The sequence below is a fragment of the Pan troglodytes genome, chromosome 11 (genome assembly GCF_028858775.2).
Source record: "Pan troglodytes isolate AG18354 chromosome 11, NHGRI_mPanTro3-v2.0_pri, whole genome shotgun sequence".
NCBI classification, from domain to species: Eukaryota; Metazoa; Chordata; class Mammalia; order Primates; family Hominidae; genus Pan; species Pan troglodytes.
In genome coordinates, this window is record NC_072409.2 from 64,948,267 (window position 1) to 65,198,787 (window position 250,521).

The 250,521-nt window shown below is 37.7% G+C and overlaps 1 protein-coding gene across 1 annotated transcript; it reads left to right on the forward strand.

Moving 5' to 3' along the window:
- Positions 1-34,416: 34,416 nt before the first annotated feature.
- On the forward strand, positions 34,417-223,165 carry RORB (RAR related orphan receptor B). The gene is made up of 10 exons (XM_001144112.7): positions 34,417-35,167; positions 167,307-167,392; positions 171,660-171,801; positions 179,452-179,853; positions 197,901-198,022; positions 199,767-199,899; positions 202,783-202,890; positions 205,088-205,198; positions 209,078-209,190; positions 222,780-223,165. The coding sequence occupies exons 1-10, from the start codon at positions 35,161-35,163 to the stop codon at positions 222,933-222,935; spliced, it is 1,380 nt and encodes a 459-aa protein (XP_001144112.3). The 5' UTR covers positions 34,417-35,160; the 3' UTR covers positions 222,936-223,165.
- Positions 223,166-250,521: the final 27,356 nt, after the last annotated feature.

Consider the following 250,521-nt stretch of genomic DNA (forward strand, 5'->3'; position numbering starts at 1 on the left):
AGTGTTTTATCTTTGATAAGATTCATTGAAAGGCGTTTGATAACTGTACAGATTTCTGATAACTTTCAGATCATACCATTAGACTGTTCCCGGAAATCTGGGAATTCTTAACTGATTCATAAAACTGCTAACCTAACATCAGGCAGAATAAGAATTAATTGAATACCAAGAAAATGCCTTGATAGATTTTCCTTCTGTCAGAACATGCAATTTGAATGAATTTCATAAGATTGATCCAAGTCAAAGCATCTATGATGATCTATTTAATAAATAGTGCTATGCACCTGATTGTTGAAAAACAAAGTTGGTATCTGAAAGGATGTAAATTTCCTGTTAAGAAAAGACCCAGAGAGGGCCCAGATAGCCACCTTATCATTCTTGAGTCCTTAAAGCTTTCATTTAAAAAAAAGTCTGTACTCTGCATAGAGTAGATAAAATCATACAAATTATGAGAAAAATCAGTATATTGACTGTTCTAAAATTTTTTAAATGATGTATAAACAATACTTAGTTTGCCAAACCCATAATCCTGGTAAAACAGTAAAACCTCAGGTGTTACATTTCCACTACCTGCTAAATCATTTGATACTTACAGATGGATTTCATTCCATTTTCAACCCTCAATGGGATATCAAAATGCTCTTGAAATAGCCTGTACATTCTCTGATTGGATAGAAGTTTTCCCCTGCAAGAAGGTCTATGCTATTACTATAACTAAAAGATTATTGGAAAATGTGTTTCTTTATGTACTGTACTCTTAAAAATCACTGAAAGTAGATTTTAAGCATTCTCATCACAAAAAAAGATAAGTACAGTAGTCTCCATTTATTCATGAAAGATACATTCCAAGACCCCCACTGGATGTCCAGAATTAGAAATAATATCAAACCCTATATACACTATGTTTTTTCCTATACATATATATCTATGGTAAAGTTTGATTTAAAAATTAGGCACAGCAAGAGGTTAACAACAATAACTAACAATAAAATAGAACAATTATGACAATATACTTTAATAAAAGTTATATAAATATGGTAGCTTTTTCTCTATCTCAAAATATCTTACTATATTGTACTCTTCCTTCTTCATCTTATGATTGTATGAGATGATTATATGCCTGTGTGATGAGATGAAGTGAGGTGAATGACCTAGGCATTGTAACACAAATGGAAAATTTCAGAAATAAACAATTCATAAGTTTTAAATTGCATGCCATTCTGAGTAGCATGATGAAATATTGTACCACTGCACTTCATCCTGCCCAATTGCTATTAGTCACTTAGTAGCTGTATTGGCTACCAAGATCAACAGTAACAGTAACAAAGCACTTGTGTTAAAGTAGCCCTTGTTTTACTTCACAAGAGCCCAAAGTGCAAAATTAGTTATGAAATATCTTTGGGCCATGGTTGACCACAGATAACTGAAACCACAGAAAGGGAAACTATGGGTAATAAGGAATTACTATATGTGAGGCAATGCATACGTTAATTAGCTCTATTAAGTCATTCCACGATCTGTACATTTTTCAAAACATGTTATACACAGCATCTGTACAACTTTTATTTGTCAATTAGAAATAAATTGATTAATTAATTAGGGGAAAAAGAAAATATGTTTTTGGCAACTGGAGGCATTCTGGAGAAATCTTCCGCAATAGAAGTACTAATTTCACTGAAAAAGTTATAAAACAGTTAAATGAGTTATTACAAACATTACCATTATCCCTATCATATTCAGTCTTCTGGGAAAGTTGAAAGGACAAGTGGCATTTAAAAATTGAAATTGGCAAAGTTAACTGAATCAACTAGATAGTTTTACTAAAGACATTATCATTGGCCTTGATGGAAATCATATCCATCCCTACTGGAAAACACAAATTAACCCCTTATGAAATAGTTACTGGGAGATCTATGTACCTAATATTAAAACCTTCTGTATCTCCTGCTCTTATAAACTCTGACATGATTCAGTGTTGCAAGGCTTTAATGTATTATGCCAATGTATATTTTCATCAGTTAAAAGGAGCCTTCTGTGACCCACAAACGATAACCAGATATTTAACAAACTAAGACTTAAAGACTGCGTCTTTTGGGAATGACACCAGAGAAAGACTGCCTTTTCACCCTGTTGGAAGTGATCATACTGTATTCTCACCACCCACACATCAGCAAAACGTCAAAGCCTCAAGCCTGGGGTCCATATCTCTCAACTCAAGAGGGCCCCTCCAGACTCAGGAGTGTACTCCTGTTGGAGACCTCAACTTATCAGAGAGCTTCCTCCCAGAAGCAAGTGACATCCCACATGTGGACAGCTTTCCCAGGATCACAGATCAAGACTTCTTTCCTCTGTCATCATGAAATGTTTACTCTTTTTCTTCTTTTTCCTGCACCACTATTCTGTTTATGCATGGGAAGATAATGCTATGATTATAATTTCACAATTGATAGCTTCCATAGGAAATTTAACTGAATGATGAATATGTCATATTAAACCTAAATCCCTACATGGTCTTAGAGATCCTCTAGTTTATCCTATAACAAATTTCATTCATATTCCAAGTGCAACTACTGTTCAAATTGCACATCTGATTCTTTCCATAGTGTTAGGCTTTTAGATTCATATATTCACAGTGTTTGTTTAAATCTGACAGCAGGCAAAAACTGTAGTGAGGGTTTTGCAGGGTTTTTTTTGCCAGAAACCACATAAGAAAATTAAAGGGAAAGACAATTCAACAATTTCTACACAAATTCCTAACCCTAATTTTCATTATCCTCCTGATAGTCATCATAGCAGTCTCCCTGGTACACTGTATCACGAGTCTTAAATGCTTGTATGCAGCCATCCACTATGCATCAAATGGTCTCAATCTGGTTAGAACAACAAAAACACAAGGAAAACATAAAGCATCAATCAATTGACCTGACACCCTGACTTGTGAATTCCATACTAAGACCAAACAAGTCCATGAGGATGGTAACAGAGAGTGGTGTCAATGTTGAAGGTTTTGAGAGGCTGACCAAAAGGGGGAAATCATTAAAGCAAAATTGGCAGGAGTCCATTAGCCTGAGGCTATCTTCATACTTTGAATTTCTATAGCAAACTACAATAAAACATAGTATGTAAACAAACTGAAGCCTAACTTAGCAGTAACAAACAGCCAGGTTTCAGCCAATCACAGACAGACAACTGAACAGCTTCTGCCAATCACAGTCAGTCAACTGACCAAACTGTAATCAAATAAGGCAAATGCCTAGTTGTAGCCAATCAGATGATTTCTCTCCTTTGTTTCTGCGCTTGGCCTAAAAAAGTTCACTGCTCATGCTGCTGGGCAAAGCTCTCTGAACTACTTGTTCTGATTACTGCCCTGTTCATGAATTGTTCTCTGTTAAATGTATCTAAAGTATTTATTTTAATACCTATATGAATGCATATATATATCCACCAACAGACATATGCAAGAATTTTATAGCTGTATAATTTATAAATGTTCAAATATTTTCTTAATCCAGTCTATCATTGTTGGACATTTGGGTTGGTTCCAAGTCTTTGCTATTGTGAATAGTACCACAATAAACATACGTGTGCATGTGTCTTTTTAGCAGCATGATTTATAATCCTTTGGGTATATACCAAGTAATGGGATGGCTGGGTCAAATGGTATTTCTAGTTCTAGGGGAGTGGAAGGATGGCATTAGGAGCTATATCTAATGTAAATGATGAGTTAATGGGTGCAGTACACCAACATGGCACATGTATACATATGTAACAAACCTGCACATTGTGCACATGCACCCTAGAACTTAAAGTATAATAAAAAAATATATAAAAAGCCCAAATAGGAAATAATGCTAATGTCTATCAACAGCAGAATTGTCAAATAAATTGTGTAATATTCATTTAATGGAATAACATAAAGCAAATAAAATGAACAAACAAGTTAACACCACAACACAGCCAGTGTTGTGGTGAACAGTTAAACAATAAGGCTACTGTGAAGATTAATGAGATTATTGCTATAAATGGCCTGTTGCTTGGACTCTTCAAAGTTCCTCTACTTACCAACTGCACTTAACTACACAAGTATGTCTTGGTAACATTTATTTCACTTCTTTAGTGGAAGGATCCTTTCTGATGCTCAGCCTGTAACATTACTTTGCATCTACCTGATGGCCTTCTGAGCTGCTGGCCTTAAGAAAAGGTGGTATCAGGAAGGAGCAAAGGACAGCATGAGCACTGACTATGGGGAAGTTCTGAGTGAGGTTCTGCTGAACTATTAATGGCTGTGGTCCAAGAGTAAAAGGAAGAGAAATTTTATTGTGATCTATAGATTTATCAGCAAGAGAAAAATTCTCCCTACTGAGCAGCCAAAGAACATAGGATACAGAGTGTGGGTGACAGAGCTGCAGCCCACACTGCAACACAGTTCAGAACCCTGAATAGGGAACATACTGTGCACACATGACAAACTTTCCTATCCTATGGTCTTGGAAAGGAAAGCACAGACAAGCTCTGAGAAATGGACAAATGGCTGGGAAATCATGAGAGAATTTTCACATTCAGAAAGTTTGTATGGCATATAAACAGCCTCTTTAAATGTGATCCAGACTATGAGTGACAACTCTAAATGTTCTTTGATCCACATCTGTGGACGTAAGATCTGTGTACAAGTAACCTCAAATACTAGTCAACCTGTAAAAAACAAACAACAACAACAACAAAATCAAGAGTTCAGTAGTGGAGGCTTTTACACTTTGGAGTCAGAGTTACACATGCTGTAATCTCAGGATTTTGTCAGCTGCTAGCTGTAATGTGTCTAAATTAATCTTTCTGAGGTCAACTTTTATCATGTCTGAAGGTGGTGTAACAATATCTACCAAACAACAGAAGTATTATAAAAATAAATAATATATGTAAAGTACATATCACACTGGTTAGTGAAAAAATAACTACTGAATAATGGCTGCCATTATTCAGTAGTTATTTTTATATATACTAGTTATATATATAACTAGTATATATGTATACTAAATAAATATATATATACACACACAGTAGTTATACACACACACACACACACACACATTCATGCTTTCAAGTAGCTCAAAGCCTCATGATGGAAGTTAGTACTAAATCATATGAGAAATATATGCAGAGGTTTAGATTTGTCATCAAACCAAATCTAGGGACGACTATCAAGGAAAAAATTGTTCTCCTGAAGAGAATGGACATTTATGGTTCCATATACGCCATATGCTAGATGACAATGCATGCTATATAATATTATAATGCTTTCTAACTGGGTTACGCCAATCCAAAATTCCCCCATCAATGTGTAAGTATCACAAGTTTCACAAAAACCATGCTTACATAAGGTGCTATTTTGTTGTTGTTTGGACTAATTTCTAGACTTTTAGGATACGTTAATTTCTAGAACTTCATGAAATGTTTAACTGTTCTTCATGATTTTTAGGAGACAGTTAACTAACAAGCATTATAGAGCTGTTCAACTGAGCAAATTGGTTTTCACCACTAGCATAGGTTGATGAGGCCCATCAAACAAAGAGTGTGAGAAAGCATAAAAAAGACTTGTTGTGCTCTAAAATGATACATCCTTAATCCGGAAGCTCACGCAGTTCTGAAGCTCTTTCACAAAGCATTTGCAATTATCCATCAAATGTGCTTCCCAAGAGCATTTTGAAAACTCAAAATTGGGTGTTATTTTCGCACATCCCAGTGTTTACAGGCTTTCACTGGTTTTTAAATTAATGGAAAAAGTATGACAAAACAAACACAATTTTTTTCTTACAAGAACCTGTTTGAATGCCCATTGTGCTTTTTGACAGTAAACACCAGGTAGGAAATTGAAGGGTTTTTTTGAAGTCAGTGTGCACAATTTCCTATTTACTCTTAAAGAGTAATTTGTTAAGAAGTTTCTTTATTTGCAGGAATGTCTCATCATCTCAAAAGCAAAATAATCATTAATAGTGACAATTACATATGACAAAAAGGATTAGGTCTTATTAGAGAAGAAAGCCAAATTTAAGTAGCTTGTGATAAATTATTTTGCAAAGTAATGCTGAATATGTATTGAAATATGTGTATGTTTGTGCATACCTGTGTATGTATATGTTTATGTATGAGTATGGGTACATATATATATTATATATATGTCATTGTTACTGTCTACTGTCATTGCTGACAACACCTGTGATTATGGTTTTGATATCACAGACATATATAATCATACTGTGACAGTATTTGTCATTCCTTCTATTATGTGGAAGGGTGGTAACAAGGACCCACTATGTAGCTAATAACGTCCAAGAATCTTGAGAAACCCACTACAACGCTGAATTGCTCTCTCATTTTCTGTTTTAAAAAAAAAGGAGAAAGAAGAAATCATATGTGAAGTATATCATTGTGCCCTCTACAATTTGTGTGAAACAGTTCAAGACAGTTGTCACCTGAATTAGGTGTGGCCTTCTCTACCACTTTGGAAATAAGACTATTTATTGTACGGTTATTTCTATTCTATGGTAACTTGCCTATCATTCTTGAGAGTGCAGCACTGAGAATAAGTCTCATTTTTAAAATAACCCACATGACTTTTACTATAAGGATGTTGTTGAGGATGCTGTTTGCTACATCAAACAGATCTTCCTGATGAAGACACGTTAGAAAAATGTTTCATTAGTTCATTTTTCATGCTGCTCTGAAGAAATACCCATGATTGGGTAATTTATAAAGGAAAGAGGTTTAATTGACTCACAGTTTTGCAGGACTGGGGAGGCCTCAGGAAACTTACAATCATGGTGGAAGAGGAAGCAACTACGTCCTTCTTCACATGGCAACAGGAAGGAGAAGTGTCAAGCAAAGCGAGAAAAAAACCCTTATAAAGCCATCAGATCTCGTGAGAACTCACTCACTATCATGAGAACAGCAGCATGGCTGTAGCCACCCCCATGATTCAGTTACCTCCCACTGAGTCCCTCCTACAATATGTGGGGATTATGGGAACTATAATTCAAGATAAGATTTAGGTGAGGATACAGCCAAACCCTATCAAATGTCTTTCAAGCCCTATGTCAGGAATAATTGAGCTTCTCATCAGTAACTTACCTATTTTCATCTCATGAACATTGGGCCTACTGTAAATGAATGACTGTACTTCTTTTGCCTTGGCTTACCATAAACTTTGTGAACAACCTCTGGCAAATAATACTAGACCACACTACATAGTGGCTATGAACCAATCTTGTATATGAATTCGCTTTACCTTTTCCTTTCTTTACACTTATTTCATTTTTGAAATTGCATTATAAAAATTTTAAGCCCCTTAAATTATTTTTGGCAATGCAAAATAGGCATCAATATATTTTCTTGGTGTATTTATACTAATCAATCATCTGCCTTTCCCAAAGAACTGTGAGAGATACCAACATGAATCAAATATGGTTTCTGCTCCAGTTTTGGAAGAGACCTACACATAAATAAGTATAATAAAACAGAAGTAGGTAAAAGTACAGAAAAAAATATATGGAAATTGGGGAAAGAGAGACATGAATTGCCCTTAGTGGAAAAAAAGGATAAGGGACATGTGGTGAAGTAAAATGAGCAATGCTGTTGCTTACTAGCTGTGTGATCTTGAACAAATCACTCACCTTCTTTGTGCCTCAATGTCCTCATCTGCAAAATGGGAATAGTAATATCTTGCTATATAATTAAATGAGATAATGTACTTAGCACAGAATCTAGCACAAAGTAAATGCTTAATATATTTTAGCTGATATAGATAAATTTTAGGTACTATGACAGAGATTATATCAGAGCTGAATTTTTATGGAAAAGTATAATTTGAATATTTTGATATGGGAAGAAAAAATATCCAGTACTACAAAAATATACAAAGAGAAAAGGAACAGAGACAGGAAATCATTGTACATGCACAAGAAAGAGTATGTAGAAGAGTTTGACTAGATCTATAGCACTCAAAGAAAATCAGTCAGACATAGGCTTAGAATGGTAGGTCTTCATAAAAAAGCTTAAACAGAGATAATGAATTTGGGATTTATTCAGGAGCCATGGGAAGCATTTTGAAGTTTTAAATGAGTACATATTGCAGTCAAATTAATTGGAGGACAAATGAATTAAAATGTGAATACAAATAATTACCAGTGAAATGATTAGTCCAGTGGCCCTAGTAAGAGGTATTGATGTCTGAATTAGTGTATTTGCGGAAAGAATAGAAAGGAAAGAACAGCTGCAAGATAGTCATGGTCTACAGATGCTTCAGAATCTGGCAACCTTTTGGTTTTGGTGTAAAAAAAAGAGGAGAGAAATCAAAGTCTATGGTTTTAATTGTAGCTAATAATAGATATTCAATTTCATCAAGAGAGGGGAAGTTAAGGAAGAAGAAGAGTGGTGAAGGTAAGTTGATCAATTCACATTAGGACGGTTGGCATTTGCGACGGTGATGGGCTACAAGAGCTAAGGTGCCAACGAAGTTGGAAATGAAAGCACTCAGATGAGGTACAGAAGTGGAGGTCAAGAATTGGGAGTCACCTTCATTGCTGAGCTGTCAAATTAGATGAGCTTTATCAGACAGAAAATAAGGAAGAAGATAAAAGAGGTAAGGATCGGCCTTTGAAAAGCATTATATTTAGGGCTGAGAGGAAGAAGAGCACCAAAAAGGAGTAATTGATGAAGCAGGAATAAAATCAAGGAAATTTGGTGCAACCCCAAAATCATAGAGTTCCATTCAAATGATGCAGTTTTCCTTCATCTTTTGCAATTTTTTTAAAACTAGAACTTTATGTAATTGGAGTAAACACTTCCCCCAAGATAATGCCATTTTAATTTTTTTCTAAATATAAGAATTATATCCTGAGGTAGCTTAAGTCTGGAAAATTCAACAGAAGAAATTTGACTCCATAAAGTATGCTTCAGTCTCGATAGTCATAAATATTACTCCAATTATGAATTAAAATTTTTCAAAAGAAACTAAATTAAATCACAGTATATTTAGTGCAACTTTTGAAAAATGCAGCACTTCTGTGTAATATGATACTATTGTTTCTCCACTAATTCATTTTCTATATCATTTGGGACAGATAAGTACACTTTCCTTGCAATCTGACTATTTTGCTTCTGTTTGTACATTTTGCCTTCAGATTTTCTTCACTTCTAAAACTCTATTATCATTTGGCATTAGGGGAATCATTTTTATTAATATTTTTCCCTTAACAGTCTATTTTTTCATGCTTAATTTCTAACATACATTTTTAAAAACTTAAAAAGGACCATTGGTAGTAATTGATTGGTTATTACAGTGACCTGAAATCTTCAAAATCCATGAGCAAATGAGAACCAATAGGCTTATATGAATATTAAAAAATTTTTCTATTTACCTCTCCCAACCAAGTCCCTCACAGTGATTTTTTGTCACTTTTTGTGACACACTTGGGCTCTCTTGTTCTTTCCTTCTACTCTCCTCCATTGCCTATAACTCTGCTTTTGAGTCACACCCTTCTACTCCCCCTGTGTTGATGCCTTCAATTAAAGCAAGGCTTTCTGGTGCATGAACTTTAAGTTATCAAAAACAGAAATGTAGTAGGGCTCTCCACAAAGACAAAACCAATAGAATATATATATAAATAGATAAGAGAGGATTAATTAGGAAAATTGGCTCACACAATTATGGAGACTGAGAAATCCCTCAATAAGATGTCTGCAAGTTGGAGAACCAGTGACTCTGGAGTGTGGCTCAGTTCAAGCCCAAAGGCCTCAGAACCAGTGAAGCTGATGGTGTAACTCTTTGTCCCAGGCCAAAGGATGAGAATCCAGAGGTGTGGGAGGTGGGTAGTGGTGAAAGTCCTAGAATCCAAAGGCTAGAGAACCTAGAGTTCTGATGCCCAAGGGCAGGAGAAGGATGTCCCAGCTCCAGGAGAGAGAGAGAAAATTCACCTTTCATCTGCCTTTTTGTTCTATCTGGCTCCAGCAATTGAATGATGCTCACTCACATTGAGGGTGATCTTACCCACTCAACCCACCAAATCACATGCCAGTCTCCTTCAAAAATACCCTCACAGACACACCCAGAAATAATGGTTTACCAGCTGTCTAGGTATTCCATAATCCAGTTAAATTGACACTAAAAAATTAACCATCACAAATGGTATGTTCCTTTCGATCATGCATGCACCAAAATCAAATTATATTCCACAGAAATAGGGAGAATGCCTATGCAGCTCCCACACTGTCTATCAAACAGGGCTGGAGAATAGACAATGTTTTCCCCATCTCTCTCCTAAGGTGTCCATTTCAAAATGCCCTCCATATAGTCTCTCTTTATTCTAATGCAAATTAAATCATTTAAATGCGTGCCTATGATAACGCACATTTCAGCTATTTATTAGATTCATTAGACCGTGATTTCCAGTTCAGATCAAGCTAGTCATCTTAATATGGAGAGAGATATAAACAAACATAGTTACATAAAAATGATAATATAGATATAGATGATACAGATATAGATCTGGAGATAGATACATATCAATAATCACTTTTATTTTGATACCAATTACCTATATCTTAATGTAAGATCCTATATACACAATAAAAGTATCAATTTAGCTTCAATGTTGTAGTAGTTACTTTTTCCTGCATAAAAAACACCTCAGAACTTAACGGCTTACAGTCATTTATTTAGCTTACAATTCTGCAAGTTGGCAATTTGGGCTAGGTTTAGCTGGAAGTTTCTTGTAGGCTTAGCTGAAATGGCTCATCTGTACTCAAGTGGGCCTGTACAGACCAATTCACAGAGTAGTCACAGAGATCTGAAAAAGAAAGGGGAAGACCTCCAATGATCTAAGCTCAAAACTCGCACATCAACACTACTACCATATACCTTGTCCAACGCAAGTGACGATGCCAGTCCGAATTCAAAGGATAGGGAGGCAGACTCCACCTTTTTATGGAAGGAGATACAATGTCATATTTTAAAGCTTTTGGACCTGGGACTAGAGGACATTTTTTAAGCTGTTAAATAAAAACTGATTGAAACAAACAATAGGACATGCAAGTTCACATGACAGCCCTCTCCCCAGGAGTGTCTATGCTATACAATAAACAGTGAAGATTCCGAAAGACATTTCAGGACAGTATCTGGCAAAAAGAAGGCATTCAAACCTATTTGTCAAATAAATAAATGATTTGATAAAATGAATTTTCATGGCAACTAAAAAATGGTTAACTCCTAGCATATTCTGAAAAACTATCACATCCTCCAGATGCCTATCATTAACTTAAACAAAATATATTAATTTTTCTAAGTTACAAGAGTTTAGAAATATAGTTTTTCAAAAGGCAAATGATACATAATAAGTCCTCACTTAACATCATAGATAGGATCTTGAAACTGTGACTTTAAGCAGAATGATGTGTAACAAAATCAATACTTTTCTCATCAATGTTATCACAAAATAATGTTAATTGAGGGCAGCAGTAGCTTATTTCACTTATAGTCTTGGTTTCTAAAGGCCTATTTTGACATTGAGTGAAGATTTACTGTACCAAAATGAATAGAGCATCTTGCATTTGCTAAAGAGAAATGGAATTACAGTAGCCTCAGACCCTCTTGAGTACAAGCCCATCAAAAGATAAATCAGGCTGAGCACAGTGGCTACACCTGCAATCCCAGCATTTTGGAAGGCCAAGGCAGGAGGATTGATTGAGCCCAGGAGTTTGCGACCAGCCTGGGCAACATAATGAGACTCCATCTCTACAAAAAATTTCTTTAAAAAATTAGCCAGGCATGCTGATGTGCACCTGCAGTCCCTACTCAAAAGGCTGAGGTGAGAGGATTGCAAAGCTTCACTGAGCTATAACCACGCCACTGCACTCCAGCCTAGACAACAGAGCAAGACCCTGTCTCAAAAATAAATAAATAAAATAGAAATAGAAATTGGTGTAGTTCGCCTGTGTCTCCACCCAGATTTCATCTTGAATTCCCATGTGTTGGGGAAGGGACCTGGTTAGGGGTAATTGAATCATGGGGGCGGTTCTTTCCCACGCTGTTCTCATGATAGTGAATAAGTCTCACAAGATACGATGGTTTTAGAAAGAGACAAGCTTCTGCACAAGCTCTCACTCTTTTCTCCTGCCGCCATCCATGTAAGATATGACTTTCTCCTCCTTGCCTTCTGACATGACTGTGAGGCTTCCCCAGATACATGGAACTGTAAGTCCAATTAAACCTCTTTCTTTTGTAAATTGCTCAGTCTGGGGTATGTCTTTATCAGCAGTGTGAAAACAGACTAATACAATAAATTGGTACAAATAGAGTGGTGCATTGCTGAAAAGATACCCAAAAATGTGAAAGCAATTTTGGAACTAGGTAACAGGCAGAGATTGGAAGTTTGGAGGGCTCAGAAGACAGGAAAATGTGGGAAAGTTTGGAACTCCCTAGAGACTTGTTTAATGGCTTTGAGCAAAATGCTGATAATGATATGGACAATGAAATCCAGGCTGAGGTGGTCTCAGATGGAGATGAGGAACTTGTTGGGAACTGGAGCAAAGATGACTCTTGTTATGTTTTAGCAAAGAGACTGGCAGCATTTTGCCCCTACCGTAGAGATCTGTGGAACTTTGAACTTGAGAGGGATGATTTACAGTACCTAGTGGAAGAAATTTCTAAGCAGCAAAGCACTCAAGACTTGACTTGGGTGCTGTTAAAGGCATTCAGTTTTATAAGAGAAGCACAGCATAGAAGTTTGGAAAATTTGCAACCTGACAATGTGAGAGAAAGAAAATCCCATTTTCTGAGAAGAAATTCAAGCCGGCTGCAGAAACTTGCATAAGTAATAAGGAGCCAAATGTTAATCACCAAGACAATGGGGAAAATGTCTCCAGGGCATGTCACAGGTCTTTACAGCAGCCCCTCCTATCACAGGCCCAGGGGCATAGGAGGAAAAAGTGGTTTCACGGGCTGGGCTCAGAGTCCCCATCCTGTGTGCAGCCTAGGCACTTGGTGCCCTGTGTCTCAGCCTGCTCCAGCCATGGCTGAAAGGGGCCAATGTAGAGCTCGGGTCATGGCTTCAGAGGGTGCAAGCCCAAAGCCTTGGCAGCTTTCATGTGGTGTTGAGCCTGTGAGTGCACAGAAATCAAGAACTGGGGTTTAGAAACCTCTGCCTAGATTTTGGAATATGTATGGAAATGCCTGGATGCCCAAGCAGAAGTTTGCTGCAGGGGTGGGGCCCTCATGGAGAACCTCTTCTAGGGCAGTGCAGAAGGGAAATGTGGGGTTGGAACCCCCCCGCCACAGAGTTCCTACTGGGGTGCCACTCCGTGGATCTGTGAAAAGAGGGCCACCATCCTCCAGACCCCAGAATGGTAGATCTTCTGACAGCTTGCATCATGTGCCCAGAAACACCATAGACACACAACACCAGCCCGTGAAGGCAGCCAGAAAGAAGGCTTTACTCTGCAAAGCCACAGGGGTGGAGCTTTCCAAGACCATGGAAACCTACCTCCTACATCAGCGTGACCTGGATATGAGACATGGAGTCAAAGGAGATCATTCTGGAACTTTAAGATGTGACTGCCCCACTGAATTTTGGACTTGCTTGGGGCCAATAGTCCCTTTGTTTTAGCCAATTTCTTCCATTTGGAATGGCTGTATTTACCAAATGCCTGTACCCCCAATGTGTCTAATAAGTAACTAACTTACTTTTGATTTACAGACTCATAGGCGGAAGGAACTTGCTTTGTCTCAGATGAGACTTTGGACTGTGGACTTTTGAGTTAATGCTGAAATGAGTTAAGACTTTGGGGGACTGTTGGGAAGGCATGATTGGTTTTGAAATGTGAGGACATGAGATTTGGGAGGGGCCAGGGGCACAATGATATGGTTTGGCTGTGTCCCCACCCAAATCTCATCTTGAATTCCCATGTATTGTAGGAGGGACCTGGTGGGGGGGTAATTGAAACATGGGGGTGGGTCTTTCCCATGCTGTTCTTGTGATAGTGAATAAGTCTCACAAGATCTGATGGTTTTAAAAAGAGGCATTCCCCTGCACAAGCTCGCTCTCTCTCTTTTTCCCTACTGCCATCCATGTAAGATGTTACTTGCTCCTCCTTGTCTTCCACCATGATTGTGAGGCTTCTCCAGTTACATGGAGCTGTAAGTCCAATTAAACCTTTCTTTTGTAAATTGTTCAGTCTTGGGTATGTCTTTATCAGCAGCATGAAAATGTACTAATACAGAAACAAATAAAAAATTAAAGATAAGTCAGAGGTAATTCTCAGAAGACAGTGGCCTAAATACTTTGCCTCTTTCCTTAGCCAATGTACAGCTGAGGTGACTTAAGCAGTGGGAGGTCTGTAGGGCAACTGGGGAGGAGGTGGGAGGAAGTGCAGGATACTTTTTAAGCCTGAAGGAAACCCTGCAAACATCTAAGGAGCTGCTCTCAATCACGATGACATAAGACTTATAGAAGGCTCCACAACACAATGTGAGCCAGACTGTGAGCCTCCTCTGGAAAAGCATGGGGCAGAGTATTTCCATTTTGAGGCTATTTAAGGGTTTCAAAAGATTGGTTACAGGATCCACTCAGTTCATAGAAGAAACTATCCCAGCCCTCTTTTTCCTCAGTCCTAGAAAGAGACTACTGAAACAATTCTAGCTATTTAGAAAATTAACTGCTTTCTTTGTTCCCACTGCTTGCCAATATAGCACTGCCCAAGATGCTGAGTATAATAACCTCAACTTACATAGACTGATATAGAAAAATAAAACACAAATTACTTAGGAGGCTTGGTTATTTCAAGGAAGCAGACTGTCTTAGTCCATTTTGTGCTGCCACAACAGAATACCTGAGACTAGGTAATTTATAAAGAACAGAGATTTATTTCTTACAGTTCTGGAGTCCGGGAAGTCCAAAATCAAGGGGCGCATATCTGGTGAGGGCCTTCATGCTGTATCATCCCATGGTGGAAGCTGAAAGGGCAAGAGAGATCCAAAGAAAAAGATATGAAAGAAAATCAGGTAGGCATCAAATTTCTCATTTACTACACAAAAATAAAAGAAGACAGTGGACTATTTCAAACATTTTATTATTTTGTGAATAAGGAAACAAGAGACACTCTCAGACATACAGGGACTCAGAAAGTATACAATGCAGAAATCCTTCCCAAGGAAAATCTTAAAAATCTAGTAAAAAATAAATTAATAAAAATAAAATCAGGCCAAATGTCAATATAGGAGAAAAGTATACCCCAAAATTGGAATAATTGACATTTCCATTTATTCTGCCTTCTTAGGTAATTTCCCTATTGCCCAGGAGTTCCAGGTGGGGCCCATGAATTAAGTTTAAAGCAGTTGTGGATACATACATTCTTCTAGTTATGGGAATTAATTCAGAGATAGGAGCTTGACCAAGTCAAAATTGCTAAGATATGACAAGACTCTCCCATTGTCCCTGTGTCTGACTAACAGTAACAACATCGGGAGTTCTTCAGCCACTTTACAATCAGAAGCAAGATATGATGAAAATGCTAACATTTTGCTGAAGAACATAAAACAAGACAACTTTTTGGGGCAATGTGTCACATGTGAACCCATCTTCCAGGAAAATTCAATATTATAAAAATATTAATTCACCCTAAAGTAATTCATACATGTAATTACAATCCTAAACAAATTTCTGTGGAACCTAACACTTTTTATTGAAGTCAACAAGCTGTTTTTTATAGAACTTAAAACGATAATTCTAAAATTCATCTGTAGAAAAAGCATGCTGGAGGATAATTTTTTTTAAAAAAAGAACAATGTATTAGTCTGTTCTCGCACTGCTATGAAGAAATACCCAAGACTGGGTAATTTATAAAGGAAAGAGTTTTGTTGATTCACAGTTTTTCATTGCTGGGGTGGCCTCAGGAAACTTACGATCACGGTAGAAGGCAAAGGAGAAGCAGGCACCTTCTCCACAGGGCGGCAGGACAGAGTGAGTACAAGGAGGGGAAATGCCAGATGCTTATAAAACCACTGGATCTCCTGAGACTCACTCATTACCACAAGAACAGCATGGGGGAAACAGCCTCCATGATCCAATTACCTCCACCTGGTCCTGCCCCGGGGATTATGGGGATGCGTGTGGGCCTTATGTGGATTATGGGGATTATAATTCAGATGAGATTTTGGGTGGGGACACAGCCAAACCATATCAAACAATGAGAGGCATATGCCCTTCCAGACAACAAATATATCTTAAAGTTATAGTAAATAAAGAAAAGTGGCACAATGAGATCAATAAAACTCAGTAGAATCCAAAAACAGACCCATCTGTGTATATATATTATGGTAAATATGATGTATCAATTCACTAGAGGAGAGTTTAGATTTGTTGCTGCTGTTGTTTTGTTTGGGGAGTTTGGGGGACTTTTGTTGTGGTTAGCATACATTAAGAAGAGTTTACAATATGCCAGACACTATTCTAAGTGTTTTTCATGTAATAATTCATTTTATCAGTCCCACAATCCTATGAGGTAGATAAAAATGTTATTCATGTTTTTGATAATAAAACTGAGGCACAGAAGAGGCTAGTTACTCTGAACTACCAGCAAACGGTAGAGTTGGAAAATGGACCCAAGAATTTTGATTCCATTACATCATGTAGGAAAAGACACGTTTGATTCCTACCTACATTATACTAAATAAGAAAGCTCAGATTCCTGGCTAAAACTAAAGCCAAACTATAAAGTATTTGAACAAAATATGGGAGAAAATTCTTATAAAATTGGATTAAGGAAAAGTTTCATTGTAAAACACAAAACCCAGAATCTAAAAGGAAAAAATGTTTTCAGGTGATTCTATAATAAGAGATTTTACAAGAAAAAGACATTATAGTAAGCTAAAAGGCAAACTGCAGAGTGAGAGAAAATGTTTTTAACTCATATGATTGCAACAAAGAATTAATATCCATACTATATAAACACTCCAAACAAATCAGCAAGGGAAGCATAAAGATAAACAATTCATAGAACAAGAATTCCTAACAGCCCATAAACAAATGGAAGGGTCCTCAACATCAGTAGTAATCAGGGAAATGTAAAATAAACCAACAGTTGGGTAGCAAGTGCTTAACTGAAGAGTGAGTGACTCTGGGTTGGCAAGGGTAAGAGGAAATGACTACTTTCATACACCATTTGTGGCCATGGAAATTGGAAAAGCACATTTTGGAGTCTGGTCATATCCACCAAAAGGTTAAAGTTAAACCTTAGACTCAGCAGTTCTACTTGTTATGGTAAGAGATTAACTTGTATGTATAAGGAAAGACAATGATACACACACACACACACACACAAGAAACTAAAATTACAAGTATGAATGTAAAGTGAACAGTTCTCTAATAAATGCACTAATATTTTAGCAGTAGTTCCTGCTAGTAAGGGAAGATTGTGGAGGAAGGGAAAGGAAATTGTAATGTTCACTCTATATGCTCATATTATTTAATACTTAAATGTTTCATAATATATGTGTTTATGCATGACTTGTGTTATTTAATTTTTTGAAGAATAAATCTTGGTTGTTTAACAAAATGTCAAAACTAGGTTCTCCTGTGTGCAAATAAAACGTATTTCACAGTTTTGCCATTTGCTGTCTCAGTTTGCCTTCTCTGAGACTATTTGCATAAATCCAGAGAGAGAATTAATGTAACTTTTTGAAATGTATTTACAGTGGTCCACTTAGGCCATGTACTGTTGAGTAAAGTCAAATCTGGTCCAGCTTGTGAATAGTCAAAGGTTTTTTCCACCCCTTTTCTCCAAAACCCTCACTATATTTCTGGTATCTCTAGCACTGTCTCTTTAGTTGCTAAGGCCTAGCCATGAGTGCCAGGTCAGCTCCTAGCAACAAGGCCCATTGATAGCGCCAGGCCAGTTCCTGGCTGCCAGGGGCCCCTTTTCTCTCTCTCTCTCTCTTTCTCTCTCTCTCTCTCTCTCTCTATCTCCCTTTCTCCCTTTCTCTCTCTCTCTCTCCCTCTCTCTTTCTCAGGGAGGACAGTCAGCTGGCATGCACCTTCTGCCCTCTGTCTTCTGCTTCTTCCTGAGGTAATGCAGGAAGTGGAGAAATATCTTGAGATCTTCAGGGAAAATGCAAGAGGACAAAATCCACATCCTACGAGTATCTAAGGAACACACAGAAGACCCTGTGTTCCTGACAGAATCATGAAGATACTGTTCTAGCCTGCTTACCTCTGGCCTTCACATAGTGTAAAATAACAATAATAACTCTCTATGTGTTTCCTCCACAGATAAACTTGTTTTTCTGTGATTTACAAACACTCTCCTCACTTGTATAGAATACTCAGTGACAATTCAGGGAAACAAGGTGGAATTGGACCAGGTAGTAAGGTGTAAAGAGAAGACAGTGGCAGCTCCTCATGTTCCACAAGGCTGACTGTCCTGTAACTTCTGTGGCAGGAACAGTTGATTCAGGAGTTCTTTCTTCCCATGGGGGATAACAAATGAGAATAGATGTGATTTTTTTCACTGTCTTTCCCTCCTGCAATGTTCCTTAAAAAGGGTCACAAAAGAAATCCCTATACAAATGTGTAAAATGCACATATGTGGGCCAGGCACGGTGGCTCATGCCTGTAATCCCAGCACTTTGGGAGGCCAAGGTGGGCAGATCACAAGGTTAGGAGTTTGAGACCAGCCTGACCAACATGGTGAAACCCTGTCCCCACTAAAAATACAAAAATTAGCTGGGCATGGTGGCACGTGCCTATAATCCCAGCTACTCAGGAGGCTGAGGCAGGAGAATTGCTTGAACCCAGGAGGCAGAGGTTGCAGTGAGCCAAGATCACACCACTGCACTCCAGCTTGGGCAACAAAGCGAGACTCCGTCTCAAGAAAAAGAAAAGAAAAGAAAAGAAAAAAGAAAAGAAAAGAAAGCACACATGCAATTTTGCCTGCCAACTCATTTTCTTTTGGGGATATTTTCCTTTCACATAATTCCAGTAGGGGTGACCCCTCTAGAGGTCACCAAGGACCCCTTCCAGACCTGCCAATCAGACCCACAACTGCTGGGTCAAGGATGTGAATATGATCCAGACCAAGCCAATTGATAGCAGATCTGGGGCTTTTGCTGAACTGTTAGAAGAGATATGCCATTTGCACAGAGTTTACTCAGATGGTAGAATATAAGCTAGAACATCTGGTAACTAGCTTCGCCATCTCCTAGGGACATGAGAAGGAAGACAACACAAAGTAAGACACAGTCAGAAGACGGAAAGCGACAAGACTGATGATATTGTGTGAAGTCCTACATCCCACATCCCACTGTGCTCCTTCTGGCCATAAGCAAATAATTTCCTGTTTTTCTCAAGCTACTGTTATTTTTTAAGTGCTTGAGTGTTTTCCCTGTCACTTGTAACCCATAGAATCCTGACTATGCAGATATGCTACAGAATTGCCTTTCCTTGACAATTAGAATTTCAACAAACCATGAACAAAAGGAGTTGTTCCGAGGAGCAGACTAACATTTATGTAATAATAATTAGATGCTGGGTGCTTTTGTATATGGCACTTCCTTTAATTCTCAAAAAATTCATGTTGGATTGGTATGACAAGTGAGAAACAAGGAAGAGATGGAGTAAATGACCAGTCTCTGACTCTGAATCCTTACTCTTTTCCTGTCCTAACCCTTCTTCTAGCTCAGAGACCTCCATCCTAACCTCATTCTTCTAGCACGGTAAAGTGGTTACAGAGCTCCCTGCCAACGCAGGATTCTGAGAAGTCACAAGAAATGTTAAGGTTCTAATTAGAAATGCTAGGATCATAGAGAACATGTTAAAACTTCCAAAGCTCAAAACTGTGCCACCTTTGAGAAGTTCTTCAAAGAATTGACCAGGCATGGAGCTTTTATGATAGGGTTATGTCCCTAGAGGACACTTTTCTACCTTCTAGGTTTTCACAGTCACCAAGTTAACTATCATATGTTAGGGGCTCCACGAGGGCAAAAGCTTGTCAGCATTTTATTACATGAAAAAATGATCCATATCTATCTATAATCTCCTGTTTATATTAAGATATTTTAAGTCTCTGGTTTTGTAGGCCACGGGTCCATTAGAACATGTTTTCTGTTAAGCATACCTACAAAATAATTATTCATTTCAAACACAGGTCACTTTAATGTACCAAAAAAAAAAAGATTTAGCAGAATTTGCAGTTTTCAACTCAAAAAGAAATCTACAGGGTTCAGGTTCAGTGGCTCACACCTGTAATCCCAGCACTTTGGGTGGCCAAGGCAGGAGGATTGCTTGAGCCCAAGAGTTTGATCGAGATCAGCCAGGGAAACATAGTAAGACTCTGTCTCTACAATAGTAATAATAATAATAATTATTATTATTATTAGCTGGGCGTGGTGGCACATACCTGTAGTCCCAGCTACTCAGGAGGTTTATTTAGGAGGATCACTTGATCCTGGGAGTTTGAAGCTACTATGAGCATTGATCACACCATCGCACTGCAACCTGGATGGCAGAGTCTCAAAAAAAAGAAAGATTTATAAATTTGCTTTGTTAAAAAAAGTAAGCTTTTAAAAACATTGCATGACAAATGGAAGTAACCTAAATATCCAATATAAGGAAATGATTAAGTTAATTATACCTACTCATTTATAATAAATTATATTAATAATTACAAGATATGTTATAATATTTCTAAAGGACCATATAAAATTGTATGTACATAATGACAATTACATAAAATCTTTTTGCATTTGAACAAAATAATGGGAAAAGATAATATAAAAACAACAATAGTGTGGTTAAATGTGATTTTAAATAACATTTTTGTTTTTCCAAGCTTTCTCTGTTGACTATTTCTCTGTATGACTATATATACATATATAATTGTATATGTTTTATAAATTTAAAATGATCATTTTTAAACAAAAGAGCTGAACAAACACCTCACCAATGAAGGCATACAAATGCAAACAAGCATATGAAAAGATGCTCAACATGATATTAGAAAATTACAAATTAAAATAGCAATGAGATACTACTACACACCTATGAAAATGGTGAAAAGCCAGAACACTGACACCACCAAATGCTGGCAAGGATGTTGAGCAAGAGAAACTCTGATTTACTGCTGCTGGGAATGCAAAATGCTATAGCCACTTTGATGAAAGATTGTTTGGTGGTTTCTTGTTAAAACTAGGCATGCTCTTACTATGTGATCCAGTAATCACACATTCCTTGGTATTTACATAAATAAATTGAAAATGTATGTCCATTCAAAATCTGCACACCAATATTTATGGCAGCTTTATTCATAAGTGCCAAAACTTGAAAGCAACCAAGATGTCCTTCAGTAGGTGGATAAACAAACTGTGGACATCCAGACATTGGAATACTATCATTTGGTGCCAAAAAAAAAAAAATGAGTTATCAGCCCATGAAAAGATATGAAGGAAAAGTCAATGCATACTACTGAGTATAAGAAACTAATCTGAAAGGGCTCTATACTGTATGATTGTAAATATATGACATTCTGGAAAAGGCAAAACTATGGAGACAGTAAAAATATCAGTGGTTACCAGGGATTGTGGCGGGGAAGGGATAACTAGGTGGAGCACAGAGGATTTTTAGGGCAGTGGAACTACTCTGTATGCTACTACAGTGGTGTATACATGTCATTATAGACTTGTCAAAACCCATAGAATATACAACACAAAGTATGAACTTTAAAGTAAACTATGAACAATAGTTAATAATAATACATCAACATTAGTTCATTAACTGTAAAAAAAACTTACCACATGAATGCAAGATATTATTAATAGAGAAAACTGTTGTGGAAGTGGGAGGGTGCATATGGGAACTCTCTGTACTTTCTGCTCAATTTTTCTATAAACCTAAAACTGCTCTAAAAAAATAAGTCTATTAAAAATTATCAGTCATTTTGATGTGATTTACAAGATCATTTTATTATACATTTGAGATTAGCTTTTTACTTAGTTTGCTTAATATTTTGGTTTTAGGGTATTTCTTTTCATTTGTAAAATGCCTACAAATTTCCTACATAAATTATAAAGCAAAATTATAAAGGACAATAATTTTTTAGGCTTATCTATATCTTAGAATATTTTATAGAGGGACTTCTGTTTAAATAAATTTCAAATGGCCCATGATTTTTAACGATTTTTACTGTCTTTGCAACAGAATTTACTCAAGGTTTGCCATTTGTTGAAACGTATAGGAAATTGAAATGGCAGATTTTACTTAAATCTATATTTATTGAATCTTTAAATGAATGACAAATCCACCTGTAAGTATAGTGATGGCTTTATAAAGTCTGCTTCTTAAACTATGTTTTTCAAAAATAATTCTCCTTTTCCTCCCTAGAGCTGAATTCATCTTAATCATGTGTAACTACATCCTCCACATTTTTCTTAAGTCCAGGATGCTTGCACAGACATCGAGTTGGTCCCCACTCATCACAGTCCACAGGGATCAAAACCTGTTTCCTTTTCCTTAGGCGTTTTAATGTTTCCATTTTCTGTTCTTTTGTCACTGTCCAGTTCATTAGTCCTTTAGAAAAAACAATTCTTGGCCAGGTACTGTGGCTCACGCCTGTAATCCCAGCACTTTGGGAGGCTGAGGCGGGCAGATCACAAGGTCAGGAGTTCGAGACCAGCCTGAACAACATGGTGAAATCCCGTCTCTACTAAATACAAAAATTAGCCGGGCATGGTGGCACGTGCCTGTAATCCCAGCTACTCAGGAGGCTGAGGCAAGAGAATTGCTTGAACCCGGGAGGCAGAGATTGCAGTGAGCCGAGATTGCGCCATTGCACTCCAACCTGGGCGACAGAGCAAGACTCCATCTCAAAAGAAAATAGTGATTTTGTAGCCTGCCGTTAGCTTCCCATGAATGGGAAGATGCTGGTCCCTTCTATTTGCCACCACCGCTGTGTTCAAGTTCTCCGGCTCCTTCTAAACCAATAAAGTTAAGGTGTTTGCTAAATCAGGTCCTGGCACTAGCACTACTCCCTCTGCTGGTCACTGTTCTTCCATTTCCAAATCTCTTGGGGCAGGAAATTTATGCAAGGGACCCCTTGGATGTGGCAGAGAACACAAGCTTATTTGCTGCCCCAAACTCTTCCATTTACCCATTTCATTTATATCCTGCCCATATCTCCAGAAGCAAAGATAGTGGATACAAGTGATCTAAGCAAATCTCTACAACTCTTTATCAACTTATCCCCGTTTAAATACATAAAATAACTTCACTAGCCTTCTGTGGGGACACACCTGCACATGTGTTAAGCGTGACATGACATGACCAATTATTTTCTAAGCCATGCTTTTCTGCTTCCACTTTGATTACATAACCATTTGGGACTCATAGCCCATAAAAATTAATTATTTAATAAAATACTTTTGTTCCTGTTCCTGGTACATTTTGAGTAAAACAAACCTGTTGAAGAAAAAAAGAAAAAAAAAAGACTTACTTGAATGTATTGTACCTTCACTGCATTGTAGATTCACTGATATTTGGAAGAAACTCTTTCCCTTTTTAACATATAGTTGTCTCATAGCACTAATTTCATTAATTTTACATAATCCCCAAATGAACAATACCAGCTTTACCAAAAATTTTTTTACAACTTCATAAAGCAATTTAGTTAATGGGTATGTGCTTGCTTTGCAGTAAAGAAAAACAATCCTTTCTTAAACTTTTATTGGGGGACTGTGAACATTGCCTTGTATTATTGGTTTCATGTTTGCATGTTGGACATAAACTAAACCCAAGCAGAAAAGCCCATCATTCCCTTTTCCCAGGGTAGACCATGGTTGTCAAAGATAGGGACTGGTAGTTTACAGAGGCCATTAAGAGAAGACCCTTGAGACTTAATTGCCAAAAATACAAACAAACAACAAAAACGCCAGTACTACTCCTCAGGAAAACAATCAATTCGGTCCTAAGTGATCAGCTCCCCTTCACATAAGCCAATAAACAAAGTAAAAGTTGCCCCTGCCCTTTGTCCTCTTCTCTTTTTCCTTTGTAACCTTCTTCTTCCTTTTCTGCTCACCATCCTAGGCAACACCCCTGCTTTTTCTCACTTATTATAGAATGACTCATCTGAAATATGTCCATGAAATATACAGCGCACTTTAGCTACCATTCTGTTAAAGACATATGTATGCCTTCCCTGTCTCTCTCAAGGCCTTTTTAATCCCTTAATTCTCATTCCTTTCCTTATTCTTTATTCCTACCTTTCATCTCATGCTCATGTTTTTTTCTTTTTTCTTTCCTTCTTCTAAGTCCTGGCTGTCGAGTTAACAGAATTTACATTCGAATAAAACATTTTTTCCACATTTTGATATAAACTGACTGAGGTTGTAGCCATCCCACTAGGGAGTTCAGGTAGACTTGCTTAGCATTTTTTTTTTAAAGCATGCTGCTTTCATTCCTTTACTCCCAGTGTCCCTTCAAAGAGGAAGATGGACTACTCTAAAATTGGTTTATATTGATAAAGTATTTCTCCCTGATTTAAAGGGCTCATCTTCCCTCAACCTCTCTTCTCATTTACTAAACAGATTCTGCAGCTCTCCTCATCTGAGAAAATTGGCCTCCCTTGTCTGCTTTGATCCAGAAAATTATGCTTTTATTAACACGAACATTTCCTGATCTCTGCCAATGCATTTAAAATTTTCAAATTATGTATGTGCATCATTTATCAAAATGCCATCAGGTCCCAGGAATGCCAAGCATTCAAACTGAGCAACCTATGGCCTGTATGTGGATGCATTCTAAGGGAGGGACATGGTGACTATAATCTTAGTCCCTAAAGTAGCTGCAGTTAGCTGTATAGTTTTTATTTCAAGGAAAGAAATGTGGCAATAAACTCCAAGGATGAGCTCTCACCAAATTGTAGAATCTCAAGGGAAAACACAGATTCCCATCTACTCCTTTAAGCAATAGAAAAGATAAAAACGTTTTGTACTAAGAAATGATCTGACTTTGGTGAGTGTGTTGAAAAGAATGTAGTAATTTTAGTGATATTATAAACATGCAGCTATATACCAGTAATAATTTTGATGCTTGGGAAAAGGAAACACACAGTAAGTTCTTTAATCTTCATGGAAAATACCCTGAGTCAAGTTTGGCCTATGTATATGCTTTTCAACAAAATTTTTTTCAAATTCAGATCTTCAAAATTGTCCTGACTTGTGTTTTCTCTGTTCATTCCAATCTTCTCTGGAACAGAGAAAGAAAACACTACCATAAAAAGCAGAATTTTGATCACCCAGAGATTCTTTAATTTTTATAAACTATGTCCAGAATTTCAATTTAAAAACTCCAGAGAATAAATTAACAATATAGCAAATGAACAGATGACCTAGATATTGGAATTATCTGACATTGGCTTTAAAGTAACTATGTACTCACATGTTCAAGAAAATAAAGGACAAGATGGAGGATTTTATCAGATAACTGATAAATCTATAAACAAGAACAAAATGGAAATTCTAAGACTAAAAACAGTAACTGAAATAAATGCCTCAGTAGATAGGTCTAACAACAGACTTGAAGATGGGACATAGCTGAGGAAAGGATTAATAAACTAGAAATCAGGTAAGTATAAAATATAGTGATGGAAATCTAAAGAATACAAAAGATGGAAACTACGTATAAAACTGAAAGGGACATGTGGGACATGGTGACATGGTGAAAGGTTCTAGCATGCATGCAACACCATCTCTCTCCAGAAGGGAAAACAGTGAGAATGAGGTGAGAACTACATTTATGAGTAAATATCAAGAACATTCCAAATGCTAAAAGATACCCAGCCACAGATCCAAGAATTGTTTCAAAATCTAGAGAGAGCAATTAAAAAGAAAACCCACACCTAAGCACATCACAATAAAACAGCTGAAAACCAAAGACAAAGACATTGTAAAAGGATCCAAAAAATAAGACCCTTGATTTTCAAAGGAGCAACCATAAGACTGAGAGCTGACTCTACAACAGAGAAGATTTAAGACAGAAGACAATGGAATTACATGAATAAGGGCCATACATTTAAAAGGGCCACTAAACTGCTAAAGATACTTAAGGAAAATAATCTCAAAGGGAAACACAAAAAATTCAAGAAAACTAGATAGGCTGAGCCTGGGGAATATCTGAAGAAATTCTGACCACACAAAACAATAACAGTAATAGCAATAGCAATTAATGTTATCTTAAGGAATAATGTTATCTTAAGACGGTTAAAATATATGTAGAGTTAACAGTGCATGATAACAGTAACACAGCATTCAGGAGGTGAGGAAAGATTATCGGAGTTACATGTAGAGGGTCTCAGCACTGACTGGAATGTAGTAATAGTTTATATTAATTATAATAATCCAAAGACACATGTTAATCTCTAGAGAAATTACTAGTAGAATAGTGAAAGACTGTATAACCAGCATGCAAACAGAAGGAAAATAAATGAAGTAATCCAAAACTGATTAATCCACAATATAATAAGGAAGGAAAAAAGGGGCAGTCATAAAGCAGTTGGGAAAAATCAAATTGAAAATAACTGATAATAGGGTAAATATTAAATTAGTTTTGTGCATTCTTTGAGCACTTAACAGTAGCTGTAGAGTATGATGAACAAGCAAAGTCTAACTGACCTGAATTGAAAATTTTGCTATTACCTATATGTGAAACAGATTTTCCCAATAAAATAATAAAATGTTTCAATAGTTAATGATTTTTGCTTGATTGTGATGTTCTGAGCATTATGCTAGTATATCTCATTTTATCCTTTTAAGTGTATTAGCCTCATTTTACATATATATACATATATACACAGTACATACTGTAAAAAAACATTGTGTGTGTATTTTGTGTGTGTGTGTATATATATATATATATATATGCACACAAAACTACATAAATAGTTTGCTATAACAAAATACCATAGACTTGGTGGCTTAAACAACATTTATTTTTCACAGTTCTGGAGGCTGAGAAGTTCAAAATCAAGGTGCTGCCAGATTTGGTATCTGGCGAGAGGCCTCTTCATAGCTTGCAGACAGCTCACCTTCTTGCTGTACTCTCACATGGCAGAGAGAGGAAATTCTGGTGTTTCTTCCTCTCCTTATAAGAGCGCTAATCCCATCATAGGGGCTCCACCCTCATGGCCCATCTAAACCTACTTACCTCCCAAAGGCCCTACCTCTTTAGACCATCCAATGGGGATTGGAGCTTCAACATATGAATTTAGAGGGGACACAAACATGCAGTCCATAACCAGTAGGTTCACAACCAGCTAGAAGTTACGTTGCAAATAGCAGATCTGGGGATGAAATCAGTTTTTGTTTGTTTTTATTGTTGTCCTGTTTTATTTACTCCCAAACCAATACATTTAATCATCACTATATGTCAGTTGCCTTGAAAGGAAAAACAATATTTCATGCATTTTTTTAGTGTGGCCATAATGAGATCTGGAGATATCTTAGCAAATATGTGAACAAAGTTTTCAAAAAGAAAAAGAATTATTACTTATATCAATTTATTTGTGGCAATTAGTCAAAGTTATCAATTCACTGAACAAACTTACTAAGCATGTGCTACCTGTCAGACATCATTCGAGGCACTGATAATATAATACAAAATACAAGAAGTGGTTACTGCCTCCTGCAGCTATTAATAATATTAATTATAAATTAATTGAGTTCCTTCATTAGATAATAAAAGAAAACAAACAAATAATCATAAATTCTGATATACACTATAAAGAAAACAGATTTTTTGATAAAGAATTATAAACTCTTAGGTGGTATTAGGAGAGACGATTTCTCTGAGACCGTAACATTTAAGCCAGCAGAGCTTTATAATCAACAGGATAATTCTATTATGCACTGCCCGAACAGGAACACATTCGAAAATGAAAGGGACACTTTTAATAATTATGCAGGGTTTCAGGGCAAACTATAATATGTATGCACCCTACTTCTAAGCCACGGTAAAGAGTATGGGTTATTTTCTAAATGCAATAGGAAGACACTAATGTGTTTTAGCAGGGCAATGTTTATTATCTGATTTTAAAAGTTCTAATGCCAGTTGGGAAATGAATGGGGTGAGAGGCAAGAATGGAGATAGAGAAAATATTCTAAGAATATTATACCCATCTAGGCAGGAGAGGAACAGTAGCTTAGATTGATAAGGCAGTGAAGGTATAGAAAAGTAGCCAATTCAAGATAAATTTTAAAGACTATCAGCAAGAATAGTGAAGTTATATAAAATATTACTTTTGCATTTTAATTCATATTTTAAGAAATATACAAGAAATTATCCTAAAGCCTTGTCAGTTGATCTGGAAAGGAACTTCTCAACCTTATTTACAGAGCTGTAAACATGAAGGAGAAATTATTCACCTGTATCAAAAACCATAAAGTAAAAAAAAAAAAGAAATTAGCCACTAAATTATCTTCCCTTTCTTCTCTACCAATTTCACTTTTAGGGTTTTTTAAAATCTAATGTTTATCAATTTGTAAGTTTGCATACATTTGTTATGAAGGCTACTAATCTTTCATCTGTCACATGGGCAGCAAATATTTTCTCCAGCCTATTGATTTTGTTTTGGGGTCTTTGCCATTTAAAATACTTACTTTGTGTATAGGAAAATATACCTAACCTTATGGTGTCTGGGTTTCCTGATGTAGACAAGTTTGTCCCTATTTAAAATATCATATAAATATACACAAAAATGTAATTCTATTATTTTATGTACTTATTTGTTCACATTTAAATCTAATATTGGCTCTATTCTCCTTGGTGTTTCTGAATGTCATAAATTTTTTGAGACAGAGTCTCGCTCTGTCACCTGGAGTGCAGTAGTGCAACCTCGGCTCACTGCAACCTCCACTTCAGCCTCCCAAGTAGCCGGGATTGCAGATGCCCCCCCACCACACCTGGCTAATTTTTGTATTTTTGGTAGAGACGGGGTTTCACCACATTGGCCAGGCTGGTCTTGAACTCCCGGCCTCAAGTGATCCACCCGCCTCGGCCTCCCAATGTGCTGGATTACAGGCGAAAACCAACACTCCTGGCCTGAATGTCATAAATCTTTACTTTCACCTCTAACCAATTCCCAAATCTCCAGTTCTATCTATAGCCAACTAGCTGCTGTACATTGTCGCTGATATGCAAAATTGAAAATTAATGTCAACATTTTCCCCTATTTAAACAAGAATCTGCTCTTCCTTCCTTATATACTTATTAGATTATTGGGATAGGCATTCTATAAGCCTCCTACTGGTGAAGCTTTGGTTTGACTTCTCCCTCCCATTACCCAACACTCTGCCCATCAGCACCACTGGTCTAATCATGCATTAGATGTCATAGCTTCTGCCTGCAAAATGTGTCGTGCAACCAACCTTTTCATTTTTCCCCCATTTTCCTGGTGCCAATTTAATTCAGCCTTACATTATTTACAACCTGAAATATTTATTGCAGAAGTATTTTCCTAAACTCCATGGTGGACCAAATTAGGCCATTACTGTTTCATAAATTTTTCACAATGTCCTTTTATTTTTAAAGTCAAAATTCACTCTTCTTTATTTAATGTCATTTAGTGATGAGAATGTACATATGTAATACTGTGTGGTGGACGAGGGTTTAAATGTCCATTTATTTATTCACAAGTGTATTTTAAACATCTACTATTTATCAGGCAAGAGACTCTAGATTCTGTGGATTCAGCATTGAAAAAATAAAATAAAATGAAGAAAGTTCCTGCACTCACGAAACACATTTTAGTGGCTACACCTGGGTTTGAATCTTGGATCCAGCATTTTACGATTTGTGATCTTAGGTGAGTTAACTTTTTTAAGCCTCTGTTCTTTTAGCCATAAAATAATTTTTTAAAAGATGGGGAGGAGGAAGAGATATAATGTATAACATGTAGACTCTTGTAAGAAATAGAAATTAGATAGGTTGAGAAATCATGTGATTCATCCAATAAATGTTGGCTCTTGTTTTTTCTGACCTGTATGTTTTGTCTTTGTCCCAAAGCTAGCCTTACCTCTCCCACATACTGGGGTTAATTCATGCTTTGGCCCTTATCACCTTTTCCAATTTATTACAAAATTACATGCTCTATTTTAATATTTACTTTCTTTTTTTTATTTTGAAAACTTGTTGAACTTGCATCTACACTTTAAAATGAAGCAGAACTTAAAGAACTCAAAGATTATGAAGAAGACTCAGTACCTGGGAATAAAATTGAGAATAGGGCTGGGTGTGGTGGCTCACATCTGTCATCTCAGCACTTTCGGAGGCTGAGGCAGGCAGATCACTTGAGGTCAGGAGTTTGAGAACAGTGTGGCCAACATGGTGAAACCCCGTCTCTACTAAAATACAAAAATTAGCCAAGCATGGTGGTGGTCACCTGTAATCCCAGCTACTCAGGAGGCTGAGGCAGGAGAATCACTTGAACCCAAGAGGTAGAGGCTGCAGTGAGCTGAGACTGTGCCACTGCACTCCAGCCTCCAGCGAGACTTCCTTTCAAAGAATAAATAAATTAATTAATTAAGAATAGTAATAAATATGAAAATAACTAAATTTTAGCTTTCTTTTATGACTAGATAACCAATCTCAACCATTATTTTTTGCTTCCCCAAATTAGGAGAGTTTAAAATGCAGATTCTCCCCACTCTCCTCTTCCCATTCAATAGAAACTGAGAAAGAAGGATCTTATTCAGGTCTTCACTCCATTTGTGATTCATATTCAGTGGCTGAAAGGTTAGAAAGCATTCACTCCACCAATAATGATCAAGCACCCATAAAGTACCAGGAGCTCTTACAAACTCTAGGGAAATCCTGGCTCCCGTTGTCATGAATTTTGCATTCTCAGGTAGGAAATGTGGCTCTGATGCCTGCTGGGGCAGTGGTAGCAACCTTTAGTCCATGTGAATGCAGGCATCCCTTGGTATGCACAGGGGATTGGTTCCAGGACCTCCCACCGATACCAAAACCGACAGATATTCAAGTTTCTGCTATAAAATGGTGTGTAGTATTTGCATGTAACCTATGCACATCTTCCTATATACTTTGCATCATCTCTAGATTACTTATAATGCCAATGTAAACACTATATAAATAATTATTATACTGTATTGTTTAGGGAACAATGACAAGAAAAATATCTGTACGTGTTCAGTACAGACACAATTTATTTTTGCTCTGCTCTTGGTTGAATCCACAGTTGTGGAACCCATGGACATAAAGGCCAACTGTACACTTAGAGCTACAGAGGATCTTGGAGGTAATCTAGACAATTTCTACCCTAGTATAGAAATCTGTATACTAGAGCATCTCTAACAGAACCTTTCATTCAACGCTTTTTTGGATGCCTTCAGCAACAGGGAACTCAGTACTTCCCTTCCCACTTGTAAAAGGTTTGAATGTTAAAAGTTCTTACATTTTTCTGGCTTTTCCAATATTTAATAGCAGCTTTATATCTCTTTCCCAATTTTCACAGCCACACAGCTCCCTAGAGTTAAACATAACCAATCTTTCAGTCATTTCTAAAAGTAACATTGTTATCAGTATTGCTAATGTCCATTCAATAGTCTTAATTATTTAAAATATCCCCTGACCAGTGAATATTCTGACTTATCAGCTCAGAATATCATGAACTATGACTTCCTGTTTAAGCCTTTTAGGATTGAAATAATCCTAAATGCCATGGTCACCCTACCTGGTTGGCTTATATTAAAACTTTGCCTCTTTCAGGATATTTGTTGTCATTCCTATTCTGTGGTACAGCTCAACCTGAGGGGTGCTAATGTGTCAGAAAAACAGGTAAGCAGGCAAGCCTAAGTGGAATCTGATGTCAATTCTTGAGATTGAGGACAGTGCTATGTGACTGATTGTCATTTAAATTAATCAACATGCAACTGTCAACTTAGAAAATCCTTCAGGCCCAGAGCGAAAAGCACAGTTTCAAGCTTATAGGAAACCAGATATAATCATTCAAATAAAATTACTGATACCGTACTTCATATAAGCAAGGACATTACAGTAATGTATTATTATTATGCCACTTGAAATATGATTATTTGCTGGCAGATAGGTTACAAAACCATCAGATTATATATATGTGCTTTATGAGTTCTTAGAAAATACTGACTTCTTTCATTCAAATTCTTAATATTTATTTTAAATACATGGGCTCCATTCAGTTGAAATAAATGTGAAAATTATTAGAAATATTCAACAAACCAGTTTTTAAATTTTTAGAAAGATCCAAAATGTCCCAGGCCGCCACATTATAACCAATGATTAGCATTTAAAGAGAAAATACATACTTTTGTATCACCATATATAGAGATTATATACATAGTTTTGAAAAATGAAATAATATAGAGTCTTCTAATTAATAATTTCTCCAAAAATACTCAGAAGGAATTAAGAAATATGTTCTAAGCAAAATTATGCCTTGCTGAAACCACAAAACAAAGAGAATATAAAAATGTATGGGGGAGGTAAATACTTTTTATATATGTGTTGACTACCTTTTTCAAGGATTACAGATATTGCAGCATTAAAAAAAATTTCAGAATTCAATAAATGTTTAGAAAGTTAAAATTACATAAATGTTTAAATTTTTGGATTTTGAAATTCCTGTTCACTCTAAAGAGAAATCGAAATCTAAAATGATAACAACAACAATAATTAGACAATGTTTACAAAGCCTTTGGAATTTTCAATATTCTTGTGTCTCTGCTTGAAGCAACAAAATTAAAATGATATAGTCACAATTTGTTTCTTGACTATTTTATATTCAGTAATTTTTAATGAAGCGACTAAATTAGGCATAACTTTGTACAGCTTTAACACAGTTACGATGAATATATTTTACTTGATTAAAAATGATAAAACCAGGGAGCCTTAAATATTATCTTAAAAGATTAACTACTGTGTCAATTACAAATCTAGGAGAAAGATATTTATAAAGGAATAACTATTCTGAACAGTAACTTCCTTTTGTTCATTTCATTTAATTAATGACTCAATCAACTTTCACTCAATACTAAAATTTTCCTAAATTACACATTGGTTTGCAAATGGGATGGCATATAGCAGGGCTACGTCAATTTAACACTGGTGAAAATTCAGCAGATAATTCATTTTTCATTTAATCAGGAAGGAAAAAACTACTTGGCAGTGTAGAGCGACCTAATTAACTAAATAACTGCCAATTCTACATTGTACTTTGTGTTACATGACATATCATGAATAAATACCAGTCAAAAATCAAATTATTTGGATACTTAAATGATGATGAGGCCTGCTGTGCCAACAGGTATGCTAATGAGTAGACATCTCCCAGCCTCAAGACTGAGTGAATGAGGCAAATATTTTCACCTCCCAATCTTTTAGGGTGTTCAATTAACTCAAGTATTTAAGAAGTTCCCTACTATTGGGAAGGAAGTAGATGTAATCATCTATATGCTTATTTTGTCAACTGAGTTGGAAAAACTTGCAAAGGAACAGTTTGGATATATGTATTAGATTTTTATCAAAATACAAATAAATGGTCATAGATGACAATTTTCACCTAAGGAATACAAGTAAGTTTATCTATGTTCAGTTACCAATCGCCTCTAACTAAAGTTAACAATGTCTTCCTTCTAAAACCTTTCTAAAGAGCACCCTGCAATCACACCTTCTAGCAACAGCCATTTCTCTTGAATTAGTAAGGTGGCTACACCGCCAATTTGAGCTGTTCTCCTTCAGTCCTGTAGTCCATCGCCAGGGGAGTCTCCAAATGCTATTTCCCAGAAAAAAGAACATATACACGTTTTTTTCTTTCTTTTTTTTTTTTTTTAGAAGAGGGTCAGGGAGCATCTGACGGACGTTTTTAAAGGAAGGGGACAGCTACTTCCATGGGACTGCATTTTAGTTGTGCTAAAAGTGATGAAAGTGGGTTTGCATTATTCTACCACCAACACCCAAACCACCTGCCCACGGAAACCCCCGCCGGAGACCGAAGTTTACCCAAATAGCGCTCGGCAAAGCGCTGCCATAAATTCAAAACTAACTCTGCCGGGCCCGCGGGGGTTGCGAGACAGGGACCGAACGTGAAACCCGGGGAGCCCCGCGTCTCTTGCCTCCGAAGGTTTTCCGTGATCAGTGTCCCCTTCTCTGCTGGAGTCGGAAGTGCCTGTCACCTGCGGATCTGCCCGACTCTCCCGGTCGGCCCTTCTTCTCTACCCAGTTCGGACAGTCTCGAATTCCCCGTCGCAGCCCCGGCCGCCTCGGACTCCCGGGTCCCCAGCCCCCGCCCCACCCCCCGCCTCCACCACGTCCCCTCCCCGCGGTCCCAGCCTCTCCAGGCGCTGCTGGGCGCTGATTGGCGGCTGCGCTGACAGCAGGCGGGGCCTGGAAGTCGCGGCCAAGCCCGCCCTCGCGTATAAGCCCCTCTCAGCGCTCTCTCTCCATCTCTCCCCTCTCTTTCTCTCTCGCTGCTCCCTTCCTCCCTGTAACTGAACAGTGAAAATTCACATTGTGGATCCGCTAACAGGCACAGATGTCATGTGAAAACGCACATGCTCTGCCATCCACACCGCCTTTCTTTCTTTTCTTTCTGTTTCCTTTTTTCCCCCTTGCTCCTTCTCCCTCTTCTTTGTAACTAACAAAACCACCACCAACTCCTCCTCCTGCTGCTGCCCTTCCTCCTCCTCCTCAGTCCAAGTGATCACAAAAGAAATCTTCTGAGCCGGAGGCGGTGGCATTTTTTAAAAAGCAAGCACATTGGAGAGAAAGAAAAAGAAAAACAAAACCAAAACAAAACCCAGGCACCAGACAGCCAGAACATTTTTTTTTCACCCTTCCTGAAAACAAACAAACAAACAAACAATCATCAAAACAGTCACCACCAACATCAAAACTGTTAACATAGCGGCGGCGGCGGCAAACGTCACCCTGCAGCCACGGCGTCCGCCTAAAGGGATGGTTTTCTCGGCAGAGCAGCTCTTCGCCGACCACCTTCTTCACTCGTGCTGAGCGGGATTTTTGGGCTCTCCGGGGTTCGGGCTGGGAGCAGCTTCATGACTACGCGGAGCGGGAGAGCGGCCACACCATGCGAGGTAAGCGAGTATGCGGGCACCGAGGCTCCCCGAGTCCGGCCAACTCCAGCCAGACGGGGAGATGGGGGAGGGGAGGGCACCCAGCAGAAAGGGAAAGAGGTTGCCCAGGCGCAGTTCCCCGAATTCGCTCTCGCAGGTGGGGCTGCAAATGGCCTGGGCGTAGAAAGTTGCGGGAAGGTGTTGATGTCTTTCGGGAGTTCTGGAGGGACGCGGGAGGGCGCTTTTTTGGAGAGGGGAGACAGGCTAGTTGGTTCTTACCAGTCCTTGAGTTGCACTGAATCTTTTTTGCTTGTCGCTCTCGGGTGCGGAAGCGGACGCGGGATGGAGAAAGCCGAAAGAGGGATGCCTCTGGACAGGAGCCGTTTGGAAGCGCCCGGCGCGCAGTGGTCGCCGGCCGGGTTTGGGCGCGCGGGGCGCACCGGCCGGGGGCAGGGTGGACACGCGCGGGCACACACTCGCCAGGCTACGAGGCCCACTAGCGTCCTGGCCAGCAGGCATGTCCCTTCGCTGGAGTAGCAAGCAGAAGAGCAGTGCTGCGAGGCTGGACGCGGCTGAGGAAACAGTTAGTTCCCCGGCACGCGGCTGAGGAAACAGTTAGTTCTCCCGCGCGCGCCTTCGTGCCGGCGCTGCGCCCTGGCCAGGTCCTCATGCCCGAGCCCGCGCGGCCCAGGGAGTAGTGCGACCCCGGAAAAGTTGTAATGAGAAAGTTCTGGAGGCTTGGAAAGGCCACACTGCTCACAGTCGGAGAGTCATGGGCTCCGGCTCTTTTGTCAGATAAAGGGCCGGTAGTGGAAGGAGGTGCTGGTGCACCCTCGGGCCAGGACCCTCGCAGTCGCAGGCGGTGGCGGCGGCGGCGGCGGGACCCCGGGGCGAGCTGGGGTCTGCGGGGATGCGCGCCAGGGACTAGCGTTACGCTTGCTCCGGCTGGACTCTGGGCCTCTCGAAGGGCTGGAAGGTGGGTTTCGGGGAGTCACTTGGTCTCCTCTCCTGCCTTGCCGGAGACCTGAGGTTTCCTTCGCGCTGTGCTCGGCCTTTCTTCACTCTTTTACTGAAGAGCCAGGCGGGTGTCCGCTTGACATGGGGATCTGTGCAAGCTCTGGGCACCCACCCCCACCCCCAGTCCCTCTTCCTGGCCACACCGCGGTTAATCGGGGGCTCTTCTCTATCCTTCGCACGTACCCCTGGGTCTTGACAACAGAAAGTTAGTAACGGCCAGCTCCAGACCTTCTTGCATCCCAGACCCGGAGAGAGGTGGTCTAGGCAGGGAGCACTTGGGAGAGTTGGGATGCAATCACTGGTCTCCTCCTTCCACTGAAAGTGATCCTCTCCCACCCAGTCCCCCTACGCCCCTAGAGGAGCACCCCAGGAGGCAGCGGGTCTCACTCCCACTCCCTCCCGCACCCGGTGAGCCCCGAGCCTGGACTCAAGGGTTTGCTGGCTGGACGCTGGGATGTGTCAGGAAAGGGAAGGAGAAGAAGGAACGGAGAGAGACTGTCCATGGGGGAGGGGGTTGACCGTAGATAAGAAACAAGGACGTCCTGATGGGATGGTCTTGATTGGCCGGCTCGCTGGGAGTGGGGCACCCGTGTGTGTGCGCGCTGGCTCCAGCTGATTGTCCCGGTTGGGGGTTGGTTACACGCTCCACTGTCTAAATTCTTTCAAGAAACTATACTTGGGCAATTGGAGAGTAGAGAACCTTGGCTTAGTAAGAGACGCCCGGTCTTTTGTTTTTCTTTTTCTAGCCCATCTCACCATCCCATCCATTCTTTTGGTTTCCCCCGTCCCAGTCCGGAGCTGCCAGTTCGTCCCTCCCCTTCTTCCCTTCTAACTTTCCCCCTGTGGCTGGGTTCATACTTTCTGAACGTCGGAAACTATGCGCCACCTCAGCTCGGACCCAGCACTAGGACCTAGGGCATAAAATCCGCTCACTCCTTACATCGTAGAAGGAGTGCGGCGCGGGGTGGGGATGGGTTGTAGCTTGATCTAGCCTCTCCTGAAGGAGCAGTTTGCAGATGACTGTCCTGGTTCGCCACGGCGGTCGCTTTGAGGACTCCAGAAGCTGGAAGGATTGAAAGCCAGGCGCTGGTCCTCATGCTCACCTTGAGAAAACCAGTTTAAGCCCACAGACCTATCAAAGAGGGCGCCAGCCTCGCCAGGCGCCCTAGGACCCCTTACAACTTCTAACTTGAGGCAGCTCTCAGGCGGCCTTAGGGGAATGCGCTGGAGAAAATGTAAGCTTAAAAGATGACCAGGTCGCTCTATCGCCATTCCTGGTTGCCCTTTCCTGACCCCTAGTGTCTTTCCTTACTACCTCTTCATATTTTCCCCGGACAGTGCCCTACCACAGTATGAGAGGCTGTTCCGTAAGAATGGGATTGAGAAAAGATCCAGGCTACTCTAACGTCTTGTGGAGTTGGGAGTTGAACTTGAGAGTGAACTTGAGAAGTGAAAGCGGGAAAAGAATCAGCTTTCGCTCGTGCAGGGCTACTAAGCACCCTATGTTGGGAGAGGGGCCGTTTTTGACCTGGGCTTTACGGTGGGTCCACTGCATTTCCCTCATCCACACGCGCGCGCTTTCCATTCCCAGGTGGTCCTAGTTAGCGCCTGGGCTCCACAGTTTGCAGCTGACAACTGTCCTGAATCAGGGCGCTTTGCGCGACGGAAAGGTGATCTGGGATTCAGTGGTCTCCCTCGGGGCCAATCCGGCAAACCTATTTCCACCCCCTACTCCTCCCCCGCCTAGGGCATTTAAGAGACTATCCCCAGGGAAGCTACGGGGAAAGAAAGGGGTTAAGAGTCCCTGATCTTTGACGTCCTTGTCCTGCCCCACGGCTGAACTGAGTCCCGGACACAGCGCAGTTGCTTACTCTAGCCTGGGGCGGAGGAGGTTGTATTTGGTGGCGCACAAAGCCTTTCATCCTTTGTCTGTGAGAGGGTACCACAGAAGTTCTAGAGAGGCTTCTCCGTAGATTTCATTACTGAAAGGAGTAACTTCTGAAGGCGGAAGGGAGGACCTTTAATTGGGCCCATCACTAGGTGAGAAAGAAGTGAGCCGAGGTGTGGGTTTCAGGGTTCCTTCTTGAAAGATCTGTGGGCTGTTTATTACACAGGGGCGCGGAAATGGTCGGATTTTTCAGTCCTGCCTCCACGGAAAACCCTGCTTCCAAAAACAGGGGCACAGATGTCGTCGCAATCAATAGGTGATTGTCGCTGGGGCGGATTAGAAATCTGGTTTTATGCTTGTTATAAACAAGGATTGGGCTTGGCTTTTTTAAAGTCTAGTTTTCCTCTATTATTTGCAGGTAGTTAATTTTTGCCAAGTGCTAAACTTTAGAAAAGAGGCTTCTTGCTCTCAGAGGTATGGCAGCCCTTCAGAAGTATGGAGCTCTGAATGTCCTGCTGGCAGGGCCTTTAGATTACCTAAACAAGTTCTCTCTCTTAATTTCCTCCACAAGTTCCAATTAAATATTTCTAACCAACATTCCACCTCCCGCAATTAAAAAAACATTGCTGGAAGGACATCTCTGTTAGTAGTCCATTAATAATTGCTCATTAAGTAATCATCAGTAAGCTGTCTTCATTCCAAGAAATGTAATTATTCAAACAGTTTAAAAAGAAATCCTAAAGCTGTATTTCAACTATTGTTGAAATAATATATAGCCATAAGAATAAAAATATTTTCTTAAATGGTTACATCTAGCGACTCTCTCCTCCTTCCTCCCCCAGCATCATGGGTGAGTTTGTAACAAGTATTATGACACAGAAGTGCTTGACATACTGGACTTCTGGGATAGGTATTAGTACCACCAAGGCTTTTACTTTTCTATATTTTCTAACAATCACGAATTGGGAAACCAGGAGGAAAATGTAGATGAAGAAATTTTGAACAGCAAACTTTATAAACCTGAGGGACACAAGATTAAAACTCCTTTCTTGGCATTTACTTAAAACTTACTAATCTTTGGATTTTCCATCAACCACAATATAGCTTTTGCTCATTAGAGAATCCCTAAGAGATGAGTTTTTGCATCATTATTAAAGTGGTTTATGTGATCATTTAATATAAATAAAAACATTATTTTATACTCTTAACCAAATATGAATGCTAACATTTACTTATTTTGGCAGCAATTTGATAATACTAAACTATGATCAGCCATAAAAACAACTATTCAGGAGTGTATTTGCATAGATTATATTTTAAATTTAAGTGTTTCCAAGCCATGAAACCTAATTTTACAGGAACAATAATTTTACTACACCAAATTACAAAGTTTTTGGGTTGGTCTTCACGAAAATGATATTTAAATCTCATAATAATACCTACTTTTTCCCCCCAAAAGTAGCATATACACAGTTGTCAACAGGGATTTAATACGATTTGATACAAAAAGCTTTTCTACATAAAAAGATAAGTAAATTGCTTTTTCAGCTATGACATCATCTTTTATAAACCTGTATTCACCTTTTAGAAATACAAGATGGCCTATATGGTTTTTAGACCTCTCATTACAATAGTTCTAAGATATAAAAGTATAAATCACAGCGTATTACTAGATTATTCCATTGCAATGAATAATACACCTCTAATTTAAAGTACATATTATAGCATTCAATTAATAGTTTAATATTATAACTTTAAAAATTATTAGTTAAAAATTATATATGCATGGGTCTGCTGGGATTCTGCAAATTTGTATATAAAGTGAGGCTTAAAATTGTGAACAATAATATCAGTGCCACTGTGCATTGGTGAAATTTAAGCCTTACGAGTAAACATATTAGGAAATAAGAATTAATTCCAAAGTGAAGACTGTCAAATTCTGGCCAAATTGAAACACATCAAAGGTTCATAAGCACATACATTGTGAGTGCATAAGTTATTAGTGATTGAGGTGACATTTTAATAATATGAGGATAATTTCTTAAGACTAAACTACTTCTGTATTTATTCTACAAAGACAAAAAAAGTAAAGGCTTTATTTATACTGGCATTCATTTAATTAACATTAACAAAACATTTATTGTGATGTTAAAATATATAGAAAAGTAAATATTAGAAATGGAAATTATGCTTCATAATTAATGTATGTTTTTTATTCTAGATGTAGTTCTGTTATTCTATCTATTCTTATCTAAAGGATAGAAATCAAGCTGACTAATGAAATAAGTCTTTTGTGATATAATGAATGATGACCTTTGATGAAATAAGCACTCTAAACAAAAAGTATTATTCCTGTAATTTTGTAATCATCTTCCAATTACAGCTTTTTGCAAATATTTATCTTACTTTGAATAGAATCTCTGACTTAACAGAATCCCCAGCAGATAATAGCAGTCTTTGGAGGCGTCTGTTGATACACACTGATACGCAATATGTATATGTATGTGCCTATAACCACCCACTCAGACAAGAAGAATGAATATTTGAGAGAGAAAATCATTCTTATCTTTGCTTTCACAATCCAGACTTCCAAACTCAAACATATTTAGAGAAACAGAGCAACTTTCCAGAGCATTCAAAGGGAAGATATGAATACACGTGGTACTAGAGTCGCATAAAAAAGAAACTGTTAATAACATCTATTTATAAATAATCTACACAAAACTCCATTATACTACCTAATGATAATTAGAGGGAAAGGGAATCAGAGAATTCAGGACTGCCAAGTAAATAAAATACTCCCTCTCAAATTAAGCAACAAATTCATAGATAACAAGGTTTATGCCATGAATTTGAAGGATGTCTCCTTTGTAGCACAAGACAAAGGAAGCATAGAGGAATAAATATTGATTGAACTAATCATCTGATGAATAGAAATGAGATTTACCAGTGCACCAATATAATAGGCTATGTTAACTAGTTCTTTCATAGCGCATATGCTGCCCTTTCAACCCCTGACCCCATCCATTCAATTCTTAATGAGGGAAACCACAGGTGTTATAACGGCATTTATAGTGAATCAAGCTACATATAATAACCATGTGGTTAACTAATGGCACTGGGGGTAGATTCTTATGAAAGGAAATATTGTGATCATAATGTGACAAAATTATTGTATATTTCAAACCACTTAGAATTTTGGCTTGCTCAGGTAACCTCTAAAATATACCTACGTGGCCATTAATATCTCAAGTCCCAGATTTGGTGGCTCTGTAATAAGTGCAAATTTATTAGTGCATATCTGAGGAGCAAGAATTATTCAATATATATTCTACCCACCATTGTTGTACACCTTGCATAATAAGCATTTAAAACATTAAAAAATAACACTTAGAAGGTACAGTATTTTATACTCAATATGTCCTGCATGCTGCTTGGTTAGTAGTTATTTTATAAATATTGTAAATAGATTACAACTTTATAGTAATAATTAAATGATACATTTTGTGTTAAATTTACATTAGAACATTCTTGAAATAGGCATGTTTTTACAAAAGCCAAAATGAACATCTTGCCTTCGCCAAAATATAAGGCTAAAATCTTACTCAAAAATATGCTCTTATAAAAGAACAAAAGTAATTTGCTTTGACTTAAGCATGTTCACCTCTGGGTAGTAAATATTTTATTAACTGGCTGGGTATGCTGACATTAAAATTACTAAAATGGGTATTTACTAATGTCATTTTTGTGTGATTAGTTATGGTATCATGTGGTCCTGGCTAATTTAGAGGAATCACGGACATCAGTAAAGAAAGATCAAATTAATCTGGTTGTTTACTAAATTATGCTTTTCTTACTACCGTACGTATTACTTTGTGCTCATATAAACCAAATATCTTGGCACTGTGGAGTATATGAAAAACTTGGGATGCTTAAAGAAAACTGTTACATAGTTTACCTTATAGTAAAGCTTTTTTCAATAAATAATTGCAAGAAATTAATTTTAAATTGTGTATTTAAAAAATTCTCACTCAACTGCCCAATATAGAATTCTTCTTTTAAAGACTGCTACACCATTAACTAAATTTCACTAGATTATGTTGTAATCATGTGACAACCAGAGATATACAATATTTTAGGACTGAATTAGATGTACAAATGGTATTCTGAATTTAAGCACAAAATTATCCTTAAAAAAGAAACAGCAAGAGCTTTTTAAAAAGGCCTTGGCATTTATAACCAGAACTTGGCATGAAATAAATGAGTATTATTAGCTGCAAAAAAATGCAGATTTATTTAATTTTAATTTTCTGACCAGCTTTATTTTGTTTTGTTTTGTTTTAATATTTTCAAATACAAATGTCTCTCCTTATCTGAAACCAGCTAAGCTTGATTCTCATCTGTTCTGAAAACTTTGTCAAACTCATTGATCGACTCATTTTTAGGAGCCCAAATTAAGATATACTCTCAAGTACAAGAATGATACCATCTTCCCCAAAATATTTCAGTTTTAATTTTAAAAAGAATAAGCTCAAAGATGATGTCATCTTTTACAGCCATATATATAAAAAGAAATGTACATGACTCACATATTTATTTATTAAAGATTTATTGAATACATCCACCCAAAGTAAGGTACAGGGCTGAACCCCAGGGATGCTCAGGTTGATAAAGCAGTCAGTAGTCGAAGCTAGGATCAAAGAGAAAGCAGAATGGAACATGGCAAGGACGCTACCAGAAAGTCGGACTAGCTCTCAAAGGGGAAGTGATGTTTGAGATGGGCCTCTAAAGATAAGTAGAACTCCCTCTTTGGGTTAATTTGTTCATCATAAATGAGGTCCATTAAATTACTGTTAGTTGTACTCCTCAGTTGCCTTATATAGTTGGTGTTATGTGAAATTGAGTTTATAGTAGAACTATTCCAAAAAGAACATAACCTGATGTAGCACAAATAATAGTATTGCTCTCAAAACTTTTAGTAGTAAAATTGTTCTCAAGTGACAATTGAAAACAAAATCCTTTAAGGCAATTTTTAAAATTACAAAAAGAAAGTATATTGAAGGTGAGACGAGTATCAGTGTAAGGAAGAGGGTACAGCTTGTTTTAAAAAAAAAAAGTATCACCAAGAAAAAGAAAACGTAAAAATACTTTATAATATCCATATACATTTGTTTTTATAAGGAAAATTCTTATTTATTTTTTAAAAAAGGAAATGACTGATGTATATTGAGTTTCATTTTCTTTAATACTATTATCTGAAAGTAGTGATATCTGCTCTAGAGAGTACCTTAGATTACTAGATATCAAGTAGAACAAAACCCATTGAAGTAATAGAGTATGTAGGCCGTATCTGAAGGCCACAATGATGTTCTTCAAATTCTTCCATTCCACATACTTGGATATAATACTGTACTCTGAAGATTAAGTTATAAAATCAACACTTGCTGACTTTTGAGCTATTCTCTTTCTTCAGCATATTTAAAGAAGGAAAATTCTGGAGACTCTTAGTAATAAAAACCTGAGTGTGAGAGGCAAATATTAGCTGGTTCCATCCCAGCACTGTGAGTGAGTTGCTGATCAGGCTGAAAAAAGTGTCCACTACAGTCCTCAGTTAAAGCTCAGTCATTTTGAAAGGATAGTCTGTCATTCTGGTCTTACACATTAGCTCTTGTGAACTTAGTTAACATGGGTCCTCATACTAATGTCTGATCTACTCTGAAACACTGGTAAGATCAAATTTCTCAGACCACAAAGCTGAAAAACAGACTCTGAGCTGGGATAAACTCACATAAGCAAATGCCTCCATTTGAAACTTGCAGGCAGCCAAACTGTCACTCTTGGCCATAACCCTCTGCATTAGCATGAATCTCATCTTCAAATTTCCACATAGTGGGCAGGACCACAGAGTCATACCTTTTAAGTCCTGAAACACAAATAATTGTTTTAAATGCTGAATATTAACTACAATATATTAGACTAAGGAATTGTGCCCTTCGGTTGTAACAATATCCAGATAACATAGTGGCTATGGTAATTCCAGATTTTTTCTTGGAAATAGAAGAATTCGAGAAGTGCATGAATGATTTCATTTCTTGAGGTTTTTCCAAAAAGATGAAGGCTTGGAAAGCTCCTGTAACTTTTACTAGCCTTGATTAAACAGCTATTTAATAAGACAACCAGTTTTCTGGACACTCATTCACCCACGCCTTATTGCAATTTGTCTCTGGTGTTCCTAGGTTATGTGACAATGGACACATACAACCACTTCATGTTATGCCTGGGTCAGTGTACTATTCTGGTTGGTGAATGGAGGCTAAACCATTGGAGAACAGTCGTTTTACTTGAAGTGTTACATATAACTTAAGTCTAGTGTTTTTACTCTAGCTTTTATGTAAATATGCGTCATACTTAGTAAACAGTAAACCGCTATTTTGGTTTTTCCATTAAAAAGCAATTTAAAGACAATCTTATTAAATAGGATCAAAATGTGTTGTTGCTGGTAATTTGCTCTGAGAACATGAAATGCAGACATACTATTGTTATTTGCCCAGTGTAATGAAAATTAGTGAAACCAGTTGTATTTGACAGGCTACATTTAAAAAGTTTCATTTCACCTCTCCAAGGAAAGGATCACATAGTGCTTCATATGAGTTTGTAATTCTGCATTAGTATGAAAACTCATATTCTAAGTTTCCAAAGTAAAAATTTTATCATATAGCTTGAACCAGAATAAACACTCAAATCATATTTAACCATCCAGCAGCTGTTGACTTCCAGAATCCAGAACTAAACAAGAACACACAAGCTTCAAGAACTTAGACATACTGAGTTTCTAATGAATAACTGGCTTTCATTATCATTGCCAGGACAAATAATAAAATTATTACACAAAACATTTCCTGTTAACTTGTATATAAATTGTGCCTGGCATATGTAAAGGAATTAAAGACTTTTAAAGAAAGGAGAAGAAACCTTGTTCCAAATTTCCACAGTTGTTGAGTATGAGCAAATGCCACACAGTCTGGTAGAATAGAGGAACATTTGTTCAGGAAAAACACATCATATCGTTAAGGTACATGCTTCTTGGCAATACTTTATTTTTTAAAAAAATAAAATATTTTAAATAAATTATTTAGAATTTTTTCAGATCTCAACTTATTAATCTGTTTGCTCTAAAATTAAATTTAAAACAAACAGTTCAATATGCTGAGTTTTTTCCCCACTTAAATGCTGACTACTTTTAATAAGCTTAATTCTAAGCACTTTTATCCTTGCATATATACTTTCATTCTTGTGATTTCAAAAAAAGTTAAGTACCAAAGGAAAAGAGCTTTTGGAGTAAATTATCCCAAGGACAACTCAGAAATATCAATAATGAGAATCCTAGTCAGACAGCATTAATACCCTTCCAGTTGTGTTTTTGCTTTGCTTACTAATATAACCAAAGATAAGTTCTGGCTGCCACTTATGTCAGAATAAATTAAAATTTATGTGATTGGTTTTAGAAAGTGTTCTTTTGCAATAAAATAAACTGATTTGGAATTTTTTCCACCAAAATTGTACTGTATCCTTATGTTCATTAATGATTTTTGAAAGGTTGTCTAACATGGTTGATTTGTGTATTGATTAAGAGTAAAAGCTATACTTTTTGAAACTAAAATAATGCTTTAAAAGTAAAGGGAACTATCTGACAGAGTTGTAGGTGACACCTTCTATAGTGAAGAAGGTGTAAATGTAACTCAGCGAATCTTAAATATTGAGCACTTATGATGTCTAAGAAGCAATACCCTCCAAGATAACAGTCTCAAGCACAGCAAAACTACATTTCTTATAAAAGTCTTAAGGAATTCCTTAGATAATATTTGTTCCATTTGAATTTCTCAAATGTCCAATATTGATTATGTCTCATTTTCTTAAATGAGAAAAATCGATGACTTGGTCATAATTATTTGTTAAAAGAGACTAATATCAACATTTGACTGGAAACAAGGGTTCCTGCCTGAATCCAGTTCTATTTTTATTAATCTATGCTCTCTCTCTCTCTCTCTGGCCATACTATTTTTTGCCACCCCTGTATTCGTAGTAGATATCCCTAATCAACTATGGCATTAATACTTGCTAAGTCTGAATGCAACCTCCGCTACCGTTTGGCCAGCATTGGCCCTTAAGATAAAACTTGTTACCACAACTCTCACCAGTGTTTTGACCACATGAAGAATAGAGAATAATACAGTAAAACTATTATTTAATCACAGGATCCCCTTGGGTAAACCATAGCTCTCCACAGCTTTCACTCCCAAAATAATGATAATGGCATTTACCAATCTCAGGAAAAACTAAAATAAAATAAGTATTATGGAAAAATCTATAGATTATGAACTAGATCTGTCTAGTCAAAATAATAACAGATTCAAAGTATAAGTAGTAAATTTTTTATCTTTCCATAATTATTCCCTGGAAAGTTCCAAATATTTAATTTTATAAACAAATAGATCTCCTTTTATATATATTTCAAAATTTTGAAAGAATTGCATATTTATAGATTTTTTTCCTCACTAAGAATCTGTATCCACTTTAAGGCAGCAATTTTATCAGAAATAGCTATGAAGACAATAAAAAATTTCTCTTCATTCAATAGCCAACATGCATTTTTAGTTTGTGATGTGAATGCACTCATTTGACCCTCAGCTTGTCAATTCTTTCCTCTAGTTTTTATGCCTGTTAAGAGGCGGGTTCTCTATCTTCAGCTATAAGCATTTCAATGAAAAAACTGTGTTAATAGCTGAGCATACCACCATTTATCCACCTGAGTTTAATTAATTTTGTCTGATTGACTGAGACTGGAACTCTCATCAACACACTATTTAAATCAAAGGCCTATTATCATCCTTCTATGTTGTGTACAAGCATAAGATGTTTTCTTAAGGAAGGAACCTTGACAACATTAAGAAGGTGCCATGTCTAATCATGCCGAGCATTATAAAGAAAAAAAAATTACATTTGACATTAATTCTAAAGAAATGCAGAGTTCTGCTCCTCCTTAACAATATTGCAATTTAATTTGTTTTGCATTTTGGCTGAAACATAATATTCCTTACATCAAGCTATCATTTATGCAGTTGATTTTTATGCTTTCAAATGAAGTTAATTTGCAATTCTTTAAAAGCACAGTTATTAGTCTACTGTTGGTGATTTTTCAGGCCTCTTTAATGTAAACTGTACTATAAAAAACATAGCTTGAAATACCAACCCTACTCTTCATTTATTCTGCAGGACTCCAATTGATCGTATTATAGAATGGTCCTGACACCCACAACTTGACTAAATTTGACCACAGATGCTATTAGAAAGAAAATGAGCCACAATGGGTTTCTTCCTCTTATATTTAGTATCTACTGTGTTTAACAACATCAGGTTGGAAAAGACTGTACACTTATCTCAGGTGATCCTCTTTGTTTTACAGCATGTAAAATATCTTCTTTGCTTGCTCCATTTTAGATATAGTGGTATGTTTCTTCATATTCACTAATCCTGTCAGTCTGTTCTGCAGTTGCTCTTAAGGAAAATTCTGAAAACATTTAAGAGAGGAACTATGTAAACCTGAGAGGAGCTGACAGATGCAGTCTCATCTCTACAAAATGTAATAGCAGTTAAAATTTATAATAATCTCTTGCCTGTGTTTCGTACTCTATAGCTCTCAATAAGCTTATGTAGCCACTGTCTCAATGACACACCCAACAATCTTGTGAGCTACGCAGGACAGGTATGAATAGGAATGTGTCCAGAGTACCTAGATCAAAGAAAACTCTAAAATATAAAAGAGTGCTTTTTAAACAGTTTTAAAATGCAGTTTCCACACTTCAAAAAATTGTACCAGATCAAAAATATAAATATTTGATTTATAAAAGGAGGAAATATAAGTGGTTAATAAACATTTGAAAAAAAGAGCTCAACTTCACTTATTAAAGAATGCAAACAGAATGAGTAGCATCTTCACCTGTCAAATAATAGCAGTTGTGATGACACCCTCATATTCTGTAGCAGGAATTTATAGTGATACAGTCTTTTAACTTAAACCCTTAAAAATATCATACTCTTTAGCCCAGTAATTCACCTTCTGGGATCTTTCCAAAGAACTAAACTAAAGTACAAAAAAGACTTTATACCTAAAGACCTGTGCCTAAAAACGTATTGCAGCCTCACAGTGATGTTTAGGGAAACCTTAGTTGTAATGCTCTTTACCACATACTTTCATGTAATATGTATTCACTGTGTATACTATTATATACTCATGATGTATTCAATATACTTCACTGGCATTAAATCTCTACATGTACTTAATCATTTATTTTAGGTACTGGGGATAAAATGGTGAGCAAAAAAGACATCGTCCTGACCTACTAAACATAAAGACTAACAAAAAATAAGTAAAATGCAAAATTGTATGTACTATATGATTTAAATTAAATAAAAATCCATAAAAGAGCAATTGAAGAAAACATAAAACTGTTAGAAATCACCCCTTGATATTAACATCTTAGAAACTATTTTCTTCTTCTTTTTTTTCTCTCCTTTCAACTTTTCCCACACAGTCTCTGTAGATTAGTTGTAAGTGTCAAAGTGTGGGAGGCACAGTGACCCGGGCCTGTGGTCCTGGCACATAAGGCGGCTAGGGCAGGAGTTCAAGACCAGCCTGGGCAACATAGCAAGCCCTCATCTATATAGCAAAAGAAAAGAAAAAAAAAAGTGTCAAGGTGAATGAATGTTCAGTTACTCTGGCATAGTAATAAGGCTATGCTTTATCTTTCACTCATTGTGTTTTAGCTCATCCATTTGCCTGAGGTCATCTAGTATGATAATAAGGTTAAAGTTGAAAGTTTAATGGCTCATTTATAAAATTAACTGATTTGATATTGCACAACTACTCTTTCCTTCATCATCCAACATTTATCAAGGATCTATTATGCACCAGACACTATCTTAAGGTTGGAAGATACACAGGTGAATAGGATTCCATCCCATACTCACAAGACCTTAGAGTCTGGTCTTTTTGAGAATCGTATATTACAGTTCACAATAGGTACCAGAAATGGCAATAATAAAAGTGATAACAATAATAAGAAGAAAGATGAATTAAAAAAAACTTTTTCCATCATTGAGAAAAGAAGAATTCTGCCTTATTAAATTCTTTAACAGTGGATTAATACTGTGCTTTTTGTCTCTAAAGGCTCCTAATTGGGGAAATTTATTTTAAATGTTAGAGGAAAAATCAGGATACTCATATAGAAAAATTAGTCAGCTAGTCTTCAATTTGTCTCCATTAAACTAGCTTGTGTCTATCCCCTGACAAAGCTGCAAGACTGCAATTCCTAAGGATGTTAAAGAATATCAACACAGACATACCAGTTCTCAAAATATAAGATGAATGATGAATTGATTCCCATTGGTGGAGTTGTGGGAATGCTTTAAATATTCCTACACTCTGTGGTAAATGAAGAATCTCAATTTGCTCATAAGACTGTTTGTTATAAACTCATTGGTATTTAATAGGGAAGAATTCATTATGATGTTCACTGCTAAAGTAGTCTTCATATATTAGTACTAACACCCCTAATACAGTGATTCAAAACAGGCAGTGATTTTGCCCTGCAGGAGATAAATGACAATATCTAGAAAAATGTGGAGTTATCACAACTGAGAAGATGCTACAAACATCCCACAGGTAGAGGTCAGGAATGCTGTTAAACATCCTGCAGTATACAGGACAGCCCACAAGGCAAAGAACTATCCTGTCCAAAATGCCCATAATGCTGAGATTGAGAAATGTTGCCCTAGGACTATATGAAGGTTTTCCGAATAGAATCACTTTAGGATCCTCAGTTTTTTTGTGTATTCTCTGAGAAAGCTGCTTCCTCTTTTCTGCCTCCCCCTTTACAATAATCTCATTTCCACTCCACAAAGAAAGATTGAACTCTCTCACTCATTTCAAATATTATTATGTGCATGGTTCCCAACACGGAAAACTTCCATTGCAGTAAAAAACAGACAATTTGAAATATTGATTTTGATGCTGAGAAAATGATCGATTTTAATGAATGAGCAAAATCGTCTTTTGCAAGTCAGGTAGTTTCCTTTACTTTCAATGAAATTGAAGGAAGATGTATTCAAATTATCAGTTATTGGTCATTAAAATAGTTTTTGATAATAGAATGTTATGTGATTTGAGGCATATATCTCAGAATGAGTTTAAAGAAGTGAGTTCAATTGCTATGGCAAAATTAGTTCCACTTTCCTCTGCATATTTTTGTGAATAAGTTTTTCAACACTTGTATTCCTAAAAACAAAAATATAAATAGAATCGATGTGAAACCCCATTACAGCCTAGTAGTAAATAATAGTCAAGCAAAAGTACCAGAATTAAGTGAAAGAAAAAAACCTCGCTCTGGTCCATTAACAGATAATTTTTCTTTTAATATTTATTCTTATATTTAGTATTAGGTTGATGGAAAAGTTATTGCAGTTTTTGCCATTACGGCAGCAAAAACCGCAATAACTTTTGCACCAACCTAATAAATATAACATTTATAACATATTTGTGTGATTTTTATCAATTGTGTTCTAGTGATAATGATAATAATTCAATCTAGAAGGAATTTTAACTCAGAACCTGTGTTCACAGAGAAAAAAATGGTTAAGTCTAAAATATATACTTACTTTTTTTTGGAGAGTGGTATAACCTAGTAACTAATAAAAGACTTTCAAACATGAGAATTTAGACATTAGAATAAAATCATGTGCAGGAAGTGAAAGTATGAATTCAAGGAGAAAGTAGATATTGTAAAATTTCTGTAAAAGAGTTTATACATTTTCTTTTCAAATGTATGATATGCTATTAAAACATTTTGAGATTTAGATTCCATTGGTATATTTAAATGAAACTCATTAGTTCTATTTTAATATATAAAATCTAAAATGCTTCAAAAATTACATCCTTTGCAGTGTTATTGTATATACTATGTAATCTACTTTTACAATAGTTCTGAAATGAAAAATAATGCCGTAGGATCCACAATTTCTATTCCACAGTGTTCAGCCATGGTTTTTCAGGTCCGTATTAACATGGTATCCTTATTGCTTAGAAACTGCATTAGTCAAGTATTTGGGCAACAACTATTGCAAACTCTTTGAAGAACCCAGAATGATAATTCATTCTTCGTTAACTTTTCTTAGATGACCAGGCACAATCATATCTGAGAAGCTTTGGACAACAGCTACTGCTTATTTCACTCAAGTTTTTGAAAGTGCTAGTTTTCTGCAGAGATTGTGAATAACTACCAACCTCAGAATCAGCAGCCCTGAAATCCAAACAGTATCCTCCTCAAAGAGACACTTCAGTACATTCCACTAGACCACATATCTGCAAACTTTTATGTAAAGCCCCAAATAGTAAATATTTTAGACTTTGTGGCCCATGTGGTCTCTGTTGCTCTGACATTGTAGCATAAAATGTCAGAGTAGCACAAATATAGCCACAGTTAATGTGTAAATGAAAAATCATGGCAATGTTCCAATAAAACTTTATTTACAAAAACAGGTGGCAGGCTAAACTGGAGCGGGCAGTAGTTTGCTGACCGCAACACTTGACCGTCAAGTCCCTAAAGACAGGATATATGTCTTATTGAACTTAGTATTCCCATCACCTAGCACAAAACCTGAAACTCAGTAAATGTTGAATGAGTGAGTAGAAGTATTTAAGCCTTAAGAGGATAACAGTATACTTAAAATATGCTAAATGATATTTATATAATATATATTTAATAATATATAATTATATATATGTAAAATGAATGATAGAGGAGAATAAGACAATTGTAAACCTCATCGAACTTAGATATTGGCCAAGGAGCCCTATTTCTAGAAGTACTAGGCAGCTTGACCACAGTTACTAGAATGAAGCTATAGTATTGAATTATTTCAATATAATTTTGTATATAATTCAATACAGTTATTTCAATATGCCATTGACTAATAATTATGCAACATAATATTGAATAATTAATTAACCCTCAAGTATAACTTCTGAACCCCTTGAGGTCAGACAGCTTTGAATCCTCAACTTCAACTCTATATCTTCTCCATAGTAGGTCATTGAAAATTCAAATTAATTATGAATGAGGAAAGGTAAATCAAAACCTGGCCAATTAATAAATCAACAAACATCTGGTGTATCTAGTGTGCTGTAAGCATTACATAGTTGTTGAAAAAGATCCAATGAAGAAAATGTATTTATTCAACAAACTAACACCATTATAGCACTTACGTGTCATGTTTGCATCTAATTTCTAACAAATATTAACTCAGTTAATCCTCACAGCAAATTTCTGATTAAGCAGTGTTTATTATTAGGTCCATTTGATAGATGAAGAGGCTAAGGTACAGGAAGGTTAAGTAACTTGTCCAAAGTCACACATCTAGTAAATGGCAAAACTGGAATTCAGACCCAGGCACTCTATCTCCTGAGTCTGTGCCATGTTTCCTCACATACTATCTCACTGAATATTATTATACCCATTGTGTTTTTTACATAGCTGTGGAAGGTTGATTTGTTCTTTCAGGGGAGTGTTTTATGAAGGAGCTCACCCCTTTTTCAATGGGAGCTAATTAATATTTTATTTTCTCAAACTTTACACATAACTTTTGAAGATTCTTCCGAGAATCTAAAATAGCTGAGTCTTTCCTTTCCCTTCCATGAAAAAATATGCTTTCTATTAGAAAAACTCAAAATTCTCAAAACCCACCATTCCAAAATGCTGTCACTTTTCTTGCAAAGTGAACCTATAATGTTTCAAAATGACAGATGCAAATTGTTAAGTAAGAGTACAACACACTATGGCATTCCCAAATGACATCTGTAACCAGTAAAAGCTGGATGAGTTAAAAAGATCAATATCCCAGTGACTAGGAAGAACTCTGTGAGAAGTCACTTGAGCCAAGCTTTCAAATTGTGTAGAATTTTATTGCCAAAGAATCACAGAGAAACTTTTCAGGTGAAAGGACAGAGGGAATAAAATCTTGGCAGCAAAAATCATGTGTGTGCACCACCGCAAATGAAAGAAACAAAGCATAAGAGAGAGAACTAACATTGACTCTACTCTATGTGTCAGATACTGTGTTTGGTCCTTGACCTCCTAGGGAGGCTAGTTACAATCCCAGGCATGGAAGTAAAGCAGTCCAGGTACCAGTGCCACCTCTACTGCTTACGGTGCTACTTAATTTCTCTAAGCCTCAATTTTTTTGTAAAGTGAAGATAGATAATACCGTCATCGTAGGCTCATTGTAAGAGTTAAATCAAATTAGATAACATCATAACATGCTTAGCATTGCACCTGATATTTAGCCCTCATTAAGTGGCTTAACATTGTTCTTGAATTTTTATTGTCACACACAAAAAAGTGAAGTATTGTTATCTCTACATTGCAAATGAGAAAGCTGAGGCTCAGACAGTCTTAGACTAACATCTATAATATATGTATAATTACCCCAGTACAATAGGCCTCCAAGAGAGTTCTCACTGGGAAGCAGAGATTTGGTTATTAGAAGAAAGAATTGAGAGATGCTGAAATGTCAAAATAGGAGTTTTGTTGTACTGAGATAAATTGAAAATGTTAGGGGCCTAGCGTTTGAACTTTTGAAAAAAAGGAAATCTGTGACTGTTCCTGTGTTTAAAACTTGCCTCTTAATGATTTAGGGGTCACTGAATAAAAAGAGGAGTCAAGCATGAAGCAGAGAAGCAGTCTGGGGACTTGGTTTGGCATTCAGTGACAGCAATGTCAGCTTAACTGACATATCAGTTACCTCCCTAAAACCTGTCTCATAGTAAGTGTCCTCCCTCCCACCTAACAGTTCCCAACATACCTGGTGCACTTGATTTGAGTCTGGTATTTTTTCCTTATATTTATTTATATTTGTTTAGCACAATCTGGTTGAAAAAATTTATAGACACAACATTTACCAAATATAAATTGCAATGTTTCCTCACATACCATCTCACTGAATATTATTATACCCATTGTGTTTTTTACATAGCTGTGGAAGGTTGATTTGTTCTTTCAGGGGAGTGTTTTATGAAGGAGCTCACCCCTTTTTCAATGGGAGCTAATTAATATTTTATTTTCTCATACTTTACACATAACTTTTCAAGATTCTTCCAAGAATCTAAAATAGCTGAGTCTTTCCTCTCCCTCCCACTAAAAAATATGCTTTCTATTAGAAAAACTCAAAATTTCATCTGAGTCTACTTTCAAATACACACCTGCAAAATGCATGTGTCATCTTTTAAAAAAACTGAAATTCTCTCATCATTTTTTTCTTAAAATGAATCAATGTTTTTCTTCATAATTTCATTTTTAAGATTCCCTTTATTCCCATGATTCCGATGTTGTTTTCTGCTGTAACGAAAGGTACTGACATCAGGAGATCTAAATTGTGAAACTTATGTAACTTGCACTATACTCGGTCCAACATCTTGTGGTCTAATTAAATACAAGCCAAGTCAGTTGGCAGAAAGGTACGGCGTGGTGGTGTGGATATTAGCACCTTGTTAGCAGTCAAAAACCTGCTTTCTCAGGCAGAACCTATTTCTGAATACAAAGTTTTATATAGATTAATGCTGTAATGTTTGAAAGGCATTTGATAAACAAACTTATATTTGAATCTGGAAATGGAAATATTTTCTTACCAGACATTTTAATCTAATTTTATTTTTTTAAAAAGGCTAGCCCCATACTCTATTGGGTATTACCCGAAAACCATTGTTTTACCTTTTAGTGTTTAATTTCTAGAAATAGAAAAAATTATACTTAAAATGTCACTATGAGAGAAATGATCTTGGAAAAAATATTATAAATGTGTAATATAAATAAAAATAAGTTATAAGGTTCACATTCCCTGGCATTAGTCTAAATCTTCTTCATCATAGGTAATTCTTGTTGAACACTCACTATGTGAAAGGCACTGTGCTAAATACTTCATGTGAATTACCTCAGTTAATCATCAGAATAAACCCTTGAGATTAGCAGTATTTTTATCCCCATGTCACAGGTGAAGAAAATGAAGCACAGAGAGGTTAAGTCATTTGTCCAAAGTTACCCAGATAGTATTTGAAGGAACTGGGATTTTAATTCAGATTTTTAACAGCTCTGCCCTCCCCATTACAGACCTATGGCTACATGATGCTTCAAGCTGACCTCCTCCTCTGGGTCTGTCTCATTTGTCTCAGAGGTCTTTTCTGGGGTACACCTCCCTTACTCTAGTCAAGCCAACGCTAAGTGAGTGGTCTAGGGAAATGCACTAATTTATCTTCTTCTTTAAGTCATGCATAAGATGAAAGCTTCCCTCCGTGGCACCGTTAACTGAACATGTGAAATGAGAGGAAGATCGTTCAAAAACATTGCAAAGCATGTCTTTCTACCGAATGGGCATTTTAAAAATTGCCACCAATGACCACACACTGCAACTGACCCTAAGACAACCTGAATTAATTTGAGAACATGTGGTTCACACCTAAGTGCAAGGAGTATCCAACATAGTGGTACTTTGCTATCTCACAAAAGACAGACTGTCTTCTGGGGGTTCAGTGGAAAGACTTCTAGAATTTAAATCAAGAGGTGTGTTGTTACCCTTAACTATGCAGCCTGCGCAAGTCACCTCTTTGCCCCGCCACGATCCTCATTTCTGAATGAGAATGTGGGCTGTGGTTGTCTCCAGAGTACTTTCCAGCTTTCAAAGTCCATAAGTTCATGCCCTCCAGTATAAAACTTTTCTTACATTGTTACAAGGATTGGTTTTCGGTTATTTTAGTTTTTGAGGGAACAGGAGCTTTTATAGACTAGGTAACCTGTCCAAAATCAAACAGATATAAGATGTGCCGCTGGGATGCTACCTTAGAACCATGTAATTCCAAAATCCTGAACTACAGTGTCCTTTGTGATTTTAAAGTCTAGTAGACCTGTCCCCTAAAATATGCTTTTTCTCCAACTTGTTAGAATTACAGTTAATTTTTACATAGTCTCATAATCTTACAATACACCAAGAATACAATATTCATTAGAACTATAGTAAGGTAAGGGTCGTGTATATCAAAAGAAGAGTATGGCTGTTCTTGAATGCTATGATAAAGTATATTTTACAGAGAAATTCAGCCTAGATTTTATTTATACCCCAGTAAATGAGTTTACCGAATCCTTTCCTAAGAACCTATTTTCATAGGAATATGAGGAAAAAGCTCAAAGGCCTGAAAACTTGAAAGATAGTTCCATCCCCTCTTGATAAAGTCGAGATGGAGCCAGAAAGGTTGTGCTGATTTCAGATAAATATCCTACCTACTGCACAATTTTGCTGAGGGCTAGTTGGAGTGTGCACACGCATGCACGCGGGAAGTATTTAGAGAAGTCAGGGTGGGTAGGTTGTGTGGGAGACAGGGGAATTCAATGAAGGGAGATTCTTTAGCCTTTCCTTCAAGTACATCTTTCTCCTGAGTACATTTACTTCCATCACAATGGATTAGAAGAGATCCTTGCTTAGTGGTGCAGAACCCTTGAGACCTAATTTAGCTTTTATAGGAAATTCAAAAAGAGAAAGACGGCACAAGAGCAAGAGAACAGAACAAAGATATGAGTTTGTACAGAGAATATTGATACTTGTGGACTGCTTCTGTAACTCTTTTAAAATAAATTTTCTAAGTAAATGCTGACGTAGACTTTTCTGTTAGTGGAAGGCTGAGCTCCTCCCGCCAAACAATGCGCTGCCCAAATCATCTTTACAATTCCCGACAGTCTGTCGTCTCCGAAGCTCGGGTTCATTGGTTTTTATTCTGTGAAGGTCAGGAAGCGTTTTGGAAAAATAAATTTTCCTTTTTAATTTCTTAAATTAAATGTGTCTTCCCAAGGATGCCCAGAAATAGGAAAGTTACATAAATGCTAATTAAAAACATGCCTGACAAGCTGTGCCCACTAGTCCCGTTGATCATTCTTTAATTCACATTTCACAGCAATTTCTAAGAACATCACCACGTCCTTCATTAACTACATATCAATTAAAATACCTCTGAGAGGCAGGTACAATAATGCACTATATATTATCCTTGAAAACTGAAAGGCCCACTTTGCTAACTGCTACACACAGCACATAGAGACTTAGAGAGAGAAGGAAAAAAAATAAAGCCTGCCCTTAAGGATTTCGCAGACGATGAAGAAAGACATTTTTTCCAATGCTGTACAAAAAGAAAAGAAAGAAAAAAAAAATCAGCGGCTTAACCAGACAATCAGTGGGAGGGATAGGACCAGACCTAGACATTCTTATTCTTTCTCATGTAGTGCAGGCACAAAATCTAAATCGTCATTCGCAAGCAATTTTGCCACACAAATATAAAGTTGTTAATGTAAAGAGCCCATATTATATTTATGGATGGCTGTAGCAGTGTAGTAGTAAAAGGCAGACTGACTGAAAGAAAAAAACAACTTTGAAAACCTTGAATTCTGAAAATAAGTGTCTTTCTGCCCTACTTATGTTCTGCATCGGCTAGGATCGTTTACCTACTCCTCTTCGTCTGTTTCCTCACCTGTCCAATATGATACCAATGACAGCTACATCATTGAATAGGTGTAAGAATTAAATAAGGCAATAAATATCAAATCTACTAGGTTCTTTTTTAATTTTTTTTTGTTTATTAAATTCAGATGATAGTGAGATAAATTACCAGGTTCTTAACTGGTTGTATCATTATTTGATATATAGCAATAATATACAATATTTCAACTTTTAAAAGTTGGCTTCAAACAGCTACCTAGAATTTAATATGCCTTTTATATTTCTGGGCCTGGCTTTTTTTTTCTGCACATTGTGAACCTGCCTGTGGTTCTGTTGATCTTGCATCTTGCCTGATAATGAGCTAACCATTATCACTAACCTTAGAGTCTTACATATTCTATAGTCTATTTCCTATCTATTGCTCCACACTATTGCAGGCCTGTTAGACATGAAAATAAATGGTAAAATTCTGTGATTTGACAGATTAATTAACCAGATCGAGGTGTTAAATTGAGGCAATCATCTTCATGTGGCTAACCCTGTATTTAGTTTATTAGGCAACCAGATGCCAATTGGCATTCCCTATCAGCTAGAAAAATACATAAACATAGCATCTTCCTGGTCTCTAAATCCTGCTGTTAACTAAAACTTCATTGTACCACTGCATTAATCACCAAGCTTGAGCTGAAACTTTTGTTTTTATTCTGGAAAGATAATTTATTCCAAATAATGTTTCACTTAAGGGTCTAATCGTAAGTCCAAGATGATTCAGATGGTGAAGTCCAGCTGTAACAACAACAGTATCATCCAGAAAAATAACCACATGTATATTGAATCCCTTGAAAGTTTTCCATAACAGATCTGGGGGTGATAAATCATGCAAACTCATTCTATAATTAACTAAAGTGTTTCTTTTCCTTCACCATAATCCAAAAGGATTAGCCCATGACCTTTAGCTGGATAAATCAGGGGGCCATAATTTACTCCGCTGTACAAAATTAAATTCAGATTTTAAAATCTAACAACAAAAAAATCAAACACACCCCAAAGTGAGCCTTTTCTGAAACTTTAAAATAAGTCTTCACAGTTAATAAAAGTTTGAACAATGAACAATATCTCTATGATAAATAGCACAGCTTTCAATAATATATTTCAGAACTTTTCCATAGGACTCTCCTGAAATGTCATGATTATATCATCTGGAAAAGTTATTGAGCAAGTGACATGGATAAACTAAGAGAGCCAGGCTTCTACAGTTTACTCCTGATCTCGGATTGTCACAGGTTAATTTTTCATCGTTTTATCCCTATCGCTGAATACAGTACCTGTCACGAGTGTCTGTTAAATGAAAGCACCAAGAAAATTGAACCATACCTTGTTTCCTAATCTGTAATAGTATGAAAGTATGGTTAGCCTCTTTAGATGGTTTACTATAAAATTATAAGGACTAGTGAAGCAACATTGCTACAGTTTTTGACATTTTATAAATATGCTCCTTGTGTATTTTATCCTATACTAATTCCTGCTCTTGTCTGCAACAGGCCTTGGTTCTGTTCTTATTTGGCTTTTGTTTTCTGTTGTCACACCACTGATACATTCAATGAAAATGTATTGAGCAGTCACTTAACACCTTTCTGCAACAAAGCAGAAGATGGATGGATTGATAGAAAGATAACTTTCTCTAGAAAACATTTATAATTACTGAATTTTAGCAGTAAACTTAGTAAAATTACTGTATTTTAGCATGCCTTCAATTTGTTTTACATTTTCAGCCCTCTAAAAAATTGGCTGTCTTTGGAGAATTGCATTGTGTTGAACTTATTGATTTCCACTGAACATGCTGAAAATGCCCATTATTTGATGCATCATTAATATAATAATAGAGATCAAGCATTTTTAGATTCAAAATAACTGACATCAAAATCTTACAAGCATTAGAAAAATAGAAGGTAGAATTCACCTTCTCTCCAGGAACAACTAACCAAAATTATTCTATACAGTGATTTTTATTACATTATTGTCTGAGTTACCTGTATGTAGGTCAAATAAAGGCTGAGAAATTGAGTTCACATTATTAACCCAATAACTGATCACAAACTGGTAATACAGCAGTGGATGGGTGTTTGCCTCAATAAGGGTAAAGCCCAATTCTTTGATTTTGCTAAAATAAATTATTTACAATGTAGTGCATTGTCTGTCACTTGCTTCCTTAGAGGATGGTGTTGATATTCAGTTTTTAAAAAATGGCTACCAAAAAGAGGACAACGTAAATCAGAATCTGTGTAGGTTATTCTTCACAAGGAACAACCTGTAAGCCAAAGTCATTGTTTGGTGCTCCACTGTACCCAGATAATCAACCAAAGAATGGAAAGAAGTGTTTTGATGAATAGGGGCATCACTGCAAATCACTACTGGTCTAAAAAAAGAAGCAGAATGTAAAATGCATGTAAGCACCTCTTTTCTTACTTCTAGTTCTACCTAATTCTTATTAACCTAGCACATCACACTGATTTATAGGATAGGGATGGTGCCACTTGAGTTTAGGTGCATAACAAGCAGTAAACATTTGGTAGATATTTCTTGAGGTTTGACTCTGGTTGTTATCTGTTGATTCTCTCAAATTCCTCCTCTTTTAATTTAAAAATTAAAATTTAAATGTAGTCTTTTAATTTGCTATAGTCTTATGTTTTTCCCTTACATTTTCTTACAAGTCTGTTTGTTTTCTGTCATTTCTCAGTTTTTCCATTATCTCATAGTTCTCTCCCTTAAGATTGATGCATTTTCTGTCTTCTTTTGTTATCCTTTCATCTTTTCTTCTTGTTTCCCCCTTTTTCATTGATTTTATCTCAGTAGTCTTCTAATTTTTTTTCCATTTATTTTCAAAGCATTTGCTTGGCCTGCATCTTCCTCTTCCTGTCTTCAATCTGCCCATTTTCATGCTTTCCTTTAAATAGCTCCACCTTTAGCAAAACTTTATCACAACTGCCATTGGATTCAGAAAAAAAGATTGCAAAATCTTATTCTTGTACCTTCATTAACTGGGAGAGATGCAAAGTATAAATCTGTATTTACAAGCCATGGATCTGATTTAAAAGTATGATTGTCCCATATCTGTGTTATTGTACGTATATGAACAATTCACAACTAAAGGACTCAAGCCAGAGCTTTCAAAATAAACTTGTTGGCCTGATTGCCAGTGCCCTATAATCAGAACATTAAAAGGAAAAAAATCACCTGTGATGCTTTTTCCAAACTAGCTTTAACTAAACTCTTTGTCTAGAAGACGGTTAATCCAAACACTTTTTAAACTTGATTATTTTAATAAGGATAAGTAATCTTTTGTTTCCTGTTGAATCTTCCTTCTTGAATTAATATTAAGTATGGCCTGACTTTTGATGAACTGATATATGCACCTAAGGCTGTTTGGGTTCATAGTCAGTCTTTAATTCCTGAGCTGTGAAATGCTCTTGAGAATGAGTCAATGGCACACCACTCCAGAGTTTGAAATTTGCAACATGAAAATTATTGCCATGACTTTATTCACTGAATCAACGACACCTTTTTTTTTTTTTTTTTTTTTTACCAAATAGTATGTACCAAAACCTGTGCTAATTTGGAGGGAATAAAGAGGAATAAGGTAAATATCTCATCATCTACAGAAAGCTGGAGACATGACCAACCAGTAATTCCAGTATAGTGGGATATGCCAGGGTGGGGTTTTATGTGAGGTGCTAGGAGGTCACAGGAGAGGAGACTTAGTTTGTCCTGGATGGCAAGTGAAGACTGTGGAAAGGCTTGAAGAAAAGTGGGGTTCCAGAGGAAGGAACAGTTAAGGTCAGTCAAAGCAAGAGCAATATCCAAAAAGTGATTCACTTTTTACTAGATGCTATGGATAATGAAATTGGGTAAAAACTTGCCTTGAGTGATTGATACTACAGCAGAGTCATTATAATCTCTTACATACTAAATCTTAAGAGATCTTGAAGGAAATTCAAAGGTCTTGACTTCTGCTGAAAAGCTAATTACCTTTATTTTTTGCTGACCTTTTCATTTCCTTTCTACAAGATGAGCTGTTGATTTAAATGCATGCATAAAAGATTCCACTAATTTATAGAAGAATGTAATGTTTAAATACCTATCCTATTGTTTGTTCAAAATATGCCTGTGGTATCTTCTCTATTTGCATAATGTAAATACTTTTTTTTAACCACTATTGATTCTTTCCTTGTTGGGTAATCAAAGCTTAGATCAACCATTGTAATTCAAATATGAAAAGCCACATTCAAAAAATTATAATATTTGTCTTTTTTTATGTTCAACAATGAAAGAGAAAAATAAAAGTATTATATAGCCTGCAAAGATCACATCTGGAAGCCTGGTTTTTCTTTAAATTTGTTAAAAATTTTTTGAAAAATATGTCTTTGATTCTAATTTCCTAATACCTAATATTTCAATATTCTAATAATCTAATAAGGAAAATCTTTAGAAAGGGAAATTATTATTTTCACCTGGAATCTGCCATAACACAAAGCTAAGGATATAAAAAGTACCCAATAATTACTCATTAAATTATATTTAATTTTACTTAAAACTAAGTCTACTTAGTGATTTACATTCCTAATGCTGGTAAATAAACACAAAAGATTAACCCAAAGCTATATAATCTTTAGATCAAGAATGACAATATTAGACTCTTGATTTTCAAAAAGCGAGCAATACTTCATTTTATCAACTGAATGGAGAAAGAAGTGTGTTTTATGTGCCATAATCACTACTGTGGCTTATTAATTCCTTTGTAAGAAAAATATAGAGGTTATAAAGAGTTGGAGGTTATATTGATTTTTCATTACTAGCTAAAGGTTTGCATGCCATATAAAATGCATTCTAAAATCAAGGTGGGAGAAGTCATGTTCCCAAGATCCTTTTTTAGAAATCAGTGGGAAACCAAAAAGTTATATAGTCTAGTTCATAAAGTTAGGCAGTAGGGTGGTAAAACTGTGTTGTTACTCTTTCATAGAGGAAGCTAGAGGTTTATCTTTATACATAGCTGATCAAATAATCTTCTATTTCCCATCTTACATTTCACATTTTATTAAATCAGCCAGATTTTCTTCCTGGTCCCTTTTAAAAGGACAAGAGGATGTCATGCCCACACAGAATTTTCACTCTATGAACAGCAAGTAGGCAGGTATGTGGGAAACCGGATTTAAGTTCAGATGTTCCCATGGGAAAATGAATAAATTAAAGAGCATACATTTTCAGTTTTTGTAATAAGTATAGAATTCTACTGTTTTTTGCTTTCCATCCCCATTCTAACAGAACCTCGATGAAATTCAGGAACCCTTTGCGTCCCGAAATTCCCAACTAAATGAATCTTTTTTAAAGATTCAGGTGATTTTCACGTAGAGCCAACTCTGAGAGACATTGAGAAAGCAAATGCAAATTTACTAGAGTTAATTACTAAATTTTTTAAAGTATAGGGGAAAAAAATGCAAAATGACTAGTTAGAAAATACAAGGATGGGATACAGTCACTTTAAGAAAAAATTGTTTGTGCCGATGAATCTAATTTACAGCTTCTTCACACACAGTCTCTTTCACAATAAGAAACCAAAATGGGCTATCAAAAACTCTTCTAATTTGGAATCACTCAAGTTGTAGTAGGCACTCCTGGCTTGCATCAGAATCACAAGAGAATTTATTTGAAATGCAGATTACTGAATCAAAATCTGTAACAGAGGGACCCAATAATTTAACAAACATTCACTTTCACTTTCACAAAAACCCCCAAAATGATTCTTACTCTAAAGCTTGAGATTCATTACTCCAGTTAACTCACACACTTTCCCCTTAGAAAATAAAAGGTTTACATTTAACTATGTGGCTTGAGCAACCAACGAGAAAACCCTAAAAGACTTATTCAGACCCAACTGGGCAGTCAGCAGTAGTGATCCCAGCATGGAGCTCGCCTTCCTTCCCCTGCTCAGTGCCTCCTCCATCACACTTTCTCCTTTCTCATCTTTGAAGCTGCTCTGCCACGATAGAATGGGTCTATTTTCATCAAATGCCTACTTCTCAGAATTTTCCATTACTTCTTCCAGCTAATGAGGATGCATCTGTAAGACATCCAACACAAACTTCCTGTCAGCTACCAAAAACTCCCATTTGTGCCAGAAACTTGAGGAAGGTGTATTTTCTTAGATGCCCAATGTACTGTGATTTGTGATATTGCTGCAGTGGTATCTGGTTTTTAAAATTGTGTAGTTATAACCAATTTCAGAATGCACCACATCTGCAATAATATAAAAGAGAAACTTAGGGCAAACATGGGAGATGCTCATGGCTGATCAGAAGAAAAAAAGGGGGCTAATATACCTTTTAGAAATTGATGCTTTAAGAAACAAAAAGCAAGCAACAAAGAGAGTTGCATCAGGCTCTATCACTGGACTTATGATTAGAGAGAGCTTGGAAGGGTTGCCTTTCAGGGAGGTTTACAAACATAAGCCTTCCTGAATGGAACGTTGGGATTAAAGAGCTAAATTCCATCAAGTGCCAATATTATATGTTGATAGATTTACAGCTACTCTCAAAAGACAACTTGTGAAAGACATCCTTATTAATTAAAGCTAGCCAAAAGACTCATGAGAATTTAGAAACCGTAAGCATGAGTAATCAACCATTATCTGTTACTATAATAGTAATACATTTTTCAGTGTGAAAGGACTTTGTTATTCAGATTTCACATTAGAAATTTAGTCTCAAACATTTTTTAGATAGGATGTGAGGAGTAGGTTTAGTTACTGTACTCTACTATGGAAAACAAGATGCTAAATTATGGACAGTTATGAATCATTCATTCTTAAGTATTTACTGAACACCTATTATGTGCCAGTCGCTGTTCCAAAATCTGGGAATCAAGCAGTGAGAAAAGAGACCAAAACCCCCTACCCTAATGAAACCTACATTCCAGAAGGGAAGGACAGACAGTAATTTAAAAACAAGTAAAATTGAAAGTATTTGTGACGATGGTAAGTTCTACAAAGAATAATAAAGCAAGGAAGAGGTTTAGAAACTGTCAAAAGGATGCATTGCAGGGAATTTTTTTTATATGACAAAATTTAAACAACATCTGTTATTACCAAAAATGATTTTAGATTTTACAGACTCAGTATCATTTAGCTCAACCCCCTGGTTTTACAGAAGAGAGAACACAACCGTCCGCAATTCATGTTTTGTCAAAGATTTCCAAGTCTGATCACATGAAGGCCAGTGCTCTTTGCACCGTATCCTGTGCCTGTCTTGGGAGTTTAGGAGTTGTCCCTTCAAATCTGTTTTGTCACTACAAACGAGCCCAGGCTTTGACTAAGAATGTTTTCACTCTTCCAAAATATTTCTCTCTGTGTATCTCACCAGCAGCGTGTTTATAGGGTAGCAGGTTGACTTCATGCACTTGAAGATAGATGGCTGCTAACACCATGCTGTGAGTGGTGACGTAATTTCACATGATTCCAAATGGGGTTTCGGAGCTACTCTTCCAAGACAGAGATCTATATAGACGATCAACAGATGACCATAAATATAGTTTGCTATAATTTATTTTTAAACTATCTATGTGTTTTTAAAAGAAACTCCAAATCTGTCACTTTCTTTTCCCTAAACCTCAGTGGCATAAAACCAGAGATCATTTTTTCACTAGGGCAAGGATTAGAGAGACCTTGAAGGAAGAGGAGCAAGAAATTACCCAACTTGAGTGAAACTGTAATCTACATAAAGGGACTGAGGGGTTCTTAGAGTCCAAGTGTTGAAACACTTTTAAAGTGCAGTTATTACTAGAAGTAACTGTGAAAATACTACTCTCCTAGCGCAGCTGCTCCCTGCATATTTGCTTTACTGAAAAAAGAAAAATGTTTATTCTGGTTAGTACTGCAAGCCTCAGGCATCAACGTCTCAAGTGTCTCCTAATCTCTCCTCGCACAGCCGTCCGTCTGGCGGTGGGAAAAGCAGCAGCTCTGGATGTTTGAATCCAGGATTTAGTGTGCCAGGCCAAAGTCTTGTTACCCTTTCCACTTGTAAGCTGTGAACAAATGAGAGAAAGACAGAGACAGACTGTGGATATACCTAAACTAGTTTTTACACTCTAACTGTGAGCCTAATTGGGTTTTCAATACCATTTAGGCACAACCTGAAAATTATTTCTTCTGAATGTAACATCTTCTTTTGTAATATTACTGAAATTATTTTCTTCTTCTTTTGTAATGTTGCACTAGCTTTTATCGAAGAGCTACTAGGTGCTATTCTATGTCCTATGCTTTAGATTTTGTGGCACAGACAAGAAGACTGACCAACATTTGTTGTGTGCCTACTCTATCCCAGGCACTGGATAGGCAATCCCGTGAAGTGGATATTGCTATTAATGCCATGTTTTCCATGAGGAAATGAGACTAAGGTAGGTTAAATAACATTCCTAAGCTTGTGTACTCACTCAGTGAGTGTTGGAGCTAAGATTTCAGACCAGCAGGATTCAAATTCTTGAAACTTCTTTCAAAAAATGGTTGATTGAACTCTCTTTATTTGACAACCATTTTAAGGAGAAGTGCCCTATTCATTATCTATGAAGATGGTTAAAGAGTAGAGGAAATATTATTGCAAGGACCAAATATTTCATAATTAAGAAAAATTTCTCCTGCTATTACAGAATTTCCAAGCATGGACTTTTAGATGATAATATCTAATTTTCTTGATACAGGGGAGAGATATTAAAACCCAAGGACTTCTAAAGGTTGATTTGTTATAGAAAAATTAGGGAAGAAAGGAAAGAAGGATAGTCTGTCATGGAAACAAGACTGAACAGAAGAATGAAGAAGATAAATAAGAAATTTATAATCTAAGAATAGTTAATGCAAAGCTAGAAAAAAAAAGTAACACTGAGATCAGATTTAATAATTTAGTTCTTAACCATAAAAGAACTCTCCATAGTTTCTGCTCCTTGTAGGATCACTGCATATTTCTCCAATATTTCAATCTTTGAAAATTGAGGCTTTCTTTGCCTCAACTTCTCATCTTTAAAATGGGCATAATAATAGTACTTGGCTCAATGACTTTTGAGAATTAAAATAGTAAAATATACTATTAATAAATAGTAAATTTTTGTTTATTTTAAAATATAAATAGTATGTTTGAAAGAGCTAATATAAAGTACCTTAAAAGTGCTTTAAACAGTGACTAGTACATAACAAGCACACAATGAATGTTGGATATTGTCATTTTTATTATTACATATCTTTGTATAAAAGCATGATACCTAGGGAAATGAAAACTAGCTCCCTGGTTTCTGTCCTAAATTATAGATTTTTTAAATTAAATTGGTATATTAGGGTGATGGGTGCACCAAAATCTCAGAAATCACCGCTGAAGGACTTACTCATGTAACCAAACACCACATGTTCCCTAAAAAACCTATTAAAATAAATACATTGAAAATAATAAATTTGCATATTAATTTAGCAACACTCCACAGCTATGTCAAAAAAAAGTGCATCAGACTGATGGTGTGCCCACTCAAGATTCTGTAGTATAAATACCTGTCTCTCATCCCAAATGTATAAGCACTTCATGTTTCTTCTGAAAATTGATCCTCCCTTTCTGTTTCTACAAATCTCTGAGATAAATCTAAATTCCACTCCAAGTGGGATGAAAGGTCACATAAGCAAAATATTTTCCAAGTGGAAGTAAAATTGTATTCCCTCTTAGATTTTGGTGGTTGAGGAAGAAAACATGATTCTATTCATTTCTTTTGGTCGTTGACTGAAAATTCTCCACCTTTAGGTTTAGCAAAGTCAAATCTATCATAGTTGGTGTACCCTGAATTTGAAGCCAAATACATCCCCAAGATTAAAGTGAAGCCAGTATCTGTAAAGGTGACACTGGTCATGTTATGGATGCTGCTGTGAAAACCGCATTGCTTTCTGCAAGTAGAATTGGCCATATGGCCACCGGGAGAGAAAATTTGGTCTTTCTTGTCAGGTAGATCCAGAGACGATGGACCAAGTAGAGGAAAAATTGTCACGCTGACATTTATGCTGATAACCAAAAGGAACTGATCTGCAAATCAGACAAACACCTACGGCTTGTGGTTTGTAATTATTCATTTTCCTTTATATCATTCCTCCTGGTAGGTATGAATTAAGAACATTGATCCTTCCACGCTGTCCTCAAGGTGGCGTTGTTTCTAATGTAGGCTAATTGTTTATTTCCCAATGACTAATTGAGATTTTTTATTATTATTATATTATACTTTAAGTTCTAGGGTACATGTGCACAACGTGCAGGTTTGTTACATATGTACACATGTGCCACGTTGGTGTGCTGTACCCATTAACTCGTCATTTACATTAGGTGTATCTCCTAATGCTATCCTTCCCCCTACCCCCTACCCCACGACAGGCCCCGGTGTGTGATGCTCCTCATCCTGTGTCCAAGTGTTCTTAATTTTTTTTCTTTTTTATTATTTTCATTTGTTAAACGTTATTCTTATCCCAGAAATGATTTATAACTCTTCCTTTTTCCTTGTTTCATAAGGCACTAGATTATTATATTGTTAATGATACTATCCTGCAATATAGTACTCCCCCAATGATGCTATTTATGTCATGAAAAAGCCTTCAATACCTGAGAACATTTTGCTAAGGAGTCAGTTTACTTTGAAATAGTTATCAGTCAGCATGAGTGAGCTCACATCTTTGTAAACATGTAAACTGATGGCCTAAACACTGGGATTTCACTGATTATTGTATCAAAGCGACAATGATTGATCAAAGTCAAGTTTTCTGCTTTTTAAAACGCAGCCATTAACCCAAAGCTGCCTACCAACAATGGGTGCAAGATGCCACCTTCAGACTAGGTCCATGTGCACAGCCAAATCAAAAGTGGCCCCAAAGTTTTCAGTTTTCTATGTATTATGCCCAAGATAAACTGAAGATCTGGAAATACTGAGAAGCTGAATTTCCCCTCCTGAATGAATGGCATTCCCATTTCAGAAATACCAAGCTTGGGGTTTTATGCCATTTTATCCCTCTGTGAAATGCAGTTCTATTACGAGATCCGTTTAGAGAGCTCAGACATCTTAGGTTCAGACATCTGAACTTAGGATATGTATAACCACTGCATAATTGCCTTCTTTAAATAGAATGACAATCAAGTTTTATTGTTATTTGGCTCCTTTAATATACAAGAGAAAAAATAAGCCCTACTTTTTTAATGATATCTTCTTTTGAAAGAAAAATAAGTACAAATGAACTCAGAATAGCTTTTCTCTTTCCACACTCCCCTAGTAAATTTTGAGTGTAAACATACTAAACTTTACATGAGACTTTTTTTATAAAGACTGCTGTCTTCTTGCAGATGGGGTGCAGTTTATCTGGAGGGGTGATGAATTCCTAGTCTTGAAATGCACAGTGTCAAAATCATTGCCATTTAAAGTCACATCTTGAAAATTTTTCATCAGAATTAATGCTACGTGATGTCTCAAGCCCTTGAAAAACCTTCAGTGTTTCTTTTTATCTAAGCTGACACACTGTCACTGTGAATAAAAATAAAAGAACATATAATGCTGTGGAATCATTTGCAATCAGAAATTTTGTTTCAGGCTTACCTATCCTTGATCAGCTATGATCTGTAGAGTCAATATTAATTTCTAAAAATTAAATGAATAGTATTTATATAATTTTTCCTATGCTATTCTATACATAAGGGAAGTGACTAACAATTCTATTTCAACAGTCACATCACATAGATGTGTATATCTTTGAAGATCATTCAAATCTAACACATTCTCCAGCTCTCCCCACTTTTTCTCAGTGATCAGTTCTGATATCCAGCTCCAAAGCACCACTCTAAGTTTCCCTTCCCACTCTCCTTCACTCCTCCTGATCTTTATTCCTCAAAAGCCTATTTCAGTCTTATTACTACTACTAATCAGAGTGAAGAATCCAGTGCTATACTCTACATTGCTGCTTTCCTTATTGGTTCAGCTATACATCAGACTCTTTAGGAGTAAAATTCTTGTCTTCAACATATCCAACAAATCCTTCAGAGCATTAATATTGAGCTTTATGTTCAGGAGACCCTTAGTAAGTGTGGACAGTGTGGTAGCATATTCCATGAGCTAAAAATGGCAGCTGGTGTGATGAATTCCATATATGTGCGTATACATATATTAAATATATGTATTATATATAACTTATACATATGTTTATACATATATGTGTGTTGCATATGTTTATATACATATACATTTTTTCTATATACACACGTGTATGTGTATGTGTGTATATATATACATAGATACCTATATATATACACATATATATATGTGTGTGTATATATATATATGTTAGTTTTTGTTGGGCTCATTTTGAATAAGTGACCTTCATTTTAAAATCAGGAAACTTTGCAAAAATTCAGATTTTCAGTTTCTCTTTTAAAAAGTTAGGAGATTGGGGCCCCCACTCCCATAAGGCAGCACATCTGGAGCTGAGAAGTGGCTTCCATCTTGAGATAGGCATCATTTTCTCTGTATTTCCATTTCCCACTGAACTTGCTTTACTCATTACACCACCTGCTTGGACTCTCTAGGCATTTGTGTTTGCTACCTCTGCTCCACACAAACATTGTTCAAAGACTTTCTAATTCGTTTTATAGAATTATCTCACAAACGTAACTTCCCCATGAGGAAAATGATAGATGTTTCCCCTGAGAGGATCCAGTCAGTGTCAAAATGTTTTTCCTGGGGCTTTCCTCATATTTATGCAAAATTTTGCAGGACTTTATAGTTCCACAGGAGCCTCATTCAGCTGCTCCCATTCTGGGAATATGATGAGATCTACATTTTTGAAATGTTCTGTAAAATGTCCTGAAAAATTACTCACAGTGGCAGTGACAGCAACATCCCCAACCTGGAGAAGTACTAATGATGAGAAAATAGAAGCAGAGTCCCTTTGACATGTATGCTTTTCATCACAATGTGGTTCTCCAAGAGTTAACCAGGTCTAATGTATATTATTTTGTTGTCTTTTAAAAATCTACTCCCCAACACACACTTTTTTGAAAAATTAGTTTAATCTGGTTGGGCCTGGTCAAGCTTATTTAAATTGATTGCAGGGCTGAGCGTCAGTCCAGAGAGACAATGCTGTCAGTTCTCACATGTTTGGCTTTGCCATTATATCCATCAGCTATAGTAGTTATGATTCCTTAATTAGGAGGAACCTAGATAAATGTCTAATTCCTTTTTACTAAATATATTCATGCTGAAATTTCAGACTTTTAAGAATATTGAACTTGTTCTCTTACTGAAAAGTTAAAAAGTTAATGACATTCTTGAAAAAAACTTGTGCATTAGGGGTTGGTAAAGGGGACATTACAGAAGGACGCTGTACTGTTGACTTGTTTCTTTAATCTTGAATTGGGGAGAAAATCTCTCCAAATAGTGGATGGCCACTGTGGTATCAGGATAGCTGTTCTGTGACGAAATTATTTATATCTCTACTCAGTGTTCTTCAGGACTGAGACCACATTTAACTTTTCTGAAGCTGTTCCTTCTTCTATTTCATAATTATCTTTTCCCTATGTTTGCTATTTTCTTCCTATGGTTAAAATGGTGAGGTTCATATAGGGATAAAAATAGACTAAATGCCTTTTAGCACTCCCTTAAGGAGCTAAGAGGGTTCTGAGAAAGAAGTTTCTCTCAGATACGGAATGGTGAATGGAGGTTGGTAGTTAAAGGGCACTATTTAAATGTGATTGATAATGGCCTGATATTATTTCTTTGATCTTATTTCCTTTCCCCTTTTTAATCCACATGAATAGTAATGAACACAGCTGAGTGAATGAACACAAAAACAGATAAGCCACTGTGTGCATTTTATACCCTCCAATCTAATGAGTGCATTGTCTTTAGCATCATTAATGAGTTTTGCAAAATCTGTAATATTTTCATAGAACATCATTGCAGCTTGTTTAAGGGTCATTTGACCATATTTTGCCCCTGGCACCAGAGTGATGGCTTCATTTTTAATGACAGATGCTAATTCTAATTAGCAGTCTGGAAAAAGTCAGACTGAGTTCTGGGTGAGCCTGCCTGTCCACCCATACACCCTAGATGCTAACTTGAACCCCAGTGCCACCATATGTAAATTCTCTCTGCAATGCCTAAGAAAAGATGCTGACGTTGCTGCTGCACCCCCTACGGTGGATACAGAGGAAGGGAATATTTTGACATAATGATCACAATAATATTTTCATTCTGCAGCTACTGTACCCCAAAGTGGCTATGTCAGGACATTACTTCGTCTTTTTCTGTTTTCTCAACCACAAAATCAGACTCACAATTGGATTTGGCAGCTGCCAAGCTACCCTAATATAGCAGCAGACGAATCCAGGCAAAGAACAGATCTATCACTGTATCTGACTGATCTTTCTGCTTATGCACAGTGACAAATTCTCACCTCTCCATATAGATCAGCGGGCTCTGTAACCAGTCAGTCACGCATAAGTTGTGACAGCGCATCACAAGATTGGCAATTTGGAGCCCTGGAGAACAAGGTGAAACATGCAGTTATTTTACATGAAAACTGCAGTCTTTCCCAGAGCACCATAGGGGTGTGTGTGTGTGTTGTGTGTGTGTATGTGTGTGTCTGTGTGTACAACATTTTACAAAAAGAAACAGATTGTTCTATTCACTATATTAAAATACACAGAAAAAGGAGATGAAAAAACAAATCTTTGCATTGCAGGAGAGGGATTTACATTGCCCATTGAATAAAGACTAAGCAGATCTTTTTTCCCTTCTTCTAGGTTACTCAGAATGGCTAAATCAAGGGAACGCCTGGCTAATGGGAATATGTGTATGTGTCTCTGGGATTCCAGGGCTGTGCCTAGGATGGCAGAATGGAAAAAATCTTGGAATAAATTTTCCAATCTTCCTCTCCCTAGTTCTAGTAAAACACAATCACGGGAGGCTTCTGTTTACCCTAGTAAAATCAACACCCCCCCCCACCCACACACACACACTTTTATGTCTCAATTTAAGAACTTTGAGAAATGGTTTTGATATTTGATATTTGCGAGGATTTTAGAGAAACTCCCTTTGTCATTTTATGGTAAGCATATTAACAAAAGAAGATGTCTGGCTGCTTCAGAAATGTTTCAGGGTATGAGGTGACAATAATTCCCATGAGCTATCCAAATTCAGAAAAAAATTGGGGACTTGCTAAAAAAAATCTAGTAATAATGCATGCATGTTGGAATTTATAGGTTAGTAGTATACAAATTAAATATATTTTAACATTACTCATTTATAAGAAGCCAAATGTAAGTACAAATGACTGGAAAATAAAATGACATAGGATTTTAGGGTTGTTGTTGTTGTTGATTATCTATAAATTATGGATATAAGGGATAGTAGGTCCTGGTCTTAGGACAATCTTAGGTCATTGATTCAACAGATATCCCCAAATGGAAACAATAGAGTCATATCTAAAAAGTAAATTTATTACAAAGTCTCATAAAATACAACGTATTTCTCTGCTTACATGAAGTATTCTTCTGTTCAGTTACTTCCATCAAGAAAAGACAAGACTTTATTCAGTTTATGGTTTATTATGATTTAGATAATTAATATAACATCTTGTTTTTAAAAGGTTTAAAAAAGAGAGGAGTCAGTTGCTATACTTACTGTGCTAAAAAAGGGCGGGGGCTAAAATACTGCATTAAAACTGAGTAGGATTCTGATGATGCTGAAGAAGAGGAGGAGGGGAGGGAAGAGGAGAAGGAGAATGAGGAAGAAAAGAGGTAGTAGAAGAGGAAGAGGAGATTAGAAAAATTATACTAACTCTGATGTATTTCTGTAGGATAATAGACAGAGAGGATCCTTTCTATGTTAACTAGTTCTTCGAGTTCATGTAAGTCCTTGGAAATACATTAACTGAAATCCTTCACCTCTTTTGGGGAAATGACAGAGCCATTAGTTCAAATATTTGGTAAATTAATTATAAACAGCTGTAAACCTCCCTGCTCTCACTTTCTGGAGCAAACTCAATTGACTACATTATTCCAAACCCATTGTTCACTCTGACTGTCCCGTAGCAATAAGACCAAGTCAGTAACTTCAAGGTTCCAGAAATGGACTGTGTATCTGGAGTCATTTGTTAAATTGTTTCCATAGCAAGAAAAAAAATTCTGAAAGTGTAAGAAATACAAAAAGAAAACATCAGCTTACTAGCCCACAGTCACCTGGTGAGACAGCAATAAAGACAGTAGTTTGATATCTGCCATTCAAAAAGCTTTTAACTTGCAGAGAGAGAGAGAGAGAGAAAGAAAGAGACTTTTTAAACTTTTCTATAGTGTGTTAACTATCCCCATGACCCACAAGAGAGAGAATTCTCTCTTATATTAATATCACACTTTTATTCTTTGCTCATACAGTTTACTTATTTGAATTTGAATTGATTCCTACAACCACTTGGTAATATATATATAAGGCAGTTATAAGACCCATTTTACAAATAAGGAAACTGAGCCCAAGAGGTTAAGTGACTTATTTCAAGTTATAGAGCCAGTTAAGAGCCAAGCTGAAAACAGAATGCAGCTCTTTATTTTCTGAATTTAATGTAGTTTTCTAGAATGTCATGGTGCCTCCTTCATCATTCATCATTGCCTCTTCCCCATGGTCCCTGGCATGAAAATCTGTTTTTGCTTGGGAACTTGAAGAATAAAGACTGTGTATCCTCTTACGTAGTAAACAGAGATGAATGAAGTAATAATGTATTAAGCATCTGAAAGCAAAGACTTTTTCTGCATATGGCTTTCTAGTTCTTAAATTTTTTATTTTTTTCTCTTACTCACTTTTGTTTATTCAAAAGAAAGTCCCCACAGCATCTCCTGAAACTTGAAAAGACTAATTTGTTTCCCCCACATGAAACCCTCGACTCTTGTTTTTTTAACAAGAGTTGAAGAAAAATCATCAAACAGGTGTTTGTTTTCTTAAAAACACGAATAACATTTAATTTTATTCATTCTGCTTCAAAAATAAGCATTTTATTCATTAGTTCAGAATTAAACATTTTCAAAGAGCTTTGTTGCTGACTAGTTGCATGCCATTTGAAGTTTTAAATGTCATTTGATGAGTTTTAGCAGTACAGACATAGAAATAATAAAAAGATGTATGTTAACTAATGAAATACATAATACAGTCCTGTGCCACATAGCAACATTTTGGTCTGATGAGGGTACCATAAATTTATAATGGACCTGAAAAATACCTATCTCCTAATTATGTCATAGCAGTTGTAACATTGTAGCACAATTACTTTTTAAAAAAATATAGCATAGCCTAAGTGTAAAGTGTTTAGGAAGTCTACGGTAGTATACAGTAATGTCCTAGGCCTTCATTCACTCAGCTCTCACTCACTGACTCATCCAGAGCAACTTCCAGTCCTGCAAGCTCCACTAATGGTAAGTTTCCTATATAGGTGTACCACTTTTATCTTTTACACTCTATTTTTACTATACCTTTTCGATATTTAGATATGTTTAGATGCACAAATATTTACCGTTACGTTACAATTGCCTACAGTATTTAGTTCAGTCACATGCTATACAAGTTTGCAGCCTAGGAGCAATAGTTAAACCATATAGCCTAGCTATATAGTAGGCTATACCATTTAGACTTGTGTAAGTACACTCTGTGGTGTTTACACAACAATGAAATTACCTAACATGCATGTCTCTGAACTTATCCCCCAAATTAAGTGATGCATGATTGTATTCTTGTTCTCAAGAAGCCCTCTTGGATGATTTTTAAAACAGTAAAAGAAATGTTAACAATAAAGAAATTTATTTGGTTTTGTCCACTGTTCACCACCTCAGTTAAAAAATTAAAGCTGAATGAAAGAAATAAAACTTTAGGATTTGAAAAGCAGGGAAAAAATTTCAAGAGATTATTTGTTTTGCATAATTTATTGTGAAAGTGCTTCCTCTGTTAGTATTTTGCTTCAGCAATACTATTGTAAATACTGTGCACCTCAATTGTTATTATTTATTAGCAATTATTAATTAATCAATTAATGCACAAATAAAATCAGAAAACTTTGGGAAACATTTATTTATATATGTGCATGTATGCAACAGATTATACCTGATCTACTTCATAAAGTAATTTTTAGTAGCTTACAGCAAAAGACAAAGATGCCAAAAAAAAAAACAGAATTAAAAGGAAGAGTTAAATAGTAAAAGGGAAATATTCCAGTCATAATTAAGAGCATCGTCTTTAGAGTCAGATAAAACTGGCAGCTTGGCATTTCTAATCCAAGATTGTCTGGCTGTGTGACCTTGGACAATTCACTCAACTTCCCTGATCCCCAGCTCCTTACTTAATCAAACACAGATAATAATGCCCACCTTGAAGAAGATAGTGGCGGCTATTGTTTTCATTCCTGAAATGCTTTTGCTAATGAATTCTACACTAATTAAATACAAAAACAAAAATCTGACCTACACTCCCTGCCACACTTATGATTATATAGAAATATATATTTAAAAAGCTAAACTCAAGTTCATTTTCTATGAAGGTTAGAAATACCAAGTTAAATTTTAAAACAAACCCTGTAGAATGGTATTCATGAATACACCTCACATGTTGAGCAATATCTTATGGAAGTAAGCAATCAATTAAGAACCACAGCAGAAAATTGTAAGCAAACATCAGAGATAATGACATATATTTAGTTTTAAATTTATAGGCATGTTTTGCATTAAGATTTCATTTAGATGTTGCTGGTTTCTCTTTATAACACCCCTTGAAATGCAGTATCTTTAGAGAAACTACTTCTATCATGCTGTAAAAATGAGCGCACAGCTTTCCAAGATTGGCTGTTGTTCGGATGAGAACAAATAAAAGAAACAAAATGTCATGTACAAAATTGCTCATTTTGAATATAAACTGGAACTTTCTATTCATAACTTTCATACATATTTATGGAAAGCAGGCCACATTCGAGACACTGTTTTAAAGTACTGGGCTACAGCGTTAAGAAGCCAGAAAACGTTCTTGCCCTCATAGAGCGTTTTGTTCATTTGCAGTGAAGAAGATCATGAACACGACAACAAAAAAATGATACAAATGGCATTTATAGATAAATGCTATGAAGACAAATAAAGCTGGATAAGGGAATAAAGAATGGCAGGGAAGCCAGGGGCCAGTGAGATGGGGCCAGCTTTTACTATGAATTCCTGTGAAGGTAGAAGGAAAATATTACTTCAAGCACAATTCCAGAAACCCTTAAGTTTCATTGTTAAATTGCCAAATCACTTACCCACCTTAACCTCTCAAAAAAAAAAAAAAAAAAAAAATTCCAAAGAAACAGAGTAATTCTGCTCCTTGCCTCAGCCCTAAGTCATCTCCCAGACAAAAAAGCAATCATCATTTTCAAATTTAAAAGGGAAAAGGAAAGACTTTTATTTGAATGAAAAGATTTTTTTCAGTGTGATAGACAGGGAAGACTGAAATAAACAGAATTTACAACCTTCGCACCTTTGCACCTTCCTCTTCTAGCAATATGGCAAACTAAATAACTTGCACTGAAAACGACTTAAAAGGCTGTATACTTTTTTAAAAAATATATTTTGTTTATGTCATTGATCCGCACAGTTTGAATACAAAAATATATATAACAGAATATATTGAGGGCTTTTGCTGCCACCCCTGCCCCCTCTGCTCACTCTGTGCCCCAACCTGCCTCCTCTAGCTTATCATTTGTGTTACTTTCTTTTGCATCCTTCCACGTCATAGCTGTGTAACCTCAGTCACATTATTTAACCCCTCTATGCTTCAATTTCTGCATCTGCAAAAATAAATAAAACAGTATCCACATCGAAGGGTCTTAATGAGTATTAATTGGTTTAATATTCAGAAAACACATCGAAGAATTCCTGACAAAAGAAATGTGCAAGCTATCTGTTAAGTAAATCAACGCATACAGCAAATAAGAAAATATATTCGTAACTTCCTCCTCAATTGTACAAAAGATAGAATATAATACCCTCTAGTTTGTGATTTGGTATTTTTTTACTTAAAATATCTCATTATTGGTACAGGGATCTTTCTCATTCTTTTTTTTTAAGCTGCATAGTATTACATTGAATAGATGTACCATATTTAATTTAAATGCTTCTCTGTTGATCATTTGGGATGCTTCCAGTCTTCTGCTTTTAGAAACAATGCTTCATTGGAAAACCACATAAATATATCATCTTGTAGGTATGCAGGTAAATCTATCGGACAAATTTTCAAAAGTGAGATTGCAGAATTGAAGAGTTAAATACATCAATTATTTTATATACATTTCCAAACTGCTCTCTGTAGTTTCCAAATTGCTCCCTGTAATGTTTGTATCGTGTTGTACCCCACCAGCATCTATGAAGGTGCCTGAGAAAACATCTTTTAAAAATACATTGTTGAGCCGGGCACCGTGGTGCACGCCTATAATTCCAGCACTTTAGGAGGCCAAGGCGGGTAGATCACCTGAGGTCAGGAGTTCAAGACCAGCCTGGCCAACATGGTGAAACCCTGTCTCTACTAAAAATATAAAAGTAGCCGGGTGTGGTGGTACATGCCTGTAATCTCAGCTACTCAGGAGGCTGAGGCACGAAAATCACTTGAACCTTGGAGGTGGAGGTTGCAGTGAGCCAAGATCGCGCCACTGCTCTCCAGCCTGGGCAACAGAAAGAGACTCCATCTCAAAAAAAAAAAAAAAAAAAAAAAAAAAAAGTAAAGGCTTTTGAGAACCAACCAACCAATCAAACAAACAAAAAACACATATGACAAAGCTAGAATCAAGAGAAGTGGGCTCTATATTAAACAATTATATTTTAAAAGATTTAAATGATAAAATAATTCTTGTCATAAAAACTTAGAGTGATGTGCACAGTACAAAAGAACAGCCCTCCCCTGTAAACAGCCATCTTATCCTCCAGCCTCCCTTCACTTTCTTAAACTGACTCTATTTAATCTGTGATTAATTATTTTCCTAAACTATGTTTTGAAGTTTTAGATATGATGTCGTTCTGGGAACAGGGCTATTTATAATGTTGATGTGTGTTTAAACTGTGAGAGATTTGCAAAGTTTAAATACAAAGATTTGGGTAGAAAAATAAGCTTCCCTTTAATAAACTTACAAACATACCTAATCCGGAAAGGAGAAGGAGGGCATTTAAGCTTTTATTTCTGAGCTATCTGCCAACCCTCATGAGCTTTCATTTCAATAGGTGTGGGGAGTACAGGAGACAGGATAGTAATCTTAGGACCTTCTCCTAATGGAGATTCTAATAGGAGACCTCCATGACATTAGATAATTTTTGAGATTTAATAGCTACAAAAAATTCCTGAGAATTAATCTACAAAGTTGTTCTCTTGTGGATTTTCAGCCCAAATTTATACTACCTATGTGGGCGAGAGGGAGCCCAATAGATACCTATCTTGAAGCAAATGCAATCCTCTTAAAAAAAAATGAAACTTCAATCCAGACTTCAAAGAATTCACACAAAGTTCTACAAAATATAAATTAACAATCAAAAATGACAAAAACACTAAAGTAAACAAAATACCCTAACTGAAACACAGACAGAAAATCTAGATTCCTTAAGACTTCAGATACTAGAATTACAGGATCCAAATATGAAATTAGTATGCTTCCTGTGATTCAAGAAATAAAAAGTGATACATATTATGTAAGTAATAAGCAGGAGACAATGAATAACACCAAACATATTTGCAAAAAAGCAAAAACATTTGCAGAAATGAAAAATGTATTGATTGAAATCAAATTTCAGTGGACATTAAATTGCAAAGTAGACACAACTGAAGAGAGACTTAGTGAAGACATTATCCTCAATGCAGCACAGAAAGGCAAGGAGCTAGAAAATTTAAAAAACAAAGGAAGAGAAATAGATGATGAAGGTCTACCATAAAATTAACTAGAATCACAGAAAGATAGGGAGAGAAAATGAGAGGCAATATTTAAGAAGATACTCTGCAGTTTTTCACAACTGATAAAAGATGTTACTTCTCTGACTTAGCAAAATCATCCCTTTCCCGCTTATCCAATATCTTTTTCCAAAAATTGTGGCTAACTCTACTCAAGATGCTCATAATTCCAGTATTAATTATCTAAGAATTCTTCCAAGGATCTCCCAAGAACACATTTCTCAATCTTGTTTCTCAGGGTCTACTTAAAAGGTAGTGGGGTATTGTGGAAAGCCTCTGGGAGTATAAGAATCTGGATCAAGGTCTGGTCTTTGCATAGCCTATCTTTGTAGTGCCAGGCAACGTACTTAAGCCTTCTGAGCTTCAGCATTCTCATGCTTAAAATGGGAATAATGGAATCTACCTTAAAAGACAGGTTATGAAAATTAAATACTGTAGCATATATAAAATGCCCAGCATACTGCCTGGCATATTTTAGGTACTTAGCCCATGTTCATTCCATTTGCACATCATTAATTCTAACAGTCCCTGATCATGAGAGCCTTCAGATAGACGGGCCCATCAAAGCCCTTCTGTCAGGTACACTCACACCACTCAATCATTCACTGGTTTTGGTATTAATTACACCAATGAGCTTGGTAGGAGCCAGCATGCTTCTTTCCACCACATATGGCAACCCACCCTCAAGTGAGAATACTTGTTTTCACCCCAGTAGTATCTACAGGCTTCAGCTACAAGCAGATATATGAGCAACAGGACGGTGTGGAACACCCCTTTGAGGAAGAGCTGCATCATCACATGCCACACGTCCAACTCATGTATTGTGGGAAAACAACAGAGGCCCATTTGCTGTTTTAATTTCAAAGAATCCTCTTTGTTCATTCTTTATTATTTCATTCAACAAAGATTTGTTGAGCCCATTTTTTGTGTGTGCCAGACACTATTCTAGCCCTGACTTCAGGACCACATCAGTCCCAGAAATCATGAGGCTGTTTTCAAAAGACCACTCTAGGTGAATCCAGAAGTTCAAGGAATTTGAGTTTAATTTTTTTTTAATCTTCAATTGATGGAAGAGGAACCAAAGGAGTTGGAACTATTTTGAAATAATGCACATATGTCCAAATGAAAACAAATTGAGTCAGTAAATAATATCTCCCTAATCACTTCTATCAAAAACTAATATAATCCCCTTATCAATGATCTTTAAAAGAGAGTTGGGAGATATTTTTCTTTGTAGTAATGCAAAGGAAATTAATATCACTTCATCAGAGCCTAGGAGGAAATTACTGTGAAACACAGTCTCAGCTAAATGCATATAATATGAAACCTAGTTTCATACATAGGTGTAAACTAGGCTGTGATGTGGATTTGCAAGTAAATAGAACACCTTGAAGCTAGACTCAAGCTGCTAGAGGGTTTTGTTTCCAATCCCTTGACCTAGGGTTTAAATTGGATGAAATCTTTCAGGATATTGTACCAGTGACTCTCTTTGGTGGAGGAGAGCCAGTGAAATGTACTGTCAGCAGACACAATACCTTTTCACTTTCTTATTTTGTCTTCATTACTCAGCCTCTGTTGCCGCCTCCTCCAAACACTCTCAGGCTTGCCGCTTGCCTTGGTGCCTCTGTTTGCTCCATTCTCTATCATTATCCTTCTGATTTGAGGACACAGCTATTGATGTTGATTGCTATCTGGTCACATGACGGAGGCTGAAAAGGCCCACACCGGTAAAGCAAGCCCTCTTTTCCTCACTCACACACACGCAAAGACTGTTCTTCAGTTTCCAGAGACCACAGGATGTCTACGCACAATTCAATACTGTAAATGGTTAAAGCCAAAGGTAGGGGGAAGGGATGTGCTCCAGTGATTGCTTTATAATTTTCTCATTTGCATACAGTGGGGCTAAGTTAATAAATAAATGTGCTCTGAGGCTGCAGGCCTGATACAGAGGTCTAGTTCTGTGCTAAATTGACATTCATCTTCAGAGCCTGAATGTCTTCACCTGACTCCCTTCTTGCCTATTCTTCTCCCTCCAAACGCAGCCTTACTGGGCTGTCATGCAATGCCGTAGCTCATGGAAGTCCCTGACTAGGAAACCTCATCACGACCAGCCCTCCTCTGTGTTTTTACCACGCTTGTCCTGGCAGAAACAAATGCACAGGAATCCTGAGGGGAAAAACCTTCCTCTATCCAGCCAGCTCGATCAGCTGAGTCAACCCCCACCTGCAGAAGGATAACAGATGTCACAGTCAGGTCCCCATCACATCTAGAGGAATAAACATAAACTTTGAAAGCAGATCTTTAGAATTTGCATTCAGCATGGCCACTGACTGGTCGGGCGCAAATGGGGAGGCCATTTAACTCTTGGAGGCTCATTCACTTCATCCTAAAATGGGGATTAGCAATATGGGATATTGCAGCGCTTGAATATGGGAATGTATTGAAAGTTCTACGGAAATTGCTGTGTACTACAGAACTGCAAATTTGCTCTTTCCTTCTATTTTCACTGCGAGCAGGTTTTTTTTTTTGCGGCGCTTATTGGGGTTGAGGGGTGTTCCTTCTGTTTTGCCAAGTGATAGCTATCTAGTTAACTAGTGTTAAGTTGCATGGAGTTCATGGCTTAATTTACTCACAGGCCCTCCCTTCCAATTTTGTGCCTTAAAAGAGATCTTCTGGTACAGTGTTTAACCCAGGGTTATTTCAGTCATGGGGATTTGGAGCACGGTGGTAGTTCTAGTTGGAGTAAGATTGCGGTGCCTTTTTGTATCCATCAAATCACTCCATTATTTTACACAAACAACTGGCCCACAGGATTTTCTTGAGATAGCCCAGGTCATTTATAGTAAATATATCTAACATTATCATAGCTAACTCATTCTCTGTTTCAGAAATGAATGAATCCAATTTCCCAGTGTAGGTGATCAGAAGTGTTTGTGAAATAGGTAATGTCTGAGAAAAGTCTTTGAAAATCAGAAAAAGAAGCAGAGTACCCTCAAGAAGAAAAACAAGCAAAGGTGAAGACAGGAAGATGAGAAGGTTGGAGAGAGGTTGTAGAAAACTAATCTGATTAGGCTGGGGAAGTTTCTCAGGAGAGAAAGAAGTTCCCAGGTCAATTACATTTAGAAACACTTCAGACAGTCTTTTTGGAGACTTGCAGTGCTCCTTAGAATATTAACCTGCAGTATGGAAATCACAATTGAGTAACTCTTATTTTACCTGACAGTTTTTTTTTTTCAGGGGACCTATATCTATTATCATTGGCATAAGCCAATAATTGATGGACCCTTCGTAGAGCCTTTAAATCAGGGCAATGGCACAGTCAATATTTTGTTTCAAATATAGCCATCTAACAAAATGCAAAGGTGTAAAAATAAAAGGAATCTAACTGGCAATAGAGAAATATGTACAGGTTGTTGTGTTAGTCCAGGAGAGTGATACTAATGATAATTTTTATAGTTCTAGATAAAAGGATGAATATAAAGGCATGGCAGAAGGAAAATATGTGAGCTTTGGCATCTGATCAGTGGGGATGATCTAGATAAAGCAATCTAAAAATGACGAAGATTTCAAACTACCATGATGGGAAGCAAAAAATGATTTGATTTTAGATAGAGAAGCTCGGAGGTTCCCGTGGGAAAATGGTAGAAATCTGGGTTTACCACTTGAAAGGAGAGATATGCCAGGGTTTAGGGAATCATCTTCAGAGAAGTCATCATTGAAATTGCTGAAGCAGCTGATATCTCTGATAAATGATATAGTAAGAAAAGAGATCAGGGTTGACATGAGACCTTGGAGGATTGTCTGGCTTTAGGGGGCAGAAAGAGGAAGAGGTGCTAACAAAGAATGCAGCGAAAAAAAGAGAAGAGCTAGTGTAGAACACTGTCACAGAAGCAAGTGAAAAAGGTTTTAGAAGAAGGGCATAATCAATGGCATCATAAACTGATGAGAGTTTCAGGAAGAAGAAAGCTAAGAAAAAGCCATTGGCTTTGATGCTTAGAAGTTTAATCATGGACAGCTCAGAGGGAAATGTTCTCAGAGAGAAGTGGCAGATAGACCGCTAGGAACTGAGACTGTGGTGCTAGATAGGTCTAGACCCCGTTGTGCATTTGAATCAGCTGTGGATTTGATTGCTGTTGTTGTTTAATGCATGTAATCAAAACCCACCTAGAGATTCTGATGCAGTAGGTTTATGATAGAGCCTAATTATCTCTTGTGAGTGAGTTTAGAGGTGATACAAATAAAGGACTATGTTTTGAGAATACTGACAATGAGAGTGAAGACAGAAGAATATCAGGATCAAAATTTGGGAGTTTGAGACCAGCCTGGCCAACATGATGAGACCCTGTCTCTACTAAAAATACAAAAAATTAGCCAGGCATCGTGGCACGTGCCTGTAGTCCCAGCTACTCGGGAGGCTGAGGCAGGAGAATCTTTTGAACTCAGGAGGCAGAGGCTGCAGTGAGCCGAGGTCACACCACCACACTCCAGCCTGGGTGACAGAGAGAGACTTCATCTCAAAAAAATAAATTGTTGGATTGTTTTGGTTTTTTTTGTTATCAGAGGAGAGACCCAAGTATGTGTGTAGGTTGGTGGAGAGAATTAAAACTATAAGAAAATATGTATGAGAGAGATCATTGATGAAGCATGGCACAGAGCAAGAATGGAAGAGATGGGATCTGAGGTGTCAGGAACCTGGCTTTAAATAAGGTGGTGGTTTGAACTTGGAGGGAAGAAGGATGAAAGGAAGAAGGATGGGTAAAGCCTACTAAGATTTAGAGCTAGAGAAGAGGGAAAATAGGTGATGATTAAAAATCGGTCAGTTAAGCAAGGACCGAAGACCTTCTACCAATATTGAAGGAGATAGAGTTAGGATTGGGGAACCAAAGTTGGAGGTTTATCACAGCCAATTTGGGAAATTCTAATAGTAAACCCAAGAGGCTTGCAATTTTAAATAGAGTTGTCAGGGAGGCCTCACTAAAATGATGATATTTGTACCTAGATCTGAAGTTGGTAAGGGAGTGAGGGATGTGGGTATCTGCTTAACAGCACCCCAAGCAAAAGGAATAGCCTGTGCAAAGGCCCTGAGGTAGGAGAGCACCCAATATGTTAAAAGAAGAGCAGTGTGTGAGAAGATGAGGTCACAGAATTAATAAGGGGAGGAGAGATAGTGACTCCTATGACCCATGATTACATAAGATGTTGTACAACATTGTAAATAATTTATTTTTATGTTAAGTAAAATAGGAATTCATTCAAGGGTAGAATGGAGAGTGATATTATCTGACATGTTTTTTAAAAATCCTCCTGGCTGCAGAAAATAGGCTGGAAGGAGGCAAGTAAGAAACCAGGAAGACCAACTACCAGGCTACTGTAATAATCCAGGCTAGAAATTAGAGTGACTTAGACCAGAAATGTAGCTCTGAAAATGGTTTAAATTTTTTTTAATGTTGAGTTTTCAATATAGTTTTTAAAGAAAGAACAAATAGGTTGCTGATGGATTAAATATGGAGTGTGAGAAAGCACTCAAAAAATGACTCCCCATGTTTTTTAGCAAGAGCAGCCAGGTCATAACGTTACGTATAACGGCATGACCGTATGGGGAGAGGGTGAGGGCGGGGCAGATCAGGAGCTAATGAGTGTGAGTTAGCTGTTAGTATTGTAGCTTCTCTTATGATCACCTTCTCTTATCCTAGAAATTATCTTTTTTTCATTGAATGGCATTGGCTTTATTGAGATTATAAATTAGGTATTTTTTATATTTGGAAAGATCTTCACAACTTCAGCTTCTCTGAAGCAGCAGTTTCTGCTGGTTGAGAAGTATGAGAAAACTATAATTTCAAAATAATGCAGGGACAAACCCTACACTGGAAATGAGCTTTCTGGTTAGAAAATATTTTCTTTATCCCATGGAATTCACTACTTCTTGTCCAGATTAATTCTTTTTAGTGTTTCTTATTTTGCAATTTACTTTTTCAGAATAAGTGGATTTACAGCATAATCTAGGTTTGCTGCACAAACAGCACACTGCACAACTTTGTTTATGTTGTGGCTTCTTGCTCCCTAGAGTGGCTCGGTGCAGCTACCCTGAGAGCAGTGTGAACTTCGAAAGTAATAACTGGTCATTGCAGAGAATGTGGAAAATGCAGAAACATAAAGAAAAAATAAACATGTTAAAATATGTCAGTGAATTCTCTTCCAGCCTTATTTTCTATACATAATACCGTAAACAAATTTAGTATTCTACTCTTTTCATTGAAAATATTCTAAGGATTTTTTTATGGTTTCAGTTATTTTTCATGAACTTTCATGGTGATCCGTAATATGGATAATACCTCTTATGTGTTTAATAATTGCATCATTATTGGATATTTATGTTCTTTTAAATAAAATATATTAAAAATAATGCTATTTCAATCTTTTATTTAAATTTTCAATCCTTTATTTAAATCTTTGACCACATGAAAATGCGATATTGCATCAAATGGTATCTGTGTTTAAAAACTTTTGAAATATGCGTACTGCTCAGTTGCTTTCTGTGAAATTTGTACCTGTTTATATTCTCAGCCACATTGTTTAAGACTGCTTGTCGGCCGGCTGCGGTGGCTCACGCCTGTAATCCCAACACTTTGGGAGGCTGAGGCGGGCGGATCACCTGAGGTCAGGAGTTAGACCAGCCTGGCTAACACGGTGAAACCGTCTCTACTAAAAATACAAAAATTAGCTGGGCATGGGAGCAGGCGCCTGTAATCCCAGCTACTCAGGAGGCTGAGGCAGGGGAATCGCTTGAACCCAGGAGGCGGAGGTTGCAGTGAGCCGAGGTCGCATCACTGCACTCCAGCCTGGACAACAGAGCAAAATTCCGTCAAAAAAAAAAAAAAAAGAAGAAGAAATAAAGAGAGAGAGAGAGAGGCAGGGAGGGAGAGAGGGAGAGAAAGAAAGGGAAAGAAAGGAGGGAGGGAAGGAAGGAAGGAAGGAAGGAAGGAAGGAAGGAAGGAAGGAAGGAAGGAAGGAAGGAAGGAAGGAAAAGAAAGAAAGAAAGAAAGAAAGAAAGAAAGAAAGAGAAGAGACTGCTTGTAGGATTATCTGTATTTTTTGACTGCTTGTAGGATTATGTGTGTGTGTTTGAGACGGAATTTTGCTCTGTCACCCAGGCTGGAGTGCAGTGGCGCGATCTGGGCTCACTGCGACCCTCCGCCTCCCGGGTTCAAGCGATTCTCCTGCCTCAGCCTCCCGAGTAGTTGGGATTACAGGTGTGTGCCACTACGCCCAGCTAATCTTTTGCATTTTTAGTAGAGACGGGGTTTCACTATGTTGGCCAGGCTGGTCGCGAACTCCTGACCTCAGGTGATCTGCCTGCCTCAGCCTCCCAAAGTAGGATTACAGGCATGAGCCCCTGCGCCCGGCCGATTATGTGTATTTCTAATTCCCTTTCTTCTGGCCACACTAAGCAATTGCATCAATTTAGAAACGTGAATTCAAAATGTTCTTATCAATATTTTCTTAAGTATTGTAAAATATTTTATGTTGTACCACTGTTAATTAATTTGATATTTTTAAAGTGGAATATGTTTTTAATCTCTGGCATTTTTTCACTTACAGAAGAAAAAAAATCTATGTTTGAAAATATAGATTGTTTAAAGTCACTTGCAAATACCAATCTAGATGACATTAGAGAGCAAAACTCACTCTTTTGGGAAAGACACACTTTTTCAGCCCTAAATGACTGTAATAAGTGGTTCTTAACTTTGACCACAGATCAGGATAACCTGAACTCTATCTCCAGAAATTCTCATTTAGCAGACCAGGGTGGGGCTTGGGTAACTGTAAGCTTTGAAAGCTCTACAAGTGGTCTTATCGACTAGCTAGGGTTGAGAAATACTTTTCCATTAGTTTCCAATGTTAGAGAAGTAGTTTTTATTTCTAGCTCTCTGCAAGTTTCTCTTAATTGGCCAATACCAACTTTGGCCCCTTCCGCCTTTCAATTACCACTTGACAGTACATTTGACAGAAAAGGATGTCACTTAAAACCATTTTCTCTTTTCTTATACAGCTACTCTGGAAGAAAGCAATTGTCAGGTTGATCCTATAGGCTGATAATCATAAACAGCAAAATCTAAAGGGCAGCCCAAAGAATAAATATCTGCTGGGCATTATCTCTTCTATGAGCATTTAGAGCTGCATTGTCCAATATGGCACCACTAGCTGTTGAGCAGTTGAAATGTGGCCAGTCCAAATTGACATGTTCTATAAGTGTAAAATGTACGATTGATTCTGAAGACTACCAAAAACCATTAACTATTTTATTAATAATTTCTGTATTGCTTGCACATAAAAATAATATTTTAGATATATTGGATTAACTAAAATACATTTTAAAATTTTATCTATTTCTTTTTACTTTTTTTAATGCAGCTACTAAAAAGTTTTAAATTACATGTAACATTTGCATTCTATTCCATGGAACAGTGCCGATCTAGAGATAATGTATGCGCACTGACACAAATTAAATTTGTTGTTTTCACATTATGGTATTCCTCATTTGTCTGAGGGGGGATATATTCCAAGACCATCAGTGGATTTCTGAAACTTTGGATAGTAGTAAACCCTATATACAGTATGATTTTTCCTTATTGTAAGTCAAAACTTTTACCCTTTTCACTTAAAGCACTTTATGGCTTCTTTTGGCATATGTAAATCGCCAGCAAATGCACTGGGGCCATTTTTAAATAAAAGAAGGGTGACTTGAACACAAGCACTGTGATATCACAATAGTTGATATGATCACCAGGTCAGCTACTAAGTGACTAAGGGGAGGGCATCAACAGCACGGATACAGTGGACAAAGAGATGATTCATGTCCCAGACGAGACAGAGCGGGATGACAAGAGATTTCAACACACTACTTAAACCTTATGAATTGTTCATTTATGGAATTTTTTATTTAATGTTTTTGGACCAAGGTTGACGACCGGTAACTGAAACCACAGAAGGCACAGATTGGGGCAGACTACTATACTGGAAATTAATTTAGGGATCCCAACTTATACAATATAATTAGAGACTTAACAGTAGATAGTTTAGTTTAACTTAATCTTAGGTTTTTTCATAGTGTACATGGAAATATCTCAGAGTATCTCTCAGGAATGCAAAAGTTTGTCCTGGGAAAAAAATTATAGTGGTTGCCATTCGTTTGATTTTCAAAAGTTTATTATGGAGTACTTTTTCACCCTTTCTTGTTGACTGGATCATACCAAAAATATGGTATCCAGTGCTGGGACCAAATTTTTACAGGATATAGACTAGATGGAGCATATTCAGGAAGAGCATAGTAAGAGACCTGAGGTATCACTACACAAGAGGCTATTGAAAGGACAAAGGACGGTCAGTGGAGAAGGAAAGATTCAAGGAGGCAATGCTGAGTAGCTTGCAAATGCTGGGGGACCGTCAGGTGGAAGAGAGGTTACAGTTCTTCTATAGGTCTCAAGGAGTGAAGCTTCGACTAAAGGGTGGAGGTAGCTGGGAGAAATTTGGGGTCAGAAAAGGGAGAATTTCTTATCAGAGCTTTCACTGTAAGAAATGGGCTGATTCTAAGGTAATGGGAATCTCATCAGTGGAAGTGATCAAGTGTTATTGGGTAATCATTTGGCAAGGATATGTTTTGTGGGGAGGATTTTCAGAATTTCATCTTATCATCTATAACATAATGATTAAGAACACAGGCTCTGAAAACAGACAACCTGAGTTTGAATCCTGGCCATGTACTTCCTGGCTTTCTGACTTTGAGCAAGTCAATAACTTCTCTCCACTTCCATTTCCTCCTTTGTGAAATGTGGAATATGATGATGGGACTACATCTTAAGAGTGTTATGAGAGTTAAATATTAATATATTAATAAATAGAGCACTTTAAAAATGGCTAGCATGTAATATGCACAACATAAGTGTTTAGCTATCAATAGTTCAACGTAGGGTCATGTTTCTATACTGAGCAAAAGGGCTTCTTTTGCTCAGTATAGAAAATGATATCATGTTTATAATATCATTTATTTATTCACTCATTCATTCCATAAACTAATATATTGAGCACATATCATGCACGGTGCACCCTTCTAGGCTCTCAGTATAAGGCGGTCAATGCAGAGAAGATTTCTGCCCTCACAGAGAGACAGACAATAAAGATATAAAGACACAAAATAATAATAATAATAAGTGCTATGCCGTTAAAATAGGGCAATATGATGGAGAAAGACTGGCAGTCATGGAAGAACTGTCTGAAGATCTGAATCAAAGCGGGGACCTAAGTGAGAGAGCATTTCAGACAGGTGTTTTTGGTGGAAAGACCATGAGGAAGAAATAAACTTGGAATGTTCAAGTATCAGAAAGAAGGTCACTGTGGAGTTTAGGAAGCCATGGGAAGCTGACTTAGGGTGGATGCATTCGGAGAGGGGAAGGAGCCTTGATATAGAGTTTGGATTTTATTCTGAGAGCAGGGAGAAGCTGTTGGAGGATCTTACACAGAGGGGCACGGAGCAGGAGTGGAAGCAGGAAGACCAATTTTCGGTAGTCCTGGCGGGAGCAGATGGGTTTTAACAATTATTTTTCTTCCTGAATCTGGAGCCACCAGATGAGACTTACATAGTTTGCCTCTTTTTTCATTTACATTTTGGTTCTGTTTCAGGAACCAAACATTTCATCTACTTACATATTTGAAAATTCAGAATCATAAATAAATATTAAGAATTCCGTGTAAGAATGCTCTTTTTACCAATAAGAATTTTGAGACCCGGAGTAGTAAAATTACTTCTCAAAGGCCATATTTTATCAGTAACAGAACTATAACCAGAATTGGCATCACATAACTTACCAGTGACTAACAGATTACCACTTATGTATCAAGCACTAAGGGTAGTATTCAACAGTGAGGTGAAATTTATGTCAAAAATGTGATTTTTAAATGCAAGGAGTAAATGGATTCAAAGAGAAAGCACAAGTTCTATAAGCATGAACTTAAATGAATCACCCACTCCATCTTTGCAGGCCAATTTGTACAACCACTAATTGATAGACCGTGTACCTGTTTGAAAAAATTATTTTGCACTTTCAATTATTTTACACCCTCTGTTTTAAGTATCAAGCAAATGACTTCAAAGAAAATTGGGATCTTATGATTTCCTACAAAAACCAGAGTAGGCTGAGCTATGGAGCCAGTTTTAGTTTTCTTGACCCAGGCGTAAACAATATGCAACCATCTAGAACTGACATGAAATGATCTGTAGCACTTTAGAACTTGAAGATCTCTTGGAAATCATCTAATTCAACAGTTCTCAATGAGTGACTCCCTGACCCACAGCGTCAGCATCACCTGGGAAATTGTTAATTTCCAATTAACAGTTGGAGATCGCGAATTCTCAGGCCCCACCTGCTGAATCAGACCTTAGAGATGGAGTCCAACAATTGGTGCTTTAACAAGCCCTTTCGTTAGGAGATCTCAGTCCACACTTAAGTTTGACAACCACTGATTTACTCCAAACTCTTGATTGCACAGGTGAGATAAATGAGAACCAGAAAAGTAAAGTGATTTGCTTGGGGTGATCCAGCTTAGCATCAAAATCAGGACCAGAACCTGGGCCTCCTGACTCCTAGTGCCATGTATTTGCATCTTGAACTGGACTTCCTTCCTTTCTCTGCAATTGCAACCTCAGAAGCCCAGGTTAGGTCCAATCATCATTGCTTTTTGTCTGTGCCCTCCTATCCTACATCAGGGAAAGGTATGCTTCACGGAAGCACCTGGGCTCTTTCATTTCATTTTGGACAGTTGCAGGAGTTTGTTATTTAAAAGCTGCATAAATAATGAGCAGACACAGTCAGCCCTGTTTAGCCATGGCTAAACCTTAGAAGGGAGTGTAGAACAACCCAAAGTCCAGCCTCTTCCAGATGCAATTTGAATAACTTAAAAAAAAAAAGAATAGAAGGTCACTATCTATCTTCACAAGCATTTATCTGATCATAGCTTCAATACAAGCTTTCTGTTTGTTTGTTTGTTGAGGACTGAATTAATACAAAGGTCTCAGTTAAAGTAGAAAGATAGTTGAAATACTAGCCTGAAAATTCAGATGACCAATGAATATTTGGTAGCGCCAGGCCACAGCAGTGTGCCCCCTGCTTTCTCTGCTAGTAAGATGGCATTAAGAATTCAGTCCCCACTAAAAAGATATCTTGTCATCCTAGAACATGACCCAGCATCTCCTTTCTATAGTTGTAAATATAGCCAAATACGATACAGTTACCCCAGTGGTTGGGTGGTGTTTCTCTCAATCAGAATGTGTCTGTGTACAGAAGAGGAGAGCAAAAAAAAGACCTAGAGAGAAACGTGGGCACAGAAGCAAAATCAACACTGGGAATTGGCTATCTGAGGAGATCAGTCATTAAAACTAGGCACATGCTAATTGCATGGCCTGGCCCCCATTTTTCTCCCTCACAGCCCCCTCTCAATTCAGTTTATTCTCCTAAGCACTGAGGCTACAGCCTGGCTGGCCTCTTATGTAAGTCTGAAATCAGATCTGGCATGCGGTTTGTTTTAGCCTGTCACAGACGCAGGGCACTGTGTTGCCCTCGACAAGGCTGTTCAGCATAGCATATGACTGTAAATCTTCTTTTTCATGTACCACAGTGGGGACCTTTGTCCTAGCAGTGATTTAGCAGCTTTTATTAGCCTGAGAAGCAGCCAGTAATCAGGAGACATTTAAAGTGGAAGCTTGCTCATTTCGATGGAGAAGAATCCAGAAACCAACGGCTCTTTGAAAATTACTTTTGATGGGAGAGAAATAAAACCTTAATACATATAAGTATATGGTATGTTTCCATTTTAAATTTATTATTGCTCAAACAAATCTATACATAATTCAGCAAAGACTCAAAGTCACATATCTTTAAAACTCTGCATTCATCAAGTCATGAAGCTCAAGGGTTTATTTAACTCTGAGTTTTCAGAAGTATGCATTTTGAAAGAACGTAGGTCTTGGATGGCAGCTCCCTGTATGTTATTCAGATCCTGGAGTGTCCACTGCTTTTAAATTCACTGTAATTCCAATTAGAGCTTGGGCTCAGGGGTTGGCAGCAGCTGCAAATAAGAACTAATAATGTTTCATTCCACTGCTTATGTATTCTGCAAATGCGTTCTTGACATGGTAGTTTGCATATGATGTCAGCGTGGGAAAATAAGAAGGTATTAGCATCTGTAAGCCCAGCAGAAATTTCTCAGAGAAGTCACTTCTCAAGTTCATACAGCTGATTCCACAATTTAGGCAGTGTTCACATTTTTAAAATATATTTTGGTGATTTTTTAAAATTAATTGAGTCATAAAATATCGATGGTTCTTTATTTGCATGTATTTGCAAAGTTTAAATTCACTTTTTCTGAGATCAAGTTTTCTATTGCAAATTGTTGACGTCGTTACTTTCTGCCTTTGTAATTTTGATGCTGATATAACATAATTATTGTTAGAAATTTAAACATTTATGTATAGCCATCAATGTGAAGGCTAGTGGTTGAAATAACTTCTGTAAGTCCTTGGAACTATTTGTGGGAAGACGGAAGCATTATATGAATCCAGTTCATTTATATATTATACTTATTACTGAGATACGTTATTGTAGAAACACAAGGGCCTCTGCTGTAGGTCATAGGACCCTCTGGGATGGCGAAAGAGTGTCATATGACACTAAAAGAGTAAAATGAGCCTTTCAAAAGGAACTCTTGCTTTTAAAATGTGGCATAAATGATCTTATCTCTACAGCAAGGAGTTTGATCCTGATTCACAAAGAGCTGGAGTTATGCAGTCAAAGAAAAGTGGAGCCCTGTCCATTTATCTGAGGATTTGGGGACCATCCACAGCGACCAGGCAGATTGTTCAGGAAACAAAGCCCACCCTTCCCTGCATTATCTGATGGCATAGATGGTCTTATATTTCCCAGATAATTGCACCACACACTGTTTTACTTTGCTGGGTCACAGCAATTGGCTGATCTGCCATGAGATAAATGGCAACAACAACAAAAAAAATTCACCAGGAAAGTCATTCCGTTAAAAGTATTTACCTATATGCTGTAGTGGGTGCTTTGTGTGCTGGGGAGCAGGCAGCCAGGATGGGGGCGGTAGGAAATGAGTAATGATCTGATAATGGAGCTGAATGGGGCCATAGAAATATTTTCACACCATCCTGCTATTGCTACAATAGCTGAAACCCAGAAATTTTGTGGCTTTCTTCACAGTCAAATGATGTGTTAATGTCAATAGATTCTGGATGTCTTGACTCATTTCTCGATAATTTTTTTTTTCTGCTCTGACTATACTATCGTATGGTAGATATGTCCTTGCCTATTTCGTATTCATTTCCCCCTTTTTTCTACCCACTAGTACCTCCCCCCCCAGCTGTTCTTCCAGGAGCAAACTCTTTCCCCATGTAGCTCATAAGACACGGGTGAAGTTGATCCTATTCTCATCCCCATTATCAGATTGAATCAGTCTAAATGAATCAAGGTAACCTCTTCCCCTTTGCCTGGGATTGCTCTGGGAAACAGGCTTAAGCCAGTCATCACATGGCATTCTCTAACATCGTTGTTGGCTCAAATAAATAGATGAGAAAACTACTATTCTATGCTTGAGACAGAGCTACTCCTGCCCCTCCACAGACATGAATGAGGAGGCAGGTAACCCCAGTTGCTGCTGGCAAACATCTGGAACCATGCAGAAAGCCAGCATGAGGAGCAAGCCTTACACACAGAGGAGAATAGTGCCAAGAGAACAATCTGAACCTTAATGGTATTGAACCTTGAGCTTTTCCTATCTCTGGATATTTTAAGGGAATTAATAAATTCTTTAATTGTTTCAGCCAATTTGAGTCAGGAGTTCTGTGACTTGTGGTTGGAACATCCGACCTCATGCACACTAATATAATCAGGTATGCAAATATACCAATACTTATGATTTGGACTAAGGAAATGGTTTTGCTTTTACAGAAGATCCCACTATCATTGTTAACATGGCTTTCTGCAACTTTGGCCTTAATTATGTAACGGCCGAGGACTCTTTATAATATCCCTCACAACTCAAGTAACCAGGACAAACTTACTAGGGCCTCAGCACACAAATTGCAACAAGCAGAAGCATAGAGACTAAAGTTCTGTCTTGTTCCTTTTTTTTGGTTTTGCTTTTGATTTCCTAACAAGGAGGAAACATTATGTTTGATTTCTTTCTGGTTGCTCTTATGAGGCACATTTATTGGTTCATGTTGTATTTTTCTCTAAGTTTTAAGTTTATACAACTTAAGATACAACAACCAATTACTGTATAAAATTTAGAAAATATTTAAACAACAAGAAAATAAGAATGGCCTGTCATAGTCCTACCCTCCAGAGCAAACAATTATTAGCAGATACTTACATACGCTTCATTATGTATATATTTTCATTAATATTTACTTTATGTAAATATTGCTATTTTTTAAACTACTGTATTTTTCCCATACTGTGAACATCTTGATTAATGTTATATTCCATTTGAATTCTCACAGCCCTCAGAGCTACCCTTCCTTTTGCAGCTGCTCCTCAAATAGCTGCATCCAGCCTGTGTGCCTACGGTTTGAAAGGATATTCAGTTGAGCTCGAGCAGGATGGGTGACTCTCAGAGCTGGAGACTGTTATTATTAATCATTCAGAATCTGTCGTCCTTGTGTGGGCACTTCTTTGAGATAGGCCTATTACTTCTGCCAGTTTTCCCTCTTTCACTACCTTTTTAACTTAGTTCTCCTTCCCATTTTAAGCCTATATTAAACAGACACATATGTTGACTTTAGAACTTAAATGAATGGAAGATTCACTTGTTATCATAAACTGCATCCATTCATTTGCCCGTTCATCTAACTCATATTTATTGAACACCCTTGCATGGGTTGAGTGGATCACAGTACCTGACTTTCAGAATTTCCAGTGTATTTAGAGAGACAGAACTTTAAAAATATCACAGCAATGCAATGTAAGAAGAATAAGGACAAAGTGCTGAGAAGAGATAGAGGGAGAAACAATGAGAATCTGCAAGCCCCGCTTGTGTTCAGGAGCTTTGCAATCTGTATAATGTCATTTTACATAAGCCTTAAGACTGGTTATTTGCCAGTTATCCTGGGACTTTAGCTGTAGAAAGGATCTGAGTACTTGAGTGCTATATTAAATATCCCCCTTGAAGAGAGTCTATTAAAAGCAGACACATGTAAGTGGTCATTGCTAGCAACAATTATGAAAAGAAAATGCTAGGGAGAGTGTAACTGACCCATTTAATTAAGACTTTAGTCTCTTGGATTGGAGCATGGTTGTCCACTTTAAAATGTTGTATTTGGTGGCCGTATTTTCCAAACTCCATGCATACGATTTGATAACCACCATGGGCCCAGGGCAAGAGGCAAAATATATAAAATTACTACTGTTTCGAAAAATCCAAGGCACCAGATCTCTGTAAACAATATTTCCCAATATTTCCTTGTAGATTTGTGTCTTTTTAACAAATCATTTTATTTACCATATATACCAGAATGCCAGGCTTCTAAAACCCTGGAAGAGGTAGAGTGAATCGTTATACCTTGCCTCCCAAGCTCCAAGGTACAGAAATTAATGGAAGGCAGACACGTTTGACCTAGCTGCTCCTGCCAGAATATGAAAATGAGACTGGTATTGCGTGGAGTTACTGGATGACAACTCCCTCGACCCAGACCCATGAAACCCATTTCATATAACCTTAGCTACCATGATTCCTTGCATGTTTTTAAGTCTTGGTAAGCTGTTTTTCTTTTTAATATAGCTATGGTTTCACCTTTGACTTTGCACATTATTGATAGAGCTAAAAACCTGATGAAATTTAAAAACAAATCCAGATATTTCAGACTGGATTTTTATACACAAAGACAGGACCTTTGGACTTTAAAGATCACTCAGGCTAGACAGGATAATAATAGTAATATTCTGGTTTTCTATGACATTTTCCTACCAAAGAGATGAATGCACCTTGATAGCAATATTGAAATATTCATAACCTTCTCATACAGTAGATGTAATACTGTTATCCTCCCTTGTTTATGAAAAAAACAAGGCCTGCTTCTTTTGAAGGCATTGTTCAAGGTCATATAGAAGGTAGTTGAGTTAGGACTCTCAGGATCTTTCAAGCAAGGACAGTAAGGAAAGATCTAAGAATTCCACATAAATGTCATATGACCACATTGCAAACCATTTGCAAAATGTCATTTGAATGTATTAATATTGAATAGTCATATGGAATGAATCCTGCTTGAAATTCATGTCTCAAAAAACTAAAGCAAAGCTATTCAGAAAATGCCAAGAGAATTGGAGCATTTGTTTCCTCTACGGTTTACCCATTTCTATTCACTGTTCTTCAGTGACGTGTGAGAACCTTAAGGTTCTCATACAATATGTCGTTTAGGAGTAAGAATCCATCTCTAGAAGCATCCTTTGGGTGTTTACCTTACAGCTTAGTCTACAGAGTTCATGTTGCAAGTCACGACTTGAAGTGCAAAATGTTTTTAATTTATTGTGTGCTTGTCAGTGTGGCTTAATGAAAGTACTCAGAATTCGAAGTAGGGTGGCGGAAGGTCAATATGCCACATCCCTTAAATTCTCTAGCAATGTAAGAACACATCCACATAAAGTGTGTTAAAGAGCACTGTATCTCCATCTACGAACAATCATCTCCAACTCTAAACCAGGTTATTGAACTGAAAACATCAGGGAAAATGGCATGAGCAGGGTTGCTTTTTCATAGATCTAAGAAAATACATATATTCTCAGAAGTTTTTAGATTTGGTAGAAACATTTGATATCTTTCCAAAGAGAGACCAAAAGTGGTCGGGTTAAATTTTAAGGCAGATTCCAAAGATCTTAGTCATTCTTTTGAAATTTTTCTGATAAATTTGTCTAATAATAATTTATATAATAAAATAATAAATTTATATAATAATAAACCTAAACCTATTTCAGTATTGATAAATGGTACGTGATTATCACAGTTTATTTGTAGTTTCATAATTACTTGCCCTCACTAAAAATCAAAAGTAAAACACATAAATGGTTCTTTCCTACAACGACGTGGGTTTCTGTTTCTCTTACATAGTCCAGTTACAGCCTGGGAATGTACACTGTTTGCCTTCATTCTATCTGAAAATACATTGGTTATCAGGATTAAGCCTTGAAATCCAGTATGAGACTGTAGTCTTAGCTTTCATTCTATAGTGTGGGTAAGAAGCAGTTATTCCTCCCAGCTCCTGAGTCAAATGAAAGATGATGTTGCTGCCAATAGATTCAACTTCCCTTCCATTCTTCTTTAAGAGAGTAAGCCACCCTCTTCTACATACTCCCAGTGAATTTAATGAGAAGAAGAAATATTAGAATCAAATTATAGGAGTGGAAATCTCCAACTTCCTGAGAGGCCTTCATTGAGTCTCTCCCCGAGATGTGAGGAATAGACTATTTCAGCTCATTAAATAATCATCGCTGCATTCTGTGTTTCTCTGGTTCTTGTTCTAAATGTCAATCAAAAAGAGGAGTGAAATATCAGGAGAAATAGTTAATAAAGAAATACATTCCCCTGAAAGGTACTAAAGTAAATATCTTATTTTTTAATAAATAACATAAGCCTATACAATCATCTTTTGACATCTGTCTCTAAGTACCAACTAAATGAAGATGAGTTTAAGATTTCAAATCTTGTATTTCTAGTATAAAATAACATTTTAGGACTTAATGTGCCATGTTCATCCACAAAATTGGAAACATTCAAACTAGAATTGTGATAGTTTTATTGGGATGAATGAGTCCTCAGTAATATTTTATTTTTTATTTTGAAATACCATAATTTTAGACTTATAGGAAGGTGCAAAAATAGTACAGAGAGTTCACACACAGCCTTTACCCAACTTTCCCTAATGTTAAAAATTTACATAACCAGAATACTGTGATCAAAACCAGGAAATTAACATTGGTACAATACTACTAATTAAATAAAAAACATTTTTCAAATTTCACCAGTTTTTGCTCTAATGTCATTTTTCTCTTCCAGGATCCAATCCAGAATTCCATGTGCATTTAGTTGATGATGTGTTTCTCTAATCTATAAGAATCTCTCAGTCTTTCTTGTCTCTCATGACCTTAGCACTTTTGATGAGTCCTGGCCAGGTATTATGTAGAATGTCACTCCACTCAATTTGGGTTTGTCTGATATCTTCATGAGTAGATTGTTTATCTGCATTTTTGGCCAGAATATCATAAAAACATTGTATCCCTTTCAGTGTGCTATATCAGAGGATGGTGCATGTTGTCAGTACGTCATATTGCTGATGGTGTTTAATTAGATCATTTGCTTAAGGTGGGGTCTTGCAAATCACTAGTAATCTTGACTTTGCTACCCTTGAACCCTTGAAAACTTCTATACTCAAATGCTCTATGTATTTCAGTCTACTTTCTTATTGTACACTCAATTATATGTCAGATGTAACTCTGTATCTAACCTATAAGGATATGCTCAAATATTATTCTTGGTATCTCAAAGTTAGATCCAATGGAGTAGGAATTCAAGTAAAATACTTTATAATGTACTGTGATTCCTGCAATCTTCTCTGTGTGTATGTATGAATAAATTGTTGTATCTATAATATATATTACTGCAATGCATTTTATACCAAGGATACCAAGAAATTTATACATTTTCATTTGTTTGGGAATCTCATCTGAGACCAGAGGTGGAGCTCTGAATGCTTTGGGAGGCACTCCAATCACTGTCTTGCTAGTTTGCCTCTTCTTAGACCTGATGTACTAGGAAGCTGACATTTTTTTCTCCCTACTCCTTCACCATGACCCAGTGTTGGCTCATGTATCTCTGAAGCAATAAAGGAGTTGCATGGTGGGATCATCATTTCTTAACAAATATCAGTCAACATGGACATTGGAATCCATGTCAGTGAGGAACTTAGCAAGAATGACAGCACACAACTAGGAATTTTGAAAACTCTTTTTAAATGTTTCTTATTTTGAAATGCTGTCAAACTTACAGAAAAGTTGCAAGAACAGCAAAAATACTCCCATGTATACCTCACCCAGATTTCCCATTTATTAACACTTTATCACTGTTGCTGTTTCATTCTTGTTCCCTTTCTCCCTCTCCCCCATCTAAAAATCATTTTAAGTGGAAACATGTTCTTTTACTTCTCTAAATACTTCAATGTGCATTTCTTAAAATAAAAACATTATCTCATATAATCACAGTACACTCATCAAAATCAAGAAATTAACAATGATATGTTGCCACTACCTAATGAACAGACCTTATTTATATTTCACCTACTTTCCCAATAATGTTGTTTTTAGCAACAACTAAAAATCTTAACTGGAGCCCGATCCAGGATCATGCACGCCTTCAGTTGTCATGTCTCTTCAGTCTTTTTTTTTTTTTTTTGATGGAGTCTCGCTCTATCGCCCAGGCTGGAGTACAGTAGCACAATCTCGGCTCACTGCAACCTCCAACTCCCAGATTCAAGCAATTCTTCTGCCTCAGCCTCCCGAGTAGCTGGGACTACAGGCACCTGCCACCACGCCTGACTAATTTTTGTATTTTTAGAAGAGACGGGGTTTCACCATATTGGCCAGGCTAGTCTCAAACTCCTGACCTTGTGATCCACCTGCCCTGGCCTCCCAAAGTCCTAGGATTACAGACGTGAGCCATCATGCCTGGCCCTCAGTATCTTTTAATCAGAACTATTTCCTCAGTTCATTTTCTTCCTTTATGATATTAACATTTTAAAATGTAAAGGCCAGTTATTTAACTGATGTTTCCTCCATACGGATTTGTCCAACATTCCTTTGTGATTAGATTGAAGTTGTACATTTTTGACAGTGATGTGTCTCGAAGAGACTTGTAATGAAGGGACTATCTACACAGGTATGGGCAGGGTTAAGGGATGCTGAGGCACGCAGAACTAACAACAAAGGAAGTGGCTACAACTCTAGGGGAGGCTATTTCCAGCTAGAACCTTGGAGTGAGTGGGTTAGGGACTGAGGAAAGCAAGTCTTAGAGGGATGCAGACACTGCCAGAGCTGTGCCAAAGGCAGGAGTGGAAATAGATGCCTTCCAATGGTGACTATAACAAGAAGCCAGAAGGCAGGAAAGACCAGTGATGTGCTTCATAAGTGCCAGCCTTCTGAGGCCCAAAACAAGACAAACAATGGCAAGAGAATGCAGCTGTAGGGAAATGGAGAATAGCCACTGCAAAATTTAATATGCCTGTTTCTCATTTCTCTTCTTCGACACATATCATCAAGCTGTCATGTGCAACGTCGTACACAATAACATATATAAAGAATTCTAATCTATGAATTAGAAAACCTGGTCTCAGTTGCTGGTATCACCTGCTTTGGGCCATGTTACCTTAGAGGAGACACTTAGCCCCTCTGAGTCTCTGTAAAGATGGTGTTCTAACATCTGTCCATCTCCCCCATGATGTGTCTGCAAAGATCATTATCATTGCTATATAATAGGCATAGAACTATGAAGTTAATCACAATTCATTAACTTACAGAAAAGGCAAATGAAGCATAAGCATTTGTGTTTATGCCTCATGTTCAAAGTAATAATGCCTATGCCTCTGTATTTGAATTGTTTTCCAAGAAAACCATTTTCCAGTGTAGTTTTCCCTTCTTGCATCTACTTCCTTGTGAGTTATGTAACCTGCAAATTACTGTAACTCGCAAGCCCACCATTTTCTCCCATTTGGGTAGATTGCTGAAAAGAATTGTACTTGTTTTGGCTGCTGTATCTCTTGGTTGCTCTGTTTTTCTTCCCCATTTGCATTTCTGCAGTCATTATTTTGTATAGCCGACTATGGTTCTTTGAATAGTCAGTAAATATGCAACTGGTGAAAGGTAGGTAGAGTTAATGTAAACATGGTTTTTATTTAAGTCTCCTTTTAAAAAAAATATAGCATTCACTAGGATTCAAAAAAACTTAGAAATGAAAAAGAAGATTTTTAAAAAGAAAGACTAGAAGAAAGCACTGACAGGTTGAGATTTAATGGGATCTCAATTTCTCAGTTCTGGTATTTTTTTAAAAGGTGTAAAGAGGCCAGAAGCTTAGGCTTGGGTTGGTGACATTGAGAAAGTGTGGCTTTCTGATTGGCAGCAAACATTCAGAACATCTTTCTGCTTACAACTTCTCAGCATGAGTTGAGTAAATATTGGTTCACTGGCATTTTTGAGCAGTGGCAACTATCACAAAGAAGATCTCTTTACTGTAATGGGCACTTGTCAGACACAGAAAAAGAAAACAAGCATCTCTTTAAATTTCCTATTGTGTTGTTACATCTCTGTCAGTGGTGGTTCCTATTATGTGTTACTTGAATCTGGTATTCAGTAACTAATGACATGAATACCAGATATCAGAATAACTCTGAGCTAAAAACACCCAATCTTTGCAAAGACACACCACTCAGCAGAAAGGGTCCTGTGCAAAATTCCACTTATTCACAAATTTATACAAATAAAATTACTGTTTGAGAATTGCTAGAGAGAACCAACAGGTGGATTTCTAACTGTTTCTTCTTTGGTTTAACATCTCGTAACTTTGAGTAGGAGAACAATGAATCTTTGAGACATATTCACATCAAAATCAATATGTTGAGTAACATCACATAAATGATGAGTTTCGTCACTGTTCATTGCCACCTCTCATTTTTGCTGGCAAATATCAGCATCAAAATTTTCATAAGCATTCTGTACCTTAGAGATCAAAGTGGTTTTGTTTACTCTTAATTTGATAAGTAGACGCGTGACCCCTAAGTAGTTAAATTTATCAATTGTGAAGTTAAGATGAAAATTATTTATCTTTACATTTATTCAAAAAGTGAAATGTAAAAACTTGTCTTAATATGTTAGACCATGCCTTTCCCTAAAAAGCATCTTCTTTTTCATACATTTTTATTTAAGCTTTTCTGCTTGTGTGTTGGCAAAATAAATCTTTTTCAGGTTATATGTGATTATCCTACGGATATGCTGTTGAGTGAGATCTCCTAGTTTCATCATCTATACTTAGACTTAAGTCAGAGTCCCCTTCATGTCTCTTACATGAATATCAGAATTGCCTAATTCGAATTAAAACTTCCCTGATTAATGACAAGTGCTCTTTGAACAAGATGTTCTGATGATCTCCAATCCTAAAATTCCTCATTCAACGGGTTGTGTAAAAATACTTCATACATTTCAGTGTTGCTCTCAGGCACTGATGAAGTATTAATATGGGTGAAAAAGACCATAGTCATCAATGTATGTGCTACTTATTGAGGGCAATGGTAAATCTGCTTCCTTCCTCTGCTGTCTTTTACCAACCCCTGTCACCTCAAACGATGAAAGGAAGAGTGAGGAAATGATAAAATCCAAGACCAGGGAAATCCATTAGCCCAAATATGCTCTCCATTAATGCCTTTCATCAAAAGCTTTTACAGCAATTCATTTTTTTCCGGCTCTATGAAATCTAAACTTTTTAAGTTAGAATCTCAAAGTCATTCTGCTTCATAGAGTTGTTGGGAAGATACTAGATAATGCATATACATTTCTTCTCATGTTTTGAGAACATATTATTTATGTTATTTTCTATTATTTTGTTAGTTGTATTAGTTGTATTATTCTGTCTCTACTACTATCAACAGTTTTGTGTTTCCACAGTGGTTCTTTATATCTTCTTCTCCAAATCTTCATCTTTTATAAAATAAGCCCTTCCGGCCAGGCACAGTGGCTCACACCTGTAATCCCAAGACTTTGGGAAGCCGAGGCGGGTGGATCACCTGTGGTCAGGAGTTCAAGACTAGCCTGGCCAACATGGTGAAACCCCGTCTCTACTAAAAACACAAAAATTAGCTGGGCGTGGTGGCACGCACCTGTAGTCCCAGGTACTCGCAAGAGTGAGGCAAGAGAATCTCTTGAATCCAGGAGGTGGAGGTTGCAGTGAGCTGAGATGGTGCCACTGTGCTCCAACCTGGAGACAGGGCGAGATTCTGTCTCAAAAAAATAAATAAATAAAATAAAGAAGGGGGGTAAGATATAAGGCTGATAGCCCCAAATAAATCAGAGATGTCATTAGTATTTCAGTTATTCAGCCATACTGATGTTGTCATTTGTTTATGTGACTGTTCTTTCTGTGTAGGAACCTAAAATAACCCAGAAGTTTCTGTGGGTTTTGGTTTTCCAAAAGCTGTTGCTTGCCTACCTCATTTGGGGCAACAAATGCCCACCCCACCTTTTTTTTTTTTTTTTCTGAGACAGAGGCTCGCTCTGTCGCCCAGGCTGGAGTGCAACGGCGTGATCTCGGCTCACTACAACCTCTGCCTCCCGGGTTCAAGGGATTCCCGTCTCAACCTCCCGACTACCTGGAAATACATGCACACACCACCACACCCGGCTAATTTTTTGTATTTTTAGTAGAGACGAGGTTTCACCATGTTGCCCAGGCTGGTCTTGAACTCCTGTTCTCAAGTGATCCACCCGCCTTGGCCTCCCAAAGTGCTGGAATTATGGGTGTGAGCCACCGCGTCTGGTCGGAATGCCCTCTACTTGAGAGGACCCTCTCTAGTCCCAGGAAAGCTGCATGGATTCCAAAGGAAGGAAACAGAGATTGACACAAGACAACATTGAATTGAACCTTCACATTTTCTTCTTGGTTGCTGAGCTCACATAACCAAGATAGGGAAAGGGATAGGAATTCAGAGTAGGTAATGGCAAGGACAGAAAAGTCAAGTTCCCCAATGTCACAGCTCTCAGGAACAGGAACATGATAAATGTGGGGGGAAATGAGGGTCTCCACTGAAACCATAGTTGTAATAGATCCTATGGTTTAATAGAAACCATAGTTTTAACAGGATCTATTAAATTGAATTTAATTCAGCACCACAGTCTCCCCTCATTCCGAGACTTTGTTCCCACTCGTAAGGAAAATGGTACCACTTATGAAAGGTAAAGACTCAGCAGTCCCATTTTCAAAACTCTGAAGTATTCCTCTCTCTGAGCGAGTGGTTCCTTTCATTCGAAGGCATTGCATGTATGTGTGCTTTCTTTGGAATGGAAGTGCCATGAAAGAAAACACATTTTGACGAATTCCAGAGAAAGCATCAAGAACTGCCAGGTGACTTGTCATAGAGCTTTCAAGCCTAGTGTCATTTTATTTTTACAACCCAGGGTTTTAGCAACTCAAGAGGCATTATATGTGTTCATTAACCGCAAATCTGTAATTTAAATGAACAAATTATCCTGGTTAATAATCTAACACATCATTCCCAATTCTTCCTGCTGTCAATATTCGAAACAGAGCTCAATATTCCAAATTTTTATAACACCTTTCACATGTTAAGTGGGTACAGTTTTGACACACAAGACAAAATAAAATAAAATTCCGTACTGGACAACACTCCCAAAAGCTGCTTGATTCAGGTGAAAAGTATTTTGCTTCCATATTGGCCTAGAGCATCTATTTATGTATTTTTTTTTTTTTGAAAATAGAAACTCAAAAAAATTATTGTGATTTTTTTAGGTCATTATATAAGGGATAGAGAGAGGTCACCTCAAATGATGAAAATTAGCACAATAAATATGACTGTGAGAGCAGCAATCAATTCTTTTCTTAAGAAAATTAAACCGGAGCCGGGCACGGTGGCTCACGCCTGTAATCCCAGCACTTTGGGAGGCCGAGGTGGGTGGATAATGAGGTCAGGAGTTCAAGACCAGCCTGGCCAAGATGGTGAAACCCCATCTCTACTAAAAATACAAAAATTAGCCAGGTGTGGTGGTGGGCGCCTATAATCCCAGCTACTCGGGAGGCTGAGGCAGGAGAATCACTTGAACCCGGGAAGCAGAGGTTGAAGTGAGCCAAGGTCGCGCCATTGCACTCCAGCCTGGGCAACAAAGAAAGACTCCATCTCAAAAAAAAAAAAGAAAAAAAGAAAATTAACTGGAAGTTTGTCTTTAAAAATATTACAATAGTTTGAACTAGCATTATCACCTAGAGTGAAATGAACATTTAAAATCTAAACCTAAAATCATATTTATAAGTATAAATGTATATTAAAATATTTGCAGTTTCCTCAAGATATTTATAGTGTCACAGTTCTAAAGTTATGAAAATCTTTCATCTTTTATCAAATATTAAAAATCATACACTCAAAAAAGCCCTTATTAGAAGAACTCTTCTTCTAAGAAAACATAATGTGTTTAGCTAGAAACGTTAGTGTGAATGCACCAATGTTAAGGGTTTTGTTAGCTGAACAGGTTGTTGCTAGGATAAATATAAACCATTTATATATTATAGTGTAAATAACCATATATGAATGTACTTCAGTCACCAGACACAAATGGAAAAAATTCTTAATAGATCATTATAAAATGGAATTGTTATTATTGTTATGCAAGTCCAAATTGGGAGGTCATTAATTAATACAATGGTATATCTGTCATTATTTCAAGCTTTATCTTATAAAGCTTGTGTTTATTTTTCTTAGTTTTTATGAATACATGAGATGCTTTTTTTAACTCTGCTGTTAAGAAGACTGTACTCAAAGACATTGGGAATGTAAATATATATTAAAGTATATAGTGTATAGTGTAGCCATAGGCAGGTTTATCTATAAATGTCAATGCTATTTTGTTGTGAAAGTTCATTATGATGACAGTTTTAAAAGTAGGGCCAATTCAAGAGTGTTTATTACATACCAAAAAAAGGAAAAAATATTTACCTTGTATTTTTTGATGTCTGGGGATAAGATTAATTTATAAATCGATGTGTTGCGTTGAAATAGCAAATGTAAAAACCAGTCACAAATACTAGCCTTAAAGGTAGAATGTGTGCTGTTTTTATAAGGCCCTGCTCATCATTGAAACCAGGTGACTTTAAAAATAATCTACAAAATTAAAATTTTGAAATTTGGTTTAAAATTTTAAAATACCTCAGAAAAACAATAAAAAGGAAATTATATACTGCATTTGTCACAAATCTGACAACTCTAATACAAATATACATTTCTCTTCCTTTGACTGTATATAAATAAGGCCAAATATCTGGCTTGTTAAATTAAAGATTCACCTGTATATTTTCTCCACCAAATATTTGGAAACTCTTGAAATTTTTATTCGATTTTTTTAGATCTCATTAAGGTTTTTGACTAAGATCTTTTTTATTTTCTCCTCCCCTCCTATGTTCCTTTAAAAATAACAGCATATCCATTTTAACAATATAAAACTTCAGTTGATATTTTTTAGAGCTAGTAAAATTGTCAATCTTATAATACTAAAATTCTTCCTTCTTCAGAAATCTTCTTTGGAGTGAATAGAGAATAATCCACAAAATAAATTTAATTCCTTAGAAGTTTGTTATTTTTAATGGAAAGATGTTTTCCATAAGCATTCTTCAAATAGCTTTGCTCCATACCTTCTCACTTTTTAATATTTGTATCATTACGTGTATCAATTTATTTATAAATTAATTGAATTCTGCATACAGGCATATATGTGCTGAATGTGTAAATGAATATGTATTTGTCATCTTTAATGTATTTGAATTTGGCTGATGCACCCATAAAAAAAGCCTCCAGCATATTTGCATAATTAAGCATAATATTATGATAAACCATTTCAAGGGAAAAAGTTGGTCTTACAATCACAATATGTTTTTTTTTTTAACCTTGTAAATTCAGAATACATTTGTGGGAAGAGTTGGAGATAGAAAAGATCGGCTTTACCTTCATGAAAAGAGGTCAAATGTTACTTTAATTAATCTTGTGTTATGCCAAAAAGAGTATTTATATAACACATAAATATTAAGCATCGCTGGTACAATTTTAGGGGAGCAAGAGTATTCTATTCTTTCTAGCTTTCACATAAGAAAAGAATTCTAGAAGAATTCTTGATTAAGACTCAAGTGTGCTACAGCTTATGAATTTGTGTGTGCAGACACGTGTGTGTATGAATGTGTCTCACCACAGAGCCTGAAAAATAGTGTTCAATACATGCCGTTTGATTAATTCTTACTATACCTCCGAGTTATATCATCAGAACATATGTGAAGGTGACTAAGCAAATGGATCTTTTAAAAGGATATTACTTTTACATTTTATTATTAATATTTTTAAAAGTAAACCTCAAAAATTGTAAATTCTGGGAATCACACTATTGTTGTAAATTAATAATAAATAATATAATTAATTATATTATAATTAAATGATTGTTAGTTTTATAGATAGAAAATTCATGAACAAAATAGAAAATAATTTAACCTATGGAGAAATGTGTGCATTAAAGTTTCGTCCCAAGGCTAAGTCAGTACTGTAGTTATTGGTGACATCGTGTGGTTGATGCTGGTATCGACAGCAGAGTCAGAGCATTTCCTTAAAAATGGTTAAATTACTATAAGCAAAATTAAAGTCTTAAAATGCATATTGTCTCGATTAAATTTGAAACAAAGAATTTCACCTAAACCATGACTAAATCATTCATCCCTCAAATTCTAGACCTCTTTTAGAATATTGTGGTATGCAGACACATGAAAATTGATGCATTACAATAGTATACAGCAGAGAGTACTCCGGAGCAGTATTTTTCACTACAGCACTTGCTACTTTCCTTTAAAAAAAAAAAAAAAAAAAAACACAGTTTTAATTACTAGAGTTGGGGAACAGTTGTTGTCTCCAAAAAAAGGGTAGAATTCTCTATTCACTATCTCACGTTTTTACTTGAAAAAGTTATCGTTGTTAAAAGAATTTTAAAAACTAAATTTGCATCCTATTTTTATTTAAATTACCTCTGATATTTTAACCAAATATTATCACTGCTGGAGAGCACCTAATATTACTCAATATTATTTTTTTCATAATAGTAAAAGGTGAACTAATTTTGTTTTAAACTTTGAGGTTAATTTTTTAAATGAGAGTTCTGGTTTTTAATATGGTAACTTTGACCTCCACAATGTCATGCTCCTATAGTTTGACAAAATAGGAGGTTGCAGACGTTAAATATAGCCCTGTTCTCGTAGAGGAAAGGCAAGGTTGCAAGGCAGGATTTCCAGCACAGATTGTAGTAAATGCTTTCTGAGCCATCTTCCTCACACAAAGAAGCGGTGATAATTCCTTCCGTGGACATTCCCAGTCGGTGCACATCTCTGCACCTCCCCCGCCCTCCTGAGGCTCTTACCTGGTTTCTGCATAACATCATATTGCATAGTGCAGAGACCTCTGGGGAACTTTCTTTCTCTACCTGGGGAAGGCCTTCTAAACTCTAACACAGCACCACCTGAGATATTAATTTGCGACTCTTGCTAGGGTTTAGTGAAAGCTAATTCCCTAGAGTAACTATTATTGTACCATGCGATACTGAATGAAAAGCTCCATCGTTCTGTCTCTTTTTAAAATTCAGACTGCTAAATTCAACGGGATAGGGAAGCATAGATAACATTTATTAATATAGACAATTTTCACTGGTTTTAAAGGAAGATGGTTATGATGGGTACTGATATGAAAAAAATATTATGGTCAGTTATGTCTCAAGACCAAAGTCACAGGAAATATAATCCTTATTTGACTATGAACATGTCCCAAAGAAAGCACAGGTGTGAAGTCTTTTTCCTGAGCTTAGATGACTGAGGAAATCTGGGGTTACCTGGCACTGCATGCAAGCTATTTTTGGAGAGAGCCAAGATCTGCCTCTCATCAAGAAAGATGCCCCACCATGATAGCTGGTTATTGAACTGGTAGCATTGACAATTGATGAGGTGATGTTATCACCTTTGAAGTGCGGGTCACAGGAGGGAAAAAGGGTGCTCTTGAGGGTAATGAGATACAAAACCAGCAGAATCACACTGCCATTGCCCAGAGCTAAATTAAAACCGGTAAGGAAAACCCCTTGGAATATTTTTTCTTTCTACACTTGGGGCCAGTCTTGGGATTAATTAGCTAAATTCAGCTGAAATCCCTGTTTTCCTCAGTAGGTTTCACTTAATTACTTTATATGTTTCCTCATCCAGGTGTAACATGACAATATAAGTTAAAACAATTCCCAGTAGTGCCACCTTGTGAAAGATATTCCCAATTTTCCCTTCGTGTGTGGCACAAAGGGTAAGAATGTGAGGAAATTGCATATCGAACAACTGTTCCAAAATTAGCAAATTGTAGCTGAATTTGAGACGGTAATTTTCACTCTTCAGAATCTTTTAATTGTAGATCACAAAAATCTTATCTTCTTTGTATTAAACTATTTTGGTAATTCGGTCAGGTGCCCATTTTCCCAATCTACTAAGTATATAACTTGAGGTAAAAGTAACAAAAGTTTCACACATACTTCAATTACTGAAGACTAGAGAGTTTTCAAATGTGTTTTTTTCCACATCTTAACTCCATGGACCTCACTTTTTTGAACAAAGTATGTGGTGTCATTTTGGACATTTAATTAACTGGCACATCTTGTAAAGAATTCACACATGATCTGTAGCTGTTTTGAGGGGGTTGCACATCAGATATCAATGAGGGGCCAATCAGCCACTTGTGCATGTCATTTGTACAAGTGTGTTTTCCCATTCAATTTTGGCTCCACTCTAAATGACAACGTCAGTGCTTGAATTTTTTCCACGGAAGGCCAGGAAGCACTGCATTCCCTAAGCTTGATGTGACAACCTTCAACCAAAGGCTGAGCTTTTGTTATTAAAAAAAAAAAAAAACAAAAAAACTGGGCCTAATGATTGCAGCAAACAGCGTTGGGATTTTATTGATGTACTCTGTGTGACTGTGACAGTGTTGACATGAAATCAAATTCAATTAGCAGGGGCTTGCTAATGACTTACACTGCTTCAAAAACTCACAAGGACAAAGCACTTGGCCAGAAATCTCCCGGTTACTGTCTGGTTTCCAACTCCTTTTGGTTGCTTTTCAGAGCAATAACCAACTGCCAGATTGTCTCCATAGATTAATGTTAAAGAACTTCACTAATGAAACTCTTGACAACATCTGTGTGTGATGAGAGGGAAAGGGTAGGGAAGGGAGACGGAATTTCTGTCCTCAGGTGCTCTTGAAGCAATTTCTAAAACCACTGTGGAGCACATCGAAAGAAACAGCAACTGTGTCTCTGGAGGATAACTTGGCTGGACAGGGTATCAAAGCTGCAAGGGGAAATAAGGTCTGTGGTCAGGATAGGGTTTCAGTAAGGCTAGAGGCACCCTCTCGGAATGCGTGGGAGGCCAGGCCATTATCTGAGCAGCATTTTAAAGGAACAGAGGCGCCATTATGATGCCTGCATCAACCCAGCAAGATGAAGATGATGTCCGTTCTAGATTTCCACAGCTTTTATTGACGGCCTCCTCATTGTGTCTTTCCTGATCGTCTGGCAGTCTCATTATCATACCCACTCCTTCCCCTGAAAAGGAGCAGGAACAGCTTTGACTCACACATACAACTCCCACTACCTGATTCGCAAACAGATCCAGCCCTGAGTCAGTTTCAGGGGTCCTCCGTAAATACAATATCAAGTAAATAAAGTATGATCTTAATTGACAGAAAGTTTACGAGGGGAAATAAGCCAGTATTCTGCTGTGTTGTTATATCACTTTAACACTTCAAGATGGTTTACTTCAATGTTTATCCTCAAATTATCTTCTCCATTTTACCTCATAGATATTTTCCCTTAATATTTCTTTCTTTATTAATTTAAATATGCTGTTAACAACAATTGCATAAATAGTAGCATTAAGGAGCTCTAAAAAATAAATAAATAAAGCATGGAATCTGGTAAAAACATGGCTATTTGTGTGTCTTTAGGCCTTCACCACCATCCACATTATAGTGCAACCAGATTATTGTAAAACAACAAAACCTCAGAGTCAGAATTGGGCACAGACTCCAACCTTTTGGGATCTCCCGTAACTTGTAGGTAAATTTACCATGTAAACCTGCAACCTGAAAACATCATTAAAAAGCCATAAACTAGTCATACGATTGAGAATCCAAGCCACTAGTGATATGATTTTCACAAGCAAGAAGAAATCTTAAAATTCTAGTGACTTCTGAGATTATAAAGAAAGAGGAAAAGACAGAAAGCAACACCTCAGGAAGGAGTTTTAACACGAAGGAGAGCCTCTTCCTATCGTCAGTCCCAATCACACTGCTCAGTGCTAAGCTAAGCTTATATGGGACTGAAACTTAGCACTGATGGGGGCCAAAAGAGTATTGCATACCAGGAATATAGAAGTAAATAACTATAAGAAATTGAAGTTACATAAAGTGTGTCCTAAACCCTTGAAAAACTGCTTGAGTCATGTTAACAATGAGTACGGACACCTTAAATACCTGGACTGATACAAAAAAGGTAGACTGTGCCTCTCTCAGTAACAACTGCAAGACTATCGTTTTATGCCCAGACGTGTAACAAATCACATTGTTTACTCTTTAAAATTACCCGGTATTACTCTTCTCATTTTACAAACAAGGAAACTGAGTCTCAACCTCCTTGATGGCTCCAGAATTGCTCAGGAAAATGTCCACTCGTTGGAGACAGTCCCAGGACAAAGGGAAGATGGAGGACCTGCAGGGCTTTGCATTTGCTTAGCAGTCACCCTCTTTTCACCCAAGTCGATTGTTTATTTGACATGACTTAACACTGCCATTCTCTTCACCTGAGCACTTCAGAAACTTTTCTGAAGCCCCCCGAGCAGTACAGGAAGTGGTAGAGCGAGAATGATTTGTATTCACCTGCCTGACAGGAAAGCCTGTGTTTTTATGGATCGCCTGCAAAACTTTCTAACTTTCATTTACTATTATTATCTTCCAGGAGAAATGGATATGCCTGGACACTCACCAAGGAATAGGCTGATTATTTCAAAAGGCCCAATTGTTAAAAAAAAAATCTGACTACTAGAGCTCACAAGGCAGTTGACACAGAAAAATGTTGTTCAGTTTCCTGTATAAGTTAGAGATCTGCCTCCTAAAATCTTGCATAGATTAAAATCAGAAGAGGGAGGGATAAAAAGCAGTCTCCTTATACAGTGGTACAGGGAATATTAGACTCCACAGAGTAGGAAGGACAAATCAGACACAATATTATGAAGATCAAATGAGATAATGCATGTAAAAGCACTTTGTAAATGAAAAAGCCCTGTGAAATGTGAGCTGGTGTTATTATTAATATTATCACGCAGGATTTCTTTGCCTCCTTCTTAATAAAATAATGGTCTTCTTCAAGGTCCCTCGAAGCCAAACCAAAGGAGTGTGTTTCCAGAGAAATGAAATGTAAAGGTAATTGTGGATGTTCAATAAATATTAAACAGCCTCGCTGTTTGTGGGAAGCTTCAAGTACATGATTAAGTTGCAGGTGATAGTAAAGGAAACCAGCATGATCTTTAATTATAAAATACTTGTTAGGTTTGATTCCAGTAAAATGCAATTACCTTGAGACTTCTGGTAATATCTCACAAGAGGCTATGTTCTCAAGATGAAAGCTTTTGTGGATGCATGTTAGACTCCATTGTTTGGGACCATGTACACCCATCCTGGCTCCTGTCCGTAACAGCTAATCACCATTAACTGGACGAGCCTTGCAGGAATTCCCAGTTGTATGCCAGCCATTCTGTGGCCTGCCTTGAAGTATGGAAACATCACAGAAGTGGGGATAAGGGCAACAGTGGCAGACCACAGCATTAGCTAGGCTTAGGGAGAAAGAGATTTGAAGGGAATTCAAGATTTCATAGGGGACAAAAGAGGGCTCAGTAGGAGGGAGAAAATGGAATTGTCCTTGTACATGTCACGATGATTATAATGCAAACAATTTTTTTTAAGACTAGCAGGGAAACCTCTGAATTTCATTTTGGAAAAGTATCCATCAATCTGTATAGCTTCATTTTAAAATGAAATTTTTAATCAGTGTATATTTTTTGAACCTGCCTGGGAAAGCAATTGGTGGGCTTAGAAAATGTTATTTTGAAAGCCTTTTTTAGTTTCGTGCTGGTAGGGTTCCAAAAGCCTTTTTTAAAGAACATTCTTATATAATAATAATAGCTAACACTTAACTAGTGGGTACTACATGCCATGTACCGGCAAGTGCTTTATGTATGTTAACTCTGTCAATACTCATAATAAACCCATGGGGAAACCGTGGCAGTAATGCTCATTCGTTTGTCTACAGTCACACAGCCTGTAAGAGGAGAATCCAGTTTTCACGTCCAGGCAGTCTGGATGCAGAAATAATGCTCTACCCCGTCAACATTGCCTCCAAGGCCAGTGCTCTAGAGGTTTCAAGTGTATGTAGGTTACAAGAAAGACTGCATGTGTGTGTCTATGTATTCTGCTGAAGGGAGATGCTTAAGATGAAAATGTTTACCCATTAAAAACTATGTTACTTATCTTCTTACACACTGAAGCAATTGAATTTTGCTGGGTTTTTTTTTTCTCTCTATGTTCATCAGTTTCTTCTTGTACAATCAGTTCTATGAATTGGACTTAGTTTCTTCACTAATGTCAAAATCGTTCTGTAAAAGAGTCCTATCCTCCTTTTAAGAATGATCTTGGTGTCTTTCTTTTGTCTTCCAAATTATTACTACCTTAAATTATAGTCAAGGGCTTTAATGCAGGGTTACCATGAGTCTACTTTTAGGAATCTACTTAGTTTCCTTTGCTCTTCCTCACCCTGAATTTGCTCTAGGGAGCACTGTCAGGCATCACAGTACATGACTCTTCAAATGGAAAGTACCTGTCAGTAGGCAAAATAGTGTGTATATTTCTATTTGGAAGAAACTGTGAGCTATGGGCATGCAATTGCAAGGTGAATGATAGATGGCTCCAAAACCAAGAGCAAAACACTTCCTGAGAGAAAGTTAGCAGAAGGTGACACCCATTATGGATGCAAAGTGAAATGGGGCAGAGACACCAAAACCAAATAAGCGGGTTTGCCCCAGCTCTTTTACTTTCCAGTTATTTAGCCTCACTGATCCTCAGATTCCCACCCTATAAAATGGAGGCAAAAACATTGGCTCTGTAGGTTTATTATGAGAAATAAATGAAAACCTGTATAAAATGCCTGACACACTGACAGATGAGTTATGGTGCCAAGTAGTAATTGCTTTTGTTTAATTTGGTTTCTTAACTAAAAGGAACCTTGTGACCCTCCTTGAGACTGTCTCCACAGCTCTCGGGCCCCAACTCAAAGAATCCTAAGTATTAGCAGAACTGAAAGAAATCTCAAAATATTATGTAGCCTAACTGGATAAAGTATTAATCCCTACCCACCCTCCCATTTTACAGATCAGGAAACTGAGGACCTGAGAAGGTAAGTGGCTTGCTCAAGGTCATACAGGAGCAAATGAGGAAGATAAACTTGGGACTAAACACTGCCTCCTTATTGGGCATTTTTCACTATGCTTGCTGTTTTTCTTTGTACTAAAAGTCTTAGGACAGTAGGGGTCATCCAAGAGCAATCTCTCTAAATTTTTAGTGTTTCCAATCACCAAGATCATATGATAAAAACAAGGGTCTAGAAAGGGGACAAGATACTAATTATATTAGGTCATTAATGGCTCATGTGAGAAAGAAAGTAGTAAATGTTTATTGAGAGCATTATGAAGATCCAAACTGAACATCTTTCTAGAGATGGTCCTATTGCCACATTATTTGGTTGAGTAAAGTATGTTTAGGTTTAGGGAATGAAGGACTTTGGGAAGTCAAAGACAACCGTGTAAAAACACCAATGACAGCAATTTACCCATGTAACAAACCTGCACATGTACCTTCTGAACCTAAAATTAAAAATGGAAGACAAAAAATTGATAAAATTAAAAAAGACGACCAAGTGATACAGTTGCCTTATCAAATGAATTCTTTAAATTGTGACATGAAATGCTGTAAAAGATATTTTATTTTGAATTGTAAAGGTTTATTTGGAGTAGAAGATTCTTTTAAGGATACCTTATTAATACCATATACCACAAGTGTAGTTAAAATGGTACAAGCCTTTAGTCTTCGGCACTGTTTCTATATGAAGTATATTCTGGTTAACTCACTACTGGGGTTCTATCTTTCCTCCCAAGGCCACCCAAGTCATTTGCACAAGTTCTGATTGCCAATCAGGTACTCTGCTGGTTGGTATGTTTCAGCATGTCCTCATCCTTTGTCCTCTGCCTGTCCTGCTGTACTCTAGCTCGCCAATCAGCAATTATCTGCAAGTGAAAAGAGAGCACTCACTGACCTTGATTTTATATATATGAGTAGATGAATGTCTCTTCCCAACGAACCAGTGTTTATACTGTATTAATCCTATGTATGAAGATTTTTAGTTGATCATTAAATTATATTTTTGAGATTTTCTAATGTTTATTCCATTGTTTCTTCATCTAGACTAATAAGCAACAATTTATATTTAGTAAATAATATTTAGTCTTATAAGAAGCATCCCATTTCATAGGATTTTCAGCAAGTCAAGCAAATGAACATAGAATTTTAAACTAAATAGATATTAAGTGCTGGACAGTAGCAAAACTACTGTTTTATTACTTATTAAACACAATTAATTAATTAAACACATTAATTAATGATTTACACATTGCAAAGTGTACTTTCACAGTTTTATATTTCTTTCTTTTTTTTCGATTTGTCTATTTTAAGTTGCTGGCAGCATCTTTGAGCATTTTAAACAGGCTGAATTCCCAAAGGCTTTCCTCCTGGACAACAGAATTAAATGAATTCTGAGGGGTGGGTCACTTTTTTTTCTCATGGTTTTGTTAAAAGCTACAATGTTGCAATACACAAAAGTTGGGTTGACACAAGATTAAAATATTGATGGTTAACAAAGCTTCTGGATAACGAGCTTATTTGCCTAAGAATGTAAATTGCAAACCTGAACTTGAGAAACCCTTTCATTGACTTTTCCTATCATATCACACTCACCACAATACAAGGGAGTAACATATAAAGCCCCAGCAATACGAAATGGAAAATACCAGATTTGTATTTCAACTGGTACCACTCAGCCTTGGCTCTCATCTGTCAGTGGACAGAGTTTCTTTCTGGGAAGCCTTATCTGACCACAGAACATTGCGAGAGCAAGAGCGGTGTTTCAGAGCTTAAAGGGTTTTACAGTAGTTCCTCTTATCCACGGTTTCGCCTTCAGCAATTTCAATTATATGCAGTTAACTATAGTCTGAAAATATTAAGATATTTTGAGAGAGAGATAAACCACATTCATATAACTTTTTACAGTATGTTGTTATAATTGTTCTGTTTTATTATTGTTGTTTATTATTATTGTGCCTAATTTTTAAATTAAACTATCATAGGTATGTATGTATAGGAAAAAACATGGCATTTAGAAGGTTTGGTGCTATCTGTGGTTTCAGGCATCCACTAGGGGTTTAAGACCATATCCCGTTTGAATAAGTGGTGACGACCGTATTTAGCAGGAGTAAAATTTGGAAATGGCACCGACATAATATACCTCAACAAGAGTGTAAGTGGAGGGATGAGGAAGTCATCAGCCAGTGTAAAATAAACTTCCCTGTGACACAAAGAATCTCCAAAATATGTATAAAATACAGTTGAATGTTTTTCTATGGTAATTTGCTAACCCAATGTTACCTTTTGCCAAGATTTGCATGGATACTCAAGAAAGTGAAATTATTCTAATAGATCTTGTTCCTTGATTGGGATCCAGAATCATCTTTCCACGAGATACTGCCTAGCAAACCGTGTAAGACCAAGACAAGAGTAAAGTCTCATTGGTACACTAATTGATGGTGGCTAATGGGAAGATTAGAGAGACTACCACTTCTCATTTGTCACTGCAGTGCCCCAAAAATAATTCTATAATGATTTTTTTAGGAATATACTTTTTTTCTGAAAGGAATTAAGGCCATCAAAATATGTTCATCAGGGATAGTAAATCAGTTAGTTGCATTTTCCTTAAACTGCTGATCCCAACCAATTCAGAGAAATCAGCCCAAACAGGTGATAAGAAAACTCGCTAGCCAATGTTTTATAGTGATGTCATCTTACCTTGGGGTAGCCACTGAAATAAACTGTGCCCCAGTTACTTTGACTGTATAATGGGAATGTTTATAACAGCAAAAGTAGTAAGACAAAAATTTCTCTAGAAAGTCCACAAATAAATAAGGGGAAGTCATAGCTCTTTCAGAATCAAATACTCCATTGAATCTCCAGACGTGAATGAAGTTTTGCCCCATCCAGCTGTGGGGAGGAGCCAGAATTTCAGATGGGGATGCAGTCCAATTTCTTCCCTCTACATTAAGGGCTTATTCCTGAGTAGTCTCTGAACTTGGTAGCACAGAATCACAGACATCTTACATAATTTCTCTGTGTCCCTAAGTTGAAATAAGAATGTATTTACTAGCTTCTTCCCTCACGAAAATTCACCAGGCCCTTAAGAACCTCAACCCTTTAAACCTTCTTAAAGGTCCTAAGCCCCAGAGAAAAGGCTCCGTGCAATCTCAGAGACCAAAAAAATGCACCTATGACATATAAAACAGATAGTGGTAAAAGGTTAGGAAAAGATCTACTCTTTCTTGAGCTGTAAACAAACATTCTCCATGTGCTCTACTGCTACATCAGCTGACTAATAAACTAAGACCAGTTTCAGGGGGAAAATGGGGAAGAGATCATTTACTAAGGAAACCAGGTTTGTTTTGTTTTTCATCTCTTATCCCAGGAACTTAGGACCAAAGGAAGTCTTCTATTAACAAGTGAGCTTTGCCAGAAATGAATTGATTGCCTTCACAACCTCACCACACTTTTGGAAGGTGTCTCCACCTGCTTGAGCAGGAAAAGTTTGCAGACCTCAAACCAAAATACAAAGGTGCAAGAGACATTAGCCATAAAATGTGAGCCTAAATCTTCCTCTTTAAATCTTCTACTCTTCCTACAAAAGTCGGGAGATCTGCATCAATCTATTCAGAGGTTCTGGTCTGCAATGAAATTCTCTCTTTATAAACTGGATTCCCCCCTGAGAACCAAGCATCATTTGATATTGAATTCATGAGTGCAAGTAGGCATGAGAACACAGGGCATTCCTCTGATGGATTATTACATTATATATTTTATGCCACAATTTCTATAGGGCTTCAGAAACTCAAAGGTGCCTGCTATGTACTTTATACATGTGTAGATGATTATTTTACATTCTAAAAAATAGCATTGCTATTTTAGCTCTTAAAGTCTATACTCATGAAGTGAAATGAAGAATTTTCATCTGTATCAATCAGTTCAAAGAAAAATCAGATTCCTTGGGTTTGTGGTGACAGTATAAATATTCTATCATCTATTCAGTGTCTATTTATATCTCTTCTTGAAGTTAGCAGCATGGATGAAATAGTGCATTCTGTCAGGAGAAGTAACACTCAAAATGGCGTTGTGCTTTAAGTGGAGTGGGAAAATTATAAGACTACACAAGTTTATAACCATACTTAGTTGTTTAGGCCATGATATTAATAAGACCAAGATTTAGGATTGAAATTATGAGCCAGTAAACCATTCTAGGGTAACTGATTTCCTACCTTTCTTGATTATGAATTTCCAGCTGGCTTTTCCTATGTGTACAATAAAGAATAGTCAAGAGGGCAAATGGGCCAGTGGAAGATTTCTCCCATATTAGAAAAATGGCTCAGAGCCCATGCCCTAGGAATGGCAGATAAGGAATGTGATTGTTACTCAAAAATGTGAGCAAATTATTAAATTGAAGAGAAACTTACAGAGGTTACAAACTGGCAGACTGCATGCCAAATACCCTTCACAGTGTTGTTTTGTTTGGCCCTTACAGTATCCTTAAAACACTAGGATTAGTTACCAACATTACAAGATTGGAAGATGTCACACAAAAATCTGGGTGGCCCTCTGAGTCTGCATTCTTGCTTAGCAACAATCAGCTGGATCTGAGCAGCCACTGCTCCTCTGGACAGAGCAGGTACTTACTAGTTCACCTCAGCCCCCTCACCCTGCCGTCTTGTGCCCATCTCCCTTCAACTGTGTCTATTACCTACCCAAGCCTCAGAAGGCATTTTAGCTTGCAACTTCCTAAAGATCCTGTATGCATGAGATAAACAGTAGTAGGATCTGAGTAGTGTATCTTGCAAAATAAAAAAGATTCACTTTTTGGTAGGTGTCAAAATTTTCTTTGTAGGAGGGATAGAAAAGTGAGAGCTGCTAAATGTTCAAGAGATGACCCAAGAGCTTGAACCTTCTCAGGTGTCTATATGGGATCATATGTCCTACAGGCCCTACTCATGAATAAGGCAACAATGTGGCGCATGGACTGGGCCCCCATGTACACAAGTGGAAGGTTGGGGAATGCATATGTTGCTCCCTCTACCCACCCTCTTTCCCCAAAAGTCTGCAAGGCATACCACTTCAAGGACTGACACAAACCTACTTTTTAATCTAGGGCTCATGTAAGTGTTTCTTTTTACCAACTTACTATTGCCTCAGTAGATGGTTATAAAGCAGCAGCTAGACTAAAGAGGAACTGCCACATACCCAGGCAGACAATTCCCAAAGCTGCGCATGCCCCCAAGCACCTTCTCCGAACACCCAAACATTTCCCACAGAAACAATGGATCCATTTTCTGTACACAGTCATGGTAATTCTGCAAAACAGATACTGCTTTACATCTCTTTTAAGGATGGTTTATATTTCCAAGTATTTATTATATCCTGAATTTGGGTTACTAATTCTACAGGTAACCCAAATTAGGTTACTAATTTGTAACCTAATTTGGTTACAAATTAGGTAACCCAAATTAGGTTACTAATTCTACAGGTATTTGTTTGCCAAATGATTGTTTTGTCCAGGGAGCATTTTCAATCAAACAGATTTCCAAAAGTTACCCCCAGGTTGATGTTCTGTCAGTTGTAGAAGATGAACAGTTCAGACCACAAACCAGCTCTATCCATCCTTAGAACTCAGGCTGTAGTGAGGATATTGGCATATGGCTGAAGTATAGCATCTAAGGAGTAAATATTATTTAGCACTAACCCTCTCAACTTTTTTGAGATTCTCAAAGCTGAATCCAAATATGCTCAGTGTTAGTTCTGGTGGGCCGTCTCCTAGTAAAAGATGTCTCTTCCCTCTATAAAGCAGAATTCAGCATTTGCCAGCCAGAAAATAAGCTCACTAGCAGACAGACTGAGCACTTTGATGGTGTTGCTCAAGCTTATGCAAATGTTGTCTTTGTGTAGAACTGCTACAAAAATGCAACTTTTTCTGTGAGATAACATTTCAGAGGACTTAGCTTGTGCTATCTCTCTGTGTGCCAGTCTTGACAGCCATAAACACTTTCTCTAACCTTGAGACTTTGGCTGGAGAAGCTGAGAATTAAAAAATATTAATATCATGAAATAGGCTATTACTGGTAGGCTCAGTGCAGCAAATCATGCAGAATTTTATTGCTATTCCCTGTGCGGTCTTACCAATTATGTGGGTTTTGTTGTAGCTTTTTTAAATACTGCTGTGTCATTACTGCAGCATGTATAGATAGTATGATGGAGTGGTAGAGAGTTCCTTGGGAACCAGTCTGTCTGGAGTTGTACTCGCTGCATAACCTTGGGCAAAATATTTATCCTCTCTATGCCTCTCAGTTTTCTTATGCAAAATGGGTATTATGATAGCATAATTACTTATAGGGTTGTTGTGAAGATTAAATGAGATAATAGATAAAACAGGACTTACTACAATGTTCAGCTTAGAGTCAGTACTCATTTAAATGTTAGTTTCTTATTATTTCTGCAGGAAGTGTGGTATGCTTGCTTCTAAAGAGCAGTCTGGGACTTTCACCATGCCGTTTATTGCATCAGAAAGGTTATCTGTTGGTTCTCAGAGCCCAGAGTCTACTGATCTTCATTTCAGCCCAGTATCACAGAGGACAGAAAGCCATTAATGGAACACACCCAGCAAGACTTTAGTTTATTCTATTTGAAGTCATTGTTTGTTGGTATTGGAAATACATCATTGGTAATGGAGATAGTGGCTACTGTCATAGACCCTCAGACTCATGGAGCTGTAGGAAAAAGGGAGGCAGGAGCCACAGAATGAGTCTGGGAGCTGCCTTTAGAGTGGATAGCCAGTTATGCTAATGAAAGCTTCTGGCACTAGGACTGGCTATCAATGGATGGGAAGTTGTGTTGTTGGATGCAAAAACAAATGCTATGGAATGTGTTGAAAGTGATGATACACCCAGGGCTCAGGTGGACTGGGTCCCCATCCCCCGTCCAATCTCAGCCCTAATGCAGTTGTCCAGCCAGAGATCTTCAGGGTAGTGGCAGAGCCACCCAACCTATACCCACACTAAGTATTGCCTTCAGACTAAATAACTATTATCTCAAATAGATAAATGCAGCCATTTTTCAAATGTGATGTTTTACTGAGTGCATCGATAGCATTTTATAATTGTTAATCCTCCCCATCAACAGCTTCCAAAAGTATGACTCAGGATGGGTCTGAAAACTTACCTATTCCAAAGCAGGCCTTTTTATTCCAAATTTTGGGAACTACTCTCCCTAGCATAATCTCAAAATATATCAAGGACTGAAAGAGTAAAAATATATGAAAATACAAAAGCAAATGGAGTTCTCCAAAGGTTGAGTAACATATTCTATATAAAACTCCACACTTTTATTTTCTTTTAATGTAAGCAGGTGTCTGCTATCAGATTTTTCAACCAGGTCACAAATTATTCCGAAGTTGTCAAACTGAAAATGTAGTGCCTTTTGGTAATCTTGGTAAAGTCCTCTCCTCTTTCTGAATTCTGTGTTAGACAGAAGGCAGCTGATAGCTATAGTCTACCTTTTGCCTTGTCCTGACCATTAGATTATGAAGAACAGCCTCATTGGTACTATACCGTCAACTAGTCCCTTTTTTCTCCGCTATAAAAAGCTATTCACATGGTTTGTGCATATTACCACTCAATTCTAACCCTATGTAAGCTCATGAGCATTTAGATATTTTTTAAAAATCTACACAGCACTCTTTTCACAGGGGATATTTATTTATTTATTTATTTATTTATTTATTTATTTATTGAGACGGAGTCTCGCTCTGTCGCCCAGACTGGAGTGCAGTGGCGCGATCTCGGCTCACTGCAAGCTCCGCCTCCCGGGTTCACGCCATTCTCCTGCCTCAGCCCCCCGAGTAGCTGGGACTACAGGCGCGTGCCACCATGCCCGGCTAATTTTTTGTATTTTTAGTAGAGACAGGGTTTCACCGTGTTAGCCAGGATGGTCTCAATCTCCTGACCTCGTGATCCGCCCGCCTCGACCTCCCAAAGTGCTGGGATTACAGGCATGAGCCACTGCGCCCAGCCTCACAGGACATATTTAAAGAGCATAAGATACTTATAAATTTACCAAAGTGTTAATGACCTACAGATGTTAATGGCATATAAAATCTAGAGTTAACAGATATATTGTAGAGAAGTGTATTTTGGGCCAGGTGCAGTCGCTCATGCCTGTAAACCCAGCACTTTGGGAGGCCAAAGCAGGTGGATCACTTGAGTCAAGGAGTTCAAGACCAGCCTGGGCAACATGGCAAAACCCTATCTCTACAAAATATACAAAAATTAGCCAGGCATGGTGGCACATCCCTGTAGTCCCAACAACTTGGGAGGCTGAGGCAGGAGAATCATTTGAGCCTGGGACATGGAGGTTGCAGTAAGCCTAGATGGTACCACTGCACTCCAGCCTGGGTGACAGAACGAGAACCTGTCTGAAAAGAAAGGAAAAAAGAGAGAAATATATTTTATTTATTTGTATTTGTATGGTTGTTTTGAAAACAATAAAATTGTATGCAAATGAGTACATATGTAATGTCCGTGTGTGTGTGTGTGTGTGTGTGTGTGTGTGTGTGTGTGTGTGTGTATTTTCAGAATATTTTATTCTGGGAATCATTGTTCCTACTTCTTATGCTACTCCACATGGACAAAGTTGGAATATTTTCTCTAAATGTGGCACATGTTTTTATTTGTGTTTTGCTCTGTATTTGAATGTAGAGTAGAACAGGGATTACCAGAGCATGTGCCAGTATCACTCAGGAGGTCCATGAGATTGAACAAAGTTTTTAACTTTAGTTTAATCATACAATTAACAATGTAGCCTTCTCCTGTCCATGTCAATGTAGATGCATTGTTCAGTTTTTTTAACCTCATGCTCCATACTAAATGTCATATCTGATACCCAGTGTGCTCCTAACCAATCTGTCCACTCCCTTGGTACAGACATTAGCTGGTACTGCCTTACAGATCAGATTGTTTAACTTTGGATTTTAACTTTCTCCATCAACAAATTAAACAACGTCATCTAAACTGAGAGTAATACTATGAATGATATAAATACTTATGAATTAATAATGATCAAATAATTAAGGAGGTCCAGCCTAGTCAATCCACGGTGGTCTGAATCAACGGTTTCAGGATTTGAGCTTCCATTGGTCAGAGCTTTATTGCTCCCATCAGATAAGATTCATATTTTGTCTTTTCCTAACCGTCTCCCAGTGGAATATGCGAAATTCTTTATCAGAAGTTACTGTTATATGCAAACTTCTATCACCTCTAAAGATAAGAGGCATTGGATGGTTTTTATTTTTGGAACTATTTAAGGATTGCCAGACTCCACAGATTAACCTGGAATTGCCCTCTTGCCTATTTTATATATTGTTCTCTATGTTTTTCAGTCATAGCCTTACTGTCTCTTAAACTACCCCAAAACTTAGGAACCTGTAAAAACAAACATGTATTATTAATTGTGAGTCTGTGGGTCAACTGGGTGGTTCTTCTTGTCTGAGTCAGTTTAGCTGATCTCTGAGGTCAGCTGAGGACTCAGCTAGGGACGGATGATCCAGGATGGCCTTACCCACATGTTTGGGGTTGGGAGGATGGTTGGTCAAGGGAAGGGGGCCTCAGCTGGCATGACTTATCCTCCAGTAGGCTAGCCTGGGCTTTTTCACATGTGATCTTAGCATTCCAAAGAGCAACAAGTGATGGCAAGGCCCAATGTGTGCACACATGTCAATCTCTGCTACTCTCAGGATTGCTATTGTCCCATTAGCCAAAGTAAATCACATGGCCAATTTTAAAGGCAGAGTGGGAGGCACTACCGGAAAGTGTGGACATAGAGAAATGTGCAACATAGGGAGCCATTACTGCAATAATCTACCAGACTAAACTGGCATGAGTTTCGTCTGAAAAATCGTTCAAATATAAATGTGCCTAATTTGTCACTACATTTTGGTTATTGTTCCCCTTTCACACATGGCTCTTAGGTTATAGAATTCTATATTGCTCATAGGAGTTTTTTTAAACAGTAAGTTTTCTCTGCATTTAGAAGACAATTTTCAAAATATTTAATAAGGCAGGGAAATGGTGGCGAGAAGAGTAGACTAAATTTAAACAAGCATGCTTTTCCACCAGCATGATAGTGGGGCAAGCGTAATAATTAAGGCAAGTCTCTCACTCTCAGTGAGACTCAATTTCCTCGCCTGGAAATTGAAGGATTTGGGCTAAGCCTCCTTCTGACTCTAATATTCTTTAACTATAAGACATCTGGAATATGTAGAACAGTACAAAAAGTGAGGTTGTGGTTCAGTAAACATATGGATATACTGTCTTATGAGGAAAATATTGACTTTGACAAAGTCAGGTCAATGAATTTTGATGTTTGCCTTAAAAGAAGTCAATACCTATGTTTTTAATCTACACATAAAATAATGATTTTAAGAGCCAAAGCTATTGATGGAAATAAGTCTACCTCTCATCCTAATAAATGCCAATATATATGGTGTAACATTATTGTAGATCACCATTTATTATGGTTGAGAATTCTTTGATTTAGAACAAGGTATTATACTCTTAATTCATCATCCGGTTAACTTTTCTTCTGAAAGTAAGATAAAAACATTTCTCATTCTTTTCGGGCCATTAGTACATGAAATAGTATATTCATTACATAAGAACTGGAGCTTTTAAGCTATCAATGGAATCTTGTTTAGTCAGCTAAAGCACATGTATTACCTTTTTGTATGGGTACAAAGTGATTCAAAGCAAGATATCTTTTAATCCTCTGAGGAAAACAGTTGTATATTTTTCTCTGGCCTGCTTTCCATGTTAACATTTCTTATTTCATTTTGTTTTCCTGTGGACTTGGCTCTGACCATTAAGTGATGATTTAAAAAAAAAAAATAAGAGACCCAAAAAGAAGTGAAGGCTTCATGTTCATGCTTAGGAAAATAATTATTGTAACCATAATTTTCCTTTAAAATGAAACATGATGTTAACATTCACAGCATAGTACAGGGAGGACTTATTGGATGTCCAATTACAGAGCACCTCAGAAACATCACTTGAAAATAATTGTCCATGTTTTAGGTCAGAATATTCCTTGGAATCATTTGTCCACAGTTAGAGTCAATCTAAGGATTTAGTAATTTTGCAAATAGACAGGAAAGACAGAAAGTGGAATTAAGGAAGTAGAGAGTTTCAATGTTTAAATGAAAGAATTTGTGGCCCTAAAAGAACAAAAAACTTTAAGTGTGTTCCTGTGTCTTTCTATTTCTTCCATTCCCGAAATATGACTACACAGGTTCCCACCTTTCTCCCCCAACACTCAAACCATGGACCCAAATTTTCTCCTCTAACAGGGTCCCCATGAGTCAATGTTAAGAGCCCAGACCAGAACTGGATACAAATCCTGGCTTCAACCTATGAGACAGTGGGCAAGTCACTTTGTAAACCTCATTCTTAAAATGATACCAAGACTTATCTCATAGGACATTTATGAGAATTTAAAATAATTTATTGTACAGATGCGGCTAGTAAAGTGCCTAAGACTCAATAAATATTAGTTTTCTTTTTCACACTTAGATGCTTCATTTCCACATTCATGTAAACAAAATTTAAAAAGAAAAGAAAAAAGCACAGGATGAGTGTCACTGGGGGTTCCTCATGTGCCCTCGCATGAACCCCACGCTCGCCTCCCCCAGGGACTTTCTGGCCTCGCTTGTTCTGTACTCCACCCAAACCACAAGCATCAGGTCTTCCTCAGGGAAGTCCTTTCTAACCACAGACACCAGGTTGGGTCTCCAGTTATACATGCCCTACTCTTTGCCACAATTTGCACACTGCTATTAATTAATTTATTATAGTTAGTGGCTTTCTGTGGTGGATAAGAACATAGACTTTGGTGTCAGACTACTTAAAATCAAATTCCACCTCCTCCATTCACTACCTGTGTGACCTTGGGTAAGTTACTTAATATTTACCTGCACTTCAGTTTTCTCATCTGTAACATGTGGATAACAGTATTACCTACCTCAATGAGGCAATGTATAGAAAGTATTTAAAATCCTGCTGGGCACATAGTAAGCTCTCAGTAGTAACAGTAGTAGTAGTAGTAATAGTAGTAGTAGCAGCAGCAGTGCTGGGAGTACTAAGACCTCTAGGAGTAGCAGTAATGTCTACTGGACTGAAATGCAGTCTTTTGTTTACCACTCTATTCTCAGTGCCTAGGTTTGTGCCTGGTGCACAGTAAGCTCTCAGATACATTTGGTGACAGACTGATTGCTTTCAGATCAATTATGAGTCTTTGTAAAGTGTAATAGAAATACTTTATTACTTATATAATCATCTGGGTTATAATCTAAGAGTTGTAGTGGTTAAAATGCTGTACCACGGTCTCAGTGTAAGTCCTGTTTCTGCCATGTACATATTGTGTGGCTTGAAGAAATTTACTAAGCCTCTCTAATCTTCTGTTTCCTCACCTGTACATGAAATCATCATGAGGATTGAATAAGATAATCCATATAAAATGCCAAGCAGGTTGAGTTGCACACAGCGAGCTCTTTCCACGATGTGCTGTCATGTCAAGTGAGACCTCTGGTCCAGCCAGCTAGGGGTTCTGTCTGGACCTCACAAGGCCCCAAGGGGGATTTTAGATTTTGCAGACATACATCGTTGCCCTTTAGGAGATATTTGTATTTTCACTTCAAAAATCTTCCTAATCTGTTTTTTTGTTTTGTTTTGTTTTTGAGACAGAGTCTCGTTCTGTCACCTTGGCTGGAGTGCAGTGCAGTGGTGCAATCTTGGCTCACTGCAACCTCTGCCTCCGGAATCAAGCAATTCCTCTCCCTCAGCCTCCCACATAGCTGGGACTACAGGCGCATGCCACCAGGCCCAGCTAACTTTTTGTATTTTTAGTACAGGCGGGGTTTCACCATGTTAACCAGGATAGTCCCGATCTCCTGACCTCGTGATCCACCCACATCAGCCTCCCAAAGTGCTGGGATTACAGGCGTGAGCCACCATGTCCAGCCAAATTGGTTATTTTAAAAGAAATTTCAGAGCCAGCTGAATAGAATGAAAAGAGGTAACGATGAAGATCCCTTCTTCCAAGCATTAGAAAGCACTAAAATTTCTAGTTGAGTTTTTGTAAAAAGGACCTTAGTGTAGACTGAACTTCTAAAATTCAACTAGCTTTACGTCACCTTTTAAAAATGGCCCCGATCTAGAATTGGGACCATGATATCCTATGCATGTGAATGAACCGCTTTCCACTGTGTGAATCAGTGTCTATTCAGCAGGCAAAACATCATGGTCTCCTCATTAACTCCCTTTTTAAGATGCAGTCCCTTAGCTTTAAAAACATTTTAGGAGAACACAAAAGTTACACACACTGTAGTTACAAAGAAAAGAAAACTCCAGATTTATGGCAAGTAATCTAAATAAAACAAAGCCATAAACACTCTAATTTAATGTGGATAGCTGATACTATGTGGACATAGATCATAAAATCCTGGAGACTAGTCTGATTATTTATTTTACTGCCCTAGTGTGATATGATTGAGATAATAAGTAGATGCTTTCATGGAATTTGAAATTGTTTTTCCCATAAAACATGTTTTTCTTAAAGCTGGATTTACCTAAATTCACTGACAGCTGGAAGCCAAATGTATTCACACTAAATTGTTTATATCACAGGGATTCCAGTAGATAGATTAAATATGTTTTATTTATTAATGTACAACAAGTAGAAGAGACCCTGGCTTTCATATTTTACCAAACATTTTTCACATTATTTCTAAAGTTTAGAATGCTACTGAAATGTTATATGGGGAGTGTGTGCGTGTGCATGTGCCTGTGTGTGCATGTTCATGTGTGAGAGTGAGAGAGAGAGAGACAGAGAGAGAGAGAGAGAGAGGATGATTGCTTGTTTTGACAATGTGCCATTTTTATGGACTGCTTTTTCTTTTTGGTTTCGCAAAATAGGAAGTAGATGACTGTTTACAATGGCCCAAATTTTGATAGTTCAGAAACTGACCATAGCCATCCATACTCACTTGGATCTTCTTGGAACCCTCAATCCCCTGCTTCAGGATTCTCACATCCCTAGAAAATAAACAATGGGAATGCAGGACTTCAGGAATGATAAGACAAGAGTTTACTTTCTTGCTAGAGAAAGTGTAGTACCTAGAGTGGAAGGATTTATTAAAAATTCAAATTATCAGGCCCCATCTCATACCTACTGAACCAGAATCTTATAAAAATCACTTATAAAAGTGATTTTTACATACATTAAGTGGGGAAGCACTGCCCTGGGAGATTTCTCACATGGTTGACCACCAAGTACTTTGGAATATCGCCATGGCGTGGCTATAGAACTGGATAATAAGAAAGAACCAAGGGCATAGAGAAACTCTTCTTTTACCACCCATTGCCTCGAAATAGATGACTTACATGCTGATGGGGAGAAGAGTACTTCAGAGAGAAAAACAAGTACTACCTGTACATGATCTGAAGAGCCAGACCCAAATGGCTAGTAATGGTCAGCAACATGTCTCAAAACCTGCAGTGGGTGATGAGGAGGTACTGGGACTGTATCAAGAACATTCCAAAAGCTGATGAGAATCACAGGTACTATCAAAATTTGGGCCATTGTAAACAGTCATCTTCTTCCTATTTTGCAAAACCAAAAAGAAAAAACAGTCCATAGAAATGGCACATTGTCAAAACAAGCAATTATCCTCTCTTTCAATCTCTCTCTCTCTCTCACTCTCACACACACACATGAACATGCACACACATGCACATGCACACGCACACACACGCACTATTCAGGGGTGAGGAGAGCTAGGGGAAGCTGTCAGAAGGCCTGCGAGGAGCTTTCTGAACCTTAGGAAAGTCTTCCTTGTATCCATAGACCGTTTCTTGGGCTGATGAGAATCACAGCAGCTTTCTACTCAAGGTATCTTCAGGTACAGCCCTTTGTCCATCCATTACTGAAACATCTAGTGATGTCTTCCCCAGATACATACCATAAGTTTTGCTTAATTCAACTCAACAAATTGTTACTGATTGCAAGTCAGGCACCATAACCATGACTTGATTAAAACAGAAGAGGAAGAGGCCGGGCGCGGTGGCACACACCTATAATCCCAGCACTTTGGGAGGCCAAGGAGGGTGGATCACTTGAAGTCAGGAGTTCGAGACCATCCTGACCAACATGGTGAAACCCTGTCTCTACTAAAAATACAAAATTAGCCAGGCACAGTGGTGAACGCCTATAATCCCAGCTACTTGGGAGGCTGAGGAATGAGAATCTCTTGAACCTGAGAGGTGGAGGTTGCAGTAAGCCGAGATCACACTGTTGCACTCCAGCCTGGGCAACAAGAGCTCAAACTCCATCTAAAAAAAAAAAAAAAAAAAAAAAAAGAGGAAGAAGAACTTCTAAATAACCAAAATAGGTAGCAAAGTTCATTCCTAAAGCTTATCACTCTTCCATGATGTAAAATCAGGCTGTGCCTATGCTGAGTCTATTTTTATTTTTCCATTTTATTCTACATTACACATAATTCCAGCAAGCTTGGTTATCTGCTTTCCAAGTCCTCCATAAGAAGGGGTGAATTGGAGTCAATGGAAAAGAAGGGACAGGACAGTGAACAATGTTGCTGCAGGAAAATGCACTAATCCAGCCAGAAGAGCAATAGATTCTCAGCAAACAGAGGAACAGAGACCTACAAATAGAAGACACAAGAGCTTATAAAGCATGGCCATCTGGTGCCATTTTTGTGTAAACACCAACATTTCTACATACCTCAAAAGACCTAGGTCTTGATATAGTACATCAGTGCAATGGGTTCTGAAAACGGAGCTGAGTCTTCACAAAAAGTTAACTCATATTCAGAATACTATAATCAGAAAAAATAAAAATTATGTAATATATTTTAGAAAGCGCTCCATGCAAAGAGCCTCCAGTAGAAAAATAATGGTGCTTGAAATAGCAACCACAGTATTTTTGGGGAATTTGCAAAGGCTCCATCTATAAAATTCTGGATGGCTGAGACTTCAGTATGTTTTTATAAGAATAAAACTTACTTAGCATAATGTCAATTGACTGAAATAAGGAACATTTACCCTGATGAGCCCTGAGTTATCCATATGCCTTTTGCACGAGTGAGACCTTTGCATTATCTGCATCAGCTGTGCATGTATGAACACTGCATAGCACTGCCCATGATGCATCCAAGGACTCACAGCTGTCAGCACACCCCTCTCATACTTCAACCCAAATTTCCAGGTCCTTGATGGTTATTTCAATCAAACCTCATGGAAGCTCCAAACAAAAGATCCACAATCCTTATTTGCCTACTCCTTAAGACATATTCAAAACTGGGGCTATCTGCATACAAAATATCATGAAAATCATATATAAAATCTATATGTAGTATATATGTTGATGTAGTATACTTAATACAATTTTTATATCATCACATTCATATATATGAGACAGAGAGAGAAAAAAGCAGAAAGTTGGGAATATGCATAGGGAAAGTTCATAAAAATATATTCTAAACTCTTAACAGTGATTGTTTTCTGGGAAATAGTATTACTTGCAGTTTTACTTTCTTCTTTACATCTCTGGCTGCAGTCTATAAAGTTTTTGTAAAGAACACACACATGCACACAAACACACACATATAAAATTCCACTATTTTCATTTGAGAGGAAAAGAAGAAAGAAAAAGAGAAAAAGGAAGGAAAGAGGGAGGGAGGGAAGCTGCTTCATTGATATCCCAATTTTCATCTATCCTGTAAGTTCCCATTCATCTTCTCTACACCAGGATATCCTCCCCTTTTTATGTGTATGTGACCTCCCTGTCCGTGCCATTGATTATTCTACACATCCAGTCCCTGAGGGTGTCCCTTTTTAGTGGATGATAAAACCCAGGCCCTAAGGATGAAAACCATCCTGAAGCCATAAATCCAGCCCTGGACACAGCCAAAAACTGGGGACCCTTCACCAGTTGAGTCACTGTCCCAGAAACATAAGGTATGCTGTGACCCTCTGCTTCAGTTCCATAATGCAGTCAGGTTATCTTCCTATTCAGAAACATGCCTACAAACCGAGACCAATCCTTGGCTCAGAATGATGATCATCCTGTCAATGGTTAGTACACATTAGGACAGGCAGTAGAAAGTGACAACTTTGGAGATAGGCTTGCTGTCATTCAAGAAGCCTTCCTTGAAGCTCATGGCTCACCAAAAGTAAGCAGAGCTTAAGTAACCTAACAAAGCAGTCTTACTTTATTCACTCCTGACCATGCCCTTTCTTTGTATGCTGTTTAAGACTAAACAGTATAAAACAAGATTGACATTATGTAATTACTTGCCTTTTACACTGTGCTAACTTAATTTGCTTTTCATTCTCAAGTATTTAAGAAACCATTACTTTCCCATCAGACTTTACTGTCTGCCAATTAAAGCATTAGATCGATGAGGTGGAGAGAGCACAGTGTTTGGCAAGATTTCAGGTGGAGCAATTGAAAACAACAGCTTTGTATCCCTTTCCTTTTGTCAAAGACAGAATTGTTTTGCCGGTTTACCACTTTCTGTGTCACCCTCTGTTCATCCTATGTTGTTTTTTGGTTCCATTTGCAAGTAAGGATGGTCTAGCCATCGTCTAAGATTTACAACTAAATACAAACTAAATTTCCTCTCTATGGGAAGAGTAGGTGGGTGAGGATCAGGTTGAGGAGCTGGAGTTTTTTGGGGTCACGTTTACTCTATTGGGGGCACCTAAATTACCAAGCATGTTGCGTTGGGCTCCTCAGACGTCCCACAGAACTGTGCGGTCCCTCTGTCTTAGCTAGTAAATTTCCGCAGGAGCTACATCCCAGCTCTATAGAGCCCACTTCAATCTCATGATCAAATATGATTTGTGTCCAGGGAAACTCAGAGTTTGAGTTGGTTTAAGTAAGGCATGATGACCTGAACAAAAAATGCAAGTCACTTTTCTTCTAATTCACTCTTATTTTGAGTAATAAGAGCTGTAGCACTGAGGGCTTTCTATCTCATCCTCATCCCTTGAAATCCAGTCATTTTCTTTTTCTCTATGTCATTATGGAAAACACCTGTATTTTAGAAGTACAGGAAATCATGGTAATTGCCCCCAAGAACAGCAGAGGGAAGAAGAGTCCAGGGCAAAGGTAGAGACATTCGTCAGCTCCAGAAAGCATTTTTTAGAAAAGAGAATTAACGAATAAAAAGGGTCACCATCAGCACAGTCAGATAGCCTGTGTCATTAAAAAATTAATAGACTTCCAGTTCTGATAACTCAGGGACCAGAGGATGAGAACACCTTGTGAAATCTCTAAATACAAAATATGATTATTGTGTGTTGTGGCCTCCTTGTGAGACTTCATGGTTCTATTGCTGACCTAGAAAAAGTAACTCCATGGGTCTTGATCAAACAATGGGCTACAGGTTGTTTTGGTTACCCTAATCCTGCATTTAGAACACACACTGATTCAGTGAGTCCATTTTTTTCTCCATTCTAAGAGAGTATTCCTGGAGAAGACAGCTGTTGCCTCACAGATTCTGCCTCAGACTTAACCCTGAGCTCACTCCAAGTTTGGATTGATGATTCCTCACTACAATTACTGAACCCATGCTTCCCCTGCTTATTGGTAAAAGAGGTTAATTAGATAGCCATTAACCACATGCAGCTCTCTAAATTTATATTTAAGCTAATTAAAATGAAAGAGAATTTACAACTTAGTTCCTCATTTGCACTAGCCACATTTCAAATGGTCAATGGTCATGTGGCTAGTGGCTACCATATTAGAGAGTGCAGATATAAAACATTTCCACTATCACAGAAAATTCTATCAGACAGCACTGCAGAATGAGAAGCTCTTGCTCTCTCAGCATCCCTTCATTCCCAGGGAAAGCCCTAGGGAAAATAAGACTTTTTTAGACCTACAGTAGTAGTTCTCAAAGATCACTGGGACCTACCCCAAGAGTCTCTAGCTCAGTCGGTCTGAAATTAGGTCCCAAGGATTTGCATTTCCTACAAGCTCCCAGGTGATGCAGCTGTTTCCATAGGAGACTGCGTTTTGAGAATCACTGCTCTATAGGAAGTAGGAGCAATACCAGATCATTGGTAACTGGTACATCTGAAAAATGAATTAGAATACCCAAGTTTTAGTCTCAATTCAGTCAAAACTCATTTGTTGAGTTTCTCCTTTAAGCCAAGCACCAGGCTGCAAATATCAAGTCTTGGCTCTATAACTGAAAAGGAACATTATGTAGAGAGGCACTGGCCAATACAGCAGCCACAGGGCCTCATGGGGCAAGTGAGCACTTGAAACATGCACAGAATAAATGAAATTTTTAACATTATTAAATTTAAATATCAAAGTGATTTAAAATATTTTCCATTAAGCATAACTATATCATTTTGGCAGAACTATGTTTCACTTGAATCTTTGAAAATTTAATGTTAAAAGAAATTGAGAAAATTCAAATGAAAACAAATTGAGATGTAGTCCAAATGTAAAACACATATTGGAAATATAGTATAAAAAAGAAGGTAAAATATCTCAATAATTTTATATTGGTGGCTGGGCATGGTGGCTCATGCCTGTAATCCCAGCACTTTGGGAGGCCGAGGCGGGTGGATCACCTGAGATCGGGAGTTTGAGACCAGCCTGACCAACATGGAGAAACCCCGTCTCTACTAAAAATACAAAATTAGCTGGGCATGGGGGCAGGCGCCTGTAATCCCAGCTACTTGGGAGGCTGAGGCAGGAGAATCGCTTGAACCCGGGAGGCAGAGGTTGCGGTGAGCCGAGATCGCGCCATTGCACTCCAGCCTGGGTGACAACAGTGAAACTCTGTCTCAAAAAAAAAAATATTATATTGGTTACATGCTGAAATGATAATATTTGATATACATTAGGTTAAATAAAATATATTAATGAAATTATTTTCAGCTGTTTTTGCTACATTTTTAATGTGGCTACTAGAAAAATTTGAATTCCATATATATTTTGCATTATATTTGTATTGGACTGTGCTGATCTGCAACTCGAACTCACTCTCTTGGCGTGTCAATTGCCCATCAACCGATTGGGGCCTGGGGTGTTGGAGGTGAAGAGCAATAGATTAATGACCTCTAAGGCCACTTACATCTCTGAAAGTCTGTGATTCCTAGACAATCTACTAGGAGATCATCTTTTTTAGGTTCTGTTTTTCCTCCAAACACTGGGCAAAATCTACCATTTATTCCCCTCTGAAGATCCTAACAGCCCACTCTCGATCTGCAGTTCAGAGAAAAAGAGCAATCATAATTGAATCTCCTTAAGCTACAGAGCAGGTCAGCATGTTGGACCCACACACGCTTTTCCAACTGAGCTGTACTTTTTTTAATTTTTTTAAAATTATATATTGACAAAGTATAGTTTATATTTGTATATATTTGTGGGTACAAAGTTGTGTTATGATTTCTAAATACAATGTGGAATATGATACTAATTCATAGTTTTGTGTTGAAAACATTAGAAATTTCCTCTTAGCAATATTGAAGTATACAGTACTCATTTATTAACCATATTCAGCATGCTGTGCAATTGGTATAATAATAATCAGACTCATTCCTCCTATCTAATTGACTGTCCTGTTTAGTGTCACTACAACAGAATACCTGAGGCTGGGTGATTTATAAAGAAAAGAGGTTTATTTATTTCATGCCTCTGCAGGCTAGGAAATTCAAAGGTATGACCCTGGCTTCTGATGAGAGCTTTAATGATGTATCATAACAGCAGAGAAGGTCAAAGGAGGAGCAGACACATGCAAAGAGAGGACCAAACCAGAAGAGGAACCTCACTTTACAACAATCCTTTCCCTCATGAATACTCTATTCCCTCAATACCTTGTGAAATCTCTCTCATGACCATGAGAACAGCACCAAGACATGCATGAGGGAGCCACCTGCATAACCCAAACACCTCCCGCTAGACCACACCTCCTGACACTGCCACAGTGGAGATAAAATTTCAGCAAGAATTTTGGTGGGGACAAACGCAAACCATAGCACAGAGGCTTTGTATCCTTTGACTAATATTTCCCCATTCTCCTCACACTTCACCCTTTGAACCGTACTTCTTAAACACATACCTATGGAATTAAGTAAAAATGGGCTTGTTTTTCTTGTGTATAGCAAGACATTGGACTCCCAACTCCAGTCTTTCCACCAGAAAAAAAAAAAATGCCACGAATTGAAATGCTAACTATTATTCAATGGCCTCTAAGGTCAAAAATATGGAAGCTACTTCAATCAGAATGAGTAATATAGACACATTTAAAGAAATTAAAACAAGCCCACAGATTTTCTGACATTATGAGTGCTATCTACTATCTCCTTTCCTCTGCTGTCCCGGAAAAGCACTCAATCCCAGAGAATCCTAACTAATAGTAATACTAACAATAACATTCATTCTAGAGTTGAGTTGTATTTAGCATGGTCTTTTAAAAGGCTTTGTGAATGCTAAAATGTTTACAAAACTTTTAAAAATATAATATTTCAATATTCCAACCACATTGTAACCATGTAGCAATACATAATTAGCTACATTGAGGAGTAAGGTTCAATGACGTGCCCAAGGTCATAAGGCTGAGTCGTGGCAGGGCCAGAACTCTTACTCCATGCCCTGGCTGTTTTACTTGCCCCATACCTGGCCTTCTTCTGGGGTGCTAATGGCTGCCCCAGAATGGTGACTGAGCCAGATCATAGGACGAACTTTAAACATTTCAGAAATTCCAGTTATTTTAGAAACTACTAGCTGTGGAGCCACTAAGAACCAGGTAAGAAACTTGAGGACTAGCACTAGGCAAATTATGAAGTTGAGATTTTTCTCTAGTGAATTTCTACCTTTCCTTTTTATGCTGCCATCTCCTGCCCAGACTTATATCTACCTCTCAGATAATGAACACTTTACCAGACTTATAAGGACTAGTTTCCAATAATGACACTTAGGGCAGCTCTGGACATGTCCCTCTCCCCAGCTACATTAAAACTTACCCATCCTGTGTCTTCTTCACTTAGAGCTTAGCAATAAGCTCCAGACTTGTAAAAGACTAATTCACATTCAAGATTGCAGTATTTCTCCTAGAGGTGGTTTTATTCTTGAAAGTAATTCCTGGGCGAAGGCAATGTCTTAAAGGAATAAATGATCAAAAAATCTTGGACACTAGACAGACCAAAAATATTTTCAGACGTGATAGTGTCTTTAATCACATTATGAAAACATTTATTTATAGGTGAAGGTCATGTTCAAAGTGAATTAAATTAAACCTCTCCGTTCATCACTGAGGTGCTTTGGCCATCTTGCTGAAAGTTAATGAAGATGTAGAAAACTTCATGAAGTCCTTCTGAGGCAATTGGTGTTTCTGGGATCACTGATGGGCTGCACAGTCCATCACCCACAATTGTCATTTCAGATCTTCCTCTGAGCCACAGCTGGTCCCAACTTAAACTACTGAACTGAGTTTAGGGTCTCATGCTAGATTTGGTATAGTTTTCTTACTGAGATAGACTCAGATATCAAGATATTAAAATATTTCAAAGGCTTTAGAGTTAACAACATTAATATATTGAAATTTTTTCTTGAAGTATAAGTCCTATTTTATCAGTACATCTTCTACATTGATAATTAACTCTATCCTTTACCCAGTGAATATCTAAAATAATGCATAGTTTACCAAAATTATGGGAAATCTACAGACTACTTCTATCTAGGGTTGAGCAGATTTCCCTTTAAAATTATAATTCTGTTAGACTAATGCTTGATACAAAACACATAAGAGTCAAAAATTCATGTTAAGTGGCAGGTAAAAGGCAATCTGAGGTAAAATATGTTATTGTATTATAATATGAAGTTTTCAAGAGGCCATTGTTCACCTATTACATTAGCAATTACTATTTTTTAAAAATAATAACACTCAGTGTCAGTAAGAGGCATGAGATAGGCATGCTCATGCAATGTTCAATGTTTCAAAGAACTTTTGAAATAATTATACTCTTTTTCTTAGCTATTCCTCTTCTAGGAATAAGAGAAGTAAACAGACATGTGCAATTTATAGTAGGAAAAAGAAGCTTAGAAACAACGTAAACATTCACTTATGAAAAAATTTGAATACATTAAGGCACATCACATCAAGAAATATTACATATCCACTAAAAGTAATCTTTTAACAATTGTGGTTTTTATTTTAAATTTTAATTTAATTTAATTTTGCATAGAGAATATTTGAATTATCTATATATTATATATATATAAAATATTTTAGTTGCAGAGAAGGTTTTCAATGATATGTTCCCCTCACATGCCTAACCATCTCCCCAAGGCAATCAGTTTTACCAGTTTCTTGTTTATCATGTCAGAGATATTTTATGCATAAACAACTTCTAACGTGTGAATAAAAGTTTGTCTTCCCTCAAGGACATCACATTAAATTTGGAAGTTTAAAAAAGATTACTACTCAATTCTCTACGATTTCTCACTACAAAGCTTCCTGTGAGATTTCCAAAATTTTCAATATGGAAGGACTTCCTACTGTGGGACATTGCTAGAAATCCTATTTTCCCACCTGTCTGATTAGTAGAGACCTTCTGATTAAGAGCAAAAGAAATAAGGAGTTGTAGTCATGTGGGCACTTTCCCTCCAAATTCCTAATCACTGGTTGTATTTTAGGGGGTGAATGGAAGTGAATGAGTTTTCCTTTTTCTCAGCCTAGATGATATTCACTCACCCACTAGAAGAGATGAGTTGAACAAGCAAAGCAACTTCTTAATTTTGACATTGGCTACAGTGACAAGGAAACACCTTAAAAGCAAAAGTAGACCTTGAACTTAGCTTCTCACACGGTCAGCAGAACGGTGTGCTGGCCAGTCCCACACCGACACTTCCTGCCCTCCATCATGCTGAGCCAGGGGCCCCACTATGTCATCATGGCACATTTAACTTCCATCCAGGTCCCCATCAACATCATTGCCCTCATTGTGCTTAGAGGAAACATCACAAACCTTAGAAGGCAACCCTCACGCACTGTCTCCCCAAGCCAAATAAAATGTCTTCCACGATGACCTTTTTGCTGGGACTTTGTGCTTTTTTCCTCAGATAAAAATCGCAAGATGTAAAATTTGTTATAGAAACTGTTTAATGAGTTTCTGGACCTGAAGCATCATAAGCACTTAATAATTTTCCAAGCAATGACTAAATGAATGAATCCTATATTGTTGTTTTAAAGAATAAATGTTAAAGATGCATGCATGATACCTTTTGGCACTGTGTTTGGTACTAAATGAAAAGAGCAGAGGTGGACATTTTGATAGTGAGGAAAGGACTTCTGGATTTGTATTTGAGAAATGTTTAATGCAGTGTTTGATTCCGAAGCCCTAATGATAACAGGATACACATGATGACAAGTGACGATCCGTCCTTGGCAGCTGACCTTACTAACAGACTGTTATGACCCTAAGCTATTTTGTTGGAACTGAGCTATGGCTCAGAGGGGGAGACAGTTAACAATTCTTGACTTATGTAGCACCTTTCTCCCCCAAAAGAAATCCCACACTTAGTTGGCAAATCCTTTCCCTGTATCTGGCTATTTAATGCTTTTTCTTCTGCTCTGTAGAGAAATTTTTCACTGTATAAATTGGTTTCATTTATAAATGGTGAAAATTTTTAAATTAAAAATGTACAGTGCCATTTAAATATAAAGTATTATTACTTATGGTAACTATTATTGCTGTTATAATTACCATAAGAATGATAATGTTTATAATGCTCTCCCAAAATAACAAGCAACTTGTTAGCTAGATAACTAGCTCGTGTAACTAGCTAGTGTAAACGAGTATAAGCCCAGGCATTTAGTATGCATTTGGTAAGAATTTATTGCCGAATTAATCGGTAGGTGTAATTTTCCTTGTCTTGGAATTGTAGGGAATAAGAACTAGCTCCTAGGGGAAGGAATGCATGATCTGTAGGAGCAGCTCTATTTGATACGTGATCTGCCAAGTCAGAAGAGTTTCAGGTACTCAACCCCAAAACATGCATATGCCCAGTCGTGGCTCTCAGAGAGGATGCCCAACCTTCAGTGATGAAGAAAACACAGGCACTCATCATGTCTGGGCTTTTGCAGCTCTTTTTGGTGCAATGGCAGTGAGCTCAGCTACAGGACGGGCAGTTTTCATGCTCAGTAGCGTCCACCATCTTCTGACCGCTTTCTATTTGCCAAGCACAAGGAAGGAATCATGGCACCAGTTTGATAAATGGGGAAAGTTGGACACAGAGAGGTTGATTCTGTTGACTAAGGATGCATCTCTTAAGTGGACTAGTCATAATATGAACACAAGTCCAAAGCCCATGCCACAAACTGGTGTTTCCCAAAGATTCAGTCTCAGTCCACTGGGAGGATCATGAATTCCTCTAGGCAAGACTCTAATTAACTATCACAAGTCCTTATCTCAGGTCTTATAATACACAAATAATTACTCCACTGAGTTTCATTTTTATGTAAGAATAAGGACCAATTCACCAGTAACTTACTTAGTCGATTACTAGGAGTTATTAAAATGTTGGTATTCACAAACTAAAATGAACATGTTATTAGATAGTTTATAGATGGCTCTAATACATCCCTCTACCAAGGGTTCAGGCTGACATAACACATTGTAAAGTTGCTATTTTGCCTGTGTGACACACAGAGAGCTGGAAATCCACTAGAAAGTGATAATGGGTGGGCTAAGCGGACTGTGAGGTCTTTGCCTTGCTTAAGTGTGCTGTAATAATATATTAAAATGTTGAGTGCCATCGTCCTAACAATTATGCTAAAAGGAAAGAGGAGAGAGTTTACTCCCTTCCACGTGAACGGATCAGTGCAAGCTGGTACTATGTTCTTGTATATGGAAAGGTAGCTTAAGCACTAAATATTATTTTATTTTTCTCACATCCCTATAATTTACATAGAACACAATTCTTTTAAAAATGTCCTATTATTTTCTAAACTAATGATCTAGAATCTCAAATAAGGCAGGACATATCCAATGCTGATGAGGTCTTAATTCACAGGTTGATTCATTTTTTGAATAAATATTATTTGAATCCTTGCCTGTTTTGAGGGACGCTAACGAGCCTGCCTTTTTCATACCCTAAGCAATATAAACTCCTTGGCAAGGCCATTTAATCTCTCTTCAGAAAATCAGAATAAGCACTTTTCTAAAACATACCTAAGGCAGCTGTGCATTCAACACATCACCCATCAACTGCCTTTAGCAAACAGAAGATCATTATTAGATTCCCAGTATTAACTATTCTTGGACCCATTAGTTGCAAGGGCATGGGCAAATTGGGTTATCCATTCTATGAGTGTTTTTATCACAGAGTTGACAATATATATTGTTCTTTAGTAAAATGTTCCTACTCATCTGAAAAATTCTTTAGCCGTTGGGATACAGCTCTTAATTTTCAACCATAAGATAATAATTCAACATTTATTTATCTAGATCACCCAATTATTATTTGTTAGTAAGTGTAGTGGTGTTAAATAGCAATTATTTCTACTTGGCAATTTTTATCTCAGCCCAGGAAAAAATAAATTGTTTAAATAAGGTAGAAGAAGAAGTCTTTTAAGTCTTTGATATGACATTTATCACTGAAGATTCCCCAGGCTTTGTTGACCCCCAAAGCAGCTATATTTTAATAATGCTTTTCAAGCAGTTTGAAAACAATTTTCATTTACCACTTAATAGTACTTAGGACAGCAACTTGAACAACTAGTAAGTGTTAAGGTTAAGAAACAAAAAGTAAATAAAATGGAAATGCAAATGCTACTACATTCGCTAAATTGTATTCACATTCAGTACTTTTTCATTTGTTCTGATAAAGTATGGTAAGCCCCCAAGCTTTATGTAGTAACCCTTCATCCTAGAAAGAAAAGGAGAGAGATCACTGTGCACATGTATTTCTCTTTGTACTTTTTTCTTTCTTTAGGGAAATGAGAGTTTAATATGTTTTCATTCAGTCCCGAAATAACATTCAACATTAAGTATAGCATATGTATTAATGATGATAAGTAAAAATGGTAATGATGAAAATGTCGACCCAGCCTAATGTCTATGATTAAAAGGTAGAAAGAAAAAACAAGTGACAATTCTCATTCGGAAACAGATTTACGGCAGGTAGTCAAATTTCACGAGGGTTAGGAGGATTGTAGATAGCTTTTCGAACTAAAAACTCATGGTATTGTTGGTCAGTAACCTCCTATGGACCAGCAGTATCCCAACAGGGGCCTTTTGGGGAATTTAAACTTCAACAACAGTGACATACTGTATTTTCCACAGTATAGGCGGTGTGTCCACCATGGTAGCCACCAAATTGCTCCTAGCAAGGAAGTATCCCGGTGTCTGTCTGCTCCTTAGATTAAAGAGGAAAAGGCTTCTGTAATATGTAGTTTGTCTTTGCTGGCAAAGATCACCTAGCCCTACTGAAAGTATGGGGGTTGGAAGCACAATTCTTCAAGACTTCTTCAAATAGAAGAAATATCAATATTTAGTACTTAAACATTAAAAAGTATGTCTTTCTTGAAATGCTCTAAATATCACTCACCTTTGTAAACAAGTCTATATATTGTGTACGTGATTTAGAGAATGGGCTTAAATGCTCAAACAGACATGGATCCACATTATTAATTATGTAATATAAGCTGTTGTTCGCAGATGTTAGCAAGCATTAGAATCAGGCTGGAGAGCGTTTTCAGACACAGATTGCTATCATGTTCATTCCTAGGGTTCCTGGACCACATCTCAGTAGACTCGAGGTGGGTCAGGGAATTTGTATCTCTAACAAGTACACAGGAGCAGGAGGTGGTACTGATGCTACTCATTGGAGGAACACATGTGGAGAATCGCCAATCTAAAGTTCCATTCCTAGCCCTGCTGTGCCTCAGTTTCTTCACCAGTTACTTGAGAGTACTAACACCTACCACCCAGAGTTGTTGTGATTAAATAAATGAGATAATGCATTTAAATCTCTTAACACAATGCCTGGCACCTACTGTAATATGCTCTCAATCCACGCTAGCTATTACTACTGTTTAATTCTATGGACCCTGGAGAGATCAGAAAATGAAGACAATGAATGGCATGATATATTTGCCTTTGGTTGCCTCTCTGAATTTTCTGCTTTTACCTTTAAGTAGACTAAACTCCTGTTTTCACTTCTGAGTTAGAAAGATGTAGTTCTTCAATGACGCTAAATCCACATTTAGTTTGGCAATGTGAATTGTTCATGTGGTTTTATATTCCTCATTTGTTTCTCATTCTGTTCAGTAAAATATTCATGATTTTGGTTGGCTGTAAGATGTCCCAGGATGAGCGAGGGAAAAGAACTGTGCACAGTTCTACCTTGTAAGATACTTCAGGGACAAATTTCCTTCTACAAACGCAAACTTGGGCTGCACACAGAGATAATGCTACCATTCTTGGACTTTTCTACATTTTTAAGTAAATTTACTGTAGTTGGTTGTTAAGCTGTCTCCTGGTGAATATGTTCCTTAGAAGACATAAGATGAGAAACTCAACTCTTTCACTGGTTTTGGAACAGAGCTAAGTTGGTTTAACACTAATGACTGTACCTGTATTCTTTCTGACAGGATTGTCGGGTTCTTATGTAAATGAGTATATGTTGTTGGTGCCTTTGTAAAGAAAGAAAAGAAACAGACTGAGATCTAAAAAATAGCAATAAATGAACCAAACCTACACATCTAGGGTTAAAAAGCACTAATGTTTATAAAGAAGCAGGTATTCTATTTGTTGTTGTTCTTGTTTTTGTGATAACCACAATGGAAGACCAGACTCATGAGAGATAGGAATGCTTTTGGTAGAAAATTCTGAGCTAGCATGGATGAAACCCATGCACTAATATATAATAATATAGGTCCCAGGTGCAGCAGCTTATAGCCACGTCTCCTGGATTAAAGCAATCAAAGCTCATCCTGCAATGTTGCATATTCAGCAACATGCAAAATTACTACCATCACCCATGACACCAAATAATAGAAGTCTTCATCATATATGGGCTTCTGAAGGGACTTATCTGAAGTCAACTTCCAAGTTAAGATCCCTTGGGGAAGATTCTTATGTTATCAATTTCTTTGTCTATTTTTTTGAATGGTGTCTCCTCCACTCAGGGAAATGACTTCAGACTGCAAGGAGGTAGAACAAACATCATTAAGGCAGGATTGAAGTTCACCACTGAGTTGAGGGTTGTAACGGTGAGGCTTGCCACTTTACATAAGCCTAAGTGTCCAGATGAAAGCTATGTTGGGGGACTACAGATGTGTTTCTTCTTTGATGGCAATCTTTGTGATTCCTGGATAAATGAAAACGTTTCAGAAGTTAGAAATAAGTGAAATGTCCTACATTCAAAAGCAGACAGGGAAAGACACATTTCATATAGACACATGTTTATACTGTATATATATTTATTTATATATATACACACACACATAAGTGTATTCATAAGTACATAAATATATCTATATACATATATACGTGTATTCATATAGACACACATGCACTGCAGACACTATAGATACTCTACACCATGGCTGTAGGACAAATTACTGACTAGAGCCTTACGACTTGGGAAGTAAAGTGGTATCATTGGTAGTCATCTTGGGCATACCAGAAATTAAGTAATGACAAACTAATCTCATAGCATTTCTGATACTATACTGTTAAGATCAGTGAAGCAACACAGAATTGTGTTTTTATTTTAGCGAGGTTTCTAGGCATACTACAGACATATGGGCTGGAGGGAATCATAATTGGTTGCAGGAGAATGCGACAGGGGTACTTGTTTTGCAACGTGCTGAACTCCCCATTGTTGAATACATGCTGAATGAGAACCAGGAAAGTTATTTCTCTTCCTGCACAATGAGCTTATGGGCTGAAAGTTCCATGAAGTAAGGTTCTTAACTCAGGTACTAGAGTATCCACTCAACAAAGAGGTATTTGATAAATGAACAAATGTCAAAATTTAAGAAGTGATTGTTACAGCCATTTTCTAACATCCAGATCTCTATTCTTAAATAGCTTCGATTTCTACTGAGTTAGGACGTGTTTGCTTAAGAAACACGTCCTAACAATAAGAAAATTGTTAGTTTCTGGGCCGGGAGCGGTGGCTCACGCCTGTAATCCCAGCACTTTGGGAGGCCGAGGCGGGCGGATCATGAGGTCAGAAGATCGAGACCATCCTGGCTAACACGCTGAAACCCCGTCTCTACTAAAAAGAAAAAAATAAGCCGGGCGTGGTGGCGGGCACCTGTAGTCCCAGCTACTCGGGAGGCTGAGGCAGGAGAATGGCGTGAACCCGGGAGGCGGAGCTTGCAGTGAGCCGAGATCGTGCCACTGCACTCCAGCCTGGGCAACAGAGTGAGACTCCGTCTCAAAAAAAAAAAAAAAAAAATTGCTAGTTCCTTTGTTTTCTATTCTGTTATCTGTGTTATCTGTATAACTTTCCCTCTGATGAAAAATAAATAGAAGTACTGTTGGGAAAATACTTAAAACTGTGAATGGTTTTTTATAACATGGATTTGAATCAAAGTTAAGATATTTGCAACCCAGTCACCAGAATAATTTTACTACTAATTAAAGCAATAATCCCTATTCTACGTTGCACAAAAATTAAACTGCACAAGTTTCTTCTTGCATTTGCCAAACTGTAAATAGATTAACCCATTCTTTTAGCCTTCTAAAGAATTGACTAAATTAAAATAATATTGAATTTTAGTAAGTACCCTTCAGATACCTCATTTTGCCAATACAGATTTGACAGAACAAAATGCTGTCATGATTGAAGAAATATTTTTCACTGCTTATTCATCAATTCAGATAAAATGATGTCATACAAAGTCAAAGTTCAGAAAGACACAGATATACCCCCATTATTCCCATACTGTTTCCTTCTATGCTCTCATCTATAATTTTAACGGAATTAAATGTTTAATTAGTGCCTACTACATACCAGAATATTGGCTTAAGCACATTCACATATATTATCTGATTCAATTCTCGTAACAAATACGCAAAATAGTAATTATTTTTCCTAATTTACAAATGAGGAAACAAAGGTTCTGAGAGGCTGTAACTTCCCAACATTGCATAGCTAGAGAAGTGTAGAAACAGAACCCTCTTCTAATTCTGACACATCCTTTCACCATTGCTTTTTTCTCCATCATCTACCAACTGTTGACCCTAGGAGGTAATGAGTAGTTGGTCATTCTGATTCTCAACTCAAAGGATAAATTAATGAATGGACACACAATTTCTTTTTTTTCTTTTTAATATGACCCATACTGCCTCCAGAAGGATACGTGAGTTCAATGTAAAGACTTCAGGAGAATTTTTTCAGTGATTTGGAATCAAAATAAGACTATCAATAAACATACAATTGATAGCTGATATTTACTGAATATTTACCATGTTTCAGACACCGTCACCTGTGCTTCATATGCATTTTCTCTTTTATTTCTCAAACAGCAAAACTGAACTTTATCAGCTGGGTATAATTTTCATCTCTACTTCACAGAAGAAATTGAGGCACAGAGGGATTAAGTAACTTGCACTAATCATACTGTTACATAGTAAAGCCTGGGTTTGTGTCCAGGCACTGAAACTCTGGAACAGTGGTTGTCAACTGGGCCTATTTTGTCCCCAGGGGGTATTTGGCAATATTTGGAAACCTGTTTGGTTGTCATAAGTGAGGGGCAACACTGGCATCTAGTGGATAGAGGCCAAGGATGTTTAAAATACACAGAACAGCTCCAGAGAAAAAAAGAATTATCCAGCCCAAAATATCAATGACAAGCATAAGAAACCCTGCTCTAGAACCTGCCTTTTGGCATTTCTCTGTACTTCTGTACTACTGAATTTGGGCAAAATCATGGAAATAATGTATACAACGTCTCACATTACTGATGATTAATTCTCAGCTGCTTTTAATCTCACGACACTTTCTCATGACAATATTGATTATAATACATTGCAACAGCAGATTTTACTGTACCTCATAAAGATCTTGGTATCTTCTGTAAAATAAAAATGCCTGGTTTCACTTCCCAAAATTTCTTGCTAAATTAGTCTGATGTAAATCTCTTGGGAATCAGATATTTTTTAAAAAGCTCCCCAAGTGATTTTAACATGCAGCCAACTTTTGAGAAACGTGTAGAGAAAAATAACAGAGATTTTTGTAGAGAAAAATAACAGAGATTTTTAAAGTATGGAACACTTTCTATTCTCCACTAAAATAGTATCCTGGTAATGGTTCAAAGTTATTGAATGTTTATTATGTGCCCAGGGCTGGACTGAATGCTTTGCAGGAATTATCTCACTTTAAATTCTTCAAATATTCTCTATGCAAAATTAAATTAAATTAATACCTAAATTCCTAATACCATCATCTTGAGGGTAAGAATTTGAACGTATTAATTTGGGTGAGATGCACACGTTCAGACCATAGCATCACCATTTTACAGATGATGAAACTGAAACATCTGAAAATTAACTTATCCAGACTACACAGTTAGTGAGTAACAGAGCTGTTTATTAAATCTAGCTCTTTCTGACTAGAAAACCCATGGTGTAAACCAGCAGTTCTGAAACATGAGCATGCCTCAGAACCATCCAGAAAGCTAGTGAACACATCGATTGTTGAGCTCAGTCCCCAGAGTCTCTGATTCAGTAGGTCTGGAATGGTATCTAAGAATCTACATGTTTAACAAGTTCCCAGTGATGCCGCTGACTTTGCTGGTCTGGGGACTACACTTTTCAAGAACCTCCGTGGGATGGTTTCTATAAAATCAAGCTATTTTTTATGACATTTCTTCTATTTAAGGGGATTTATCCCTCATTTCCCCCTGAATCTTGGCAGCTGTGGGTGGTTGGAGAACTTTTCTGTCCCCCTAGCATAATGTCTTCTGATACTAGGGACAGTTGTAAGCACTACGTTAGTGTGAAAAGGGCATAATAGCTGCTGCCTACTGTGAGATGGGGTCAAGGGAGAGCTACCCAGGGGAGAAATCAACTCCCCCTTGCCTCTAAAGCTAAGCTCCCTTAACCAGAGAAAATGAAATCTACCAACAGGACAGAAACAGACCTAAACCATTGGGACAACAATTCAAAGTGACAATTAAATGCCAGATCAAGGGGATGAAGGGACAGGTTGTATATTAAGGGAAAACAGGAAATGAAGAGAAGATTTTTGTTTCAACTTCCTTGTTCCTACACTTAGAACCAACTATGATTAAATAAAGAACAAAAAGAGGCAAGTGTTTTTCTTTTTAAACTATCTCTCATCCCCACTAAACATCAGCAAGCAAGGAAGCAAACATATCCCAAAGATGAGCCATCGATGTAAAACACAAGTTAGGGGAAATCATGAGAGTAGGCGGTGAGACTCCTATATGGTCCCCCAGTGTTGAGTCAAGCAACTAGTGTGTATTCACCCATTGATCAACTCCATTCTTGGTTTGTTTGTTTGTTTGTTTTTGAGATGGAGTTTCGCTATTGTTGCCCAGGCTGAAGTGCAATGGCAATCTTGGCTCACCGCAACCTCCACCTCCCAGGCTCAAGCGATTCTCCTCCCTGAGCCTCCTGAGGAGCTGAGATTATAGGCACCCACCACCATGGCTGGCTAACTTTTTTGTATTTTTAGTAGAGACAATGTTTCACCATATTGGCCAGGCTGGTCTTGAACTCCTGACCTCAGGTGATCAGCCCACCTCGGCCTCCCAAAGTGCTGGGATTGCAGGCATGAGCCACCATGCCCAGGCAACTCCATTCATTTTACTGAATCCTTATGTTAGACACTGGGAGACACACAAAGAGAGGGTTTTATGCCTAAGGAGCTTATAGTCAAGGTGAAAGAGAAGCATATAAACAGGATTATTGAAGAGTACCAGGACCAAATGAGTGGTGGGGACATAGGATCCCAGGGTAAGCAGAAATTACTGTGGGTAAATGGTCAGGGGACACTTTGCAAACGTGGTGGGAGTTGAGCTGGGTCTTCAGAATTAGGGTAGGTGTGGGTAATTGGAGCAGAGTGGAGGGAGGCTGTCAGGAAGTTCAAGGAGGAGATAGAGGTGGCATGAAAAGGCAGAGAAGTGAGGCATTCGGGATGGCTCAGGTGAATGGATGGCTTTGACCTAGGATCACAGGTGAGTGCCTGAAGACAGAGCTGGCCCGGGTTGTAGAAAGGTAGGCCAAGGAGGAGCTTGGGTTTGTTTTGTGGAACCTAGAGGGCTGAAAAGTTTTTGATAAGGAAGGTGATGTGATAAAACTGAAACTTTATAGACATACTAGCCATCCTCCTTCTTTCCTGAACACACGCTAGATCCACCCCTCCTATCTGAGCTCCTATCTCCAACTCTGCCCTTTGTTTCTAGGCGACAAGCATACTCTGTGCTATTAATTCTCCTTTGATTCTCTTTTGTACCCATTTCCTGGTTGCGAGAGCGGGAGCTGGATTTTTATCAAGGCTCAGTAGACATAAAGATGTATAAGTTTCTACCCCTAATACTTGGCTTTTAGCACCCTATGAATGGTGCCTATTAATTTCATTTACTCAAGTTAATATTTAATAACCTTGAAGTAGTTCACAGGGAACAATTCTGTCTACAATTTGAACTATAACACATCAGATATTTGGTATCCCCCAGATCGATTTGCTTTCTGACAAAAAAAAAAGAAGTTCTTAAATGGTTTTCTTACTTATCCTCATTACCTACAGATCTTCTAAGTTAGAATTTTATTTCTTGTAAAATACAGAAAAATAACAATTACAATGAAAACAATCAAATAGGATTAAATCCACAGGATTTAAATACACACTGGACTGTGAGCTTCATCACATTTATTTCCAAGTACAAATGGTAGTAATTACTTATGAATTAATTAATAAATATTGAAAGAATGAATGATAACCAGAGTCAACAGCCAAAATGCATATTTCCACGATGAACAAAGGCATGAAGATTCATATTGAACTATGTTTACTGAATTCCCAGTGTGTTTCAGACACAATATTAAGCACTTTCACATTTACTCCTTTTATGACTTAATGAGTGTTACAATCTGATTTCAGACATGAGTAGCCTGAGGTACAAATAGTTAAGTAATTTACCCAAGAAGTGACAACCAGATGTGTTAACTTAAAGCCCAAGGTTCTTTGCTAAAGTTTTTACCAAATGTATCTAATCGTAACAAATACCTAAGTGCTTATGACTATAGGTTCCCAGACCCCTCCTCAGATTCTGACTCAGTAGTTGCTGGGGTTAGGAATGTACGCCATATGTCTCCGGTGATTCTGAGGACCATTCCAAGGGTCTTCAGTCCCTGCTGCCCATTAGAATTACTTTAGAAGTGTTTAAAATTCCAGATGCCTTGGCCCCCCACCAAACAAATCAATGAAAGTAAGAAGGAAATTCCTGGACATCAATATTTTTAAGCTCTCTGGGTTATTCCAATGGGCATCCACAGCTGAGAACCACTAAGTTCAGCTCTACCATGCCGAAAATAATCTTGAATGGATTTCCCAGCCTCCTCTCCACCCCTTGCCTTTCTCCCCATCAAAAAGCAGTTCTACTACAATGTAAGCCAGGGAAAAGTGGAGATGTTTAAGAGAAGACAGGAATAAAAGGAGGATTAACAAACCATTTGCTTTCTGTTCCTGTGTTAATTCACTTCAGATAATGGCATCCAGCTGCATCTACGCTGCTTTAAAGGCCATGATTTTATTATTTTTATGGCTGTGTAGTATTTCATGGTGTATGTGTACCATATTTTATTTATTCAAGCCACCATTGATGGGCATCTGGGCTGATTGCATGTTTTTGCTATTGTGAATAAAGCTGTGATGAACACATGGGTGCATGTGTCTTTGGTAGAATGATTTGTTTTCCTTTGGGTATATACCCAATAATGGGATTGCTGGGTTGAATGACAGTACTGTTTGAAGTTGAGAAATATCCACCCGCTTTCCACAGTGGCTGAACTAATTTACACTCCACCAACTTATATAAGGTTGCGTGTGCATAGACTTGTTCTGAAAAAAAAGCAAGGAAATATCAGTGGGTAACTCAGTGGGGTAGTACGGAGGGCTGAGGGTTGGGCTAACACAAAGAGATTAAAATTTCCCCTTTATACCTTTGTGTATGTTATGATTTGTTTAATATTCAAATATCACTTTTTTAAATTAAAAGACAACCTCTTTTTTTAAAAAAAAAACCCATTTGTCATAATAGTGTATTGTATTTTCTACTAAATGAGTAGATTATAGTTGCTCTTGGCACAAGGAGGAATGGGTAATTATGTGAGATGATGGATATGTTAATTTATTCCACTATAGTAACCATTTTACTATGTACAATACATGTGTCCTAGAACATCATGTTGTATATTTTAAATATACATAATAAAATTTATTTTTAAAAAAATAAGAAAAGGTTTGTGATAAGTGATTAGTGGAAAGAAATCAAGAGCTGTCAAAGGTGGTAGGGGATGAGAAGAGCAAAGAGAAAGATCTGAGATTCATCATGCAAGCAACTGAGCAACTCTAAGTAAAGTTAAATAAAGCTAATACATATGTAGGCATTTTGCTTTCATATAAAGAACATATTTTGTTCCCATGGAAGTTAACGCAATTTTTACCTATTCATATATTTATCCTTCCTAGCAAGGATCAGAAATTTCTGTCTTTGTTTCTTCATCATTCTTACAAGTGGGAGCACCAGGGCACACTGGGGAAATGAAGTCACTTTAGACTTCAGGTGTGGGGCCCGGTGAGGTCACCTGGTGTTAAGTCTCTACACTGGTGCTCAGGCTCTCTTGCTGCTGCTGCTCCTGTTAGGTGTGCATATTTTCTTAGACTATAAACTGCTCCTATGCTGTATTAACTACTTCATAGACAACTGTAATCCAATATTTGACAGAATAGGAACATGGTAACACCTTGATGCGATCCTTCATCCAAAATAATTTGAGACAAACTAATTCTGAAGAAAATTTATGTTGTACTTTTATAGTCACAGGGATAACTTTTGTTACATGCCATATGCATATCGAATCTGTTTCCAAAAGGATGAAAACAAAGGGGAATTTAAGCACAGAAATTATATGTATCTATATAATTTGGGGGTGGGAACATCTTGAAGTTGCTGATTGCTATTAAGCAAATGCTGCATTCTTTAGCAAATAAGTAGCATCAAAAAGAAAAACCAATATTCTCCCTCCCACCTTCTGCGCCTGAGCCAGCCTTTCACCCTTACTTAATGAAATGGAGCCGTTGGTGCCTTTAACTCCTCTTTCATTTAATCTCATTAATGCAGCCTGTTGGGATTGAAGTTGTGGGTTAACGCAGGGGCAGTCTTCAGACCTCCCCAGTGAAAAGTGTCATATTTTTCAGTTAGACTTTTAATTGCTACGTCAAAATGTGTGAGAACCAGCTCAAAACTAAAGCTGACGCCACTGGTGAGTTTTACATTTTCTTCTCTCTTCTGACATTTAGCTGTATGGACCATCCTCCAGGCAAGGAAGTAAGCATTTATAAGCTCTCAGCAAAATAAATTGATAGCTAGGTGTGGGGACAACAAAATATTTTCTGACTCAGGAATGTATATAATAAAACAAGTCACTCAGGCTTAATTTCACACTGGAGAAGATATTTATATATAAATACTGTCATATCCTGGAGTGAACTACCAAATGCATAAGTTTCAAGATTAAATTCAAGTCGTTATCCACCACATTATACTAACATTAGGTTAATCGTATGAACATCCTTCTCACAGTTTTGTAGCTTTGATTTTGGTCATCAGCATTGCTATCATGTTGATTTTATTTTTCTAAGTTTAAAAAAAATCTATTTGATTTATATATATGATACCAGATGCTTTATCATATGTAAGAAATATATTTTCAAACATAATAGCTATTTGGTTGAATGATTATTAACTATGAGGTGAATTACATTTGAGTTTTTCTCCTAAATTTTTTACAAGTTAGTGCATAATTCTCTAGACACATATTATCTCATAATATAGGCAAATTTGGAGCACTTGTTTTAAGAATATTTCAGGGTAAAATGATTTATTGTAATTTCCTTGCTAGTACTAGATAGCAATGCACAACAGTTGGAAATATTAAAATGAAAATTGATATAATTGTTTCAAATAATATAAACACTGCATTGTTCAAAAAATTTCCTGATCAAACTAAACTCCTTTAAATATATAAACTCAGAATCACATCTTTCCACAATGCTTATAGCTTCCTGGTGCTTGTATTTGTAGGAAAAAAAGTAGATACTGTTTCTGTGCAATTACCAATTTCAAAATATATGCATTTAAAGATTTTATTGGTGAAATAAGCTATTACCAGCAGATTGCATTTCTGACATCAATGGAGTCTTTAAGTAACTATTTATCCTTGCTACTGACAGATTTACTCAGGATATTGTTGCTGCTGTTGTTCAGAAATTAATAACACTAGACATACTAACGTCTATGTACTTAATCCTCTTTGGGTCTGAATCACAATAAGCAGGGGCTCACAGGTGAACAGAAATGTTTCTTTCTCCTCTGATTTTGTGTTTAAAAAACATGAAGTTACCTTCTACTGTAAAATTACATAAAACATAGTGGCCGATTTTAGGGGTTTATGTGCACACACACACACACACACACAATTCACTTTTTAAATGAACTATATGAACAAATGTGTTTTTACATTTTGCAAAGAGAACCAGATATTTCTCTTTCTCCACTTAAATTTTAGTGGAATTAAAATGAATAGCCCAAATTAAAGCTGTAGCTTTAAAAAAAAAAAAGTTCCTACGGTAGAATACCTGGTGCTAGGCTTAGTAATTCCTAGTTTTCAGTAATCTCTTTCTCGTCTAATATTCCCACCACCCGCCCCCCCGCAAAAAAACTCTGCCTCTTTAGAAGTAATTCAAATGTCTAAAAAATGGAAAAGAAATTTTTTGTACCAATTCAATTTACATGGTAGCATCAAAATGCCCTTGCTACAAATTAACGTATAAGAAACACAGCTAACAAATGGAACAACCGTAAGTATCTCCATTCAAATATTAGTATAGATCTCCAAAAGATCTTTAGATTGTTCTACTTGTTAAAAAAGCAATTTGAAAGATGGAAATTTGTTAAAGTGAAATTTGAAAATTATAATGTTATTTCTCACTACTTTTTGTGGCAATTATACAGAGTGATGTTGTCTCTGGGAATAAGGGACAGTCGACATGTTCATACAACAACTTCACCAGCTTACATAAACACCGAATAAAGCTGTTAGGGATTAGGTGCAGCATGCTGGATCTGATGCGCTCAAATATAAGATATCTCGGGTCCCATAATATTTAGGATTATGCTGGTAATCTCTTTAGAGAAAGTGTGCAGTATCAGCAGAACAGGCGCTTCAGTCTTTGAGGGAGCTATTCACTAATTCTACATTTGTTGGGTGACTAAGCCTCCACCTCAGTCCCACACTGACACCGGGCCTTTGTGACATTTCGCGTAGGGTGAAATTATAAGAGGGAGCTTCTAGAGTGACGTTCTAAATTATCATTTTGCTCCTGAAGCAATTTCTGGTGTGGTGTGCAAATGAGAATACTTTCCTTTAAATTCTGTATGTCTCCTTTTCAAAAAGGCCACCTGGGTAAAGACAAACTAAACTCAAACATGCCTTTCTCTAACCTCTAAAGTCATTCTTATCTCTAGAGATGAAATAAGAACTAAAATTATCTCTTTAATTCTATAATTTCCTTTTAATTCAAGATTCAATTCTGAAGCAATGGAGGCTAAATTGCAAATTTGCTGGAACATAAATTATATAACAACATAATATTCAGTGCAGAAATTGACAATATATTTAGTCATTGTAGCATCATCTATGTTCAAAAAAATCAAAGCTCTTGTAGATAATCCAAACAATCACACACACACGCACACACACACGCGCACACACACACACACATGCCTATAAATACCTCACCTATATTCTATAGTTTGTGTATGTAAGTATTTGGGGCATCAGTGGCTAAAGGCACATTAAAAATCAAAAGTGTCTGCAAACGTGAAAAAGGGACAAATAACAATACAGGCAAATTGTTAAGATGTTATGAACCAGTTAAATAAAGTTACTATTAGATTAGGAAGAGAAATGTTAGTAGAATACTAACATTCTAATCTTACATGGACATTGTCTCAGTGTGGGGTGATAGTCCACTCACATACCTCATGAGAAGATATGATGTCACTTTTATTTTACCAGGTTTCTTTTTTCTAAAACAAAGACATTGAAATTGGTTCTGATCACTATATTTTAGAACATAGCCTCCTTCTTTTCTCTGCCGTCCTGGCTCGTCTCTTTTTTTAACACACTCAAGAGATTTAGTCTTTCTTTGCCACCAACCAGAAAAAGACATGTTTTACTTATTTTCAAACTCTCTGAACAAGTGCTGAGAACTTCAGGAATGGTCTCTACTGCATCTATCAATGAACACAATGAGAAACAGCGTGTATGCTTTCTACACCAAACTTTAGTTACTTGACTTTTGCTCGTGTGTGTGTGTATATGTGTGTGTGTGTATATTGTGGGGGGTGGAAGGCCAAAGGTTATTGTCCCAACCTTTGAATTGTCTGACTCCAAGTAGATAATTTAATGGCTTTATATTTATATTTAACAAGCATGCATTGAATCCTTGGTCTTTTCAAGTATTCTGGAAAATAATGCAATATAGGAATTGCATCTCAGAATACAGTGAATAATACTTGGTTGAACTATATGAAATTGGCAATATTAACATTTTTTGCACAAAAAGGTGGCAATTTCATATGATTCGACTTGATATATGATTAGTGACTACAGATTAAGGCATGACTGATAATTCTGGAAGCATTCTGCTACTAGTTACTTTTCATTTAACCCCATTAACTAAGTCTCCAAAATAAACAAGTAATCTGAAATTATGTTCTTGTTATTAGATTTTCCTTTTTCACTCTTCAACCACCAACTTTAAGATTGCCCTTTCCCATTGCTATTTACTATTTGAAACTTGCTCACTTTCCAAGACCTGGCTCAAAAGCCACCTCAGCACCAAACCTTCCCAGCTTCCCCCAGTTCATATTAACATCGTCTTCTTCCAGGTTTATTTAGCAGTCACCTGTCTGCCCTGCATTCAGGTGATGTAAACATGTGTGGCTGTAGAATTATAGTATTCATTGTGAAGACAGAAACTTGGTTTTGCACATAACTGTGACCTAAAATAAGTAGATGTTGGCTGAGTTGTTTTTCTTATTTTTTGAGTTGGAGTCTTACTCTGTCGCCCAGGCTGGAGTGCAGTGGCGCGATCTTGGCTCACTGCAACCTCTGCCTCCCAGGTTCAAGCGATTCTCCTGCCTCAGCCTCCTGAGTAGCTGGGATTACAGGTGTGCACCACCATGCCCGGCTAATTTTTGTATTTTTAGTAGAGACAGGGTTTCACCATGTTGGTCAGGCTGGTTTCATACTCCTGACCTCATGATCCGCCCACCTCAGCCTCCCAAAGTGCTGGAATTACAGGAGTTGGTTGTTCTTAGGATGAAGGGCTGTTGAATTTTGTCGAAGACCTTTTCTGGATCTATTGAGATAATCATGTGGTTTTTGTCTTTGGTTCTGTTTATATACTGGATTACATTTATTGATTTGTGTATGCTGAACCAGCCTTGCATCCCAGGGATGCAGCCAACTTGATCATGGTGGATAAGCTTTTTGATGTGCTGCTGGATTCGGTTTGCCAGTATTTTATTGAGGATTTTTGCATCGATGTTCATCAGGGATATTGGTCTAAAATTCTCTTTTTTTTGCTGTGTCTCTGCCAGGCTTTGGTATCAGGATGATGCTGGCCTCATAAAATGAGTTAGGGAGGATTTCCTCTTTTTCTATTGATTGGAGTAGTTTCAGAAGGAATGGTACCAGCTCCTTTTTGTACCTCTGGTAGAATTCAGCTGTGAATCCGTCTGGTCCTGGACTTTTTTTGGTTGGGAGGCTATTAATTACGGCCTCAATTTCAGAGCCTGTTATTGGTCTATTCAGGGATTCAACTTCTTCCTGGTTTAGTCTTGGGAGGGTGTATGTGTCGAGGAATTTGTCCATTTCTTCTAGATGTTCTAGTTTATTTGCGTAGAGGTGTTTATAGTATTCTCTGATGGTAGTTTGCATTTCTGTGGGATCGGTGGTGATATCCATTTTATCATTTTTTATTGTGTCTATTTGATTCTTCTCTCTTTTCTTCTTTATTAGTCTTGCTAGCAGTCTATCAATTTCGTTGATCTTTTCAAAAAAACCAGCTCCTGGATTCACTGATTTTTTTGAAGGGTTTTTTTGTGTCTCTATTTCCTTCAGTTCTGCTCTGATTTTAGTTATTTCTTGCCTTCTGCTAGCTTTTGAATGTGTTTGCTCTTGCTTCTCTAGTTCTTTTAATTGTGATGTTAGGATGTCAATTTTAGATCTTTCCTGCTTTCTCTTGTGGGCATTTAGTCCTATAAATTTCCCTCTACACACTGCTTTAAATGTGTCCCAGAGATTCTGGTATGTTGTGTCTTTGTTCTCATTGGTTTCAAAGAACATCTTTATTTCTGCCTTCATTTCGTTATGTACCCAGTAGTCATTCAGGAGCAGGTTGTTCAGTTTCCATGTAGTTGAGCAGTGGGAGTTGGTTGTTCTTAAAGTACTCCTTACTTGTCTTTGCTGGACCCTCTCAGATGCTCCTCACTATCTCCAGCAAAAGAAGCACCTCTGTGCAATTCACTTTTTTGAAAAATTAATAAACATTTTTAGCACCACTTTAGATTTACAAAATAATTGAGCAAATAGTACATAGAGTTCTGTGCACTCACCAACCCCCCAGACACAATTTCCTCTATTGTTATTTTGCATAAGTATGGCATACTTGTTACAATTATAAACCAATACTGATACATTATTATTAACCATTTATTCTTTGTGTTGTACTATTCTATAGGTTTTGACAAATCTGTAATGATGTGTATCTGTCATTACAGTATTGTACAGAAGAGTTTCACTTCCCTAACAATTCCCTGCCCTTCACCCCTTCATCCTCTTCCTCCACTCCAAACCCATGGCAACTAGTGATTTTTTAAATTATCTTTGTAGTTTTGCCCTTTGAAAAATATTATGTAGCTGGAATCAAACTGTCTTGTTTCACTCAGTAATATCCATTTAAGTTTCCAACATATATTTTCGTGGCTTAATAGCTCTTTTTATATTGCCAAATAATATTTCAAAGCACAAATGTACCACAGTTGGTTTGTCTGTTCACCTGTTGAAGGACATCTTAGTTGTTTCCAGTTTTGGGTAATTATGAATGAAGTTGCCATAAATATTTGTGTGCACGTTGTCATGTGGACATAAGTTTTCAGTTCAGTGGTAAATACCTAGGCACACAATTGTTAGGTGGTTTGGTAAGACTATGGGTAGCTTTGTAAGAAACTGTCAAACTGCCTTCCAAAGTGGGTGTACCATTTTGCATTCCTAGCAGCAATAAGCAAACATTCCATTTGTTCTGTATCCTCTCCAGCATTTGGCATTATCAGTTTTTTAAGTAGGTTTATAGTGGCACCTCATTGCTTTTAATTTGCAATTCCTTAATGACATATGATATTCAGCATCTTTTCATATGCTTATTTTCCATTCATAAATCTTCTTTGGTTAAGTGTCTATTCAGATATTTTGCCACTTTTTGAATTTTAAGAGCACTTTGTATATTTTGGATTCAAGTACTTTATTACATACATGTTTCACAATATTTTCTCCCAGTCCTGACGTCTCTCCATTCTCTTAATGCAATTTTATTTTTAACATAGAAAAGTTGTATTTTTTTTTCATTTTCTGAAACGATATATTTTGCTCTTTTTGAATTATTCTCCAAGGAATAAACTCTGCCTGGTCATTCTAAATTATCTCTGAGACCTGGTTTTGTGGTGTGCCCCATCCCTGTCCTTCAGTGAAGGTGATGCTGTGTAATCACGAGCTTCCTGTTGAAGGTTTAAACTAAATGTAGGCTAGAGAAAGGGGTTTAGAAAAAAAATAAGGAACTAAAGACAGACGAGTTTTATTTACTGAAGCAAATAATTCTGTTTCTTCTTTTCATAACTGGATAAAATGAGCTATCAAGTAGAGTACATGTCTTCATATAGAGAGCGAGAAATAAATAAAGTTCTCTTCACAGAGAGGAGAGGTTTGGGAATGGAGATCCTGAGGGGTAAATTATAGAATGTATTGCTTTCCTCTTTTTTAGAACCTCTGAAATGTTATCGTGTATATGAATCACAGAGATGCTGTTACAACCCAGATTCTTTTTTTTTTTTTTTTTTTTTTTTTTGAGACAGAGTCTCGGTCTGTCGCCCAGGCCGGAGTGCAGTGATGTGATCTCAGCTCACTGCAACCTCCACCTCCCGAGTTCAAGCGATTCTTCTGCCCTAGCCTCCCGAGTAGCTGGGACTACAGGTGCGCACCACCACACCCAGCTAATTTTTGTATTTTTAGTAGAGACAGGGTTTCACCATGTTGGCCAGGATGGTCTCGATCTCTTAACCTGGTAATCCACCCGCCTCAGCCTCCCAACATGCTGGGATTACAGGCATGAGCCACCGTGCCCAGCCACAACCCAGATTCTTATAGGCCCAGGGTAGGAGCAAAATGCTGCATGTCTATCAGGCACCCAGGGAAGGCCAATGCTACTGGTCAGGGACCACACTTTGAGTCAGCAAGTCTCAGGACAGCACACAACAGATGAGAGGAATGCCATAAATATCCATCATGACCATTGAACTCCGTGTTAACTAATCTGCCTCAATGAGACAGGACAGCTTTTCACATGTTGGATTTCCAGAACTACCGTGAATAGCCAAAATGAGTTCATTGCTTGGTTTCAAAAAACTGCTTGATCTCCCTTACCTTTATCAAAAGAAGTACCATTCAATTTTTAAAATAGAAAAACTGTATGGTTTTTAACCGTTTCGAGAGAGCCTTTGTCAGTACTGAGTATCCAAGGAGCAAGCTAGTAGCCACAACCGCAAGAGTGAGTGTACAGAAGAGGGAGGTGCCATTACCAAACATTGCTAGAATGCGGAGAAAATGTGGGTGCAGGTAACAATCATTAAATCTGCAAAGGAAGCCTGGTACACTGGGTGTTAATTACAGTAACGCAAGATATTTCTGGAATATGCTGTGTTCTCTTTTTTCTGCCTTGTCAATTAGTGGCCAGAGTTTTCTCTCTTTTTTTTTTTTTTATTTTCTTCTAATCTTTCAATTATCCTACTGCCTTTATAATCCAAAGGAAATGCCTAAAAGGCAAAAGCAGAGACCACTTTTCCAGAATCCAGGGAAATTTAAAATTCCATCAGTTCTTACAGTTGCTAAAACTGTGGCTACCTGGACATCACAGAACAGTGCTTCTCAAACTCGAATGCTAGCCTCGGGATCTCATTCTAAAGCAAATTCTGATTCAGCTGGTCTTGAGTGAGTCGTGGTAGTCTGCAGTTTTACCATGATCCCCGGAGATGCCAGTGCCACTGTTCTGTGGACCACACCTTGAGTGGTCGAAAAGACATTCACTCAACCTGAATAACGTCGGGTCCCACACACAAGTTATCCCATTATAATTAAAATGTTGACAGGAAAATATGAATTTAATGGGAATTAATTCCTAAAGTATGAGTTCAAAGCCGCTACAACTTATAAAGTGATTTACTTTGTTTACAAGGGGAATATTTAACTTATCAGTATTTTCTCTTAATGATTATACTAATTGCTGTCGTTATTTGTTGGTCTCATGTTCTGTTGTTTCAGTCCTCTGGGGAGTGAGCAAACACTTCAGGGGTAAATGTTCATATGTAAGATAAATCAGCCTCTATTGTGATAATCCTACACATGATGCCTTTGAAAATGATCTTCTTTTGTCATTATCATATGGTAGTAATTTTTTTCTTAATCTAACTTTCGATGATAAATGGTATAGGGAATTAAAATAATATAAAGCCAAATGTATCTTTAAGTTATTTAGGAGCTATCAGCCATTGGAACAGAAAACTCACACAGCCCACCACCCAGAGTATTACAGAGAAGACCCCAGATGCTGATAGACGTGAGAGTGTTATAGTAGAAATTAGAGTGCACTGAATTTCATGCACCATATTGTATATTTAGACAGGAAGCTGATGTTGAGATGCACTCTGCACTGATGAGATACACATGGGCACAATCCAATAACAGGAATCTTTTAGAATCACCACCTTCTAGCATGGTATAGCAGCCGAAGTTCAAGACTTTTATATTTGTCCTCTGAGGATCTTATTTTTCCAAGATCCTATCCCATCCCAACCTTGGGGCTACTGTCTGATGAATCACAGTTACAGTGGAACTGGTTCCCAGGGATACCTGCTGCATCACAGACCTTTGGCTTTGTTATTAGGTGACATCAGAATATTTTGTACCTAATAGAGATAGATACTTATCAGTCTGCCAGTGAGAGAGGGAAAGAGTACAAACAGAGATTTTTAACTTGGATTTGTCGCAGATGGTAGATGAGATACAATTTGGGTAGATGAGATACAACTTGGGCTACTGAGACCATCTGCAAAAGGATTTTTAACCAAAATAGTCATCTTTATTGGAAATTTCTACATGTGTAAATTGTGCTTTACTCAGACATTAAGAGATTTAATTGCACTGCCCACTTTTAGCATAACTGTAAAATTATGGGAAACAGAAGCTAACAGGTGAATCCAATGTCCTAGAATGTAGTCTGTGTCTAGGAATACAGTGTCCGGTGTCCAGGAATCATAGCCGGGTCAGATGTCCTTAAGGCAAAAAAAAAAAAAGAAAGAGAGCAGAAAACAAAGATGCTACAAGTATAGCCCCAAACCAAAAGTGAGAAAACAGAGAGAATTCCTGGTGACTCTTTAAAATGTTCAGATCTGGCCTGTCCCTGGGTTTTTCCACCTTCACAGGTGATTTATGTGGTAGAGAAAATTCCTAGCTAATAACTTAACTCATTTAATTCCCAATGGGTGCCTCATCATATACAAGAATCACTTGGGGGCCTTTTCCAAAATATATATCCCCCACAATCTCTGGTTCATTCTCTTTATCCCAAATATGAAAAATCAGACCCAGCATGGTGGCTCATGCCTATAATTCCAGCCCTTTGGGAGGGCAAGGCAAGCGGATCACTTGGGGCCAGAAGTTAGAGACCAGCCTGGACAACATAGCAAGAGTCTGTCCCTACAAAAAATGTAAAAATTAGCCAGGCATGGTGGTGCACACCCACAGTCCCAGATACTCAGGAGGCTGAGATGGGAGTATCCCCTGAGTCTGGGGATTTGAGGCTGCAGTGAGCTACAATAACACTGCACTCCAGCCTAGATGACAAAGTGAGACCCTGTCTCAAAAAAAATTAATATTGCTTATTGCCTCTTTTATAAGAAGGAGTATATCAAATCTCGTGGTTGTACTGAAATAAATAAAACACTTAGAACCACTACTTCAAGGAGTTATAAAAATTCTCCTTTAGACACCATAGAAAACAAAGTATGATCTTGTCCCTCTCTTCAATGGATTTAAAATGCCCAGAATATAGGAATGGCCAAGTTGAATTGTAAGAGTTGGAATGGTGAGAATTGAGAGCCATAAGAACAAACACAGTAAAAATGTTACCTCCAACCAGAACGTACGTGAAAAGTCTGTTATTATTACCATTCTTAATGGATGCTTTTAAGAGTTAAGGTATTTTGTTGAATCAATGTGATGCATTTTCTAGTTAACTCATTAGCTGGATTAGTTTATATAATCTTAACACCTGCTGTTACTAGCGGAGGTTCTGAGGGGGCAGAACTAAAAATGTGTGTGTTTTGACACGCAGGAAGAAGTGAAAACATGGTAGTTTTGTGCAAAGTTGTGGCAGGGAACTCTAAACAAAGAAGGGGTTTTCAGGGGGAGCTCGGGGGAGAGAATTGCCATCTTCAAAGAGGGAGAGAAATTTTGTTTATTCCATAATTGTTGAATAGGATCTGCCTGCCAGATCACTAGATAGTAAACTAATTGTACTTCATCAATTGTTCTAATATAAAGTAAAGCAGCAAATTATTTTAAATCTTTCATGACACTCTTTGACACTGTCATAATATTGTTTCAAAAAAGATAAAATTATATAGCATTGATTTTATAAACAAAAATATTAATTAATACATAACATTTTAACTATAGTCTCCACAAAGGATTACCAATAGAAAAATATAATTGAAATGAATATCTAAGAAATTGAAAAAATGAAAAATGAATAAACCTCACTCAAGCCATCTCTCAGGGCATTTCAGTTCCTCTAAGTTTGTCTCTTAGGGAATACTATTGTTGAATAAATCCATGAGTCAAGCAAAATACAAAGGTCAAACTCTTTCTTCAGTTTCCTTCTATAACCTTCATTGTAACAGCTGGTGAGGTCCAAACAACCAAATCCTCCCAAGATGTTCAGTTGGAAACCGTAGTCAACAGCATGTCACTAGATCTGTATTCACTGCAAGACAATTCCACAAGAGCCCATGCCTGTTATAGTGGCAAGATATTGAGAAATGGCAGGCATTGGAGAAATAATGGGATTGTTGTTCTAATCAGTTTGTGAAATGCTGTCTGGAAGATGTGCTTTATAAAACACATAGTATAGACCGGGCATGGTGGCTCACACCTGTAATCCCAGCACTTTGGGAGGCCAAAGCAGGCAGATCACAAAGTCAGGAGATTGAGACCATCCTGGCCAACATGGTGAAACCCCGCCTCTACTAAAAATACAAAAATTAGCTGGGCATGGTGGCGCACACCTGTGGTCCCACCTACTGGGGAGGCTGAGGCGGGAGAATCGCTTGAACCGGGGAGGCGGAGGTTGCAGTGAGCTGAGATCGCGCCACTCCACTCCAGCCTGGCAACAGAGCAAGACTCCATCTCAAAAAAAAAAAAAAAAAAGTATAAACTATAAAGCTGCAGCTCAGAAGCAGTTTATTTCCTTACATGAGAGAAAATGAAAAGAATTAGTATTTTAAATGACTTAAATTTACCTCTACCTATCATAAACCTCAGATGATTTATTATATTGCAATAAGTTAAAATGGTCACAGATTTCCAAACTGATAACCCCTTTCCACACACAGCTGTACACATATACCATTTTAAGTGACTTATTTCTCTTTAAAAATGTTGTTAAGATGTTTATAGTTCTTCAGGATTACATGTTGAGCCTGGATTATAAATATGTATAAATATGCAGATGCTCTATCAAATGTTCCTTATCTCATTTGTATTTCCAAAGTTGTGTAAGATAACCTCTGTGGCTTTCAAAAACATCTTGTCACACCCCAGGGGGCAAATTATCTCTATTTTCATTTCCTTTAAAGTTAGATCATTTTATAATTAAGAACTTATAGAAGCAGATTCTCCCCACGTGTAAGCTACTCCCTGGGGAGTAATTTATGCAAAGAGAACCTTTGACTTAATATTATATAAGCTAAAAACTATACAATGGATAACTGAGATTTTTAGTCAATTTTGTAATCGTTATAAAAATCCAACATTTGAAAGGTTATTGCTAAAAAAAAAAACCATAGTACAAATGACTTGCTGTGTCATTTATTAGATTATTTTTAAATGAAAAGATCTTTGATAAAGGAATAATAATGTGGCTTGTCATATTTTGTGTCCAAAAGTTTTAGAAAACCAGTTAACAATAATGATTGATGTGATGATGATGATGATAATGAAGACTAACATTTCCTAGCTCTTCAGCATTGTACAAGGTGCTTCTACATAAAATATCTGTTTGATCCTCACAAATCTATGAAGTTTGTCAGTTAAGCTTTATAAACTAGAAAACATAAGATCAGATATTTTATCTTGGCCGTGGCTCCAATCATTAACAGATTAAGGACTGGAGTCCAGAAGGACAGAATAGAATAACATCAAATCTCATATTTTTCTCCTATCACAAAATCTTGAAAACAAATACTAGCTCGTGTAATCTAAAAGCTAAAATAAAAAGAAATGAATAGAAATGTGTACTTAGTCTCATAAGTATTTTAGAGGTGACTTTGTCTCTTCTTTTTTTTATCATTAGCTCTTTAGCTGGAGCTATTGGAGTAATATAGGAATTTAAAACTGTAATCTTATTTTGTCTGTGTGGAAGTCAGAGAATGGTTACTGAATGAAGTATCAGGATATTTAGCTAATTTCTGGTTGTCAATTCCCAAATCACCTCAAAAGCAGAACTTAACCTGGATCCTCAATTTTTTCACATGAAAAATAGGCACACAACACTGAGGTTTTTTTGCTTACAAAGATGATTTGAAATTTCTGTGAAATATTTACTTTTTTAAAAATTCAATGTACTGCCCTAAAGCTAAGTATTGTCTTTTTTTAAAAATGTAAAATAATAAGAAAAAGAGGGCAATGTCTTGCATTTATTTGTTTTGTATATGCAAGAGTGAGAAACTGTAGAAAAGCATCCAAGTGGCAGATTGATATACAAAGCATTTTGAAGTATATTTTGCATAATTATTTTAAATTGGAAGAGGAAATAGCAGATCTTCTAGTGTGTATAATTTTAACAACTCTTAGAATACTATCAGACATAGGAATCACTACATTCTAAATAAATTTTGTCTCATGGATCCATCCATAACCTGTGTGCTGATTATTTAAAATCATCTTACCAAGAGGTTCTATATACAGGACTTTACACCAAATTGCACACATAGAAAATAGAAATCCCATGCCCCACCATATTCCACCAAAGTAACTGCCTTACCAACAACCCCATTTCTGTCCAACTTACTACCTTATCTCAGCCTCTTGGCTAGGAAACTAGGAGTCACCTTTGACTCTTCGTTTCCATATCGGTTCCCTTTTTTAATCATATAATCTAGCTTCTGCCTTTGAACCATCTTTCTATTTACATCTTCCTCTCCATTTATCCTACCACTTATGTAATAAGCCATGTTTTTATTTCCTAACACCCAAGTTAGAAGTAATCTTTAGTTGGTCTTCTGCTTGTTTATGGGTAGCCTGCCAAACTCACCTTTCTAAGGTGAGTTACTTTGATCGTTTCTTTACCCTGTTCACTTCGTTGATTCCTTATGGCCAGTGAGATCAGATGAAAACCTCTCTGCCTAACCCCAGGAACTCCATAATCTGGCATCAACCCTCTAGCCAATCATCTGACCTAAATTTACATTATAGCCAAGTTATTGTCTCAATGATCACAATCCACAATCATCCCAGGCCTCCAATCTTTTTTCATTTCCCTTCTGCCAACAGAAATGCCCTTTGCCTTTCCCTTCGGCCTAATTAAATCCTGCACGATCTTCAGAATCAACAAAAATGCCTTCATCTCCAATGAAACTATTTCAGTTTGTATTGAATTCATATTTAGTACCCTCATAATTTATCCTGATTTCTCCATGTATTAATTTCATTTTATTAATTAGATTATTAGTATCATTAGCATATGTTATCCTCCATCAATAGCCTTTATTATTTTAGAGAATATATACAGCATGCTCAGTAAATATTGGACTGATTTATTATTGACATTTTTGTAAGTAAACATCCAGCCACACAATGTATAAAGCTACCATGCACTGCTCCCTCCCAGAGTTTTGCTTTATTTATGTATTTATTTTAAATATCACTGAGGTAAGGCCATGTGAAAGATCTCAGTAACTTAATGTTTCAAGTGCAAAATAAGAAAAGAAAAGCCGTGGGTTCAAAGGCTTTTTGAGTCCCACTACTTTTAAGGTCAAATTCACAAAGGAGAAAACAGTGAATGCAAGACTGGAAAACTGGTTTCTGGTTGTATTTTTTTAGTTTGAGAAAAACGAAGCAAACTGTGGCAGAGAAATGTACTTTGTCTTAGAAGAAGCTTAGGACAGCCATGCAAATACTAATGGATGACTCCCACACCACCGCTCACACCCGAGTATTTTCAAATACAAACATCAAGGCAGAGATAGATGGGGAGAGAGATAGGAAGAGTGAAAGGAGAAAGAAAACTTCTGTATGCTCAAAATGTCTGTTTTCTCCTTTCAGCACAAATTGAAGTGATACCATGCAAAATTTGTGGCGATAAGTCCTCTGGGATCCACTACGGAGTCATCACATGTGAAGGCTGCAAGGTATGGGACTTTCATACAGCACGGTTCTGTATTTGCCTCGGGCATCTGTGTACCTCACAAGATGCGGTGACACCTTTTTAAGGAAGGCTGGCTAAAGGATCCTTCTGCCTGCTGCTGACATTCAGGAATTCTTGCGTGGTGGGTGGGAGGGTTGATTTTCTGTTCTTTTGCCTTTTACCTTTTTGTTATTGTCTAACTGGTCAGCAGCTCCTTAAAAATGGATGCGTATTTAAAACCTTGGATTATTCACATTTACAGAGATACAAACACTGACTCTTGCTGTTTTAGCAGTATTGTCTCCAGTAAATTCCAAGGCACTTATTACTATATGAAAAAACTAAAGGTTAAAATAAAGATTATAAACTAGTAGGTATATATTTAACTTTCTGCTTGAGAAAGAGGAAGTCAAGGTAACAGCTACAATATGCATATGGCCATCCTTTATTCTCATGTTACAGGAAAAAAAAAAAAGAAAAGAAAAGAAAACTGGAAGCATGGTATGTTAGAAGCCGACGAGATTAACTCTAAATCGACTAAAATTCACCTGCCCCCACCCACCTCTTCATTTTCCGATGAGGTCCTGAGGTATAAACAAGATTATGTCATCTGATCAACATCATTGATTCAGACAGTAAAGAACAGAGCATGGCCAAAAACATGGGGTTTTTCAGTCTCAATCCAGTGTTCCACTTCCAGACAGATTCCACTCATCCTTCCCGTGGCAAACTAATTCCTGTGAGCAAGCTGCTTTCTTAAATAAAGAGCTGGAGGAATAGCAGTAAACATAGACTTAATCTGAAATAAGAGAATGTTGAAATTTAACAGTAAGTTTTAATAATGAATCCTTAGAAGGAAAGAAAGTGAGTGTGAGAGACATAATAGCCAGGGGAAATCAAAACAGTTCTATAGCTAACGCTAAAGGACCATGTGTAACCAGAACAAATAAAATGCAGCCACAGTCTGGGAAGGAAAGGTAATATGCTGGTAAAGTTATTGGCAAGAACAATTATATTTTTGATCAAAGAAGCAAGCAAAGTGAATTATTCTTTTAAGGCCAGTAAACTGAAGGAAGTGTAGTACAGTCATAGAGTCTAAGATCTAATCTTAATCTTAAACAGGATTTCAAATATAAACAAGGCAAAACACACTGTAACTGTCAAATACTGGTACTGTGTGATAAATTGACAATGCCTTCCTAATGGTCTCAAAAAGGCATGAGTCTTGGAATTAAAACCGGAGTGAAGAAAAGAAAAAGAAATAAGTAAGAATAAAGTGGGAGAGGGAAGAAGAAGGAGCATGATATTAACGTACTAACCTGTCAACACACTGCTCTACTTTAAAGATGATTAGTGATAATCTATTTGTGAATATCGTGAGATGTTCTTCACATTCTGTTCCTCTGCAGATCTATAATTAAGAATTGCATGTTGTCCACTTTAATGCAATTTTTCAACTCATCAAGAATAAACAAGAAAACAAAATTATGTCAGCAATTTTTTACCCTCCTTGAATAAGTTATTACTTCCTCTAGGCAGATAGACAAATAGTTTTCTTCATAAACAGTAATAGTTTAGGAGTCAGAATCCTCTCCATTGAAAGTATTTCTACCATTCTATTGGCTTGTTATGCAATCTTGAGAGCTCTGGTTTACATAATATCTACTAAAACTGATTTTTAGATCAATATCAAAATGGAGATGTTTGGCATTTGATTGTATAAGCTCTATCTGAAAAATGTGTGATTTCAAAAGATGGGGATATGTTCAAGTTAAAAAGCAAAATATTTTAAACAGTAATTTCCAAAAAAATTTAACTAGTGCACAAATATAACCCAGCAAGCCAATAGCCAAGAACAAGTGTCATCTTTTCTATTTAAAGGAAGAATCCACAATCAAAGAAATTATGCTGTTATTATGAAGCATACTCTGAGGTTTTAGTCAAAATGGCACTGTACACCACACTATTTTTTTTAAATTCATGGAAAAAACCCACATTTGTAAATATGCTACTTTTTTCTGCAAATACAGAACTTAAAAATTCTCTTCAGAATTTGATGTCAATGTCAGCACATTCAGTATCAACCTCTGAGTTTTCATAATACTGTTTTCAAGTCAACATAAACAACCCATTCTAAATAACATCAATTCAGCTTGTGCACTTATTCAAATTTCTATTCATTCAATAAAATTTGGAACGCAATCTCTTTTTCATGCCAAAAACCTCATTTGCAATAATGAGCAACAGATAAGCAAGAAACGAGTCGTAATTAATGTCAAATTGGTCTTAAATTAGGGCTGTAGCTGTGACTTCAGAAAAGTCTTTTCTGTCCTGTCAACTCTTTTGCTAAGTAGCACTAGAGTATCCAAAGATAAAAACCACACAATTCTGTCTTAAAATGTAAATTTCAAGTCATCTTTAATCAAGACTGATGGGCTGAGGTTATGCTTCCTGACAGTTTTCATGGTATATAAAGTACATCATTTCAATCCCTGGGAGCTTACGTTTGATCTCCATTCTAAGATGCTCCATGAATTCAGTCAAACTGGACAGTCAGATGTCTCATTCTGCAATCACTGGTTTATTAAATAAGGAATGCACTTGGATCTATAGGGATGAAACTAGTCCCTGTTGAATGGCTAAGCCAGTTGGGACTCTCTCTCTCTCTGAGGAGATGCTCGGCCACACCTCCGTGTCTGAGTTTCCTCACAGGTTGATCAAGCTCTCTTCACCAGTGCCACACTGAGCCATATTGGAGCTGAAGACAAAAGGAGAATGAATAACACAGATCGTTTCTTTAAACTATTGGGTATTTTTGCATTAGTGTAGATTTTTAACACATTGTGTTAAAATATTGTATTTTCTAATTACAAAAATTTTAGACGACCTTTAAATGTTGTGGGCAAGGTGTTTGCCTCACTAGGCGTACCTAGCCCTGGCCCTGCTTGTTCATCCTGTAGATAGTTGAGGAAACACAGAAGCTGTTTGAGGGAAGTCAGGGGATCTATTCCAGGCTTCTCTGCAAGATAGGCATTGAATCTACCATTCCTGAACTTTTCTAGACTTCCTCCATCCAAAAGATGATGCTATGGGATATCTCTTCCCAAAATTTCTCTTAGAAAGCTTAATGTAGACCATGATTTTGCTCATGACACGTTGCACTTTTCCTTTTTTGCTCTAGACAATTCAAAAGCAAAGAGTAATTAGGGAAATCGATTACATGAGTCAGTGAATGGACGAATGATAACTTATCTATCTCGAGAAAATGCTTATTTTCCCCAATAGAGTTTTCTATAAGACAACTAAGGAGAAATCTTTTAAAAATCAACTCAGCTGTGGATTTATTTAGACAAGCAGTGTATGGTCACTGGCAGTTCATTTTGTACCTGATGAACCCAAATGTACTTGCATGAAGACATCTTACACTGAGTAGCCTGACGCCAAGTAGAGACCATTCATTCAGTTTTTACTTAGTACTTTTTGTTGTTAGACAGCTTATATATAATATTTTCTTTTTTCAATGGTGTGGTTGATTATTAAAAACAACTTTCCAGACCCAATCACGGTGGCACACACCTGTAGTCCCAGCTATAGTCTGAGGCAGGAGGATCACTTGAGTCTAGGAGTTTGAGGCCACAGTACACTATGATCCTGCCTGCAAATAGCCACTGAACTCTAGCGTGAACAGCATAGCAAGACACCTCAAAAAGTAAAAAAAAAAAAAAAAAAAGACACTTTTCAGCTGCATTCGAGCCAAATTCAAAAATTTTATGGTGGGGAAAAACACATCTTAGAAACTAAGAAAACAGTAGTGCATACTCCTCAGTGTTGCTTTTTCTTACCAATACCTCAAGTTCCTCACCACCACCACAGCACTTGACACAAACCTGTGTGATTTTTCCCATCAAGTTCTGTCATGTTTGGTTTAGTAATCTCCTTTGCTACTCCTTCCCCACTGCTCTTTGCAGAGCAGAAACTTCTGTTTATTTCTGCATAGAACAGCGCAGCTGCAAATGTCTTTAGCAAACATTGATTCAAGGAATGAATGAATGAGTGAATGGGTAAATGAATGATACCCTCATATCTTTGCAGATAGCATCTATTTTCCCCAGCAGAAATATCTGCAAGCCATACAAGAAAAGGTATCCAAAGAGCTTTAAAAATTAAACTCAGTTATGTTCACTGTAGAAAATGTAGCAAATGTATACATTAATGTTCTCTGTTTCCCTTCTTATAAATCTGTTTCCCTCCCCTTCTCTTTTTCCCTCAAGGGATTCTTTAGGAGGAGCCAGCAGAACAATGCTTCTTATTCCTGCCCAAGGCAGAGAAACTGTTTAATTGACAGAACGAACAGAAACCGTTGCCAACACTGCCGACTGCAGAAGTGTCTTGCCCTAGGAATGTCAAGAGATGGTAAGACATTACCTTCCTGTTTCTTACTTAAGCCCTTTCAAATGGATGCTTTGCTGGAGTCTATTTAAGCTGCTGGAAGAATTCTAGATGAGGGAATTGGGGATAAGAAGAAAAGAAAATCACTGTGCTGGTAGTGCATTACAAGGAAAAGTAAGAATATACAAAAATAGAGCATTGCCTATGAAATAAGAAAGCCCAGACTTTACCGTAGCTCAGGGAGCAACTTGTGCTAACTAGGTTTAGTGCAAGCCACATAGGCCTAGGTTGAAGGTGACCATCTGTCTAGGTTTGCTTGCAAATTAGGGATTTCCTGGGACATGAGACTTTCAGAGATAATACCGGAAAGTCCTAAGCAAACCAGGACCACATCTGAGTATGTTCACTGGGCGGGTCTGACTGGGCTTGCTTACTATGTGGAGACACTAAGGAATTGCATATGCCTCTATGGGAAGCCTGGAAGTCCTGCTGACTGGTCATAGCTACCCAGAGGAGGAATTGGACTATCTGAGCCCATAATGAAGTTTCCAAAGGCTAGAGCGAAGTCCAAGTCTTAGAAAGGCTGTGTAGGTGATGTCTTCCTCAGAATGTCATACCTTCTACACTCCACCTTGACGCCCACCCACACTGAATGGCTTGGCTTCCCAAGGGAACATCTTAGAGTAATGAAAGAGGACAAATAAACTCAAACAAGATGAACGAAGAGTTTCACCTAGCTTTGTTTTCCGTTTTCATTCATTCATCCAAAGTAATTCTTTCCCTGCTGACATTGGACACATCACCCTTGTATCATACAGTGAGTGGCCCTGAATCCTGGGGCCATTTCTGTCTTGTTCCCACTAAAACATCAGGCTCTGCTTAAAAGCACACACCTAAATGTTTGTTGAATAAACGATGGAAATCCCTTCTACCTAGAGCCTAAGACATAGACAATGCCCTGACACTTTCTGTCTTTATGTCAGTCAGTGTGGATTCTGGGCCTCTGGTCGCACTCCCTCTAGTGAAATTCAAGGCTGTATAGACACACACAAAACAAGAAACTTCCAAATTTTAAAGAAATGTGAATAATTGGCATGCATTTAGTATAAAGGGATTTCGTGAGTGATTAGATTCTTTACCTTTTCTCTAATTCCCAATCCATCTAAACTTGTCCTGCAGAAAAGTACACCTATAAAACAAATTTGACCAAAAAAAAAAAAAAAAAAAAAGAATCTGACCTGAAACCCTTCAGTTTATAGGTAGCTTCTAAAGCTACAAAGACGAGGTTTCCAAAATTTTTCTATTAACTGATTTTTTTTGTTTTACTTGTTTTACTTGGCTCACTAACCAGATATATTTACTCCTAAGATAAATTTATAGCAATGGGTACTTCTGTATAATCAAGGCAAATAAATTAAGAGAGAGGATTAAGTAGTTTTTGATACTTATTTCGTGTAATTATATGGGAATCTGAGTTGATGACTTTGCACTTCATTTCTACCATGTGGCAGTAGGTAGCACTTTAATTCGCAGTATCCGAAAAGCTCCATTAATAATTGTGCGAAGAGATAAGCCATAGGGTATTTGATTTTGTTACTTCTTCCTACAATAAAAGGAAGTATCTTTCTGGAAGAGCAGGTCTGAGTCTGTGCTGGTGAACAGAATCATGGGCAAGAGATGAATATATGATCCCAGGCAGATTCAACAGATTTAGTGACATCAGCCCACAAAATTTAGATGGTCTGAATCCTGTAACATAAAAGAAATGTGTCGGGAGGATGGGAGGGTCATTTAACAGAGCCACAATTTATTCTCAAGGAGGAAGGAATTCATTGCAGCACATAAACCTCTATGCAAATAAAAGCAATATAGTGTCTAAGGACACTGAGGATTAAGAATAATGATTCATTTCAACTTTAGGTCCAGAGACAATCCTGAGGCTGCCGGGAACATCTTCAAAAATGCCTCCTAAGCACATCTTATGTGAAATTTATCATGAGGAGAAATGGTCAGGGGGGTGTGGGTGGGGTGGGGAATCTGGAGAAGAAGGGGCTGTAGCAGAAGAGAAAACAAATGATTCTCTCTAAGAGAAAAAGCTGCCTCTTCACTATATCATACAGAGAAAGTTTGGTCTGAACCTTGATTAGAAAGGGTGCCTTATGCCAAGTAAATTATGCTAATACCAGGGAAGCTGAATAGGTTTTATCTCCTATTGATAAGTATTGCCTAGTATGTAGTATTGAATGAATCAAAAGCCCTGAAATTATGGTTGATTACCTATGTCTAGTAAAGGCTCAAGAATGAAAGGCACGGTTATTTCTGAATCAGAAGAATCCCTACCTTCTTCTGATTCAGCAAATATTCTTAAAGTGCTCTAGAAATTGTACCAATAGCCAAAGTGAGGTGCCCTCATACCTAACTGCTTTCTACAGCCCCCTACTTCCCTCAGAGATAAAGTGGCATCTTCACTTTGGTATATGCATTTGCTCTCTGTCAATTAGGCTCCAAGAATGTTTATTTCATCATACCTGGCTGCTTAATGTGGCCACTAGGAAATAGCTTAAAATAACTGTTGAAAACACTGGATTTTCATTCTTTCCTGAAATTTCACTGCTATATCGGTTTATTAGCTATCGAATATATCAGTAGCCATCAAATTTATCAATAATGAATTTGTTCAAATTTAGCTTAAATGAAGAATCAAAAATCAAATCCACTTGGAAACATATACGTGTGTCTTTATGTGTATAAAAAGGTGAAGACGTGTGCATGTGTGTGTCTGTGTGTGTGTGAATTGGCAGCATGCATAAGCCTACTGAATCTTCTCCATCATTTTATTTTTTTCTTTTACCTACACCCTTTACAAAGGAATCTTCAGGATAACTGTTTCCAATTGTGCTACTATAAATTGATACTCACTAGTGTATGTCCTCCCAAGTGGCATGTCTCTACAAAAAGACAGAAGTTGCCCTAAAAGGACAGGTTTCACAGATTAAGCTTCTATCCAGAACTACATTGCCCAATCCACATGTCACTATTTAAATTATTTAAATTTAAATGAATTTAAATTAAATAAAATTTAAAATTCAGTTCTTCAGTCACACTAGCTATATTTCAAGTGTTCATTAGGCACATGCAGCTTGCAGCTACCATATTGGAAAGCAAAGAGAACATTTCAACATCACAAGGAGTTCTGTCGGAGAAAAAGAGGAAGGAGAAGAGAGAGATTTTAAAATAATGAATAGGCTTGGGTAGATTGAATCAGACTTCTAATACAAAGCCTATAGCACTAAAAAAAGGGTGGCAGAAGAGGCACATCTCTGAAGCTGAAAAGAGTTAAATTGAGACCAGTTTCATTGGTAAGTAGCAAAATGTAAATATAGAGAACTTTACAACCGAAGGTAGTAGATAAAATGATTTTGGAAATTTATAGAAAGTCATAGATGGATAGTCAGTTGGGCTCTCTTGAAACCAAAAACACATGTCCATGTGCTGTGTTAATAGAAATCTTTGAAGGAGCTATGACTTTACCTTTTAGTTATATCCAAAACTTCTATTCCATTTAGAATACCACAATTCAAATAAATATAAAATGATTTCCGATACTTTCACATAAAATTGTTCTTTAGTATTATGGGATCAAAATGAGGGTTAAGAGCATATCATGAGCAAATACCACATCATTGAATATTTATAAGCACTTGCAATGTATACAGAATTGTACTGGTTTCTTTAAGAGGTAGCAGTTTAACAAGAGGCTGTCTTTATACACAAGTGAATGTCATTAACAGAATAATTCAAGTTTGAGAGGGGCAGACAGTTAAAATATATGCCAGTCTGATTAATATGTAGTGATAAGAAGAATGCTAATATCTGAAATATTAACATGGCCTTTGTTAAAATAGTTCTATGCATACAACAAATGTATTTACAAACAGTGAAAATGAATTATGTCAAGAAAGTCAGTAGGTTTATTTTTGCCATGTACTGTAAATTTTTTCCCAAATTTGTCACCACTGTTATTGCAAGAAGAGGCACAAAACTGAAACACTGGCTCATCAATGTTTCTGAAATAAATGGAAAATTAATTATAGAATACTATTACAGTCATTGTCAGTGAAGTCTTTGATTTAGGATTACACCTGAAATAACTCTAAAATGTAGTAGTTTTAAGTTGTTTCTTTGAAAATATTTCAGTTGCTCAGTGACCTGATAAGTCAATTTTGTAAAAAATGCAGAGCTTTTCTTTGTTGAGTTTTTAGATGTTACCCATGGCAGAGGTCTTGGCAGCATACTCTTTTGACATTGTTAGCTTGTGATTATGATGTCTGTGGTTAACAGCAGATTTCTGTGTCCATCAGCTGCAGGTCAGTTCTATAGCTCTGCTGATTGTAGATGGCCTTGCCTGGGATGACCAAGGAGGTCTGGCTCTGCTTCACATATCCCCCAGCAAGCTTATCCTCTAGCCAGATAGCTCAGTCATGTCCTTGTCATGGTGAGGTGCACAATCACACAAGCCTTTTTCAAGTCTCTGCTGTGTCACATTTGTCAATATTCCATTGGTCCACAGTAAGTCACATGACCCTGGGCAGGATGCCTGCAAAGAATGAAAGAGCACTGCAAACTGACATGGGGAAGGGCATGGAAAGAAATAGACAAGAGGAATCAGGGTCATTAATGCAATCAGTCATCTACAAAGTATATTTCACCTAAATACAGAGTATACAGAAATCTAAAGCAAGGATTAAATGGAAAAGGGTTTTTTTTAAAAAAAACACAAATTTATGTTTTTGTGTTAGAAGAGGTTCTTATTCTCAATCTTTAATTCCTATAAATTTTGAACCAATAAAATGCAAAACTATTCTACTAAAATAAGTCGGAAAGTAGATCTACCCTAGCTAAAACAAAAATCTTGATCTATAGCAATGGATACAAACCTTGTATTCACTTCCATAACTCTACAACAAAGAGCTATTCTGAACCTACCCAAATGCAAAGGACAGAAGGGCAGCAAATAAAGAGCTCTACTTTCCTGGGGGAGAGGGGGAAGTTCTTTCTGAATCAATATTTATAGTTGTTTATTTTTTCCCTATACAAAAGGTGTTTTTCCCCTAGAGAATAATATGTAATAAATTGGTTAGAAAGATGTAATATAAAGATACAGAGGAACCTTGCCCTACAAGTTACTGTAGAATTCGGTATGTAGACAAACTGGAAATGTCACTGCAATTAGTAAGCAAATAAATTTGTCTATGAGAATCAGAATCTAATAAAGGTAGTGTCTCTACAAACAAAGTTAAAAACAACCATCTAAATAATTCAAGACCATGTAAAACCAACCATTAAGATGGAAAGGGGAGTTTAGTCTGAATGAGTCAGATTGTTTGTCTTCACACAGAAAAAATTACTAGATAATTATCACTTTGTTTTCCTACTTAGGCAGCATCAGAGAGCCAGAATGTAGGGGTTGGTTGCTTGGTTGGTTTGTTGTGTTTTGTTTTGTTTTTTGAGACAGAGTCTCCCTCTGTCACCCAGGCTGGAGTACAGTGGCTCGGTCTCGGCTCACTGCAATTTCTGCCTCCTGGGTTCAAGGGATTCTCCTGCCTCAGCCTCCCGAGTAGCTGGGACTACAAAGCACACACCACCACGCCCACAAGCACATGCCACCATACCCGGCTAATTCTGTGTGTGTAAGTGTGTGTGTGTGTGTGTATGTGTATTTTTAGTAGAGACAGGGTTTCACCACGTTAGCCAGGATGATCTCGATCTCCTGACCTCGTGATCTGCCCGCCTTGGCCTCCCAAAGTGCTGGGATTACAGGTGCGAGCCACCGCACCCAGCCCTAGAATGTAGGTTTTTAAGAAGGATTAAGAAGATACAGAAAGAGTTTGGCTTCTTCAAACCCAGCCCTCACATCCACAATCCAGCAGGCAAGAAGGAGGAAAACATGCCCCAATACCCCCAAGTGAATGCGACACTTGCATTTACTTCCCCTTAATCAGAACTTAATCACCTGCACGTACCTGCCAGTGAGGGGGCTTAGGAATTACGGTCTCCATTCTGATCAGCCTATGCTCAGATAAATATGGTAGCTCTGTACCCAATGGGAAAAGAAAATGAATTTTGGAAGAATATTGGAGGAGGAGGGTGAATGGCAGCTCTTTCAGACTGTGGGAATCTCTTCTGTGTTCCCTTTGTGCTAGAGAGTTCTTAAGCACTTCACCATTTAGATATTCTCAGAAGAGCATCAACCCTCATGATTGAATCCAGGAACTGAGCCTTTTTCTAAACTCCATTTCCTTCTTTCTCTATTCTCTGAGCTCCTAACACCAAGAGGTGGTGGGAATACCGTCACAAAAGAACAGCAAACAGAAACTCAGGGAGGAGCCTCCAAGTTTGTGGTAGCCCCCACTATTAACATGAGCTGAACAATGCTTGATAATTCAAACAAGGTAGGCCTGTGACTCAGGATGTTCACATCCTAAAAAGGCAGTTGACAACCTGTGAGGAGAAATGTCAATATTCACAACAGTTCAGGAGGTTAAATATCTTAAGAAACAACACACTGAAATGAAAGCACCTTGATATTACCCTGTGACTACTTGCGGCACTTCTTCCTTCTTTTTCCTCAGACTGCTGAGAATATTGCCAGAAGAGATAGGAAAAATAAAACTTGGGAGTGGTAGAATGAGAAAAGATAGTTACTGTTTTGGTCACTTGCTAGGCATTGGATGCCCCAAATTGCTATTTTCCAAAGAATCTTATCATTTGATCCCAAAAGCCAACTGAAGGCAAATGATGCCATCACTTAAAATTATGTTTATCACCCAGCCCCATGCCTTTGGTCTTACCCAACACACTATTTAGAAAATCGGCCTGGCCGGGTGCAGTGGCTCACATCTGTAATCCCAGCACTTTGAGAGGCCAAGACAGGAGGCTCACTTGAGGCCAGGAGTTCAAGACCAGCCTGGGCAATATAGCAAGGCCCCGGCTCTACAAAAATTAAAAAAAAAAAAAAAAAGCTGGACCTGGCGGCATGCACCTGCAGTCCTAGCTACTCAGGAGGCCAAGGTGGGAGGATTGCTTGAGCCCAGGATCCCAAGGTTTCAGTGAGCTATGATCATGCCACTGCACTCCAGCCTGGGTGACAGAGCAAGACTCTGTCTCTTAAAGAAAATTATTATAAAAAGTAAAAAGAAATTTGAGAAAGAAAACAGAAAATAGATTTGAAAGTGAAATACTAGGGTCCAATCTGGCAATCTAGTAATCCTAAAGATTAAGAGAAAAGTTAGTTATGAGTGTTGGTTAACATTTTAATAGCGGGTACTATTGCTAATTTGGTATTTTGGTTTTTTGCATTTTTTTCCACAGGTAAGAAAAAAAGAGGAAAACATGCTTTCTAACTTCGTGGCAATGAGAAATACATACATAAGTTTTTATATTTCTTCCTGGCTTAGATTTATTTCTCACTGTGGGCATAAACCAGGACAGGTACCCTCTGAATATAACCTTTCCCCAGATGTGGAGTGCAAATGAATGGGTTCTTAAGTTATGGTGCTAGACATTTGTGCATTTGAAGTTGAAGGGACAACCATCCCATGGCCCGTTGTACCTGAGGTGGTTAACGCGAATGATAACCACAAGTGCTGTTTTCTGCTTTTCTCTCCAACCCAGCTGTGAAGTTTGGGAGGATGTCCAAGAAGCAAAGGGACAGCCTGTATGCTGAGGTGCAGAAGCACCAGCAGCGGCTGCAGGAACAGCGGCAGCAGCAGAGTGGGGAGGCAGAAGCCCTTGCCAGGGTGTACAGCAGCAGCATTAGCAACGGCCTGAGCAACCTGAACAACGAGACCAGCGGCACTTATGCCAACGGGCACGTCATTGACCTGCCCAAGTCTGAGGGTTATTACAACGTGGATTCCGGTCAGCCGTCCCCTGATCAGTCAGGACTTGACATGACTGGAATCAAACAGATAAAGCAAGAACCTATCTATGACCTCACATCCGTACCCAACTTGTTTACCTATAGCTCTTTCAACAATGGGCAGTTAGCACCAGGGATAACCATGACTGAAATCGGTAAGTGGAAGTCTCCTCCCAGTGGCTTTTTTTGAGATTTTGCTTTGAATTTACCTTGGTCCTATTTAGTATGGTAATTTTCTTAAGACTTAAATTGAATTACTTGGATTCACAGCTTCTACTGAGAAAACAAATTGATTTTTAAATATATTCTAATAAATGTCATTTTTCCCCACCCCATAAAAGTTTATTTCAAGCAAAGGAAGAAAGAAGAAATTATAAATAGAAAGATGCTATCTGTAAAGAACAGATGCTATCTGTTGAATTTGGGTTCTCACTGAAGGAAAAATGTTATTGGTATAAACAGGGAAATTTCGGCATGTATTCAAAGTTGATGCTATTCAAAGTGAAATTGCTGAAGGATATAGAAACAGTGTGGAATAACCAAACGAACAGGGGCCCAACTCTTCCTCTAAGATAAATGGGGACAAACTTTAAGCAAACAGTATCTCAGCTTCCTTCTTGGTGAAGTCAGGGCGATAGACCAGAAGACCGCCAAGGCTCTTGGAAATCTGAATTCAAGAATTCCATATGGGATTCTGAATTACAGCAATGAAAAGAGTGTAGTCTGGAATCTTATAGAACATGAGAGCAACAAATAAGCTAGTCATAGGCATGATTGCATCAGAAAGCTGATCCTCTTTCCTTCGATTCCTAAGGAGCGATCTTCAAGAGTGCCCTGCCTTAGGCAAGCTCTCTTCTGACCCACTGCAACTTTGTTTTACTCCATCAAACTCAGGGGTCTATTAGATGTTTAACCAGTTAATCTCATCTACTAACTGCCATAAAAATATTGAAGTAGGTTTAACACATTACTCTCCTGGGTAACAGGGTTGCATGTTAACAGTAGCCTAGAAGAGCTAAGCAAACAGTGGCGATGTGATCCCAGGCTTCACTGCAATATTTAGTGTACTGGAGAAAGCAGGCTAGAGCTCAGGAACCTTCAAGGGCTCTTTACATTTCTTCAAGGGCTCTGCCCAAAGAGGTGGCAGAGCAGAGCAATCAAGAACTGTGCTACCTGAGTTTAAATCCCGGCTCTTTGGCTTACTATTTAAGCTGGAGCAAGTTTCTCAATCCCAGTTCCTTCATCTTTACAAGGGGGAAAGCATTAGTTTGTAGCTCACAGGGACATTGTAAAGCTTAAATGAGTTAATACGTGTAAACCATAGCAAGGTTTGGCACTCAGGAAGTGCTCAATAACTCTTAGCTATTACTGTTTTATGCTACATGCTCAGTCACCTTCTCTGTCTAACCTGCAAATAGGAGCCTAAAGCCTACAAGTGTTTTAAATTAAGCTGCTGTGAACACATAATGAAATACATGGCCATATTCTTGGCTACTTGTACCATCTGGTTGAGGAAGAAGCGATGTTACACAGTTATAAACCTGAAGCGTTATTTCTCCCTTTTAGCAATGCAGCATGTGACAGTGAGTAACATTGTTGACAAAGCACCTGTAATGACTTTCACAGCTGAGAGACACACAAAAAAAGAAACATCAACTAAAATAACAAAAATAGTTAATTATTACTGTCATCCTTAACTTTGTTTTTACTATATCATGGGCCCTTCACACGTTTACTTTTCACGAACATCTTAAAAGATAAATTAAAATAGTATTTCTGTTATACAGATGCTGAAACCGAAGCTTAGAGATGTCTCATAACTTCCCAGAGTCCTATAATTACTAAATGACAGAGCCAGGGTTCACCTCAGACAGTCTGATTCCAGAGTCCCTCCACTCCTCTGTTAACCTGCTACCTGCCATGGGTCTCAATTCATAGACTGCATTGTCAACTAATAGGGACGGTCATTTAAAATAGTCATTCAAACTTTTCAAGAGGGAAAAGGCACCTTCCTTTGCATTTATACTACTTAATATCTAAGTTCCTGAGTCTACTATTAATTTGAGAGATATGTTTGAATCCTTATAAAACAAAAACTCACAACAGTGGAGCAATCTTCTGGCCTATATTCAAAAGGGGAGTCTTCTAAGAATTAATAAATCATAACTTGTTTATGATTTAGCAACCACATTAAATATTATGGAAAGAGAACTACAGCCAAACCATCAGGTCTGCGTTACCCTGAACAAGTCATTTTTCCTCTCTGACCTTGAGTCTATTCTGTGAACTGACAGAACTGGACTAGAGAATCTCAAAATTTATCCAGACACTCTGCACAGACATTGACATGCAAAATAAACTCGCGTATATTTTACTCAATTATTTCAAGATACCTCTAGTCTTTAGATATCTTTAAATATGTTTCAAATTTTGGAGGATTTTTTCATCAGACATTTAGGGATGCAAATGGACTGTCCTGCCAGTGCTCTCAAATTTAGCAGACCCCTAAGCCTAAATAGTGGTTTGGTTCACATTTCGTTAAAACAGCAATGCCACCTAGTGGACACAAACCCATTCTATGACTGTTGAATCTAGGTACCAATGAAGAGCCACAATAGTATAATATACTGTCTTTCCTGCACCGTCCAAAACATTGACACTCATTTCACTAAAATATTAAATCCTTGACAGTATCACTGGGCAGGAAGGCATCTGTGGTATAGTGTGGTGGCTAAGAACTCTGCTTCTGGAGTCAAAGTGCCTGCATTCAAACCCAATTGTGCCTTTTCCCTTAAACAATTTACTTAACTTCTCTGAGTCTTAGTTGTTAACCCAAGCCAATAATAGTCTTTATCTGTGTGTGTGGATTAAGTGAGTTAATATTTATGAGTTCTTAGTACAATACCTATCATATGTAAGCACCATTATTATTAATGTTATTTTAATTGACTATTAGTATCACTGGTTATTGCAGATAATATAATTACCTTTTATCGAGCACCTACACTGTGATGAGCAAGTCCTATTTAAATTCTCATAACAATCCCATTATGCCTGTTATGTATTTGTATATTTTACTGATGGAAAAATCGAGGCTTAGAAGTTATATAACTTGTAAAAAGCAAAGAACACGTATAAGCCCATATCTGAGTAACATCAAAACCCATTCTTTTAACCGTTATACTGTATTTCCTCCCACCAATGGCAGCTCCTCACAAGTTGATTGCCATTCTCACCACAACACAGGTTTGGTGTTTGCTGCCTACCTGACCTCCTTCTAGGCACTACAAACTGGAGCTTTCAGAGTATGCACGCTGTCATTTTGACTTGATTTGATTAATGGGCATCTAAACCAATCTGGTTGGTGGCAAGCTGCCATAGAAAAAAACCCTATGCATATAAAACAGAAAGTCAGATTTTGCCACATCCTGACTGGGTGAATTTGAGATTATGTCACACCAAAAAAAAAAAAATTTTTTTTTTAAATTATACTTTAAGTTTTAGGGTACATGCGCACATTGTGCAGGTTAGTTACATATGTATACATGTGCCATGCTGGTGCACTGCACCCACTAACTCGTCATCTAGCATTAGGTATATCTCCCAATGCTATCCCTCCCCCCTCCCCCCACCCCACCACAGTCCCCAGAGTGTGATATTCCCCTTCCTGTGTCCATGTGATCTCATTGTTCAATTCCCACCTATGAGTGAGAATATGCGGTGTTTGGTTTTTTGTTCTTGCGATAGTTTACTGAGAATGATAAAAAATTTAACATCACCCTTGGCTACCAGAAGTCCTGATCTGCTTCCTCTGGATTCTAAGAGAATGATGAAATGTATGCAACTAGGTCATTATGCTTCTGATATTGGGTCATCTTAAAAGCAGATCGCTTTTAAAAACCAGTTTTTAGACCAGTCCATATAGACTAAGATCTCATGAGTTTGAAATTTTTGATAAAAACACACATGTAAGAACCATAACACAACTATATGAGCAACTGCATGCAGATCCCAAAAAGTCAGTTTTTGAATATTAGCAGAGTCAGGAATACTCTCCCAAAAAAACAAACTTGTCTTGCTGAAAGTTCACCAACGAAACTACAAAATTCCTAGGTTAAGGGCTCTAATGATAATGTTTGATATATGGAGAAAAATGTAGAAAATCATTTCATGCATTTTAGTCATTTTGAGCCTCACACCAGTTCCTTCAGGTGAGCAGTGAAGAAACCATTTCATTGTACAGATAAAGAAATTGAGAGTCTGAGACAGTGAGTGATATTCCTAGGACAGAGAGTTAGTTAAGTGATAAAGCTTAAATTCTAAGGTTAAGGTTAAGTCACTGTCCTAGACTGCCAGGCATTTTTCTTCAAATACCTATTTTTGAAATGTGCCATACACTTGAGAAGAGCAGAACGAGGTTTCTGCCCTCACCATCTAGGAGATACCAAGAAAATAAATAGTCATGGCAATTCACCACATCCTAAGTATACGTTCTGGGCGGGATGCTACCACACTCTTCTGGAGGTGAGGGAGACGGCAAGTATTGATCAACCTGAGCCACATCTCTTATCAGGAATGTTTTATTCCCCTAGTTTTGAGAATAGAAATAAAATGTGGGTAAGCAAACAGAAAACCATGAAACATTTCAGGAGTTACATCCTTGGGTTTTTCTAAAACCATAGGAAAAAGAAGCCATGAAATGAAAGAATGGCAACAAGTAAGCCGAAAATTAATATTTAGACAGCAGTATTAACTGGGTTTAGCTGGAATTTTACTTCAAGCTGGCGTGATGGATGTGTTATATCTTTAGGGATAACATTTTGCAGTGGTCGGTGGCAGGGAGAGGAAGCTAGCTAAAAGATGCTCCGCAAACATGCAGAAAAGGAAAGTAGAACATCTTGTCTTCGCTCCACCACTAACGAGCTCAGATGAGTTGGGGAATTCTGCAGGACTAATACTCTTAATGAAAGCTCATTTAAGCTGGAAGTGATTGGCAATGTATCTACAACATCTCAGACAACAAGACAATTCAAACAGCCAAACAACATGCTTTTTTATATTTAAAAAAATCCATCAAATTAGCTACAATGCTAAGGGTGTACATTGCCTTTTACAAACATCACCTTGGTTTGCTCTTCTATTCAGTAACTTTCTCTCCAGATAAAGACAATGAAATGTGAATTAATTGATCCCTTCTTATATAGTCTTTAACATAGACTTATTTTCATATTGCTTTCGTGTTCTATTTATAGAACCTGGAATGTTAAGCATCATAAATAAATATAAATCTCTTTTTTAAACATTCACCTATTACAGAAACTGAGTATTAATAGTTAAAGGAGATTACAAAGAGGTATTGGCCTAAAAGCGATCTAGTCCCTGTAATGTACTACTTCATTCTATTAAGGCTACATAAAAATACAGAAGATTTTACTAGTAGTGTTTTATTTTGCAGAATTCTATTAAAAGTGGTGGTGTTTCAATTGTGGCTTATTAAGAACCCCAAGCAGATGCTTTGGTCTTAAAGCAGCACCTTTAATGGCATATGCTTTTAAGGATAAATATTTTATAGTGTTTAAATCTATTATGCACATCTAACTACCCATGCAGAAATGGTGCAGAGAATAGAACTTAACTCTTGCTATATATTTCCTGTGTCCTGTGATAGAACCTGTATCAAATACAGGTAGGCATTCCATTTAGAGGTAACTGTCCGATACATCATTAAAACAGATAGAAGTAGACCAAACTAGCAAGAAAAATTACTTGAACAATATGGGAAAAGGAAAATTCAGTGTTTAGCTCTTTCTTCCTTGCCTTGAGAGGAGACATCTTGTGAACTTTCATTGTCATCTAACCCCTCTCTCACCCCCACCCCAACCACACACCCTTTGCAGGCAATTTAGGGAAAGTACATTGAGATTGGGGGTCCTAACTCTGCATACTAGCCATGTGAATATATTCAAAATTAGTCCAGCTGTCTGAGATTCTGTCTCACCATCTGAAAAATAAGACAATTGGATCAAATGACTTTTAAAGACTATGGTTCTCTCATCTTCCAGAGAGCTTTGGTCATGTGCATTAATATTCCCCCCTTGTTATAGCCACGTCACAATAAGAGTAGGGTAGAAGAGAGGAGGGGACTTGGAAGCAACTAAGCAATTCTGAATGATGCTGAATAACTTGTCCATGGCAGTAGCCAGCACACTTCCCTCCTGGAGAGCAGGACGATACTCGGGGCTTTCACTGAGTGAAATGACCCAGCCAAACATGCAGTTAACAACCACTGTCAAATCAGAACCGTGCACTAGCCTCTTCTCTCCGTCCATCCTCCTGAAAACAAAACGAAACAAAACAAAACAATAAAAACAAGAAATCAGATTAAAATGAATGTCAAGGACAACCAGGAGCAGCTCAAGGAAAGGGTAGTAGCCAATCCCAAATCACTCCAAGTTCATGTACAATCCAATTAAAGAGTGAGCTGCTGTACAGATGCCGCTTTAGGGCAAACGCACCTGTCCTCCCTAGTTCACTACAACCTGATCACTTCCAAGCTCCTCTTGAAGAAAAAGCAAATATGTTCATAAAATGAAGATAGGTTCTTTTTTTTTTTTTTAGACGGAGTCTGCCTGTCACCCAGGCTGGAGTGCAGTGGTGCGATCTTGGCTCACTGCAACCTCCACCTACCAGGTTCAAGTGATTCTCCTGTCTCAGCATCTCAAGTAGCTGGGATTACAGGCCTGGCTAACTTTTGTGTTTTCAGTACAGACAGGGTTTCACCATGTTGACTAGGCTGGTCTTGAACTCCTGACCTCAGGTAACACACCCGCCTCAGCCTCCCAAAAGTGCTGATATTACAGGCGTGAGCCACCATGCCCGGCAGAAGATATTCTTGACTACTGAGGGACCAAGCTACCTAAGTCACCTGGGTCATTGGAGAGGGACTTACTTGACTCTTCTGAAATTTTAGCACCACCTTGTTCTGTGCCACAGAATATCTCCCAAAGCCTGCTTATTTCCAAAATCTTGCTTTCTATCTCAAAAAGGAATTCTCCCAGTTTGGGGCCAATTTGTCATATTCCTAGGACCTCTACCATGGTTACATCTATAGTATTAACCAGTCTATGACCATGAATTATTGTAGAGGATACCTGGAGCCACGGACTCTACAGTTAATCCCTAGGGTTATTTGAATCCATATCTTTCTAGATATCCTCTAATAACCCTGCAAAGATGGTCTACAATCACCTAGTAACATGTACAGTGCTTCCCCACAACTGCAATAAATGGTAGAATGTATACAAAGCACTTTGTAACCAGCCAGTTTCCAAACAAATATATGATTTACATCACAAACAACACACACATATATGCTCAATTCAAGTACTCATAGACATACATATCTACTTACAGTACATGTGTGCATATCAGTCACTACATGCTTGTGCCTCTGTCAATACAGTTTTCCCAATGTGCTAGCAATTCATTAGACTACATTCATCTAAAGCACCGTTTTTATTTTGAGTTGAAACTATGCAAAATTTATCTTCCTCAGTGTATTTCTCCTGGAGATACTAGTTTGGTATTACATTTTGCCTTAGAATTCAGAACCTCATAAGAAGATTCTAAAATCTACCACCACCACCACCAACAACAAAATGTTATTGAGAAGCTACTGGAAAGCCAACTCCATTTTAGACATTCAATTTCAAAAGCCATAGTAATTATAAAATATTCTACAGTAAGCAAAAGGAAAGGAGATTTCAGGAGGTTCTGCCTGTGACTTGGAGGAGCAGGGAATGTTTCTACTTATGAAGTGACCTCAGAATCAGTCCCTAATGACAGTTTCCACATTAAATAGTATTTCAAGACATTATACTGCAGAGAAGCCATACGTTTAAGGCATTGCAAGCTTTGACACTGGCTTTTAGAGCTGTGAATTACTTTTCCACTGGTTGGGGTGAATGTATTAGCCACATTTTCAAGCACCCATTTATGGAAGAGCTGGTAAGAGTTAAAATACCACATGGGCTATGGAACCCAGAAACGCCAATTGATCACAAGGTTGACGGGGATTAGCATACTTTGGTGTGATTAGCATGGTATGCAACCAATTTAACAGGTGCTCTCTGCTAACCAATACAGGATTTATTTCTGTGATGTTTGCAAATGTGGGGAAACCTGTTGGAAATTGTCCCAACTGGAAAACAATTTTTGTTTTATTTTATTTATTTTTTAAGGTAAGCTTTCTCTTAAAAACATAATCTTAATACTGAGGAGAATGAATTTGCTATTTAAATTTGAGGCATGTTTATGAGGCCTACTGGGGAACTGCTATTTGGTTTTCAGCAAGATTTGTTCTGGAACAATTTGACACAATAAGGAACCATCAAAAACCACTATTTTAAAGCTTTAGTCAATTAAATGCATTATTTAAATTACCACGTACTGTTTAAAATTTAGGGTGTTTGAAAATATAAAAATGACCTTCAAAGATTACCTCTAAATTAGTTCTTCCTAAAGGTCAGAAATGCATTGACTAAACATCCAAAAGCGTGGTGAGGTGGGGGAGAGATTGCATCTGTTTAAATTAACAATCAATCCATATGTCAACAAAATTCAAATGGTGAAAATCAATCCTAGTGATGGCCCTGAGCAATTTTCATAATGAGATTTCATCATCTGTGACCCATTGGTTGTCCTTTGGTGGCGTGTGGAGGTGCAATTTTTAAGAAGACTAAAGGAAGATTTTCCATGGCCTCTGGATTTTGCTGTTTTGATTTGTCCTATCTAAGACTCTTCAAGTGTTTGTAAGCCTGTAAACTATACTCTCACCTTCTGTAACTCTGCAAGGCTTCTCCCCCATGCGTCACAACAAAGAAAATTCTCATGTCAGCCAGGCGCAGTGGCTCACACCTGTAATCGCAGCACTTTGGGAGGCCAAGGCGGGTGGATCACATGAGGTCAGGAGTTCGAGGCCAGCCTGGCCAACATGGAGAAACCCTGTCTCCACTAAAAATACAAAAATTATCCAGGTGTGGTGACACGTGCCTGTAATCCCAGCTTCTTGGGAGGCTGAGGCATGAGAATTGCTTGAACCTGGGAGGCAGAGGTTGCAGTGAGCCAAGATTGCACCACTGCACTTCAGCCTGGGTGACAGAGTGGGACTCTGTCTCAAAAAAAAAAAGGAAAGAAAATTCTCATGTAGCCTCTCCAGACTCAAGTTGTCAAGCTTCACACAGACCTTAGAAAACATCGCTGATGCCAAATCCTCTTGCAGATGGAGGATCAAATCCCAAAAAACTGAGTTAAATAGGTTAAGCGACTTCCCCAAAAGCACAAACTAAAAGACTGAAAGGGACCATGTTGGCTTCCTTGGTCTTACTATATAACTCCCTTAAAACTTAAAACTCATCAACTGCAGGACATTTAAGTAAATTAATCTTTCTGACTGTTCTGTGAAGGAGATCTTTTACTGTAAAAGTTCACTTTTAAATGTAATCTTTTAACAATAGATTCTTTCTCAATTTCGTCAACTGATTTCAAGAAAGGAAACTCTAATTTCCCAAAAATTAGACACACACTGTTGCAATACAGCAAAATGCTTGTGATCCAAAACAGCTTTCTGTTGTTAAATAAAGAAAGCACTCTCTTAGATAGTTAACTTGTTTTTCCTGCTTGTAATTTTTTCCCTGCTTTGGATATACTCTGTTTAAACACAAATGCTATGTAGGTTCTTTCAGCTTTACTTCCTGCTTTCTTACCTTTTATTAGAAAATGCTATCTTACTTGAAGCCAGGCGCGGTGGCTCACTTTGGGAGGCCGAGGCGGGCAGATCATCTGAGGCCAGGAGTTTGAGACCAGACTGGCCAACATGGTGAAACTTCATCTCTACTAAAAGATACAAAAATTAGCCAAGTGTGGTGGCTCGTGCCTGTAGTCCCAGCTAGTTGCACGACTGAGGAAGGAGAATCCCTTAAGCCAGGGAAGCAGAGGTTGCAGTGAGCCAAGATGGCACCACTGCACTCCAACTGGGCGACAGATCAAGACTCTAACTCAAAAGAAAAAAAAATGCTATCTTATTTGAGCTTCCTAAAATTTGAGAAAATGTTAATCACTTTATTAATCTATTCATTCAATCTTTGCCCAGCTATTACTGTTACTTGCATTAATCTGATTTTTTAATTTTTTTCCATTTCATAGTTTATTGAATTGTGTTTTATTATATTTTTATTATTTTTAAAAGTTAGCATAGTATCTTACATTTTGTCAACATATTTTTTCTGAAGAACTCTAGGAGCAAATTGGTCTTAGAATATTCAGGTCTGCATGAAGTAAAAATCAGTTATGCCATTCTCTGATATGTCAGTTGGCAATAGAATTTGCATGTAAAGGAGATTGAAAGCTATCCTGATTGAGGGGGAAGTAATGAGTGGTTGGACCATGAACTGAGCCAACAAATAAGTTATAAATTATTGATGCCCCCAATTTCTGCTTAAAAAAACTTGAGGAAACGAAATGCTAAATCTCCTACTCTTCCTCCGAATCTACAGATCACTAATAGATTACTGTCTTAAGCTTAAATATATCAATGGTTTTATTCTGACAGCAGAATTCTATTTATGCTAAAAATAACGATCTCTAAAGAGGGATTAGAAAAATCAGAAAGGTCTTTAAATGACACTGTCTTTTCTGACTTTGCCATCAGTGACAAACCACTAGACTTGTTCTGTCTAATGACAGAAAACAAAACTGGCTGTCTGTTTTGAAAAAGGAAAACTGTGTGTGCATTTGGTTAAATGTTTCACCTTTCCACCAAGTGTTTTAATATGTTTTAGTTACTGCCTAAGAGCACAGATTCTAAGAAATCTTGATATTATGAAAACCTAATGTAGGCACTTAAAACATGCCTTGGGCAAGTCCATAGAGATATCCTGCCACTAATTCACAGTGAATCTCCTAAGAATTCCATTTTCGCACTAGTAGTATAAACTAAACAGAGAATTCAGTGGTACTCTAGATCCTTAAGGCAAGTGACAAATTAAAAATTCATTAATCACTTTGAGGCTGAGATACGGTATTTTTAGGAAGAATACTTCCAACTTAAAAAAAAAAAAGTCCCTTGTGGAGAAAAATGAATAGAGGGTATAGTTCACCAAGAAGAAACCATTCTTTCTCAGGAGGAAAAAAAAGAGGGAGGAGGTGGGAGCAGAGAATTACGAAGTTCAGGAGCAGCACCCTCTAGCGCTATATATAGCTCTGAGGCTCAGCTTTCTTGCCTTGGCGCAGTTGGGCCTCCGGTGCTCTTGGTAATAACACTGAAAGCAGCAGTTTTTAAAGATATACTCAACTTTCCCCACTCCCAGGATGTGGCATTCTAATGAAACTACCCGTGCAATCCGTGTCTGAGACATTGTAGCCTTTGGAGAGCGCCATTTGCTGAAATGTCTAGTGAGAGCTAAAATAAGCCGCTTTGGTGGAAAAAAAACCCGCTGAGTGGTTGAAATCAGAGCTGCAGAAGGTCACTTGCTATTTTAGTAACTGCAAGCTGGTCCTCATTTTATAACATCACAGTTATAAACAAGACATTGTCACCTTGCTTGTCAGTTTACTTCTTTTTCACCAAAATAAGCAGATGTAGCCCTTTTTCTTTCTACATAGAATTAGGTAATTTGGATGACTTGTTTCCAAACTTTGCTTAACTGTGTGGATCAATATGTAAGAGAAGTTATTTTTCATATATTTCTTTAAACATTGCTTCAAAATATTATTCTTACACCTTTTTACATCGTCTGATATAATTGACCTTTTAAAACTCTATTTACTTGTATAAACCTTATCACGCACATCTCAATCATGCTGTAAATCCTTACACTGGACTTTCTTTCTTACTTCTTTGATTTATTAATAGATCACAATGAAGAGTATTGAGGATGGGGTAGGATATGTAGAAGTCCTTTACAGTCTCAGGGGGGAGAGAGAGAGAGAGAGAGAGAGTAAGGAGACTCAGCTAATTTCTAGGATTATTTAGATACAGTCCATTTGGAAATGGAGGAAGGAGGTTAGGTCCAGCCCCAGGGTTCTATAATTATTGCACACACTATTGAGAATTACCATCAATTTTATTCGTTTTCCCTTCAAAAATTTAATTTCTCTCTTCTTATTGCATACATCAAAAGTAAAGATTACCGTTAAGACTTCTAGGGAGGTTTCACAATTTTAACAATATTTTAAAATATTTTTTCATCAAAGTGATGCAGAAGTATATTTACCTATATCAATTATTTTAAAACTTTCTGAGACTTTTTTTATTTGATTCACACATTGTCATTTCTATCCCATAAAGTTGCTCAATATATAAAGTTATAAATTCTGTTAATTGAATATAAATCTTGGATTCCAATAAGCCTTCCACAAAGAAAAGTATCAGGGTCAAAGTTGAAAACAAAACAGCAATTTTTGGGGGGAAAGAATTTCATGTGTTTATACATGTGAGAATATAGAAGGGAAAGGGAGAGAAAGTGATAGCAAGTGATTGTTCATGAAATTAACAAATAGAAAATGAGGAATGTGGATTTAATATTAACCTGCAATACACGCCCAATTTTTCCTTGCCTGCATCAATGTTCACTTTTTGCCTTATCATGATTAAAAGGAATGACTGGACAGACTGAGCATATAAAATTGTTTTTCTCTTTCCTCTATATCATTATATTAACTATCAAAGCAGCCCACATACTCTTAGTAAATTGAACAAACCTCTGTCTCACTGAACACATGTAGGGAATCTTAACTACTGAGAAGATGTAGCTGCATTTTCATTACAAGTTTTCTTTCACACCCACTTAAGAAATCTCCAGCCTCATCCGTGGTCTCAGGAAGAGCAGAGTGTAGAGTTTATGTGCATCACCTTTGGAGGTGGTAGAATTTCCCATCAGTTAGTTATCTAGGCAATATTCCTGTTGGACTTACTATTCCAGCACAGAGCATACTGACTTCTTCTTTGACATGTACCATCTGCCGCCCAAGCTAGTCAAAGAAGCCAACAAAAACTGAGCTGAAAACAGCTGCAATCCAAGTTAGGGTAACGGATGAAGGATGTGAGATTGCCCAGAAAGATTCCATATCCTCTGCTCTTTTACCTCAGTCCCTTTTGTCTGGACTTTCTCATGTGGTTGGTCCCTAGAGAGGACTACATTTACTATTACCTTTTCTACTTTTCCAAGCAAGGACTCTTGAAAGTTCCTTTGGCTCCCAACAGAAACTTTGCATACTGTATTCATTGTCTCTCCTTTGGCCTTTCTTTTAAAATCCTTCTCCTCTTTTCACAACTGCAGACTCTCAGTCTAAGCAAACCATCTCCTTGGACATTCAAGCATCTTTCTAATTGACAGAATGAGCCCTCCAGCCTTGCTCCCATGAGACCAAGTCTAGCTGTACCGCGTCTTGTATCAAGCTGAGCTTTGAGAGGGTCAAGTCGGTTTTTGCACATGGCTCACCTCTGCACTGCAGAATAGTGAGAGAAAGTGGAGGAGGAATGTGTCTGCAATTGCTGCTACTGTGCTTTTGCCTTCATTGCCATTCGTAATAAGTCTTACTTATAAAAGAGATTTGACTTGTATTTCCCACCACAAGGATATGGAAAATAATTTTGCATGCTTACCATTTGACTTCAAAGCCATTCTGAGTGCTTAGGCTTTAAGATCATCAAACAAAGGATCAATCTTAACTCTTACAAATCCTTTGCAAAATAAAGCAGACAATTGAAGGAAGGAAGAATGGATAGACAGATGGACATCTTCAACATTATCTTCACTAACTCAGCGTTGGTTGAGCACCTACTATATTTAATATTTTGTCTCGGTGCCACATCTGCTGGTCCCATGTATTCTCCTTCAAAATTGTCTTGACTGTAGCTCCTCCACTCCATCTCTGTCATTATGACCTAGTTCAGACCTTCCTCATAGCTTGCGTGAATTTTCACAACAGCCTGATTAATTTCATGTACTCACTAATGCCATCTCATCTTTGCCATGACTAAAGTCACCTTTCTAAAACAAAAACCAAGGCCGGGCGTGGTGGCTCACGCCTGTAATCCCAACACTTTGGGAGGCCAAGGTGGGCAGATCGCCTGAGGTCAAGAGTTCGAGAACAGCCTGGCCAACATGAAGAAACCCCATCTCTACTGAAAATACAAAAATTAGCCAGGCGTGGTGGTACCCACTTGTAGTCCTAGCTAGTTGGGAGGCTGAGGCAGGAGAATCACTTCAACCCGAGAAGTGGAGGTTGCAGTGAGCCGCAATCATGCCACTGCACTCCAGCCTGGGCAACAGAATGAGACTCTGTCTCAAAAATAAATAAATAAGACAAAAAATAGACCATACTTTACAGCTCCTACTTTACAACTTCGGTTGGTTACCGGTTATCTCTGAATTGGTAAAATTCAGAGATAAAATCCAAAAATCCTACAAGATGAAATTCCTTGACCTGTTTACTCAGACATCCCTACTTCAGTCACAAAATCTGTCCACCCTAGTCTTATTTCTCCTCATCTCCTCCATGCACCCTGTGTTGCAAATATACAAGACTTCAGGCCAGGAAAGATGGACTCGGTTTCAAAACATTGCTTACTAGCTCCATAGAAACTGGTCTAGACTCACTTGGTCTTTTCTTTTTTTGAGACAGAGTCACGCTCTGTCACCAGGCTGGAGTGCAGTGGCCTGATCTCGGCTCACTGCAACTTCCGACTCCCTGGTTCAAGGGATTCTCCTGTCTCAGCCTCTTGAGTAGCTGGGATTACAGGCACCCGCCACCATGCCCAGCTAATTTATTTATTTATTTATTGTATTTTTAGTAGAGATGGGGTTTCACCATGTTGGCCAGGATGGTCTCGATCTCCTGACCTCGTGATCTGCCTGCCTTGGCCTCCCAAAGGGCTGGGATTACAGGCGTGAGCCACTGCACCCAGCCCTCGCTTGCTCTTTCGAAACCTCACTTCTATCCTCAGTAAAGGGGAGACTGGTCATAAAGAAGTAAAGGTTGTAAAGATATAAGATGTAATGTCAGAAATTACCTAGCCTACAGCTAGCTTTCTATCTGTGCCTTCATAACATCATTCCCTCTACCTGGGATACATCTTTCTCTTCTCCATGTGACAAACTGTGCTCATCCTTCAAGACCCAGGCAACTCCTCTATGGTTATTTTCCTGCCCCTACCCCCAGACTAAGTTAGCCACTTTCTTCTTTGGGCTCCCACAATAACTGTGGGCATTTATTGCATCATGATATGAAATTATATTATTGTAAGATACTTTAAAATACAGGCAAGGGTAGGGGATGGTGGCTCACGCCTGTAATCCCAGCACTTTGGGAGACTGAAGCAGGTGGATCACTTAAGGTCAGGAGTTTGAGACCAGCCCGGACAAGGTGAGGAAACCCTGTCTCTACTAAAAATACAAAAATTAGCCAGGTGTGGTGGTGGGCACCTGTAATCACAGCTACTCGGGAGGCTGACGCATGAGAATCACTTGAACCTGGGAGGTGGAGGTTGCAGTGAGCCAAGATCGTGCCACTGCCATCCAGCCGGGGCAACACAGTGAGACTCGGTCTCAAAAAAAAAAAAAAAGAAAAGAAAAGCCAAAATCTTTGTTTTTTAATCTGTACCTTGACCTGATATAGAGTACCTTCTCAAAAATATTTGGTGAATGAATATATGAAGGCATTATGCTGGGATCTGCTGTCCAGTTCTTAAAGAGCTCATAATCTTAAAGGGTGTGGGACAAACAGAGGGATTCAAATAACCACAGTATGAGTCTCACTGGAACAAGGGCTCAATTGAGGCAGAATCAAAGTGTGATGGCAGCCAGCCCTTCTTCCTGAGGACATGGTTGGCAGGGAAACTTTCACCAGGCATGACCATCCGGGTTGAGTCCTGAAGCATGCCTGTGGATTTAATTTCCTATTTCCTTAACCTTCCCACATATTTATTGTACCTACCCTTCCTCATAAACCATAGACTCCTAAATTTTGATATCAGAAGGCCAGAGAATCCTTAAGCTTTGGCCAACAGTTCCAGGCAGACATCGTAAAAGAACAGATAAAGTTTTTCACAATACAATTGTGAGTGGCAATGATAGTCTTGTTTATAAACCCTGAAGCCTGTAAATTACCAACAAATCAGCATGTCTTTGAAAATGAAAACAAACTACACCAAGAAGATAATAGTTTGAAAACTATAAAGCTATAAAATCTTTTGTTAACATTATATACCTACTGGAAAGCAAATATGTTTTTTTAGATTCTAAGTAATTAGACTGCCCCGGTGAAATTGAAAAATGATGAGACATGACATACCAATCTATTTTAATATGATGGATAGAGTAATTTTTACCCTTTTTATACCACAGGAGAATGTTCAATAAAACTTTGAATATAGGATTTTTTAAAGAAAGGATTTTGTAATATCATAAGCAGTGCAAGTCTAGAAATGCTCAATGCTGAATCCATTAGAGTAGAGCTATCATCAGAAGTTAGCATTTGGTAGCATCTTCTACATGTATTATTTTATTTTGATTGAAAAAGTTGAAATATCTTCCTTCTGCAGGATGGATTGCAGAATTAAGTATCTCCACTGAATTGTATCTCCATTGGAGTCATCATATTGCTCCCCTGATGACAAACTATGTAGACTGTCCTAATAAGGATAACTGGAGCTACCATTTATTCAGTGTTTCCAATGTGCCAGGCAATGGTCTGTAGGAGATTTTTGTTTAGAAAATTTATTAGAAGCTTAAGTTTACAATTTTTTGTTCTCTACATCACTGAAATTTAATTTACTTTGTACCCTATATACCAGAAGCTTAGTGAGATAGAAAGGAGACAGCCAAATGCTGCTTTGAGGGCTGTCCTGGAGAAATGGGGTTGGCCATTTAGAAACAACAGAACTTACATTTGAAATGGCGCAACCTGAAATACAAGAAAATTTTATTTTCAACTAGTGTTCAACTAGCAGGTGGGATTACAAGGGACCACCTCCTAGCTCTAGCCACCTTCAGGGGACTCACAGCAGGCTTGTTTTGTTTTGTTTTGTTTTGTTTTGTTTTGTTTTTGAGATGGAGTCTCGCTCTGTCGCCCAGACTGGAGTGCATTGGTGCGACCTCCACCTCCCAGGTTCAAGCGATTCTCCTGCCTCAGCCTCCTGAGTAGCTGGGATTACAGGCGCGTGCCACCACACCTGGCTAATTTTTTGTGTTTTTTTTTTAGTAGAGATGGGGTTTCACCGTGCTAGCCGGGATGGTCTTGATCTCCCACAGCAGGCTTTTTTTAAGGAGAGCTCTTATGTCTGTTTCTATTGCTCAACTTTCATGTCTCCAAATCCAAAATGATTGGTATTTAAGATACAACGTGAAATACAACTCGATTGGGATAAACTGCCCAAAATTGTGTTTGCTACTAATTTTTGTGAATATAATAATTTAATCATTTTTAAACTTTTTAAAAGAAAAAGGTTATTATATAAAAAATTAAAAAGGAGAATATAATGGTCCCTATGACCCAATTCCAATCATTATCAACTCATAAGCCAATATTGTATTGTGTACACCACCTCTCCTATTATGTAAGATATTCACATTGCCCCAAAGTCAAATCTACAAAAATAATATTATCAGAAAATTTAATTTCTTTCCTTGTCTCTGCATTCTGTTCCCTATTTCCTCTATACATAGCCTTTCTTTTAGTTTATTGTTTAATGCTTCCTTTAAAAAAAATAAGCAAATAAATTTATATTTTAATGCCCCCTTTCTGAGATAAACAATAGGGTTCTAGTGATTTTCAAAACATTTTAAAGTATTTGGAGTACAAGTGTTAAGACTGTTAGTTGACTTTCAAGCCAAAAAGCAAGAAATATAATAATTTTATATCTTTTTTATAAATAAATACCTTTGAATGGTTTCCAACTTGTAAAACCCCTAAGTTGTGATCAAAAGACCTGGGGGAAAGCAATAAATTTTGATTAAAATACTGAAAATTGAAAAAACGCAATAAAGAGTTTGTCTGAAGATTTTAAGATAGATAGCAATGTTAAAGACACTTTAATACAATAGGAGTATCTCCAAAAGGCATTCTTATAGTAAACACATTAAAAGCTAATGTGCAGAGTGATTTTATTCACAAACCTTTGAACTGATATCTTTTCTCACAGACCGAATTGCACAGAACATCATTAAGTCCCATTTGGAGACATGTCAATACACCATGGAAGAGCTGCACCAGCTGGCGTGGCAGACCCACACCTACGAAGAAATTAAAGCGTATCAAAGCAAGGTACTCTGGGAAACCATGAGAAAGTTTTTCTGTGATTACCCTATTGCTGTGTTGCTCAAGCTCAGCACTATTGGCATGTTGCGCTGGGCAATTCTTTTCTGTAAGGGCATCCTGCAAATCGTTCGATACTTACCAGCATCCCTGGCCCTACCCACTAGATGTGCCATCGCCCTTACACACACTTGTGACAACCAGAAATGTCTCCAGATACTGCCAACTGTTTCCAAGGAGGCAAAACTACCCTGATTGAAAAACCACTGCCCTATTTGAGTGACTACAGAGACTGTGCCTTCATCAAATGATTTTAGGACATCTCTTGCTGACTTCTTGGGTGGAGGCAAGGAGCAGGAGCAATGTAATAATCACAGCAGTTGTAATCGTCACAAACTTACACAACAAATATATGGAACAAGGCTTTCTAAAGTTTTTTCTTGCCCTACATGTTAAAAAGAATCCAAAAAACAGGACAACTCATCCCATATTTTCATTATTACACTGTGTTATTTCTTTGGGTTTGTTGAAGAAGTTTTTAAGAGGAATTTGTTGTTGTTTTTCAGCATTTACATTACATTACTTTGGGATAGAGATCCCCAAATACAAAATCCACCAGTAGATGGAACTTTAATAAAATATATAAATGTGTGTATATCTAAATAAATGTTTACAATATGCTGATTTTTCTCCACCAGAACAACTAAATCTTAGTACTTTTATATAAATAGGGAAACAAAGGCATTGTGTCGCTAGGGTCACTAAAAATTAGAATTAACACACATAGATTTCTGTTTCTCATTTCAAAAAATAAACTGAGGACTAAAAAATATTTGGGTGATTCTACTGAACTTAGGAGAATGATTTGATTTGATGTAATGCCTTTTTCCTCGGAATTCTTTTTTCCTTTTTTTTTTTTTTTTTTTTTTTTTTTTGAGACGGAGTCTCACTCTGTCACCCATGCTGGAGTGCAGTGGCGCAATCTCGGCTCACTGCAAGCTCCGCCTCCCAGGTTCACGCCATTCTCCTGCCTCAGCCTCCCGAGTAGCTGGGACTACAGGCGCCCCCCACCACGCTCAGCTAATTTTTTGTATTTTTAGTAGAGACAGGGTTTCACCGTGTTAGCCAGGATGGTCTCGATCTCCTGACCTTGTGATCCGCCTGCCTCGGCCTCCCAAAGTGCTGGGATTACAGGCGTGAGCCACCACGCCCGGCCTCGGAATTCTTTTTAAACCAGAAAACACTCTCCATGGGTCTGGGAAAAAGACACAACATAAAAATACTACAAATTTAGTGCCCATCAGATACCCATGAAAATGATGTCATGGAAGCCTGTGAATGAAATCACTATCCCTCAGTGCAAAGCTTTGTTTTTTATATTAATAGTATGTGAAGATAGATTTGTTATTTTCTTTACAAACTCAGACTTCGTTTAGGTGAGAAGGAGGAAAAGGAGGAAAAATAGTAAAGAAAATAACAAAGCTATCCTTACGTACTATAAACAATGTTGCTATTATTTTAGCCTCAGTACTTCGATCATTTTGGCCTATTGAGGTCCAAACAGGTCAAAATATTATCTTAGGGAAAAAAAATAAAAGTAGTGCCCTCCTCTTTTAAAGGAATCATATAAATTCCTTCCTTGGGCCCCAAGTGACAGACAAGCACCAGTAAGGCAAAACCAGAGGCAACAGTGTTCTGTTGACTCTCCGTAAGTCGTTTGCCCTATTTACATTCTGTGTCTTCTCTCCTGAAGTCCAGGGAAGCACTGTGGCAACAATGTGCCATCCAGATCACTCACGCCATCCAATACGTGGTGGAGTTTGCAAAGCGGATAACAGGCTTCATGGAGCTCTGTCAAAATGATCAAATTCTACTTCTGAAGTCAGGTAAGCAAGAAGATTCATGGGAGGCCTATTTCAGATAAGGATGTGGTCAGCCCTTAGCACTGTGTTGATTCTAGAAAATCCTCCTTCCGATATGCAGCTCGTTTCTACCACCCACATTGTCAGCCAACTCCCAAAGGAAACTCTCAGTAATAAAAATGCCCTGATACTCATTCAGTTCCCCTTTGAAGTCAAATACAATTTTGCTTATTGAAAGTGGAGCTATTAATTGCGGAGGTTGAAATACCCAGCTTGACAGGCAGTGCAAGTAATTAGCGTGTCAAGGTGGCTGAATTGCTGAGCCGGCGCTAAAACGTACTCCTTGCCTTCTGTGAAAGGAAAAAAAAAAAAAATACAGGCTAGCTGAGTTCTGCCTCTGTGGTCATTTCCAATCATTTTAATGAGGATAGCCTGCAGCCAGTATACACCAGGAGAAACTCCACGGTACTCTAATCTTTCCCTACCCTTCCCTAATACACTGTCTGACACACACAATTGCTACAGTGGCTGCGGAAGTAGCTCAAGAAAGTCTGCATATGACTGACTTTGCAGATGTTATTACCAAACAGGAAAAAGAAATTATTTGTCTTTCTTGGACCCCTTTGAAAATAGAAAATAAGAACCATGATGGTGTTTATGCAAATTTTCGTGGTCCTGGGCCATGATAATAATAATAACATACTCATATGTAAAATAACATACATATGTGTTTATGTTTCCCTATGACATCTCAAGTAATCTTGTGAGATCCATATTATTATTTCCATCTTACAGAGGAGGAGGAAAAGATTCAGAGAAGTGAAGAGCTACGTTCAATATTACAAAACCAGTACACGGCAAAGTTGGCATTTGAACTTGGGCCAAATATAACTGTTATTCTAAGATCCCTTCTTTACCAAATGACGCAAGTTGATGGAAACCTTGACTGAAGTGTCAACTTGATGTACCAGTCATCTAAACCACTGCAAAATTTAACTAAAACAACAAGAATTATTTCTTTCGCTCTCAAAGCTACAATTTGGGCAGGGCTCAGTGGGAATGACCTTATCTCTGCTCCATGTGGTATTCACTGAGTCAGTTCAGCTGAGGGCAAAGGAATCCACTTTCAAATTGGCTCATTCACACAGCTGATGAGTTGTGCTAGTCGACAGCCTGGAACTGGGCTGGGGGCCTCAGTTCCTCTCCATGTGAGACCCTTCAAAGACTGCTTGGACTTGCTCAAGGCTCCAAAAGCTAGCACCCCAAGAGAACACTAGGGTGTTCTCTAGGTTCCAAAAGCTAGCACCCCAAGAGAACAAGGCAGAAATGCATAGATTTTTCTAACTTAGCTTCAGAAAACACATATTGTTATTTCCATTATATACCATCAGTCATGAAGGCCCACCCAGATTCAAAGATAGGAGACATGGATTCTACTACTTGATAGGGGAGTGGTAAGGTCCTAGAAAACATATGGGATGGAAGATATTTTTTCTGACCTTCTTTGAAAAGTGAAATCTGCCACACTTGATATGTGACCTTGAGCTAAACTCTCTAGATAGCCGTTTCCTCATTTGTAAAATAAAGAGATGGACTAGAAACAATGAATTCCAAATTTGGAATTGCATCATCAACAACAAAGGAGATTATTGACAGTTCAGAGACATGGGCACCATGAGTCCCATGGAATCCAAATCTCCTGGAGGGGAACCCAGTTCATTGTATCTCTAACTAAGACTCAGATATAACCAATCCATGGGCTGACATTTGGGAACCACTGAACCATATAATCTTTAACATTGCTACCTGGTGTAAAAATGTTGACTCTAGTCAAAAAGGTAGGGTACTTAATATTTTCAAGCCTCATGTAACTCCTCCATAAAATAGGGCTAATAAAGTCACCTGAAATAGTTATTGTAAGGAGCAAAGATAAAAAATGAATGTAAGAGGCCAAAGAAAGTTCCTTCCATTGTGTAGATACTCAATAAATGGTACCCATCTACTGTTTGTATCAGAAAAGCATTCCTTCAATTAATATTTGCAAATCCTCCCCATGTATAAGCCTCTATGCTAGGTGACATATCAAAGACAAGCAGAGAGAAATCAGCAAACATGTATACAGCAAAGGAAATAAAACAGAGACATAAAGATAAAGTGTTGGCATAAGACAGGTACCAAAGTTGTAGGCTAATCACCAGTATGATGCTCTCATGCAAATCTGTGGCTGCTGAGTCTGGCTGTTAACTTCAACTGCACTATGGGGCAAAAGCCCATTTCTCCAAAACATGGGAAGCTATGCAGCAGTATTTCCTCAGGATGTTAATAATGCTCAAAGGGAAAAACAATGGTAGTAAACAAATTCATTCAATAAATATTTGCTTAGCACCTACTATGTGCCAGAAACTTTTCTTGGTCCTGGAGATGCAAGAGTGAATACAATAATCATGGCTGCCTATCACTGCAGACAAAATTTCTGCCCTCATTTCCTCAATTGTGAATTCAAGAATCAAAACTAGCTTTAATATTAGTGGAAAAATAGAGAAAAATGTATTTTCAAAAAGTAATGTCCAGCTTAGCCACCTGTAAAATATATTTTCTCCTTAATTCCTCATATAAGTATCAAGAAAACTTTATTTCTAATATATTAAGTTGGTGCAAATATATTAGGTTTTTGCCATTACTTTCAATGGCAAAAACTGCAATTATTTTGGCACCAACCTAATAGTTATTTTAGGGGAAGGAACTTAAGGGATTTCTGTATGTGTGTGCCTGTGTGTGTGTGTATGTGTCTCTCTGTGTGTTTTAAAGTGCTTGAAAGTCTCTTACCTATATGCAGTAATAATTTCTTTATTATTGGATATATATGTATATTTTTATTTTATTTTTATTTTTATTTTTTACTCACAGGTTGCTTGGAAGTGGTTTTAGTGAGAATGTGCCGTGCCTTCAACCCATTAAACAACACTGTTCTGTTTGAAGGAAAATATGGAGGAATGCAAATGTTCAAAGCCTTAGGTAAGTTTCCCTTTGATGAGGACACAATTTTATTAGCCACCATCAGTTTCTCCACTTAGATTGAAATTGGTTTAAATGAAATGCCTTGATTCTTTGATGTGAACCAGTATCTCATTATTCGATAAGCGATGGACCAGGTGAGCTTCTAATTCAGGCAAGCCTCTCCTGATCTTGTAACTGTGGCCTCCAATACAGAAGAAAGAGAGAACTGAGGACCCTCCTGAGAACAACCCTATTGAGACATCGTTCATTCAGAAATAAATGGAGGCCCAGCGTGGTGGCTCATGCGTATAATCCTAGAACTTTGGGAGGCCAAGGGGCGCAGATCACTTGAGCCCCAGAATTCAAGACCAGCATGGGCAACATGGCCAAACCCCATCCCTACAAAAAATACAAAAATTAGCTGGGCATCGCCAGGTGCGGTGGCTCATGCCTGTAATCCCAGCACTTTGGGAGGCTGAGGCAGGTGGATCTCTTGAGGTCAGGAGTTCTAGACCAGCCTGGGCAACATGGTGAAAGCCAGTCTCTTGCAAAAATACAAAAATTAGCCACACATGGTGGCTCATGCCTGTAATCCCAGCTACTCAGGAGGCTGGGGCAAGAGAATCGCTTGAACGTGGGAGGTGGAGGTTGCAGTGAGCTGAGATCGTTCCACTACGCTCCAGCTTGGGCAACAGAGCAAGACTCCATCTCAAATAAATAAAATAAATAAATAAAATTAGCTGGGCATGGTGACACACACCTGTAGTCCCAGCTACTTGGGAGGCTGAGGCAGGAAGATTGCTTGAACCTAGGAGATTGAGGCTACAGTGAGTCATCTTCACACCACTGCACTACAGCCTGGGTGACAAAGCGAGACCCAGTTAAAAAAAAAAAAAGAAAGAAATAAGAAATAACCGGAGACTGATGCTAAAAGAGTAAAAGAGCTGGGCTGAATTATAGATCATTCTTTGTGAAATCAGCTTTTTTTTTTCAACTTTATTGTATATTGCATAGACCCCTGGTCATCCATGGGGGTGACCTCTTACGTTTCTTATGTCGATTTATCATCATGAGTTAAGATACTTAATTAAATGAGGAGCTCCTCTACTTGTTTCTCACCCACAGAAGTTAATTCACAAAGTTCTGGGAGCACAGAGTTCATGTCAACCTGTCCACAGTGATCCCAGACCATTTCTGTGGGAAGGCACTAACAGAGTCAGTCTTTGTTTGGAAGTGTTATATATCATCACATCCAGTCATCAGTGCATGGCATGGTAGGAAGAACATTAGCAAAGATGGGCTGATGCCAGGAAAGGTTTTAACGATTGATAGTGCCATTTGTTCCATATCCTGCCCATGGACACCAAAGAAGGCCACTGCCCTTTCACCTCTTGTGCTGTTAGTTGATATGGCAGCCAACAACAAGTCCATCGGGGCTGGCAATGTTTCCCTTCTACAGTTGATACACATCCATGTCATCTCTAAGGCTAGATTTTCAAGAAAGGAGGAAAAGCCTTGGCAAGCAACCTCAGTATATTTCCAGCTTCATCAAATAAACATTCACCAGGGATCAGTGTAGAGATGCAACATTATTTTGCCAAAATACGCAACAGCTAAGCAACTGACCTGTGAGTCATTCATTAGAAGGTAATAATAAATAAACTCTAGCTCCTCAGTGAAATTTCCAAGGAAATTGTGAAACTGAAGTGTATCTCATCTCTGTTCCATATGATATTTCTAACGTCTCAGTTTAAAAGTCCAGAATACCCTACATTGCTAGCTTCAAGTGCTACGAAGACTGACAATCCTCAGCCCCTGTATGTAATGTTTTAGGTTTTCTATGAATACTATCTCTATTGTAAAGGATCCCCAAATCACTTATTTTATATTCTTTAATGTGAAATCATTTCAAATTTATAAGGATGTAATCATATTATGGATTGCCAGACAGATGTGACACCGCTCACACACCAAGTCTACTTGCTTGCCATTGGTAGGTAATGTTAACTTGGATTGCCTGGCCAAGATGTTGCCCAATTTTCTCATTCTTTGATTAGTATCAAATCACTTTTTATAATTAGAAACTTAAAAAAATATCTTTTCTAGAAGTCTAGTATGCACCTCCTTGGATAGCTTATTGATTATGAGATTTTTCTTACTCTTGCCCCATTTCAAGTTCAAGTATTTTTATTCCATTTTTCTTCTTCCTTTATAGGTTCTGATGACCTAGTGAATGAAGCATTTGACTTTGCAAAGAATTTGTGTTCCTTGCAGCTGACCGAGGAGGAGATCGCTTTGTTCTCATCTGCTGTTCTGATATCTCCAGGTAGGGCAGTCTCAGTTCTCTTACCTTTTTTAAAAACTTGTTTTACTATTTTTAACACTGATGACACCTGCCTAAGCCAAAGTGTTCAGGAGAAACTTTAACAGAACTATATTTTCTTTACCAAGTTTATGATATTTTTGGACAGTGAAAAAGGAAGTAGCCTCAAGTTTATAAAAATGACCAATTTTGGCCCGAAAGCAAGAGTAGAGCATAGGTTAGGGGTTATTCCAGATTCAGATAAGCAGAATCATTCCTTAGCAAATAAAGGAAGACAAATAGTGGCCTGAGTTACAGCCAAGTTCTATTTTGACTTTAAGAATAAAGTACATAGAAAATAAATGTCCAGTTGGATGAGACACAGTAGAAATGTACCTAAATGAAAGCTCCAGAATGGGGACCTACATAAGTAAAAGGAACACTTTCTACCTCTTGTGTTGGCATCTTTGCCCAAATTCATGTTGAGGTGCTCACTTCAGACAAATGCTGGTGCCTATTTTCTTAGCAATACATTTGACCTTGAACAATGCAGAGGTCAGAGCATTAACTCCCTGCATGCAGTCAAAAATCTGCATGTAACTTCTGACTCCGAAAAATTTCACTACCAATAGCTTACTGTTGACCGGAAGCCTCGCTGATCACATAAACAGTCGATTGACACATACTTTGCATGTTAAATGTATTGTATACTGTATTCTTACAGTAAAGTAAGCTAGAGAAAAGAAAATGGTACTAAGAAAATTATAAGCAAGAGGAAACAGATTTCCTGTTCATTAAGTGGAAGTGGATCATCATAAAGGTCTTCATCATGGTCGTCTTCGTGCTGAGTAGGCTGAGGAGAAGGAGGAAGAGGAGGGTTTGGTCTCGCAGTCCCAGGGTGGCAGAAACAGAAGGAAAATCTTCATATAACTTGACCTACACAGTTCAAACCCATGTTGTAGAAGGGTCACCTGTATCAGGAGTTTTTAAAAGGAGGTGAGGACAGCAGAGGGGAAAATGATTCATACTGAAGACTGCCCGGTAGAAGAGGAAAAACTTCAGACATGGAGGTGGACATTCTGGTACCAGCTCTGTGACCAAGTATCTGTGTGATAGTAAACATTTGACCCCTCAGAGCCCTAGTTTCCTCATCTATAAAATAAGAGGGATGGACTCCATAATAACTAAGACCTCTACTAGCTCTAAAATGCACTGAAATGCCAAGTTCTTAAAGAATTCAAGGTGTGGCAATATTTATGGATCAACTAGAACTGTAGTGAGTAAAATATTTTTTAAAAGTATATACTAGGCCTGGCATGGTGGCTCACGCCTGTAATCCCAACACTTCAGGAGGCCGAGGCCAGCGGATCACCTGAGGTCAGGAGTTTGAGAGCAGCCTGGCTAACATGGTGAAACCCCATCTCTACCAAAAATACAAAAACTAGCTGGGTATGGTGGCAGATGCCTGTAATTCCAGCTGCTTGGGAAGCTGAGGCAGGAGAATCACTTGAACCCAGGAGGCAGAGGTTGCAGTGAGCCGAGATTGTGCCATTGCACTCCAGCCTGGGCAACAAGACCGAAACTCTGTCTCAAAAAAAAAAAAAAAGTACATGCCAACTTAAAATATAATAATAAATAATATAATCATAATAATATAACAACAATAATATAGTAATAAATACATGAGTCTCTAACCAGAATGAGAATTCAGTTACTTCCTCAGCTGTTGTTTGGTTACATTTTGGGTTAAGGGATAACAGCATTACTGACAGGTCTCTACAGAAAGAAAAGCAAATTCCTGCCTAATTTTTAAGATCAAGAGACTAATTTCTTCTGTTACCCATTTATCTGTAGAGACCAGATCTCTTTTCTTACATATGCTCTACTATATTTTTCAATGAAACTGGAAGAAATTAATCTTACCTGTGATGTAAGGTAACATGTTATAATTTTAGCATGTCATCGTAACTGTATTTTCCAATAACACCAATGTCTACAGTTTTTATCTGTTAGGCTTTATTATTCCTAATATGATCCTTGATGATCTTATCAGGATATTTTTAATTTGCTACTGTTTTTTATTTAACCACTTTATCAAAAATGGAAATTAGTTATCACATAGAGTGTTTTTACTAACAGTTTCTTTTATGGCTCTGTCTAAAATCAAGCTGTTCCTCTAGGCCTTTTTTTTTTTTTAAACCCTAGAAAGTTTCCCAGGCTTGGAAGCACAAAGATAGATGGAAGAAGTGACAAGAATACTTTTCTCTGTTAGCAGCCACATGCCAAATAATTTTCCTTCTACCATTTTCTCATTGCATTTGATTATTTCCATTGAGAATAGTTCAATAGAAAACTAAACCTAAGCTGGTGAATCTATGGATGAGGGAGATGGTTTTCCTCTAGTTCTTGCTTGCTCCAAGGAAGCGTTAGAAAGAGTCACTTTTCTCTTTGGGTATATTTGTGGCAAGTCAGTAAATTTTAAGCAGCAAATATTTAAGACATGAAATATTAAATGTATTAAATATGAATGATCTATGAAAATGATCACCCCAGAAGAAAAGCTAGCCTCTTCCTTCTGAACTAGAAATCAGCTGAGCTGTTTGGCCTTTTTCTAGAAAAAAAACATACTATCATCATTAAATTCTTGAGAAGTTTGGAAGCATGCAATTTGTTTTACTCTACCTAGTGGGGACTCTTCCAGTGCTGCTAGCAGACTCACACTGAGAGGCTTCACAAACTCCAAATACCTCATTTGCCACCCTGGCTTAGTGCCATATTCAAAAAGATTTCCAGCCTATGTAGGCTCCATCTCCTGCCAGACAGCCCCCTATTCTTTCTCCAGGGTCCTGACATAAGAGCCACTGTTTATTCAGCTTCAAACAGCTTAGGGAAGGGAGAGGGAGGGGAACTTAATGTATTCTGATTGACAATTGTCACTGAAAGCTTTTGTACTCACTTACGTAAGGTTTTGCTTAACTGTTGGCTAGACTTGTCTTCATCCTGTCTAGGATTACAGAATTGAGTTTCTCACCTGACCTGAACTGTGTTCAGGAAGATCATGTTCGAGTTCTTTTCCATGAGTATTTGTTCGGCATTTGAAGATTTGGGGTGTCTCTTCCATAAAGGTCCAACCTAAGGCATTGATGCTGGGCTGAATTTTGTCACCATGGTGTATAAATCTTCTAGGAAGGAAGGAAGGAGAGAGTGAAGGAGTGGGGATGGAGGGAAGGAAAGAAGTGTGGGAGGGTGGGAGGAAGGGAGAAAAAGAGAGAGGAAGAAAGGAGGGAAGGAAGAAAAGAAGGGAGAGAGGGTCTGAGGGAGGGAGAAACAGATGAAGAGAGGGAGGAAGGAGAGGAGGGATTATCCTATTCACCATTTAAGAATTCAATATAGGAAAATAGAACTTAGAAGTGAATTTTTGAAACTGATTTATGTTTATGCTATATAAATTCTAACATAGCTTCAGCTTTATATCTGATGAGAGAATAAGCTGAGAAAAGGAAAAGGGATCCTGAACACCAAAAATATTCCTGTGATTTTCTTCACTTCTATAATTCTTCTTCACAAATCGCTCACTTCTACTTTGAAAGAAAACCTAAGCATATGTCCAAAGCAAAGAGTGAGAGATGTAAATTGTCACAGACAATAAGAAACAAAGCAGCAGATTATCTGAACCATTGTGTCCTTTCCTCCAAAGTGATTTCCCGCGTCATAATATTGCGCATTCCTGGCATCACGGTATTGCCTATGAAATACTTATGTTTTATGTAAATAATGACATGTCTTCAGAAGCAACTTAGAACTAAATAATATGAAGTGGGTCTGAAGCTTGGCACTTATGTATGTGGGTGAAGCAAAACAAAGTTGATGTTCCCTCCACTTATCCACTCTTTCTTTCATCAGACCGAGCCTGGCTTATAGAACCAAGGAAAGTCCAGAAGCTTCAGGAAAAAATTTATTTTGCACTTCAACATGTGATTCAGAAGAATCACCTGGATGATGAGACCTTGGCAAAGGTAGGTCCACAGATCACAGAGCCACCACCACCAAAAGAGAGCACAGTGAGCAAAAAGGCCTGCTTATAAATCAAGGGAAATTTCTCAGCAGCAACAATTTCTGAAAGTTACCAAAGACTGCATAAATTGTGAGGTATGCAATTTAAAAGAGAGGCTAGTGAATTGTAATAGATTGCAAGAAGGGCTTTCTTATAGAGGGATGATATTGACAGATCTGAATCCAAGCTTCAGGAGGACAAATCAACGAAACCAAGGGTGTTTCATCAGAAGAACAAGCACTCGAAGCAAGGAAACAAGTCTTCAAAATTCATATGTGAAGAAAGAGAGGGCTTTGTGCCAGTTCAGGAGCCAGGTCTGGGACAAAGTTAAAAGTAGGCAGATTTTTATTCAAAATAAGAAAGAACAATCAAATGATGAGAATTGTTGTACGGGGGGTGGACTACTGTGTAAAGCAGTGAGCTCTGTGTCATAGGTCATGTTCTAGTAGATACTACCTAGTCACTTCTCAGGTATGTTATAAATGACATTCCTACTCAGAGGGCAAGATTAGACTGATGACTTGTAAATTTCCCTTCAACGCTGATCTCTTCGTGCAAGACTTGCCCTGAGGTTCTTTCAAAATGGGGAAGTTTCCCTGGAGCAAAATCCATGCAACATGCCACCAATTTCTTGATTCAGCTTAATTAAGAATGATCTTTAATAAGAGTACTGAAAAAAAGTGTTTACCAAAGTAAAATAATCACAAAAGGAAAAAGTAATTCTCAATGATTGATATTCAGCATTATTTTATATCTTAAAGTAGCTTTGATTTCTCAAGAACTGAAATTTTTGGGCAGCCAGAATTATCGTAGATTTTATTGTAGATTTTAAAGTATCTTTGATTTCTTAAGAACCAGAATATTTTAGAGGGTAAGAAATTAAGAAATTGAGCTTATTCTTGGTTAAAGATCATAGGAATCCTACTCTTTATATTTTTATCATTAAAACCTTCCCACTCTGCCCTTGAAGTTCTTTGTTTTAAAAAGGGGGATGGTAAAGACTCTATTTGGAGACACCATCAGATTTTACTTTGCACATACAGAGTACTGCTATAAAAAACCTCCATGAGTTAAATATGCTGCTTCATTATGGTAACATTTTGTTAAAATTAACGCATCACTAGCAAGAACATTTCTACATTATAGAGCAATAGTTCTCTTTCACGTAACTTTTCATTTATTAGGTGATCAAGGACAAATCACCTACTCTCTGCACCTGTATTCTCCTAGTCAATAGCGAACTTCAACATGCTTTCAGATTCACTGGGCAGAAAAGACAATAATGTAAATATATGCATGCGTCTCTATAGTTGCTTGGTAGCGTATATGCATAAATACATCTTGTTAATTAATGTGGAGGGATGTTGTCTGCATTTGGGATCTCCTGAAGACTTTTGTCCCCATATTTACCATCCTAAAATTAGTCTTGAAAAAACACAAAGTTGGATGAAAATTCTCACTATTCTGCTTGCTTGGGAGGATTGTCCGCTTGTATGAAAACCATGGTCTCATCATCTATAAAATGAAGATTACAATTTCTTCTCCTGTGCAGATGTGTTGTGAGGTTCAAATGAGATTCTAACACGTTGTGAAATGGTGATTATTACTCCCCTAGGAGGGTAAAATGTTTATGCTTGCACCACTTTCTACCTCCCACTGTCCTGGTTATGATTTGAGGTATGTGAGGTAGGAAGAAGACAGAAATTGAAGAACGAAAGATATTTGAAGGCAAGAAAGAAAATTATGTCAACTGTAGATCAGATTAACTTCCCTTTCTCCATCTTTACTTGGAAAAGTACATAATTCAGTTCTTTTCTTATAGACAAGTAATGTTGCAAAACTGAGACAGCATTAGAAGAGGATTACTTCTTGGATAAAATTGGCTGGAACCAGGTGACAAAGCATTGCTTCTATAGGCCACAGGCAGATGTTGGGTTTTTGTGTGGCCCCTTTCTTGTAATAGTTATCATTTTAACAAGATGTTATCTGAACTAATGCAAACTGACCATGAAATTGAATGAGAACTGAATTTTCATTTATCGCAGCTCTGATCTCTGTGACTTCAGATTAAGTCGCTCCATTTGTCTAAGTCTCACATTTGTCCATTATCAAATGCTGGAGGGTTAGGAATATGGAGTGAGCCCCGTTAGCTCCTGACTGCTTTAACACTCCGGACAAATGTGCCATCACTGTCTAGGATGCCCTCTCATCAAATTCCCCAAAAGGAATATTTTATTTAAATGTGAGAGAAACTGTTTCATCCCATCACAGATTCTTCTTATCTTTGCAGAAAGGCTCCTTATGCCATCGTAGTCATGGAGCTCTTCTGCCTTCCACAATACCTCTAAAACAGTGAGGGCCGTTCTTAATATTTGTTATTCGTAGACCCCTTGGGGACTCCAGTGAATGTTGTGAAACCTGTCTCTAAAAAAATGCACATGTACCCGAAATGTTGTGTTGAAGTCCAGGGGCTACGGTGAAATCGCCAGTAGGTAGAGGATACCTCTGCCTTCTGTGTCGTGTGCAAAAGATTATTTCTACCGCTGACCTGTTCAACTCTGAATAGGTGTTAACAGACATCAGGTTAGAGGTACAGGGCTCATACACAGTCACTGAACTTCATCTTGCAAGGGCAAACTCCAACACACTTTCTACATGCCTGCTTCCTGAAATTAAAGTTCAGGTAGCAGTGCCTTCTACTTTGGGCCAAACTTTAACCTTAGAAGGTTTGAAAATTTGGGGATTATGTATCCTAACATTAACTAGAAGATTTCAATCCCCATGTGTTAACCTGTGTTGTGGTTTGGGGAGAGGAGAGAGTTGGTTAAGGGGAAAAAAAAACCCTATTAAAGAATCTAGTTTCTTCTCCTTATCAGCATAATTATGATACATAGCATATTTATAATAAACCATCAAAGCCACTTGCTAGTTGAGTGTCCCTGGACATGTGACTTTAACTCTCTGTGCCTCCGTTTCCTCATTTGTACCATGTGACTAAAGATATACCAATATATGGCTAACTAAATGAGATAAAATATAAGTAAGCTGCCCAGTCCATAATAGGTAATATGTAAGTGCTGTTGCTGTGTTGTAGCTGTTGTTGTTGACAGAAAAAAAAATTATTTCAGCAGAGACATTTTTATCTAAGAGATGGCGTATTTGAGCTAATCACTGATAGATGAAAACTGTTTCAAAAGATGGAAGTTGGGAGGTTGGAGAAGTGCAGGATGGCATTCCAAGTGATGGGGGCAATGGCATGGAGGTAGGAAAGCATAAGGTATATTCAGGCTATAAATAATAGTTAGATTTGGCTGGATCCTGGATTTGAGAAGCCAGGAAATGAGATAACACTGGTCACTTTCACTAAAGCTCATGAAAAAAAAAAATACATACATATATATATATAAAATAAATATACATATATATTTTTAAGCCCCATATGACTAGAGGAGGCAGCCCATCTGTTCTCTGGGCTTCACTTTTCTTGTCTGGGAAATGAGTAGGTTGGACTGCATGGTCTTTAAGGTCTCTTTAGTATTATCTTGTTTGACTCCGTAAAGAGAAAAACAAAGGTTCCTCCTGACATCTTGTGTTGCCTTCCAACGTCCAGTCCAGTGTGATTGTTTTAAGTACTCTTTGGATATTTTACTGTTATAAAAAGTGAAGAAAAAGACTGATTTTGCCAAGTCTTATGGATCCAAATTAGTACTCATTGCACTATGGTCATTTAGTTGAGGACGATACTCCAGCTTCAAAGCTGCAAAGCATACAGTGTGTGCAAATCCCAGGTTCAGAGGTCAGCGTGCCCGTCAGGCTTCCAGGAGGAGCTCCATGACTTGTGCTTTGGATGCTGCCATGACTCACTTTAGGAGGTTTACTTCCTCAGTGAAGACAGCTGTGGGGATTAGGAACCTGTGATGCTCTTTCCCCACTCAGTTGAGAACAGCAGGACCACTGCCGAGGTTAGAGAGAGGGTGAGAGATAGGGCAGCAAATGTTTGAACTGTAAAGACTGTTGCTCTTCCATTCTAGGGCTTTCTCTATTAAAGGCACTGAGTCTGCCATTCTTGTTGCCCTGACCAGAGGTGCAGAGGGTAGAGGATAAGGAAGGCCGGTCCAACTGGGGCCAAGCTGTGGCAGTGTGCTCACGGCCAAGGCCAAAGCTTGGATCTGTAGTGTCTTGCTCACATCTTGTCCTCAGATGCATGGGGTCCAGCCCTTTCCCAAATGCAGCCTGCAGGTCAGGCCCATAGCTGGAACCTTGCTTAATGTTGGCCTTCCCCAGTCTAGCCCCTCCTTTTGTGCCTCCTGGTTAATTAGAGTCATGAAATATTGTTAGATAGCATATTTATTTTTCCCAGCACTCCTGAAAATAGATACAACACTCCTGGAGGTGTGTTCTTGCCCAAAGCTGTATTGAGAAGTTTGAAAATAGCTAACTCTATAACAACACATATATCCAACAGGAAGCCATAGAGAACTGCTGATATCCCTCAGAGGCAAAGCCCACTCAGCTCACCATATGCAGGCTTAGAGAGAATGTTGCTTTTTATTTTCTCACAACTAACACTCAGCGAGTACCATGCCTTCAATTCACTTCTGAAAACATGTTCAAGTGCTTGTGCCTCACCATGTTCTTTACATGCAAGCTTTCCAGGAATCATGGGCCACACCACACCTCTGGGTGGTTTTAGGCCCATCGCTCTATGCTGATAAATCCTTTCTAATTCTCCTAGGATGTAGAGGAGTCTATAGTTACTTTGCTGAAGTTCACAATCTCCCTCTCTCTTTCTTCCTATTTCTGGCTGGCCAGAAAGTTATAACCTGTCCCCGCGGGGCTCTCTCTTTTCCCGTTATTCTTCCTAAGCTCCTGCTAACCATGTAGATGTCCTAACCACACACCTGCATCCACAAGGAATTAGTGTAGTCTAAGGTTATGTCACGTTAATGAAAATGCAATGGGAATCTGAGGGTAGCCATGGAAAGAGAATATCCTGACTTAGAAGAATGACTGAAGCCTGTGCTGACTTTGAACTTTGAAGTTCATCTCCTCAGATCGTTTGGTTGATTCACTGTCATTGCCACGTGGGCCACAGAGGAGACAGATCCTCTCTCACACAGCTGAGTCCCAGAGTAAACACTAGGCATTTCTCTGGATCCCCCACAGACCGCTAAGAAGCCAGACTTCTCAAAAAGACATAATCCATACAGGCTACGACATAGAGAGAGTAGATTGATCTAACTCCGGATGATCAAGTGTAAAAAGTCCAGCTTTCCCCATCACACACCCATCCCATTCCAATAAGGCTCAGGAAGACGAGAAAGGGAGGCGTTCCTTTCATTTCCTGACTTCTGACCTACTATACCGTGGCCAGCACTACTTTGGGCATCTACGGTACAAGATTCTCCTTCTTAAGGCTTTAGACTTATATATACTTATTTCAAAGAGTTAGGATTTAAAACAGAATGGAAAATATCTCATTAATTCTTTTTATGATTATATGTTGAAATAATAATATTTTAGGTACTTTGAGTTATATAAAATAGATTATAAAATTAATTGCACCTGTTCTTTCTTTTAACTTTGTGTAATGTGGCTGCTACAAAGTTTTAGGTTAGATCTGTAGTCCACATTATATTTTTAGTGGACATGGCTGATCTAGAATCTCTGAGGTTCAGACGAGAGGGAGATTCACCTCCCCTGCCTACTCCAGACACATTCTCTTGCTTCTGTCATTCTGTCTGAGCAAAATCTTCTTATCCAGGTTGGGAACCTGAGCATTACCTTCAGCTTTCAGGTGAGACACTATCTAGAGTATGCAGCCTTCACTTTGCAGGATATAATGATAATGTGCTGTATTAGTACAACATCATAACCACAGCTTTCATACTGCAAAAGAAACATTCACGTGGAAATAGGGCGAAGTAGGAAGAGTTTCTAAAATTCATTTTTATCATTTTTGTTCACTCAATAAATACTTACTACAGGTCAAATATGCAAGATAAATAAACATAGATGAGATACAAGTTCACATGCTGTGGAGGAAAAAATCAAGTGCCTCACTGACTACAATGAAAAGAAATACATGATCAGAATCACAATGACAGATAAAAAGAATGGCGAAAGTTGAAAAGGATTGAGCATTTACTATGGGCCAGGCACTGTGCTGATAGATTCTAAATAGATTGACATTTAATTCTCAAAACTATACTCTCATTAGTTGAAACTTCAAGTGATTACATATCTTGCCTAACGTTAAGCAGCTTCTAAGTGGGAGAGCCAGAATTTGAACCCAGTTAAGCCAACTCCAGCACCTGAACTCTTAATGTAAGGCAGCTACTCCTAAATGTTTGAGAGGCCCAGAAAATGTCTCTTTCCAGCTCAGATCTCTGCAACTTCCCAGGGAGAATTGCAGTAAGTTGGGCCAGGAAAGGTACATGCCAACAGATTCACTAACTTCTTAATTCCTATGCTTGTTTCTAGCATAAAGATGACAAAACTGTATCATCAATATGAGAGAGAAGCATGTCTTTCTATTATAACAATAATGAATTACTAAAAAAAAATTTAAAAAGCTTAAAAGATAGAAGGCTTAAACAACCCTATTTTGCATGTTAATAATTGAAATTGTACTTGAAAGAAATCATTTCTGGTCACATTGGTAGTGCATTATTATTCAGATTTAGGAAAAACAGTCATGTTGATTTGTAGATGGAGTCTATGGACCAAACACTGATTGAGAGATCAAAGGAAACTGCAAAAGGTCATTTATGGTTTTTTTATTGCTTTCTTATTGAGATCAAAATAGACTTCACTATGATTAATAATGGGATGGGCCAGGCGCTATGGCTCACGCCTGTAATCCCAGCATTTGGGAGGCCGAGGTGGGTGGATTACCTAAGGTCAGTTCAAGACCAGCCTGGCCAACACAGTGAAACCCCATCTTTATCAGAAATACAAAAATTGTCCCGGCATGGTGGCAGGTGCCTGTAATCCCAGCTACTCAGGAGGCTAAGGCAGGAGAATCGCTTGAACCGAGGAAGCAGAGATGGCAGTGAGCCGAGATCACACCACTGAACTCCAGCCTGGGAGACAGAACAAGACTCCGTCTCAAAAACAAAAACAAAAACAAAAAAACAAAACAAAACAAACAAACAAACAAAAAAAACCTGGGTGTTATATTAGAATTCCTAGCAGGTGGGACTAGAGATTTGGGTTCACTTTCATCTTAAATAGCACAGTCTGACTAATCAGCACTTGAGGAGCCCCTACCCAGATGATGTGACTCATGGTCTTAGTCTCCCTATTTTCATTTCTATTTGGTCAGGACTTTGTTTTATACTTTAAAATGTCTATACTTTTTAAAAGTATAACATACATAGGGAAAAGTTCCCAAGTCATAAGTATGTACTTCACTGAATTATCACAAAGTTAGCATACCCGTGTGACCACTGCTGAGGTAAAACTGGCATCCCCAAAGCTTCCCTCAGGCTTCCTCCTAACAGTAAATATACTTTAAACTAATGCAAGAATAGGCAAAATTATAGAAAACAGTTCAACAGATCCCCCAAGTTTTTAAATTTCAAATCTGGACTGAAGAAACACAGCTCTCTCCTGGGATAGTTTTCTGCTTGAACCTGCATTTATTATGAATAGGTACTACGTGCCAGGTGCAAGGAGACAATTGTGAATAACACATGGCAGGTTTCGTTGAGGAACTCCACTGAGAAGCTAGATTATTTCAATGTATTTTAACTGTTTATGGTTTGCTGGCATATACTATAGGTAAAACATCCAGAAATTCCAAGGGTTGTCCATCAGATTAATGGTCTGTAAATGAGAAGAAGGGTTTTGATATTACTCCTCATTCATCAAATTGCAAGTTGATGTATTCATTAAGACTCTTTGGCCTGTAATCCCAGCACTTTGGGAGGCTGAGGCAGGCGGATCAGATCATGAGGTCAAGAGGTCAAGACCATACTGGCCAACATGGTGAAATCCCATCTCTACTAAAAATACAAAAAAATTAACTTGGCATGGTGGTGCGCATCTGTAGTCCCAGCTACTCGGGAAGCTGAGGCAGGAGAATTGCTTGAACCCGGGAGGTGGAAGTTGCAGTGAGCCGAAATCATACCACTGCATTTCAGCCTGTCAACAGAGCGAGACTGTGTCTCTAAATAAATAAATAAATAAATAAGTACTCTTTGGTTACAAGTAAGAGGAACCACCTCCAACCAGGTTAAGCAAAAGTATAAAAAATAAAAATAAAACAAATAATGAAGCAATATCTCATAGAACTCAAGGTTAAAAATGCAGCCATCAATCAGGAAAGTACTGGAACTACGAATTGGGAAGCCTTCCGAATTCTTCATCTTACACACTTATGTCCCTGTAGGTATCTACTTCATTCTTCTCCCTCTCTGAGTACCAGTTTTCTGTGCTTCCCTGGTCCACATGATGAAATATGGCTAGCTCTTGGCTCCTTAGGTTACTGGTAGTTTCTGCTACAATTAAAAAGCAACTTGCTGACTCTCGGTCTGGTTTCCTATTCCAGCCCCAGCTGAGTCAATTGTCCACTTCCATTTTGGTCAGCCATGCCCAGGGTAGAAAGTACAGGCACTGCCACACGGATACTAAGGATGGGGTCAGGATGGTGGGGGCAGGGCTTATGACCCAGAAAGATGTCTCAAGTTTAATGTTATAATTCGAATCCAACTAGGTTTGACTCAACAGAAACCAAAAACAAAAAAAAAAAAAGAAAAAAAGAAAAGGAAATCAAATGGACATGTGAAATTGATGGGTTCAGCTTCACTTTATGTGCCCTGTTTTCATTCGTGCTCCTGAAGCTTCTTCCAATTTGATCAAACCATTGCTGGCTTCCTGCTTTAGGTTGGAGGGCATCTTGATGGCCTGGAAGCCCACATGAACAAGATCACTAGTTTTACCCTCTGCATGTTCCATTTTTCTAACATCAAATGTACCAGTTATAAAATTGTGAATTTTCTCATAAAACCGCCCTCCGGAGAGAAGCATAGGATTATTATCTCTTCTCAAACAGCTGCTTTTTCTTCTTGTAGACCCCTGTAGGTATAAGCTAAAGCTCCGTTCTCATAAGAAATGCTTGTCATAAGAAAGAAATGAGTGTGAAAATGCCTTTTGATAGATCCTCTGTCTACTTCTGCTATGGGGATTATTTAAACATGAAGGAATTTCACGATGATTTAAAATTGACTACCCCCTCCATCTCCAAGTGCTTCTGGATCACTTCCCCAGCTGTTTAAAAAGTTGTTGAGCTATTAACTGCTGTGGAGGCTGCTCTGAGCTCCCTTTGAAATGGGGGTCCCCTGGCTGCAGTACATAATATTAATGAGCAATAAGTGATTGCCTGCTGCTCTCTACACCAGGCCCTTCTGGGCTCTGACAAGTGCTGCTGCCGCCTCCACATGGCCTCCTGGCCCACCATGCCTCCAGAGTGATGGATGCCCCTATCGGCACTTCTGTTTCCACAGCCGACTGGGTGTCTTGCAGTCAGCCTATTCCAAGAGCATGGACGCCGGGAGAGCTCTTTGCCTTCTCTGTGCTGTTTGCTGAAGCGATCTGAGTGCTCTTTAACAGAAAGCAATTCTCACCATCCAGCCCATTCTATAGATGAGCAACAGGAACTAGATCCAAATCGCATAAAAGAAGGCAGAACTGGGTCCTGAACCAGACTCTTAAATCCCAGTTTTTTTCCCAGGAAAAGAGGAAGAGTCCATATTAACATTCCAAAACCAGACACGTAATTAAATATTTCCAGGGCAAATGAGCAACTATAAAATGGTTTCAGTCATCCTCTTATACATTTCATGTCCCACACCACCCTGTCACTAAAGGAGCAGAAAAATGCTTCAAGAATTGTTGTACATAGGATTCTACGTTGTGAGTCACAGTTAGTAAAATAAGCAACTTACTTGAATTGCTATAAGAAAATGAAAAATCAATATGATTTTGCTTTTTCATTTCAATAAATGTCAATGGCTGACTTTGCCATGCATTAACTTTTGGTTAATGACTCCACTTTTGGAGCTTGGTTGAGAGCTAAGCTGGCTTCCTGCCTTCCATGTCCTTCGACTGAAAAGCATGGCCTTGACTCTTTCTCTCCTGAAAGGAAGAGAGATATCTCAGACTGTGGGAGTGGAAGCATGACAGCTACCACATAGATCACCACTGTGTGTCAAGCACCACTGTAAAAAAATTTTTGTTGCCTCACTTAATCCTCACAACCTCCCTCTGAGGCAGGGACTGTTATAATCGTCATCTGACAGATAAGAATGCTGTGAGGTTGTTCCCCTTCCTGTGTCCATGTGTTCACCGGGGCCTGTTTTGGGGTGGGGGGAGGGGGGAGGGATAGCATTTGGAGATATACCTAATGTTAAATGATGAGTTACTGGGTGCAGCACACCAACATGGCACATGTATACATATGTAACTAAACTACACGTTGTGCACATGTACCCTAAAACTTAAAGTATAATAAAAAAAAAAGAAAAAGAAAACTGAGAGGTTAAGTGACTTGTCCGAGATCACATAGCTGTAAAGGACAGAAATAGGATTCAAACCCAAGCAGCCCAACTCCAAAGTCCATGTTCTTTATCAACAGACTAATACTCTCTATGTAGTATTTGTGTGTCACAGGGAACTCAGGAATTTCATTACTTGACCCCCACCAAACTAATAGCTCTAAGCACATGGAACCTTTCCTCTCTAGATGTGAGAACTTCCATGTCTGCCTCCCGAAAAGCAGCTAATTCTACACTTAATTCACAGGACTGTTTCAAATTCAATGTATAATTTACTTTTTAAAAAAAATTTTTAAGAGACAAAGTCTTGCTATGTTGGCCAGGCTGGTCTCGAACACCTGGCTTCAAGCGATCCTCTTGCCTCAGCCTCTAGAGTAGTTGGGATTACAGATCTGAGCCACTGTGCCTGGCTCAACTTTTCAATTCTGAAAGCCAGTTGTAAATTTATAAAATGTGAACCTCTGAAGCAGTGTTTTTCAAAGTCGATCCCCTGAACCCACTGCATCAGTGTCTGCAGGGAATGTTTGTTTCAAACATGGAGTCTGAGCTTCACCCAAACTCACTGAAACTGAACCCTCCAGGAGTAGGTCCCAGTAATCTGCATTTTTAAGAAGCACCCCAGCCACTCTTATCGACAAGATTGACAATAATTATAGAGTTGCATCTGGAAGTTTCAAGAGCTCTGCACATCATCAATTCAACTGCAGATGATTGTAGAAAGCGTTCAAAGCCACTCTGCATTCAACAGCTATTTCAGGGAGAATTACAATGTGCAAGAACTGTTCCTAAATTGTTGTAGTCTCCTTCTGTGTGAGCCAGCTGGTTAAGAGAGTTTGAATAATTTCCCAAGCGACTCCAGTTAAGTGGACACTTGAACACTCTGTACCTATGAAAATATAGAAAAGACACAGTTTTCCACCCTGGACCTAAAGTGAGTCTTTCAGAATGGGACTCTGAATCATCTTTCTTTTTTGCTTAAAACCCTCTCAGAGAACATAACGTGAACTATGAGGGCTTACATAATCTGGCCATGCACACCTCTCTGGCGTTACCTCACCCACTGCTCCAGCTACCCTGAACTGCCTTCAGTTCTTCCAGAGTGCAAAGCGCTACAGCATCTTTGCACATGGTCCTAGGGCATGTTATGTACCCTCTGCCCCAGCACCTAATTAGGTCTCTCACTCTTCCATCAGAGCTCAGCTTCAATGTCACTTTCTCAGGACAGCCATCCCAGGCCTGCCACAAGTCAGGGCATCTTCTTACCTCCCATTTTTCCTCCCGCTATTCTTCTTTGGCACTCACCACAGTTTTTCAGTCTGCTTTTGACTGTGTGGTAAACTTATTTCATCAGTCTCATCAAGTAGACTACAAACAAGAGTCATAATGTTTTGTGCATTCTGGTGTTTAGCCAAGTGCCTGCTACATACTAGGCATGCAATTCCTTGTGGTGCATCAAGAATGAAAAAAAAATTAATAATGTTGGAGGTAAAGTTTTGATTCTCAGTCTAAAATTTAGCATCCATTCTATCGACAAAGATTCCGCATTTTTCATTTCTATCTCTCTTTAAATAGCAGTGGAGATGGTTAAGATTGGAAAGTCTGAACTCTAAACTTCTTTACACGTTCTAGATCCCTTTACTGAATATGCCAACAGCTCGAATCCTGATGCTATTTTTAAATTGCTTGTAGTATGGTTATATAGTCATTAGTTGTTAAAAGGAAAGTTAATGAAAGAGTGGAAGTTTCTGATTTTGAAAAACCACAAGGCAACTAATTATCTATTTCCTCTTTTATTTCAAAGGCTGAAATGGATTCTTGTTATTGAATAGGGTAGGGAACATGATGAGCCTAACTGGCGATGAGATAGGTTTTGTTTAACTGTATTTTTCATCAATTTCAAGTGTGTCTTTAGTCAGCCATATGAGCTATCATGCCTATCTTTTATAAGAGTGTTCCTCTATACAAGAACATATCTCTCACAATAATTTAATCACAGTGACTTTTGTTTAAGCTAATTTTGACACAAAAATGATGGATTCGAAGTGTTCCTAAACTATAAGTATGTTAAAAGCTGGAATTGTTCATCTCCTAAGACCCATACGGCATTTAAATTATTATAAAACACTGTCTTCTGGGTATCTTAACTCAAAAAATTACATCTTACATGATACATATATCAAAACCTAACAATTGTAAGTGGATATCCTTCCACTCATTTTTAGAACACCTTCCTAAGGAAGCTAAGTGCCAGTGACCTCTCAAATTCTCTATGTGTTTCATATTATGCATTACAGTGGAAACGGATTAGAGAGCCACTCTACCAGTGGGTTAGTGAGCTTGATAGCCAAGCAGTCCAGATCATTATAGATTGCACCTCATACAGTTTGGTTGTATATCCCTAAATATTGTCACCTTCCAAAGCTAAAAATCTAATATTCATGCCACAAAAATCTATGGGAAATTATGGGTAATAACAGTGTTCACTAACAATTACACTTCACATCTCCAGTGTTGTTAACACTTTTGTAGGAATTTCCTCCCTCAGTCCACACAACAACCCAATGAAGTAGGTACTGTTAGGAAGCCCATTTTATGAATGAGAAAACTGAGACATAGACAAAGTCACAGCTACACCATTACTAAGCTCTTTTGGAACTCAGGTAGCCCAACTACAGAGCACCCACTTGTAACTATTAAACTAGAAAACCTCTCATATATACTTATTTAAGAGCGATGAATCAGGGATCTTGGTCCTGCTTGCTTTCTTTCTCTTTATTTTTCCTTTAGGAGATGGTGTCCGGGGGGGCGGGGGTGGGTACGTTTTATTTTGTTTTGTTGTAAGAGAAAAGCTGAAAGTGCGCCTTCTTTCTTTCTGAACATCTTTTTCCAAAGCCTTTTACCTTCATCTGGGGCCAGAAAGGACACTGGTTCCACAGACAGAGCACTAATGAGCTTCCCTCTCTATCTCCCTCTCTGTCTCTCTGTTCTGCAGTTAATAGCCAAGATACCAACCATCACAGCAGTTTGCAACTTGCACGGGGAGAAGCTGCAGGTATTTAAGCAATCTCATCCAGAGATAGTGAATACACTGTTTCCTCCGTTATACAAGGAGCTCTTTAATCCTGACTGTGCCACCGGCTGCAAATGAAGGGGACAAGAGAACTGTCTCATAGTCATGGAATGCATCACCATTAAGACAAAAGCAATGTGTTCATGAAGACTTAAGAAAAATGTCACTACTGCAACATTAGGAATGTCCTGCACTTAATAGAATTATTTTTCACCGCTACAGTTTGAAGAATGTAAATATGCACCTGAGTGGGGCTCTTTTATTTGTTTGTTTGTTTTTGAAATGACCATAAATATACAAATATAGGACACTGGGTGTTATCCTTTTTTTAATTTTATTCGGGTATGTTTTGGGAGACAACTGTTTATAGAATTTTATTGTAGATATATACAAGAAAAGAGCGGTACTTTACATGATTACTTTTCCTGTTGATTGTTCAAATATAATTTAAGAAAATTCCACTTAATAGGCTTACCTATTTCTATGTTTTTAGGTAGTTGATGCATGTGTAAATTTGTAGCTGTCTTGGAAAGTACTGTGCATGTATGTAATAAGTATATAATATGTGAGAATATTATATATGACTATTACTTATACATGCACATGCACTGTGGCTTAAATACCATACCTACTAGCAACGGAGGTTCAGTCAGGCTCTCTTCTATGATTTACCTTCTGTGTTATATGTTACCTTTATGTTAGACAATCAGGATTTTGTTTTCCCAGCCAGAGTTTTCATCTATAGTCAATGGCAGGATGGTACCAACTCAGAGTTAAGTCTACAAAGGAATAAACATAATGTGTGGCCTCTATATACAAACTCTGTTTCTGTCAGTGACATCAAAGCCTTGTCAAGATGGTTCATATTGGGAAGGAGACAGTATTTTAAGCCATTTTCCTGTTTCAAGAATTAGGCCACAGATAACATTGCAAGGTCCAAGACTTTTTTGACCAAACAGTAGATATTTTCTATTTTTCACCAGAACACATAAAAACACTTTTTTTCTTTTGGATTTCTGGTTGTGAAACAAGCTTGATTTCAGTGCTTATTGTGTCTTCAACTGAAAAATACAATCTGTGGATTATGACTACCAGCAATTTTTTTCTAGGAAAGTTAAAAGAATAAATCAGAACCCAGGGCAACAATGCCATTTCATGTAAACATTTTCTCTCTCACCATGTTTTGGCAAGAAAAGGTAGAAAGAGAAGACCCAGAGTGAAGAAGTAATTCTTTATATTCCTTTCTTTAATGTATTTGTTAGGAAAAGTGGCAATAAAGGGGGAGGCATATTATAAAATGCTATAATATAAAAATGTAGCAAAAACTTGACAGACTAGAAAAAAAAAGATCTGTGTTATTCTAGGGAACTAATGTATCCCAAAGCCAAAACTAACTCCTGTGAAGTTTACAATTACATCATCCATTTACCCTAGAATTATTTTTTTAGCAACTTTTAGAAATAAAGAATACAAGTGTGACATTAGGATCAGAGATTTTAGACTTCCTTGTACAAATTCTCACTTCTCCACCTGCTCACCAATGAAATTAATCATAAGAAAAGCATATATCCAAGAAATTTGTTCTGCCTGTGTCCTGGAGGCCTATACCTCTGTTATTTTCTGATACAAAATAAAACTTAAAAAAAAGAAAACAAACTAAGAGAGAAGTTTGTGTATAAGACAATGAAAATTATGGTCTCCTGTAAGTATATCCCAGCCACCAACTCCTAAAGACCTGCCCTTTTCTCCATATTAAACACACACACACTTACACACACACACATACAAACCCCTGCTTTGTAAAGTTTCCATCAGTGGAAACTTTGATTTCTTTTTTTAATCTCTTATGCTCTCCTGAAGTTCATGGTTGAGCACCATCTCCAAGATACCACAGAAGTCTTGATTGATGATCAAAACAGTAGTGTCATCTTTTCCTTTTAGAAAACGGAACATTTTCTCACCTCATGATTGATGAATTCTAAACCAATGGGGAAAAACAAAAAGGCTTTAAAATAATGAATCTGTTTCTCAACTACTGTTATATTCAATTAATTTAACTACATTGAACCAAATTACCTTTGGTTCTAAGAAGACAGCTGTAGACTGCTTATTATGCTGCTACAGGGACTCAATTCTTTTTGGTGTAAATGTCACTCCTGCTAGCTCTTTGTATAAAGAATTAATTCCCAGAGTCATATTTCCTTCTAATGGAAAGATTACTCTACTGATTGCTAGGAAAACAGGGTAATGGAAGGCACTCAATTAAACCAAGCCGTTTCCAAATGCAATGTATGTTTTATGATTGGCTTGTGATAGGCGATGCTTCATGTGTCTACTTGGTGTTTCCCTTTGAGCTTTGAACTTATGTCAAACTTTGTTTTCATTGTTCTGTTGGCCTAGTGTTTTCCATTGTCAGCCTGTAATTCCTGCTCTGTTGCAGAGGGAATTATTTATTTCCTCCAATTTACCTTAGAGGATTTAAATTGGCTCAATTGATGAAGTGGCTCAGAATTTTTTCCTCCCTTTTCCCATGGGTGATATAGGAAAAAGATTGTTCCCCACATTTACCTTGGGAGGTACTGCTTTGAATTTGTGTTGTTTCCACTAGCATAAGCATTTCATTGGGACGGCACGGACCTTTTGAAGCTGGGAGGAAGGAAACAGAGCTAGCATCTGAACCAGAGCAAAACAATGGCAACCAGGACATACTCATCCCACTTAGTTGAGAGAAGAGATTTCTAGTTTGGGTTACAGTTGCCCAACCTTCCCTTTAAAGAGAATCCAGTCATGTTTTCAATGGTAAAAAGCCTTAAAAAGCTGCCCTTCGAAGATCTCCTATGACTGCATGTCAAGGTATTTTGTACCTACAATCCCAGAACTTGGTTCCTTCCCTATGAGGACTAACAAATGTTCACAACAATCATGATCAAGTGTGCACTGGAAGAAAAAATCCACAATCTGGGCTTCTCACTTCGTGCTTCATAAATGACAATCACTGCTTGATGCAGATGTTGCACTGTATCCACTCAGGGATGTTTCCTTAAAAAAAAATACATCAAGAAGGAGGAAAAAATTAAAAACAGGAAAATGACAACAAAATGTGAATGGTATAAATTAAATATGTTGCTGAGAGCACCTCTCTGACAAGGCTTTCAGACCAACAAGCAGTAACTTCATGTCATAAACTAGATTGACTTATTTGGACTTGCTGAAAAGTTGCACCCAAGTAAGGACAACTTGGTCTCATTTTCTAAACTCTGCTAAGAGCCAAATAATCTAGCTGTCCCATTCAGAGGAATTTTTATCTCCCTGCAAATCCAAACTTTCTATACAAATCCTGAACAAGGAAAATACAGAAATCTAACTGGCATTAGATAAAATGGACAAGGGAGGTGAAACTGGGTGAATTCAAACTTCAGTGTATTTGTGGTCCATAAAAAGAAAGGGAAATTTTGGAGGGCAAATAGGACAGGAAAGGATTCCAAATCTGGTTTGACACCCGTATATACCCGTACTGTCCATGACTCAACTAATCTCTTTGCCCCTTTTTCTGTGGCTCCTTTTTTGTTTTGAGACAGATCTTGTTCAACATGTTGCTCAGGCTGGAGTGCAGTGGCATGAGATCTTGGCTCGCTGCAATCTCTGCCTCCTGGGTTCAAGCGATTCTCCTGCTTCAGCCTCCTGAGTAGCTGGGATTACAGGCACACGCCCCCACACCCGGCTAATTTTTGTATTTTAGGTAGAGATGGGGTTTCACCATGTTGGCCAGGCTGGTCCTGAACTCCTGACCTCAAGTGATCCACCCGCCTTGGCCTCCCAAAGTGCAAGGATTACAGGCCTGAGCCACTGCGCCCTGCCTTCAGTGGCTCTTTTATCCCCCAAAGACTGAAAGCTGAAGGTGGAGATGTTCTCCACAAACATACCCTTTCTGAATTTCCCTTGTTTTAGCACTGTGTTCAGGGCTCTGGACTAAAGTACCTCTGAGTAGGTAAAATCAGAGAATATAACGATCTCCTGAGTGATTAGATTTCTTTGGTAGATTCCAAGAGATCTTAAATCATAATAAACTCTGAATATTAACAAGAGGTGCCAGGGAGGTGTCAGTACATTTCCTATCATAGCTGCCTTGTTCAAAGCATAACCTCAGAGCAGTCAAGCTAAACTGTTTGTAGAAAACCATGAAGATCAACTCATGCTCACTCTCTACAATGCAATGTGTACCAGGCTTGAAGGCAAAAACAATTCTTGGGTCCCAAGGACAACCTAAAACTTACCAGCTTTTTTCAAAAACAACAATCAGATGCAAATAATGGCAGTGTTGTTCTATGTTCTTTGTTTCTGTTCATTATAGAAGCAAGGAAAAATTCTACTTCTATTGGAAATTAGAAGAAATAATTTCTTCCTGACTCTTTTTTTTTCTATAAACTTTTATTTCCAAGGAAGCTGCTACCATTTGCAGTCAATTCAGGCCATGGACGTCTGTGCCCTAACAGAAGCACCGTTCAATAGAACAGCAATAACCTTAAAGTGTGCATCTGTAGTGAAACTCTGCACAAAGTCCCCTGCATAAAGAAGAGAGGAAAGCCTACCATCTGCTTTAGACGAAGTGTTATTTGATGTTCTGTTTCCAACTGTCAGTATAAGCAGCAACTAGAGTAAAGGCCTGATGTGGGAAACTATGGGGGGTCTTTCAAAAAAAGAGCTGACACTCTATTCATTTTTGGGTCTCAGGACCAGAGGGTACAGGGTAGAGGGTAGTTTACCATTTAAAGCAGGGGTTGAAAATTCGAAAGCCTAAAAGGGCCAGGGGGCTTAATGCAAATGGGTGAAGCAGCCCAGGGGCAAGCTGGCCAGGAAATGCCCTGTGGAAAAAGGGACATCCACGATTTACCTGAAACTGAATGCTGCTAGAGCTTCTGAATTTTATAAAATCTCTGAAATTATACATGATGGCAGTTGATTCAGAGCTTAGTGCAGACCAAACAAATACATCACTGAGCAGAAGAGGGCCCATAGATCGTCAGCTTGCAGCCTCTGGTTTAAAGCAAAATCGCATCTGGGGCCAGCTCAACTGCAGCAAGTCTGGCCAGATTCAACCCTGGACGATATTAGAATGATATTAGTTTTGGAAGGAGGGGATGGAGATCTTCCCCTTCTAATACTCAATTTTGTTTTGGTATTTGATTGTCACAACTAGAGGATATAACAGGAGGTCAGTTTAAAAAATAGCAAACAGTCTAAAAATGAAAACAATTCAATTTAGTGATGGCTTATAAAAGACACTCCAACTTGTCTTGCCCAAACTCCCTTCTTCATAGAGCCAGGGGGCTAGATTTCTGGCCACTTTTTTTCTGAAAGGCAAATGCATGACTTTTATTCTTTTGGGTCTCAATGTGTTTCTTGAACTGTGTGACTTCAATATCTGTGACAAGTTTTTATTTTCCCTTAGTTGTATGTGAAGAATTTATTCTATAGTCATGATCATGTAGTCCTCCATTGTTTGGAAGTGCAGACCATGGATTCCTTTGCAGCAGATGGGGGTTGTCTGTTTGTGCACTTTTTTCCTAAGCTGCTGAAATTCCTCCGATGTGAATGGGCCATAGTAATCTTTGCCTCCTGCGTGACTGTAAGCATGGCCTCCAGTGGATCAGAGAAAGCAGCTCAGTGATTGTTCTCATGGCCAAAAATAAAGCACAAGGGTTACCGGAATTGAATGAGCCCTGTTTAGGGCAGCACAGGGCATCTGCACCCCAGCTGGGCAGCATGATCCTTGTATTCAACTATACTCTTCTGGCAGTAGTTGGTGGCAAGCATTCGCGTGCCTCTGTCACAACCATACGTAGAAACACATTAGGTATGTCTGGAAAGCTACAAATCCCACATCCAAGCACAGTACCGTCTGCTTCATCTGATTAACACACACACAAGAAAGAAAAATTACACCCACAGAAAACTGAGTATGTATTGTAGAAATGTAGAGGAAAAATAAAAATATTTTTTCAAATGTAATTACTTTTAATATATGCTTGTGGAAGGTCTAATACAATGTATGCTGTCTCTGTAATTTTTGCTGTAAATAACTGGAGACGGTGAGTACACTGATTTTTCTATGTCTCTGTTTAAGCATAAGACTTTGTAACAATTTTTTTAGAGGGGGAAAATCAACAAAGAGCAAATATGTACTTGCTTCCTTTCTGCGTGTTATGTACTTCTCAGTTTTTTAATGGAAACTGGTTGTAACAGTTTAAGCATCTTGACGGGTCATTGGTGTTAAGTGTATGCTTCTTTTTGTAATATGACTGAGAAAGGGACAGGGCTGTCAATTAAATCTGCTCCAAAAAATTTGTATTGAAGATTGGCCTAAGACCTGCAAACTCCATCTATAACTAGACAATATGAAAAAGGAAAATTTAGAAAAAAAAGTTGCCTGAGTTAAGTCATCTTTCCTTGTAGCAAATGGCTTTGTCCAAATCCTTTCTGCATGGAATAGCTTAAGGAAAACAAACTCCGCTTTCTGATGAACAAGATATTTTTGTACACATTTATTTCTTATTAATAACCTGAGGTCAGACCACTCATTTGCTGAAGCCATAACTGACCTTCACCAAATAAATGTTGTAAAGAACCTAGGGGAGGGTTGGGGAGAGACTGAGAGGGAGGAAAATCCAAGGTGTCATGAGCTATAGCAACACAGGCAGGAGCAAGTCGTTGAAACTGATGCTTTTCCTGCATCCCAAATATGACTTTAAAAGGCTAGTATTTTATGATGATCGATTTATAATGATAAAAAGATATTTAGATTTAAATGAGACATTCCAATATTTTTGAAATCCCTAACAATGCTTCCTTGCTTTTAGGATTGAGAGAAATGATTTTCATATACTTCCAACATTCAGAGATTTAATGTTTTTACCTTAGCTCCAGCCTACGCTTGTAAAGTGAAGAGTGATTCTAAGTCCCGTGAAACCGTGGGCTGCCTGGGGCTTGGCTGTGCCCACTAACCTACTGCGCCTGGGGGGCAGCATGGGAGGGGTACAGTTTGCGTCTCATTAGCATGCACACCACTGTTGGCAATGCATAAAAGTTGCATTGCCACAAGTATGTAAAATAAAAATATTCACTCTAAAAAGCATAATAATTCTACTTTTTTAAAAGAATAATGTCTCTTATAGTCACCATTGATTTTTCTGGAGTTTAATTACATTATTACCATGTATTCTTATTGGCCTGTAGAGGAAAAAGGCAAACCACAAATAAACCCAGTGACATACATAGTTTTAAAATCTACAATTTTCTGATCTCTCTCTCCTTGTTTAATATATAAGCCCTAATTTCTGTGTATGTGAGTAAAACTGCAGCCTGAGTCATTTAGGAAGTAAGTATTGAGTTTTTTAAATTATAAATATACTAGAATAAAACAGCACTCCCTAACAATTAAAAAAGGGTTTTATATTACTTTAGAATGTAATAGGTTTTTGTCCTTATTTTATGTCCTGTAAATTATTAGTTCAATACTGTTAGCATTCCCGGATAATGCACACATGATTTCTGAATGTTTTCTGTAAATGACAATCAATGTTTATGAAGTTCCCTCCTTTAATGCTGAACAAAATTAAAAGAAGAAAAAGAAAAAAGGACTGCCTAATGGTTTTCTTTCCTCCCCACCCCAACCCCCACTCTCATCCCTGGGAACAGGGAATGGGTAGAAAAGATAAGATTTAGCTTTGAAAACATTACCCCATGGGTTCTTACCTACAGAGTTTTCCTTTTTCTAGTAAGTAATGGTTAATTTTTTTTTTCAGGAAATTCTTGTGTCCTCAGGGACCTGGCCTGAGTTAGAAATATTCATTGAGAAAAGACTGAGTCCATTCTAGCCAAATAGCTTACCAAGTTACAATTAAAATGAGAGCAGTATCTCTCAAAGATAATAGCTCTCTTTTTCTCAGCACTTTAATAAAAGGAAGCCCCAGCTAACAGAGCCATAAGCAACTCCCCTGCAACCATTTTGTTGAAATAACGTGCAGCAGGTTTGAAATGGATATGACAATCCCTACATCTGATGAAAGCTTTCAGATAATTAATGATTAAGTCTCTGTGTCTGATTTTTTTTGTTTTGTATCAAGCTGCTCCACTACCAAAATCAATGCCCACCAACATATGAATGCTCTGAATCTCATTTGGAGCTGGATTAGGAAGCAATTGAGGATAATCACAGACTCACAGTGATGTTGAAAAAGGTAGTTCCAAGAGAGGCCAGCAATTTTTCAGGTGCTTGGAAGTTGCTGCAGATTGGGGTCCCTAGAGCTGAAATGCTCCAAGAAGAGTAGTTTAAAGCAAGATTTAAGAGATTTTAAAAGTAAAAGCGCTGATGCAAATGACAGGATGAGCTCTAGAAACCCTTCTGTAAAGTTTCTTCCAAACTTCGCTGGTCTTTGGAACCAATGAAAACCCTTCCAGTATGTTTCAAGCCACATCTCTACTCAAGACATTCAGATCCCATGTGACTCTGCTCAGAGATTACAGAAACAGAGAACTGCACTGATGTTTCTGTGAGAGCACCATTTATGTCCCTTGGTTTATAATAAAGTCTTCAAGTGTCTAGTCAGAGATGGCAAACATATTACCTCAGCCTATCCCAGGCTCATGTCAATTGTCGTCAATGACTGGTCATAGAACTCTTGGCTAAAAAGTCATCTAAGGTTTTTTTCAGAAACTTAGATCTATGCAGCATTGCAATACAAGATAAAACTTACCATTTTAAAATTCAGCTTGGACCATATAACATGATAATTATTAACTTTTAATAGAGTTATCAGAAATTATAAATTAAGCCCTTTTTATGCACATAGCTTTGTTCTGTTCATAGATCCTCTTCTTTACTTAAGAGCAAGTCCTGGTGACATATTCCCACAATCACAGTAGGCCAATGTGCATGAGACATGTCAATTATCAAAGGCATAGCCTGGGTGTGGCCACATCTTCCAGGTGGCAGCAGCTCCTTGATCCATTTAGAGAAGAGGCAGAAGTGAAGCAAACCCTCTAATACCATCTTGGCAGTGAGGTGTCTCAGATTACAAAGCCACCATGCTGTAAGTTTTCTCTTATTGTTTTCTGAACTTGAACTTGCTAAGCTTAACTGGTTGAATCAATATTATTCCAAGAGACTGTAAAGTTCTTGACAGCCTTGTCTCAGAGACCTTTAAAGCACCCAAGATCGTGAGGTAGGTCATGGCATGGTGGCACTCAATAAATGTGTCAACTACATTTATTGGAGTCTGCTGTCCTTTTCTACTTCTAACTTCCCAACTATTTGCTGTCATTTCACTGATTTTGCCCTTGAGAAAATCATCCTCCAGCAGAGTCACCAGACATAGACATGCTTTTCACCATAAGCAATGAGAAGGAAAGTGATGGCCCATTGGCAATGGACATTGAAAGAATGGTCTTTCCCTTTCTCCAAAGATTTAGCCAAAAGCAACAAGAGAAGGAGCCTGAAAGTAGCTTATCAGAGGGCACTAGATATTAGACATATCTTCTCAGATTTTCACAGAAGACTCAGCTGGGCAGGAAACAAGAAACAGAGAGATCTGGGAGCCTAATTTGTAAAGCAAATTTGACATCAAAGCCTGGTGTTGGCATGCCCTTCTCCAACCTTCCAGTCTGGTTTGATCAAATCACAAAATCTCAGTCAAAAAGTAGAGAATCTGGATAACTGATTACTTCTTGAGGTATATATCCCTGCTCAGGTAAGAAATTTTAGAAAAGGTCCCACTTTTTAAGAGATGGAAACCATTTTATCTGTGATCGTATGTTCCTGTTACAGCAGTCAAAACAGCAGATCAAATGTCATTTTAGATGTCTAGTCACTAGATGCTTTGCATGTGGCTAGAAGATGAAGGAAGCAAGAAAGAACATGCAAGATTACACAGTAGATTTACATAGGCTAGGCCTACCCACACTTCATCACCCGGAATTAATCCCATAGCACCAAAGCAGTGGAGGTGGCTGAGACACGTAGCCTAGTTAGTTGTGTGCCCACAGAGAAAAGGAAACAGGGTTTAGGAAACAGTTAGAAGTCCTGACCCAAATGTGAAAGAAATTCAGCAAAGTCTCTAATTTCATCTTCCATCAGATACTGCAACAAACATTTATTCAACAAGTATTTATTGATCCACTACAATGCCAACAAAGTCACTGATAATACGATGGTGAAATATGACAGGTACAGACTCTGCCCTCATAGAATCTATGGTCTGGGTCCAAGAAAGGTGGATATACAGAGGAAAAATATATAATATAAATAATTATAAAGAGTGGACCTTATTACAGCTGCTATACCAACTACACCAAAATTATAAGATGTCACTACAGATTATCTGTTATTCTCTATTTAGCTCTACTCTTGAACTCATTATCACCCATCATAGCCCACTTGGGTTTTTTTTAATAATGTTAATTATTTAATTAGTTTCTTAATAGTGAAATAAAATCTTTATTCTCATATCTTTTCCCCAAGTTATAGCTAGTTCTGCTCATTGAGACTAAGCAGAGCAAGTGCATGTCCAAACCTATCTCTGTCTTATTAACTGACACACCAGGGCCTGTCGTGGGGTGGGGTGCTGGGGGAGGGATAGCATTAGGAGATATACCTAATGTAAATGAGGAGTTAATGGGTGCAGCACACCAACATGGCACATGTATACGTATGTAACAAACCTGCACGTTGTGCACATGTATCATAGAATTTAAAGTATCATTAAAAAACCTTCAATAAAATTGATACATATTTCAGTCCTTGCTCCCAGTCTAATTTTTTGCACAATAAAAATTCTCACTTATCCCTGCTATCCCTCACAATTTAATCTGTTCATAAAATCAAGTTCCGTTCATTTGAAGAACATCATCAGAACAACCAGGAACACAGATTCTTCACATGGAGACCAATCAGGGATCTTGTCTATGTCATGGATGCCAGTCATACACATTTAGAACATGGCTTTTGCAGGCACTTGTGTTACAATGTAGGTTTTATTATTATTCAGGTATTGTGAAGCCAAGAGATGAGGAGACAATTACCTTTGAGAAGATAGTTTGTTACTCACAGTTTCCAAGAGGAGGGGGCATGCCACACCACACAGGGCCACAAGGGGAAGCAACGGTGTAAGTGCCAGGAGGCAGAGGGAACAAGGGGGACATGTGGGTAAGACTCTTTTTGTGGTTGTGAAAAGGAACAGGTAAAGTAGACTAAGCAGGTTTAGGATTGACTAATTTGAATAATTTCAGTTGACTCTGTGGTGTGGTGGCTGTCTCCTGTTGTCTAGTACCTGGCTCTAGGTGATTAGGCAAGGGGACTAATGTCATCCTGTGTGAGAGCTCAATAAAGATGGTTGGGAGTATGGACTCTGGATTGGTGAATTTGTATTCAAAAAGTGGGCTCAGAGGCAAATAATTAACTGTCTCTAGGAACTGGGTAGCACTGGAAGGGGCAGTCTTTCCGGCATCAGTGAGCCCCCAGATGTCAAAGCAGCAGGATAAAAAGGCATGCTCAACACAGATTAATTTGTGCATGTTGACCCATGGTGGGAAAATACCTGATCCCAAACCTTATGTATGAAGAATAAAGGAATATCTGTCCATCATGGAAGGGAATTTTTCTGAGAATTTCATCTGTATTTTTTCCCCCTTTATTTTCCCTCCTCTGACTCATACCTAAGCCTCTTTGTACTTCCTTTCCTCAAGGACTTTTACTGGGTAGAAAGCTGACTCCCAGGCTCTTTGCAAAGATTACTGTTTCTCACACAGGGCACCAAAGAGAAGGATTTTCAATCTGCAAGGTTTGGATCATGAAGGAATATGCAGTGATTAAGATGACTCTAGAACACAGGCACTTAATCTCAATTTCTAGATGCCATAGAGGCCTCCTATGTGAAGAGGGTATTTGTTTATTAATTCATGCAGATTTCCTAGGGATCGAATGCCCCACTGTGTATTTAAACATGAACCAAAAGAATTTACAACACCTTCTTGCAGCCAGGTAAAAATATTTAACCAGGAGGATGAAGAAGGGAATTAAGAATTCCTTTACAGCTCCAAGTGGCAGCAGAAGAGACTCACCAAATGGCAGGACAAGTTCTACCCGAGCTGTGAGCCATACTGAGCTACCACCTGGTATCATCTAGACATCTAGACTGTTAACAACTTCCTCCTCTGTACTTTCCATCCTCACCACATGTTACAAGCCTAAAGCCCTGCAGTCTTCAAACATGCTTGGCTTTAATGCCATTTGGATTTTCCCCCTTTGGAAAGATTAAACATTATTTTAAGGTGGGATGGGTTGGAAGTAGGCGAGTGGAGAGAGAAGAGTCAGGAAAGACTTTCCCAAAATAAACTCTCACGCCCCTCAGTCACCGGAAACTTTTTCTTCTCAAACCACACATCCACATCATTGGCTAGAGAATTCTTGTTCATTACACCTCAAAATTCCCTGCACACATAGTAGACAATCTAAAAACGTGACATACACAGAAACTTGATTTTTTTTGTCTTGTGCTTAAAGCCATTAAGCCCTAAAATGTTTCTAGTCTTGAAGAAAAAAGTCATAAAAATGTTTGCTATTAAAATAATCCCTTGGCACAGATCTTAATTCTACATCGTCCAACTAAAAGAAAATCTTCACCTTTATTGATTTTTTTAATCAAACTACTTTTTTTCAGGATAACAGGGAGGGGGCTCTAAGTTTTCTCTATTTAAATTTACCTTTTGAAAATACCATTCCTCCCTGAAGTTAGGATTTTAAATTCTAAAAGTAATTTTAATCTAAACTTGTGGAGACCTCAATTCTCAGATGGCTTAATGACCATCTGAGAGTATTTTGGGGAAAATACTAATTTATTCCTTAGTAAAATTTAAATCTCTTTTTTACATAGATTCAAGGTAGCAGTTAAATTGCTCTTTCTAATTCACATTCCAGAAAAAAGAATTCCAGATGTTTATAGTTTCATCCAGCTTCCACTTTGTACCTTGCTCACACATTGCCCCCCAACCCTGGCAAGAACAAATGCCTGCCCGATTGCTCTCAATAAACTGCACAGGAAAATACTCTTCAAAAACAGACTTTTCAAAGAAAGAGCCCAGACATTTGATCAATGCAACCAGTAAGTTTTTTTCACATTAGTTTTCCACATAGATTGTATCAGCTATTTTTCTGCTTGTCCCCAAAGATTAGGAATAACAATTTTTCAAAGGCAATGTACATTACACTTGATCACAATGCCTTGCCTTGTAGAAAAAGAATTTGAGACGTAAATCAGAAAACAGATCTCATGTCTCAGGTCCCAGAATCATGTCTATTTCCTTCATGCATTCAACAAATGTTGAGTGCTTACTCTGTGCTAAGTACTATACCAGATTCTAAGGATGAAAGGATGGTTAACATGGTTCCCATCTTTAAGTTTTTCACAATGTAGCAAAGCAAGCAGACCAGCAAAAAAAAAAAAAAAAAAATGCCATGACACATTTAGAAAGAGGTATTTGAAGAGAGAATTCTGGGAACTGCAAAGAAGTACCAGTCTGGTCAACATGGCAAAACCCTATGTCTACTAAAAATACAAAAATTAGCCAGGCGTGGTGGTGCACATCTGTAATCCCAGCTGCTCAGGAGGCTGAGCCACGAGAATCACTTGAACCCAGGAGGCAGAGGTTGCAGTGAGCTGAGATCATGCCACTACACTCCAGCCTCGGCGACAGAGCAAGACTTCCAAAAAAAAAGAGAGAGAGAGAAGAAGAAGAGGAAGAGGAAGAAGAAGAAGAAGAAGAAGTGAAGCAGTGAGTAAAACTATAGGGGAGAATGACAAAACAGAGAAAAGGTGCCATTTGAACTGAGCCCTGAAGGATACCAAGATGTTTGTCACAACATATAGTGAAAGAAGCACGTTGAGACAGAGAGAAAGGTCTAGAATGTAGAATAACTGGCAGCTGCATTCTAAATATTGCCCCCAGACATGTTTTGTTAGGCTTATACCTAATTAGAAAATTTTGTATCAAATCAAAATTTCTAGATTATTTTGTAAAAACCAGAAGATACAGCAACATGGTTCCCACATTCCCACATGCAAAAATTGATGAGAGCCCAGTCAAGGCTGTTCTCTTTAGACAGGACACATTTTCTCTGGTTTTGTTCTTGTAAGAATTTGCTACCTGCCTGGCTCCATAGGCAGTTGAGTACATGGTGAGCAATGATGGAGGGAGAATGGAGGAGGAAGGTCAGAAGTAGGCTGGTCACAGAGGCTCAGTATACCTACCTAGGAAGCTTATTTTTAGCCCAGTGTTTCTACCACTATGCCCTCACCAAACTGGTCATCCACAAGCTAGATAAATCATTGATTGTTCTCCCTTATAATTTTTTTTAAAAACATTGGGACTGGATGCCACTCATCTATATTGGTAAACCAGGAAAAAATATCTGTTACTTAAAATCACAACTACCTGCTCAGAAAGACAATTTCCATTAAACATAAAATGCTCCGTTCTGTTGAGACTGTATGGCTTTGTACTTACAAGTTTTAGAGAATAATTCAGTTTCCAAGGCTCTTCAAGAGAGAAGAAGTGCATAAAGAAACCAGGGAAGGAGACACCAAGAAAAGACTCAATGAGATCATGCAACTTGGGCACTGATGAACCAACAGGTCAATGAGAAACTCTTGGTGGCAGAAAGGCCCAGAGGATTTTAAGAACAGGGATGGCTAATGTATGGTTTTTAAGTTGTTTGCTGCTCATTGAACAATGTCATTCCCATGCACTTTCAATTTTTTTGTAAAAACCCCAAAATGATTTCTGTGATGCTGAGGATTTAAATACCCAGAAATCTTGAGAAGAGGTTTAGCTGTCCATGGGCAAGGAATTGTGTGTTGAAGCTAGAGCTCATAAAATAAGAAAGCCTTGGCTAATATTAAGTTTATGCTAGAATTTAACCACCAATGAAATAAATTTGAAAACCAAAATATTTATTAAATTATTTTATGGCTAATAGTAATATTTGATAATGAGGTATTATTTTCCTGTAAGGAGCATGTGACTCCTAGGAGCTCTGACACCTGAACACATCTGATGACCACAAAGCAGAAGAAGACATTCTGATGTTCTTTATTTGGGAAATGGCTCATGGAACTCAACCTAGGAGAAACCACAGGGAATATTTTCTAAGTCTCCACTTACCTTGTGGAAAGATATTTCCCTTGTAGGCAAAGACCCTGGCAAAGTCTATGCCAGCTTGCCTGATTGCCCTTTGTTAATGAATGCAGTTCTACCTGCTTTGGAATTGAATTGCAAAGTCTCACCAGCTGGTGAAACAGCTTTAGCCTATAATTCACCTTCTGGCTCCTGGTCCTTGTGCCTGATGGATACAAATCCCCAAGCTTCCCATTTCATTCCGAATATAAATCCCTATAGTAAACCTTGGGTCTCACAGTAAATCATCAACTCATAATCCTGCCTTCAGCTGGAATGAAATGTGTTCTTCAAATTTCCCAGCCTGGAGACTCTTGCCAAGTCAACAAAGGCCTGCCAGGTGGTTGGAGCTCAAGCATGCATCTGCTCAGCTTCGTGTTTGACCAAAATGACCACTGGGAAGCATGTATTTCACAGATGTGTTGTCAGCATCAACAGTAAAAACAAGCCCCAAAATCTGCCTTTAAAAAAAGGCTTTCTGTTGTAATTCATCTGTAAGTAAATAATTCCTGCATACCTAACGCATCCCTGGGCACAGGATCACATATTCCTTTTTAAAAGGACATAGATCATTGAAAAAGGAAATATGCTGTTAAGCTGGCCAAGTTAGGTATCAAATTGAATTAACATATACTGATTGAGCACTTACTATAATAACAATGAATAACCACTGCAGAGTTCTTTATATCTTATGACATCTTTCACATATATTTTTATCTGAACACCACAACAGCCCATTATGAGAAAAACAAGTATTACAGGAGATTAGTATTTGTAAACAGTACTTCCAAAATTCAGCTATGAAGTACAATTTCCCACCATAAAAAGAAGTACAAATGAGAAATATAAAGAAGACCTTCAGATCTTTCTATTACTAGAAATTTAAGATTAAGATCATTTATAAAGTTATTAAAATAAATTCTACCATTAAATAAATGATACATCACATTGCATTATTATTGTCGTAATATCACCCTCTTTATTGTCTGCATATGCTGAAAAGAAAGAAAAATGATTCCTAAAAGCTATAAACTAAACTTCCCACATAACAAATTTAGGTTGAAATAAATGTTATGTAAGAATTGATTAAAGAAGAAGAGCCTACAGTTTTATTAATAGCCTCCAAAAAGACATACTTAATAAAAAAAAAACTCTGACTAATATATGAATAGAAGGAAACCATGTATACCTGACAAAAAGAATTATATAATTGGAATAAGTATCAGAATAAAAGAAAAAATCATCTTTGTGTTATAAGCAATATTATTGTGTATCTACAAAACACAAAAAGACTATTTTCCAACAATCTATTCAAAGTAAAAAGATAATTTTTTTAGATAGTGGCATTGATGATACATATGCAAAAATCTACATTTTAAAGTACTATATCAGCAAGAAATGAAAAGAAGAAAACTCACTGACTACAGTAATAAATACTGTAACATACAAAATCTCATATGATCACACTTACAAACTTATTGTAAGGCAGTAAAAAAAATTAAAATACATGGAGAAGCATACTACATTCCTGGAAAAAAGAGAAACAATAGCATAATGAACAGGAAAACATACAATAAAATGACACAAAATAAATTTATACACACTAATTTGTAACAGATGTGTCAATTTCCCTTTATAGAGTTTTATAGTAATGCAAAGAATGAAAAAAAAATTAAACAGAAAGAATATATAGAATCACAAATCAGGTTGTTTTTTTTTAAATCTAAATATGTAATATTTTAAAAGAGAACCTCAAGGGAGAAGGCAGAGCAAGACAGTCTAAGAGAGCCCTCCAGTGATTGCCTCCCTGCAGGAACACCAAATTGAACAACTCTTCATGCAAAAAGCACTTTCATAGGTCCCAAAAAATAAGGTGAGCAATCACAGTACCTAATTTGAATATAGTATCACGGAAAGAGTCATTGAAGAGGATAGGAAGAACAACCTTGAATTTCCTGCTCCACCCATCTCCCAACCCCAGACAGGGCAGCACAGAGAGAAAATCCATGTGCTTGGGGGAGGGAGACTGAAGTGAGTGTGGAACTTTACATTGAAACTTAGTGTTTCCCTATCACAGAAGAATACAGCACAGGGAAGAGTTCTGCAGGTGCTCACTGGAGAAGCATTTTAGCCTGGAGGATAATTCCCTGCCCTGGGGAGGAACTCAGTCCTAGCTGGCTTCACCACTAGCTACAGACCAGTATCTCTGGTGAACATAGATGCAGAAATCCTCAACAATATACTATCAAAACAAATTCAACAACATATTGAGAAGATCATTCATCATGATCAAGTAGAATTCATCCCAGGGATGCAAGGATGGTTCAACATATGCAAATCAAGAATTGTAATACATCATATCAACGGAATGAACAACACAAAAACCATATGATCATTACAAAAGATGCCAAAAAGGCACTCAGTAAAATTCAACTTCACTTCATGATAAAAACCCTTAAAAAACTGGGTATAGAAGGAACATACCTCAACTTGATAAAAGCTATATATGACAAGCCCACATCTGGTATCATACTGAATGGGAAAAACTGAAAGTCTTTCCTCTAAGATTTGGAACAAGACAAGGATGCCCACTTTCACCACTGTTATTGAACACAGTACAGTGTGCAGGCAGAGCAATTAGAACAAGAGAAAGAAATAAAGGACATCCACACTGGAAAAGCGAAAGTCAAATTATCCTTGATTGAAGATTATATGATCTATATTTTGGAAAAAAAACTAAAGACTCCACAAAAACCTATTAAAACTGATAAATTCAGTAAAGTCTCAGGATACAAAATCAACATACAAAAAATCAGTAACATTTCTGTATGCCAACAGTGAACAATCTGAAAAATAAACCAAGAAACTAATTCCACTAACAATAGCTACAAATAAAATAAAATACCTAAGAATTAACCAAAGCTATAAAAGATCTCTACAATGAAAACTATAAAATCCTGAAAGTATCTTTTTCATATCATGACTTCTTTTCCTCTGGGTAGATACCTAATAGGGGATTGCTGAATCAAATGGTAGTTCTACTTTTAGTTCTTTAAGGAATCACCACACTGTTTTCCATAGTGGCTGTACTAGTTTACATTCCCACCAACAGTGTAAAAGTGTTCCCTTTTCACTGCATCCATGCCAACATCTATTATTTTTTGATTTTTTGATTATGGCCATTCTTGCAGAAGTGAGGTGGTAGCACATTGTGGTTTTAATTTGCATTTCCCTGATAATTAGTAATGATGTTGAGCATTTTTCCATATACAGCGTTTGACCATCTGTATATCTTGAGATGGAGTCTCTCTCTGTCACCCAGGCTGGAGTGCAGTGGTGTGATCTAGGCTCACGGGCTCAAGCAATTCATGTGCCTCAGCCTCCTGAGTAGGTGGGATTACAGGTGTGCACCACCACACTATGAAAAACAGACGTGAAAAAGATACCTGCACATGCATGTTTATAGCAGCACAATTTGCAGTTGCAAAAATACGGAACCAGCTCCAATCCTGTCAATCAACAAGTGGATAAGGAAAATGTGACATATATATATATATATATATATGTGGCATATATATACACACAATGGAATACTACTTAGGAATAAAAAGGAACAAAATAATGGCTTTTGCAGCAACCTGGATAGAATTGGAGACTATTATTCTGAGTGAAGTAACTCAGGAATGGAAAACTAAACATCATATGTTATCACTCATATGTGGGAGTTAAGCTATGAGTATGCAAAGCCGTAAGAATGATACATTGGACTTTGGGGACTTGAAGGAAAGGGTGGGGGTGGCAAGTGATAAAAGACTACACATTCAGTACAGTGTACACTGCTCAGGTGATGAATGCACCAAAATCTCAGAAATCACCACTGAAGAACTTATTCATGTAACCAAACACCACCTGTTCCCCAAAACCCTATTGAAATAAAAAAATTTTAAATTTTTTAAAATGTTTATACTATCAAAAGCAATCTGCAGATTAAGTGCAATCCCTATCAATGACATGCTTCACAGAAATAGAAAAGAAAATCCAAAAATTTATATGGAACCACAAAAGACCTAGGATAGCCAAAACAATACTGAGCAAAAAGAACAAAGCTGGAAGCTACCTGACTTCATATTATACTACAAAGCTATAGTAGTCAAAACAGTATGGTATTGGCATAAAAACAGACACATAGATCAACAGAACAGAATAGAGAACACAGAAATAAATCCATGTATTTAAAGCCAAATCATTTTTGACAGAGGTACCAAGAACATACATTAGAGAAAGAACAGTCTCTTCAGTGAATGGTGCTCAGAAAACTGGACATCCAAACACAGAAGAATGAAACTAGATGCCTATCTCTTGTCATATATAAAAATCAAATCAAAATGGATTAAAGAGTTAAGTCTAAGACCTGAAACTAAAAACATTTCTTGAGAAGAAAACATTGCAGAAACACTTCAGGACATTGGTCTGAGTAAAGATTTCTTGAGTAAGACTTCAAAAGCACAGGCACCAGAAGCAAAAATGGATGAATGGGATCATGTCAACTGAAAAGCTTCTGCACAGCAAGGGAAACAATTGACAAAGTGAAGACACAACCCACAGAATGGAGGAAAACATTGCAAGCTACTTATCTGACAAGGGATTAATAACCAGACTATATAATATATCAGTAGTTCAAACAACTCAATAGCAAAAAAATAATAATCTGATTTTAAAATGGGCAAAAGATTTGAATAGACATTTGTCAAAAGAAGACATACAGGCCAGGCACAGTGGCTCGCACTTTAATCCCAGTACTTTGGGAGGCCAAGTTAGGGGGGATCATTTGAGGTCAGGAGTTCAAGAGCAGCCCGGCTAAGATGGTGAAGCCCAGGCTCTACTAAACATACAAAAATTAGCTGGGTGTGGTGGCAGGCACCTGAAATCCCAACTACTCAGGAGGCTGAGGCACGAGAAACACTTGAACCTGGGAGGCGGAGGTTGCAGTGAGCCGAGATCGCATCACTGCACTCCAGCTGCTTAGGCGACAGAGCAAAACTCTTGTCTCAAATAAAAAAAAAAGACATACAAGCAATTAACACGTATGGAAAAAATGCTCAATATCACTAATAATCAGGGAAATGCAAATTAAAACTACAATTAGATATAATCTTACTCCAGTTAAAATGACTTCTCCTAAAGACAACAATATATCAAATAGATATCTAGGCCAGGCACAGTGGCTCAAGCCTATAATTCCAGCACTTTGGGAGGCCGAGGTGGGCGGATCACTTGAGACCAAAAGTTCGAGGCCAGTCTAGCCAACATGGTTAAACCCCGTCTCCACTAAAAATACAAAAAGTTAGCCGGGGCCGTGGTAGCACGTCCCTGTAGTCTCAGCTGCTCAAAAAGCTGAGGCATGAGAATCACTTGAATCCAGGAGGCGGAGGTTGCAGTGAGCCAAGATTGCACCAGTGCGCTCCAGCCTGGGCAACAGAGTGAGATTCTGTTTCAAAATAAAAAAAAAAAAAAAAAAAAAAGAAATATCTAGACAGCCACATCACCATATTTATAGCAGCACTATTCAAGATAACCAAGATATGGAATCAATCTAAGGGCCCATCAGTTGATAAGTGGATAAAGAAAATGTGGTACATATGCATGATGAAATATTATTTAGTCATAAAAAAGAATGAAATCCTGTCATTTGCAACAACACAGATAGAACTGAAGGATATTATGTTAAATGAAATAAGCCAGGCACAAAAAGACAAATATTGCTTGTTCTCACTAATATACAGGAGCTGGAAAAAAAATGAAGATAGAGAGTAGAATAATGGTTACTAGAAGCTAGGAAGGGTAGTGGGGATGGGGCGATAAGAAGGGATGGTTATTGGGTACAAAAATACAGTTAGGGAGAAGGAATAAGGTCTAGTGTTCAGTAGCACAATACAGCAACTATAGTTAACAATAATTTATGGTATACTTCAAAATAACTAAAGGAGTGAAATGGAATGCTCCTAATTCAAAGAAATAAATATTTGAGGTGCTGGATACCCCAATTACCCTGATTTTATCATTATGCATTGTATGTTTGTGTCAAAATATTACATGCACCCATAAATATGTATAACTATTATGTATCCATAATAATCAAAAATTAAATATTGGAAAAAATATCCCATAGGTTTCCATCAATGGAAAAAACCTCTTCAAATATCTAACTGGTATTTGTGTTGACACTCATAATTGAGAGAAATTAATGGAAAATTGTCTATGACTAGACAAATGCCAGCAAAAAGATTTTTTTAGTACGTACAAATAGTAATCAGACAAAAAAATCAAGAAAATTATAGTTTGGATTATTTAGCATTTCAAAAAGTTAAATTCACCTACAGTCATTTTTTTTTTTTTTTTTCGAGACAAGGTCTCACTCTGTTGCCCAGGCTGGAGTGCAGTGATGCAATCATGGTTCACTGAAGCCTCAACCTCCCATGCTCAGATGACCCTCCCACCTTAGCCTACTGAGTAGCTGGAACTACAGATGCACACCATCATGCCTAGCTCTTTTTTTTTTTTTTTTTTTTTTTGTAGAGACGAGGTTTTGCCATGTTGACTAGACTGGTCTTGAACTCCTGGGCTCAAGTGATCCACCCACCTCAGCCCCCCAAAGTCCTGGGATTACAGGTGTGAGCCACTGTGCCTGATCATCATCTACTTTTGCTGAGTACCTAAATGTAGTTTTGAAATATATAAAGCAAAATCTATTTGAGTTCCAAGGGGAAATTGAAAAACCCACGAAGAACAAAAATCACACAGTTCTCAGATCCTAGATCAAACAGGTTTTTAAAATAAAATTTAGAAAATATTTTAATAACAGTTAACAAGTTTGATCTACTACATAAAAATATTTAACTCTGTACCCAATAAACAAAAAAATTGACATTATTTTCTTTTTTAAGGCCCTGGGAAAAATGCACATTATTTTCAAACACATGGAACATTCATAAAAATTTACTTTGTATTGAGTCACGAAAAGACTCAATAAATTCCAAAAGCATGAAATTACCATAATGGAAAAATCAGAAGTTAAACAAGAAAATAAAGACCCCATCACCACCACCAACAACAACAAAAATCAAAGCACCTAGAAATTTAAGAATACATTTCTAAGTAATTCTTGGATTAAAGGAGAAATCAAATTATAAATGATTTAGAAATGAAAATAATGTGAGCTCTAAATACCAATATTTATGGGATGTAACCAAGTGGAACTTAGTGGAACACATACCTATGTTTATACAGTTTAGAAAGCAATATTTAAACTGAACTCAGCTTTCAGCTCAAGAAGTTAAAATAAACACAAATAAAATTGAAAAAGAAAAATAATATAAAGAGAAGAAATTAATCCAAACTGTGTAGAATTGATCAATAAAACAAAAAGTTGACTCTTTGAAAAAGCTATAAAAGAAACTTCCGACAGATCAGATTATTGGGTGCAGTGGGGGAGAGCTACAAACAGACATCACCAATCAGTATGAGAATTTAATTACATATACATCTGTGCTATTGATTTTATCAGTTTCTTCCTCTTAGGCTTCTAAGCAGCACAGCTTTTAAAATAATTTTTTTTAAAAAACTCCCAACAACTAAGTCTGCTTGAACCCTGTTTGCTGACTCAGAGAGGAGCATCTATGGGATCAAGCACTATCTTTGACAGGTAAGCATGAACTCTTCTTGCTGCTGATCCCGTGTTTCCATCTGCCAGGATCCCTAGGCTTTAATGCCCCCCGTCTACTGAAAGTTGGGGCCCTCTGTTGCTGTCTCTCTCCTTGCCCCCAACCACAAGACTGCAGTCTACCACGTCTCAGGAGTGACCACTGATCTGACTGTCTAGCCATGGATGCACCCCTTGCAACTGCAAAAATGTCAACCCCTGATTAACAAAAGAAACCAACAAACAAAAAAAAAGAGATAAACCTGAGAAGCACTTAGGGAATGCAAAGAAAAGAATGAAGGGATAAAAATGATTTGAGAAAATAATAACTGGATACAAAGAACAAGTCAGAGAGATCTAGCCAATTAAGGAAGAAAACAGAAAAAAATTGGAATAGGAGGAATAATTGAGGCTAAATCAAAAAAGATGTTTCAGATTGAGAAGGGTCATTGTGCTTCAGGACATTTACTGAAAAAAAAAAGCATGCCTAATTAAATGCAGTAAATATTTACATGGTAAAATGAGGAATCTTCAGGAATCCACTCTATCAGCAAATCCTGATTGTTCTTTCTTTAAAATATACCAGATCCACTGTAATCCAAGCTACTCGGGAGGCTGAGACCGGAGAATCGCTTGAACCTGGGGGGTGGAGGTTGTAGTGAGCCAAGATTGTGCCACTACACTCCAGCCTGGGTGACAGAAGATATTCCATCTCAAAAAAATTTTTTTAAAGTGTATATATATTCCATAAATATATTCCAGATCCAGTATCCACCCACTTCTCCCATCTTTTGTCCCATGTCAGTTCTGGGACATTATAAATTATATTTATTACTATAAATAATTGTTACTTTGACTGATTTCTATATTTTTGTTTTCTATTTTATTCTACATAGTTGTCTTTGGGTCCTGTTAATCCTAAGTCATAATATGTTAGCTAGAGATTCTCTTATTTTAGCTTATGTCTTTATCCGGTGTTTTTAGATGTCTTTCATAGATATTTGATCTGAATTATAGCTAGATATTCTTTTAAATATTTTATGAGTGGTTACAGCAAACCTTTGTTTTCTTTAAGAATATGCTTAAGCCTATATTCATGTAATCATCAATTTCAAAGTCAAAACAATTATTTTTTATTTTTTATTTTAAGCCATGTGTTTAGTATCTTTGCTTAAAAGATGAGTTACTCTACTTCCTTTGTCTTTATCATCTTTCTCTTGGGTTTTGCAGCATATCATTTGGAACAAAAATTTTTTTAGCATTCAGTTTTGTAAATAATAAGTGAGGTAATAATTTAGAATCACCAATATTAATTTCTGTGATTATGTTTAAAGTCTTATTAGAGGCAGCATAGTGTAAGGGTTAAGAGTGCCAATTTTGAAGCCCAAAATGCTGAGGTTCAAATCCTGGCCCCACCTTTTATTGGATGGATGGGTTTGAGCAAGAAAGTGAACTTCTTTATGCCTCAGCTTCCTCACTGGAAATAGGGACTAATAATAGTAGCTACCTCTCATTGGTTTGCACAAGAATAATTAAATTAATTAATATATGTACCCAGAAGAGTGCCTAGCACACAGCAAGCACTGTTAATTATTATTATTATTTCCTCCTTTCTTTGCGTTTGATTCATCTTTCAGTGGTCTGACAAATGTCTTTGAAAATAGTCTTTTTTTTCATTATCTAGGAAGACCATGTAGTTACTATTCTTTTGCCATCTTGCTTATTTGGATTTTTTTTTGCATTTTCACACAGTAACAAGAAATTGGTGGAGTATAGGATTCTTGGATAATAAATTTTAACTTTTTCCCTGAAAGCTGGTAAATGGCATTTTATTGTCTTCTAACACTTATTGTTGCAAAAGTCAATGAAATTTTTGTCTCTGGATGGGGAAATGTTTTATCTTCTTGGATTAATTAATCAATTCAATAAATATTTATGGTGCTGATTCTTTGTATAAGACAGCCTAAGCCTGTCTATGGAGTAGGTGTATATGTGTGTTATATGTGTAAGTTTCCATGAACGTGTGTGTCTGCAATCTGTAAGTTTCTATGAACGTGTGTGTCTGCAATCTGTATCAGGACTTGGCAGGTGCCTTCCACATCAGTGCTATACGACAACTTGCAAAAGAACCCTGCCTTTTAATGAGTTTACCATTAAAAAAAAAAATTGGGACACTGCCTGGTTCCACAGTGTTAAATGAAAATAACATTCAGAATTGAGTTAATCTGATTGCATGGGATCTCTTTTCCCCCTTACTGCAAATCAGAGCAGTTTTCAGCTGACAAGAATGGGTGCCCTACTTGAATGGGCAGCAGGCACTGCTGCTAGTCAGAGCGGCACTTAGCATGGCATTGCCATCATTACATCCCCAGGTTCGCAGCAATGAAACTCCAGGAGTGGCAAAGTCAAATCAGTTCAATTGTCTGATTGTTCATACTCATAAAGTGGGGAAGCTGGCAGGGGTCCGGCATAAAACTTGGAGTTCTGCAGTGCAGCTCCTTTAAGGTAATTCATTGCCCTCTGCAGTAGCTTAAATCAGAGAGGCCAGCATGGTCACAGTAAATGCAGCTCCCCATACTGCTTGAGAGCAATATCGCAGATAGCCGGCTGCTATGCCAGATGTCAAAGGTGCACTAAAAGCACTTGGTTTTGATCTACCCCATTCCCGAGAAGTACAATGGATGGGCCTTTAAGCGCTGCCATAAAAAAAGATTGTGATTAATGAAGCAGCACAACTTAATAAACCAAGTTGACTCCCGCTTCCTTCTCCTAGGCATTTTCACTGTCCACAAAGCAGTTCTTTTACTTAGCAGCAGGGACATGTAGAATGTTAATCATCAATCTGTGGGCCATTAAAGAAGTTGCTTTCCCTTTCTCAAGTTGAAAACCAAGGGGGAAAGATAATAGGTTTGGTTAACAGAGCTGTTCACATAATGGAGATGTGCACAGAAAAGCTTTGATGAAGTCAGCGTGGGAGCCCTTGAGCACTAATCCATTCTGCTCTCGGGACCATGAGTTCAAATCCTAGCTGGGGCTGGGAGGCTCAGGATGGAGGCTGGGGTGAGTGTCTTGATCACAGCTGGACCAGCAGGACGTTACTGTACCTGAGTGAGGCCAAACACAAGATGAGAAGGCACAGAAGCTTCTGTGTCAGCAGACAGGGCAAGAGCTTGCTGGTACTGCCTTAACCTTACATAGCCTTCTTCCTCCCAAAGAATGCCAAAGCATTCCTCCCAGGTAGGCAAGTGACCACGAGCAGAGCCCTGGGCAGTTACATCCTCCATCACCCAGAGAACAGTGCAGAGTTTCTGGCTAATTCACCAAAGCCTATTGAAATATTTTCTCTGGGGACTCAAAAGTACATCAGTCGGAGATACACAATTTTATAATCTACTCATAATTTAGGAATTGCTTTGAGCAAGGTCAGGGATCAGAGACCTGAGGAAATTCCACTTCCCTGCTTAGAACTTTTAATATTTAGTTGTCTTTCCTTACTCCAAAAAGTATATGGGGCAAGGCCATTTTCTGTCTTTTAAAATCATGCACACCTGAAGGCCATTGTTTGTTTGTTTGTTTGTTTTTGAGACACAGTTTCCCTCTGTCAACCAGGCTGGAGTGCAGTGGTGCGATTTTGGCTCACTGCAGCCTCCGCCTCCCAAGCTTGACTGATTCTCGTGCCTCAGCCTCCTGAGTAGCTGGGATTACAGGCATGCACCACCACAACCAGCTAATTTTTGTATTTTTAGTAGAGATGGGGTTTCACCATGTTGGCCAGGCTGGTCTCGAACTCCTTGACCTCAAGTGATCTGCCCACCTCGGCCTCTCAAAGTGCTGGGATTACAGCCGTGAGCCACCACATGTGGTCCTGCAGTCCTTTTTACGTGTTTTTTTTTTTTCTCAGCATGCTTCTCCTGAATGCCCAGGTTCAGACCCTATGGTCCAATGAAAACCTGTCACTAATCAGGGCGGTTCATTAAGTCCAAGGGAAACCAAGCAAAGTCAAATATGTGACACTCAAAATCTCAGAAAAGACACAGGTCATATAAGAGTTGCCAACAATCTTAAAAAGTAGACTATGGCAGAAGAAATGTTTGGTAGTTTATACTAGGGCCATGATTTTCATTGTTTTATGAGATTTTTTGAAGCAAGAATATGAACTTATGGGAGAGCTTTGTTGAGTCAATAAGAGTGTTTCCTTTCTCCCTCTTACATCTCACTTGAATTCTCTGGATGGCCATAAAGGAAGAGATGTTGGTCAAATGAGCCTGAGCACTATCTTTAAAACCTTGTATTTATTAAGATGACCACATCATTCTCCAACTCTCAGGCTCTAATCTCTCCTCCATGAAGCAAACAAAACAGTTGTTCCGAAACACTTGATGCTCCAGTCAAAGCAAACCACTCCTTTTTCCAGACATACCTTCCGCTCAAAATGTGCTTTTCCTGTCTTCTTCCACAATATCTTCTCCAGGAAGCCTCCACATGCCACTACCCCCAACCCTGGCTGCACATACTACGTGCCTACAGAATGGCTTCTGACGTACCTTGTCTCTCTCTCTGCACTTACAACCTTGTGCCAGAACAATTAATTTGGAGCTGTGTATCTCTCAGTGCACACATAGTTATAGCAACTTGTCTCAGAGTACAGTAAAACCTGTCACTGTTGGCTACTCTAGGCTTCCTTTACGGGAAAGGTGTGAGGAGGGGACAATCAGATTGAAAGGGTGGATGAGGGATTTT

Excerpts from the sequence above, each read along its gene's own strand:
- RORB (XM_001144112.7), top strand. Across the intron at positions 167,393-171,659 it reads TCACATGTGAAGGCTGCAAG|GGATTCTTTAGGAGGAGCCA; the intron begins GTATGGGACTTT and ends TTTTCCCTCAAG. Across the intron at positions 199,900-202,782 it reads AATTCTACTTCTGAAGTCAG|GTTGCTTGGAAGTGGTTTTA; the intron begins GTAAGCAAGAAG and ends TTTTACTCACAG.